This window comes from Saccoglossus kowalevskii, chromosome 11 (assembly GCF_978046115.1).
Source record: "Saccoglossus kowalevskii chromosome 11, keSacKowa6.1, whole genome shotgun sequence".
Taxonomy (NCBI): Eukaryota; Metazoa; Hemichordata; class Enteropneusta; family Harrimaniidae; genus Saccoglossus; species Saccoglossus kowalevskii.
The window spans coordinates 36,991,059-37,234,851 of record NC_140651.1 but is presented as its reverse complement, the minus strand read 5'-3'; the positions used below and the strand labels follow the sequence as shown (position 1 = coordinate 37,234,851).

The window sequence follows — 243,793 nt, the reverse complement described above, 5'->3', positions numbered from 1 at the left end:
TTAAAGTATTATAGACCTCTAATACAGTCGCAGTAATCCACCTGGTGATGGAAGTCAGGGAGGCCGGCCTATTCTGCCTGCCTGAGCCGTAACACCCCGTCTCAAATTCGTAGTACGGTTTTCATAGCAACTCCGTGCTCTAACCGGGCAGAGAAGCAATTCCTCCTGACCCTCCAGCCCGACAAAATTTGACAGCCGGGGGATGACGATCGGGTGAGGATTGTGTCCTGGGATTTGGTTTTTGGCGAGAAACTCGATTGTCCATAAAGGTGGTACATCGTTCGAGAAGGACAATTCCCCAGTTCTGACAGACGCCTACCTGAGGCGAGGGCCAATAGGAAGACTATTTTCCACATAAAAATTTTGAGTGGTGCTGATCGGAGAGGCTCAAAGGGCGGTCTGCTTAGAGCAGACAACACAACCGACAAATCCCAGTTGGGCGGTTCCCTTGTACGAGGGTTCTCGCCTCTGATATGGAAAGCAGTAAATAGTCTCATAATAGGACAATCGGCTAGTCTTGTTCCCAAAGCATTCTCAATGGTGGGGGACAAGGCCGACCTGTAGCCAATGATCGCTGCGTAGGACAACCACGTTGAACAGGTGGACGAAGGAGTCTGCTACCTGGCCAATAGAGGGATGGTATGGATCAGTCTCCCTTCCGCTACACCAATCAGTGTATGCTCGCCAACTAGAAATGTAGGTAGCATTGGTGGAATTCCTGTTCGCCCTGGCCAGGATGTTGGCAGCCCAGCCCGCTCAAATAAACCTTTTGTATGTGTGGGTCTACTGAGAGCCTCTATGCATGTAAGTAATACCCGCTGGGCTTGTTGTTAGTGCGCCGTCCGGTTGGGACAGCAGGTCCGGTAAGTCCGGTGTTTCGACTAGCATTTCCAACAGAAGTGGAGATGTCTGCCAGACTGTTCCTCACCCCTGGAAGGTGGTGTGCGGTTAGCTCCACATTGTATTCAAGGCACCAAAGGAGAATTTGCTCCGCTAGGACTGACAACGATGGGGAATGCCCCCCCCCCTCCTTGTTGAGGGAGACTACCGCTGTGTTGCCTGTGCGGAGCAGGACTCTGTGGTCTCAAACTACGGGTAGAAAGTGCACTACTTTCTGTTCGAGCCGGTTGATATGACGGTCCCAAAACTAATGCGGGGGCCCTATACCTTGGGCTTGTTCGTCCAATAGATGTGCTCCCCAACCTTGGAGAGAGGCATCTGTTACCAGAGTCATAGCTGCGGCGAGTGGGTCCAAAGGGACCCATGTCTGAGGTTGGCCAGTGACGACCACTAGGGCACAAACTCCATGCCCAGGAACACCAACTGTTGCGTTAGGTAGGGATGGAACTTGTCGGATTTACTAAAGAGCCCAACTGGTGTAGTAAATCCTGTGTTAACCTTACTTGCTCGGCTAAAAAAAACCCTGTTGGAGTTACGTAATAACCAGTCGTTTAGGTACGGATTGATGTGTACCGACATTTGGTGAAGCAGCAGCACCACCTGTTCCATCCATTTCGATGAAATTAGGAGGCTGTGCATAACCCGAAGGGGGGGCGCACCTACGATTCGAATACTTCGCCAAGCTGGGTGACTCGAAGCAGATGGCAACTCGCCGCTTGCATCGGTATGTGCAGGTAGGCCCCGCTTAAGTCTAGTGGGGTAGGCCAGTCGAAACGGTGGATGGAGAGAAGAACGCTGAATGGCGTCTCCATGCGAAACCAATCAAGGGGAACGTACTGATTCAGTCTGCCGAGGTCCAGAACTGGACGCCCGCCACCTGTAGATTTGGTACTACGAACATATTTGAGTAGAAGCCTGGACTTAATGCCGGCTGATCTACCTTGTGTATGGCGCGATTTTCCAGCAAACTGTCTACTTCCTGTCTGATTGCGGGAGATGGAGATTTCAGCGGTATCTTGTAACTATATGTCACCACCTGGAAAGTCCAGGGATCGATCACCCACTGCTTTCAAACTGGGCTACACCAGCGTAATCTGTGTGGTACAGGGATATGTGGCCATGGATTCGGCAGTTGCGAGGTCAATCTGATTAAAATCTGATGTAGTGTACGGGCTTTAATTATTTTGACTATAAACTTATTTTAATTTTATTTTTTATTATATTTGTTATTAATGCCCTTTTATTTTATTATTTTACTTTGATTTTGAGATTTTTTTTTTAATTCCGCCCTACCTACATCTGATCCGACGCCTATGTAAGTCCCGTTCAAGTCTCGCGTAAGTAACAGCCAATCACAGCCCCCCATTTATACAGGCTGTCGGTAGCTTACTTTTCAGTGTATACGGGCAATCTTTCTGTACATTATATTTTGCCCACTTGAATAAACCATTAATAGAAAATTGCTAGTATATTTTTATTTGCAAAAGAAATTTCACAGCATTTTACAATTTTTCTCATTACATTGAATATTTTTTTCACTTCCAACAAATGTGTACACTTCCAGATACATCTTCGCCAGCCAAGGTTCGTTCATTCAGTCATCGCTTCAATTTTACATCACTGAGCATAATTATCTAGAATGGAAGCAACAAAAATAAGTAAATCGTAATGATTAGAACACTGTAAACAGCTATAGTAAACAATGCAAACTGATTTTAAATTGTATAACGGTCACCGGCCCACGGCATCGACGCAGAAAATTGGAGCAAACAAATATTTCCTGATCAATTGCGATGTGTTCCAAATAAAAAATATTTTATTCCAGTCCAAATCAGCTCAATTACTTTAATAAAGAGTTATTGTATAATGTACAAAATGTTGATACAATTTGATGAATATTTACAGCTTCAATACCGTAGACGATGTTGGCCCGATCGTCAACAAAACATCACCCGTCTCCAGGGCAGGCGACTGGAAAAAGACACTGGTGTTCGGTCGAACCGGTGGAAACAAAATCAACACTCCCAGAATAACTATGCAGAATAACGATCTAAAGTCGAACCATTCGAGTCACAATATTAACATAAAAATGACTTTCGTTGCATTTGACAATGATAAACTTACCGAAAAGCCGTGTTATTCACGGCCGCTAACGTCAGTATAATTCGCCATTTTATTTGAGTGTGTTTGCCACCCGGTGACGTCATCATGTGCGCTATAAAAGGAGGTATGTGATTCGTTGACTAAAATCGTCGATAGTGGGTCTCGTTGAAATCTCGTTACATAGGCGTCGGATCAGATGTAGGTAGGGCGGAATTAAAAAAAAATCACAAAATCAAAATCAAAGTAAAATAATGAGATAAAAGGGCATTAATAACATAAGTAATAAAAAATAAAATTAAAATAAGTTTATAGCCAAAATAATTAAAGCCCGTACACTACATAAGATTTTAATCAGATTGTTGCGAGGTGTGGGTGCTCTCTTCTCCCATGATAGATAGATAGATAGATAGATAGATAACAGCTTTATTACAACCGTGTAGAAAATTTTACATTTCTAATTTGGTGTTTAAAATGTAATAAAGTTAATAATGAATAACTAAAAAAGTAAGTAGGCGAAAGTTGAGTAAATAAAAAATTAAATAAGTGTGACTGAGTGTATTCTTTTGTTTGTTCATTTACTGTTACTCAAGTACACATAGAGGGCTATAATAGTATTTTTATCTTTTGATTGTAAGATATGTTTAAATTGTTTTTCTTTATCCAAATTCAGGAAATTTGCATTTACACTGTTGATAGTGTGAAACATTGCGTCTCTTTGTTTTGTGTACAATTTACAATGTATTAAATGATGTTCCTCATGAGGTGAGTTTCCCCAAGGCCTGCGGTATTCACTAAGTTGTGAACTGGCCACTTGCCGAACACATGCCTGTCCCCCCAGTCGCAGAGGTAAGCGTCAAACATGCTTCCCTCGCAAATGGGGTGCACGACCGCCCGAGGAGGATGAGGAGCCACCACCTGGTCCCTTCCTCCCTGGGGGCGTGCCGCTACTCTTCCCTCCCGTGGAAGGGTACAAGCGCTTGCCTCCTGGCTGTCTCTGGATAGCGGAATCGATCTGAACCATCTGGTTCGTTGCACTCTGAAGCTCCGAGACTGCACCCGCCATTTCCCCATCAAAGAGGGTGGAAGATGTCCACTCTGTGTCACTGAGGTGGGGACATAACCCCTGACTCACGTCTAAGACCACGTCTCGTTGCACTGTAGTACCCCCGGCCAGGAGAGCCAAGTGACACTGGGGATGTCGCACGTAGATGTGCGGTGACCCACCAGTAAATGTGTCGCCTGGTTTCTGCCTCCGAGGTCTGGGCTGTCCCCCCCTATACCCGGGGTCTGGGGAAGAAGCCTTGGGATCCGGTTGGGGGCGTTTTGGTCTCGCCCCCACTTTGGGGTCTGATCCCGAAACCACACCGACCGGGTAGCGTTTGGTCCAGCAGAAAGTGTTGCATTAGATTAACCCCACCCGGGGGCCTTAAGCGTTGCCTCCACCGCACCGTGATGCTGAAAGTGGAGATAGTACAGCTAGAGGAATGCTCAATGAAATGGCTACTTTTGATTTTTTGGCCATATTGCATCTTATGGCAGATGTATTGTATTATCTTGGGCAGTTAAGTTGTGTTTTTCAGAAAACTTACCTAGATTTATCATCTGTTGATGGGCATATCAAAGCTGTTGTCAATGTACTTAAAAATATGAAGGATGACCCAGGACGCAGGCTGAAATCATTTCTTAGTTCAGTCCCAGAAACTCCCAGTGAATTATACATGAAAGTAGCAGCTGCCAATCTTACAGGTGATATTGAGTTTGTTACAAGTAAATCTTCAAGTGATGAAGCCATGATTACCATCAAAGATAATTCCAACTTAAGAAAGTGGTTTGTTTCTTGCAAATCAGAATTTTTAGACAAGCTTGTTGATAATTTAGAAACAAGATTTCCTGAATCTAATTTTCTCAAGGCTTTTCATATATTTATCCCATCTCATTTACCTAAAGCAACATCTCCAGAATACAAGCAATATGGTTTTGATGAAATTGAAACTTTGTGTAGTTTTTATGGGACACCTAAAACCACAAATGATGGTATGCAACATGCACCTGTTATTGATTCTGATAAGCTAAAAGATGAGTGGCCAGTGGTGAAGGAAATCTTGAGAAATAATTATATGCAATGTAATTTTCAAGATACTTGGGGATCTTTACTGGGACCACAAGCTTGCTTACCTACTCTTTATCCAAATATTGCTAAACTGGTCACAATTTCACTTATAATACCTGTTAATACTGCAGACTGTGAGCGTGGCTTTTCTAGATATAATTTAATCAAAACCAAGGGGAGAGCTAGATTAAAAGTTTCTTCAGTGAGTGCTTTGATGTCTATTGCCTTGGGCACACCACCTCTGAAAGAAATGCTGTCCTTCAATTTTAGGAGGGCATTTCAAATATGGTGTTCTATGAAACAAAGAAGAATAATAGACACTTCTAAGTCTATTCAGCCAGCAAGTACTGTGAAAAACATAAATGATTGCATGCTAAAACTGATTGACAGTGTTAAACAGCTGACAAAATTAGACCGAGAAATTGACTGTTTTGGTGATACTGATGACTGTATAGATGAATAGAAGGTCAAACATGTTTGGTAAATAATACCAGATTATTGTATGTCAAAGATTTATTAATAAATCTGATTATCTGCAGGAATATATTGTCATTGTGAATGATTTGGTTGTGTGACAATTTCAGTAAGAAATTTGTTGGAACCCAATTCTGACTTTTCAGAATTTTTTTACACTTTTCAGAAACTTTTTTGTACCACATTCTGACTTTTCAGAATTTTTTTCATAGACCCAGAGGAAACACAGAGACTCTAAGGAACCGCTCGAGGAACAGGCTGGCTGTATCTGACGCGAGCAAACTGTCTCCTTTCAACCGAAATATGTGAGCGAGAGCGTGTTTGAATGTGCGTCTCACGACAGGGTTGGTTCCTTCTGGGGATGCCCGTTGGTCGGTAAGAAGGAAGTCAAAACCTACAGCGGAGCCCAGACTCAAGGGTAAATTCTGAGTGCGGTTGTGGGGGGATCGTTGTAGTCAACACTGATTTGTGAGATCATATATCACAACCATGAAGTCATAAGTAACTGGATACAAATTAACCATTTGAGATACTCACAGCAGGATATCTTTATTACTGGAACAGTACTACATAGAGTTTATAACTAGCTAAGAACAGAGTTGCAGGAACAGCAATAAGCATAGTATACTGACACTTGCTTGGGTCCAGTCTAACACAAGGTGCTAAAAGGGGCTTATTTAAGGCATGGTCAGTAATCCAAAAGATAAACTTTCCTAATCCTGTACTAAGACAATGATTGGCTGAAAGATAATCCCCTTAACTGACTAATAATGTAATCATCAATCAGAAATGGCATACATTAACAGGAAGTGTGTTTCTTTGCCATAGAGTTCAATGTTAAGTTGAGGTAAACACACTAGTAAAACATGTTGAAATGCATATAACTTCTAACATTACAATGCTTAATCAAGTGAATCAATCAAGAAAGACAGTAATTCGACAATACATATAAAACAAGAATGAATAAAATCACGCAAGAATAAGTATCATTTCTAGACAAACTAACACAAACCTAAAACATGTCAGAGTAAGGGAATCACCAGTTAATTTGACCGAGGGGGTGCCGGTGAATTTCACATTTTATTGTTAAATAATCACAAGTCCCCCCCTAGGTGTATATTAAAAATTGGGCTGTCCCCCCTTAGAAAAAGACAAAATATGATAGCCCCCCCCCCCCCATGATTTTTTTTTAAACAATAAAGATTTACATTAATGAATCGTTGCATGCTTCCAGGTTCCAGCTCTACTCCCTGACCTCGTCACTACAGTTTAAGGAACTATTAAGTCATCAGTCTCTATTTTCTCTGCACTGTCAACGAGATCATCACCATCAGAGTCCTCTGAGTCAGTTTCGTCAGTGTTGTACATTCTGGTGTTTACAGTTTGTAAATGTTCAGTGATTTTATGTGTTTTTACTTGATCTTTATATGATTTTCTGATTACATCACTGGTAATTGCTTTCATTTTGTCTTGTTTGTTCCCTTTTTTTGGTAGCTTATTATGGTCCAGGTATCCAACTCAGCTGCTGTCAATGTTTTTAGTGTCCCATTCAACACCAAAGAAATCCAGTCATAATCACTATGACTTTTTTCCTGCTTCTTTTTTTGTTGTTTCTTTCTACCTTTTTCCCTAATGGTTTTCATTTGCTTTAGTGTGGTAAGGTGTTGTAAATGGTCTATGACATATTGCTGTTCCACTGCATACTTAGAGGAAAATTCTTTGATGCTCTCAGTATTCTCCAAAGATAAAAGCCCATTTTTGAAATTCTGCGGGATGTTGAAACGCGGCTGCCAATCATCTGGCTGTCTTCTTTCACTATTACTATTCACACATGGGGTCTCATGCACGCTTAAGAAGTGGTACGGCCTCTCACTGTTTGTCACTGGTTAGGGAAAGTTACTCTGGCTTATTTACCAGTTATAGAAGACACCTAAAACAGTGGGCTACTGAACAGACGGCTTACAATGACAGCATGGTGAGTGAACTGCAGTCATTCTACTGAGTTCATGGCAGATCTTGATAAAACACTGACTTGGTTAAGAAATGTATTTCATGGACTGTCAGATGTAAGTAAAAGAAGAATAAGTAGAGAAAAGAAAACAGGAGAAAAGTGAAGAAGCGAAAACGAGATCGTTTTGCAAGAGGAGTTACAGCTTTGTTACAAAGGATAACATCCACTGAGGTAGTACAAAGATGTTTCCCTGATGGTATACATGGTTCAGTAGATTTTGAAATCTCAGATCAAACTGAGGCCAATTTGAAGTTGTCAAAGATGGATGCAGTATATTTGCAATATCTCATTCATCGCAATGTCTTCTGTGCTGCAGCTAAGCAGCAGATGATGAAGTATGAAGAACTGAAGTTAAAATATGAGTGCCTGTCTGATAGTTCCAGTGGAGAGAGTTATGAGAATGGTGAAAGTGGTTCTAATGATCCTGGTGATAGTGCTGATACTGACATTCTTTGCGATGAGGATAGAGATTGATAGGAATGGAGAGGATCAAAAATAGATGCCTAGGTTCAATATCTACAGTTCCTCAGAAAGTTGTGTTTTATTAAAAAATATGAAAACTTTTTTTATATATATTTTATTTATTTACATACAAAATATTACACTATATAAATATATTTTATCTTTATATTTTGTGTTATATTCGTGTGTTTGCTTTTCACAAACTTGTTTAAAAGGTTTGTTTTTCTTCATACAGTGGAAAGTGCAGTAAGATTTTTTATGCTGTTTACAGAGGTTTATTCTGCTTACAAATGAAGTTTCATGTTTTATACTAATTTGATTAAGTTATTGTTGTGCAATAAAACAAACAATAACTCTTTCTCATTGCAGTATGTTCATCACAGCAGCCGTCGTCTATACAATATATGTGAATAAATCCAGAAAATTATAACCCCCCCTCCTTCACTCTTGGAAAAATTGTTAGCCCCCCCTTTCATACACAGAAAATGGAAAGCCCCCCCCCTAGAATTGCCCGGCACCCCCCAGGCCAGATTAACTGGTGATTCCCTAAGCCAGCGATAGCGGAACCGCGTGACGAACCCTGGCTGGCTGAAAATAGGGGGAGGCGCAACGTTTGCCCTTACTCAAAAGCCCTGCCCCGAAATCGGAGGCTTGGCTGCCAGCATCCCAGTTGGCATTCAGTGCCCGAGGTCAGAGAGGAGACCCATTGCAACTCGCCTGAGCTTTGGCCTCGCCCAAATCAGCGGGAGAGTCACGGCCGGGAACGGGAGTTCCCCGGAAGAGACACGATTTGAATGCGAGCGATGCTTTTGTGTTTCTTCCTGCTTGCCGACCGAGGGGCCGCAGTGGAGACAGCTCGCTCAGAGTGCATTTGATCTACTTGGCCTGCCAGGGACACAATTTGCCCCGACAGTCCTGTAATGTTTGTATGGTAACAGTAAGGAATAGACGAGACACGGTGTTGTTCAGTTGACTACTAAATGTGAAGTAACTTTATTACTTAAAAGTACAGATATTGATTACATAGGAAGTGTGGGTAGTTCATTGACATGTGACGTATCACAGATGGTATTCAAGGATAACGATGTATACGTATTTGTTTATAAAGCAAGATACTTAACTACATTACAAGTCCTTCGACCAAAGCCCTCATCTCGGAGGCAAATCCGGCGCCATGCAAGGACGGATCCACAAAGGAACCCGCAACAGGCCCCATTGAAGGAAAGACCTCCAGGGGCACAGCCTCGCTGTAGCCGGTAAAATCGGGCAAACCACCGCCTGAAAACACCGACTATGAGGATGCCCTCTGATCAGCGGGGGGGGGGGGGTATATTGGTACCTCCACCATCGGGCCTCCAACTCGACGTCTCAGTACAGGTAGCCGAGCACACAGTCACTTGGGGGCTGAAAATCAATAAATACTAATTTTCAAAAAAAAATCATCCGCTATACGTATATAAATAAATACGTATAGCTGATGATTTTTTTTTGAAAATTAGTATTTATTGATTTTCAGCCCCCAAGTGACTGTGGCCGAGCACGAGGACTTTCCACTCGTGCCGACACGCAACTCACTTTAACCAATTTTTACTGGACGTGCGACCTTGATGTGAAAATGCGTGCGACACGGTCAGTCTCTGCGATTTTGCATGGCTCTGAAAAACATCCCTGGCCTCAGAACTCAAGTGAAAACACACGCCTTCATACCAAAAACCCAGAACCCACATGCAGCCACGGCAAAAATAGCATTTCGGATGCGGGTTCTATGCTGGCAATTCTGATTATAACTACTGCACAGTCACCTCGAAAAACGAGGAGACAAAACCGGTGGCGAGCCTCTGGTGCTGTCATTTAATACATCTATCCCATTTCTAAATACATTGGTAAAGCATAAAATGAACACAACATTGCATGAGGGAAGCAAAATACAGTTGGACAAGACATAAATGTCACAGTCCCCATTATTTAATTATGAAAAAACTCGTGTTAAAATAATACATGGAACATCTGCAAACAATTGAATTAATATGTATTCTATGTTGGTGCAAAGTATTTTCCTTTAATCTAATAACTTGCATTGACCCCTGTCCAAAATCTCGGAGTACACAAGTGCAACCAAACTATATCTCATAAATGCTCAAGAAACGGCATTCATAAATCTGAGTAAACCTTGATGTACCTTTAATAACTTGACTTTTGTTAATTCAGGTCTTTGTATATTACCAGGACCTGGGTGTGTTTCATTATCACCACTGTAATTCCCATCAAAATGTAGCCCTGACACACCTCAACATTTTCCACTGAGATTGGTAATGTTACGACCAATCTGTCACTGATTCAGGTCATGACATCACTAAAAACAATAGCATTACAATCTAAGCTAATCATTTATTCTGAGCATGCTCAGTTGCTCTGTCAGTGCAGTAGGGAAAGGTAATTTTGGGTGAAAATCTTGAAAAAGACCCCCCCCCCCCAAAAAAAAAATTATGTTTTTCGAAATAAAGTTTTTATTATTTTAAACAGTGCATAATATGTAATAATAATTTTAAATTCACGATTATAAGGCATGCTGTATCTTCATACTTGTTGTGAATATTTTCTGTAACACAAATTCTTAGTCTCAGTTGTCCCAAGTGTTTTGGGTTTCTTAGTGACAGCTCTATATTTTTGATGTATAGTGCAAACTGAGTTTCTGTTTCATTTAGGTTTGAATACATTAGGTAAAACTTGTGAATCAGATAATCAGGAATTCATGAATCTGAATTTAACAGAATCAATCATTTTGAGCATGCTCAGTTGCTCTGTCAGTGTAGTAGAGAGAGGTAATTTTGGATGAAAATCTTGAAAAAGAACCACTTGGGATTTTCAGATCTGGAAAAAAAAATGACATGCATATGTAACACAGACTTGTTCATCAACCTGCCAAGTTTCATTGACATCTGCTGCACAGTCCCCAAGAAAATGTGAGAGATAACTTGAAAATGAGAAAGGTGTAAATCTAGTACTCCCAACAGGGACTAAAAAGGTGACGCAATGAAGTGAAGTTACATCGCCGGGTTTTATTTACTTTGTTGTCAAAAATGCTACACACAAAGGGGAAATCAACACAAGGGTAAACATAGTTGAACTCTGGTGACCTTGCCCTTTGTTATATAATATAATTTCCTTTATCATAGTTTGTTTCAATATAAATATGCATTGTCATAATTAAATTTGAATACAAACAAGTTTTGGGGTTGAACCAACAGTGGGGAATCAGTCTACCGAATGTCCTTAAAAGATGTAAATATCTTACAAAAACATTGGTGCCTTATTTGTTTAATTATTATACATAATTTCCAGTTTTCTTCAAAGTAATTCAAATATTTTAGTATAAAAACAAATGTCTCATTGAAAAAAAAAGTGCTGCATTTAGATGTGAATAGATTCATAGAACATGCAAGATAACAGAAAATCTTAGCTGGCTTTTGTCCAATTATTTTGTACAGGTGTCTGTCAAAAATTAATGATTCACTGAGACAAATATGAACTGCCTCATTGTGTGACTACTGTATTATATGAAAAGTAAAAAACAAACACCCTTTATAAATAGCTATCATGTTGCAAAATCTGCTTTGTATGCAAATCAACTTAAATAGTTAGTTGGTGTCCAGTGGAGGGAGAAGTCAACAGTACTGTTGCCTCCTGAGAATCTACATCTTCAAACACTGCAATCTTTGAAGTGAGTTTTTAAAACCAGTATTATAAAAACTCTATCATTCTGTTCTAATAGCCGAAACATATTCCTGTGAGTTCTCATTTGTCAAATGAACTGTTTGTCAAATACAGAATACATATATTTTAGAACAATTTTCTTTTTAAAATGTGGATGAAATGTTTTGCTTTTAATGTATTGTTTTTGATTTGATAACTTTTGACTAAACAGATTTTCTATTAGCTTCAGATCTTGATCAAAGTTTGGCACCCAGTTCATAGCAGTGCTTATATTGATTTTCTGACATCTTGTTTTCTGTAAAGATTTTATTGGTAGGTTTGCAAATGTGTATCAGACTGTGCAATCTCTCCATGAGTTGGTTTTGAAACCCAGTATGGGATTCTGAGATACATTACCAAGGATATTATTACAAGATAAATCATTTGCTTCATTGAACACATACAACAATGCATATTTCCACTGAGATCAGTGACCTTTGATGTGTACCACCAGTGATCAGTCAAGTAGAAACAGTCAAAATATTTTATCAGATTTTCTCAATTTTTGCATGATATTTTCATACAGGACATCTGTTCAAACTCAGGGAAGACTTTATACTGATGAATAAGGTGACCAAGTTTGATGAAGTTTGGAATAGAATTAGTAAGGTTATTATGCACACAATAACAATTAACGACGACGACGACGACGACGACGACGGCGACGGCGACGGCGACGACAACGCCGAACAAAATTTTTCCCTTAATATACCTTTCCCTTCCATCTTTGATGGTACGGGCAAGGTAAAAATGACAAGGAAAACTTATCCTACCAGCTACAATGTCTGTTACCGTGGCCGCGGAAACAACCCAAGCCAAAAACCCAGACAGGAAAAGGCAGGCTATGCAGGCAGAGCCGCTAAACTTCATCCTGGTCGATGCGGAGATAAAGAGTGAATAGCTCGCCGAAATGGCGCCGCCATATGGCCTCTGTCACGTGGTTCGTGCCGCAAGGGAAAAGAATCTTTCATTGGCAGAATCTCCGTTTAATGCCTACAGTTCAAAATAGTCATTTTGACTGACCGGAGTCTATGGCGGGTAATTGAACGTAGTGAATTTCAAATGAGCTGAATGTGCTTCTTTGTGTTTATTATGGAAATTGAGTGGATTAATTCAGAACTAATACAAGGACGTTTCCTTTCTGTGATTTTCGATATTATAATGCAACTGTTGGCAAAGATATATAAAGAACATGCTAAAACCAAACAAATTTACAAACCGGCTCAAGAAAATGCAGATGGATTCAGTCACGACATTAAATAGTACAAGTGTACCGAAATTCAATGCATTTAAACAAAGCATGCTGATAACTCGTATGCAAATTACCTAGTAATTAAACTGAACAGATAACTTAGAAATTATCTAACGGTCAACTTTACAAGCGTTATTCATGTACTCATTAAAGGAAACTATTATTGGCACGATATAAAGAAGCGGGAAAAAAATTAATAAGGTGTTATTGATCTACATGAACAGCAATTATTTAATGCATTTGTGCAAAGACACAGTAAACTTGATGAAGCTTATTATGCAAATCATCTAATTAGCATGCAGATTTGTACCAAAAGCTAATTAGGTCCTCGTATATAGTAGCTGTGTGCCAAGTTTAATTTCAATCCAGTGGAACAAGATTTGACACGGACAGACCTTGGTGCAATATTACTTACCATTTATACTTTGCACACATTGAAACAATGAGCAGGGTTCTGATGGAACCTACCAGGTACATGCAATATAAACTTAATTCTAAGGGTTTGGAACATCAAATGTTACGAGCCCATTTGTTTGTACACACATGATAGTTTTAGTTAGAAAACTCACACTCCTGAAGTTTCTTGTTTTAAAATCACCTCGCTGAAATTTTATGAAGGCTAGGAGATGTCATACATACTGTCTTGATATGCATAGTAGTAGACATCAAGTTGAAACACATTTTATTGAAATTCTATTATGCAGCTGCATTGTTAAATGCTCATCATGAATGCTCAATGTCATTTACATTGTGCATATTGTCATAGTGTCATAGTTGTGTTGGGCAAACAATAAATCAGTGCAGTCTTGTAGTGATGCACAGGTTATTGGCAAATATTCTGGTGAGAACTTGTCTAACATGTACATATGCTGGACCAAAATCCAACTTGCCAAGATAAATTATAAGTAACACTATACATATTTCAAATGCTCACAAATTTATTATGACAATGGATGGCTACATTATTAGATTGGGTAGAATTGATTACATGATGCAAATTTACTGTGAGCAAAACAAAGACACTAATGAACACTTCATTAGTACAATCACGAGAAAGAAATTTCAAATCCGTAATATGCCGACTACAAATCAAGTTTTTCAATTTGACAGTAAATCATTTAAAGCATTGTTATGGCAAATAGTGGCATTGAGTAAACCTTGCAAGACAATAGATAATGAAATACATGTAAAAGAATTTACTGTAGCTGCCAATGTAACACCAAGTCAGCAATATCTTTGGCTGATTATGTTGCAAGCAATGTCAGCCACATATGTGACAACAATCTACTGGCTTCCTGAAAGCAACATTACTTGCCATACAGTTGTATTGCTGCCTAGGGGTACTAAATATATTCACAGTAAAGAATGCTAAGAACACAATGGCAACCATAAATCCAGATAATGGTCAATGTTAAAAGTATCATGGCAACCACTGGTCCAGAGAACTTCTTTTGCTGAGCACCAAGTCAACCACTGGTCCAGAGATCGTTCATTGCTGAAAATTATGACAACCATAGATTCAGACAATGTTCATAGCTATAAAAAGACCACTGTCGTATGCTTATTACATCTTATTTGAATTCCTTTTTCTTTGACATGATTCCTTCTTCAATAGCTTCCTTGTACACATCGGGGTGCCTTTGCATATTTTGAACAGACAGGTTTTTACCAGCTTCTTGATCACGTCTGCCTTTCTGGATCATGAAGATAATTCCAATGAATAATAACAAACACATCGAAATGTTGCCATAAATACGAGCCTTCGACTGGGCTTTGTTAATAGCTTCTTCTCTGAAAAATAAAACATAGATAAAGTATTTAACACCTTGCCTGTGACTGCAAGTGTTCCATAAAGCAAACTGAAAGTGAATGAAAACTATCTTAAAACTGAAGCTGTAACTAAAAGTGATCAATGTAGAATGAATCAACAAAATGGCCAACATTCTATTATTTTGAATTTTGCTTACAAAATACACTAGCATCCCAGTGAGTAACCAGTGTACTAAAACACCACATCCAATCTATAGAAACAAGTTGTGTGTCAGTGAGTACATCATCTTGAAGATTGAAGTTTTTCTGCCTTCACCTTCTCATATTCATAATAGTAACTCAAGTTCAAATATTTAGTGTTTTCGCTGTAAACAGACAGAATGGTCAGAGATTATACAATATAGCCTAATTATCAAAACAATGAATAAGAGATTAACGAATTGTTATGCAAAATAACCATTAATATTTTCATAGGGAGAACAATGACCATCCCCAAACAATACCAGTACAACAATCAAGTCTGGAAATTTGTAAGCATCTCTTAGTTCAGGAAATGTAGTCAGTCAGACTTTTTCTGACTCAATTCTATGGACATGTCTCATGGCCATAATTCAAAATCAGTCTCACAAAAATGCTCATTGTGCAATGAATAGGTAGGTAGCTGCTTGTCAAGTACAGGGTTCTCCCCAGGGCTTTTTAGCGCCGAGGTCCGCGGCGCTATACCTGTGAATCTCGGCGCTTCACTTGGGACCTCGGCGCTATGTGTTCCCACCTCGGCGCTTGATTTCATATTTGACATGCCAATATCAGATGTGAAAAAGCTTTGTTCGCCACGCCGGTCGGCCCCGACCGTCACTCAAAATTAGTGACCACCACGGAAATGCTTCCGACGAGGACTATTGTCTGATTGTTGGTATAATTACGTACCGACCGACACGCATCCTGTTTGTTAAATTTGTAAAATCTGTATGAAGAAATTAATAAATCAATAATGACATTTTTTTTCTACAACGGCATTTCAAAACTAAAGTCAGCGATTTTTCATTGATCTATCTATTATTTGTGTAACGCTACGATCACCGTAACATTGTCAGCTGACGGCATTGCGTTGAACGGGTATTCACCGCTGCTGTTGCGATCATCGGTCCCTGACTTTTTTGTTTAAAAATACACAAACTTAGAATGTTTGCTTAATTAAAACGATTCATTGATGATTAACTTAGAAATTACATCAAAATCGCCAACGAAATGTTGTTTTTAAACATCGCGGAAAAACATGCACTCTGCGCCGCCATCTTTGTTACCTCAATTAAAATCTCCGTTGTAACCCAGCATGCATCGGTTGCGATGTCACTACATGCGTTACGTCGCCTTAGGGTGGCGTTCCTCGGTAATGACGCACTATGATTGAGGTATTTCTAGAGGTCAGGGTTCGTTTTTTCCTCGTCCGTCTCGTCTGCAGTTGAATAATTTTTACTTCGATTTATTTACCATTTTTTTTTTTCCGATGCGACTTAATTTCACTTGTTTTTTTTAATTCTTCTTTAATTCTTTTTTTTAATTCTTCTTTAATTCTAATTAGTGTCACTGGCGATGAAGTAGTAAAAACGCAATTAATCGCAGTGCAGCAACTCGGGATAGACCATCCCAACGCAATGGGCAAATTATTACTACCCTAGTATTTTGGGGTTTGCCAGCTCCGCACCCTTGATAGACTTGGTAACTTCTTGTAGACTTCCGTTTTTATCACTGTTTTTGTAAGGCTAACTATGTACAAAGGCGGGATTACCTTTCGATCAATACATGTTATTGTTTTAAAGATGTGCTAGACGAGGCTGACACTTGTAAACAATACAACGTGAATAAGCATCGCGGGCAGGATTCCATGGATCGCGGGTGAAACAAAAGCGACGCAGCTGTTTGTCTAAGCGACGCGGGCCCGCAGTGCTTGAAAGGCCTGGGGAGAACACTGCTGTTATCATTGCGAATCATGTAAAAACTATTCTTTCAAGACCTAATTTACCTTTTAAAAATTGCAAATCACCTCTTTCGAAAGCTGTCATGCAGTTTTCAATTGAAATCGATGCCAACACATCTTGCTTTACTTCCGCAATGTAATTTTTATGATCACTACCATTCGGAAAACTTCGGGTTCTACCGGCATTACCATGCGGCATTTTGATTGGTTAATGGAATTCTTGACCCATCGGGTCAAAGGACACATGCTAATGTTTCACAAACATCATGGCGGGTCTGTTTTTTTTTACCGAAGCGATCAAGTGATCAAAAATAATCGCTCCCGATAAAAATAAGTCTGATTTTACTTACATTTCATATAAAAAAAAAGAAGTAAAATTTGTTGAGGAATTATTGCTATAACTGGTGTATAACATGGCCAAGTAAGTTATGTCACGTCGTAACTTTGATGATCGTTTTGAAGCTTTATTTGTTCGCTCATTACTGTAATTGTAAACGTTTTAGAAGTTGATGGTACGAATAATAAATTACAACAATACGTCAATTATTTACGTGATCGATTTTTTGAAGGAGAATGTTTTTGGAGTGAATAAAATTATGAGATTCGTGAACATAAATCTGGCTTAACGTTTTGAATGCGTTTCCTTCAACGTTTTACAAAACAATTAAATTGCAACAATAATGTGTTTGTTTTTAGTCTGCAGCATTTGTATTTCGAGAATGTTTCAAACTCTTCTAAATTGTGAAACATAATGTGTTGATTCCATTAAAAACAATATTTGCCCTGTGACTGAGCTCACTAATATTCAGAATTGTAAATAAGTTCTGTTAATCAATGAAGGAAAGATATGTAAATGATATGCAAATTATTATGCAAATTAGCCTCAGCGCTATGCATTTTTTCTGGGGAGAACCCTGAAGTATTACGGCTGCCTTGTTACTGCCCACTAACTGCTTGTCAAGTATTACGGCTGCCTTGTTACTGCCCACTAACTGCTTGTCAAGTATTACGGCTGCCTTGTTACTGCCCACTAACTGCTTGTCAAGTATTACGGCTGCCTTGTTACTGCCCACTAACTGCTTGTCAAGTATTACGGCTGCCTTGTTACTGCCCACTAACTGCTTGTCAAGTATTACAGCTGCCTTGTTACTGCCCACTAACTGCTTGTCAAGTATTACGGCTGCCTTGTTACTGCCCACCAAAATATATGTACATGTGGCTTAAATGATTGCAGTGTTCTTCCCAGGCCATATCAAATGGTAATAGTGAAAGAATACCGATAAACACCAAGACAGTTATCTAATTGTCTGAATACCTGGTCATCATGTATACACAACTTCAGTAGTTTCAATCACAACTGTCTTTTTAATAATTGTGTTCCAATCATGAAAATAGGAAGTAAATATGAACAAAATATATGTACACAGAAAATAAATATTAATTATATGTACACAGAAAATAAATATTAATTATATGTACACAGAAAATAAATATTAATTATATGTACACAGAAAATAAATATTAATTATATGTACACAGAAAATAAATATTAATTATATGTACACAGAAAATAAATATTAATTATATGTACACAGAAAATAAATATTAATTATATGTACACAGAAAATAAATATTAATTAGTAGACTGCATGTAAACTCAAACAAAAATGAAAATTATTGCTACGTTCACATGGCAGCTTTCTATCGGAGCCGAACTACTGCTCCTCCCATCGATTAACAGAAGATTATCCCCAATACATTCATACGGTCGAGCCTAACGAGAGCCAAGATCTGCTAGAGTTTGATTTTGTTTATATATAATTAGTATAAAAAATAAATGGCTGGAAACGATGCTGGTGTTGTTTCTTTACATGGCACGATGCTGTTGAGCTAGGAGAAACAAAGAAACAGTCACGAGTTGTTCTTTCAAGATTTTGTCGCATAATTTTGTACGCCATTTTTCTGTTCCCCATTGAGCTGTCAATCTATCGCAGTATTTCTTTACTCTGCCAAATAGATATTAGAGCGCGTACCCCATCGTGAAGCCAGAAATTGCATGAAATTACGATGTTGTCTCTGTCATAATTGAAATGAGAGGTTACTTGAAGACTCTTGAAGGCGTGATTTGGGCTCTGATAGTTGGGCCCTGATGTGTACACGGTCGGGCCATGACTGGGCACAACCCTATCGGAGGTTAACCCAGAGGGTTTATTGAAACCAAACTTGGCTCAGATAAAATGCGCGTGTGAACGTAGTAATTAGTCGACTGATGACCTCTTGGCGTACCTCATCCAAAGGCTATTGTGAGTAAACATCCTTGACATTTCAAACAATATAGTCCAACAATTTAAAGAAAATGTTAAAATAATACATAAGTGATATTAGTACTTACGATACAAATTCTGGAATATCTGCATCTGATTTGTATTTTCCAAACCATACTAGTAGTTTCCTGTTAAACCCAGTAGCTCTAAACTGCGCTTTATGAGACGTACCTGCAACATTCAAAGAACTTAAATTTAAGTTTAGTCTACCAAACCACATGACTGATCTGAATTTTTTTTTAGGTTTCTGAAAGACTTCAATATAGAGATGCCATGCTGCAATATAGAAGATAATCACATAAGTGTGGCATGAGTAAAAAACTACTTCCTGTTTAGAAGAAATACAAAAATGGTGCCCAAACCATGTGACCAATGATAATAAATTTACAAAACATGTAGGAAACTTAATGTGCTTCATATATACATGTAGAAGCTAAATATTAGATATGATTACTTGCTGATTCTGAAGAAGAAGATTTTCAAGTGTTTTTTGCTGTTTTTAGGAGAAAAAAGATAGGGAGAAAAATCGTGTGACCGCGCTAAAGTTTTTATTGCTGATATCCGTTACATATCAGTCGTATTATATGCCATAAAAAATCTGAATGCCTAGACCCTCAGAAGATGGTCAAATAGCCATTTCCAGTTTAATTTCAATCCAATATGGCTGCCGAACCAATTCACCGATCAGAATTCTCAAAGTCATGTGCACCAGTTCACATTAGGGACTTTCAGACCATTCTGTTCAGCGGTTTTCTCAAACAGCTTGACGAAAAATATTTTTGGAAGAAGAAGAAAGAAGAAAAAACGGACGTTGAGAATAAAAATATTGAAGCCGCAAGCGGCATCACCGGGGCCCAAGGTTTCAAATATACATGTATATCCATAAATAATGACGTCACTGGATTGCCATCAAGGTAGTTTCAATGGTCTGTACTATGAGATTGAAATGCAGGTGGTTCCATGTATTTACCTGGTTCGGTTAACGAGATTTTTTTTTTTCGAAAATATAATGAGCCATGTGCTTATGCATATTAATGACCATGCATGAACATATATGGTCAACAGTGTTTGAGTTTGACAGTTATGCATATTGATGAGCTCATATGACCATATATGGTCATTTATTATTTTAATCAAATTTAATTTCTGGTTGCACAATATCCAAGATGGCGACCAAATCATGACTGATCAAAATTATATTATTTTTCTCATATGGAGCTATGGCCAGACATTATTTATGAAAACATATAGTATATCGGTTGAAGCAGCTTTAAGAAACAAATGCCCAAACATTTGGTCATTTTCACTTAAATCCAAGATGGCGGCCAAACCATGTGACTGATCAAAACTATATATTATTTGTTTCAAATGGAGCAATGGCCAAGTATGATATATACAACATATCTAGTTGATAAGTTGAAGCACCTTTGAGAAACAAATGGCCAAACTTTAGGTCAGTTTTACCTAAAATCAAAGATGGCAGCTAAACCATGTGACTAATCTTTTTTTTTTCTCTGATATCTGAAAGAGTTCACTATAAAGCTGCAATTTAGCTGATTAGAAGATGATCACATAATTGTGGCTTGATTAAAAAAACTACTTCCTGTCTAGAAGAAATTCGAAATGACGGCCAAACCATGTGACCAATCACACCATTTTTTTTAAAACTTAAATGTGCTTCGTATATTGAAGCTAAATACTATATATGGGAGCATTTTGCTTGGTGGTTCTGAAGAAGAAGATTTTCAGGCATTTATTCCTGTTTTTGGGAGAAAACACATGGCTGGAAAAGTTGAGGTTTACGTTTAGAATTTTTTTTCTGATATTTATTACACATGAGTTGTACTGATCGCCTAGAGCTTTAGAAAGTGGTCAAATAGCCACTTCCTGTTCAACTTCAATCCAATATGGCTGCCGAACTAATTGACCAATCATAATTCTAAAAGTCTTATGCACAAGTTCACAATAGAGACTACAAAGTATGCACAATTTCAGACTATTCCTTTCATCGGTTTTCTCAAACAACTTGACGAAAAAAATTATGGAAGAAAAAAACAGACAATAACAATAGGGGCCTGCCCTACAGGCTTGGGCCCCTAACTATACTACCATAATGAAAATAATGTACATGTATACTGCACTATCTATCTATAACAAATCTAACTTGACTAAGGGCACAAACAAGTTAATGAAATACTGCGAAATACTTTATTTTCGCTTGGAATTAATTTTCGCTAAAGGAATGATTCAGTGAAAATAAAATCCAGCGACTATAACTTTTTTCCTATCTTTTACATTTAACTCCCCAAAAATCAGTGAAAATAAATTCCTTACAAAGCATCTGAAAAGTCTTTTCAGCAAAAATTAATTCCAGTGAAAATAAAGTATTTTACAGTATCCAAGTTTGAAAAAGATCAGATAAAAACTTACTACAATATTAAAGTTTATATCAGGTACAACAATGAGGGCAAAAGTGAGCAGACATTTTCCCCCTCGTATACCTTTCTTTTCAGTTCAAATAACAATAAAAAAACTCCTGTGGTATTTAGTTACTGTTGACTAAATTGAGATTTAAATTTCAATGAAAAACAAAAACTTATCCATAAGGTTAATTTATGTAGTTGGCCTATATTTAGTGACATCCACTTTAAATTTAATGCATGGGTAATAAAATGTCCTATATATTGAATGGCATATATACAGTGTCAGCAGCAATACACCTGAATCACGTACACACTTTCTATGCTGCAACCAAAGCTGTCCTGTCCTCAAAGTTGAACAGAGATACTACGACTAACTATAGCAGTTCAGGGCTATTGCATGAAATACTTGAAAATGATTTTCAGTGAATTTGAATGTTGGTGATCATTTCTGTTCCCCACTTAAATGTTCTAGTTGGAAATGACTTTGCTAACACTGTAAATGCTCCATTGTTTTGAAATGAGTCGCTTTTAGGGGTAATAATATTATACATGTAAAACAAACATCTAGGTCTATCTGATCTCATTGAAATGAAAGATGATAAATAATTTATTAGTATGTAAATTAGCTTTTTAATATTCATAGAATAATCAGATACTTCTATAAAAATTTCAATAACAAGCAGCCTCTTGGCTGAGATAGCTCCGCTGTTAGTAATGCACATTTCAATTAAAGAACTGAAGATATCATTAAAAAATAAACAATATGTATAGTATCAAAACAATCAGACTTGCGGTTTTAAACAAGCTGTGGACAATATCACTTTTTACCAAAAATGACAAAAATATTCACCAAAATTAGAGAATGAAGATATCATTTCAAAATGAACAAATCTGAGAGAGATCCACATGTAGTACCTATATATGTAATATCAAAGCAATTGCACTTGCGGTTTTTAACAAGAAGTCGAAAATATCACTTTTTACCAAAAATGACAAAAATATTCACCAAAATTAGAGAATGAAGATATCATCATGAAATGAACAAATCTGAGAGAGGTCTACCCAAGGTACAAAAAATGTACATATACACCAAGTATCAAAGCATTCAGGCTTGTAGTTTTCAAGAAGAAGTCGAAAAAGTAAAACATTGACACGGACGACGACGACGGACAATCACTCATATGATAAGCTCCGCTCGACAAAGTCGACAGCGGAGCTAAAAAGTAAAACATTGACATGGACGACGACGAACAATCACTCACATGATAAGCTCCGTTCGACAAAGTCGACAGTGGAGTTAAAAAGCAAGCATGTGGAAGTTTCTATACATTTGGGCAAAGAAATTTAGGCTAAATGAAACCAGGGAGCTGTAACAGCTCCCTGATGAAACTCGTTAAATTTTATGCAAATATTCAAAATATATCGGTAAATGTAATCAGGTCTGGGAAACTACCAATGTACTATATATATTACTAAATGCAACTAAATGTTTTTCATTGTATTATTTTAAATGAGTGAATTTGCTGCACGATTTATTTAGGCTCATTAGGAGTTGTCTAAAAGCGTGGCTTTGCAGCCCTACATAATTTCATATTACATCATGGACTGATGAATGGCTCGCCCATCATTTACTATGAATACAATGAGTACTAATCGTATATTAAGAGTTGATCAATGTGCTCTACATACACCATTGTCTGCCTTGAATGGAAGCATTATCACAAACATCTTTAAGCATGGCAGTCCCGCCAGCATTTTATTTTATGGTCACACTTTTCTGACATTGCCATTCATTATCCTCACAGCCACAGTGGTTAATTGCAGACTTGATAAAAATTGATATAAATGAATTATCATAATTTGTGTTTGGATTAATTACCCAAACAATATACAAATTAGTATATACATTATTACCATCTCTGTGGTTTACATTTCTGAGAACAACCTAGGAGTATGATTGAAAGCTATTTTGAAGACTTGCATGTTAGTTTAAAACATGCTTTGTCAAATTTTAGGCAAGAATTTACATCTTACCCAACTAGTAAACTAACATAAATATTCAAGATTGTTACAACAAAAATAAAATATTCTATGCAATCTGATGATCAAAGAGAGTTATTTAAAACACATCGCCATGGAGAGTGATTTGCATACTGAAATCTAGTCGGCATATTTACTTTCTACATCCAGAACAGCAGTTTCGTGTACTGACCATTTATTATAGTGATGTTGATGTGTTTATTTTGATTAAGTATTCGAACATGTTGTATATGCATACATGTATGAACTATCTCAACTATGCATGCTGTTTATAATTCATAGTTATGTTGCTCACAGCAGTGTATTGTTATGCAAGCATTCATTATCGCAAGGTCAGTCACACATGCTCATTTGTGATCAATTGTTTCCCTATCCCCAGTTTTTTTGTTTGTTTTTTTTTGCAAAAAGCAGTTCATTTTTAAACCGAAATGTTTACTTTTTTCCTCCACATTATTTTGACGTGTTTCAACAATATAATATCATGCTGGATTTAACCTTTAAATGACAGTTCGTTCAACTGAACGATGACTTTGAAATGACCTTGCTAATTTACATTGGCGGAGAGTTGCATATGGATAGCAATTTCATTGGAATACGACAACCATGTACAAACACGGCTTTAACCATAGGGAACATTCAATAAGTTGAAATAAGGACCTAGACTTGGGAAGAATAGTGAGCTAAATGGGAGGTGGCATGTGGTACCACGAAGCAGCAAACAAACCCAATTTAACAGCATTCATTATAGTACACATTATCACATTCATTCCAGACTATAGAATCGCTATTCATACTCATTGTGACTACAATGCAACTGATATACAGCGTGCATCGTGCGAGGGACGCGACCCTGGTAAAACACAAAAGTTGTTTACAAAAAATATAATTGCTTTACCAGTATCCTTAGACGCAGTGTCTGTCGAATAAAACAATCTACCAGTACTTCCAAGCCAACTACATCTCACTGGCTGTAATACCCTTGAATTAATTGCTGCTAACTTGAACGATTTTTTCAATAAGCTTGCCATGATGCGCAGTAGTTTGTTAACTGAGCAGTTCAAACTAACACGTCACGTACAAGTATTACACAGGCACAGCTGAACTGAAGAAAAAAACATGCAAAAATGCTATGACGTCACTGTTTTAGAACCATTTCATTGGACAAAGCATACCCAATCAGCTCGTGGGGAGATCAACCCGGAAGTACTTTTGTGTATCTTGTCCAAAGGCAAATACTTGTGACAACATCATGTAGGTTGGTGTATTATTTTTTACCGATTTATGCAGTGTAACGTATAGGGTAAGATCAGTGACAAAATTAGTTTCATTTGCATTTGTGCCTACAAGTTGAGTAAATAATATAAGTAACTTACTTGACTTACAGATGTGTATATATACCGGCTTAGGGTAATGAATCCTCTATAACATTCGGGTCCTCGTACTGCTGTAATTCAATAGTCATACCCGGAAGTATGGCTAGTCATCAAGACATATGTTTTTGGCTACATATACATATACAACAAGAGAACTGGTGATGGTTGTAGAACCATAACTGCCTCAGCTCAAAGATTGTTATGTAATACAGGGGAGTGTGAAGCGAAATGTATTGTAATGTTACCTCTGTGTAATTTACAATTAACCTTCACTGTGAAGAACAATATGGGAGTTGACTTAAATGACTGGTAGAAACAAGGCTGGTCAAATTTTGCAAAATAGTAGTTAGAATTTCCAGATACGCAATCGACACATTGTGGGATATCAAAATATGGATGATAAACAGCAAGTGATATTCCCATAGATGTAGTTGGAATTGAAGCAAAGGAGTGACCTATTAATCCATGAAACATACTCACACATATCCGTACATATCATCCTGTCTTATTGTGTGTGGGCAAAGCTGTCATGCACACAATCGGAAAAATATGTTATTACTGTAAATAATTATGAACAATAAACACTGAAGTTTAGAAAAACTATGAACAATTAATAAGGAAATATGTGATTTGCTGTACAGTTTCCAGAAAATTATTACAAGTCCCAGAAGTGCATACAGTCGTCAAAACGTACAGTTTGGTGACAGTTGGGAATGATACCAAGATTTAACAATTCCATGAGAACATCGCAATGTTCTTTTAACACATGAAACAGATGTGCATTGGTCGAATTTTGTATAATTTCAATAGGCATACAAGCACCTGTATTTTTTTTTTTACAATAAACCCCTCATTCACATTGTGCAAACACAAACAAGACATTAAACCTTCTTGATAGTAACAAGTAAGTGTTGTATAAACCCGAATGAAAATTCCGGAGTCACGGCGAATACTTCTAGCGAGTCACCCCTCTAAAAACGTCATTACTGTGCCAATGACATTGAACTTTGCTCTTCCATAAAGCAGCAGTTCCCATCTTCAAATAATCAAAATAACCTTGATACCCTGGTCTATTGTTTCACAATGACTGTCCCAAGGGATTTTCGTCTTCTAAATTTCTCATGATAAACATCCCAAGGATGTTTTTTTTAATAGAAGGACATGTCTTTTGGCAGCATTTTTGTATTAATTTCCATTGCACAAAAAAAGTAGCAAATACTGTTACTGAAGCACAGAATTTGCATGATTTTTCCTCCCCGGCCATTCACCAAACTGCAAACGAAGTCTTTTTCCGTATCCAAGTTGTTGACACTTTGCAACCGCCTTGATGCATGTATTGTGACGTATTTTGACGCCGGATTCTGACCTTGCATTCTGGCTAAACCTTTATTTCACAGTCACTTTAGTTTTCACTTTTTTAAAATTATTTTACTGATCAAAAGACTTTTCACTCCCATCATGCAATCTCCCATAGTACTTCCGCAGACACAGTGGCGATCGCCAACATATCTACAAATAACCTCACTCTCAGGAGCTGAGGAATAAACGACTATGAAAAATTGAATAGAATTAATAGAGATGAAAATAACAATTTCCACAGTAGTTTACTTTAAAAAATCAATGAACTAGAAAACAAACAAATGGTTCAGAGTGAATTAAATAATCCAATAAACGAGAAAGAGATCAAAATTGCAATTAAACAAATTAAGACTAAAAATGGCTTTTGGTCAGAAATGATTAAGTATAGTTCTGAATTTCTTGTAAACCCACTAAAAACACTATTCAATCTAATTCTGAACTCAGGAATCTACCAAGACACGTGGAATATCAGTATTATTTCTCACATTTTTTAAAAATTGCAGTTTCTAGTTGTGTTGGAAAAACTTTTTGTAATGTAATTAAGAATAGACTTAGTCACTTTATTGAGACCATTAATGTTTTACATAATAGCCAGGCAGGTTTTTGTAAAGTTCATTGTAATATAGACCAATTTTTTATTTTAAAAACTATTACGGTATCAGCAAATACATGAAGTTGAATGATAAACTGTATACCTGCTTTATTGACTATAAAAAAAGCATTTGATACAGTTTGGAGAAATGGCCGCTTCTACAAATTACTAAATAGTGGCATCAATGAGAAAATATATAGAATTATTAAGTACATGTATAATATATTACACAAATTGTGAACAAATTCACTGCAATCTTAGCATGTAGAGCTGAGGTAGGAGAACTACATGTACCATTATTAATTGACATCAAAACTAATCTGTTGAAATACTATTCACGAATTAAAAACCTTCCCGAATACAGCCTGGTGAAACAAGCATTTCATGAACAATGTCAGCATCCTTTATTTCATGTTTTTGTCATATTACCTCAAGCCCTGCAAATGGAAGTGTGCATGGAATCATGGGAAGAAACGGTGTGCATTGTGATAATACCAGCGTTCCTCTGCAAGCCTGACTCCTGTATTTCTTTGTTGTTGTGTTGCAAAAGCCATTGACTGTTGTCCATTAATACATCCTGGAACTGTGAGTTATCACCAATGCACACTTCCCTAAGCAATCCCCTATTTTAGTGACTTTATTAGTCCCTGTTTGGATGCAGTTAGAAAACGGGGACATATGTTTTGATCTCCGTCTGTTCGTGCGTTCATGCGTCCGGACCAGTATCTTAGAAATGCCTGGACCAATCACAATCAAACTTCACACATACATCATACATAATATTATACATATGCACATCAATTTGTTTCACGATCTGTTTCAAGATGGCCAAATGGCGGCCATTTTTGTTCTAAAAATCATCAAAATCAAGAATTTCTCGGATGTTTACAAATGGATTTTGTTCAAACTTGGTATATACATTGGACATTATAGGACCTTGATGCACATCGTTTTGTTTTCAGATAAGATTCAAAATGGCCAACTGGCGGCCATTTTGTTTTAATAAATGTGGTTCTAGTGCCATATCTCTGACTTGCTGTGACTGATTATGTTCAAATTTTAAATATTCATTATACATCATGTCATAGATATACAAATATATTGGTTTGACGATCCTATAAAAAATGGCCGAATGGTGGCCATTTTTGTGCTAAAAAATCATCAAATATCAAGCATTTCTGGCATTTATAGATGGATTTTGTTCAAACTTGGTACATACATTAGACATTATGGGTTCTTGATGCACATTATTTTATTTTTTAGATCAGATTCAGAATGGTTGACATATGGCCATTTTGTTTTAATGAACGGACTTCTACAGCCATATCTCTGACATGCTTTGACTGACTATGTTCAAATTTTATATATTTATTATACATTGATTCAAAATGGCTGATTTTGTTTTAATTAATGCTGTTCCAGAGCAATATCTCTCAATACTCGTTTGATGGTCAGATGCAAATGTCAATAATTTAAATGTTAAACAATCATCATAATCATATTCCTGACATGTTTATATTCCAGCTATATTACTATAAACAAAACTATATATTTTAAATTCGATAACTATAACGGGGACTGTGCCATGCATAGTTTGTTCATTGTATTTTTCTGTGCTTTATTTCTTGTAATTATTTTGAGAGGTATTAAAGCCAGGAGCTCTAACTCGATATTTTGGTGTATTTGTATTTCATTTCCAGTACTAATGTCTTGTCTACCCCATACTAGCAGTGAAAGAACCCCCTGTCCACTGTGAGTTCTGTGGGTGCCCCTCTCAGTTGCGATAAGCAGGCCTTACACTGTGACATTTTAGTGTCAGAAGTGGGATTGGAATTCTGTTTCGGATTGAAATTCTGATTTGGATTTTATTGTCAGTAATCCCCTGACTAAATTGACTGATTCATAACTGCGCTGGTCTAGAGAACACGATGTTGTCAGACCAGCTTGTACTGCTAGGTAGACATTATATTGCTTTATTTAATAATACTGGAACTTGATTTACACTTTTTCAAGCATGGATATTGTTATTGAACTTGAAGAGTTAGGTAGTAGATTAAGGTATAAAGGAGAAGAGCTTACTCAATTTGTGAGGACAGAGCGTGAGGAGAGGGATGAGAGAGCAGCCAAACGTGAGGCTGAAAAGTTGAAAATTGAACGTGAGGAAAAAGACAGAACGTGAGGCAATAGAAAGAGAGAGAGAATGAGACCGTGAAGAGAAAGAGAAAATAAGACAGCATGAACTTGAAGTGTTGAGATTGCGTGCGGAAGCTAATGGTCAAAATGGAGGCTTAGAACAGTTGGCACAGTCCATTGTTAGTTCTGAGGGTCCAAAGCTACCTTTGTTTGATGAGACTAGGGACGAGATGGATGCATTTATTTTAAGGTTCGAGTGATTTGCTGAAACTCAGAAATGGTCGTGTGATAGTTGGGTTATGAATCTTAGTGCATTATTGACAGACAAAGCATTGTATGTGTTTTCTGCATTGTCTGCAGCAGAGTCCATTGATTGCAATGTTGTAAAGGCAGCTTTGTTGAAGCGTTATGATATGAATGAAGAATGTTATAGAAAGAAATTTCGAACCAATAGGGCAGAAGGTGGAGAGAGCTTTTCGCAATTTGCAGCTAGATTAAGTAGTTATTTTGACTGGTGAGTTGAGTTGTTTGAAGTTGGTAGGAGCTTTGATGGAGCTAAGGACTTAGTGATGAGAGATCGACTGATGAGAACTTTTGGTAATGAGTTGTCTATTTTCATAGGTGAAAGGTCACCCAAGTCAGTTAAGGAAATGGTTGAATTAGCTGATAGATTTAGAGATGCACGTAGACAGACAGGTGGTAAAAATCAGAAATCAAGCCAGTTTCAAGGTGGTAGTCAGAATCAGAAAAGACAGTCCTGGAACACAAGTCAGAAAGGTAAAGGACAAGGTCGATTTGGTCAGTCTAAGCCAAAGTCAGGCTGTTATGTTTGTGGTGATCCAAATCACTCTGCTGTCAGTTGTCCTAAGCGTTATAGAAGTTTTAAGCCTCAGGTTAAGTCAGCTGCGATGTTGACATGTGATCAGAATAGTAATGATTCACAGGAAGTCAGTGCTACATTTGTAGTTCATGAAGTCACAGATGCAAGTAGGCATCCATGTTTACAGAGACGAGATAGAGTTGAGTTGAAATGTGGCCATGAGCTGCCAATTTTTAGTGTTGCCAGTGTTGCACCAGTTAATAGGATGGTGAGTGGTATGCTTGTTGTTCGAGGCTTTATTGGCAGTACTGAGGTAGAGGTCCTGCGTGATAGTGGGTGTAGTTTGGTTGTAGTAGGTAGAGAGTTGGTAGAGGATAGTCAATTGACTGGGGAGAGTCGTACCTGTGTGATGATGGATGGTACATGTCAGAAAGCCCCAGTAGCTAGACTATATATAGATACACCTTTCTATGTTGGTGAGGTCTATGGAATCATGGGAAAGATGGCAGCCATCTTGTTTTTTGAAAATGTTGTATTTTGGACATGCTTTGTCAGTTGTCATTCAAACTTGGTACATAGATTATACATGTTAGGATACATGTCCATGATGATTTATTTCGCAATTGGATCAAGGATGGTCGACTGGCAGGGATCTTGTTTTTGTTTTTTTATGCGGTATCTTGGACGTGCTCTGTCAGTTTTCATTCAAATTTGGCACATACATGTACTTTATACATGTTAGGATGCATGTCCATGACAATTTGTTTCAAAATCTGGTCAAGGATGGCCGATTGACAGCCATCTGACTTTTTGGCCTTACTACTATATTTCCACAATTTATGTACCATTTTCATTCGTATTTGGCACATACATCATACATATCAGTGTGTTTCATAATCAGATCAAAGATGGTCGAATAACGGCTTTTTTTTATTTTTGGCCATATTACTACTACATGGAACACGTGTTTCGATGTAAATAAACAATCTGTTGTATACGCTACTTGGAACTCAAGTTTCAAGGACACGCTCGCGACAACCCCTCTGCTTTAATATGACGAGCACAAAGAGAACTTTCAAAAATTTAACGGGGACTGTATCATTTTCAATGACTTGTAATTTACATAATAAAGGATGTTTATGATCTACTGAGTTGCCTAAGTGACACAGCTGCTAGCAAGATCACATTCTGATTGGCTTATGTGGAAACCCAGGTGGTGACACTGAATCATGCCTATAAATTGGACAAACTCAGGACAGTTTGGGTCGATCACTTGGTGTCTTTCATTTCAACTTGCTTTCCTGTGTGTTCTGCTACGATATTTTTGACAAGTGATACAGGTTACAACCATCATTCTGTGAGACTTGTATGAACTGCTCTGCGATCTCCTGCTTTCAGCGGTGCTTCCAGAATACCAGCGTTCCTCTGCAAGCAAGACTCCTGTATTTCTTCGTTGTTGTGTTGCAGAAGCCATTGAATGTCACCCATTAATACATCCTGGAACCGTGAGTTATCACCAATACATACTTCCCTAAGCAATCCCCTATTTTAGTGAATTTATTCATTGTATTTTTCTGTGCTTTTTTTTCTTGTAATTATTTTGAGAGGTATTAAAGCCAGGAGCTTTAACTCGATATTTTGGTGTATGTGTATTTCATTTCCAGTACTAATGTCTTGTCTACCCCATACTAGCAGTGAGAGAACCCCCTGTCCACTGTGAGTTCTGTGGGTGGCCCTCTCAATTGCAATAAGCAGGCCTTACACTGTGACAAACAAAAACACTCAAATTTATCATGGATTCTATTTGTGAAAAATATATTGAAAGAAGAGAATCTACAAGAAAAATACTGAAGTTATTTATAAAACATTAACAGAAAACTATATAAATTTCTGGAGACAAAATATAAAGAAAGAAAATAGAAAGTTGAGAACGTATACAAATTTAGTTTTGAACCTTGCGTTGCTACATTAAATACCAAAGAAAGAATTATTATGCCTAAATTTAGAACAAGTAACCACAATTTAGCAATTGAGAAAGGAAGGCATACCCAGCCAAAGATGCCCTTAGAAAATAGAATTTGCAACAACTGCTTGCTAAATGAGATTGTAGATGAATTACACTTTTTACTACTTTGCCCTAAATATCATTTAGACCAACAACAAACAATCCTGACAGATATTGAATTCCAAGATAAAATGATCAATTCATTCCAGAAACTTGTATATATACTTAAGAATAGAGATGAGGAAATGATCAAAAGCATTGAAAGTTTCAAAACACAAAATGAAATTACATAATTTTCTTTTAATGCTAATACTACTTTTAACTAATACTTTTTAGTATTTGTTACCGGTGCATATATATTTTATGCTAACAACTGCTAAAGATGCAATAAAATATTACTATTACTATATATTACTACATGTGTATTACTATGTCGGTTTCCACAACACTCCCTCGGCTAGGTAATGCTAATCCGTACATTGGCATCTATGTGATTGGTGGCTGTTATTTTGACATCAATCTCAGAATATGCCCAGTTTGTTCCAAAGCTACTATCTAGGAGGATGTAACCAGAAACTAGTTGTAATCCAAAACCAAAATATACAAAAGCTAAAATAGCCTTGTATCATCTGCAGATATTTTTGCTGAAATATTATAATATATATCACAGTTGTATTCCATAACTGTAAAAAAGAAGTTTCTTATTCTGTGTGATATTTGCTGCTTTGTTGCCTTCAAGTTCATAGCAGTTGGCATTCACCTTGTAAACTGACTTTCAAAGCACAATTTAATGATTTCATATCATTGTTATTTCTAGATAATGGCTGAATATATTGCTACTTATACTTGTCCATTGTGTGGTGAAGGTCCAATGTATGATGCAGATATGAAGACACATATGCTAATTGGTCATTGTGAGAGTACTATATCTTGTCCTATGTGTGATTTAAGTGGTGTTAATGAGCAGGAAATGACATTACATATAAATACAGGTTAGTCATCGTAACTATTATCCATGTCTACTGTTAACTCAAATTGACTCAAGTATGAACTTAACGATGACCCATGTAAACTCAAGTATGACTCGTGTACTGTAAACTCAACAATGCATCATGTCTACTGTAAACTCAACTATGCCTTATGTCTATGGTAAACTAAACTGTATCCCATGTCTACTGTAAACTCAACTGTATCCCATGTCTACTGTAAACTCAACTGTATCCCATGTCTACTGTAAACTCAACTGTATCCCATGTCTACTGTAAACTCAACTGTATCCCATGTCTACTGTAAACTCAACTGTATCCCATGTCTACTGTAAACTCAACAATGCATCATGTCTACTGTAAACTCAACTATGCCTTATGTCTATGGTAAACTAAACTGTATCCCATGTCTACTGCAAACTCGACTATGGCTCATGTCTACTGTAAACTCAACTGTATCCCATGTCTACTGTAAACTCAACTATGACTCATGTCTACTGTAAACTCAACTATGACTCATGTCTACTGTAAACTCAACTGTATCCCATGTCTACTGTAAATTCAACTATGCCTCATGTCTACTGTAAACTCAACTATGCCTCATGTCTAATGTAAACTCAACTGTATCCCATGTCTACTGTAAACTCAACTGTATCCCATGTCTACTGTAAACTCAACTGTATACCATGTCTATTGTAAACTCAACTATGACTCATGTCCACGATAAACTCAACTGTATCCCATGTATGTTATAAACTCAACTGTATTCAATGTCTACTGTAAACTATAACCCACGTCAACTAGAAACCCAATTAATGACCCTTGCATATATTTACTATATTGTTTTTAGTACACTGTGAGGACAGTACAAAGATAACTGAAGAAGAAAATGATGTATACCCATCATGCTTTGAGCCAGTGGATGATGATATCATTTTATGCACAAACTTTGATACAGAGAAATCAAGAGTAAAACAAACAAAATCAAAAATTTCCTTACTGTTGTCAAGTCCATCTCAAAAGGCTGACCCTGTCAGAATTGGCAGAACATCTTGTTCAGAAGGTTCTAACATTATTGGAACTAATAATCATTCTTCCAATAAAATAAGTAGTTATCAAAATAGCTCTAGTGTGGACCTGAATGAACAGCACCATCACTGTCCAATATGTGGCATGCAAGTGAAAAATGATGAGATTACATCCCATGTAGAAGACCATTTCAGAGAAGAGGATATGTTATCAAATGACATGGCACTTGCACAACACATTCAACAACAAGAAAAAATGGAAAGAGAAAAAAAGGAGAAAAAAGAATTTGAAATGTTACAGGTATAGAATTTTAAAATTAGTGAACAATAGTGTTGTATAGAGCAAAATCAGAAACAGCTTGTGTGTCGTACCGGGTGATGGAGTATTATGGAATGGAATAATAGTGTAATGTGAGAAGGAATGCGACTAATGTATTATGGGATGGAATAATAGTGTAATGTGAGAAGGAATGAGACTAATGTATTATGGAATGGAATAATAGTGTAATGTGAGAAGGAATGAGACTAATGTATTATGGAATGGAATAATAGTGTAATGTGAGAAGGAATGCGACTAATGTATTATGGGATGGAATAATAGTGTATTGTGAGAAGGAATGAGACAGGTAATGTATTATGGGATGGAATAATAGTGTATTGTGAGAAGGAATGAGACTCATGTATTATGGGATGGAATAATAGTGTAATGTGAGAAGGAATGAGACTAATGTATTATGGGATGGAATAATAGTGTAATGTGAGAATGAATGAGACAGGTAATGTATTATGGGATGGAATAATAGTGTAATGTGAGAAGGAATGAGACAGGTAATGTATTATGGGATGGAATAATAGTGTATTGTGAGAAGGAATGAGACAGGTAATGTATTATGGGATGGAATAATAGTGTATTGTGAGAAGGAATGAGACAAGTAATGTATTATCGAATGGAATAATAGTGTAATGTGAGAAGGAATGAGAGAGTAATGTATTATGGGATGGAATAATAGTGTATTGTGAGAATGAATAATACAGTAATGTATCGTGGGATGGAATAATAGTGTATTGTGAGGAGGAATGAGATTATAGTGTATTATGGGATGGAATAAAAGTGTAATGTGAGAATGAATGAGACAGGTAATGTATTATGGGATGGAATAATAGTGTAATGTGAGAAGGAATGAGACAGGTAATGTATTATGGGATGGAATAATAGTGTATTTTGAGAAGGAATGAGACAGGTAATGTATTATGGGATGGAATAATAGTGTATTGTGAGAAGGAATGAGACAAGTAATGTATTATCGAATGGAATAATAGTGTAATGTGAGAAGGAATGAGAGAGTAATGTATTATGGGATGGAATAATAGTGTATTGTGAGAATGAATAATACAGTAATGTATTGTGGGATGGAATAATAGTGTATTGTGAGGAGGAATGAGATTATAGTGTATTATGGGATGGAATAATAGTGTATGTGAGAAGGAATGAGACAAGTAATGTATTATCGGATGGAATAATAGTGTAATGTGAGAAGGAATGAGAGAGTAATGTATTATGGGATGGAATAATAGTGTATTGTGAGAAGGAATGAGACAAGTAATGTATTATCGGATGGAATAATAGTGTAATGTGAGAACGAATGAGACAGTAATGTACTATGGGATGGAATAATAGTGTAATGTGAGAAGGAATGAGTAATGTATTATGGGATGGAATAATAGTGTATTGTGAGAAGGAATGAGACAAGTAATGTATTATCGGATGGAATAATAGTGTAATGTGAGAAGGAATGAGAGTAATGTATTATGGGATGGAATAATAGTGTATTGTGAGAAAGAATGAGACAAGTAATGTATTATGGGATGGAATAATAATGTATTGTGAGAAGGAATGAGACCGGTAATGTATTATGGGATGGAATAATAGTGTAATGTGAGATGGAATGAGACAGGTAATGTATTATGGGATGGAATAATAGTGTAATATGAGAAGGAATGAGACAGTAATGTATTATGGGATGGAATAATAGTGTAATGTGAGAAGGAATGAGACAGGTAATGTATTATGGAATGGAATAATAGTGTATTGTGAGAAGGAATGAGACAGTAATGTATTATGGGATAGAATAATAGTGTATTGTGAGAAGGAATGGGACACTAATGTATTATGGGATGGAATAATAGTGTAATATGAGAATGAATGAGACAGGTAATGTATTATGGGATAGAATAATAGTGTATTGTGAGAAGGAATGAGACAGGTAATGTATTATGGGTTGGAATAATAGTGTATTGTGAGAAGGAATGAGACAGTAATGTATTATGGGATGGAATAATAGTGTAATGTGAGAACGAATGAGACAGTAATGTACTATGGGATGGAATAATAGTGTAATGTGAGAAGGAATGAGTAATGTATTATGGGATGGAATAATAGTGTTTTGTGAGAAGGAATGAGACAGTAATGTATTATGGGATGGAATAATAGTGTAATATGAGAAGGAATGAGACAGTAATGTATTATGGGATGGAATAATAGTGTAATGTGAGAACGAATGAGACAGGTAATGTATTATGAGATGGAATAATAGTGTATTGTGAGAAGGAATGAGACAGGTAATGTATTATGGGATGGAATAATAGTGTAATGTGAGAAGGAATGAGACAGGTAATGTATTATGGGATGGAATAATAGTGTATTGTGAGAAGGAATGAGACAGGTAATGTATTATGGGATGGAATAATAGTGTATTGTGAGAAGGAATGAGACAAGTAATGTATTATCGAATGGAATAATAGTGTAATGTGAGAAGGAATGAGAGAGTAATGTATTATGGGATGGAATAATAGTGTATTGTGAGAATGAATAATACAGTAATGTATCGTGGGATGGAATAATAGTGTATTGTGAGGAGGAATGAGATTATAGTGTATTATGGGATGGAATAAAAGTGTAATGTGAGAATGAATGAGACAGGTAATGTATTATGGGATGGAATAATAGTGTAATGTGAGAAGGAATGAGACAGGTAATGTATTATGGGATGGAATAATAGTGTATTTTGAGAAGGAATGAGACAGGTAATGTATTATGGGATGGAATAATAGTGTATTGTGAGAAGGAATGAGACAAGTAATGTATTATCGAATGGAATAATAGTGTAATGTGAGAAGGAATGAGAGAGTAATGTATTATGGGATGGAATAATAGTGTATTGTGAGAATGAATAATACAGTAATGTATTGTGGGATGGAATAATAGTGTATTGTGAGGAGGAATGAGATTATAGTGTATTATGGGATGGAATAATAGTGTATGTGAGAAGGAATGAGACAAGTAATGTATTATCGGATGGAATAATAGTGTAATGTGAGAAGGAATGAGAGAGTAATGTATTATGGGATGGAATAATAGTGTATTGTGAGAAGGAATGAGACAAGTAATGTATTATCGGATGGAATAATAGTGTAATGTGAGAAGGAATGAGAGAGTAACGTATTATGGGATGGAATAATAGTGTATTGTGAGAAGGAATGAGACAAGTAATGTATTATCGGATGGAATAATAGTGTAATGTGAGAAGGAATGAGAGTAATGTATTATGGGATGGAATAATAGTGTATTGTGAGAAAGAATGAGACAAGTAATGTATTATGGGATGGAATAATAATGTATTGTGAGAAGGAATGAGACAAGTAATGTATTATGGGATGGAATAATAGTGTAATGTGAGATGGAATGAGACAGGTAATGTATTATGGGATGGAATAATAGTGTAATATGAGAAGGAATGAGACAGTAATGTATTATGGGATGGAATAATAGTGTAATGTGAGAAGGAATGAGACAGGTAATGTATTATGGAATGGAATAATAGTGTATTGTGAGAAGGAATGAGACAGTAATGTATTATGGGATAGAATAATAGTGTATTGTGAGAAGGAATGGGACACTAATGTATTATGGGATGGAATAATAGTGTAATATGAGAATGAATGAGACAGGTAATGTATTATGGGATAGAATAATAGTGTATTGTGAGAAGGAATGAGACAGGTAATGTATTATGGGTTGGAATAATAGTGTATTGTGAGAAGGAATGAGACAGTAATGTATTATGGGATGGAATAATAGTGTAATGTGAGAACGAATGAGACAGTAATGTACTATGGGATGGAATAATAGTGTAATGTGAGAAGGAATGAGTAATGTATTATGGGATGGAATAATAGTGTTTTGTGAGAAGGAATGAGACAGTAATGTATTATGGGATGGAATAATAGTGTAATATGAGAAGGAATGAGACAGTAATGTATTATGGGATGGAATAATAGTGTAATGTGAGAACGAATGAGACAGGTAATGTATTATGGGATGGAATAATAGTGTATTGTGAGAAGGAATGAGACAGTAATGTATTATGGGATAGAATAATAGTGTATTGTGAGAAGGAATGGGACAGTAATGTATTATGGGATGGAATAATAGTGTAATGTGAGAATGAATGAGACAGGTAATGTATTATGGGATGGAATAATAGTGTATTGTGAGAAGGAATGAGACGGTAATGTATTATGGGATGGAATAATAGTGTAATGTGAGAAGGAATGAGACAGTAATGCATTATGGGATGAAATAATAGTGTATTGTGAGAAGGAATGAGACAGTAATGTAATATGGGATGGAATAATAGTGTATTGTGAGAAGGAATGAGACAGTAATGCATTATGGGATGGAATAATAGTGTATTGTGAGAAGGAATGAGACAGTAATGTATTATGGGTTGGAATAATAGTGTATTGTGAGAAGGAATGAGACAGTAATGTATTATGGGATGGAATAATAGTTGGTATATATTTTTGAAATGATAAAATGTTTGTCAGTTTTAGATTTTATGTTATATAAAAGTAAGGACATCTATTTTAGAAGGAATGAGACAGTAATGTATTATGGGATGGAATAATAGTGTATTGTGAGAAGGAATGAGACTAATGTATTATGGGATAGAATAATAGTGTATTGTGAGAAGGAATGAGACAGTAATGTATTATGGGATGGAATAATAGTGTAATGTGAGAATGAATGAGACAGGTAATGTATTATGGGATGAAATGATAGTGTATTGTGAGAAGGAATGAGACTAATGTATTATGGGATAGAATAATAGTGTATTGTGAGAAGGAATGAGACAGTAATGTATTATGGGATGGAATAATAGTGTAATGTGAGAATGAATGAGACAGGTAATGTATTATGGGATGGAATAATAGTGTATTGTGAGAAGGAATGAGACAGGTAATGTATTATGGGATGGAATAATAGTGTATCGTGAGAAGGAATGAGACAGATAATGTATTATGGGAATACTGTAAAATGACTAATTTTCACTGGGTTTAAATTTCACTGATTTACTATTTCAGGCATATTCAGTGGGTTTTAAATTCACGATTTTATCATTTAGATAATGTGTTCTATGCTAAATTTTACATATTCACTGGGTTTTAATTTAGCGCATTTTTCCAGTCAGGGAAATAAGCTAAATTAAAACCCAGTGAATAATTACCCCCTTTACAGTAATGGAATAATAGTGTAATTTGAGAAGGAATGAGACAGTAATGTATTATGGGATAGAATAGGATAATGCTGTATGATGCAATGGAATGAGGTAATGGTAAATTATCGGTTTAGTTTTTATATAATAATAGTGTTTTATGGGTTTTGAGATATTATGGGATATAATTACTTATTATGGGATAACATGTAGTCCTAATGTGTTTTATGAATTATTCTCCATTTGGACATAGTTTGACCTTTGTTAATGCCTTCGCTTTAACACAAAATTTTAGCAGACAAGATATACAGAAAGATCTTTTTGAATCCTAGCAACCATGATCATTGCAGCAAATGAAAAACTCTTTATGCTCCACCATTTGACTGTGTATCAGGAAGCCATACTGAGTGCAGCAATGAGGTTCAAAATAACACAGTATTTACATATGAGTTATGATACAGATGACGCTGTGAAAGGGTTGAATGATATTATATATAATGCTGCTGATATGTCCCTTAAAACTTGCTCAAATAGGTTAGTTAGTCATAAGCAAAGACCAAAGAAAAAAACAAATGAAAAATGGTTTGATAAACCTTGTTATATAATGAAAAGAGAATTTCAGGGAATGAGTAAGTTGTTAGTTAAACACCCAAGGGACCCATACAGTACAGTTCTCGCGGAAGCTTTGGCTTTTGTGGCCTCATTGTCGCATACGCATGGCTTCATTGTCGCCTCAGCATCGCATCATTGTGGCATCAGCTTCGCGTCATTGACAATTGAAGCTGTGTTCGCCTCTCTTATTTTGTGGCATCATCGTGGCCTCAGCTTCGCAGTCTCATGGCATCAACATGGCATCAGCTTCGAAGTATTGTGACATGACCTCATTATTAGTCCCCGTTCGGACGCAGTCCGAAAACGGGGACTTATGTTTTGCCCTGTGTGCGTCCGTGCGTCCGTGATCACCTGTATCTCGAACATGCATGGACCTATTAAGTTCAAACTTCACTCATACATCACACATTATATGGGACATATGCACATGCATTTTTTTCATGATCCGATTAACGATAGCCGAATAGCGGCCATTTTAAGGCCGAAAATGCATCAAAATCGCACATTTTCACCATATCGGACCCGGATCTCAGTTACGCATGGACGGATTTTGTTCAAATTTGGTACATACATTAAACATAATAGGACCTTGATGCACGTCATTTTTTTTGGGGATCGGGTTCGAAATGGCCGACTGGCGGCCATTTTGTTTTAAAGAATTCAGTTCTGGATCCGTATCTGAGACATGCTTGGATTGATCGAGTTCAAACTTCACACACACAAGGTACATCATGTCACAAATATGTATGTGCATTTGTTTCATGATCTCATTAACGATAGCCAAATGGCGGCCGCTTGAAGGCCGAAAATGCATTGAAATCGCACATTTTCACCATTCCGGACCCGGATCTCAGTTATGCATGGACGGATTTCATTCAAATTTGATACATACATTAAACATAAAAGGACTTTGATGCACGTTATTTTTTTTTTTCGGATCAAGTTCGAAATAGCCGACTGGCGGCCATTTTGTTTTAAAGAATTCAGTTCTGGATCCGTATCCGAGACATGTCTGGATTGATCAAGTTCAAACTTCACACACACAAGGTACATCATGTCACAAATATGTATGTGCATTTGTTTCATGATCTCATTAACGATAGCCAAATGGGGGCCGCTTTAAGGCCGAAAATGCATTGAAATCGCACATTTTCACCATTCCGGACCCGTATCTCAGTTATGCATGGATGGATTTTGTTCAAATTTGGTACATATATTAAACATAATAGGACCTTGATGCACGTCTTTTTTTTGGGGGGGGAATCAAGTTCGAAATGGCCGACTGGCGGCCATTTTGTTAAAGAATTCAGTTCTGGATCCGTATCTAAGACATGTCTGGATTGATCAAGTTCAAACTTCACACACACATGGTACATCATGTCACAAATAGATATGTGCATTTGTTTCATGATCTGCTTAACAATAGCGTAATGATGGCCATTTTAAGGCCGAAAATGCATCAAAATCACGTATTTTCACAATTCCAGAACCGGATCTCAGTCATGCATGGATGGATTTTGTTCAGATTTAGCATAACGTGTTGTACATATGCAGGTGCATTTCGGTCATGATCTGCTTTGAATGTATATGTCACTCAAATATGAACGGAACGGGGACGTGTCATTGACAATGACTTGTTTTCACATGGAAAGGCAGTAGAGAAAAACACATGTACAGAAGTTCGATATGTAATCGATTTGAAATTCAAAGCGGTAAGGGGAATAAAATAATATGACCAAGAGTAAAATGACATTTTAAAAAGATATCTTGTTTAATTATTTAATGTTGCGAGTATTGGGTACCAAAAACTATGTGAAGTACATTGCAATCTGCAAGTTGACGAGTGTCATATTGACTGCAAGGAAAACGTGATAAATTTTAATCACATGATGCAATCGCCGTTCGGAAACAACACAATTTGCTATACGAAATGAAACTGTTCTTGTTATAAAATTACCTTATTTTCGTTCATTTTATTTGCTGGTAAGAGAACAGATTCAGATTCCTCATTTTGGTAGTATTTTTCTGTGTTTCGTTTAGTTTTAGCCGAATCCGATCCCATGCCCGGACTACTAATACATGCAAAACACGCGAACGCCGCCTGGTGCGTCGGCGTTGTCGCCTGCCATCTTGATACAAAGTTCCAAAACAAGTGCGTACATTTCCAACTATGATTGGATGGTTGTGGTGGCGTCGGTCTGGTAAAAATTTACATCCAATTTTCAAAATTAAGTCACGATCAGTGACCTGAGCTCGATCTATACGTACTTTAAAAGTATTCTCACAAAAAAATATTTTCGAATAAAAACGAGCCACAGGCCTGGTAAAAAATCAAATAGCACTTGACATGCAGAAATAATTTATTGGGCTTCAGAAAAAAAAGTGTTCATTTAGTTGTAGCCGTAAATATTTGGTGACCAGCCGATGAACAATTTGAAACTCATTTACACACGGAAGTCCTTTTATATCATCGACCCCAATCTGGTTTACCTTATTTCCCAACTTGCAAAACTAATTTGTATCTCAGCCCAGTTTTTCTTTTTTCTTTTTTTTTGAACCGAGGCCAAATCCCAGCCGTTTGTCAAAATATACCGATGTTTTTCAGTGAATGATTGTGAAGCCTGTCACAGCACAGTGAATCGACGCCGGAGATTGGACAGTACGACGACCCTTCAATTAGCGCCAAATACGCTTTGTTACAACATTATTGATTTGCTGAAAGTCGCCTGATCGGAGCACGACCTGGGTCACAGAACCATATTTGTCCGTATTATCAATGGGACTTTGCGAGAGAACCACATCCACATTTTCAACCATTTTTAGCGCGGAAGTTGCCAACAAATGTCGAAAAACTCGTGAATTTTATGGATTTGAATAAAATAAAGCTAGCGATTGGTAAGACTGGGTAATAATATATCCCCCGATGCTCTTCGATTTTTTTAAATTTTATTTCAAGGCGAGAAATGGATAATTGAAGTTCCATCGATTTCAAGGCGACTGTTTCGCCGCGACAACTCTACGCTGTGTTGTAGTTTCACGAGGTAAAAAAATATATATAATAAATAGTACTTGTTTAATTATTTGGTTTTACAGCCCGCAAATTACGGGACATGATTTCCATGAATTACGATAAATAAAATGCTGATTGTGTTGAATAAGGGACGTCGGGACCGTTTGGAGAAACCAACGGGGATCGATATTCCAAACAAATTATTGGGACACGGTCGGTAGACATTTCAAACAAATGAAATTATTAACGAAAGACGAGATTTTTCCAGATACATGTATTTACGAACATACTGTCACACCAAATATATGCAAAATTGACAAATACACAAAGAGATATAAGGTTTTATTTTAGCCTTAGAAATATTTTCTTTCACTCAGTCCATGCGTGAGACTTCTATTTAGCTTCATGGTCTTTCGGCTTGTGTTCTCCCTGGGGGAAATAACAATAATTATACAAATCGTAAACTCAACACATTCAGGAAAAGAAACCCGGACAACCATGTCGTACTTCTGTTGAAATACATTTTGTAGCAGTGCGTCACGTCAGAATATTGTTTAAAATAAAATAGTCAATCCCAGCCAAATCTAGGACAAAGGGTCAGATTGCGTGCATATAATTATAGATAGTTAAAACAAAAAGTATTTGAACTTTTGACAGTTGTTCAACATCTATGCTCAGTTTAGTAACCGTGATCTATGAAAACCAGAAAATTGTTAGTAGTCCGAATTTTTGCACAGTCAAAAATAAAGCGGAAATTCAACAAGCGGTCGCAAAAGAACGATTGAAAAGCGGAAGCGGGCGAGAGGTTGGGCGAAATGAGTTCTGTACTTCTTTGTTTGATGAAGCGATGCTGATGCCACATTGTCGCCATAATGAGGCCACAATGAAGCGAAGCGATAACCGCCTAACTTTTTAATGTCGCGACATTGAAGCGATGCTGAAGCCATAACAATGCCATAATGATGCGATGCTGAAGCGAAGGTGAAGCTGAAGTGAAGCCAAAGCTTCCGCGAGAACTGTACTGCATGTTACAGCTAGGTTTTTTCAGCTAAAAAAGGAGTATAAAAAATTAATTAAATTTAAAAGAAGATCATATAAGGAAGCACTTCTAAATGAGTTGAACCAGAGTGAAAAGAAAGATCCTGCAAAATTTTGGAAAACAATAACAGAATTAAAGACTAGTAGTTCATTACCAACTAACAATGGTATTAGTAATAGTATTAGTGTAGATGCATGGATCAAACATTTCTCAAATCTGAATAAGGAGTGTGAAAATGACTCATCATTGGATGCAGATATAAGGAATCTAGAAAATATAGACATTAATGTAAAGTTAAATAAAGAAATTACATCAGATGAAATTACAAAGGCAATTAGACAGTTGAAAAAGAAAAAATCACCAGGCAAAGATAAAATATTAAATGAAATGATTATCTATGGACAAACAGTATTGAATACACCTATCAAGAAACTATTCAATATCATTTTAAATACAGGTAAATTTCCAGATAGTTGGCAAGTAGCATAATCAAGCCAATCTACAAGTCAGGTGATAAGAATAATCCAAGTAATTATAGAGGAATAGCACTGTCAAGTTGTTTGTCAAAACTATTTACATCTGTGATAAATAGTACGGTAGACTTCATATACATGTTGAGCAAAATAACATTTTAAATCCATGTCAGGCTGGTTTCAGGCCAGGTTATAGAACAACAGATAACATGTTCATTCTTAAAACAATAATTGATAAATATATAAATAATAGGAGCAATACCAATCAAATAAACCAAACAAATGGTAAATTAAACAAAGTATTTGTTGGATTTGTGGATTTTAGAAAAGCTTTCGATAGCATATGGCGTAAAGAGCTTTATTACAAATTATTAAAAAATAAAATGAATGGAAAAATATATAATGTAATTAAAAACATATATAATGTAATTAAAAACATATATAATGTAATTAAAAACATGTATAATGTAATTAAAAACATATATAATGTAATTAAAAACATATATAATGTAATTAAAAACATATATAATGTAATTAAAAACATATATAATGTAATTAAAAACATATATAATGTAATTAAAAACATATATAATGTAATTAAAAACATATATAATGTAATTAAAAACATGTATAATGTAATTAAAAACATATATAATGTAATTAAAAACATATATAATGTAATTAAAAACATATATAATGTAATTAAAAACATATATAATGATGTTAAGTATAGCATAAAATTAAACAATGGATTAACAAATGATTTCAAATCACTCAGAGGGGTGAGACAGGGATGTAACATCAGCCCAATGCTTTTTAACTTATTCTTAAATGATTTGCCAAGTGAGTTAGATGAGTCATGTAAACCTGTTAAGCTAAATGATATATCAATTGGGAGTTTATTATATGCAGATGACCTTGTGCTCATATCTGAAACAGATTCAGGTTTATAAAACTGTTTCAATAAATTATCTCAATACTGCAGTAAGTGGAACCTTGAGGTAAACACTACAAAAACAAAAATAATGGTATTCAATAAAAGTGGAAAATTATTGAACCATAAGTTTATCTTTCATTACAAAAATGAAGAATTAGATATAGTTAGAAATTATAAATATTTAGGCATAGAATTTAAACCTAGTGGAAATTTTGATTTAGCAAAAGAAAAATTATATAAAAAGGCATTGAAAACTTTTTTCTATATTAAAAAATTAATTACTACATCAACTAATATAAGTATACCAACTTGGATAAACATGTTTGACCATGTAATTCGACCCATTCTGACTTATGGATGTGAGATTTGGGGTTCAGAAAAATACACAGATAGAAGTCACCCAGAAATTCTCAACCTTAAAATGTCTAAAATGTTACTACAAGTTAATCAGACGTCAACAAACTTAGCAATGCGTGGTGAACTGGGCAGGCAACTAATATCAGTCTTTATAAATAAAATGATGATTAGATATTGGCATAATATTTTCAATACCAAAAAACACATCCTAATAAATGATGCAATTACATGCAAAATTAATAATCAGCTAAAATGGGCAAAATCAGTGCAGGAAATAATAGGTAGTGAAATAAATGGAGGTAAGAGAAATATACAACAAATAAGTAGCCAAATAGAAAAGAATTATATTGAATTATGGAAAAAACAAATAACCTCAAAAAAAATCATCATCAGGTGAAAATAATAAATTAAGAACTTATTGTAAATTCAAAAATGAATTCAAAATGGAACAGTATTTAACACAAATTAAAGACCCCCACTATAGAAAAAGTATGTGTAAATTCAGGATAAGTGACCATGGTCTAATGATAGAGAAGGGTAGGCATGTTAGACCAAAAATAAAGTTTGAAGAAAGGGTATGCAAAAAGTGTGATACGGATGCAGTGGAGGATGAATTCCATTTCCTGATTGATTGTCCAAGTCATAAAAATGCAAGATGTAAGCTGTTTGGAAAAATTGCTTATATACATCCATATTTTAATTTGATGAAACCAGATGACAAGTTCATATACATTTTGAGCAATGTAGATAAGGAACTTGCAAACTATATTAGAGAATGTGGTGCTTTTTAAATATATATATCAATATTTCATAATTTTAAATTTGTATTTATTTAAACTACATATCAATTTCTTCCTTTTTTTTAATTTTGATTATTAGTTTAGCACTTGACTGTATGTTCTCTTCAATATCAATAAAGTATTATTATGTATTATTATTATGTGTAAAGACAGTGAACCTATTGTTACAATTACATAGGCAATGTATGGAATGGATAACAAAGGAAACTTTAGAGAACAATCAGCAAAAAATATTGAAAAGGCAGTATGGAAAGGAGAAATTGATGTCACTTCTTACCATCAACAGCAAATTGAAATGAAAAGTGCACTGCATGCTGGGATTGATGATGGAAGGTCAAGTACTGATGGTTAGTGTTTTTTCATTTTGATTATGATCATCTTCTGTTTTTGTGATTGCTTAAAACTTATTTACTGTATGTAGTAAATGTGGAAAAACGTTTGGAAATGAGTTTTGTTAATCTATTCTTTCAACAGGTCATTTCAGTTATTTTGGTTTTATTTTCTAGTTTCCTTTTTCTATATCAATGGTTCAATCCATAATTGTATACATGTACATATGCATCAAATTTCATGGTCATTTGACCAAATTAAGGCAATTTTTGTGTCAAATCACAAAATTTTAACATGTCCTTGACCATTTAAATGCATGCATATCCATGCCAATTTTATCAAACTTTGTATGAACATTAGACATGATAGGTAACTAATGCATGTCATTTTGTCTTGTGATTGAATTCAAAATGGACAACTAGCCATGTTGGTTTATTTTCAGGTTTTTTATTAATTTCTCTGACTCTAATGTCACTTCTGCAATTGTCTTTACACATTTCTCTGACACTCTTGAGTACCGCTAATTTAGTTTAAATATGGTACAATGGCAGCACATATCATATTTTTCTATTATATGTTTTTGGTGAGACTAAGTAATATTTTAATGATCCACCATTAAATGCATATTTTAACTCTTTTAACTAACCAACTATCTTGTTTACTGTATGCAGATGACCTATTACTACTTTCAGAATCAAAACATGGTCTCCAAAATGCCATTGATTTTGTAGGAATATATTGCAAACAGTGGAAGCTGGATGTCAATGCATCAAAATCAAAAATAATAATTTTCAACAAATCTGGGAAAATGCTATCAAAAAACAAATTTAAAATAAATGGACAAGAATTGGAAAACGTAACATCATATACCTATTTAGGACTAAAAATAAATTCTTCAGGTAAACTCAGCAAAGCACAGGAAGATCTTGAACACAGAGCAACAAAAGCACTATTCAAAATGAAACAACTATTATACTCAGAAAATAACATCCCAATAAAAACACACCTGAAACTATTTGACAGCATAATCAAACCAGTCTTACTCTATTGCAGTGAAGTATGGGCTAGTGATTGCATACTACAATCCAAAGATCTTCATAATAATATGCTTCCTATGGAGAAGCTACACACCAAATTCTGTAAATATGTGTTACAAGTTAACTGTAAAGCTAGTAATTTAGCATGTCTATTAGAACTTGGTAGGTATTCCCTACTTCTAACGAGCATAAAGCACTTAATAAATTATTGGCAAAAATAAAAAATAAAAAAGAAAATACTCTAGTTCAAGCATATCAACTTGGAATGGAGCTTGACAAAAACAATACACCTAACTGGGTAACTGGTGTGAAAAGCATATTAAAATATGTAAATGAAAACAGTGTGTGGGAAAACCAACATCTGCATAATGCTGCCTCTATAACAAAAAAGGTTATGGACAATCTTCGAAAAATATTCAAAATTAACAGTCAAAAAAAAATGCAGGATGACAACAAAGGAAAAAACCAAAAAAACAAATTGCGCACATACAGAATGTTAAAAAATGACTGCTCATATGAGGAGTATCTTTCAGTAATAAAAGACTCTAAACATAGATCAGCACTAACAAAACTAAGAATTAGTGCTCATGTTCTACAAATAGAAATGGGTCGCTACAATAAAATAGATGCATGCAAAAGGAAATGCCCTGTGTGTGACCTAGACGAAATTGAAGATGAAAAACATTTTCTGCTTAACTGCAAATTATATGAAAATGAAAGAAACCAACTAAACACTAAGTCAAAAATGTCACTCCCAAACATGACAGATGAAGAAAAAAGCTATGATGAACAACAATGAAAATAAAACAATTATAAAACTAGCTAATTACATATACGAATGTTTCAAAATTAGAGAAAATAACATGAAAAAGCCTTCATTCTCATCCAAATAAACAACAATATTAATATCAAGGCATATCTGCAAGGTTTTGTTTTTTTCTGTTATCATCATTTTCATGATATTTTATCTTATTGTCTTTCTTGTTGTTTTTTTCATCCACACTTTACTGTAATTTAACTCAAGATCCTATAAAGGATACGATATCAATAAAGTTTATTATTATTATTATCATTATTATTATTATTTTGGCTGATGTGCACTTCTATTGGAGATGCTAATAGATTTCATATGCATGCATGCTAATTAGAAAACTTATGAAATGACCTCGAGATGGCCAAATGGCTTATAATTCATCAAAATCAAGCATTTCTGCCATTCCAGAACCAGAACCCAGTTATTTATAAAAGAATTTCATTCAAACTTGGTACATACATTATTGGACCTTGATGCACATCATTTTTGTTATTCAGATCTGATTCAAGATGACCAACTGGTGGCCATTTTGTTTTAATAAGAGCCATATCTCTCGCATGCCTTGACCAGTCTATGTTCAAACTTTATTTATACATCATGCCACACATGTGTACATTAATTCGTTTGATGATCCAATTTAAAAATTCATCAAAATCAAAAATTTCTGCTATTCAGAAACCTGGAACAAACATTCGATATTATATAAGACCTTGATGGTGGCCATTTTGTTTTAATAAATGCTGTTCTAAAGCCATATGTCTTTGACATACCTCATCTGATTGCAGTGAGATTGTTTTTGTTTTAATGAAATGTTTTTATACATTATTTCATTTGTTGTGTTCTCTAATACGAATTCAGCCAAATACTATGTCATTAACAGGAATAATTGCACAACTAGCAAGTTACTATAGTGGTAGTGTTTATGGTATAAAATCTTCTAGACTGTGCAATTCTGTCAGCCATTTTAGTTCATCCTATGGTGACCATGGTTGGGGTTGTGGCTATCGAAATTTACAAATGATTTTGTCATCAATGGTTCAACAATTAATATATAAAGACACAGTGTTCAATGGTAAGTTTTAGCTTTTGCAATGGCAACTTGGTAATGTGGTATTGTTAATGTCTGTTTGTAGGTGTGTGGGTACGGTGGCTGGATGGGTCATTTGACAATTGGGTTGGTTGACGGATTAAAGAATTTTGCATCAGAAATAACTTTGTCAACATTATCAGTTTTTATATTGTCACTAAAAATTTATGTCTGGTATTTTTATAGTATACAGAAAGTAAATAATGGCATTGGACCATTTATATGGGATGGGGGCATTACCATGCACATTCATTTACCAATATACTCATTACTCATTCTTTGAATGTACATGTGAGTAGTAATCTCTATATTGAAATTATACCTTTTTGGGATTTAATAGAAACCAAAAACAAGACAATAGTTGTTCAGTGAGAAGCAATAAAAACAAACTTACAAATCAAAACATAATTAATTTGGGCCAGCTGGTGCTTTATGTTTGATATGGTTTTCTCTTTGTGTGAAACAGGAGTTGATAAATGTTATATAAATTAGTGATTTACATGCAGTTGAAATTTGTTTATGAAACCCAAGATTCCTCACTAGATCAAAAGGATTGATTTCATCAGAACCAATGCGAAGGCATGATAAATGCTCATGCTTACCATATTTTGAGTATTTGTGTATCACTTCAGTTTTCTTGTCATTCAAAACCAACTTGTTTGACACCATCTATTTACAAATTTCATCAATGCACACCTCAATTATAGGTCTAACCATTTCAGCAGAATTTTTGCACAATCCATGACATATACACACAAACGTCAGCTAATCTTTATATGCAATGGATTGTGTAAAAATCATGTGGTTTACCAACCTTTAGCGATGGTTTATTGCTATTATATTTTAAATATAATTCTGAGACATGGAAATAACTTTAAAGCATTGAAAACCATGTACAATGTACAAACACCTGAAAAGTCCTACTAACAACCATTATAAAATAAAAATAAAATATAGATACATCAAGTGGTGGAGTAATTTGCTATCAAACATATATGTATAATCTGTAGTTATAGTTGGTCTGTATAAATTTTGAAGTTGATCTTCCAAAAATTGAACTTTTGGTGATTTTTCCACTGGGGTCCTAAAGACACAGGTACTTTCACAAAACCACATAAAATTCTGATACTGTTAAATAGATTGATTTAAATAATTGTTGAGTATGTGCACATTATGAATATTTTGTAAATCCTTGATTATAGGAAATTTGTAACGATAGTAATTTACTACGCTGAAAATATAATATAATTGACATTGTTTACTAGGTCGAAATGTGATTCCTTCAATTCCAAAAATACAAGATTTGATAGAGAATGCTTGGAAGAAAGGTTTTGATATAGCAGGCTGTGAACAGCTAGGTGGCAAACTATGTAACACTAGAAAATGGATTGGTGCAACTGAAATTGTCACTCTTCTTTCTTCCTTACATGTCAGGTAAGTACCTCTTGCATTATATTTCATTCTCTGAAAGCATTACACACATTGCTCACATCAATTAGCGACTTCTCTGAAAGCATTTCTCACATTGCTCACTTCAATTAGTGACTTCTCTGAAAGCATTTCTCACATTGCTCACATCAATTAGTGACTTCTCTGAAAGCATTTCTCACATTGCTCACATCAATTAGTGACTTCTCTGAAAGCATTTCTCACATTGCTCACTTCAATTAGTGACTTCTCTGAAAGCATTTCTCACATTGCTCACTTCAATTAGTGACTTCTCTGAAAGCATTTCTCACATTGCTCACTTCAATTAGTGACTTCTCTGAAAGCATTGCACACATTGCTCACTTCAATTAGTGACTTCTCTGAAAGCATTTCTCACATTGCTCACTTCAATTAGTGACTTCTCTGAAAGCATTTCTCACATTGCTCACATCAATTAGTGACTTCTCTGAAAGCATTTCTCACATTGCTCACTTCAATTAGTGACTTCTCTGAAAGCATTTCTCACATTGCTCACTTCAATTAGTGACTTCTCTGAAAGCATTTCTCACATTGCTCACTTCAATTAGTGACTTCCCTGAAAGCATTTCTCACATTAATTCGGGACATCACTGAAAGCATTGCACACATTGCTCACATCAATTAGCGACTTCTCTGAAAGCATTTCTCACTTCAATTAGTGACTTCTCTGAAAACATTTCTAACATTGCTCACATCAATTAGTGACTTCTCTGAAAGCATTTCTCACATTGCTCACTTCAATTAGTGACTTCTCTGAAAGCATTTCTCACATTGCTCACATCAATTAGTGACTTCTCTGAAAGCATTTCTCACATTGCTCACTTCAATTAGTGACTTCTCTGAAAGCATTGCACACATTGCTCACTTCAATTAGTGACTTCTCTGAAAGCATTTCTCACATTGCTCACATCAATTAGTGACTTCTCTGAAAGCATTTCTCACATTGCTCACATCAATTAGTGACTTCTCTGAAAGCATTTCTCACATTGCTCACATCAATTAGTGACTTCTCTGAAAGCATTTCTCACATTGCTCACTTCAATTAGTGACTTCTCTGAAAGCATTTCTCACATTGCTCACTTCAATTAGTGACTTCTCTGAAAGCATTTCTCACATTGCTCACTTCAATTAGTGACTTCTCTGAAAGCATTTCTCACATTGCTCACTTCAATTAGTGACTTCTCTGAAAGCATTTCTCACATTGCTCACTTCAATTAGTGACTTCTCTGAAAGCATTGCACACATTGCTCACTTCAATTAGTGACTTCTCTGAAAGCATTTCTCACATTGCTCACATCAATTAGTGACTTCTTTGAAAGCATTTCTCACATTGCTCACATCAATTAGTGACTTCTCTGAAAGCATTTCTCACATTGCTCACTTCAATTAGTGACTTCTCTGAAAGCATTTCTCACATTGCTCACTTCAATTAGTGACTTCTCTGAAAGCATTGCACACATTGCTCACTTCAATTAGTGACTTCTCTGAAAGCATTTCTCACATTGCTCACATCAATTAGTGACTTCTCTGAAAGCATTTCTCACATTGCTCACATCAATTAGTGACTTCTCTGAAAGCATTTCTCACATTGCTCACTTCAATTAGTGACTTCTCTGAAAGCATTTCTCACATTGCTCACTTCAATTAGTGACTTCTCTGAAAGCATTTCTCACATTGCTCACTTCATTTAGTGACTTCTCTGAAAGCATTTCTCACATTGCTCACATCAATTAGTGACTTCTCTGAAAGCATTTCTCACATTGCTCACTTCAATTAGTGACTTCTCTGAAAGCATTTCTCACATTGCTCACTTCAATTAGTGACTTCTCTGAAAGCATTGCACACATTGCTCACTTCAATTAGTGACTTCTCTGAAAGCATTTCTCACATTGCTCACTTCAATTAGTGACTTCTCTGAAAGCATTTCTCACATTGCTCACATCAATTAGTGACTTCTCTGAAAGCATTTCTCACATTGCTCACTTCAATTAGTGACTTCTCTGAAAGCATTTCTCACATTGCTCACTTCAATTAGTGACTTCTCTGAAAGCATTTCTCACATTGCTCACTTCAATTAGTGACTTCTCTGAAAGCATTTCTCACATTGCTCACTTCAATTAGTGACTTCCCTGAAAGCATTTCTCACATTAATTCGGGACATCACTGAAAGCATTGCACACATTGCTCACTTCAATTAGTGACTTCTCTGAAAGCATGTCAGGTAAGTACCTATTGCATTATATTTCATTCTCTGAAAGCATTACACACATTGCTCACATCAATTAGCGACTTCTCTGAAAGCATTTCTCACATTGCTCACTTCAATTAGTGACTTCTCTGAAAGCATTTCTCACATTGCTCACATCAATTAGTGACTTCTCTGAAAGCATTTCTCACATTGCTCACATCAATTAGTGACTTCTCTGAAAGCATTTCTCACATTGCTCACATCAATTAGTGACTTCTCTGAAAGCATTTCTCACATTGCTCACTTCAATTAGTGACTTCTCTGAAAGCATTTCTCACATTGCTCACTTCAATTAGTGACTTCTCTGAAAGCATTGCACACATTGCTCACTTCAATTAGTGACTTCTCTGAAAGCATTTCTCACATCAATTAGTGACTTCTCTGAAAGCATTTCTCACATTGCTCACATCAATTAGTGACTTCTCTGAAAGCATTTCTCACATTGCTCACTTCAGTTAGTGACTTCTCTGAAAGCATTTCTCACATTGCTCACTTCAATTAGTGACTTCTCTTAAAGCATTTCTCACATTGCTCACTTCAATTAGTGACTTCCCTGAAAGCATTTCTCACATTAATTCGGGACATCACTGAAAGCATTGCACACATTGCTCACTTCAATTAGTGACTTCTCTGAAAGCATTTCTCACATTGCTCACTTCAATTAGTGACTTCTCTGAAAGCATTTCTCACATTGCTCACATCAATTAGTGACTTCTCTGAAAGCATTTCTCACATTGCTCACTTCAATTAGTGACTTCTCTGAAAGCATTTCTCACATTGCTCACTTCAATTAGTGACTTCTCTGAAAGCATTTCTCACATTGCTCACTTCAATTAGTGACTTCTCTGAAAGCATTTCTCACATTGCTCACTTCAATTAGTGACTTCCCTGAAAGCATTTCTCACATTAATTCGGGACATCACTGAAAGCATTGCACACATTGCTCACTTCAATTAGTGACTTCTCTGAAAGCATGTCAGGTAAGTACCTATTGCATTATATTTCATTCTCTGAAAGCATTACACACATTGCTCACATCAATTAGCGACTTCTCTGAAAGCATTTCTCACATTGCTCACTTCAATTAGTGACTTCTCTGAAAGCATTTCTCACATTGCTCACATCAATTAGTGACTTCTCTGAAAGCATTTCTCACATTGCTCACATCAATTAGTGACTTCTCTGAAAGCATTTCTCACATTGCTCACATCAATTAGTGACTTCTCTGAAAGCATTTCTCACATTGCTCACTTCAATTAGTGACTTCTCTGAAAGCATTTCTCACATTGCTCACTTCAATTAGTGACTTCTCTGAAAGCATTGCACACATTGCTCACTTCAATTAGTGACTTCTCTAAAAGCATTTCTCACATCAATTAGTGACTTCTCTGAAAGCATTTCTCACATTGCTCACATCAATTAGTGACTTCTCTGAAAGCATTTCTCACATTGCTCACTTCAGTTAGTGACTTCTCTGAAAGCATTTCTCACATTGCTCACTTCAATTAGTGACTTCTCTTAAAGCATTTCTCACATTGCTCACTTCAATTAGTGACTTCCCTGAAAGCATTTCTCACATTAATTCGGGACATCACTGAAAGCATTGCACACATTGCTCACTTCAATTAGTGACTTCTCTGAAAGCATTTCTCACATTGCTCACTTCAATTAGTGACTTCTCTGAAAGCATTTCTCACATTGCTCACTTCAATTAGTGACTTCTCTGAAAGCATTTCTCACATTGCTCACTTCAATTAGTGACTTCTCTGAAAGCATTTCTCACATTGCTCACTTCAATTAGTGACTTCTCTGAAAGCATTGCACACGCACACAAAATATTGGAACTGTGTACAGAAGAATATGTAATATTTAAGCAATAACCCCCGCCGAAGGCGGGTATACCACGAGATATTGCATAATTCACGACATATATGCACGAGCCGCAGGCGAGTGCATATATGGAGTGAATTGTGCAATATCAAGTGGTATACCCAACTTCGGCGGGGGTTATTGCTATTATATTATACCAGTATATTGACAATTCGATAAAACTTGTAAAAAAAGAGTTTACTTTCATCTACTAAAAGATCATGATTATGGCCCTTGAACATGAATATTTATAAGAATAGTATGTAGTTGTACGCTGAATGCATACAAAAATTACATGCGCAACACAGTTCAAATTGAATACAAACTAATTTTTATTCCACATGAAAAAAACCATATCCACGTTGAATAGAGCAGCGTAAACACACAAATTAGCATAACAAAGGATGACCTTTCTGACCTTTTACTGACGCACAACGTGATTTGAAATACAGGGTCGTGTACAGTTTGGATCATTTAAACAACGGATTTTCCACGTTTTCATTCCGGTTTTTGTACAATTTGGACTGTAATTTGCCCATTGAAAATACAGTTGTGAAATAAACCGGTTTTGTGACTCATCATACTACTTGTAACTGTGGATATTTGACGTTCGGCGGGACGCGGTGTATCATGTACGGTGACCAGCACAGCGACCTCAGTTCCAACATCTGACCTGGATACCTTTGGTATAACCAAAGTTTTGTGACAGTATGACTGACAAGTTTTGTCATTGTTCTGGGGTAAGTTTGATGGTGTAAGATCGGATTTTCGCATCGTTTTTGTGACACGTACATGATATGCCTTGTCTCAACTCCGGCCGAAAGACTTTGCACGCTGTCGCTCTAATACAGTGGTTGGTGTACACTCGGCACAAATCTGTAGCTTTCAAAATTACCTTCATCATCTCCTGTAATTTATTTACCCATAGTGAAGAATTACAATACCATATATTGTCGTCGAATCCTGCGTTGTCCCGTGTTTTTTGAAACAGATGGCAATTACCCGGGTGCACTGCAATTTTGTCAGCTGCCGCTACCGGACACCGGTTGTTATTGGTGGCATACATTTTTGCCTGTGACTCATAGTTATTTGCATTTTTATGTCATTAAATCCATCAATTATATCTTGTACTTAAAGATCATGTTTTCTTTGTTGGAAGTTCACAATCCATCTCAAAGTAACAACCCTGAGAACATAGCGTTCTGGCGTTTGTGTAGGCACCTCACGGTGTTAAGGGACGGTGGTTTAGGTTTGTGTGGCGAACGACAATCACCCAACGACCGACGCTCACAACTTGGATCCCACCATTAACAAAAAGCAATATTATAGTTATATAACTTTTCAGATGTTTTTAATTCAGTATTTTTTTCAATATTCTTCTAAAATTCAACCACTATATTTCCCTAAAAATCAAATAATACCGGTTTTATGTATTTCCGTATTAAACCTGTAGTCAATTCATGTTCCAGGGCCACTTGGTTTAGCCGTGCATTATCAGCCAATATACCATGGATTGCATATGCAAATTTTGTGTTTGGACCAATCAAATCAATGGATTAACACCATCAATATACTGGTATAATATAATACATAATAGTTCATGTTTTCCTCTGTCTAGCTGTAAACTGATTGATTTTCATTGTCCTTCATCAATGGATGGGACTCATCCGCAGTTATTTGATTGGGTTAGAAAATATTATGATGAAATGCCATTAAGAACACCGCTCTATTTACAACATCAAGGTAAGCTATATGAAGACTGTCCAAGTGTCATGTGAGCTGAGTCATGAAAATACTTTCTCGTATCAGTGTGTACGCCATGTTATAAACAATTAAAACAAGTTCTCAAAGTTTCATTTGCAGTGATTTATTTTGTATTTAGAATTTAATTATATTTATACCCCATTCAGACATACCCACTGCCACTATGACAACAGGGTTGCCATTTGAAGAAAAAAAAATGAATTCATATTATTCATGCAACCTATAGCCAACTTTAATTGTCAAAAACTATAGATATGTTATATGTTAACACATATGAATGTTGTTTTCATAGTGCATATGTACCTGTCAGTTTACTATTAAATCCTATGTAGAAATACACTAGTACATGCCATGGTGTATTTTCCATGTAAAATACACTAGTATATGCCATGGTGTATTTTCTATGTAAAATACACTAGTACATGCCATGGTGTATTCTCTATGTAAAATACACTAGTATATGCCATGGTGTATTTTCTATGTAAAATACACTAGTACACGCCATAGTGTATTCTCTATGTAGCAATACACTAGTACATGCCATGGTGTATTTTCTATGTAAAATACATTAGTACATGTCATGGTGTATTGTCTATGTAGAAATACACTAGTACATGCCATGGCGTATTATCTATGTAGCAATAGACTAGTACATGCCATGGCGTATTCTATTTGACAATACAGTACTATATGCCATGGTGTGTGTTCTACGTAAAATACACTAGTACATGCCATGGTGGATTTTCTATGTAAAATACACTAGTACATGCCATGGTGTATTTTCTATGTAGCAATACACTAGTACATGCCATGGTGTATTTTCTATGTAGCAATACACTAGTACATGCCATGGTGTATTTTCTATGTAAAATACGCTAGTACATGCCATGGTGTATTTTCTATGTGAAATACGCTAGTACATGCCATGGTGTATTTTCTATGTAAAATACACTAGTACATGCCATGGTGTATGTTCTATGTGGCAATACACTAGTACATGTAATGGTGCATTTTCTATGTAAAATATGCTAGTACATGCCATGGTGTATTTTCTATGTAAAATACGCTAGTACATGCCATGGTGTATTTTCTATGTAAAATACGCCAGTACATGCCATGGTGCATTTTCTATGTAAAACACACTAGTACATGCCATGGTGTATTCTCTATGTAGCAATACACTAGTACATGCCATGGCGTATTTTCTATGTAAAATACACTAGTACATGCCATGGTGTATTTTCTATGTAAAATACACTAGTACATGCCATGATGTATTTTCTATTTAAAATACACTCGTACATGCCATGGTGTATTATCTATGTAGCAATACACTAGTACATGCCATGGTGTATTTTCTATGTAAAATACACTAGTACATGCCATGGTGTATTTTCTATGTAAAATACGCTCGTGCATGCCATGGTGTATTTTCTATGTAAAATACACTAGTACATGCCATGGTGTATTTTCTTCGTAGCAATACACTAGTACATGCCATGGTGTATTTTCTATGTAAAATACGCTAGTACATGCCATGGTGTATTTTCTATGTAAAATACGCTAGTACATGCCATGGTGTATTTTCTATGTAAAATACACTAGTACATGCCATGGTGTGTTCTATGTAGCAATACACTAGCAATACACTAGCACATGCCATACCGTATTCTATTTGACAATACAGTAGTATATGCCATGGTGTGTGTTCTACGTAAAATGCACTAGTACATGCCATAGTGTATTCTCTATGTAGCAATACACTAGTACATGCCATGGTGTATTCTCTATGTAGCAATACACTAGTACATGCCATGGTGTATTTTCTATGTAGCAATACACTTGTACATGCCATGGTGTATTTTCTATGTAGCAATACACTAGAATGTGCCATGGTGTATTCTCTATGAAAAATACACTAGTACATGCCATGGTGCATTTTCTATGTGGCAATACACTAGTACATGTCATGGTGTATTCTATGTGACAATACAGTAGTATATGCCATGGTGTGTGTTCTACGTAAAATACACTAGTACATGCCATGGTGTATTTTCTATGTAAAATACACTAGTATATGCCATGGTGTATTTTCTATGCAAAATACACTAGTACATGCCATGGTGTATTCTCTATGTAAAATACACTAGTATATGCCATGGTGTATTTTCTATGTAAAATACACTAGTACACGCCATAGTGTATTCTCTATGTAGCAATACACTAGTACATGCCATGGTGTATTTTCTATGTAAAATACATTAGTACATGTCATGGTGTATTGTCTATGTAGAAATACACTAGTACATGCCATGGCGTATTATCTATGTAGCAATAGACTAGTACATGCCATGGCGTATTCTATTTGACAATACAGTACTATATGCCATGGTGTGTGTTCTACGTAAAATACACTAGTACATGCCATGGTGGATTTTCTATGTAAAATACACTAGTACATGCCATGGTGTATTTTCTATGTAGCAATACACTAGTACATGCCATGGTGTATTTTCTATGTAGCAATACACTAGTACATGCCATGGTGTATTTTCTATGTAAAATACGCTAGTACATGCCATGGTGTATTTTCTATGTAAAATACGCTAGTACATGCCATGGTGTATTTTCTATGTAAAATACACTAGTACATGCCATGGTGTATGTTCTATGTGGCAATACACTAGTACATGTAATGGTGCATTTTCTATGTAAAATATGCTAGTACATGCCATGGTGTATTTTCTATGTAAAATACGCTAGTACATGCCATGGTGTATTTTCTATGTAAAATACGCCAGTACATGCCATGGTGCATTTTCTATGTAAAACACACTAGTACATGCCATGGTGTATTCTCTATGTAGCAATACACTAGTACATGCCATGGCGTATTTTCTATGTAAAATACACTAGTACATGCCATGGTGTATTTTCTATGTAAAATACACTAGTACATGCCATGATGTATTTTCTATTTAAAATACACTCGTACATGCCATGGTGTATTATCTATGTAGCAATACACTAGTACATGCCATGGTGTATTTTCTATGTAAAATACACTAGTACATGCCATGGTGTATTTTCTATGTAAAATACGCTAGTGCATGCCATGGTGTATTTTCTATGTAAAATACACTAGTACATGCCATGGTGTATTTTCTTCGTAGCAATACACTAGTACATGCCATGGTGTATTTTCTATGTAAAATACGCTAGTACATGCCATGGTGTATTTTCTATGTGAAATACGCTAGTACATGCCATGGTGTATTTTCTATGTAAAATACACTAGTACATGCCATGGTGTGTTCTATGTAGCAATACACTAGCAATACACTAGCACATGCCATACCGTATTCTATTTGACAATACAGTAGTATATGCCATGGTGTGTGTTCTACGTAAAATGCACTAGTACATGCCATAGTGTATTATCTATGTAGCAATACACTAGTACATGCCATGGTGTATTTTCTATGTAAAATACACTAGTACATGCCATGGTGTATTTTCTATGTAAAATACGCTCGTGCATGCCATGGTGTATTTTCTATGTAAAATACACTAGTACATGCCATGGTGTATTTTCTTCGTAGCAATACACTAGTACATGCCATGGTGTATTTTCTATGTAAAATACGCTAGTACATGCCATGGTGTATTTTCTATGTAAAATACGCTAGTACATGCCATGGTGTATTTTCTATGTAAAATACACTAGTACATGCCATGGTGTGTTCTATGTAGCAATACACTAGCAATACACTAGCACATGCCATACCGTATTCTATTTGACAATACAGTAGTATATGCCATGGTGTGTGTTCTACGTAAAATGCACTAGTACATGCCATAGTGTATTCTCTATGTAGCAATACACTAGTACATGCCATGGTGTATTCTCTATGTAGCAATACACTAGTACATGCCATGGTGTATTTTCTATGTAGCAATACACTTGTACATGCCATGGTGTATTTTCTATGTAGCAATACACTAGAATGTGCCATGGTGTATTCTCTATGAAAAATACACTAGTACATGCCATGGTGCATTTTCTATGTGGCAATACACTAGTACATGTCATGGTGTATTCTATGTGACAATACAGTAGTATATGCCATGGTGTGTGTTCTACGTAAAATACACTAGTACATGCCATGGTGTATTTTCTATGTAAAATACACTAGTATATGCCATGGTGTATTTTCTATGCAAAATACACTAGTACATGCCATGGTGTATTCTCTATGTAAAATACACTAGTATATGCCATGGTGTATTTTCTATGTAAAATACACTAGTACACGCCATAGTGTATTCTCTATGTAGCAATACACTAGTACATGCCATGGTGTATTTTCTATGTAAAATACATTAGTACATGTCATGGTGTATTGTCTATGTAGAAATACACTAGTACATGCCATGGCGTATTATCTATGTAGCAATAGACTAGTACATGCCATGGCGTATTCTATTTGACAATACAGTACTATATGCCATGGTGTGTGTTCTACGTAAATACACTAGTACATGCCATGGTGGATTTTCTATGTAAAATACACTAGTACATGCCATGGTGTATTTTCTATGTAGCAATACACTAGTACATGCCATGGTGTATTTTCTATGTAGCAATACACTAGTACATGCCATGGTGTATTTTCTATGTAAAATACGCTAGTACATGCCATGGTGTATTTTCTATGTAAAATACGCTAGTACATGCCATGGTGTATTTTCTATGTAAAATACACTAGTACATGCCATGGTGTATGTTCTATGTGGCAATACACTAGTACATGTAATGGTGCATTTTCTATGTAAAATATGCTAGTACATGCCATGGTGTATTTTCTATGTAAAATACGCTAGTACATGCCATGGTGTATTTTCTATGTAAAATACGCCAGTACATGCCATGGTGCATTTTCTATGTAAAACACACTAGTACATGCCATGGTGTATTCTCTATGTAGCAATACACTAGTACATGCCATGGCGTATTTTCTATGTAAAATACACTAGTACATGCCATGGTGTATTTTCTATGTAAAATACACTAGTACATGCCATGATGTATTTTCTATTTAAAATACACTCGTACATGCCATGGTGTATTATCTATGTAGCAATACACTAGTACATGCCATGGTGTATTTTCTATGTAAAATACACTAGTACATGCCATGGTGTATTTTCTATGTAAAATACGCTAGTGCATGCCATGGTGTATTTTCTATGTAAAATACACTAGTACATGCCATGGTGTATTTTCTTCGTAGCAATACACTAGTACATGCCATGGTGTATTTTCTATGTAAAATACGCTAGTACATGCCATGGTGTATTTTCTATGTGAAATACGCTAGTACATGCCATGGTGTATTTTCTATGTAAAATACACTAGTACATGCCATGGTGTGTTCTATGTAGCAATACACTAGCACATGCCATACCGTATTCTATTTGACAATACAGTAGTATATGCCATGGTGTGTGTTCTACGTAAAATGCACTAGTACATGCCATAGTGTATTCTCTATGTAGCAATACACTAGTACATGCCATGGTGTATTCTCTATGTAGCAATACACTAGTACATGCCATGGTGTATTTTCTATGTAGCAATACACTTGTACATGCCATGGTGTATTTTCTATGTAGCAATACACTAGAATGTGCCATGGTGTATTCTCTATGAAAAATACACTAGTACATGCCATGGTGCATTTTCTATGTGGCAATACACTAGTACATGTCATGGTGTATTCTATGTGACAATACAGTAGTATATGCCATGGTGTGTGTTCTACGTAAAATACACTAGTACATGCCATGGTGTATTTTCTATGTAAAATACACTAGTACATGCCATGGTGTATTTTCTATGTAGCAATACACTAGTACATGCCATGGTGTATTTTCTATGTAGCAATACACTAGTACATGCCATGGTGTATTTTCTATGTAAAATACGCTAGTACATGCCATGGTGTATTTTCTATGTAAAATACGCTAGTACATGCCATGGTGTATGTTCTATGTGGCAATACACTAGTACATGTAATGGTGCATTTTCTATGTAAAATATGCTAGTACATGCCATGGTGTATTCTATGTAGCAATACACTAGCAATACACTAGCACATGCCATAGCGTATTCTATTTGACAATACAGTAGTATATGCCATGGTTTGTGTTCTACGTAAAATACACTAGTACATGCCATGGTGTATTTTCTTCGTAAAATACACTAGTACATGCCATGGTGTATTATCTATGTAAAATACGCTAGTACATGCCATGGTGTATTTTCTATGTAAAATACGCTAGTACATGCCATGGTGTATTTTCTATGTAAAATACACTAGTACATGCCATGGTGTATGTTCTATGTGGCAATACACTAGTACATGTAATGGTGCATTTTCTATGTAAAATATGCTAGTACATGCCATGGTGTATTTTCTATGTAAAATACGCTAGTACATGCCATGGTGTATTTTCTATGTAAAATACGCCAGTACATGCCATGGTGCATTTTCTATGTAAAACACACTAGTACATGCCATGGTGTATTCTCTATGTAGCAATACACTAGTACATGCCATGGCGTATTTTCTATGTAAAATACACTAGTACATGCCATGGTGTATTTTCTATGTAAAATACACTAGTACATGCCATGATGTATTTTCTATTTAAAATACACTCGTACATGCCATGGTGTATTATCTATGTAGCAATACACTAGTACATGCCATGGTGTATTTTCTATGTAAAATACACTAGTACATGCCATGGTGTATTTTCTATGTAAAATACGCTCGTGCATGCCATGGTGTATTTTCTATGTAAAATACACTAGTACATGCCATGGTGTATTTTCTTCGTAGCAATACACTAGTACATGCCATGGTGTATTTTCTATGTAAAATACGCTAGTACATGCCATGGTGTATTTTCTATGTAACATACGCTAGTACATGCCATGGTGTATTTTCTATGTAAAATACACTAGTACATGCCATGGTGTGTTCTATGTAGCAATACACTAGCAATACACTAGCACATGCCATACCGTATTCTATTTGACAATACAGTAGTATATGCCATGGTGTGTGTTCTACGTAAATACACTAGTACATGCCATGGTGTATTTTCTATGTAAAATACGCTAGTACATGCCATGGTGTATTTTCTATGTAAAATACGCCAGTACATGCCATGGTGCATTTTCTATGTAAAACACACTAGTACATGCCATGGTGTATTCTCTATGTAGCAATACACTAGTACATGCCATGGCGTATTTTCTATGTAAAATACACTAGTACATGCCATGGTGTATTTTCTATGTAAAATACACTAGTACATGCCATGATGTATTTTCTATTTAAAATACACTCGTACATGCCATGGTGTATTATCTATGTAGCAATACACTAGTACATGCCATGGTGTATTTTCTATGTAAAATACACTAGTACATGCCATGGTGTATTTTCTATGTAAAATACGCTAGTGCATGCCATGGTGTATTTTCTATGTAAAATACACTAGTACATGCCATGGTGTATTTTCTTCGTAGCAATACACTAGTACATGCCATGGTGTATTTTCTATGTAAAATACGCTAGTACATGCCATGGTGTATTTTCTATGTGAAATACGCTAGTACATGCCATGGTGTATTTTCTATGTAAAATACACTAGTACATGCCATGGTGTGTTCTATGTAGCAATACACTAGCAATACACTAGCACATGCCATACCGTATTCTATTTGACAATACAGTAGTATATGCCATGGTGTGTGTTCTACGTAAAATGCACTAGTACATGCCATAGTGTATTCTCTATGTAGCAATACACTAGTACATGCCATGGTGTATTCTCTATGTAGCAATACACTAGTACATGCCATGGTGTATTTTCTATGTAGCAATACACTTGTACATGCCATGGTGTATTTTCTATGTAGCAATACACTAGAATGTGCCATGGTGTATTCTCTATGAAAAATACACTAGTACATGCCATGGTGCATTTTCTATGTGGCAATACACTAGTACATGTCATGGTGTATTCTATGTGACAATACAGTAGTATATGCCATGGTGTGTGTTCTACGTAAAATACACTAGTACATGCCATGGTGTATTTTCTATGTAAAATACACTAGTACATGCCATGGTGTATTTTCTATGTAGCAATACACTAGTACATGCCATGGTGTATTTTCTATGTAGCAATACACTAGTACATGCCATGGTGTATTTTCTATGTAAAATACGCTAGTACATGCCATGGTGTATTTTCTATGTAAAATACGCTAGTACATGCCATGGTGTATGTTCTATGTGGCAATACACTAGTACATGTAATGGTGCATTTTCTATGTAAAATATGCTAGTACATGCCATGGTGTATTCTATGTAGCAATACACTAGCAATACACTAGCACATGCCATAGCGTATTCTATTTGACAATACAGTAGTATATGCCATGGTTTGTGTTCTACGTAAAATACACTAGTACATGCCATGGTGTATTTTCTTCGTAAAATACACTAGTACATGCCATGGTGTATTATCTATGTAAAATACGCTAGTACATGCCATGGTGTATTTTCTATGTAAAATACGCTAGTACATGCCATGGTGTATTTTCTATGTAAAATACACTAGTACATGCCATGGTGTATGTTCTATGTGGCAATACACTAGTACATGTAATGGTGCATTTTCTATGTAAAATATGCTAGTACATGCCATGGTGTATTTTCTATGTAAAATACGCTAGTACATGCCATGGTGTATTTTCTATGTAAAATACGCCAGTACATGCCATGGTGCATTTTCTATGTAAAACACACTAGTACATGCCATGGTGTATTCTCTATGTAGCAATACACTAGTACATGCCATGGCGTATTTTCTATGTAAAATACACTAGTACATGCCATGGTGTATTTTCTATGTAAAATACACTAGTACATGCCATGATGTATTTTCTATTTAAAATACACTCGTACATGCCATGGTGTATTATCTATGTAGCAATACACTAGTACATGCCATGGTGTATTTTCTATGTAAAATACACTAGTACATGCCATGGTGTATTTTCTATGTAAAATACGCTCGTGCATGCCATGGTGTATTTTCTATGTAAAATACACTAGTACATGCCATGGTGTATTTTCTTCGTAGCAATACACTAGTACATGCCATGGTGTATTTTCTATGTAAAATACGCTAGTACATGCCATGGTGTATTTTCTATGTAACATACGCTAGTACATGCCATGGTGTATTTTCTATGTAAAATACACTAGTACATGCCATGGTGTGTTCTATGTAGCAATACACTAGCAATACACTAGCACATGCCATACCGTATTCTATTTGACAATACAGTAGTATATGCCATGGTGTGTGTTCTACGTAAAATGCACTAGTACATGCCATAGTGTATTCTCTATGTAGCAATACACTAGTACATGCCATGGTGTATTCTCTATGTAGCAATACACTAGTACATGCCATGGTGTATTTTCTATGTAGCAATACACTTGTACATGCCATGGTGTATTTTCCATGTAGCAATACACTAGAATGTGCCATGGTGTATTCTCTATGAAAAATACACTAGTACATGCCATGGTGCATTTTCTATGTGGCAATACACTAGTACATGTCATGGTGTATTCTATGTGACAATACAGTAGTATATGCCATGGTGTGTGTTCTACGTAAAATACACTAGTACATGCCATGGTGTATTTTCTATGTAAAATACACTAGTATATGCCATGGTGTATTTTCTATGCAAAATACACTAGTACATGCCATGGTGTATTCTCTATGTAAAATACACTAGTATATGCCATGGTGTATTTTCTATGTAAAATACACTAGTACACGCCATAGTGTATTCTCTATGTAGCAATACACTAGTACATGCCATGGTGTATTTTCTATGTAAAATACATTAGTACATGTCATGGTGTATTGTCTATGTAGAAATACACTAGTACATGCCATGGCGTATTATCTATGTAGCAATAGACTAGTACATGCCATGGCGTATTCTATTTGACAATACAGTACTATATGCCATGGTGTGTGTTCTACGTAAAATACACTAGTACATGCCATGGTGGATTTTCTATGTAAAATACACTAGTACATGCCATGGTGTATTTTCTATGTAGCAATACACTAGTACATGCCATGGTGTATTATCTATGTAGCAATACACTAGTACATGCCATGGTGTATTTTCTATGTAAAATACGCTAGTACATGCCATGGTGTATTTTCTATGTAAAATACGCTAGTACATGCCATGGTGTATTTTCTATGTAAAATACACTAGTACATGCCATGGTGTATGTTCTATGTGGCAATACACTAGTACATGTAATGGTGCATTTTCTATGTAAAATATGCTAGTACATGCCTTGGTGTATTTTCTATGTAAAATACGCTAGTACATGCCATGGTGTATTTTCTATGTAAAATACGCCAGTACATGCCATGGTGCATTTTCTATGTAAAACACACTAGTACATGCCATGGTGTATTCTCTATGTAGCAATACACTAGTACATGCCATGGCGTATTTTCTATGTAAAATACACTAGTACATGCCATGGTGTATTTTCTATGTAAAATACACTAGTACATGCCATGATGTATTTTCTATTTAAAATACACTCGTACATGCCATGGTGTATTATCTATGTAGCAATACACTAGTACATGCCATGGTGTATTTTCTATGTAAAATACACTAGTACATGCCATGGTGTATTTTCTATGTAAAATACGCTCGTGCATGCCATGGTGTATTTTCTATGTAAAATACACTAGTACATGCCATGGTGTATTTTCTTCGTAGCAATACACTAGTACATGCCATGGTGTATTTTCTATGTAAAATACGCTAGTACATGCCATGGTGTATTTTCTATGTGAAATACGCTAGTACATGCCATGGTGTATTTTCTATGTAAAATACACTAGTACATGCCATGGTGTGTTCTATGTAGCAATACACTAGCAATACACTAGCACATGCCATACCGTATTCTATTTGACAATACAGTAGTATATGCCATGGTGTGTGTTCTACGTAAAATGCACTAGTACATGCCATAGTGTATTCTCTATGTAGCAATACACTAGTACATGCCATGGTGTATTCTCTATGTAGCAATACACTAGTACATGCCATGGTGTATTTTCTATGTAGCAATACACTTGTACATGCCATGGTGTATTTTCTATGTAGCAATACACTAGAATGTGCCATGGTGTATTCTCTATGAAAAAAACACTAGTACATGCCATGGTGCATTTTCTATGTGGCAATACACTAGTACATGTCATGGTGTATTCTATGTGACAATACAGTAGTATATGCCATGGTGTGTGTTCTACGTAAAATACACTAGTACATGCCATGGTGTATTTTCTATGTAAAATACACTAGTACATGCCATGGTGTATTTTCTATGTAGCAATACACTAGTACATGCCATGGTGTATTTTCTATGTAGCAATACACTAGTACATGCCATGGTGTATTTTCTATGTAAAATACGCTAGTACATGCCATGGTGTATTTTCTATGTAAAATACGCTAGTACATGCCATGGTGTATGTTCTATGTGGCAATACACTAGTACATGTAATGGTGCATTTTCTATGTAAAATATGCTAGTACATGCCATGGTGTATTCTATGTAAAATACGCTAGTACATGCCATGGTGTATTTTCTATGTAAAATACGCCAGTGCATCCAATGGTGCATTTTCTATGTAAAACACACTAGTACATGCCATGGTGTATTCTCTATGTAGCAATACACTAGTACATGCCATGGCGTATTTTCTATGTAAAATACAGTAGTACATGCCATGGTATATTTTCTATGTAGCAATACACTAGTACATGTCATGGTGTATTCTTTGTGACAATACAGTAGTATATGCCATGGTGTATTTTCTATGTAAAATACACTAGTACATGCCATGGTGTATTTTCTATGTAAAATACGCTAGTACATGCCATGGTGTATTTTCTATGTAAAATACGCTAGTACATGCCATGGTGTATTTTCTATGTAAAATACGCTAGTACATGCCATGGTGTATTTTCTATGTAAAATACACTAGTACATGCCATGGTGTATTTTCTATGTAAAATACGCTAGTACATGCCATGGTGTATTTTCTATGTAAAATACGCTAGTACATGCCATGGTGTATTTTCTTCGTAGCAATACACTAGTACATGCCGTGGTGTATTTTCTATGTAAAATACGCTAGTACATGCCATGGTGTATTTTCTATGTAAAATGCGCTAGTACATGCCATGGTGTATTTTCTATGTAAAATACGCTAGTACATGCCATGATGTATTTTCTATGTAAAATACACTAGTACATGCCATGGTGTGTTCTATGTAGCAATACACTAGCAATACACTAGCACATGCCATAGCGTATTCTATTTGACAATACAGTAGTATATGCCATGGTTTGTGTTCTACGTAAAATACACTAGTACATGCCATGGTGTATTTTCTTCGTAAAATACACTAGTACATGCCATGGTGTATTATCTATGTAGCAATAGACTAGTACATGCCATGGCGTATTTTATTTGACAATACAGTAGTATATGCCATGGTGTGTGTTCTACGTAAAATACACTAGTACATGCCATAGTGTATTCTCTATGTAGCAATACACTAGTACATGCCATGGTGTATTCTCTATGTAGCAATACACTAGTACATGCCATGGTGTATTTTCTATGTAGCAATACACTTGTACATGCCATGATGTATTTTCCATGTAAAATATACTAGTACATGCCATGGTGTATTTTCTATGTAGCAATACATTAGTACATGCCATGGTGTATTTTGTATGTAAAATACACTAGTACATGCCATGATGTATTTTTTATGTAAAATACACTAGTACATGCCATGGTGTATTTTCTATGTAAAATACACTAGTACATGCCATGGTGTATTTTCTTCGTAGCAATACACTAGTACATGCCATGGTGTATTTTCTATGTAAAATACGCTAGTACATGCCATGGTGTATTTTCTATGTAAAATACGCTAGTACATGCCATGGTGTATTTTCTATGTAAAATACGCTAGTACATGCCATGGTGTATTTTCTTCGTAGCAATACACTAGTACATGCCATGGTGTATTTTCTATGTAAAATACGCTAGTACATGCCATGGTGTATTTTCTATGTAAAATACGCTAGTACATGCCATGGTGTATTTTCTATGTAAAATACGCTAGTACATGCCATGGTGTATTTTCTATGTAAAATACGCTAGTACATGCCATGGTGTATTTTCTATGTAAAATACACTAGTACATGCCATGGTGTGTTCTATGTAGCAATACACTAGCACATGCCATAGCGTATTCTATTTGACAATACAGTAGTATATGCCATGGTTTGTGTTCTACGTAAAATACACTAGTACATGCCATGGTGTATTTTCTTCGTAAAATACACTAGTACATGCCATGGAGTATTATCTATGTAGCAATAGACTAGTACATGCCATGGCGTATTTTATTTGACAATACAGTAGTATATGCCATGGTGTGTGTTCTACGTAAAATACACTAGTACATGCCATAGTGTATTCTCTATGTAGCAATACACTAGTACATGCCATGGTGTATTTTCTATGTAAAATATACTAGTACATGCCATGGTGTATTTTCTATGTAGCAATACATTAGTACATGCCATGGTGTATTTTGTATGTAAAATACACTAGTACATGCCATGATGTATTTTTTATGTAAAATACACTAGTACATGCCATGGTGTATTTTCTATGTAAAATACACGAGTACATGCCATGGTGTATTTTCTATGTAAAATACACGAGTACATGCCATGGTGTATTTTCTATGTAAAATACACTTGTACATGCCATGGTGTATTCTCTATGAAAAATACACTAGTACATGCCATGGTGCATTTTCTATGTGGCAATACACTAGTACATGTCATGGTGTATTCTCTATGTAGCAATACACTAGTACATGCCATGGTGTATTTTCTATGTAGCAATACATTAGTACATGCCATGGTGTATTTTGTATGTAAAATACACTAATACATGCCATGATGTATTTTTTAGGTAAAATACACTAGTACATGCCATGGTGTATTTTCTATGTAAAATACACTAGTACATGCCATGGTGTATTTTCTTCGTAGCAATACACTAGTACATGCCATGGTGTATTTTCTATGTAAAATACGCTAGTACATGCCATGGTGTATTTTCTATGTAAAATACGCTAGTACATGCCATGGTGTATTTTCTATGTAAAATACGCTAGTACATGCCATGGTGTATTTTCTTCGTAGCAATACACTAGTACATGCCATGGTGTATTTTCTTCGTAGCAATACACTAGTACATGCCATGGTGTATTTTCTATGTAAAATACGCTAGTACATGCCATGGTGTATTTTCTATGTAAAATACGCTAGTACATGCCATGGTGTATTTTCTATGTAAAATACGCTAGTACATGCCATGGTGTATTTTCTATGTAAAATACGCTAGTACATGCCATGGTGTATTTTCTATGTAAAATACACTAGTACATGCCATGGTGTGTTCTATGTAGCAATACACTAGCAATACACTAGCACATGCCATAGCGTATTCTATTTAACAATACAGTAGTATATGCCATGGTTTGTGTTCTACGTAAAATACACTAGTACATGCCATGGTGTATTTTCTTCGTAAAATACACTAGTACATGCCATGGTGTATTATCTATGTAGCAATAGACTAGTACATGCCATGGCGTATTTTATTTGACAATACAGTAGTATATGCCATGGTGTGTGTTCTACGTAAAATACACTAGTACATGCCATAGTGTATTCTCTATGTAGCAATACACTAGTACATGCCATGGTGTATTCTTTATGTAGCAATACACTAGTACATGCCATGGTGTATTTTCTATGTAGCAATACACTTGTACATGCCATGATGTATTTTCTATGTAAAATATACTAGTACATGCCATGGTGTATTTTCTATGTAGCAATACATTAGTACATGCCATGGTGTATTTTGTATGTAAAATACACTAGTACATGCCATGATGTATTTTTTATGTAAAATACACTAGTACATGCCATGGTGTATTCTCTATGTAAAATACACTAGTATATGCCATGGTGTATTTTCTATGTAAAATACACTAGTACACGCCATAGTGTATTCTCTATGTAGCAATACACTAGTACATGCCATGGTGTATTTTCTATGTAAAATACATTAGTACATGTCATGGTGTATTGTCTATGTAGAAATACACTAGTACATGCCATGGCGTATTATCTATGTAGCAATAGACTAGTACATGCCATGGCGTATTCTATTTGACAATACAGTACTATATGCCATGGTGTGTGTTCTACGTAAAATACACTAGTACATGCCATGGTGGATTTTCTATGTAAAATACACTAGTACATGCCATGGTGTATTTTCTATGTAGCAATACACTAGTACATGCCATGGTGTATTTTCTATGTAGCAATACACTAGTACATGCCATGGTGTATTTTCTATGTAAAATACGCTAGTACATGCCATGGTGTATTTTCTATGTAAAATACGCTAGTACATGCCATGGTGTATTTTCTATGTAAAATACACTAGTACATGCCATGGTGTATGTTCTATGTGGCAATACACTAGTACATGTAATGGTGCATTTTCTATGTAAAATATGCTAGTACATGCCATGGTGTATTTTCTATGTAAAATACGCTAGTACATGCCATGGTGTATTTTCTATGTAAAATACGCCAGTACATGCCATGGTGCATTTTCTATGTAAAACACACTAGTACATGCCATGGTGTATTCTCTATGTAGCAATACACTAGTACATGCCATGGCGTATTTTCTATGTAAAATACACTAGTACATGCCATGGTGTATTTTCTATGTAAAATACACTAGTACATGCCATGATGTATTTTCTATTTAAAATACACTCGTACATGCCATGGTGTATTATCTATGTAGCAATACACTAGTACATGCCATGGTGTATTTTCTATGTAAAATACACTAGTACATGCCATGGTGTATTTTCTATGTAAAATACGCTAGTGCATGCCATGGTGTATTTTCTATGTAAAATACACTAGTACATGCCATGGTGTATTTTCTTCGTAGCAATACACTAGTACATGCCATGGTGTATTTTCTATGTAAAATACGCTAGTACATGCCATGGTGTATTTTCTATGTGAAATACGCTAGTACATGCCATGGTGTATTTTCTATGTAAAATACACTAGTACATGCCATGGTGTGTTCTATGTAGCAATACACTAGCAATACACTAGCACATGCCATACCGTATTCTATTTGACAATACAGTAGTATATGCCATGGTGTGTGTTCTACGTAAAATGCACTAGTACATGCCATAGTGTATTATCTATGTAGCAATACACTAGTACATGCCATGGTGTATTTTCTATGTAAAATACACTAGTACATGCCATGGTGTATTTTCTATGTAAAATACGCTCGTGCATGCCATGGTGTATTTTCTATGTAAAATACACTAGTACATGCCATGGTGTATTTTCTTCGTAGCAATACACTAGTACATGCCATGGTGTATTTTCTATGTAAAATACGCTAGTACATGCCATGGTGTATTTTCTATGTAAAATACGCTAGTACATGCCATGGTGTATTTTCTATGTAAAATACACTAGTACATGCCATGGTGTGTTCTATGTAGCAATACACTAGCAATACACTAGCACATGCCATACCGTATTCTATTTGACAATACAGTAGTATATGCCATGGTGTGTGTTCTACGTAAAATGCACTAGTACATGCCATAGTGTATTCTCTATGTAGCAATACACTAGTACATGCCATGGTGTATTCTCTATGTAGCAATACACTAGTACATGCCATGGTGTATTTTCTATGTAGCAATACACTTGTACATGCCATGGTGTATTTTCTATGTAGCAATACACTAGAATGTGCCATGGTGTATTCTCTATGAAAAATACACTAGTACATGCCATGGTGCATTTTCTATGTGGCAATACACTAGTACATGTCATGGTGTATTCTATGTGACAATACAGTAGTATATGCCATGGTGTGTGTTCTACGTAAAATACACTAGTACATGCCATGGTGTATTTTCTATGTAAAATACACTAGTATATGCCATGGTGTATTTTCTATGCAAAATACACTAGTACATGCCATGGTGTATTCTCTATGTAAAATACACTAGTATATGCCATGGTGTATTTTCTATGTAAAATACACTAGTACACGCCATAGTGTATTCTCTATGTAGCAATACACTAGTACATGCCATGGTGTATTTTCTATGTAAAATACATTAGTACATGTCATGGTGTATTGTCTATGTAGAAATACACTAGTACATGCCATGGCGTATTATCTATGTAGCAATAGACTAGTACATGCCATGGCGTATTCTATTTGACAATACAGTACTATATGCCATGGTGTGTGTTCTACGTAAATACACTAGTACATGCCATGGTGGATTTTCTATGTAAAATACACTAGTACATGCCATGGTGTATTTTCTATGTAGCAATACACTAGTACATGCCATGGTGTATTTTCTATGTAGCAATACACTAGTACATGCCATGGTGTATTTTCTATGTAAAATACGCTAGTACATGCCATGGTGTATTTTCTATGTAAAATACGCTAGTACATGCCATGGTGTATTTTCTATGTAAAATACACTAGTACATGCCATGGTGTATGTTCTATGTGGCAATACACTAGTACATGTAATGGTGCATTTTCTATGTAAAATATGCTAGTACATGCCATGGTGTATTTTCTATGTAAAATACGCTAGTACATGCCATGGTGTATTTTCTATGTAAAATACGCCAGTACATGCCATGGTGCATTTTCTATGTAAAACACACTAGTACATGCCATGGTGTATTCTCTATGTAGCAATACACTAGTACATGCCATGGCGTATTTTCTATGTAAAATACACTAGTACATGCCATGGTGTATTTTCTATGTAAAATACACTAGTACATGCCATGATGTATTTTCTATTTAAAATACACTCGTACATGCCATGGTGTATTATCTATGTAGCAATACACTAGTACATGCCATGGTGTATTTTCTATGTAAAATACACTAGTACATGCCATGGTGTATTTTCTATGTAAAATACGCTAGTGCATGCCATGGTGTATTTTCTATGTAAAATACACTAGTACATGCCATGGTGTATTTTCTTCGTAGCAATACACTAGTACATGCCATGGTGTATTTTCTATGTAAAATACGCTAGTACATGCCATGGTGTATTTTCTATGTGAAATACGCTAGTACATGCCATGGTGTATTTTCTATGTAAAATACACTAGTACATGCCATGGTGTGTTCTATGTAGCAATACACTAGCAATACACTAGCACATGCCATACCGTATTCTATTTGACAATACAGTAGTATATGCCATGGTGTGTGTTCTACGTAAAATGCACTAGTACATGCCATAGTGTATTCTCTATGTAGCAATACACTAGTACATGCCATGGTGTATTCTCTATGTAGCAATACACTAGTACATGCCATGGTGTATTTTCTATGTAGCAATACACTTGTACATGCCATGGTGTATTTTCTATGTAGCAATACACTAGAATGTGCCATGGTGTATTCTCTATGAAAAATACACTAGTACATGCCATGGTGCATTTTCTATGTGGCAATACACTAGTACATGTCATGGTGTATTCTATGTGACAATACAGTAGTATATGCCATGGTGTGTGTTCTACGTAAAATACACTAGTACATGCCATGGTGTATTTTCTATGTAAAATACACTAGTACATGCCATGGTGTATTTTCTATGTAGCAATACACTAGTACATGCCATGGTGTATTTTCTATGTAGCAATACACTAGTACATGCCATAGTGTATTTTCTATGTAAAATACGCTAGTACATGCCATGGTGTATTTTCTATGTAAAATACGCTAGTACATGCCATGGTGTATGTTCTATGTGGCAATACACTAGTACATGTAATGGTGCATTTTCTATGTAAAATATGCTAGTACATGCCATGGTGTATTCTATGTAGCAATACACTAGCAATACACTAGCACATGCCATAGCGTATTCTATTTGACAATACAGTAGTATATGCCATGGTTTGTGTTCTACGTAAAATACACTAGTACATGCCATGGTGTATTTTCTTCGTAAAATACACTAGTACATGCCATGGTGTATTATCTATGTAAAATACGCTAGTACATGCCATGGTGTATTTTCTATGTAAAATACGCTAGTACATGCCATGGTGTATTTTCTATGTAAAATACACTAGTACATGCCATGGTGTATGTTCTATGTGGCAATACACTAGTACATGTAATGGTGCATTTTCTATGTAAAATATGCTAGTACATGCCATGGTGTATTTTCTATGTAAAATACGCTAGTACATGCCATGGTGTATTTTCTATGTAAAATACGCCAGTACATGCCATGGTGCATTTTCTATGTAAAACACACTAGTACATGCCATGGTGTATTCTCTATGTAGCAATACACTAGTACATGCCATGGCGTATTTTCTATGTAAAATACACTAGTACATGCCATGGTGTATTTTCTATGTAAAATACACTAGTACATGCCATGATGTATTTTCTATTTAAAATACACTCGTACATGCCATGGTGTATTATCTATGTAGCAATACACTAGTACATGCCATGGTGTATTTTCTATGTAAAATACGCTAGTACATGCCATGGTGTATTTTCTATGTAAAATACGCTAGTACATGCCATGGTGTATTTTCTATGTAAAATACGCTAGTACATGCCATGGTGTATTTTCTTCGTAGCAATACACTAGTACATGCCATGGTGTATTTTCTTCGTAGCAATACACTAGTACATGCCATGGTGTATTTTCTATGTAAAATACGCTAGTACATGCCATGGTGTATTTTCTATGTAAAATACGCTAGTACATGCCATGGTGTATTTTCTATGTAAAATACGCTAGTACATGCCATGGTGTATTTTCTATGTAAAATACGCTAGTACATGCCATGGTGTATTTTCTATGTAAAATACACTAGTACATGCCATGGTGTGTTCTATGTAGCAATACACTAGCAATACACTAGCACATGCCATAGCGTATTCTATTTAACAATACAGTAGTATATGCCATGGTTTGTGTTCTACGTAAAATACACTAGTACATGCCATGGTGTATTTTCTTCGTAAAATACACTAGTACATGCCATGGTGTATTATCTATGTAGCAATAGACTAGTACATGCCATGGCGTATTTTATTTGACAATACAGTAGTATATGCCATGGTGTGTGTTCTACGTAAAATACACTAGTACATGCCATAGTGTATTCTCTATGTAGCAATACACTAGTACATGCCATGGTGTATTCTTTATGTAGCAATACACTAGTACATGCCATGGTGTATTTTCTATGTAGCAATACACTTGTACATGCCATGATGTATTTTCTATGTAAAATATACTAGTACATGCCATGGTGTATTTTCTATGTAGCAATACATTAGTACATGCCATGGTGTATTTTGTATGTAAAATACACTAGTACATGCCATGATGTATTTTTTATGTAAAATACACTAGTACATGCCATGGTGTATTCTCTATGTAAAATACACTAGTATATGCCATGGTGTATTTTCTATGTAAAATACACTAGTACACGCCATAGTGTATTCTCTATGTAGCAATACACTAGTACATGCCATGGTGTATTTTCTATGTAAAATACATTAGTACATGTCATGGTGTATTGTCTATGTAGAAATACACTAGTACATGCCATGGCGTATTATCTATGTAGCAATAGACTAGTACATGCCATGGCGTATTCTATTTGACAATACAGTACTATATGCCATGGTGTGTGTTCTACGTAAAATACACTAGTACATGCCATGGGGGATTTTCTATGTAAAATACACTAGTACATGCCATGGTGTATTTTCTATGTAGCAATACACTAGTACATGCCATGGTGTATTTTCTATGTAGCAATACACTAGTACATGCCATGGTGTATTTTCTATGTAAAATACGCTAGTACATGCCATGGTGTATTTTCTATGTAAAATACGCTAGTACATGCCATGGTGTATTTTCTATGTAAAATACACTAGTACATGCCATGGTGTATGTTCTATGTGGCAATACACTAGTACATGTAATGGTGCATTTTCTATGTAAAATATGCTAGTACATGCCATGGTGTATTTTCTATGTAAAATACGCTAGTACATGCCATGGTGTATTTTCTATGTAAAATACGCCAGTACATGCCATGGTGCATTTTCTATGTAAAACACACTAGTACATGCCATGGTGTATTCTCTATGTAGCAATACACTAGTACATGCCATGGCGTATTTTCTATGTAAAATACACTAGTACATGCCATGGTGTATTTTCTATGTAAAATACACTAGTACATGCCATGATGTATTTTCTATTTAAAATACACTCGTACATGCCATGGTGTATTATCTATGTAGCAATACACTAGTACATGCCATGGTGTATTTTCTATGTAAAATACACTAGTACATGCCATGGTGTATTTTCTATGTAAAATACGCTAGTGCATGCCATGGTGTATTTTCTATGTAAAATACACTAGTACATGCCATGGTGTATTTTCTTCGTAGCAATACACTAGTACATGCCATGGTGTATTTTCTATGTAAAATACGCTAGTACATGCCATGGTGTATTTTCTATGTGAAATACGCTAGTACATGCCATGGTGTATTTTCTATGTAAAATACACTAGTACATGCCATGGTGTGTTCTATGTAGCAATACACTAGCAATACACTAGCACATGCCATACCGTATTCTATTTGACAATACAGTAGTATATGCCATGGTGTGTGTTCTACGTAAAATGCACTAGTACATGCCATAGTGTATTATCTATGTAGCAATACACTAGTACATGCCATGGTGTATTTTCTATGTAAAATACACTAGTACATGCCATGGTGTATTTTCTATGTAAAATACGCTCGTGCATGCCATGGTGTATTTTCTATGTAAAATACACTAGTACATGCCATGGTGTATTTTCTTCGTAGCAATACACTAGTACATGCCATGGTGTATTTTCTATGTAAAATACGCTAGTACATGCCATGGTGTATTTTCTATGTAAAATACGCTAGTACATGCCATGGTGTATTTTCTATGTAAAATACACTAGTACATGCCATGGTGTGTTCTATGTAGCAATACACTAGCAATACACTAGCACATGCCATACCGTATTCTATTTGACAATACAGTAGTATATGCCATGGTGTGTGTTCTACGTAAAATGCACTAGTACATGCCATAGTGTATTCTCTATGTAGCAATACACTAGTACATGCCATGGTGTATTCTCTATGTAGCAATACACTAGTACATGCCATGGTGTATTTTCTATGTAGCAATACACTTGTACATGCCATGGTGTATTTTCTATGTAGCAATACACTAGAATGTGCCATGGTGTATTCTCTATGAAAAATACACTAGTACATGCCATGGTGCATTTTCTATGTGGCAATACACTAGTACATGTCATGGTGTATTCTATGTGACAATACAGTAGTATATGCCATGGTGTGTGTTCTACGTAAAATACACTAGTACATGCCATGGTGTATTTTCTATGTAAAATACACTAGTATATGCCATGGTGTATTTTCTATGCAAAATACACTAGTACATGCCATGGTGTATTCTCTATGTAAAATACACTAGTATATGCCATGGTGTATTTTCTATGTAAAATACACTAGTACACGCCATAGTGTATTCTCTATGTAGCAATACACTAGTACATGCCATGGTGTATTTTCTATGTAAAATACATTAGTACATGTCATGGTGTATTGTCTATGTAGAAATACACTAGTACATGCCATGGCGTATTATCTATGTAGCAATAGACTAGTACATGCCATGGCGTATTCTATTTGACAATACAGTACTATATGCCATGGTGTGTGTTCTACGTAAATACACTAGTACATGCCATGGTGGATTTTCTATGTAAAATACACTAGTACATGCCATGGTGTATTTTCTATGTAGCAATACACTAGTACATGCCATGGTGTATTTTCTATGTAGCAATACACTAGTACATGCCATGGTGTATTTTCTATGTAAAATACGCTAGTACATGCCATGGTGTATTTTCTATGTAAAATACGCTAGTACATGCCATGGTGTATTTTCTATGTAAAATACACTAGTACATGCCATGGTGTATGTTCTATGTGGCAATACACTAGTACATGTAATGGTGCATTTTCTATGTAAAATATGCTAGTACATGCCATGGTGTATTTTCTATGTAAAATACGCTAGTACATGCCATGGTGTATTTTCTATGTAAAATACGCCAGTACATGCCATGGTGCATTTTCTATGTAAAACACACTAGTACATGCCATGGTGTATTCTCTATGTAGCAATACACTAGTACATGCCATGGCGTATTTTCTATGTAAAATACACTAGTACATGCCATGGTGTATTTTCTATGTAAAATACACTAGTACATGCCATGATGTATTTTCTATTTAAAATACACTCGTACATGCCATGGTGTATTATCTATGTAGCAATACACTAGTACATGCCATGGTGTATTTTCTATGTAAAATACACTAGTACATGCCATGGTGTATTTTCTATGTAAAATACGCTAGTGCATGCCATGGTGTATTTTCTATGTAAAATACACTAGTACATGCCATGGTGTATTTTCTTCGTAGCAATACACTAGTACATGCCATGGTGTATTTTCTATGTAAAATACGCTAGTACATGCCATGGTGTATTTTCTATGTGAAATACGCTAGTACATGCCATGGTGTATTTTCTATGTAAAATACACTAGTACATGCCATGGTGTGTTCTATGTAGCAATACACTAGCAATACACTAGCACATGCCATACCGTATTCTATTTGACAATACAGTAGTATATGCCATGGTGTGTGTTCTACGTAAAATGCACTAGTACATGCCATAGTGTATTCTCTATGTAGCAATACACTAGTACATGCCATGGTGTATTCTCTATGTAGCAATACACTAGTACATGCCATGGTGTATTTTCTATGTAGCAATACACTTGTACATGCCATGGTGTATTTTCTATGTAGCAATACACTAGAATGTGCCATGGTGTATTCTCTATGAAAAATACACTAGTACATGCCATGGTGCATTTTCTATGTGGCAATACACTAGTACATGTCATGGTGTATTCTATGTGACAATACAGTAGTATATGCCATGGTGTGTGTTCTACGTAAAATACACTAGTACATGCCATGGTGTATTTTCTATGTAGCAATACACTAGTACATGCCATGGTGTATTTTCTATGTAGCAATACACTAGTACATGCCATAGTGTATTTTCTATGTAAAATACGCTAGTACATGCCATGGTGTATTATCTATGTAAAATACGCTAGTACATGCCATGGTGTATGTTCTATGTGGCAATACACTAGTACATGTAATGGTGCATTTTCTATGTAAAATATGCTAGTACATGCCATGGTGTATTCTATGTAGCAATACACTAGCAATACACTAGCACATGCCATAGCGTATTCTATTTGACAATACAGTAGTATATGCCATGGTTTGTGTTCTACGTAAAATACACTAGTACATGCCATGGTGTATTTTCTTCGTAAAATACACTAGTACATGCCATGGTGTATTATCTATGTAAAATACGCTAGTACATGCCATGGTGTATTTTCTATGTAAAATACGCTAGTACATGCCATGGTGTATTTTCTATGTAAAATACACTAGTACATGCCATGGTGTATGTTCTATGTGGCAATACACTAGTACATGTAATGGTGCATTTTCTATGTAAAATATGCTAGTACATGCCATGGTGTATTTTCTATGTAAAATACGCTAGTACATGCCATGGTGTATTTTCTATGTAAAATACGCCAGTACATGCCATGGTGCATTTTCTATGTAAAACACACTAGTACATGCCATGGTGTATTCTCTATGTAGCAATACACTAGTACATGCCATGGCGTATTTTCTATGTAAAATACACTAGTACATGCCATGGTGTATTTTCTATGTAAAATACACTAGTACATGCCATGATGTATTTTCTATTTAAAATACACTCGTACATGCCATGGTGTATTATCTATGTAGCAATACACTAGTACATGCCATGGTGTATTTTCTATGTAAAATACACTAGTACATGCCATGGTGTATTTTCTATGTAAAATACGCTCGTGCATGCCATGGTGTATTTTCTATGTAAAATACACTAGTACATGCCATGGTGTATTTTCTTCGTAGCAATACACTAGTACATGCCATGGTGTATTTTCTATGTAAAATACGCTAGTACATGCCATGGTGTATTTTCTATGTAACATACGCTAGTACATGCCATGGTGTATTTTCTATGTAAAATACACTAGTACATGCCATGGTGTGTTCTATGTAGCAATACACTAGCAATACACTAGCACATGCCATACCGTATTCTATTTGACAATACAGTAGTATATGCCATGGTGTGTGTTCTACGTAAAATGCACTAGTACATGCCATAGTGTATTCTCTATGTAGCAATACACTAGTACATGCCATGGTGTATTCTCTATGTAGCAATACACTAGTACATGCCATGGTGTATTTTCTATGTAGCAATACACTTGTACATGCCATGGTGTATTTTCCATGTAGCAATACACTAGAATGTGCCATGGTGTATTCTCTATGAAAAATACACTAGTACATGCCATGGTGCATTTTCTATGTGGCAATACACTAGTACATGTCATGGTGTATTCTATGTGACAATACAGTAGTATATGCCATGGTGTGTGTTCTACGTAAAATACACTAGTACATGCCATGGTGTATTTTCTATGTAAAATACACTAGTATATGCCATGGTGTATTTTCTATGCAAAATACACTAGTACATGCCATGGTGTATTCTCTATGTAAAATACACTAGTATATGCCATGGTGTATTTTCTATGTAAAATACACTAGTACACGCCATAGTGTATTCTCTATGTAGCAATACACTAGTACATGCCATGGTGTATTTTCTATGTAAAATACATTAGTACATGTCATGGTGTATTGTCTATGTAGAAATACACTAGTACATGCCATGGCGTATTATCTATGTAGCAATAGACTAGTACATGCCATGGCGTATTCTATTTGACAATACAGTACTATATGCCATGGTGTGTGTTCTACGTAAAATACACTAGTACATGCCATGGTGGATTTTCTATGTAAAATACACTAGTACATGCCATGGTGTATTTTCTATGTAGCAATACACTAGTACATGCCATGGTGTATTATCTATGTAGCAATACACTAGTACATGCCATGGTGTATTTTCTATGTAAAATACGCTAGTACATGCCATGGTGTATTTTCTATGTAAAATACGCTAGTACATGCCATGGTGTATTTTCTATGTAAAATACACTAGTACATGCCATGGTGTATGTTCTATGTGGCAATACACTAGTACATGTAATGGTGCATTTTCTATGTAAAATATGCTAGTACATGCCTTGGTGTATTTTCTATGTAAAATACGCTAGTACATGCCATGGTGTATTTTCTATGTAAAATACGCCAGTACATGCCATGGTGCATTTTCTATGTAAAACACACTAGTACATGCCATGGTGTATTCTCTATGTAGCAATACACTAGTACATGCCATGGCGTATTTTCTATGTAAAATACACTAGTACATGCCATGGTGTATTTTCTATGTAAAATACACTAGTACATGCCATGATGTATTTTCTATTTAAAATACACTCGTACATGCCATGGTGTATTATCTATGTAGCAATACACTAGTACATGCCATGGTGTATTTTCTATGTAAAATACACTAGTACATGCCATGGTGTATTTTCTATGTAAAATACGCTCGTGCATGCCATGGTGTATTTTCTATGTAAAATACACTAGTACATGCCATGGTGTATTTTCTTCGTAGCAATACACTAGTACATGCCATGGTGTATTTTCTATGTAAAATACGCTAGTACATGCCATGGTGTATTTTCTATGTGAAATACGCTAGTACATGCCATGGTGTATTTTCTATGTAAAATACACTAGTACATGCCATGGTGTGTTCTATGTAGCAATACACTAGCAATACACTAGCACATGCCATACCGTATTCTATTTGACAATACAGTAGTATATGCCATGGTGTGTGTTCTACGTAAAATGCACTAGTACATGCCATAGTGTATTCTCTATGTAGCAATACACTAGTACATGCCATGGTGTATTCTCTATGTAGCAATACACTAGTACATGCCATGGTGTATTTTCTATGTAGCAATACACTTGTACATGCCATGGTGTATTTTCTATGTAGCAATACACTAGAATGTGCCATGGTGTATTCTCTATGAAAAAAACACTAGTACATGCCATGGTGCATTTTCTATGTGGCAATACACTAGTACATGTCATGGTGTATTCTATGTGACAATACAGTAGTATATGCCATGGTGTGTGTTCTACGTAAAATACACTAGTACATGCCATGGTGTATTTTCTATGTAAAATACACTAGTACATGCCATGGTGTATTTTCTATGTAGCAATACACTAGTACATGCCATGGTGTATTTTCTATGTAGCAATACACTAGTACATGCCATGGTGTATTTTCTATGTAAAATACGCTAGTACATGCCATGGTGTATTTTCTATGTAAAATACGCTAGTACATGCCATGGTGTATGTTCTATGTGGCAATACACTAGTACATGTAATGGTGCATTTTCTATGTAAAATATGCTAGTACATGCCATGGTGTATTCTATGTAAAATACGCTAGTACATGCCATGGTGTATTTTCTATGTAAAATACGCCAGTGCATCCAATGGTGCATTTTCTATGTAAAACACACTAGTACATGCCATGGTGTATTCTCTATGTAGCAATACACTAGTACATGCCATGGCGTATTTTCTATGTAAAATACAGTAGTACATGCCATGGTATATTTTCTATGTAGCAATACACTAGTACATGTCATGGTGTATTCTTTGTGACAATACAGTAGTATATGCCATGGTGTATTTTCTATGTAAAATACACTAGTATATGCCATGGTGTATTTTCTATGTAAAATACGCTAGTACATGCCATGGTGTATTTTCTATGTAAAATACGCTAGTACATGCCATGGTGTATTTTCTATGTAAAATACGCTAGTACATGCCATGGTGTATTTTCTATGTAAAATACACTAGTACATGCCATGGTGTATTTTCTATGTAAAATACGCTAGTACATGCCATGGTGTATTTTCTATGTAAAATACGCTAGTACATGCCATGGTGTATTTTCTTCGTAGCAATACACTAGTACATGCCATGGTGTATTTTCTATGTAAAATACGCTAGTACATGCCATGGTGTATTTTCTATGTAAAATGCGCTAGTACATGCCATGGTGTATTTTCTATGTAAAATACGCTAGTACATGCCATGATGTATTTTCTATGTAAAATACACTAGTACATGCCATGGTGTGTTCTATGTAGCAATACACTAGCAATACACTAGCACATGCCATAGCGTATTCTATTTGACAATACAGTAGTATATGCCATGGTTTGTGTTCTACGTAAAATACACTAGTACATGCCATGGTGTATTTTCTTCGTAAAATACACTAGTACATGCCATGGTGTATTATCTATGTAGCAATAGACTAGTACATGCCATGGCGTATTTTATTTGACAATACAGTAGTATATGCCATGGTGTGTGTTCTACGTAAAATACACTAGTACATGCCATAGTGTATTCTCTATGTAGCAATACACTAGTACATGCCATGGTGTATTCTCTATGTAGCAATACACTAGTACATGCCATGGTGTATTTTCTATGTAGCAATACACTTGTACATGCCATGATGTATTTTCCATGTAAAATATACTAGTACATGCCATGGTGTATTTTCTATGTAGCAATACATTAGTACATGCCATGATGTATTTTTTATGTAAAATACACTAGTACATGCCATGGTGTATTTTCTATGTAAAATACACTAGTACATGCCATGGTGTATTTTCTTCGTAGCAATACACTAGTACATGCCATGGTGTATTTTCTATGTAAAATACGCTAGTACATGCCATGGTGTATTTTCTATGTAAAATACGCTAGTACATGCCATGGTGTATTTTCTATGTAAAATACGCTAGTACATGCCATGGTGTATTTTCTTCGTAGCAATACACTAGTACATGCCATGGTGTATTTTCTATGTAAAATACGCTAGTACATGCCATGGTGTATTTTCTATGTAAAATACGCTAGTACATGCCATGGTGTATTTTCTATGTAAAATACGCTAGTACATGCCATGGTGTATTTTCTATGTAAAATACGCTAGTACATGCCATGGTGTATTTTCTATGTAAAATACACTAGTACATGCCATGGTGTGTTCTATGTAGCAATACACTAGCACATGCCATAGCGTATTCTATTTGACAATACAGTAGTATATGCCATGGTTTGTGTTCTACGTAAAATACACTAGTACATGCCATGGTGTATTTTCTTCGTAAAATACACTAGTACATGCCATGGAGTATTATCTATGTAGCAATAGACTAGTACATGCCATGGCGTATTTTATTTGACAATACAGTAGTATATGCCATGGTGTGTGTTCTACGTAAAATACACTAGTACATGCCATAGTGTATTCTCTATGTAGCAATACACTAGTACATGCCATGGTGTATTTTCTATGTAAAATATACTAGTACATGCCATGGTGTATTTTCTATGTAGCAATACATTAGTACATGCCATGGTGTATTTTGTATGTAAAATACACTAGTACATGCCATGATGTATTTTTTATGTAAAATACACTAGTACATGCCATGGTGTATTTTCTATGTAAAATACACGAGTACATGCCATGGTGTATTTTCTATGTAAAATACACGAGTACATGCCATGGTGTATTTTCTATGTAAAATACACTTGTACATGCCATGGTGTATTCTCTATGAAAAATACACTAGTACATGCCATGGTGCATTTTCTATGTGGCAATACACTAGTACATGTCATGGTGTATTCTCTATGTAGCAATACACTAGTACATGCCATGGTGTATTTTCTATGTAGCAATACATTAGTACATGCCATGGTGTATTTTGTATGTAAAATACACTAGTACATGCCATGATGTATTTTTTAGGTAAAATACACTAGTACATGCCATGGTGTATTTTCTATGTAAAATACACTAGTACATGCCATGGTGTATTTTCTTCGTAGCAATACACTAGTACATGCCATGGTGTATTTTCTATGTAAAATACGCTAGTACATGCCATGGTGTATTTTCTATGTAAAATACGCTAGTACATGCCATGGTGTATTTTCTATGTAAAATACGCTAGTACATGCCATGGTGTATTTTCTTCGTAGCAATACACTAGTACATGCCATGGTGTATTTTCTTCGTAGCAATACACTAGTACATGCCATGGTGTATTTTCTATGTAAAATACGCTAGTACATGCCATGGTGTATTTTCTATGTAAAATACGCTAGTACATGCCATGGTGTATTTTCTATGTAAAATACGCTAGTACATGCCATGGTGTATTTTCTATGTAAAATACGCTAGTACATGCCATGGTGTATTTTCTATGTAAAATACACTAGTACATGCCATGGTGTGTTCTATGTAGCAATACACTAGCAATACACTAGCACATGCCATAGCGTATTCTATTTAACAATACAGTAGTATATGCCATGGTTTGTGTTCTACGTAAAATACACTAGTACATGCCATGGTGTATTTTCTTCGTAAAATACACTAGTACATGCCATGGTGTATTATCTATGTAGCAATAGACTAGTACATGCCATGGCGTATTTTATTTGACAATACAGTAGTATATGCCATGGTGTGTGTTCTACGTAAAATACACTAGTACATGCCATAGTGTATTCTCTATGTAGCAATACACTAGTACATGCCATGGTGTATTCTTTATGTAGCAATACACTAGTACATGCCATGGTGTATTTTCTATGTAGCAATACACTTGTACATGCCATGATGTATTTTCTATGTAAAATATACTAGTACATGCCATGGTGTATTTTCTATGTAGCAATACATTAGTACATGCCATGGTGTATTTTGTATGTAAAATACACTAGTACATGCCATGATGTATTTTTTATGTAAAATACACTAGTACATGCCATGGTGTATTTTCTATGTAAAATACACGAGTACATGCCATGGTGTATTTTCTATGTAGCAATACACTAGTACATGCCATGGTGTATTTTCTATGTAAAATACACTTGTACATGCCATGGTGTATTCTCTATGAAAAATACACTAGTACATGCCATGGTGCATTTTCTATGTGGCAATACACTAGTACATGTCATGGTATATTTTCTATGTAGCAATACACTAGAATGTGCCATGGTGTATTCTCTTTGTAAAATACACGAGTACATGCCATGGTGTATTTTCTATGTAAAATACACTAGTATATGCCATGGTGTATTTTCTATGCAAAATACACTAGTACATGCCATGGTGTATTCTGTATGTAAAATACACTAGTATATGCCATGGTGTATTTTCTATGTAAAATACACTACTACATGCCATGGTGTATTTTCTATGTAAAATACACTAGTACATGCCATGGTGTATTTTCTATGTAAAATACACTAGTACATGCTAGTGTGTATTCTCTATGTAAAATACACTAGTACATGCCATAATGTATTCTCTATGCAAAATACACTAGTACATGCCATGGTGTGTTCTATGTAGCAATACACTAGCAATACACTAGCACATGCCATAGCGTATTCTATTTGACAATACAGTAGTATATGCCATGGTTTGTGTTCTACGTAAAATACACTAGTACATGCCATGGTGTATTTTCTTCGTAAAATACACTAGTACATGCCATGGTGTATTATCTATGTAGCAATAGACTAGTACATGCCATGGCGTATTTTATTTGACAATACAGTAGTATATGCCATGGTGTGTGTTCTACGTAAAATACACTAGTACATGCCATAGTGTATTCTCTATGTAGCAATACACTAGTACATGCCATGGTGTATTCTCTATGTAGCAATACACTAGTACATGCCATGGTGTATTTTCTATGTAGCAATACACTTGTACATGCCATGATGTATTTTCCATGTAAAATATACTAGTACATGCCATGGTGTATTTTCTATGTAGCAATACATTAGTACATGCCATGGTGTATTTTGTATGTAAAATACACTAGTACATGCCATGATGTATTTTTTATGTAAAATACACTAGTACATGCCATGGTGTATATTCTATGTAAAATACACTAGTACATGCCATGGTGTATTTTCTTCGTAGCAATACACTAGTACATGCCATGGTGTATTTTCTATGTAAAATACGCTAGTACATGCCATGGTGTATTTTCTATGTAAAATACGCTAGTACATGCCATGGTGTATTTTCTATGTAAAATACGCTAGTACATGCCATGGTGTATTTTCTTCGTAGCAATACACTAGTACATGCCATGGTGTATTTTCTATGTAAAATACGCTAGTACATGCCATGGTGTATTTTCTATGTAAAATACGCTAGTACATGCCATGGTGTATTTTCTATGTAAAATACGCTAGTACATGCCATGGTGTATTTTCTATGTAAAATACGCTAGTACATGCCATGGTGTATTTTCTATGTAAAATACACTACTACATGCCATGGTGTGTTCTATGTAGCAATACACTAGCACATGCCATAGCGTATTCTATTTGACAATACAGTAGTATATGCCATGGTTTGTGTTCTACGTAAAATACACTAGTACATGCCATGGTGTATTTTCTTCGTAAAATACACTAGTACATGCCATGGTGTATTATCTATGTAGCAATAGACTAGTACATGCCATGGCGTATTTTATTTGACAATACAGTAGTATATGCCATGGTGTGTGTTCTACGTAAAATACACTAGTACATGCCATAGTGTATTCTCTATGTAGCAATACACTAGTACATGCCATGGTGTATTCTCTATGTAGCAATACACTAGTACATGCCATGGTGTATTTTCTATGTAGCAATACACTTGTACATGCCATGATGTATTTTCTATGTAAAATATACTAGTACATGCCATGGTGTATTTTCTATGTAGCAATACATTAGTACATGCCATGGTGTATTTTGTATGTAAAATACACTAGTACATGCCATGATGTATTTTTTATGTAAAATACACTAGTACATGCCATGGTGTATTTTCTATGTAAAATACACGAGTACATGCCATGGTGTATTTTCTATGTAAAATACACTTGTACATGCCATGGTGTATTCTCTATGAAAAATACACTAGTACATGCCATGGTGCATTTTCTATGTGGCAATACACTAGTACATGTCATGGTGTATTCTCTATGTAGCAATACACTAGTACATGCCATGGTGTATTTTCTATGTAGCAATACACTTGTACATGCCATGATGTATTTTCTATGTAAAATATACTAGTACATGCCATGGTGTATTTTCTATGTAGCAATACATTAGTACATGCCATGGTGTATTTTGTATGTAAAATACACTAGTACATGCCATGATGTATTTTTTATGTAAAATACACTAGTACATGCCATGGTGTATTTTCTATGTAAAATACGCTAGTACATGCCATGGTGTATTTTCTTCGTAGCAATACACTAGTACATGCCATGGTGTATTTTCTTCGTAGCAATACACTAGTACATGCCATGGTGTATTTTCTATGTAAAATACGCTAGTACATGCCATGGTGTATTTTCTATGTAAAATACGCTAGTACATGCCATGGTGTATTTTCTATGTAAAATACGCTAGTACATGCCATGGTGTATTTTCTATGTAAAATACGCTAGTACATGCCATGGTGTATTTTCTATGTAAAATACACTAGTACATGCCATGGTGTGTTCTATGTAGCAATACACTAGCAATACACTAGCACATGCCATAGCGTATTCTATTTAACAATATAGTAGTATATGCCATGGTTTGTGTTCTACGTAAAATACACTAGTACATGCCATGGTGTATTTTCTTCGTAAAATACACTAGTACATGCCATGGTGTATTATCTATGTAGCAATAGACTAGTACATGCCATGGCGTATTTTATTTGACAATACAGTAGTATATGCCATGGTGTGTGTTCTACGTAAAATACACTAGTACATGCCATAGTGTATTCTCTATGTAGCAATACACTAGTACATGCCATGGTGTATTCTCTATGTAGCAATACACTAGTACATGCCATGGTGTATTTTCTATGTAGCAATTCACTTGTACATGCCATGATGTATTTTCTATGTAAAATATACTAGTACATGCCATGGTGTATTTTCTATGTAGCAATACATTAGTACATGCCATGGTGTATTTTGTATGTAAAATACACTAGTACATGCCATGATGTATTTTTTATGTAAAATACACTAGTACATGCCATGGTGTATTTTCTATGTAAAATACACGAGTACATGCCATGGTGTATTTTCTATGTAGCAATACACTAGTACATGCCATGGTGTATTTTTAGTCGTTAGCACTTATAATTCGGTCTCCGTCCATGCGCCCATTCGGAGTCATATCTCAGAATCCCTTGAACCGATTTTGTTTATTCTTAGCATGTGCCTAGTACTTTAAGTGGGACCTATGCACAATGCAATGGTTTAGCGATTCGATTCAAAATGGCCAACTGGCAGCCATCTTGTTTTTTGAAAATGTTGTATTTTGGACATGCTTTGTCAGTTTTCATTCAAACTTGTTACATAGATTATACTTGTTAGGATACATGTCCATAACGATTTATTTCACAATTGGATCAAAGATGGCCAACTGGCAGCCATCTTGTTTTTTGAAAATGTTGTATTTTGGACATGCTTGTCAGTTTTCATTCAAATTTAGTACATAGATCATACATTTAGGATACATGTCCCCGACCGTCCGTGAGTTCCTGAGTCTGTCCATTCGTCCATGTGTCAGTCCATCCGTGCGTCAGTCTGTCCAGAGTCATATTTCAGAATCCTGTGGACAGATTCCGTTCATTTTTTTGCATGTGCCTAGTACCTTATGTGGGACATATGCACATGCAGTGGTTTAGCGATTCGATTCAAAATGGCCGACTGACAGCCATCTTGTATTTTGGACATGCTTTGTCAGTTGTCATTCAGACTTGGTACATAGATTATACATGTTAGGATACATATCCATGACAATTTATTTCGCAATTGGATCAAAGATGGTCGACTGGCAAGCATCTTGTTTTTGTTTTTGTTTTTTTGGACATGCTCTGTCAGTTTTCATTCAAATTTGGCACATGTATGTACTTTATACATGTTAGGATGCATGTCAATGACAATTTGTTTCAAAATCTGGTCAAAGATGGCCGAATAACGGCTGTTTTTATTTTTGGCCATATTACTACTACATGGAACACATGTTTTGATGTAAATAAACAATCTGTTGTATACGCCACTTGGAACTCTAGTTTCAAGGACACACTCGCGACAATCCTCCGCTTCAATATGACGAGCACAAAGAGAACTTTCAAAAATTTAACAAGGACTGTGTCATTTTCAATGACTTGTCCTATGTAAAATACACTAGTACATGCCATGTTGTATTTTCTATGTAGCAATACACTTGTACATGCCATGGTGTATTCTCTATGTAGCAATACACTAGTACATTACATGGTGTATTCTATATGTAGCAATACACAAGTACATGCCATGGTGTATTTTCTATGTAGCAATACACTAGTACATGCCATGATGTGTTTTCTATGTAGCAATACACTAGTACATGCCATGGTGTATTCTCTATGTAGCAATACACTAGTACATGCCATGGTGTATTCTCTATGTAGCAATACACTAGTACATGACATGGTGTATTCTCTATGCAAAATACACTAGTACATGCCATGGTGTATTTTCTATGTAAAATACACTAGTACATGCCATGATGTATTTTCTATTTAAAATACAGCCGTACATGCCATGGTGTATTTTCTATGTAAAATACACTAGTACATGCCATGGTGTATTTTCTATGTAGCAATACACTAGTACATGCCATGATGTATTTTCTATGTAGCAATACACTAGTACATGCCATGGTGTATTCTCTATGTAGCAATACACTAGTACATGCCATGGTGTATTCTCTATGTAGCAATACACTAGTACATGACATGGTGTATTTTCTATGTAGCAATACATTAGTACATGCCATGGTGTATTTTCTATGTAAAATACACTAGTACATGCCATGATGTATTTTTTATGTAAAATACACTAGTACATGCCATGGTGTATTTTCTATGTAAAATACACGAGTACATGCCATGGTGTATTTTCTATGTAAAATACACTAGTACATGCCATGGTGTATTTTCTATGTAAAATACACTAGTACATGCCATGGTGTATTTTCTATGTAGCAATACATTAGTACATGCCATGGTGTATTTTCTATGTAAAATACATTAGTACATGCCATGGTGTATTTTCTATGTAAAATACACTAGTACATGCCATGGTGTATTTTCTATGTAAAATACACTAGTACATGCCATGGTGTATTTTCTATGTAAAATACACTAGTACATGCCATGGTGTATTTTCTATGTAAAATACACTAGTACATGCCATGATGTATTTTCTATGTAGCAATACACTTGTACATGCCATGGTGTATTCTCTATGTAGCAATACACTAGTACATTACATGGTGTATTCTATATGTAGCAATACACAAGTACATGCCATGGTGTATTTTCTATGTAGCAATACACTAGTACATGCCATGATGTATTTTCTATATAGCAATACACTAGTACATGCCATGGTGTATTCTCTATGTAGCAATACACTAGTACATGACATGGTGTATTCTCTATGTAAAATACACTAGTACATGCCATGGTGTATTTTCTATGTAAAATACACTAGTACATGCCATGATGTATTTTCTATGTAAAATATACTAGTACATGCCATGGTGTATTTTCTATGTAAAATACACTAGTACATGCCATGATGTATTTTATATGTACAATACACTAGTACATGCCATGGTGTATTTTCTATGTAAAATACATTAGTACATGCCATGGTGTATTTTCTATGTAAAATACACTAGTACATGCCATGGTGTATTTTCTATGTAAAATCCACTAGTACATGCCATGGTGTATTTTCTATGTAAAATACACTAGTACATGCCATGGTGTATTTTCTATGTAAAATACACTAGTACATGCCATGATGTATTTTCTATGTAGCAATACACTTGTACATGCCATGGTGTATTCTCTATGTAGCAATACACTAGTACATTACATGGTGTATTTTCTATGTAGCAATACACTAGTACATGCCATGATGTATTTTCTATGTAGCAATACACTAGTACATGCCATGGTGTATTCTCTATGTAGCAATACACTCGTACATGCCATGGTGTATTCTCTATGTAGCAATACACTAGTACATGACATGGTGTATTCTCTATGCAAAATACACTAGTACATGCCATGGTGTATTTTCTTTGTAAAATACACTAGTACATGCCATGATGTATTTTCTATTTAAAATACACTAGTACATGCCATGGTGTATTTTCTATGTAAAATACACTAGTACATGCCATGGTGTATTTTCTATGTAGCAATATGTTTATAATGCTAGTTGAATTTTTTGCAGGGCACAGTCGTACAATAATTGGATATGAAGAACAAAAGAATAGTGGTATTAAGTTATTATTATTTGATCCAAGCCATACTCGCAGACAAATGAAAGAATTTATTAGTGGTTCAATAACTGGAAAAATAATGCACTTGCTGAGGAAATCCCTAACTAGTCTAAAAGCCAGTCAATATCAAATTGTTGTTATCAATGGTATAATGGATGATTCAGACTATGAGGTGGGTATGATTAAAAATATTGTGTATCTGTGCTCACTTTTGTTTAATGGGAAATTTAAAAAAACTAATTGAATCAGTATGGGATAATTGAAAGATTTGAACAGGTGTAATTAGGTGGCTTTTAAATAATCAACAATTTTTACCTTGCCTGTATTACCTAGATGGAGGGGAGAATGTCTGTCCACATGGTTTTTGATTTTGGCATAAACTATTTTCTTGTGATTACAGTTCAAGTTATTATCCTGTCTTTTTTCAAACTAAAATATATCGGTGGTATGGTTTGAATGGACATAATTTATGATATTTATGACAAGCTATGCATGGCACAGTCCCTGTTAGTTATCAAATTTAAGATATATAGTTTTGTTTATAGTAATATAGCTGGAAAATAACCATGTCAGGAATATGATTTTTTTAAATTAAAATGATTGACATTTGTATCTGATCGTCAAAAAAGTACTGGAACAGCATTCTAAATCAGCCATTTTGAATACATATATATATATATATAACATGATGTATAACAAATATATAAAATTTGAATATAATCAGTCAAAGCATTTAATAGATATGGCTCTAGAAGCCCAATCATTAAAACAAAGCCATTTTGAATCCGATCTGAAAAATAAATGATATGCATCAGGAACCTGTAATGTCTAACATATGTACCAAGTTCGAACGAAATCCATCCATAAATGCTTGATATTAGACGATTTTTTAGCACAAAAATGGCCACCATTTGGCCATTTTGAAGAGGATCGTCAAACCAATATATCTGTCTATCTATGACATGATGTATAATGAATATTTACAAGCAGCCTATTGGCTGAGATAGCTCCGCTCTTAGCAATGCACATTTCAATTAAAGAACTGAAGACATCATTAGAAGATGAACAATATGTATAGTATCAAAGCAATCGGACTTACAGTTTTTAACAAGAAGTCGAAAATATCACTTTTTACCAAAAATGACAAAAATATTCACCAATATTAGAGAATTGAAGATATCATTACAAAATGAACAAATCTGAAAGAGGTCTACCCAATGTACATATACACCAAGTATCAAAGCATTCAGGCTTGTAGTTTTCAAGAAGAAGTCGAAAAAGTAAAACATTGACACGGACGACGACGGACAATCACTCATATGATAAGCTATGCTCGACAAAGTCGACAGCGGAGCTAAAAATTTGAACATAATCAGTGAAAGCAAGTCAGCGATATGACACGAGAACCACATTCATTAAAACAAAATGGCCGCCAGTTGTCCATTTTGAATCTTATCTGAAAAACAAAATTATTTGCATCAAAGTCCCATAATGTCTAATGTATATACCAAGTTTGAACAAAATCCATCTGTAAACAGCCAAGAAATGCTTGATTTTGATGATTTTTTAGCACAAAAATGGCCGCCATTCGGCCATCTTGAATCAGATCGTAAAACAAAATGATGTGCATCAAGGTCCTATAATGTCTAATGTATATACCAAGTTTGAACAAAATCCATCAGTAAACAGCTGAGAAATGCTTGTTTTTGATGATTTTTAGCACAAAAATTGTCGCCATTCGGCCATCTTGAATCAGATCGTGAAACAAATTGACGTGCATATGTATACTATCATGTATGATGTATGTGTGAAGTTTGATTGTGATTGGTCCAGGCATTTCTAAGATACAGGTCCGGATGTACGCACGCACAGACGCACAGAGGTCAAAACATAAGTCCCCGTTTTCGGACTACGACTAAAAATGTAACTCAAGGTAGCCACAGAGGAAATGATTTGTGATTCAGACAATCTCTAAAAGTCACTAAGGCATGCTACCTAAACCATCTTTATTTCATCCCAAAGTTTAGATATAGGTGAATACAATAATGATGTGTTGTACCAATGTATGCCTAAGAATATTCATTAAAAAAAAGCTTAAAATAGTGATGAATAATACTGTAATAGCTAAATAATGTACACTAAACATTTCTGTGATATAGTCATAGTCATGTGCCAATATATTATATAACCAGGGTGGGCAACCTGTACACATTTACATTATTCCCAAATCTTTCAAAACAAAATGTATCACTTTTGTTGAGTGCCCTTGGGTGACATAATCATTACTAATTAAATTTTCTAAATTATGTTAGTTCCTCTTTAAGCTGTTACACAACATGGCAGTATATAGATGAAGATATTCTTTGCTCAATATAAATCAATACACAGAATATGACATTCCTGTCTTGTTGTTTATTACAGAGAAGTAAAGTGGTGAGATCAACAAGAATTCCCTGATATATGCTTGAATGCTCCAACAAGTGCAATTAGTCGTATTTAATCACTGTATGTGTCAACTTTTGTATTTTATTGCTTCACAAAACAGTGTTGTGAGGAACTTCACAATCATCAGAGCTCTAAGAAACAATAAAATACCTACCAGGTGGCATAAATAGCACTCAAAAAGATTATAGCAAAACAAAGCACAAGATCTTTCAAGTGAACACTCTTCATCTCGTCTATTTAGCATTTTTTGTTACTTTTCCACAGCATTCTGCAGTTTTGATACATGTATCATCATTTGTTGTATTTTAGTAAATACTTTTGTATAGTTTAATGTTTATGAATTTTAATTGTTGTTTTGAGACAGATGATACAAGTCCATATTTATACTGTTATACTGATAGATATTTAGTTCAATACCTCACTGTTATATTTAAATCCAAAAAAAATTGATTTGAGACACCATCATTCAGAGATGAGACACTGCCCATTCTCATACAATCTGTAACTCCTGATTGAGTTTATAAATCATTTTTACATGGCTTTATCGATTGTACTGTATTATAAAGGTTTTATTTTTACATAAATAATAAAGATGTTGATGTATTTTGTAAAGTGTGAGTTTTGGTTACAGGCATGTGTGGATCATTCACACACTGCATATATCGTATATATCGGTACACTTTTATTAGTGCACATCAAAGCCAAGTGGTTATGTTTGCTGTGGACATTGTCTCAAGCTTACATACTGTTCGGAGACAGATATTGTGAACTATGAAATAGCTACTCTTTGCATGGACAACAGGGAAAAGATGTAGCTAAGCATCCTTTTCCTGATGTTTTGTTACTTGGAGGCCCACGCAATGAAATTTTCATTATTAGTGTAGAGGAATTTTGCTACTTGGCATCTGTCATCAGTTCAGCATGATGCCTACTCAGTAGTGGTCGTCCTAATTTGATTCTCTATGTGTTCTGACACTGCATTTGATTTAGTACAGATACTCATACTGATATTAGTAATGTCTGCGAGTGATGATCTCAGCTACCACTGAATACGAGTATATCATGCCCCCAAGGCTTAGAATTTGGTTTTAAGGTTTTGTATGTTCATCTTCAGTAATATCTACAATCTGCATAAATCAATCTTCATTCAAACTATTGAAGTATCAATACACAGGTACTTTTTTAAATTTTTTGTTTCATGTACATTAAATGGGGATTTAGGATATTTAAGTTCAAAAAAGGTTATTAAGTCAAGATGGTGTCACCTTTTACCGAGGTACACTTGACAAAGCTGGATTTCAATAGATGGCGTCTGGGAAAAAAACCCAAAGCCATGCATTTTCACTTGCAAGTGAATTAACGTTCAATGTTGGTATAAAGCGTATATATGCTTTCAGTGTCAACATTAAAAATAAATATCAGATTGATAGTTACAGCTATTGTCGCTTTTAGACTGTGGCTAGAATTTTCTCTGGACAGACACCCTGAAATCACACATGAAAGTACAAACTCTTAGAATTCATAACCAGTATTTTTACCTGGAGACAGCCTGAAACCAGACATGCACATAGGTATACTTAAATTTCAACACAACGTCAAGAGTTTTGTTCAAAGTTGGCTATTAGACTGTTAAAAGCAGTGTGAATAGTCTAGAAATGTTGGTAAGATTGAAGAAAAGTCAAAAACATAGTTGAAAAAAATTGCAAAACTTTTTGATCTCAGATAGGGATTGAATTAGTGATATACCTGATATGGTTGGGTAAACATAACGACCATTGATATGATCATTACAAAATGAGGAAGAGAAAAATACCAAGAAACATTGTGATAGAACTTTTTTATCTCATTAAAATTTGAAGCAACTGCTCACATGGTGCTGAAGTGATAAAGAAAGTTTGTTTTCAATGAAAGATATTGAGAGTAATTTTGTTGGACAGCTGGCCCTGGGACAAACATGTAGATCCAAATGAATGGGCAGTTAGCATTAGCATTGCTAAAATATAATAAGCTTTATTAATATAGTCTTCTGTTGATGGATGACAAATTACAAATCATAATCAAACTTGTATTCATATGTTATATACAATCTTCTTAACATCAGAATAGCAATGACTATACTTAAAATAACAATTAAAACTAGAGAGCCACTAGTTGCTCTTGGATTCTCCATTGCACCCACAGCTGTATTATCTCCTTGTTGTCGCCTATTAGGTATATGTACTTCTGCCCTAGACCTGTCTTGTCTTCCAGACACTGTTTGTGTCTCTCTTCTTTCTTGATGTATGTGGTGTCGTCGTCGTCGTCTTATACCAGTTGCATCTCCTTCAGGACTGTTGGGTACTGATACGTCAGAATTCTGTTGGTTGTCAGTTTCAGTGCTGTTTGTGATTTGTCTATGGTTTTCTTGTTCTGGACGCTGCTGCTGCTGCAGTTGTTGTTGTTGTTGTTGTTGTTGCAAATTAGATGGCTGCATGCCTGGAGGTAACATAGCTTGGAACTGAGGTGACATGTAAAACATTGATGGCAAAGGCATTTGTAATTGTTGTTGAAAAGCAGCAGCCAATGCATTTGGAGGAATAGGCTGATTTTGTATTGCAGGTTGAGTGCTATCAGTAGATGTTGATCCATTTTTTTTTGTCTCTTCCTAAAAATAAAATAACAATAAATTCTTCATTACATGAACAAACAAGTCTTGTCCAAGTACTAGTACACAAGTTATGTCTCATCAAGTATATATACACAGTGATCCCTTGCTAAGTCACGCCTCAGTAAGTTGCAGGTAGTTGGATGGCTTTCAAAAATTCTATTCTTTACAAGGCCCCTCGGTAAGTCGTGAACCCCTGTCGTGGCTTTTGCTTGGATCCCGACACCTGCAACTGAACAAGGGGTCACATTGACCGAAGACAATTTACGCTCACCATGTGTGACTATTAGGGAGAATGCAACCCCCCCCCCCCCCCGGTAGTTTTTTTTTTGGTAGAATTAAAATTGCAAAATGAATTGCATTGTCCATAATATTTTCTAATGACCAAACAAAAATGATCACAAAAAATATGCACAATATATATTCACATACGATCAGAATTTATGGTGTAAAATAATTTCAGTCAGTGGGTCAGTAGGAAAATGGTCAAACTTAAGATATTCATTATTATCTTTTTTGAATGCATTTGTTTGAATGCTCTGCCAAGTGTATATGAATATATATTTCAAGTATGACATGTCTATTTTTCCCATAGCATCAATGACACAAGTTTCCTAAAACAGATATACTCTTATGAATATATACAGACCTTAAAGTTGATCTGTGCTGCTAATTGCTGTGCTTCCTGGTTTTCTTGTTGTGTTGTGGTGGAATGAGGATTTGGTTCTTTTAATACACCTTTCATTGTTATATCACAATCTTTACATTTCCATTCCTGCGATCTATAAGAATTAATTTATTGAAATACGACATCCTACAGATTACCGTAAAATCTGTATTAGAAGCCGCATCCCTAATAGAAGTCACACCTAATCTTTTTGTACAATTGAGAACCAAAAATTCATCATTTCTCATATGTGTAGATGCTCTAATAGAAGCCGCATCCCCTCTGTTGCATTGTACCATTTTAATAGAAGTCGCGGCTTCTAATACAGATTTTACAGTATATAGTCCTTAAAAAAGGAGATTATACATAAATAGTTGTAATGCTACCCTTGTTCCATCTTTGCCAGCCAAGAACATTTGTTTTGGGTCACTCCTCTAAACTAACCCTTAGCAGATTAAACAACAACTACAGTGTGTATTTCATAGATGCCCTTAACGACAAGGAGGGGAGATGCAACAAAAATAAACAGCCAATCAGCTATTTTGTATCAAAATACAGTGGAGCGAGTTTTTTTTTTAAATGGGGAACAGATCACAAGCCTCAACAGTCACGAAAACCATGCAATTGAGGAATTACTAGCTGCAAAAAGATGAGAACAGGGAGTGGCAATTATCAGTCAAGTAGAGTTTTTGAGATTTTTTCCAGAGTTGACAGGTTCGTTCCTTTGTTAAAACATGGTCAACATAAATATTTGTCACTTTGCTGACGAGGTATGCCACAAACATCCTGCAACATAATGGCATAAAAAACTTTTGGGGTTCCAATCGGCGCATCCAATCAAACTTGGCCATTTGTTTAACATAAAATACATGTTTAACCAGGCTAATCCCACACGGGTTTTTCGAGTCGACACCAACAAACCATGTGATTCAGACAATGCCCTTGTTCATACCATGAATGCAGTCCAGCTATACCACATACACACCAACTCATGATAACCTTATGTTACCACTACTGACAGAAAACCAAATGTCAATCTCACAAACACTACTGACAGTCAACATACCGCTTTGCTAATAATTTTCTTTCATCTGGAGTATAATCCAGTGATCCGATAGCACCATGTCCGTGTGTCGGCATAAAACCGATGATTGCTAAGAGAACAGTACGAACTGAAAATAATACATGAATTGGAAGTTATTGATTAAAAACTATAATCCAACAAATGTCAAGATGTTGACACCCTGGCACAAAAAGGGACATGGCTGACATTTTTTAAGAATAAATTGAAATTGTAATTTAAAAGTAAATTTATAATACCTTAAAATGTGTAATTATATATGCAGCAAGTTTCATTGAAAAATGTTGAGTAGTTTTTGAGATATCAGTGGAACATCTGATAATTTATCCATTTGCATCGATTTCTACCACGTCTGTGGATCATCCCAAACTACTATGTAACATGATTAGTGATTCTTGAGACACGCACACATTTCAAAAGTAAACTAACTTGTTATGATAGATGGATTGCACGGAAAGCAGTATATTAAAACATACACATGTTACTACAAATGTATTAGCAAATACTTACTACTCCAAGATGGCTGCCATGTTTCTGGATGATAACCGGATATAGAAAGACATATTTTTTTACCGATTTCAAATCTACCATTTGGCTGTAATTAAATTTGTGAGTAATTATAATAAGGGATATGCTATGTACGAACAAAACATTCATGATCCACATTCATATATTGCTGATGCAACAAAACTTGTATTAATCACAGATGAAACAAGCAAGCATGAATCAATCAACCACCAACATTACTTTCTTTTCTGAGACGCCACCAAACCATCACCCTTATCCTCCAAATCCTAGATAGATACAAATAACTAACCACAATTCACTGCCATCCCTACATGTAGATACAAATAACTAACCACAATTCACTGCCATCCCTACATGTAGATACAAATAACTACCCACAATTCACTGCCATCCCTACATGTAGATACAAATAACTACCCACAATTCACTCCCATCCCTACATGTAGATACAAATAACTACCCACAATTCACTCCCATCCCTACATGTAGATACAAATAACTACCCACAATTCACTGCTATCCCTACATGTAGATACAAATAACTACCCACAATTCACTCCCATCCCTACATGTAGATACAAATAACTACCCACAATTCACTCCCATCCCTACATGTAGATACAAATAACTACCCACGATTCACTGCCATCCCTACATGTAGATACAAATAACTACCCACAATTCACTCCCATCCCTACATGTTGATACAAATAACTACCCACAATTCACTCCCATCCCTACATGTAGATACAAATAACTACCCACAATTCACTCCCATCCCTACATGTAGATACAAATAACTACCCACAATTCACTGCTATCCCTACATCTAGATACAAATAACTACCCACAATTCACTGTTATCCCTACATGTAGATACAAATAACTACCCACAATTCACTCCCATCCCTACATGTAGATACAAATAACTACCCACAATTCACTGCCATCCCTACATGTAGATACAAATAACTACCCACAATTCACTGCTATCCCTACATGTAGATACAAATAACTACCCACAATTCACTCCCATCCCTACATGTAGATACAAATAACTACCCACAATTCACTGCCATCCCTACATGTAGAAACAAATAACTACCCACAATTCACTGCCATCCCTACATGTAGATACAAATAACTACCCACAATTCACTCCCATCCCTACATGTAGATACAATTAACTACCCACAATTCACTCCCATCCCCACATGTAGATACAAATAACTACCCACAATTCACTCCCATCCCTACATGTAGATACAAATAACTACCCACAATTCACTCCCATCCCTACATGTAGATGCAAATAACTACCCACAATTCACTCCCATCCCTACATGTAGATACAAATAACTACCCACAATTCACTGCCATCCCTACATGTAGATACAAATAACTACCCACAATTCACTGCCATCCCTACATGTAGATACAAATAACTACCCACAATTCACTGCTATCCCTACATGTAGATACAAATAACTACCCACAATTCACTCCCATCCCTACATGTAGATACAAATAACTACCCACAATTCACTGCTATCCCTACATGTAGATACAAATAACTATCCACAATTCACTGCTATCCCTACATGTAGATACAAATAACTACCCACAATTCACTCCCATCCCTACATGTAGATACAAATAACTACCCACAATTCACTGCTATCCCTACATCTAGATACAAATAACTACCCACAATTCACTGTTATCCCTACATGTAGATACAAATAACTACCCACAATTCACTCCCATCCCTACATGTAGATACAAATAACTACCCACAATTCACTGCCATCCCTACATGTAGATACAAATAACTACCCACAATTCACTGCTATCCCTACATGTAGATACAAATAACTACCCACAATTCACTCTTATCTCTACATGTAGATACAAATAACTACCCACAATTCACTGCCATCCCTACATGTAGAAACAAATAACTACCCACAATTCACTGCCATCCCTACATGTAGATACAAATAACTACCCACAATTCACTCCCATCCCTACATGTAGATACAATTAACTACCCACAATTCACTCCCATCCCCACATGTAGATACAAATAACTACCCACAATTCACTCCCATCCCTACATGTAGATACAAATAACTACCCACAATTCACTCCCATCCCTACATGTAGATGCAAATAACTACCCACAATTCACTCCCATCCCTACATGTAGATACAAATAACTACCCACAATTCACTGCCATCCCTACATGTAGATACAAATAACTACCCACAATTCACTGCCATCCCTACATGTAGATACAAATAACTACCCACAATTCACTGCTATCCCTACATGTAGATACAAATAACTACCCACAATTCACTCCCATCCCTACATGTAGATACAAATAACTACCCACAATTCACTCCCATCCCTACATGTAGATACAAATAACTACCCACAATTCACTGCTATCCCTACATGTAGATACAAATAACTATCCACAATTCACTGCTATCCCTACATGTAGATACAAATAACTACCCACAATTCACTGCTATCCCTACATGTAGATACAAATAACTACCCACAATTCACTCCCATCCCTACATGTAGATACAAATAACTACCCACAATTCACTCCCATCCCTACATGTAGATACAAATAACCCAACACCCTTACCAATAATCCCAAGATACTTACTGTAAATAACATTATGCTTGGTGGTTTCATTGGATATTCTGGTGGAAAAGTTATTCTGCCATGGTATATACCGCCATCAAATTCTGTGTCTGACTGACCACGAACTGTGAAGTGCCATTCAAATAAATTGTCCTAAACAAAAATATTACAAAAACAGGAAAATATTTATTTATCACATTTAGGGTTGGCATAGTACAGTATAATAATAATAATCTTTATTGTAATCGTATCCTTATTAGGATCTTGACAAAAGTGTACAATAAAGTATAGAAAAAAAAAAAGAAGTAAAAATAAAAAAATAACATTAAACACATTAAATAAAATTAAAATACATGTAACTATTTAGATTTTGAGGCAGATGACATACTGTTTTTTTTAATATTTTCTTCTCTCAGATTGAAACAGTTGTAAATATATTTCGACAGTTCTATTATAATTGACTCATTATCACTAGTCATTATGGCTATCATTTTTTCTTCATTTGATGTAATATTATTAAGATGTTTTGTCATGGTAATTAGGGGTTCTCTCACATTTGTGTAGAGTTTACATTTGAGCAGGAAGTGTTCTTCATCCTCTATTTCATTTTCATCACAGACTGGACATTTTCTGTCACTTATTTCTACATTACTGTATCTTCCCATTTCAATCTGCAAAACATGAGCACTTAGTCTAAATTTTGATAATGAAGATCGATGATGCGGGTTTTTTATTATATCTAAGTATTTTTCAAATGTAAAGTCCTTTTTTAGCTGCCTATAGGTACGAAGTTTATTTTTGTGGTTGATGCCTTTATTATCGTTGTTTAGAGTGTTCCTGGCATGTACTTTAAATTTGGTTATTAGTTTGTCAGTTATTTGTTCAATAAAGTTATCTTCTATGTTTTTATCACTCCATGCACTTTCCATGCTTGTATACTCTAGGCAATTTTTTATGCTGGATACCCAGTTTTGAGTGCCAGAATTGTCTAGAGCGATGCCAAGCTTGTACGCATCATATATTAGTGTATTATCAGGCATTTTTTTAATTCTAAGCCAATATTTTAACATTTGTTTGATGCCAGTGATAATGTTTGTTGCTCTACTATTGACCTTGAGTAGGAATTTGCAATATTTAATGTGCATTTTTTCCATGGGTGACATGAGATTCATAAAGTATTTTTTATTATTCACAATGTCACCCGCCCAAATTTCACAACAGTATAAAAGAATTGGTTTGATCATTGAGTCAAACATTTTTAAGTATATTTTAATTGGGATTAATGTTTCTGAATATAGTAGCTGTTTAATTTTGAAACATGCCTTCAGTGCCCTATTTTTCAGATCCTGTTGTGCTACATCAAATTTCCCTGTTAAATTTAGTTTCATTCCAAGATATTTATATGCTGAGACTCTCTCTAATTCAGAGCCATTGATTTGGAATTTGAAATTATTTAGAAGCTTGCCTGATTTATTGAAGATCATTGATTTAGATTTAGAAATGTTTATATGTAGCATCCATTGTTTGCAGTAATCCTGTAGATTGTTAATAGCGTTTTGTAAACCACTACTTGTTTCTGACAAAAGAACCAAGTCATCAGCATAAAGTAAGCAAGAGAGCCTATTGTTTAGTAGCATTGGTGGGTCATTTTTGCCAGATTCAATGTGTGATTTAATATCGTTCACGAATATATTAAAAAGGAGAGGGCTAAGGCCATCCCCTTGTCTGATGCCTCTTTGAACAGGGAAACATTTAGTCATGCCATTTTTGGTTTTGACTGTACTTGTTGAGTTTTGATAGATGTTTTTAATTACTTGATAGAAATTGCCAGAAATGCCAATTTGTCTTAGTTTGTATAATACAGTACTCATTCCGCCCAACCTCCCGCTTTTATCGCTTTTTTTCCGACCGCTTATCGCTTAATTTCCGACCGCTCGCTGCTTTCCGACCGGAAACCGACCGCTTTTTTTCCGCTCGCTCGCGTTCGCTTTTGTTCGCTCGCTCGCTCGCTTTTGTTCGCTCGTTCGCTCGCTCGCTCGCTTTTGTTCGCTCGCTCACTCCTGCTATGGCTGGCTTCAGAAACATCGTCCGCTTGCCAGCCGACCGCTGGAGTAACAATGATCGTACATTGTATGTATAAACTTAAGTTTTTATTCGTAATAAATTTAGGTTTTAATGACGATTCAAAACACAACGCCTATTGCTTCTCTGTTTTGGAACAAAGACGCCTTCAAATCACTTGACACATTGTAACGTTTGCTACGCAAGTCGAACTGTGACCTGTATTTACATATTTACGTCCTTGTGTGTGTAGTTCAAGCAGCTATATAACTGGTCAATCGCGATATGTATTGAGTACTAGTGTTTGTGTGTTGTGTGTGTGTTTCTGTGTGTGATTTTGACTAAATTTATTCCGAACGGCGCTCAAAATAATTTGACACTTTGTTATTTTTGAACGCAACTCGCACTATGACCCTTACTCAATTTGCATAAGTAATACGAATGCTGTAGTTCAGAAAATCTATTGGTTAACTTTTGCTCGTGTCTGGGTGCGCAAAACAAAACTGCACATATAATTATCGCATAGCTGAATTTCTACAAATCAATTGGACTTAAACTACTAGTATAATGATTGTGACGATTAATCGCTTGTCTGAGTACATGCGGCGACGAATTATTGGATTGGCAGCAGCCGGACGAAAAATGAAAGAGATCTCGGAACAGTTAATTTGTTGAGGAAAACAAAACAAACGCAGCCAGTGATACATTTTGAAAACAAAAATACAAAATAATCGCAATCAGAGGCGCCGACCACGCGCGTTGGAAATAAATAAAACGTGTTGTGACAGTCTCACCAAATTCTTTCACTCGCGCAATATAATTATGTTATTTCCCAAAGCACTTATATTTAATACATTGACGAAAAACACCGCAAGAAAAATGTAAATCAGGCTTGTAATTACTACTCGAACGCAATGTTGATCACTGTAAAAGTGGATAAATTCGAACCGTCATCAAATTCAAAATTCAAGCGATCTCGTTGAATGTCAAAAATAAACTCGATGTTTAGAAAGACAAAAACAACACCATATTAGAGTGCAAAAAAAGTTAGCAGCAAAGAACGAGAAGTGCATGTGGGAAAGCGATGAGTGAACTCGAGGAAAATTATGCTGATGTGAGAACAAGCCATATACTCGCGGAGTACTCGCTAAAACATCGAGAAAATGTGCCATTTCAAAGGGCACCCTTACAAATAATGTCTGCGATTGTGTGAACATGAAAACGTGCAAACAAGGAACAGAACTCGTGGTCCACAAGGAAACTTAGCGATGACGCAGTTAGATGTATACGGCTGTTGAAAACAGACTCCTTCGATCTCATATAAGCAGGTTCACGTGGATGTATCATTTTCAACTATTACCAACAACGCTATGATAACAAAGACATTGTGAAATTCTTTTGTTTTTATGTAGAAAAATACAGTAATTTTACCAAGTAAAATCATATTTATTAAAATTGTTGTTCATACACGAGTTGTCGAACACACTACATAGTTTGTAATTTCATCTAGCTCCTTTCAGTCACGATTCAAAACAAATAAAAGGCACAAATATAGATAATATAGCAAATTATTTTTTTCTGTAATATTCGTGTGTAATCAGTAATTACGACAAAAAATTATGGGTACATATGAAATAGATTTCGTTATGAATTATTCTTAATATCAATTTCTAAATTATTTTGTCAAAATCAGTTTTTTTTCCAGGTTTTTTCCCCAAAACAAAAGAATTTCGTAATGTCGGGAACGAGAAGTTTTTTTCTTCTTATTATTTTTTGGGAACGGAAAGTCTTTATCGTAGAGCTTCGCCTCGGTTGACAATGAGCTCTTCGGGTCGCTAAAACTGTATGTCCACTTCTGTTGGGGTGAACATTTGTATTATTATACTGAATAAATCTTAGAACAGAAATGGTGGCACTCAATTATGGCAATCTTCCAGCTCATCGTTAGAAAGATTTTAGGAGGCAAATTTAATCTTGAAGGATTGCAGGAAATTGACCCTTACCGATTCATATTTATGAATTAATCGGGATTCAGGTATCATAGTGTTTGTAACAGGAAGAAAAAAAAACGCTTTCGCGTGGGATTTTTCATGCAAACATTGTGAATGGTTCCCCGACACTGATTCCTTTTTACCTTTAAATTTTTCTAAGACGCAGCAAACCCTGCTCATGACCGGAGACGTCGTCGAGATGCAGATGCGATTCCTCTTAGCAACGCGTTCTATTTATTTTCAAAGCGTGTGGTCGGCGCCTTTGATTGCGTTTATTTTGTTCTTTTATTCAGTGAACGTAATCAATCACTGGCAGCGTTTGTTTTTTCGCGTCTCACAACTTAATGTCCAAGCCGACTTTGTTTTGGCTGTAAGTGAACTACGTACAGCTCATGAAAGTATTTCGCCCAGAGTTCGCAAAAAACGGAATACCCTGCAAAATTTGAATCCTTTATTTTATAACGAGACATTGGGCGCAAACATAAAAACCATAATTGTAATTTAACAGATTTATGTAACGTGTTAGTCCGCTTGCCAGCCGCCTAGTTAGAAAACGCGATCTCCAGTGAAGTCGGTGTCGACAACTTCGGACAAGTAAGATGGGCGCTGGCCGACATTACATTTGCAAGTATTGTATTTGTTTGACAAATTGTACACTACGGTCATTCTATAACAATCGATCAGTCGTTTTTTTCACAGTCTTACTATTCCTGCAGATATTCTTCAATTGTTATAGGTGCCACGGATTTTAACATAACTACAACTTGACCCGTGTTAAACCCAAACCATGCGTGCATGACAACCGTCAACCCTACACACGGTTTAACTCAACGAATACCGTACTCTACAGTAGACATTTTTCGCTCTCCACCAAAAATAGAATGGTTTTATTTCATATTAGTTGTGTCTGTGTCAGTGTCGTATTTGATTTCACATGTTTGGTTCGATCTTGTTTATGGTGTACATTATTATCACCAATTTTATATGGCCGTGTGATCCACCGTATTTTTTTCAACGGTCGTTCTATAAATTTCTAATTGTATTTATTCTTATTTTAACATCATAAAAACAAAAATGATACACTTGTACATGAAACAGTAGGTAATGAACTGTAAATGCGGGCGGTTGTGCTGTCAGGCGAGCGAGCGAGCGAGCGAGCGAGCGAGCGATTGCGCGAGCGGATACTTCCAGATTTGCGCGGTCGAAAAAAAAGCGGAAATTGCGCGGTCGGATTGAACAAAGCGAGCGAAAAAAAAGCGATCGAAATCCGGAAGCGGGCGGGAGGTTCGGCGAAATGAGTACTGTAGGCCATGGTGCCAAACTGAATCAAAGGCCTTTTGGAAGTCTATGAAACAGGCAAATATATATTTTTTATTTTGAAGATATTTAGTTAGCAGCTGTTTAAGAACAAAAATGTGGTCTCTTGTGCCAAATTTTGGCATGAATCCAATTTGTTCTTTAATTATATAGTTCTTTTCTTGTAGATAAACTGTAAGCCTTTGTTTCATGATGGATGTAAACAGTTTGCTCAGAGTATTGAGCAGAGTTATACCCCTATAGTTGTCTGGGTTGGCTTTGTCACCTTTTTAGCTCCGCTGTCGACTTTGTCGAGCGGAGCTTATCATATGAGTGATTGTCCGTCGTCGTCGTCCGTCGTCGTCGTCCGTCGTCGTCCGTGTCAATGTTTTACTTTTTCGACTTCTTCTTGAAAACTACAAGCCTGAATGCTATGATACTTGGTGTATATGTACCTTGGGTAGACCTCTCTCAGATTTGTTCATTTCATGATGATATCTTCAATTCTCTAATTTTGGTGTATATTTTTGTCATTTTTAGTAAAAAGTGATATTTTCGACTTCTTGTTGAAAACCGCAAGTCCAATTGCTTTGATATTACATATATAGGTACTACATGTGGACCTCTCTCAGATTTGTTCATTTTGTAATGATATCTTTAATTCTCTAATTTTGGTGAATATTTTTGTCATTTTTGGTAAAAAGTGATATTTTCGACTTCTTGTTGAAAACCGCAAGTCCAATTGCTTTGATATTACATATATAGGTACTACATGTGGACCTCTCTCAGATTTGTTCATTTTGTAATGATATCTTCAATTCTCTAATTTTGGTGAATATTTTTGTAATATTTTTGGTAAAAAGTGATATTTTCGACTTCTTGTTGAAAACCGCAAGTCCAATTGCTTTGATATTACATATATAGGTACTACATGTGGACCTCTCTCAGATTTGTTCATTTTGTAATGATATCTTTAATTCTCTAATTTCGGTGAATATTTTTGTAATTTTTGGTAAAAAGTGATATTTTCGACTTCTTGTTGAAAACCGCAAGTCCAATTGCTTTGATATTACATATATAGGTACTACATATATAGGTACTACAGATTTGTTCATTTTCTAATGATATCTTCTGTTCTTTAATTGCCATGTGCATTGCTAACAGCGGAGCTATCTCAGCCGACAGGCTGCTTGTTTGTGTATAGGTGTGATAATACCTATGTTCCAGTTGGTAGGAAAATTGCCACTTGCTAAGATTAAATTGAATAGTTTTTGCAGGGGTTTAATTAATGCATTGCGCCCTGTTTTAATCATTTCATTTTTAATCCTGTCTGTACCTGTAGCTTTACCATTTTTTAAGTTGTTAATTGCCCTTTGGATGTCTAGTTCAGAGATAAATCCATCCAGGCTGTCTACAGAGGATGATGTGTAGTCTGGAAGGCAACTAGTTTCTTCAATGTATCTGTTGTCAGATTTAGATTCATTTAGATTTTTGAAATGTTCATACCATTTTTGGTCCTCAATATTTTCAGAGTTATTTATTTCCTGTTGCTTGCCTTTCAATTCATTTATCATTTCCCAGTATTTATCAGGGTGGGATTTTCCAAGATTGTCTAATTTATTTAGGATTTCATTTTTATATTCTCTCTTTCTTTTGTTCAGCATTCGTTTGTATTCACGTTTAAGATTATAGCATTTGAATCTCAAATGTTTATTGTTTGGGTCTTTACTGAATTTAGATGAAAGATTCTGTATTTCCTTCTTTAAATTTAGGAGGTCATTATTAAACCACTTTGATTTAGTAATTTTATGTTTTGTAGATGAAATATTTTTAATTTTACGTTTTTTTAAACTTATATCAGCTGCCTCAAAAAGTATGTTTGACAATAAAGTACTTGCTGTATTAACAGAATCTCTGTCATTGTTAAAATTAGTATTATTAAAATTATAAATAAGTTTACATATATCTTTTGTCTGTAAAGCATTACTAAATTGCAGTTTGGAATGTTCATTCCAAAGGTAAGTGAAGTTTGTTTTTGGTGCAGTACACGTTTCTTTAGATTTGGTATAATTTAATATTGCGTTTGTTTTTAGGTGTGAAGAGATTTGGCAGTGGTCTGAAAGGTATAAATTAAGAGGATGAATGTGAAAAAGATTGACTTGATCAAAAAGGCTATGACTAACAATTGTGTAGTCTACAGTGCTACTGCCACCTCTTTGGTGACATGTAAATTTCCCTGTCATGTTCTCATAAACCTAGCCCTATCATGTAGTGTGGCCCTCTTCCTGATATCAGAAACCATGTAGTGTGTGGCCCTCTTCCTGCCATCAGAAACCATGTAGTGTGTGGCCCTCTTCCTGCTATCAGAAACCATGTAGTGTGTGGCCCTCTTCCTGCCATCAGAAACCATGTAGTGTGTGGCCCTCTTTCTGCTATCAGAAACCCTGTACATGTAGTGTGTGGCCCTCTTCGAAGTTCCTGCTATCAGAAACCATGTAGTGTGTGGTCCTCTTCCTGCTATCAGAAACCATGTAGTGTGTGGCCATGTAGTGTGTGGTCCTTTTCCTGCTATCAGAAACCATGTTGTGTGTGGCCCTCTTCCTGCTATCAGAAACCATGTAGTGTGTGTCCTTCTTCCTGCTATCAGAAACCATGTAGTGTGTGGCCATGTAGTGTGTGGTCCTCTTCCTGCTATCAGTAACCATGTTGTGTGTGGCCCTCTTCCTGCTATCAGAAACCATGTAGTGTGTGGCCCTCTTCCTGCTATCAGAAACCATGTAGTGTGTGGCCCTCTTCCTGCTATCAGAAACCATGTAGTGTGTGGCCATGTCGTGTGTGGTCCTCTTCCTGCTATCAGAAACCATGTAGTATGTGGCCCTCTTCCTGCTATCAGAAACCATGTAGTGTGTGGCCCTCTTCCTGCTATCAGAAACCATGTAGTGTGTGGCCCTCTTTCTGCTATCAGAAACCATGTAGTGTGTGGCCATGTCGTGTGTGGCCCTCTTCCTGCCATCAGAAACCATGTAGTGTGTGGCCCTCTTCCTGCTATCAGAAACCATGTAGTGTGTGGCCCTCTTCCTGCTATCAGAAACCATGTAGTGTGTGGCCCTCTTCCTGCTATCAGAAACCATGTAGTGTGTGGCCCTCTTCCTGCTATCAGAAACCATGTAGTGTCTGGTCCTCTTCCTGCTATCAGAAACCATGTAGTGTGTGGCCCTCTTTCTGCTATCAGAAACCATGTAGTGTGTGGTCTTCTTCCTGCTATCAGAAACCATGTAGTGTGTGGCCCTCTTCCTACTATCAGAAACCATGTACATGTAGTGTGTGGCCCTCTTCCTGCTATCAGAAACCATGTAGTGTGTGGCCCTCTTCCTGCCATCAGAAACCATGTAGTGTGTGGCCCTCTTCCTGCTATCAGAAACCATGTAGTGTGTGGCCCTCTTCCTGCCATCAGAAACCATGTAGTGTGTGGTCCTCTTCCTGCTATTAGAAACCATGTAGTGTGTGGTCCTCTTCCTGCTATCAGAAACCATGTAGTGTGTGGCCTTCTTCCTGCCATCAGAAACCATGTAGTGTGTGGCCCTCTTCCTGCTATCAGAAACCATGTAGTGTGTGGCCCTCTTCCTGCTATCAGAAACCATGTAGTGTGTGGCCCTATTCCTGCTATCAGAAACCATGTAGTGTGTGGCCCTCTTCCTGCTATCAGAAACCATGTAGTGTGTGGCCCTCTTTCTGCTATCAGAAACCATGTAGTGTGTGGCCCTATTCCTGCTATCAGAAACCATGTAGTGTGTGGCCCTCTTCCTGCTATCAGAAACCATGTAGTGTGTGGCCCTATTCCTGCTATCAGAAACCATGTAGTGTGTGGCCCTCTTCCTGCTATCAGAAACCATGTAGTGTGTGGCCCTCTTCCTGCTATCAGAAACCATGTAGTATGTGGCCCTCTTCCTGCTATCAGAAACCATGTAGTGTGTGGCCCTCTTCCTGCTATCAGAAACCATGTAGTGTGTGGCCCTCTTCCTGCTATCAGAAACCATGTAGTGTGTGGTCCTCTTCCTGCTATCAGAAACCATGTAGTGTGTGGCACTCTTCCTGCTATCAGAAACCATGTAGTGTGTGGCCTTCTTCCTGATATCAGAAACCATGTAGTGTGTGGCCTTCTTCCTGATATCAGAAACCATGTAGTGTGTGACCCTCTTCCTGCCATCAGAAACCATGTAGTGTGTGGTCCTCTTCCTGCTATCAGAAACCATGTAGTATGTGGCCCTCTTCCTGCCATCAGAAACCATGTAGTGTGTGGCCCTCTTCCTGCTATGAGAAACCATGTAGTGTGTGGCCCTCTTCCTGCTATCAGAAACCATGTAGTGTCTGGTTCTCTTCCTGCTATCAGAAACCATGTAGTGTGTGGCCCTCTTTCTGCTATCAGAAACCATGTAGTGTGTGGTCTTCTTCCTGCTATCAGAAACCATGTAGTGTGTGGCCCTCTTCCTACTATCAGAAACCATGTAGTGTGTGGCCCTCTTCCTGCCATCAGAAACCATGTAGTGTGTGGTCCTCTTCCTGCCATCAGACACCATGTAGTGTGTGGTCCTCTTCCTGCCATCGGAAACCATGTAGTGTATGGCCCTCTTCCTGCTATCAGAAACAATGTACATGTAGTATGTGGCCCTCTTCCTGCTATCAGAAACCATGTAGTGTGTGGTCATGTAGTGTGTGGTCCTCTTCCTGCCATCAGAAACCATGTAGTGTATGGCCCTCTTCCTGCTATCAGAAACCATGTAGTGTGTGGTCCTCTTCCTGCTATCAGAAACCATGTAGTGTGTGGCTCTCTTCCTGCTATCAGAAACCCTGTACATGTAGTGTGTGGCCCTCTTCCTGCTATCAGAAACCATGTAGTGTGTGGTCATGTAGTGTGTGGTCCTCTTCCTGCCATCAGAAACCATGTAGTGTATGGCCCTCTTCCTGCTATCAGAAACCATGTAGTGTGTGGTCCTCTTCCTGCTATCAGAAACCATGTAGTGTGTGGCCCTCTTCCTGCTATCAGAAACCATGTAGTGTGTGGTCCTCTTCCTGCTATTAGAAACCATGTAGTGTGTGGTCCTCTTCCTGCTATCAGAAACCATGTAGTGTGTGGCCCTCTTCCTGCCATCAGAAACTATGTAGTGTGTGGCCTTCTTCCTGCCATCAGAAACCATGTAGTGTGTGGCCCTCTTCCTGCTATCAGAAACCATGTAGTGTGTGGCCCTCTTCCTGCTATCAGAAACCATGTAGTGTGTGGCCCTCTTCCTGCTATCAGAAACCATGTAGTGTGTGGCCCTCTTCCTGCTATCAGAAACCATGTAGTGTGTGGCCCTCTTCCTGCTATCAGAAACCATGTAGTGTGTGGCCCTCTTCCTGCTATCAGAAACCATGTAGTGTGTGGCACTCTTCCTGCTATCAGAAACCATGTAGTGTGTGGCCTTCTTCCTGATATCAGAAACCATGTAGTGTGTGGCACTCTTCCTGCTATCAGAAACCATGTAGTGTGTGGCCCTATTCCTGCTATCAGAAACCATGTAGTGTGTGGCCCTCTTCCTGCTATCAGAAACCATGTAGTGTGTGGCACTCTTCCTGCTATCAGAAACCATGTAGTGTGTGGCCTTCTTCCTGATATCAGAAACCATGTAGTGTGTGGCCTTCTTCCTGATATCAGAAACCATGTAGTGTGTGACCCTCTTCCTGCCATCAGAAACCATGTAGTGTGTGGCCCTCTTCCTGCTATCAGAAACCATGTAGTGTGTGGTCCTCTTCCTGCTATTAGAAACCATGTAGTGTGTGGTCCTCTTCCTGCCATCAGAAACCATGTAGTGTGTGGCCCTCTTCCTGCTATCAGAAACCATGTAGTGTGTGGCCCTCTTCCTGCTATCAGAAACCATGTAGTGTGTGGCCCTCTTCCTGCTATCAGAAACCATGTAGTGTGTGGCCTTCTTCCTGATATCAGAAACCATGTAGTGTGTGGCCTTCTTCCTGATATCAGAAACCATGTAGTGTGTGGCCCTCTTCCTGCCATCAGAAACCATGTAGTGTGTGGCCCTCTTCCTGCTATCAGAAACCATGTAGTGTGTGGTCCTCTTCCTGCTATTAGAAACCATGTAGTGTGTGGTCCTCTTCCTGCTATCAGAAACCATGTAGTGTGTGGCCCTCTTCCTGCTATCAGAAACCATGTAGTGTGTGGCCCTCTTCCTGCTATCAGAAACCATGTAGTGTGTGGCCTTCTTCCTGATATCAGAAACCATGTAGTGTGTGGCCTTCTTCCTGATATCAGAAACCATGTAGTGTGTGGCCCTCTTCCTGCCACACTATACAGGATGTTAAAGCCCGGTATTTTCAATACAATTATACGTTGTGCATATACTTACATCTAGTGGTTGAGCATAAAAGTTCTCAGTTGGTTCACGCAATTCTTGAGCCTCTCTCATCAACCTCTTGACCGCTGCAAAATAAAAATACACAAAATACATTGATATTGTATCACTGTCACAGTAAATCCAGTGTTTTTCTATTGGCGAGTACACAAGGTATTTCATTACGTACTTAATATAAGACATAGAATGTATTTATTTTTGAAACTAAACAAAATTATTAAGTGCTTGTAATGACAAGTCCCCATTGGTTCAATAGTACACAAAAGAGTCAATCAGAACATAAAACAAATTACATGATGCATAATGTAGTTGTATATTGTGATTGCAATCAGTCAATGAATGTCATGACATGATAGCTCTACAACAGCATTTGCATTCAGTCATTTTAAATCCGACCTGAAAAAACATTATGCAAATAATATATAAGATGAACAATGTTTTCCATGTATAACAGATATTTTGAATCAGATCATGGAACTAAGTAAATTCAAGTTTACACTGTTTTATGCTTTAATTGTATGATGTACAATTTACCATTCTATTCTATTGTATTACACAGTTTGTACATTTAATTCAAGTTTACACTGGAAAACAAATATCAATTCCCAAATATTTTGTTTGAGGAAACGGGGAACAGCAAAAATGTTGTATACAACCAGTTTAAAAGTTGCCAGGCTTAATCACATTCTGTCTCTGTGTCTGAATAAGCAATTTTCATGACCCCTAAAGTTCATATACCCTGGTATTTTCGTTAGAAACGTGCATAATTTAGGTATTTTAATGTTCCTAACAGTATCATTTCACTTTAGTAGCTAAAACAAATAGTCAAATCTAGAAGTTTGTGATGAAATATCAATAAAATAAATTCAATTTTGATTTTCAAACCAATGAAATTACCTGGATGTGTGACTTTTAGAGGTAATGAAAATGACCTATTGAACTGTGATGCATGTAACAGAAATGCACACTTAATGTTCGTAGTTTGTCAAGTATGCCATCAAACGGTCATAGGATATTTCAATAAACGTCCAAATGTGAACAAAAACACGTTTTCAGTATACCAAAACTCTAATACATGTATATTTACACACAATCCAAACAGAAGCCAAACATTGATACCTTATCATAAGGGTAAATAGCTTTTCATGTGTGAATTTAGGCTGAATCAAAAGAATAACCATACAGAGTGATCTACAAAACATTTAAGTATGTATGTCCCATAAGAAAGTTTCCCAATTTTCTGCCTAAACATGTTTTCAACGAAAGAATTCAACATATTTGAGGAAGGCGCGACATTGCACTTTTTAACGTTATTTGATAAAAAAGTCTAATACCGGTAATGCCTAAAAATGTCTAAGTTAGACAGGTCTGTCTGGGCAACTACTGGGACAGTTCATTTTTCTCCGATATTACTGATAATATCGATAAAATCGTCTATTGTCTAAAAATGCCTAAGCTATACAAGTCTGTCTGGGCAACTATTGGAACAGTTCGGTTTTCTCCAATATTCAACATTATCGATAATATCGGATAAAAACGATCTTCCCCAATAGTTGCCCACACATGGTTGTCTAACTTAGACTTTATTAGACATTTTTAAATGATAACATGGGTCTCTTTAGGTAACTATTGGGACAGTTCGAGGCTTCACTGATCAGTGCATGTCCCGGAATCTATTGCGTCGCTATCGCTGATGTAAAAAGTATCTCACCCCTTGGTTATTATCACTGTTTTTGCCGCGGAGGCATTCACGTCCCAAATTTTGGTTCCCGGTCACCTCTAATAAACAACATCTAACAGCTTGGTTGAATTGATGATAAGCAAATAATCATGGTAGATTGGCTTGACCTTCTCTTGATCAGAAACGTAAAGGAGATAAGACTCGATTTTCATAGACGCAGATTATTTAGATCGGACGATTACTTTTGTTTTAGGTTCGTTGTTGTTTTGGGTGAATATAGAACATGTTCAAGTCCAAAATTGTAGCAATAATGTTCACGTCGCTGTACGTCAAAACACACTCTCGAACTTGACAACATTCACGGACTACTAAGCAAATAGGTGGAAATACCAGTTACATCACTCATGAAGATTGATGATTCGATTGCTGACCAGGATAGCTGCATTTAGTGTTCATTTCTATGCAATGTAAAATCATATCGATGCTGTGGGCGGCGAAGGATGACAGATTGTGTTGGTTCTGTGGCCGGCTCTCATGGCACAGGCAACTGACATTTGCTGACTTTTGCTTTTGCTGTATATAACAGTTAGACACTGACAAGTAAACAGCCCGGGACATAGTCAATATAGGAGTCTGAATCAGTTAGGCCCTGAAATAGCGTCATCGCACAGTATTTCATTGATGAATGAAGTTCAGATACTGTAAAATAATTTATTTTCACTTGAATTAATTTTCGCTAAAAAGACTTTTTGGGTATTTTGTATGGAATTTATTTTCACTGATTTTTGGTGAGTTGAATGAAAAATATAGAAAAAAAGGTATATTCGCTGGATTTTATTTTCACTGAATCACTCCTTCAGCGAAAATTGATTCCAAGCAAAAATAAAGTATTTTACAGTAACAATCTTATGCTTACAAATAATCCTTATACTACCTTATACTAAAGAGATTTTTGGTAAGTGTTGGTTCTTGGATCTTTCAGCTTTGTCGTCCTGTACTTCATTTAGTAATTCAAACTTCCCAGATTGTGTAAAAATGGAGAGTTTCCTGATTTCAATATCAAAAACGTCTTGGCTTAATTATTTGCTGGGGGATGGCCGCTTAGGTACGTGCTCTGTAATTTGCAGCACATGAACCTAAAAACATTAGGTAATCAAATTCACAGGAAGTTGACAATCCTAATATTGCTAAATTGCCAGTTGTGAACTTTATCAGGATTCTCGTATGAAGTTACACATCATTCTAGCAAGGAAAAATATTGATTACTTTTGTGCAGGTTAGGCCACACTGATTTAATTTTATGAATGACATCCTCTGGAGACCCCAAATCTAATGCGAGAGGGCGAAAAAAAAAAAAATCCTGCCAAAAAAAAAAATCCTGCTAAAACCACAGGACTACGGAGCTGCTATTACGAATTGAACCACAGAACACAATGTATCAAAAAACAACAAGAAGTCTTTATTTGTAGGAGGCACATGTTGATATACACATCTCGTACTGTATTACTGTCACAGGTATAACCATTTCAGACAAGCTCTAGTACATGTAGTCATGATGAAGTACCTTCAGTCAAAACACTGCATTCAAGGTACAACATGAACACCATTTTCAGTACAAGTCAAGGCGGAATATGTACATACACTACTTTATGACAATAACTAACAAAACATTGCAATGATACAGAAATGTCCTTGCTTGCTCCTCTCTACACAGTAGGGGTTAGCTTTAACCAATCTCTCGTATAGCTGTGTAAACGTCATATCTCCCTGGCCGACGTCAATTGCGTACCAGTCTACAACAATCCCTCAGTTTTTCCTCTGAACTTTTATGCTCACATATTCCCGGCAACGCAATACGCATATGCAGAAGATCATTTACGACAAAATTGGCACGTTTTTAGATAGTCCAAAATTAGTTTTACGACAAGCCGGTGTGGAGACTCGTCGTTGGAGATTTTTTTGTTAGTATATCTTTAATTTTATTTATTAAAATACTGTGAAATACTTTATTTTCGCTGGAATTAATTTTCGCTGAAAAGGCTTTTTGGGCGTTTTGTATCAAATTTATTTTCACTGATTTTTGATGAGTTTAATGTGAAATATAAGAAAAAAAGTATATTCGCTGGATTTTATTTTCACGGAATCACCCCTTCAGTGAAAATAGCGAAAATAAATTCCAAGTGAAAATAAAGTATTCTACAGTATATACATATCATATCTAATTGGGGTGGGTATTGCCTAGACTGGCAAAGTCCCGACTTCTTTTTTGTTTTTCAAAAAGAAATAATTAATTGTTCTTTTATTCCTTTTAGCGTGATCGCGAAAACTAACCTGACCGCTAAGGAAATCCAGACTGGACGCATCTGCAGGGCATTTAACTGCTATTAATTATTCATGATTTCTCATTGATTATTAATAAGTGGGTGTGTGAAAGTAATTGTGGCCTTTTAAAGGTTGATTCGATTTGATCGCAGAGATGGATACTTCAACTTTTTTAAGTGCAAGTTTACTGAAAACAAGCCCATCTTAATGTCCAATGTATATTCAAAATCACAGGGACCTCAGACGTGAAAGGTCACAATCATTAACATATGGTAGATAAGAGATGACGTATACAGCTGCACTCTGATTCGTTGTTAATGCTAGTCAACATCTTTTAATTAGCATAATCACCCAAGTGATTCCGCTCCGGTTTTCACTCCAATGCAGTGGGTCGCCTGCTGATGCGTCCAGTCGGGATTTCTTTCGCAGTCACGCTAGTTTTCACGATCATGCTAAAATGGCTAAATTGACAATTAATTATATTTTTATGTAAAACAAAAAAGAAGTCCCAACTTTGCTAGTCTAGGTATTGCCAAGCAAGTTTATAAAATTATAATCAAATATTTTCGTAAATAACACTGACCGCGAAATTCGCCTTTGAGAAGTATTACTTATGGAATATTTTATATTGCAATTTCTTTCAATTTGAATTAGTTGTATTGCATTAATTAAGCAATAAACCACCGCCGGAGGTGGTTTATTGCTGTTATATTATATCAACTTCATTTCTGTAGCATTTTCAGCACTCTCGACCTTTTTACAAAATAAGAAAGAGTCGTTTTCGAACGATGTGTAATGGGCATCTGCTGGTCGACACGGTGATCAGATGAAATGGGCCCTGGAACCAGTCTTTAATCACCTATCCAACACACTCGCGCTCAGTACACAGAAACTCACAGAAGAGCAAGTTTAGATATCATCACAATCAAAGGAAGTTTATTTCTATAACGCAAGAAACTAGCAAATAACTAGAAATTTAATAAACTGAACAAGCTGAACGCTAAATTTACATATGAATAGCTGTGAATAAATTATCATCTGCAGAAATTACAGACTGTGCGCCATTTTTGAAAACATCTGCTGTGGAATTATTATCGTTGTCGAATTTTCTATTTTCTGTTTGTTATGTTGACATTAATTGGTCCACTAAAGGTGCAGTTATGAAACAAAGCAGATGCTGCATGTATACTTTGATTGTGGGTATTAAAAACAGAAGGGGTGCCAGATTCTGCAGGAGTTGGTTCAGACGCTACTATGCCGGTGTTCTCTGGGGTACAGATGATGTTGTCGGGAACACCTGCTTCAATTGCTATGGTCACTTTTCTATCAGAGGATTTGTTTTTATACCCCAAACTGCGAGACAGAATACTGGACATTCCTTGACTCTGATTACTGGACATTCCTTGACTCTGATTACTGGTGAGTTTGTTGGTGTAGGACCAAACACTAGCTTCGTTTCTATGTGCAGTGAAATACATAATGTGTCTGGTTTCAACTCCTGCTGAATCTAACACAGTACACGCAGTTGCTCTAACAAACAACAAATATGCTGCTACCGAAATCTCTTTCATCATAGATCCCAATTTATTTTCACCAACGGGTGAATTACAATACCAGACTGTGTCAGTGGGTGTTACATTTACACGGGGCCTCTGAAACAACGCATTTTGCCCTGGGTTCAATTTGGACAAATATATTTGAAATGCTGCAACAGGACAATTTTCGCCGCCGGTAGCATACATTTTTGCCTGTGTTTAGAAATCTTCGTCAGGGTGATTTTTGGTTTTCTCAGAATATGTGCATTCTACATACTGGGTTTTGATGTAGCTTTCTTGGATGCGATAGCTATATTTTGTCAAACTTCGAAATCCCTCCGACCCCTGCGGCCTAAATGAAAGATCAAATCGAACCAAATTTTACGTAACAGACCCAGCAGGTCGCCAGTTGATATCACCCCACTGGACTTTAACTTTCTCAAGTCGAAGGTGGTAATTTGCATTTTATGACAAATTTTGTCCAGTCCTTGAGCTGTTTTACTAATGCAACGAAGATGTTGTTGGCAGCTTTGAACTCTCTGTCATAGATTATATTGATATTTCGGTGGTACAGTGACGAGTTGAGGTACCGATTGATGGCTGCACGCATTCCCGATAGGCTTGATTTGGAGTACCGCTCTTCAAAATTTTTACTCCCCATGCTGTTTGTTATGTGGTTGCTATCTCGTCTTTTAGCAACTCAATGTTGTCAAGATCAATTTCATTAAAATTGGCAAAGCGTTTTTTTCTCTCCGTCTGAACGAATTCTTCGGTTTCTGCAAGAAAATCTTGCTCTGGTAGCTCCCGTACATGATACTCAGCCATGTTTATGTTGCAGACAACGAAATCATGTCGCATGCAAAAATTGTAGGTTGTACATTTTTTTTTATTTAACCACTGCCAAAATAAAATATGTATATAATATCTTCATGCTATCAATATTACCCCAAAATTTCCCTAATATTTAAATGCCCTCCTCTTTATTTGTTTACGCATTAAACTTGTATTCATATTCTGGGGCCTTATTTGGAACACCATAACTGTGCATCATGCTCTATTTAACCATGGCTTGCATAAATTAAAACAGTTTCCCAACCAATCACAATGATGCATTCATGGCAGTGATACACTGGTATAATATAATAATAATGTAAATATATATATACATTCCTTTATTTCATTGAGACTGAGTTGTACAGTGTGTTACATACTTCAATTTATCTATATTGGAAAACGGTTTATTATTAACTTCAATAAACCATATTCAACTATCCTTTGCAACACCAATAAGATCATAATGGTAATGTTTATTGGTCTTTGAAACTAGAGGCATTATCAGGTCATGGGTCTTATTTTGGAACTCCTGCTAGGATGGTATTCCCGGAATAGCGGCAGTTGTTAAAGAAGCATATAACTTTAATCCTCAACAAGGATGAAAGGACCAGTTACTGAGACAAAGCCCTACTCCCCGCGAAACCCACCAGATACAAAACCCGCTTACTGCAAAAGCCACTCACCACAAAGCTACTAGTATTAAAGCTAAAATAAAATGGCATATGTGATTCGGATCCGAGAAAGTATTCAAGTAAGTGTGTATGGTGTCCGAGGTCTCAGTTCATATGTTAATTAGCCTGTCCTCTGATTGTTTGAAAAATATTAGACATTTCAATGATTACAAGCCTGAAATTGGGTCAGTTGGGATTTTGCGGTCACAGGACGCAATTTATATTTATTTTCAAGATTTTTGTTATCAGAGACGCAACAGACTGCAAGCAAGTCTAACCTCCCTTGTGATATATACAAATAAGCTGCTGACACTGATACAATGTTCTCTTGTGTGAAAAATTGGAGGAAGAAATTGTTAAATGCCTCACCCTTATTATTAAACAGCAACATTGTCACCAACTTTAAGTTTAAAAATGCCAGGTTTCACTATTACTTGAATAGTGAAAAATATAATTTGATCTGCAAATCGGGGGGGGGGGGGGGTACTCAGTTGAATTTTGAGTACTCCGGAGGAAGTTGAAAACTGTACCCAAAAAGCTCAACGTTGAGGGCAGTTTGGGGATATAAACTAGGAGATTTTCGTCAAAAGATGGCCTCAATTTTGTTAATATGGTCGAACACTGTATATATGAATATATATATATATATATGTAAGTCTGTACAAATTCAGATGAATAATTTGCTAAGGGTGTTGAACAATGATACAATATGCTTTTTGGTGATAATGGTTTCAGCTTGTGTCTCTTGGACAGTATAAATGTCATTGGTGAGTTGGTGAGATGGTTGATACTGAAACGGTTATACCAGGAAGACGTAAACAAAAGCTCACAGAGGAAAGCATCGAATCTATGCACACACACGCCGCAAGTTATTGATAACAGCCGGGATGTTGATGTAGCAACTGTACGTGTGACCGGATGTCCTGAGTGCCTAGATGCACAGTCACTAATTTTCAAAAAAAAAATTTTTTATTGAAAATTAGTATTTATTGATTTTCAGCCCCCAAGTGACTGTGCCTAGATGCCATATTTCAAAGCACAGACCCTGTGTACAAGCAAAAAAAACTTACAAACTACGGATAACTGGTAAATACGATACTGTACCTGGGCTACGGAGTGAATAATCTCGCTGCATTTTTGAGAAATTATGGTATATCATGTACCCCAAAACTGCACTGATCCCTGACGTGGCGCAAGTCTGTTGTGAAATGTAACAAGTGAACTGATTGGATATCGTTTTCAGCTGTTTTATTTTGTCGCCAATCAGAGGTGAGGTAACACGACATGCGCAATCAATTAACACCAGCTTTCGCGCAGGTCGGGTACTTCCGCATAAACAGTTGCACGTGTACATGATGATACGCTTACATTCGCTGTTTCGTGTGACAAAAAACACGGTCGTTGTCATCCCAACGAGGCAAAAGAAAACAAAAAGATGGGTGCGTATTATATGTTTATCATGGTATTATATTACAATGATACGAATAAGCGTTTTGCTGGTCGATTTGCTATTTACCGTGATTTATACAGCTGGATGGATACGATTTTGTCTGAGTATTTATTATGCACAATTCATTCGGAAATGTTGCACGAGATAGTGGAAACAATAATAATTTTTGGTGTCACAACAGTGACACAAATTTACACTTTTCTTCATAAGTATTAACACTTCTCACTGATTAATCTGATTACTATGAAATAATGATAATATCTGTTGGTATGGCAAATCTTGAAATATTGGATCGCTGAATGTATTTATTCATTAAATCAAACTTGCTTGTCAATATTGTAATCATCCAAGGCAACTTTACTGTATTTAGAAAAGAATTATAAATTTCATTAACGATTCTGATGGACAAGACTGGTAATTCCTTTTATTTTCATCCTGTCGGCGAGCTTGACATTTTGAGTGAAATTCACAAATTAAATTTAAAGAAATCATGCGGCTATGATAATGTTCACCCAAGACTTGTGATTGATTCTTTCTTGTACATCTGTCGCCCACTTACCCATATCATAAATAACTCCTTTAAGCACAGAATACTCCCGAATTTTTTTTAAATTACTAGAGTAACTCCTGTGTATAAAAAAAGCTCAACAGAAGATTTAGACAACTACAGACCAATTTCGATACTTCCGGTTTAAGTAAAATCTATGAAAGTGTTGTCAATAAACAGATTATGTCGTTTATTGAGAAATTTGATATTTTGTCAGACTTACAGTTCGGATTTCGCAAAAAACGAAGTACAAAACTGGCTTTACTTGATCTTGTAACTGACATCACAAACCATTTAGATAAAGGATATATTGGGTTTGGTATTTTTATTGATTTGAAAAAAGCATTTGACATTGTTGAACATGATATTTAACTTAAAAAATGAAGTCTTGTGGATTTAGAGGGGTGGCATATGATTGGTTCAAAAGTTACTTGTCAAATAGGAAACAATATGTTAAAATTAACAATACAGTTTCAGAAAAGCTTGAAATTAAATGTGGTGTGCCCCAAGTCTCAATTTTAGGCCCATTACTGTTCTTGTTGTACATTAACGACATTTCTTTAGCTTTAAACTATTTGCGGATGATACAGGCATATTTCGCTTCTTTAATTCTCGTCAAATTAATTTGACTGACATTCAAGGTGAATTTAATAAAGTTATATTATGGTGTAAGTCAAACAAACTTACCATTAATGCAGATAAAACTAGTTCCTCTATTTTCAAAACAAATAGGAGAGAAGTGAAAATCACAAACAGTTTAAAAATTAATTTTATTTCTTTGAGTCAGGTTGAGTCTTTTAGTTATTTGGGCGTTCTTCTTGATTCTAGTCTCTCCTGGAAATTTCATATTCAAAAATGAATTAAAACTCCCATTGGGGGTGTTATTCCAAAATTGAGACACTGTGTTCCTAAATCAATCTTAGTAATGATTTATAACTCACTTATTTTACCAAATTTGTCATATTGCATAGAAGTTTGGGGCCATACTTACGAAACAACCCTTAAGCCACTATTTATTCTACAAAAACGAGTTGTGAGGCTAATTAATTGGTCAAACTTTTATGATCATTCCAAACCACTCTGTAAAAACATAGGTATATTAAATATATATGATCTTTGTAAATTACAAACAGGAATGTTAATTTTTGATCTGAAAAATAAAAATCATGCAAGATGTGTGCTAGATTATTTTGAACCAATTCAGCACTCGCACAGTACAAGATCTGTAGAAAACGCAAACTTTTTTGTAGAAAGGAAACATTTAACTCAAAGTCAACACAGTGTAATTTATAGTAGTACCTTATTCTGGAACTCATTGCCATTGTCATTAAAAAATATTACCTCCTGATACACATTTAAACAAGGTCGTAAAAAGTATATCTGTAATAAATAACCCAGTATTGACTTATGTAACAATTGTCACTCTCTTGACTTTTATGACATATTTTTGATCAGTTTTAAGTATACTGATATACATTACATTTGAATATTTGTAAGAATATTTCTGATAATTTGACTAGTTTATAATTAGGGTATAAGGGACATGATGTTTTACTAGGTCTTTTGAGCTATTTATCATGTTCCACACCATAACATTATGTATGCATTATGTATTTAGCAAGTACCCTATTGTATTTACTTTATGGTGAAATAAAATATACAAAATAAAATACAAAAATAGTGAGAATTCAAATCTAAAGAATACACTTCCATATAGAAGCCATCTGGTAATATCCACTAATCACAAATCTTTGCAGGTTCAGTATTTGGCTGATTTTCAGCCATGCAACCTAACCTTGTGTATATAAGTTTTGCATGGTTTCACACGCTTGCCACTGCACGCATACACTGCTCCCTCAGTCCTGCTGTCAGTGAGAGACTGAGAAAACTTGGTCATAGAGCTGTATCTGTTAATTAGTCTGAGGGGTGAAGAAAAATAATGTTATCAGAATAACATGTATATTTTGAAGAAATCAGTCAATTCTGTCAATTCTGTCAATTCTGTTCACCTGTGTGTTGTTTACTTTGTACTTACTGTAGACAACTTTATTTTAGCTGGAATTAATTTTCGCTGAAGATTATGGTGTTTTGTATGGAATTTATTTTCACTGATTTTTGACAAGTTGTATGTAAAATATAAGAAAAAATGTATATTCGCTGGATTTTATTTTAACTGAATCATTCCTTCAGCGAAACATGGAACTATAAACCCCAGGAGAAGAACCACTTCGTTTCCTTTGAACTATGATAGTTGCCGCGATGTCGAATGTTTATTTGACTGTTTATTTCGTTGCATTAAAAAATAAGCCGATTTACGCAAATGAACGTTTATCTCCAACTATCGGTCATTTTCGGAGTCAATCGGGCGACTTCGGGAGATCACGTGATCGAATTGTTTTGGTTATAGCATAAAAACACAATGGCGCCAAGACAAAAACACTGATAAATGAGCGACATTCAACGGGGAAAAAAAACACATTGCCACTTCTGGCGATTGAAGGGAAACACGGAATAAGTCGGGATATCTCGACAACAAACTGCATACCAAACCTCATGTTTCGCAAACTTTCGCAACCTTATTTTTTCGAGGGTTGAAAAAAACAAGAAGTAATCTAAAAACGACATTAAAAATTATGAAAACTCGCTAAAACTCCGACCCGTTGCATGATTTCCGGTACACTGAAGGTCACCCTGCAGACCGACTTGTTCGCGCATGCATAGTGAACGAAATATTTTACTGCGCAGATATAATTTTTTTTTTCAAGTTTTCCGTTCCCAGCAAAGCGGTTGATACAGGCGTATCGGCGGCAACTAACATGGAGTATGACTAATGTTGTGGAAACAAAAGCGAAAGCACTGTAAGATAAACTAAGACAAAGGTTTTTTTAATCCTCTTAGTTTCGTTGTTCTTCCTGGGGTTTATAGTTCCATGAGCGAAAATAGCGAAAATTAATTTCAAACAAAAATAATGTTTTTTCAGTATGCTATAATGTTTAGTCATAGATCTATGTAGCCCCATTGTTTTATGCACAGCAAGTGTATGCATGAATTTTCTACTATGACTGAAGTGAACTACGACTGGCTATTCTTTTTTTCTAGATGCATGCACAATAATACAAATTGCTTTGAAATTGGAAAATTGTTCTTCATTAAAGGGGCACTTCCAGTTAAGCCTAACAACAAATTTACTTTCTGGATTAAAATTACAATGGAACATTAGTATAGTTTCACACATATTTAAAAAGGGGGACCGAGATGATCCAAGTAATTACAGAGGGATAGCAGTTTCCAGCTGTGTAGGTAAAGTACTATGCAGCATAATTAATAACAGAATATATCAATTTACAGAAACAAATAATATAATAAATAATAATCAAGCTGGTTTTAGGAAAGGATACTGTACCACTGATCAAATCGTTGTTTTAAAAACAATTGTTAATAAATATCTTAAACAAAATGGGAAACTATATACTTGCTTTGTTGACATCCAAAAAGCATTTGATAGTGTTTGAAGGAACGGCTTATGTTATAAATTACTAACCAATGGTATTGATGGAAAAATATCCAATTTAGTTAAGAACTTGTATGACAATACAAAAACATGCATTTGTTTCGGAAATAAAATTACACCTATATTTGAGACAAGTAAAGGTGTAAGGTAGGTATGTGTGATCAGTCCAATACTTTTTAATCTGTATGTAAATGATTTAAATAGTACATTAGAAAATGATACTTCAGTAGACCAGGTTACATTAAATAATAATAAGATTAGCTCATTATTCTATGCAGATGATTTGGTATTAATTTCAAAAACAAATACAGGATTGCAGAATGCATTAAACAAGTTAAATGACTACTGCTATAAATGTGAATGTTAATCACGCAAAAACAAAAGTAATAATTTTCAGAAAAGGATCAATGAAAAGCAGAGATGCATTTTATTACCAAGTTAATACCTACATCTATCTTGGTATCTCTATTCAATCTAATGGTAAATTTAATGAAACCAGAAATTACCTATCAGATAAAGCTACTAGAGCTATGTATGTGTTATTAAAATCATTACCCAAAGAAGCTAACTGTAGAACATATCTACACTTATTTCAAGCATGTATAAAGCTAATACTTTTATATGGTTGTCACATTTGGGGTGGTGACATTTTGGAAAACTCAAAATGGGACAAAACAAGTATTTAACAAATACATATAAAATTTTGCAAAAAGTTATTGGAGGTAAATAAGCGCTCTTCAAATGCAGCAAGTAGAGCTGAACTTGGTGAATTCCCACTGTTGATTGATATTAAGGGAAATCTTATAAAATACTGGTCTCGTATCAAAGAACACAATCTCACAAAACAAGCCTTTCATGAACAGAAGAACTTAAACTTGCCATGGATGAATTTTGTTCAAAAATTGATAAAAGAAAATATCTCGATGAATAACCAGTCAGACTTATCACCCAGGGATATTAAACTTATTACCAACAACATCAAGGAAAAATTCATGGATTGGTGGAAAATAACCATAAACAACCAAAATGGCAAACTCATGTAAAACTAAAACAAGCATACACCTATGAAAAATATTTAGACACTCTTAATTTAAAACAAAGACATTGCATATCCAGATTTAGAATTAGCTCAGACCACTAAAGAACAGACTAGCAACGCCTATTGTTTTAGATGTGAATTGGGGATTACGCCAGTACGATGCGTGCCACGTCAGACCTTGCTGGTAGTTTACTGACACAAGTCTACCCGAAGATTCCCGAACGTACTCACATTTACCTGCTTCGTGTGTTTTCGTAATGTCATTCTAGTGCAAAAATCACAGGCGCATACTTTCAGATCTATTCAGAAATGACATCTATGTGTTCTGACCTTTCTATCGTCGTTGTTTCTGTCCAAATCGGCCAATTTTTGGGTGAGTTTTGTCATTTTTAATGTTTCCTACTTTCGTCTACGATATTTATGAATACATAATGAGCAAATGTATAGTAATATTTCTCATTACTTTGACTTTTCCCAACATTTATCAAACTTTTTCTATAATGGTCAAATGGCGGTGTTGGCCTCAACAGTGTTCCTTTGTGTGGACGTTTCGTAGTTTTTGTGCGTTTGAAAACTTGATATGCTCACGCAACTAATCGATTGAAGTCATTTAATATTCGGTAGGAAGCTAGTATTTTCATGGAGCATAAATTATAATTGTCCTTATTTCCTTTTTTTTGATAATTTCAGAAACATGGAGAATAAACATAGAAATAAATTGTCAATATTTTGTTGCATTTGCTGTCTGGCAAGTTAATAATAATCAAGTTTTATTGCATCCTTAGAAATTACAATATTTCTTTTGGTAAAAAGCAATAAATATATCCATACACAACACAATTACAATACAATATAAATAGATACGTTAAAGTTTTCTGTACTCCATGGCTTTAAGTAGATAGGTCCCCTTACATTTAATTGCCTTGGAGTCCTGTCAATAGCCAAACAATGGTTACTTGTTCGGAAGCGTGACATGCAGACTTGATGTTTTTTCGGAAGACAATTTAAGTATGACTCAAAATTATAAGTGTTTTTGAATTTTGCATATGTTCTTAGTTTTGTGTTTTCTTGATTGAAATTCTGTTTCCAAAATGTAATATAGTTTTCTTTTAAAGTCTTATCAATGTTCTTCATATTCAAATCTGTTTTACTAGTTTGAATTCTTGAGTCAATAACTAAATTCTGAACCGATGAACACCATGGTAAATTGAATTTCATTTGTTCATAATATGCTTGTTTTGTAAGACATTTATCTGGAAGCCCTTGTATGCGTAACCAATACTTGATAAGGTTTTTCTTGGTGTCTATTAGTAATGGGAAACAGCCCAACTCTGCCCTACAAGCTAAATTTGCACCAAATTTATTTAGGCCTAGAATATTTCTACAGAATTTCAAATGTAGTTTTTCACTTGTAGTTTTTTCCCATTTGTTTTCATCCAAAACTTCAATTCCCCAAATTTCTGAACCATAAATGAGTACCGGAAGAATACATGTTCTGAACAGATAGATAAATGTTTTACAGTTGCATTCAGGTGGAATGTGTCTTAACATTGCATATAAGGCTCTGTTGGCTTTATCTGCCATGTTTTGTCTGGCTTCAGTAAATTTCCCATTGGACTGCATTGTAACACCTAAGTAATTATAGGAGTTAACACAGTTGATATGATTTCCAAGATATAGGAATTTATCATGTGTTTTTAAACCTCTTTTTCTGAAAATAACAATTTTTGTTTTTGTTAAATTGACACTAAGTTTCCAATTAGAACAATAGTCTGATAAAATATCTAATGCTTTTTGAAGACCAGTGTTTGTTGTGGAAAGTAAAACTAGGTCATCTGCATGGAAGAGTGAGCTAATTTTAGTGTCATTTAGTGAAACATGGTCTATTGAACTATCCTGTAATACATCATTTAAGTCATTAATATAGATGTTAAAAAGCATAGGGCTGATTACACAGCCTTGTTTTACTCTCTTAGTTGTCTCAAAAACAGAAGAAGTCTTGTTTCCAAATCGTATGCAGGCCTTTGTATTTAAGTACATATATTTAATAATATTATAAATTTTCCTGTCTATACCACTTTTCAGAAGTTTGTAAAATAAACCATTTCTCCAAACAGTATCGAAAGCTTTCTGGAAGTCTATGAAACAAGTGTATAGTCTTCCATTTTGCTTTAGATACTTATGTACAATTGTTTTTAGAGTGAAAATATGGTCAGTGGTGCGGAAACCTTTTCGAAAGCCAGCTTGGTTGGAATGTAAAATATTGTTTTTGTCAATAAACTGTTGAATTCTATTATTCATAATAACACAAAATGTCTTACCCACACAACTGGAAACAGATATTCCCCTATAATTACCAGGCTCTGCTCTATCTTCCTTCTTAAAAATATGTGATATGATACTGATGTTCCAGATATCTGGGTAAATACCTGCATCCAGGATGAGGTTGTAAAGTTTTTGTAGTGGTTTAATCAGGAAATCTGAACTTTGTTTCAATAATTCTGGACAGTATCCATCATACCCTGCTGCCTTTTTTGACTTAAGTTTTTTAATAGCTAATTTATTTTTTTCATCTGTAATTGTGCTATTCAATTTAGTTGCTAAATGTTCCCTATTTTCAAGTGATGTAATTTCAGAAATTATGTTATTATGATAATTGTTATTGGTCTCATAGGCATTTAATTTACTGTAATACCTATTCCATTCCTCTGGTGAAATATGGCTTGCCTGTTCATGAGTTGATTCTCTTAATTGATTAATAACTTTCCAAAATTGATTAGGGTTAGTATTATTTAAGTTAATAAGTTTATTCACAATTAAGTTTTCTTCTTGTTTTTTCTTTAATTTAGAAATTTTTTTAAATTTCTTCTTTCTTCTATAAAATAAGTCTCTCAACCAAATATCGAAAGGAAATTTATTAACTAATTGGGCTGTTTTAACAAGATCTTTTTTGAGTACCATGCAGTCTTTGTCAAACTATTTTTTCTTTTTAGGTTTCTGCTTCTTACTTTTATTAAACTTCTTGTTAAATGTTCTGTCTGCAGACTCAGTAATTAATGAATTAAAATTATTTACTGATCATTTATTCCCTTACTATCTAATGTATATTTGTTAGTTAAGAAGGAATTTATTTTATGTTGACTATGTGTTGAAGCAAGGTTATCCTGGTAATTAAAAACTGAAAGTTTATCCCAGACCCAGCTTTTAGGTAGATTATGTAAATCATTATTATTGGTTTTATGTAATTTAATTATCTTATTTAATTTAAGTTGGCAAGAAATCTGGCAATGGTTTGAAAGATAAGTAAAATCATGGATTTTAGAATAATCAATAATATCACAAGACGACAGGGCGTAATCAACTGTGCTTACTCCATTGTAATGGTAACATGTTATGTTACCACTAGAATCTCCTGGCATTCTGCCATTCAGTATCCTCATATCACAATTTTTGCAAAGGTCAATTAAAGCTTTACCGTATGCATTGACTGTAATATCTCGATTGTTATGAACTGTTATTGTGTCATTATTATCTGGTGAAAATGGTAATGGTAAAAATGTATCATCAAAATCAGCATAATCCTTTAACATACCAGTTCTGCTGTTAAAGTCTCCTAGAATGACAATGTTACCAAACTGAGAATTTAGATATGTCCTTTTCTAAGTGTTCAAAAAAGTCAGGATTGTAGTGTTTTGAGTTCAGTGGGGGATTATAAACAAAACAGAGATAAGTATCCTAAGTTGACCAAAAAAGTTCTTCTTTTGTTTACACCAGAATTTACTTCAGAAGATGTATTTTCAATGATGTTCACTCCTTGTTTGATATCCTGCTTGATTAAGATTGTTAGTCCTCCACCTGTGTGATTGTTCCTTGTTATTGAGTAATTGTAATATCCAGGTATATTGAATGAAGATGCAGAGTGTTTGTCAAGCCAGGTTTCACCAAGACCAACAATGTCATGACAATTAATGTCTTTAATGAAGTCATTTTCCTGAGTTTTCCTGGCTAAACTTTGTATGTTCCAATAAGATAATGATAATGATCTCTGTTGTGAAATGTTAATATTCTTCCTAGTTTTCTGACAGCACATATTAAATCTAATTGGGGAAGTGTGGTCTATGACCGTACATTCCTGGCCAATGTGAAGGTGGTGAGTAGCCAAGGAACGATGTTAAAGGAAACTGCATATGAAATGGAACTGGATCTATTGGTCTGTAGTGTTGTCATTGTCTCTTGGTCTGTACTGTTCCTCATTGTCTCTTGGTCTGTATTGTTCCTTGTTGTTTCTTGGTCTGTGCACTTCCTTGGGTGTGTCATAACTTCTGTTGTGACGATGTCTTGCATTGTTGTACCAGTGATTTGTTTTTTCTTGTCTGTTGACTCCAATCAGTGGCCCAATAGTGTCTTTGATGTTTTTCACCAGCTCAGCTGTTCCACGTTTGTTTAAGTGTACTGCATCAATCAAGTGAGTTTCAGAAGTAATATTGTTGTTGATGAAATGTACATTATTTCCATTAATCTTCTTCAATCTACTGTTGAAATTGTCTATTATTTTGTTAGTAGCTACATCATTTTTTCTGTGAATAACCGATGATATGCTTATCTTGACTGTGGGGTTCTTTTCTCTGATAGTATCAATCAAGGTGGTGTATTCTTCCATACACTCATCAACTTTGTGTTTATCGGCCAAGTTGTTGGTGCCAACATGAATCACAATATTTTCAACCTCTTTTACAATAGATGCTTTTTGGATGTGATCTGTTATGTCCTTTATCTTCCGTCCACGTAATGTCTTAACCTGTGTATTTCTATAAACTCCTCTAGCATTAATGTTCTTTAGCATTGAATCACCAATTATTAATGTTTGTACCTTTCTAGATGATCTGATCTTCTTAGTGACAGTTGTGAATTCACTGTTGGTAGAGGTGTTAGTTTGACTATCATCACTGTTGTCTTCTGGTGCAAATACACTGTATTGGTTTCTTGTGTAGTTGTCTTGTGTATCATGCCTCAGTTCTCTGATATCTTTCCGTAGTTTGTCATTCTCACTTTGCAATATGTCAATTTCTTCCCCCCGCTTTTCAAGCTGTTGTAGTAAGTAATGTCTGTCTTGTTGCAGCTTGGTTAGGATTTCTTTTTCCTTTTCAACACATGACTTGGTGGATTCTTGTAGAGCTGTTATTTTTGATATGGCTTTATCGTTGTTTATAACACTTTTCTCAATACTTCTCTCTATTCTGTCAATTTTGCTCATCAGTGTGGCTATGGCTTCCCCATTTGCTCATCAGTGTGGCTATGCAGGCTATGGCTTCCCCATTCACTCATCAGTGTGGCTATGGCTTCCCCATTTGCTCATCAGTGTGGCTATGGCTTCCCCATTCGCTCATCAGTGTGGCTATGGCTTCCCCATTCGCTCATCAGTGTGGCTATGGCTTCCCCAATGGCTCATCAGTGTGGCTATGGCTTCCCCATTTGCTCATCAGTGTGGCTATGGCTTCCCCATTTGCTCATCAGTGTGGCTATGGCTTCCCCATTCGCTCATCAGTGTGGCTATGGCTTCCCCATTTGCTCATCAGTGTGGCTATGGCTTCCCCATTCGCTCATCAGTGTGGCTATGGCTTCCCCAATGGCTCATCAATGTGGCTATGGCTTCCCCATTCGCTCATCAGTGTGGCTATGGCTTCCCCATTTGCTCATCAGTGTGGCTATGGCTTCCCCATTTGCTCATCAGTGTGGCTATGGCTTCCCCATTCGCTCATCAGTGTGGCTATGGCTTCCCCATTTGCTCATCAGTGTGGCTATGGCTTCCCCATTCGCTCATCAGTGTGGCTATGGCTTCCCCAATGGCTCATCAATGTGGCTATGGCTTCCCCATTCACTCATCAGTGTGGCTATGGCTTCCCCATTTGCTCATCAGTGTGGCTATGGCTTCCCCATTCGCTCATCAGTGTGGCTATGGCTTCCCCATTTACTCATCAGTGTGGCTATGGCTTCCCCATTTGCTCATCAGTGTGGCTATGGCTTCCCCATTCACTCATCAGTGTGGCTATGGCTTCCCCATTGGCTCATCAGTGTGGCTATGGCTTCCCCATTCACTCATCAGTGTGGCTATGGCTTCCCCATTTGCTCATCAGTGTGGCTATGGCTTCCCCATTCACTCATCAGTGTGGCTATGGCTTCCCCATTGGCTCATCAGTGTGGCTATGGCTTCCCCATTCACTCATCAGTGTGGCTATGGCTTCCGCATTTGCTCATCAGTGTGACTATGGCTTCCCCATTCACTCATCAGTGTGGCTATGGCTTCCCCATTCGCTCATCAGTGTGGCTATGGCTTCCCCATTCACTCATCAGTGTGGCTATGGCTTCCCCATTTGCTCATCAGTGTGGCTATGGCTTCCCCATTCACTCATCAGTGTGGCTATGGCTTCCCCATTTGCTCATCAGTGTGGCTATGGCTTCCCCATTTGCTAATCAGTGTGGCTATGGCTTCCCCATTCACTCATCAGTGTGGCTATGGCTTCCCCATTCGCTCATCAGTGTGGCTATGGCTTCCCCATTTGCTCATCAGTGTGGCTATGGCTTCCCCATTTGCTCATCAGTGTGGCTATGGCTTCCCCATTTGCTCATCAGTGTGGCTATGGCTTCCCCATTCACTCATCAGTGTGGCTATGGCTTCCCCATTCACTCATCAGTGTGGCTATGGCTTCCCCATTCACTCATCAGTGTGACTATGGCTTCCCCATTCGCTCATCAGTGTGGCTATGGCTTCCCCATTCACTCATCAGTGTGGCTATGGCTTCCCCATTTGCTCATCAGTGTGGCTATGGCTTCCCCATTCACTCATCAGTGTGGCTATGGCTTCCCCATTTGCTCATCAGTGTGGCTATGCAGGCTATGGCTTCCCCATTCACTCATCAGTGTGGCTATGGCTTCCCCATTCGCTCATCAGTGTGGCTATGGCTTCCCCAATGGCTCATCAGTGTGGCTATGGCTTCCCCATTTGCTCATCAGTGTGGCTATGGCTTCCCCATTCGCTCATCAGTGTGGCTATGGCTTCCCCAATGGCTCATCAGTGTGGCTATGGCTTCCCCATTCGCTCATCAGTGTGGCTATGGCTTCCCCATTCGCTCATCAGTGTGGCTATGGCTTCCCCAATGGCTCATCAGTGTGGCTATGGCTTCCCCATTTGCTCATCAGTGTGGCTATGGCTTCCCCATTTGCTCATCAGTGTGGCTATGGCTTCCCCATTCGCTCATCAGTGTGGCTATGGCTTCCCCATTTGCTCATCAGTGTGGCTATGGCTTCCCCATTCGCTCATCAGTGTGGCTATGGCTTCCCCAATGGCTCATCAATGTGGCTATGGCTTCCCCAATGGCTCATCAATGTGGCTATGGCTTCCCCATTCGCTCATCAGTGTGGCTATGGCTTCCCCATTCGCTCATCAGTGTGGCTATGGCTTCCCCATTTGCTCATCAGTGTGGCTATGGCTTCCCCATTCGCTCATCAGTGTGGCTATGGCTTCCCCAATGGCTCATCAGTGTGGCTATGGCTTCCCCATTCGCTCATCAGTGTGGCTATGGCTTCCCCATTCGCTCATCAGTGTGGCTATGGCTTCCCCAATGGCTCATCAGTGTGGCTATGGCTTCCCCATTTGCTCATCAGTGTGGCTATGGCTTCCCCATTTGCTCATCAGTGTGGCTATGGCTTCCCCATTCGCTCATCAGTGTGGCTATGGCTTCCCCATTTGCTCATCAGTGTGGCTATGGCTTCCCCATTCACTCATCAGTGTGGCTATGGCTTCCCCAATGGCTCATCAATGTGGCTATGGCTTCCCCATTCGCTCATCAATGTGGCTATGGCTTCCCCATTCGCTCATCAGTGTGGCTATGGCTTCCCCATTTGCTCATCAGTGTGGCTATGGCTTCCCCATTCGCTCATCAGTGTGGCTATGGCTTCCCCATTCTCTCATCAGTGTGGCTATGGCTTCCCCATTTGCTCATCAGTGTGGCTATGGCTTCCCCATTCACTCATCAGTGTGGCTATGGCTTCCCCATTCGCTCATCAGTGTGGCTATGGCTTCCCCATTTGCTCATCAGTGTGGCTATGGCTTCCCCATTTGCTCATCAGTGTGGCTATGGCTTCCCCATTCACTCATCAGTGTGGCTATGGCTTCCCCATTCACTCATCAGTGTGGCTATGGCTTCCCCATTCGCTCATCAGTGTGGCTATGGCTTCCCCATTCACTCATCAGTGTGGCTATGGCTTCCCCATTTGCTCATCAGTGTGGCTATGGCTTCCCCATTCGCTCATCAGTGTGGCTATGGCTTCCCCATTCACTCATCAGTGTGGCTATGGCTTCCCCATTTGCTCATCAGTGTGGCTATGGCTTCCCCATTCACTCATCAGTGTGGCTATGGCTTCCCCATTCGCTCATCAGTGTGGCTATGGCTTCCCCATTCACTCATCAGTGTGGCTATGGCTTCCCCATTTGCTCATCAGTGTGGCTATGGCTTCCCCATTCACTCATCAGTGTGGCTATGGCTTCCCCATTGGCTCATCAGTGTGGCTATGGCTTCCCCATTCACTCATCAGTGTGGCTATGGCTTCCCCATTTGCTCATCAGTGTGGCTATGGCTTCCCCATTCACTCATCAGTGTGGCTATGGCTTCCCCATTGGCTCATCAGTGTGGCTATGGCTTCCCCATTCACTCATCAGTGTGGCTATGGCTTCCTCATTCGCTCATCAGTGTGGCTATGGCTTCCCCATTCACTCATCAGTGTGGCTATGGCTTCCCCATTTGCTCATCAGTGTGGATATGGCTTCCCCATTCACTCATCAGTGTGGCTATGGCTTCCCCATTTGCTCATCAGTGTGGCTATGGCTTCCCCATTCACTCATCAGTGTGGCTATGGCTTCCCCATTCGCTCATCAGTGTGGCTATGGCTTCCCCATTCACTCATCAGTGTGGCTATGGCTTCCCCATTCACTCATCAGTGTGACTATGGCTTCCCCATTCGCTCATCAGTGTGGCTATGGCTTCCCCATTCACTCATCAGTGTGGCTATGGCTTCCCCATTTGCTCATCAGTGTGGCTATGGCTTCCCCATTTGCTCATCAGTGTGGCTATGCAGGCTATGGCTTCCCCATTCACTCATCAGTGTGGCTATGGCTTCCCCATTTGCTCATCAGTGTGGCTATGGCTTCCCCAATCGCTCATCAGTGTGGCTATGGCTTCCCCAATGGCTCATCAGTGTGGCTATGGCTTCCCCATTCGCTCATCAGTGTGGCTATGGCTTCCCCATTCGCTCATCAGTGTGGCTATGGCTTCCCCAATGGCTCATCAGTGTGGCTATGGCTTCCCCATTTGCTCATCAGTGTGGCTATGGCTTCCCCATTTGCTCATCAGTGTGGCTATGGCTTCCCCATTCGCTCATCAGTGTGGCTATGGCTTCCCCATTTACTCATCAGTGTGGCTATGGCTTCCCCATTCGCTCATCAGTGTGGCTATGGCTTCCCCCAATGGCTCATCAATGTGGCTATGGCTTCCCCATTCGCTCATCAGTGTGGCTATGGCTTCCCCATTCGCTCATCAGTGTGGCTATGGCTTCCCCATTTGCTCATCAGTGTGGCTATGGCTTCCCCATTCGCTCATCAGTGTGGCTATGGCTTCCCCAATGGCTCATCAGTGTGGCTATGGCTTCCCCATTCGCTCATCAGTGTGGCTATGGCTTCCCCAATGGCTCATCAGTGTGGCTATGGCTTCCCCATTTGCTCATCAGTGTGGCTATGGCTTCCCCATTCACTCATCAGTGTGGCTATGGCTTCCCCATTTGCTCATCAGTGTGGCTATGGCTTCCCCATTCACTCATCAGTGTGGCTATGGCTTCCCCATTTGCTCATCAGTGTGGCTATGGCTTCCCCATTCATTCATCAGTGTGGCTATGGCTTCCCCATTCGCTCATCAGTGTGGCTATGGCTTCCCCATTCACTCATCAGTGTGGCTATGGCTTCCCCATTTGCTCATCAGTGTGGCTATGGCTTCCCCATTCACTCATCAGTGTGGCTATGGCTTCCCCATTGGCTCATCAGTGTGGCTATGGCTTCCCCATTCACTCATCAGTGTGGCTATGGCTTCCCCATTTGCTAATCAGTGTGGCTATGGCTTCCCCATTCACTCATCAGTGTGGCTATGGCTTCCCCATTGGCTCATCAGTGTGGCTATGGCTTCCCCATTCACTCATCAGTGTGGCTATGGCTTCCGCATTTGTTCATCAGTGTGACTATGGCTTCCCCATTCACTCATCAGTGTGGCTATGGCTTCCCCATTCGCTCATCAGTGTGGCTATGGCTTCCCCATTCGCTCATCAGTGTGGCTATGGCTTCCCCATTCGCTCATCAGTGTGGCTATGGCTTCCCCATTCACTCATCAGTGTGGCTATGGGTTCCCCATTCACTCATCAGTGTGGCTATGGCTTCCCCATTTGCTCATCAGTGTGGCTATGGCTTCCCCATTCACTCATCAGTGTGGCTATGGCTTCCCCATTTGCTCATCAGTGTGGCTATGGCTTCCCCATTCACTCATCAGTGTGGCTATGGCTTCCCCATTTGCTCATCAGTGTGGCTATGGCTTCCCCATTTGCTCATCAGTGTGGCTATGCAGGCTATGGCTTCCCCATTCACTCATCAGTGTGGCTATGGCTTCCCCATTTGCTCATCAGTGTGGCTATGGCTTCCCCAATCGCTCATCAGTGTGGCTATGGCTTCCCCAATGGCTCATCAGTGTGGCTATGGCTTCCCCATTCGCTCATCAGTGTGGCTATGGCTTCCCCATTCGCTCATCAGTGTGGCTATGGCTTCCCCAATGGCTCATCAGTGTGGCTATGGCTTCCCCATTTGCTCATCAGTGTGGCTATGGCTTCCCCATTTGCTCATCAGTGTGGCTATGGCTTCCCCATTCGCTCATCAGTGTGGCTATGGCTTCCCCATTTACTCATCAGTGTGGCTATGGCTTCCCCATTCGCTCATCAGTGTGGCTATGGCTTCCCCCAATGGCTCATCAATGTGGCTATGGCTTCCCCATTCGCTCATCAGTGTGGCTATGGCTTCCCCATTCGCTCATCAGTGTGGCTATGGCTTCCCCATTTGCTCATCAGTGTGGCTATGGCTTCCCCATTCGCTCATCAGTGTGGCTATGGCTTCCCCAATGGCTCATCAGTGTGGCTATGGCTTCCCCATTCGCTCATCAGTGTGGCTATGGCTTCCCCAATGGCTCATCAGTGTGGCTATGGCTTCCCCATTTGCTCATCAGTGTGGCTATGGCTTCCCCATTCACTCATCAGTGTGGCTATGGCTTCCCCATTTGCTCATCAGTGTGGCTATGGCTTCCCCATTCACTCATCAGTGTGGCTATGGCTTCCCCATTTGCTCATCAGTGTGGCTATGGCTTCCCCATTCATTCATCAGTGTGGCTATGGCTTCCCCATTCGCTCATCAGTGTGGCTATGGCTTCCCCATTCACTCATCAGTGTGGCTATGGCTTCCCCATTTGCTCATCAGTGTGGCTATGGCTTCCCCATTCACTCATCAGTGTGGCTATGGCTTCCCCATTGGCTCATCAGTGTGGCTATGGCTTCCCCATTCACTCATCAGTGTGGCTATGGCTTCCCCATTTGCTAATCAGTGTGGCTATGGCTTCCCCATTCACTCATCAGTGTGGCTATGGCTTCCCCATTGGCTCATCAGTGTGGCTATGGCTTCCCCATTCACTCATCAGTGTGGCTATGGCTTCCGCATTTGTTCATCAGTGTGACTATGGCTTCCCCATTCACTCATCAGTGTGGCTATGGCTTCCCCATTCGCTCATCAGTGTGGCTATGGCTTCCCCATTCGCTCATCAGTGTGGCTATGGCTTCCCCATTCGCTCATCAGTGTGGCTATGGCTTCCCCATTCACTCATCAGTGTGGCTATGGGTTCCCCATTCACTCATCAGTGTGGCTATGGCTTCCCCATTTGCTCATCAGTGTGGCTATGGCTTCCCCATTCACTCATCAGTGTGGCTATGGCTTCCCCATTTGCTCATCAGTGTGGCTATGGCTTCCCCATTCACTCATCAGTGTGGCTATGGCTTCCCCATTCACTCATCAGTGTGGCTATGGCTTCCCCATTTGCTCATCAGTGTGGCTATGGCTTCCCCATTCGCTCATCAGTGTGGCTATGGCTTCCCCATTCACTCATCAGTGTGGCTATGGCTTCCCCATTTGCTCATCAGTGTGGCTATGGCTTCCCCATTCACTCATCAGTGTGGCTATGGCTTCCCCATTTGCTCATCAGTGTGGCTATGGCTTCCCCATTCACTCATCAGTGTGGCTATGGCTTCCCCATTTGCTCATCAGTGTGGCTATGGCTTTCCCATTCACTCATCAGTGTGGCTATGGCTTCCCCATTCACTCATCAGTGTGGCTATGGCTTCCCCATTCGCTCATCAGTGTGGCTATGGCTTCCCCATTTGCTCATCAGTGTGGCTATGGCTTCCCCATTTGCTCATCAGTGTGGCTATGGCTTCCCCATTTGCTCATCAGTGTGGCTATGGCTTCCCCATTCACTCATCAGTGTGACTATGGCTTCCCCATTCGCTCATCAGTGTGGCTATGTCTTCCCCATTCACTCATCAGTGTGACTATGGCTTCCCCATTTGCTCATCAGTGTGGCTATGGCTTCCCCATTCGCTCATCAGTGTGGCTATGTCTTCCCCATTCACTCATCAGTGTGGCTATGTCTTCCCCATTTGCTCATCAGTGTGGCTATGGCTTCCCCATTCACTCATCAGTGTGGCTATGGCTTCCCCATTCGCTCATCAGTGTGGCTATGGCTTCCCCATTCACTCATCAGTGTGGCTATGGCTTCCCCATTTGCTCATCAGTGTGGCTATGGCTTCCCCATTCACTCATCAGTGTGGCTATGGCTTCCCCATTCACTCATCAGTGTGACTATGGCTTCCCCATTTGCTCATCAGTGTGGCTATGGCTTCCCCATTCGCTCATCAGTGTGGCTATGTCTTCCCCATTCACTCATCAGTGTGGCTATGTCTTCCCCATTTGCTCATCAGTGTGGCTATGGCTTCCCCATTCACTCATCAGTGTGGCTATGGCTTCCCCATTCGCTCATCAGTGTGGCTATGGCTTCCCCATTCACTCATCAGTGTGGCTATGGCTTCCCCATTTGCTCATCAGTGTGGCTATGGCTTCCCCATTTGCTCATCAGTGTGGCTATGGCTTCCCCATTTGCTCATCAGTGTGGCTATGGCTTCCCCATTTGCTCATCAGTGTGGCTATGGCTTCCCCATTCACTCATCAGTGTGGCTATGGCTTCCCCATTGGCTCATCAGTGTGGCTATGGCTTCCCCATTCACTCATCAGTGTGGCTATGGCTTCCCCATTCGCTCATCAGTGTGGCTATGGCTTCCCCATTCACTCATCAGTGTGGCTATGGCTTCCCCATTTGCTCATCAGTGTGGATATGGCTTCCCCATTCACTCATCAGTGTGGCTATGGCTTCCCCATTTGCTCATCAGTGTGGCTATGGCTTCCCCATTCACTCATCAGTGTGGCTATGGCTTCCCCATTCGCTCATCAGTGTGGCTATGACTTCCCCATTTGCTCTTCAGTGTGGCTATGGCTTCCCCATTTGCTCATCAGTGTGGCTATGGCTTCCCCATTCACTCATCAGTGTGGCTATGGCTCCCCCATTCACTCATCAGTGTGACTATGGCTTCCCCATTCGCTCATCAGTGTGGCTATGGCTTCCCCATTCACTCATCAGTGTGGCTATGGCTTCCCCATTTGCTCATCAGTGTGGCTATGGCTTCCCCATTTGCTCATCAGTGTGGCTATGCAGGCTATGGCTTCCCAATTCACTCATCAGTGTGGCTATGGCTTCCCCATTTGCTCATCAGTGTGGCTATGGCTTCCCCATTCGCTCATCAGTGTGGCTATGGCTTCCCCAATGGCTCATCAGTGTGGCTATGGCTTCCCCAATGGCTCATCAGTGTGGCTATGGCTTCCCCATTCGCTCATCAGTGTGGCTATGGCTTCCCCATTCGCTCATCAGTGTGGCTATGGCTTCCCCAATGGCTCATCAGTGTGGCTATGGCTTCCCCATTTGCTCATCAGTGTGGCTATGGCTTCCCCATTTGCTCATCAGTGTGGCTATGGCTTCCCCATTCGCTCATCAGTGTGGCTATGGCTTCCCCATTCACTCATCAGTGTGGCTATGGCTTCCCCATTCGCTCATCAGTGTGGCTATGGCTTCCCCAATGGCTCATCAATGTGGCTATGGCTTCCCCATTCGCTCATCAGTGTGGCTATGGCTTCCCCATTCGCTCATCAGTGTGGCTATGGCTTCCCCATTTGCTCATCAGTGTGGCTATGGCTTCCCCATTCGCTCATCAGTGTGGCTATGGCTTCCCCAATGGCTCATCAGTGTGGCTATGGCTTCCCCATTCGCTCATCAGTGTGGCTATGGCTTCCCCATTCACTCATCAGTGTGGCTATGGCTTCCCCATTTGCTCATCAGTGTGGCTATGGCTTCCCCATTCACTCATCAGTGTGGCTATGGCTTCCCCATTCGCTCATCAGTGTGGCTATGGCTTCCCCATTCACTCATCAGTGTGGCTATGGCTTCCCCATTTGCTCATCAGTGTGGCTATGGCTTCCCCATTCATTCATCAGTGTGGCTATGGCTTCCCCATTTGCTCATCAGTGTGGCTATGGCTTCCCCATTCACTCATCAGTGTGGCTATGGCTTCCCCATTTGCTCATCAGTGTGGCTATGGCTTCCCCATTCACTCATCAGTGTGGCTATGGCTTCCCCATTGGCTCATCAGTGTGGCTATGGCTTCCCCATTCACTCATCAGTGTGGCTATGGCTTCCCCATTTGCTAATCAGTGTGGCTATGGCTTCCCCATTCACTCATCAGTGTGGCTATGGCTTCCCCATTGGCTCATCAGTGTGGCTATGGCTTCCCCATTCACTCATCAGTGTGGCTATGGCTTCCGCATTTGCTCATCAGTGTGACTATGGCTTCCCTATTCACTCATCAGTGTGGCTATGGCTTCCCCATTCGCTCATCAGTGTGGCTATGGCTTCCCCATTCGCTCATCAGTGTGGCTATGGCTTCCCCATTCGCTCATCAGTGTGGCTATGGCTTCCCCATTCACTCATCAGTGTGGCTATGGCTTCCCCATTCACTCATCAGTGTGGCTATGGCTTCCCCATTTGCTCATCAGTGTGGCTATGGCTTCCCCATTCACTCATCAGTGTGGCTATGGCTTCCCCATTTGCTCATCAGTGTGGCTATGGCTTCCCCATTCACTCATCAGTGTGGCTATGGCTTCCCCATTTGCTCATCAGTGTGGCTATGGCTTCCCCATTTGCTCATCAGTGTGGCTATGGCTTCCCCATTTGCTCATCAGTGTGGCTATGGCTTCCCCATTTGCTCATCAGTGTGGCTATGGCTTCCCCATTCACTCATCAGTGTGACTATGGCTTCCCCATTCGCTCATCAGTGTGGCTATGTCTTCCCCATTCACTCATCAGTGTGACTATGGCTTCCCCATTTGCTCATCAGTGTGGCTATGGCTTCCCCATTCGCTCATCAGTGTGGCTATGTTTCCCCATTCACTCATCAGTGTGGCTATGTCTTCCCCATTTGCTCATCAGTGTGGCTATGGCTTCCCCATTCACTCATCAGTGTGGCTATGGCTTCCCCATTCGCTCATCAGTGTGGCTATGGCTTCCCCATTCACTCATCAGTGTGGCTATGGCTTCCCCATTTGCTCATCAGTGTGGCTATGGCTTCCCCATTCACTCATCAGTGTGGCTATGGCTTCCCCATTTGCTCATCAGTGTGGCTATGGCTTCCCCATTCACTCATCAGTGTGGCTATGGCTTCCCCATTTGCTCATCAGTGTGGCTATGGCTTCCCCATTCACTCATCAGTGTGGCTATGGCTTCCCCATTTGCTCATCAGTGTGGCTATGGCTTTCCCATTCACTCATCAGTGTGGCTATGGCTTCCCCATTCACTCATCAGTGTGGCTATGGCTTCCCCATTCGCTCATCAGTGTGGCTATGGCTTCCCCATTTGCTCATCAGTGTGGCTATGGCTTCCCCATTTGCTCATCAGTGTGGCTATGGCTTCCCCATTTGCTCATCAGTGTGGCTATGGCTTCCCCATTCACTCATCAGTGTGACTATGGCTTCCCCATTCGCTCATCAGTGTGGCTATGTCTTCCCCATTCACTCATCAGTGTGACTATGGCTTCCCCATTTGCTCATCAGTGTGGCTATGGCTTCCCCATTCGCTCATCAGTGTGGCTATGTCTTCCCCATTCACTCATCAGTGTGGCTATGTCTTCCCCATTTGCTCATCAGTGTGGCTATGGCTTCCCCATTCACTCATCAGTGTGGCTATGGCTTCCCCATTCGCTCATCAGTGTGGCTATGGCTTCCCCATTCACTCATCAGTGTGGCTATGGCTTCCCCATTTGTTCATCAGTGTGGCTATGGCTTCCCCATTCACTCATCAGTGTGGCTATGGCTTCCCCATTCACTCATCAGTGTGACTATGGCTTCCCCATTTGCTCATCAGTGTGGCTATGGCTTCCCCATTCGCTCATCAGTGTGGCTATGTCTTCCCCATTCACTCATCAGTGTGGCTATGTCTTCCCCATTTGCTCATCAGTGTGGCTATGGCTTCCCCATTCACTCATCAGTGTGGCTATGGCTTCCCCATTCGCTCATCAGTGTGGCTATGGCTTCCCCATTCACTCATCAGTGTGGCTATGTCTTCCCCTTTCACTCATCAGTGTGGCTATGGCTTCCCCATTTGCTCATCAGTGTGGCTATGGCTTCCCCATTTGCTCATCAGTGTGGCTATGGCTACCCCATTTGCTCATCAGTGTGGCTATGGATACCCCATTTGCTCATCAGTGTGGCTATGGCTTCCCCATTCACTCATCAGTGTGGCTATGGCTTCCCCATTTGCTCATCTGTGTGGCTATGGCTTCCCCATTCACTCTTCAGTGTGGCTATGGCTTCCCCATTCGCTCATCAGTGTGGCTATGGCTTCCCCATTCACTCATTAGTGTGGCTATGGCTTCCCCATTCGCTCATCAGTGTGGCTATGGCTTCCCCATTTGCTCATCAGTGTGGCTATGGCTTCCCCATTCGCTCATCAGTGTGGCTATGGCTTCCCCATTTGCTCATCAGTGTGGCTATGGCTTCCCCATTCGCTCATCAGTGTGGCTATGGCTTCCCCATTCACTCATCAGTGTGGCTATGGCTTCCCCATTCTGTATAGTTGTGCCAGTAGCTGGTTTAGTTGCTTCATTCTTTCTCATTTTATTTTCTAGAAGTTTATTTATCTTCTGTATGTCTCTTGATTGTTTGGCTAGATTATCTTCCACTTTCATTAGTTTGTCTGTTAATTCCTGTGTGATTGAGCCCGATCTCATAATATTACAGTAATTTTTGTCAATTTGTTGAATGGACTTGAACATTTGTGACAAAGTTGCTGCTAGCTCTGTGTTGTCCAGGGATCCTCCATTATTTACAATAGGTGTTTTCGAGATGCGGCATGGGATTCTGGATGGAGTGTTAGCAATATTTGGCTTGGTAGATCTTGTTGGAGTTGTAGGTCTTTGCTTGGTTGATGTTGGTCCTTTACTTTGTGAATCGTTTTTTGTATTGCTTTCATCATGGTGTGTCTTTTGTGGTTTAATTGTGCTGGCTTCTAGTTCGTATTCCTCAGCGTTGAATCTAATTGGTTTTTTTAGGATCACGCCTTGCTCTTGTATTTTTTGATACAGTATCTTCAGTAACTTCTGCTGATTCAAAATTCACATTTAAACCCAACAGTTCTTGAATCGTTTGAATCGTCGGCACTTCCTTCCAAGAAACTCTCATTATTGACCTCTTCAGATTCTTCATAGAAATTGTCACCCAGAATAGCTTCCCAGTCATAATCGTCATCGTCCCAATCAACAAATTCACTCGAAAAAGAATGTTTCCCTTGCACAGATCAAAGATACTAGACACTAGTGTCTTTGCACAGATAAGGTCATTTCCCGGAGCACCGTGAAGCAGACACAACAACGCTAGAAAAATGAATGACCCAACTAATACTACTTCCTGTGTACATCTCGCAGTATCTCGCGTGACTTGATGAAATAATAATGGATATCGCGTTATTACGTTATAGTCGCGTTAGTTCGATCGGTTGTTTATTGGATTCAAAAGTTAAGCCCAAAAACAAACGTGGCACGCATCTGACCAAAGGAAAAGCCGTGTTGCTAGTCTGTTCTTTAGTGGTCTGAGGAATTAGCAACCATCCAAGGTAGACATACTCAACCAAAAACACCCTTAGAAAACAGATTATGTATACATTGTTCGGAGAACAAAATAGAAAATAACATAAAAATATTACAATAACATGCAAAAGCTATTGAGAGATGTAATAATTCCAAACACAGCCCACAACATTAATCAGAAATTTATATATCTGATGAGTTGCAATGATGTTGAAATTATAAGACAAGTGGGTGAATATGTATATGCCGTATTTGATATTAGAAGAGAACATCCAATTAAAAGATAATTCTTACTTTTATCATTTTCTTTTTCTTTTGTGCATTTCTCATTTTTTTTATGTATTTCATTGTTATTGCTCTTATTCTTACTCCTATTGCTCATCAGTCATAGTCTTTATTTTTTTGCAATTTGATTCAAAATGGAAACTGGTGGCCACTTGTTTTATACTAGTGTTCTGGCTGCAGATTTGATTTAAATTAAGTACAAAGTCAAGATTGTTTTTTTTTACATGCCATTTTTTTTCAAACATAAAGGAGAACTAAATAGAGCCCAATTTGGTGTTTGTATTTACCAAGTTATGTATATTGATTATAAATTTGAAAAAAAAAATGATTATCTTCAGAGTTAAATATGAGAAACCATAAACCTGCGAAGGACTTCCGTTTACTCCATCTTGCCGTAAAAAAACGTCCTCATAATGTATAAACAGGAAAGATAACAAAGTATGATAACAAAATACTGTAAAGGGGTTAATTGTTCACTGGGTTTTAATTTTGCTTATTTCGCTGATTGGAAAATGTGCTCAATTAAAACCCAGTGAATATGTAAAATTTAGCATAGAACACATTATCTAAATGATAAAACCGTGAATTTAAAACCCACTAAATATGCCTGAAAATTAATCATTTTACAGTAGTATCTGATTAAATATAAACCACTTAGGGAGCCATAGTTGGCTGGACTGGTGAATTGACTTCTAGTCTAGATTGTTTCAACTTTTACGTTAATGTTATTTACAGGCATATCAACATACAAACATTATGGATGTGCGACTGATCGAGACAGGCATTTTGTTGTCTTTTTTGTCTAACTGTCTAATAAATGCTGTTTCCAGTACTGCACTGTGCGGCGTGCAAATTATTTCAAAGTCTGGATGCTGGAGTATGCAATCTTGAGTTCGTAGGGTGGTGGTGGAAACATTTTCGTCCATGTATTCACGGGACTGCACTGGCAAATCATGGGACAATTGTCACAAGAACACCAAGCAGATTGTTCACAGACTTCTGTGTAATTTGAAATAAAACTATCATCCGAACAAGGGGCATTGAATCTTCACAGTATACCGTACTTCCCTGATCATAAGCCAGGAGGCATGAACACGTAAAGGAAAAGTAAGATATGAGCTTATACTTGAAGACCAACTCAGAAAAGATGATTTTGTTTTTTTGTTAAACACTGCCAACAAAGAAAAATTATCCAAAAAAATTATTCGTTCACCACGCCGGGCTCGGGAAAATAATACTTCTTTTTGAAAATAAAATGCGTCATAGATTTCCACGACACTTACAATGAAGAAACAAACATGTTCGTAACAAACACACATTTTAATACAATACAATATGTCTGAATTCACGGTGAAATAATGGGTAGGGTCTGTGGGGAAACAGTCGAAATCATTCATCATTATCTTCGTTTTGGTATATTTTCGATTGTACGCAAACTTTCGATGCAAAGCAATTTTTCACCATGAGATTTTTCAGCACGATTTGACCTGAGACAACTTCCTTTGACCTAACAGGTCATATCTTTCATTAACCAATCAAAATGATGTGTCATAATGATGACATTTTCCGATTATTGACGATGATTTTTTAACGCAATGCCGAAGTGAATTACTGTAATGTTAAAATGCGATCTGTAGCACTGATTGCAATGAAAAAAAAGATGATTTTTTCCCTAAAAACTGGCGATTTGCAATTTCCGAAAAGTAAACTACGCTTAATAACCGTGGGTAAACTGTGTGTTGAGGAAGAATTTAAACACCTTTCACGGTCGCCAACATGTCACATCGTTCAAACCCTAAGCCTTTCATGATAGTCTCAAAGTAAACCATGCCAAATAACCAGGTACACGACTTAACGATCACATTTTTGGCTTTTCGAAAGCTACTACTCAAAGAAATATGGATTACTTCAGTATTGCAACATCGGGGATCATCCTGAGTATTATACTAGTAGTACACAATGCTTGGCAGCATGAACAGCTATGTACAATGGCGTAGTATACGAATGCGATCAAATACTAAAACGTCATAGCTTTGAAAAGTACCCTGATGTTAAATATGTTCGTTTGTTCGTTATTTATTCCCCTCCATGAATGGCCTCCATCGTGTTTAATTGCAAGCACTTCAAATGCATATCCAAGCTACAGTTATAATTAAAATTAAACCACTGCAATATTATTTCGAATACAGTTTAGAATATACACAACTATAAATTAAGGCCACATTTAGGTTCGCTTTAATATGAATAATACACACTGAGTTACTGATGCACATCAGTTTGTTTTGTGATTTGATTCAAAATTGCCAAAATTGCAATGGTCTTCAACCATTTTTGACTCCCGTGTGCGAAGCACAAAAGGGAGTCTTTGCAGTTACCCTGTCTGTATGTCTGTATGTATGTCACTTTTTTTGTTCCACCGTTATCTCAAAAACCACTAATCAAATTTGGGTGAAACTTGGTACATAGATGCTCTGGAATAATGCGCAGAGTTGATTAGGTTTTGGTAAAAATTTATAAATATTAATTACCTAATTTGCATGATACATGTAATTAGCTGATTTTTAGCTGTTGCATGACTGTTCCACTGATATTTGAAGAACCACTCATTGGATTTCGATGAAACTTGGCACATGGATGCTCTGAACTAGTGCGCAGATTTGATTAGTTTTGGGTAAAAATCTATGAATATTAATTACCTAATTTGCATAATAATTAACTGATTTTAAGCTGTTCCATGACTGTTCCACTGATATTTGAAGAACCACTCATTGGATTTCAATGAAACTTGGCACATGGATACTCTGAACTAATGCGCAGATTTGATTAGTTTTGGGTAAAAATCTATGAATATCAATTACCTAATTTGCATAATAATTAACTGATTTTAAGCTGTTCCATGACTGTTACACTGATATTTGAAGAACCACTCATTGGATTTCGATGAAACTTGGCACAGGGATACTCTGAACTAATGCGCAGATTTGATTAGTTTTGGGTAAAAACCTGTTTATATTAATTACCTAATTTGCATAATGATTAATCAATTTCCGGCTTTGAATTCCACTGATATCTCAAGTACTAATCATCACATTTCAATTAAACTTACATAGATGTCATATGACACTGCACTGACCTGATAGTTTTTAGGGTAATGTCAGTACACATTAATTACCTAATTTGCATAATTAATTAATTTTCATCTTTTGATATTTCGAGTAGTAATGATCACGTTTCAATGAAACTTGGTACATAGTTACTTGATGACTGTGCAGACCCCTAATCAGTTTTTGGGTAAATATTTGTGCATATTAATCACCTTATTAGCATAATTAGTTAATTTTCACCTGATACAAATGTATCTCACGTACTAATCATCACATTTCAATGAGACTTGCGACATAGATCTTCTAGGACTATGCAGAGACCTGATTAATTTTGGGATAAATAATTGTGCTTATTAATTACCTAATTTGCATAATTAGTTAATTTTTTCGCTGTTTTGTGGCAGTGAACTGTCTAAAAAACCACTCATTGGATTTTAATGAAACTTTTATAGGGTACCCATCACATTTCAATGAACCTAGGACTATACACCATGATAGTTTTTGGTAAATATTTATGTTTCTTAATCACTTATTAACATAATTAATTAATACTGATATCTCAAGTATTGATCATCACATTTGAATAAAACTTGGTACATAAATGCTCTAGGACAATAGACAGCCTGATTAATTTTGGGTTAAAATCTGTTTATATTAATTCTCTAATTAGCATAATAATTAATAATTTTTTGGTTCTAATCACGTTTCAATGAAACTTGGTACATTGTGCAGACCTTATTAGTTTTACACTTAAATCTGTTCATATTAGTTATCTTATTTGCATAATTAGTTTTCTGCGTTTCCATCAATATATCAAGTTCAAGTAATTTTGAATTAATTTTTAATGTGTCTCCAATACTCTCAGCACACGGGAGTTCTTTCTAAGCTTTCTTTGATTCTGATATGCTATGACCGATTTTGTGATAAAAGTATAGGTACAAGACAAGACAAAGCAAGAAATAAAAGCAGGGCTTGAATTTTGCAGCAGCATAAAAGACTATTGATGAGTTTGCTGTGGTGCTATATGCTAAAGGCATTGTTATGAACTTGATAATCTTTTAATTTTATACATAATCTGGTGTGTTATTAATCTTTATCAGCTGCAAAAGCTGTATCTAGTCCATAAATGTTTTGTTATATACCTCAGGTTCCATGAAAAATAAATGAAACATCAACTCAGCGTGTAAGCGTTCTATCCACAATGCATAATCACTCAAATGTCTGTATTTTCATCAATGTTTTTATAAAGGTGAACCCGAAAACCTAACAATATAATTCTGTAGTATCAAAACAAGTTTGCTATGAATTTCAGCTACAATGCTATGTTATGATAACTGACTTGAACCAGCTCGGAAGTTCAGAGTGCACGCTTTAAATCTATGTTTGTCCAAATAACGGCTTGGCATGTTATGGAAAATTATTGCACAGCGTGAGTGAGGTTTCTCATGGCTTTAAGAATATTAACACTATTAAAAGGCAGAGCAATACCAGGTATATAATAAGTTTTGACATTGGTCTGGAGAATATGGTAATATCATTTGTGAATATTTTCTATTACATTTTGTAGTATATTTTTAAAGGGTAAATCTGCATAATTAATATCTGTAGTTCTTGATTTGTTTTCAGACAACATCACTACAAAAAAACCAACCAAGTATTATGGCTTTATCACATTTTGATACATTATATAGACAACAATATTCAGATTTGTGGCCAGCCATCAGAATTGCTCTACTCTCTAAACAAAAGTATGGTGCTCTTATCAACAATTTTTGTCAAAATGAAGATTTTTTGAATTTTCTAACAGAGCAGGATGCCACAGATTTTGTACATGATGGTGCAATACGACTTAGACAAGCATGTCAACACATTGATGAAAGCAAAGATGACAGTACTGTAGTTATAGACATGAACACTGACGTTAAACATAACAAACAAGATGAAGAATTTTATATTTCCCCAAACACTGAGTATATTGGACGAGATGCGGCACGGATATCATCACATTTATCACACAAGACTGAATTTGAAACATATCATATTCCAAATAAAATTAATACCATTAAATATGACTTTAATGTTAGCCCACATCTTAAGTGCTTCATACATGGAAATGAACAACGGTTTACTAATCCATATTATGATGCTGCAATAGGTACAATGGCGTATTACATTATGGATGCCAGTTCAATTTTACCTGTTATTGCACTTGATATACAACCAGATGATGTTATTTTAGACATGTGTGCTGCTCCTGGTGGTAAAGCATTAGCAATGTTACAGACTATGTATGTAGGTAAGTAATTAGTACCCGTTCAGGCGCAGCCTGAAAAGGGGACTTTATAATTCAGGTTTTGTCCATTTTCCGTCTCCAACATTTTCTAAGAAATTCTGCAGCAGATATCAGTGAAACTTGGCAGATTGATTAACAATAATATGTTTAGTAGGCACACAATTTGTTTTCTAAATCTGAAAATCTCCCGGCAATATTGACAGAACGACTGGGCATGCTCAGAATAAATTAACTACTGTATAATACTTTATTTTCGCTTGCAACTTTTTTTCGCTATTTTCGCTGAAGGAATGTTTCAGTTAAAATACAATCCAGCGAATATACCCCTTTTTCTATATTTTTCATTCAACTTGTCAAAAATAAGTCAAAGGTAAGTTTTCCAGTTTCAGCAAAATTGAATTTATATTGGGGTACAATTGGTATACATTCCGTGACGTACGGACGTGAATATTATGATGATTGCCAGCTTTATATTCTTGTGAAAAGCCAAAAAAGCAAACAATTGTCTCCTCTCTACGAAACTAGTTTGTAAATTGTATACCCTGTCAAATTATTGTACACGAACGATTAATTCACGAGGACATAGTTTTCAAGTAAATCATTTTTCGGTCTTTTGCTTGATTTCCAAAATATCTCAACTCAGGGGGGAAGAATGTCCCTGTGTCGATCAATTTATTCATTATATAATAGCAGGTTGCCTATGATTATATTCGTATAATGTTGTGAACATTAAACTGTTAGTTGTAATGAAGATTTTGCCGATCTTGTGCGATTCAACATGGCGCATGTACAGTGACAACAGGTGTATGGATGGTCGGTCAAGTACAGTCTGCAGCGTACCATGAAATCTCCCGGCGTTTTTGGGGCATTTTTTTTTTAGTTTTCTTTTTTTAATATTTTTGATATTTCATTCACTCCTGATGCCTAAAAGAGTCTAATTTATATTTTACCGTAGTCATTGACACCTATTCAAGAGTATCATGTTTATTGTGAATAGCGTGAATGGGTAAGCTTCGTTTCGACAATGAGCTGTTATTTCTGTGAACAATGTTAAATTATTCTTTGAATGCTCAGTTTATTTTTTTAAAACAACTATGTAATTTTTTTATTTAAAAAAAATATCATGCTGTTTTCCCTGTCAAAATCAAAGCATAATGATCTTGTACAACATCGGTAAATCTACTACCGCGTTGCGTTCATCATGAGGTCACTGAACCGTCATTAACATATTTAAATGAGCCACATGTAATGAAAAAACTTTACTGAACATGATAACAGAGATTTTTTCGCTGATCAAGTAAATATACCAGAACCTGAGTTGCCAAAAAGGTCTTCCCAGGATCGTGCAATTAATCCATTTGGCCATTTATTACTAGATTTATGTAAAAACTTTGATTTAAAAATTTTTAATGGCCGATTATTTGAAGATAAAGGACTAGGCCATTTTACATGGATTAAACTTACAGGTGCCAGTGTAATTGATTACGTCCTAACATGTTATGACAATTTTGAACTGTGTAGTGATTGTTCCATAGTTAATAGACCCGATTCTGACCACTTACCAATAACATTTACACTGAAAACTCTAACCCAAAATGAGAACGAATCCTCAATTGAGGGCAGTATTTTTACTAGATATAATTGGAATGTATCAAAAGAGGATCAATTCTATACATTTTGGAAAGGAGAAACTGCAAAGCTCTTGGTAGAAAGATTTTACACTTTAGCAAATATGGGAAATACTATTGAAGCTGTTAATATTTTATCTGATTTGTTATATAACATGGCTGATGGCATGAAACGTAAATGTAAATTGCCACAGACTATAAGAAAGTTTGATAAGAAAAATAATTGGTTCGACGATGACTGCAAATATTTGAAGCAACAGACCAGAAAAGCCCTAAATCAGTTTCGAAATTGTAGATCTGTTAATCTTGAAAACTATATTACTCACAGAAATAATTATCGTATATTGCTAAGGGACAAAAAGAAATTATTTAACAATCTCAAAAAACGTGAACTTTACATCTCTGCAAACAATCCGAATTTGGAATTTTGGAATTTATTGAATAGTAAGAAAAGTGGCCCATCTACAAAAATCCAACCAAGCGCATGGCATGTTTATTTTTTTCAACTCTTTGCGAGTACAGATTTGAATTATGGGAATGAAAGTAACATGTTTTTAGAAGAAGTTCAAGACTATCTTGATAATTTATTAATTTTGTCAGAGTCAAATGCAGTTATTGACTATCAGATTATAGATCAAGCCATTACAATTATGGAATTGGAACATGCCCTTAGTCGGTTAAATGCAAATAAGACAGCTGGTATTGATGGTTTATCGTCGGAAATATTTAAGCATATTCCTATGATTTTTAAACAATTACTTGTTAAACTTTTCAATACAATAATTAATACTGGTATATTCCCTCCACAATGGGTGCATGGTTTAATTATTCCTGTCTATAAGAAGGGTGAAAGAGATTCAGTTAATAACTATAGAGGTATTACATTATTGCCTTCGATAACAAAAGTTTTCAGTGATATTATATATCATCGTCTGCTTAATTGGGTGAACTTGCACTATCCTATTGTGGAAGAACAGGCTGGTTTCCATAAAAATTATTCATCAGTTGACAATCTATTCGTTTTATCAACCATTATTGATCGTTATTTGTCACGAGGAAGTAAATTATACTGCGCATTTATAGATTTTGAAAAGGCATTTGATAGGATTAACTACACCTTACTCTTTTATAAACTAACAAAATTGGGAATGGGTGGCAAACTATTTAAAGTATTGAAGTCCATGTACCAAGATATCAGGGCATGTGTTTGCTCCCCAGTAGGTATTTCTGAATTGTTCAAATGTGAAATAGGAGTCCAACAAGGCAGTGTTTAATCGCCACTCCTTTTCTCTCTCTTTGTAAATGATCTTGACGAATCAATACAACACAGCCACGCTGGAGTTTATATAACGCCTATACAATTATTTTATTTGTTAGGCCACACCGACTTAATTTTATGGATGACATCCACGCGCGCATTAGTTTTCGCCTGTTCTAAAAAAAAAAAAAACAATCTCCGACGACGAGTCTCCACAGATCGGTTTTCTGTCCGGAACTTGCCGACTCATATTGTCGCAAAGCGCCGGCTTGTCATAAAACTCTTTTTGGACTATCTAAAAACGTGCCAATTTTGTCGTAAATGATCTTCTGCACATGCGTATTGCGTTGCCGGGAATATGTGAGTATAAAAGTTCAGAGGAAAAACTGAGGGATTGTTGTAGACTGGTACGCAATTGACGTCGGCCAGGGAGATATGACGTTTACACAGCTATACGAGAGATTGGTTAAAGCTAACCCCTACTGTGTAGAGAGGAGCAAGCAAGGACATTTCTGTATCATTGCAATGTTTTGTTAGTTATTGTCATAAAGTAGTGTATGTACATTTCGCCTTGACTTGTACTGAAAATGGTATTCATGTTGTACCTTGAATGCAGTGTTTCTGACTGAAGGTACTTCATCATGACTACATGTACTAGAGCTTGTCTGAAATGGTTATACCTGTGACAGTAATACAGTACGAGATGTGTATATCAACATGTGCCTCCTACAAATAAAGACTTCTTGTTGTTCTTTGATACATTGTGTTCTGTGGTTCAATTCATAATAGCAGCTCCGTAGTCCTGTGGTTTTATAGCAGGATTTTTTTGTTGTTGACAGCATTTTTTTTTTTTCGCCCTCTCGCATCAGTTTTGGGGTCTCCAGAGGATGTCATCCATAAAATTAAATCAGTGTGGCCTTATTTGCAAACGATTTAGCAGTTTTTAGCTCTTCCATTATGGGTTTACAACGTCTTCTGAATAATTTGCCTAAGAATTTCTGCTCATTGGTTACGTATTGAAACTGATAGAAAATTCCATAATACACGCACAGAAAGAGTTTGTATTTTATGTAATACCAATTGTGTAGAGAACGAGTACCATTTTTGCATTATCTGTCCGTTTTACCAAGAGTTGAGATCTAAATACATCCCAAGTTATTATTATACACTTCCCTCACCCGAAAAATTTATATCGCTATTACAATTACAAAATGCAGTAATCTTGCATAATATTTCTAAATTTATTTTTCTCGCCACAAAAAAGCGTAATACAATTATTTTGGTCCGACAGTTCATGTTCTTTTCATATTTTCTTGTTCTTTTTCAGTTACTGTAAAATGACATTGTCCTCTGAGGCCGGAGGCCTACAGTATTATGAATAAATTTAATTTATATTCAATGAAAAAACATGGCAAATATCGTATCGCATCAAGCATTCAACCGAAATCATTCGTTTACGATGAAACTAAGTTGAATATTACTTCCAATTCACAAAAATTCAACGAATTAATTTTTTTTCATTATTATAATCATTGTAGCCATGTAGCCCCTTCCTGTTATCTGTTTCCAACTTCTTCCAAAGTAAAACTGGCGAAGCCATGTAATTGCCATACAACCATCAACTGTGGGAAAACTTGTATGTTATTGAAAACCTTTATTTTGTTGTCTGTGAATTAATATAATATTTGAAATGATGTAATGGTGCAAAATATTCTCAAGCAATTGGTCTTCTGGTGGCATTACACTGCGCATTTATGCACAGTCAGTGTCCCAATGTGCGATCACAGCTTACTAAGTGATGATGGTGGTTGAAATGGAAAACTGAATACAAAAGTCCAGGAACATCTCAAACAGATTTCTGTCTGCTGTGAATGCATGTTTCGTTGCATCAAATAAATAACCCAATTTTATGATAGAAGCTTGCAATCTTGTGCCATACAGGGTCAAGTGATTAAGCAATAAAAAATGTGATTTTATGTATTAGGTCATTGAATGTATCCAAAAACATGGTACCAATGATCTGAAATTTCAGGAGTGTTCGCTGAAGGTTTATCAATCTTGCGTATTGTCTTGTTCTTTTTGTCTTGTTCCTGCATTTCAGTTACTAGAATTTATACTGTTTTTCTTCTAATAATTCGGCCACTTTCAAAAACAATTATTTATTCATGGTCGAATTGCAAGAATACAAAACTACTGTGATTGCATAGCGATGCCTGTAGGGCCATTGTCAATTAGTTCGCCTGATCAATGCAGCCTTATACATAGTGCTGATATTGAATCACGGAGAGTAAAATCTTGTGATACTAATCTCTAGAACCACTCAGATTGGTACATATGTCTTATGAACTCACATGTGTATATATTTGACTATACTCATTTTAAACTATTTTTTTAGTCCCCGTTCGGACAGAGTCCGAAAACGGGGACTTATGTTTTGCCCTGTGTGCGTCCGTCCGTGCGTCCGTGATCACCTGTATCTCGAACATGCATGGACCGATTATGTTCAAACTTCACTCATACATCACACATTATATGGGACATATGCACATGCATTTTTTTCATGATCCGATTAACGATAGCCGAATAGCGGCCATTTTAAGGCCGAAAATGCATCAAAATGGCACATTTTCACCATTCCGGACCCGGATCTCAGTTATGCATGGACGGATTTCGTTCAAATTTGGTACATACATTAAACATAATAGGACCTTGATGCACGTCATTTTTTTTTTCGGATCAAGTTCGAAATGGCCGACTGGCGGCCATTTTGTTTTAAAGAATTCAGTTCTGGATCCGTATCAGAGACATGTCTGGATTGATCAAGTTCAAACTTCACACACACAAGGTACATCATGTCACAAATATGTATGTGCATTTGTTTCATGATCTCATTAACGATAGCCAAATGGGGGCCGCTTTAAGGCCGAAAATGCATTGAAATCGCACATTTTCACCATTCCGGACCCGTATCTCAGTTATGCATGGATGGATTTTGTTCAAATTTGGTACATACATTAAACATAATAGGACCTTGATGCACGTCATTTTTTTTTCAGATCAAGTTCGAAATGGCCGACTGGCGGCCATTTTGTTTTAAAGAATTCAGTTCTGGATCCGTATCCGAGACATGTCTGGATTGATCAAGTTCAAACTTCACACACACAAGGTACATCATGTCACAAATATGTATGTGCATTTGTTTCATGATCCCATTAACGATAGCCAAATGGCGGCCGCTTTAAGGCCGAAAATGCATTTAAATCGCACATTTTCACCATTCCGAACCCGGATCTCAGTTATGCATGGACGGATTTTGTTCAAATTCGGTACTTACATTAAACATAATAGGACCTTTATGCACGTCATTTTTTTTTTCGGATCAAGTTCGAAATGGCCGACTGGCGGCCATTTTCTTAAAGAATTCAGTTCTGGATCCGTATCCAAGACATGTCTGGATTGATCAAGTTCAAACTTCACACACACATGGTGCATCATGTCACAAATAGATATGTGCATTTGTTTCATGATCCGCTTAGCAATAGCTGAATGATGGCCATTTTAAGGCCGAAAATGCATTAAAATCACGTATTTTCACAATTCCAGAACCGGATCTCAGTCATGCATGCATGGATTTTGTTCAGATTTAGTACAATGTGTTGTACATATGCAGGTGCATTTCGGTCATGATCTGCTTTGAATGTATATGTCACTCAAATATGAACGGAACGGGGACGTGTCATTGACAATGACTTGTTCTTATTAGCTCCGCTGTCGACTTTGTCGAGCGGAGCTTATCATATGAGTGATTGTCCGTCGTCGTCCGTCGTCGTCGTCCGTCGTCGTCCGTCGTCCGTGTCAATGTTTTACTTTTTCGACTTCTTCTTGAAAACTACAAGCCTGAATGCTTTGATACTTGGTGTATATGTACCTTGGGTAGACCTCTCTCAGATTTGTTCATTTCATGATGGTATCTTCAATTCTCTAATTTTGGTGAATATTTTTGTCATTTTTAGTAAAAAGTGATATTTTCAACTTCTTGTTGAAAACCGCAAGTGCAATTGCTTTGATATTACATATATAGGTACTACATGTGGACCTCTCTCAGATTTGTTCATTTTGTAATGATGTCTTTAATTCTCTAATTTTGGTGAATATTTTTATCATTTTTGGTAAAAAGTGATATTTTCGACTTCTTGTTGAAAACCGCAAGTCCAATTGCTTTGATATTACATATATAAGTACTACATGTCGACCTCTCTCAGATTTGTTCATTTTGTAATGATATCTTCAATTCTCTAATTTTGGTGAATATTTTTGTAATTTTTGGTAAAAAGTGATATTTTCGACTTCTTGTTGAAAACCGCAAGTCCAATTGCTTTGATATTACATATATAGGTACTACATGTGGACCTCTCTCAGATTTGTTCATTTTGTAATGATGTCTTTAATTCTCTAATTTTGGTGAATATTTTTATCATTTTTGGTAAAAAGTGATATTTTCGACTTCTTGTTGAAAACCGCAAGTCCAATTGCTTTGATATTACATATATAAGTACTACATGTCGACCTCTCTCAGATTTGTTCATTTTGTAATGATATCTTCAATTCTCTAATTTTGGTGAATATTTTTGTAATTTTTGGTAAAAAGTGATATTTTCGACTTCTTGTTGAAAACCGCAAGTCCAATTGCTTTGATATTACATATATAGGTACTACATGTGGACCTCTCTCAGATTTGTTCATTTTGTAATGATATCTTTAATTCTCTAATTTTGGTGAATATTTTTGTAATTTTTGGTAAAAAGTGATATTTTCGACTTCTTGTTGAAAACCGCAAGTCCAATTGCTTTGATATTACATATATAGGTACTACATGTGGACCTCTCTCAGATTTGTTCATTTTGTAATGATATCTTTAATTCTCTAATTTCGGTGAATATTTTTGTAATGTTTGGTAAAAATTGATATTTTCGACTTCTTGTTGAAAACCGCAAGTCCAATTGCTTTGATATTACATATATAGGTACTACATGTGGATCTCTCTCAGATTTGTTCATTTCATAATGATATCTTTAATTCTCTAATTTTGATGAATATTTTTGTAATTTTTGGTAAAAAGTGATATTTTCGACTTCTTGTTGAAAACCGCAAGTCCAATTGCTTTGATATATTATACATATAGGTACTACATGTGGACCTCTCTCAGATTTGTTCATTTTCTAATGATATCTTCTGTTCTTTAATTGCCATGTGCATTGCTAACAGCGGAGCTATCTCAGCCGACAGGCTGCTTGTTTTTTTTACAGTGGTGCAATTTTTTCTGGGTTCCTACAACATGGAGTGTCAGGAATTTTATGAGTCCCCGTTCGGACGCAGTCCGAATGCGTCCGAAAACGGGGACTTATGTTTTGACCTCCATGTGTCCGTGCGTGCGTCTGTGTGTGCGTCCGGACCTGTATCTTAGAAATTCCTGGACCAATCACAATCAACCTTCACACATACATCATACATGATATTATACATATGCACGTCAATTTGTTTCTTGATCTGATTCAAGATGGCCGAATGGCGGCCATTTTTGTGCTAAAAATCATCAAAATCAAGCATTTCTCGACTGTTTACAGATGGATTTTGTTCAAACTTGGTATATACATTAGACATTATAGAACCTTGATGCATATCATTTTGTTTTACAATCTGATTCAAGATGGCCGAATGGCGGCCATTTTTGTGCTAAAAATCCTAAAAATCAAGCATTTCTCGGCTGTTTTCAGATGGATTTTGTTCAAACTTGGTATATACATTAGACATTATGGGACCTTGATGCACATCATTTTGTTTTACGATCTGATTCAAGGTGGCTGAATGGCGGCCATTTTGTTTTAATGAATGTGGTTCTCATGTCATATCTCTGACTTGCTTTCACTGATTATGTTCAAATTTTAAATATTCATTATACATCATGTCATAGACAGATATATTGTTTTGACGATCCTATTCAAAATGGCCAAATGGTGGCCATTTTTGTGCTAAAAAATCATCAAATATCAAGCATTTATGGATGGATTTCGTTCAAACTTGGTACATATATTAGACATTACAGGTTCCTGATGCACATCATTTATTTTTCAGATTGGAATCAAAATGGCTGTCTGGCAGCCATTTTGTTTTAATGAATGGGCTTCTAAAGCCATATCTCTTAAATGCTTTGACTGATTATATTCAAATTTTATATATTCGTTATACATCATGTTATATATATACATGTATTCAAAATGGCTGATTTTAAATGCTGTTCCAGAGTAATATCTCTCAATATGGACAAGTACTTTTTTGACGATCACATACAAATGTCAATCATTTTAACGTTAAAAAATCATATTCCTGACATGGTTATATTCCAGCTATATTACTATAAACAAAACTATATATCTTAAATTTGATAACTAACGGGGACTGTGCCATGCATGGCTTGTTTAAATGTTATACACAAATTTCATAAAATCCTGAATATATCTAGAAGTGAAAATTAAATGGTTTACAGTATTTTATACCGATTAATAATGATTGAAATGCAATAATATCACTGCACTAAAAAGACTTCAAACAATTATTGTTACTTCTCCATTGAAGGTTATGAGTAGACCAACCTTTATCGCTACTGGCTTTCTTAATTATTACATGTACTTGCTCTGAAAACATAGCTTTTACAATTGTTTAAATTAACAGATGTTGTTCTATGTACAATGAATACATTTTAAATAATAAACCTTACTGTGTTAATAACAAATTGTATTTGACAACATGAGAATGATTCTGATGCCCAGTGGTGATGTTGAAACAAACTCAGGTCCTGGTAATATACTAAGACCTGATTAACAAAGAAGTCATGTACATCAAGGTTCAGATTTATGAATGCAGTTTTTTGAGCAAGTATACATGTATGACAAATAGTTTTGTTGCACTTGTGTACTCTGAACATGGATCAGTGGAAGTTTTTAGTTGTCAGTACAAAACTAGATTATGAGAAATCACTTTATGATGAGTTGTATCCACAAAAAGTACATATTTATTCACCTGTTTGCAGATGTTCTTTGTACTACTTTATAAACAAATAACGGGAGTTGTGACATTTCATGTCTTGTTATCTATATATTTACATATTTCACTAGATGAACTATCAATAATTTCTTTTATATATTGTAGTACTGAATGGCAGTAAATAGTGATGCAAGTCAATTTGATTAAAATAAGATCCTAGCTTTGGTTTTTTTTTTAAATTTATGTTCAATTATTTATTTTTATTATACATTTTCCTTTACTTTAATTTAATTTAATTTATTATTTATTTGCTGGCAGTTTTTTAAAAGTTTTGGTTATCGTGAAAGCCAACAAGGATCTGACCTCTGACCCCAATGCCCTATCAATCTCGTATAAGATACAGCAAAATCAAAGCTAGCTTTTTATATTGGCCGACAGCTTACTCATTGGAGAAAATATTTAACAAACAATTACAATGTACCAGGGAAAAAAAGATCGTATTGCCGTTTTTATTTTGAAACCATCTCATCTCAATCATCAAGGTTGGCAAGGGAAAGGTGGTTAGATACTGGGGTTAAGTTTTTGAATTGCCTTTGAATGATAAAAATTCACGTTCTGTCGTTTACTGCAACGAACAATTTATTTAATTTTTCATTTTACTGAATTGTTCTTGACCATATTTTCTTGTAAGTTGCACAATACATGGCCAAACATGTACCATCTAGATCGTCAGTAGGAATTTTGATTCTCGTCATTAAACTGTTTTATTTCAAAATTCCACACCACGTCATGAAAAGAGAAAAATCATACATAACTGAAACTGAATAAAAATTAAATTTGAAAATAAATCTCATGGTGAATTCATACAACTTTCAATTTTGTGTTTACAAAGATGTTATGACGTCTATATTAGAAACCGGTGTTCCACAGGGCTCCGTCTTAGGGCCATTATTGTTCTCAATGTACATGCGTCCATTGGGCGAGTTATTGCGACGTCACGGCGTAAAATATCATTTTTACGCCGATGACACACAGATTTATTTATCGGTTTCTGAAGATGATCAAATTCGCGCCCGGATGATACTTCAGACATGTATTCAAGATGTTAGCGATTGGATGTCTTGTAATTTCCTACTTGTGAATGTGTCGAAAACTGAATTTGTGTGCATGTCGTCTCGGAGATTCTCACAAGACTCGTGTCCTTTGTCTAGTATCGCAATTGGTGAAGAATTGGTTAGTGCTTCGTCAAGTGCTAGAAACTTAGGTGTCTTGTTTGATTCGCAGCTATCTATGGAAACACACATTTCTACTATTTGTAGATCTGGATATTCCCATCTAAGAAATATTAATCGTATTCGTAAATCATTATCCCAATCTGATACTGAAAAGTTGGTACATGCTTTCATATCTTCTCGCTTAGACAGCTGTAATTCATTATTGTCTGGTCTCCCTGTAACTAAGATAAAACCTCTTATTCGTGTACAAAATGCAGCAGCCCGCCTTGTCACTCATGCTCGAAAATATGACCACATTACAGACATTTTTATTAAACTTCATTGGTTACCAGTTGTACAAAGAATCAATTTCAAATTACTTTTACTAGTATATAAATCTTTGTATGGTTTTGCCCCAAATTATCTATGTGAATTAATCGAATTTTATGTACCGAGTCGTAGTTTAAGATCTGAATCGAAGTTTCTTATTAAAACTCGTCAGGTGTGTAGTAAAAAGTCCAAGGTGTTATACAAAGACCGTGCTTTTGAAAATTTAGGTCCTAAACTTTTTAATGAATTACCTCTGTCTGTTCGTTCTAGTCCTTCAGTAGACATTTTTAAATCCAGACTGAAAACGCACTTATTTAAATGTGCCTTTAATATTTGACTGATTGTTTATTGTATCAGCGCCTTTGATCTTCATATGTTGGAATTGTTGCGCTTAATTAAATAAAGTTACTATATTATTATATTATGTTTAAGAAATGTTCGTACCTCTTTAAAAACAATCTTCCGCAATTCATAATTCATATTCCGTGGAATGTCACCAAAAAGCAAATTAAATAGATTTAGATAGTGAATGAATGATGAGAAAGAAGTTAGGTAAATTAGGATGAGTAATGCTTTTTCTAATAATAAACATTGGAATTGAGATGCTTTTGTTGTTTGGGTATAATTGTGTGGTAATAATAATTTAATAATAATTTATTTACTTATATTGCGCTATTTACAGTAATAACTGATCAACAGCGCATGACATTACACTATAAACTATACCAAAGAAAGAACAAATAAGTTTTCAAATGTACCTTAAAATCAATAATATTGTTCCATTTTTTTTACATTGTTTGGTAGAGTGTTCCACAAACGTGGTTCACATACAGCAAATGCCCTATCACCACATGTTACTAAATGTGAAAATGGTACAGTAAGTAAGTTTGAAGATGACCTGAGTGTGTACAAAAGTGTCACATGTGAATGAAACATTTCATTAATATATTTAGGGGACTGGTCGTTGAGGGCTTTGTATACTAACAACATTAATTTATATATAATACGATCCTTTACTGGAAGCCAGTGTAGAGAAATCAAAGCAGCTGTAATACGGTCATATTTTCTTTTCTTCAAAACAATCCTAGCTGCTGCATTCTGTACCCTCTGCAATTTAGATAATTGCACATTCGTTATACCATATAATAAACTATTGCAGTAATCAAGCCTTGATCCCACCAGAGCATGAACAATAAATAATCTCGGTAGTTTTTGTTGAAAGATATTTTCTGATCTGGGAAATCCTATACCGATGATAAAATGATGATGTTGTTACCTGACTTACATGACTTGCCATATTCAAATGTTTATCAAACATCACACCCAGATTACGTACATCATTCCTGACGAACATTAAAGTATTATCAACTTTGAGGGAAAGCAAATTTAATTTCTTAATTTGCTGAGGCATACCAAAAACTAAAAAATCTGTTTTCTCAGGATTTAGTTTTAGCTTATTGCAGTACATTCAATCTTTCAGTTCACTGGCACAATTCTTAAGATTAGTCATAGCTATGTCACGATCATATACTGAGTTCGGTTGAAATGATATGTATAACTGAGTATCATCGATATAGAGGTGATATAATAGTCCATGATGTTCTATAATACTACCAAGTGGGAACGTATACATGCTAAACAAAAGCGGCCCGAGCACCGATCCCTGAGGAACACCATATTTTAACATATTCATTGGGGATGTTAGAGCCTAAACAATCAATAGCCATGGCAAATAGTCGGTATCTCATCATACAGAGCATTGTCATCTTTGTTTTGAGGAAGACATTACAAAGACAGCATAGCTATTAAGAGCATTAGGATGCTTGTTATATTAATGTCTTAGCTTTCTTGGTTCAGATTCAATGCAGCATGGGTAATTTTGTGTTCAAGTTTAGATAGTGTGATTGTAATGCAACATAGATAATGTGTTCATATTCAGATAGTTTGATAGCAATGCAACATAGATAATGTGTTCACATTCAGATAGTTTGATTGCAATGCAACATGGGTAATGTGTTCACATTCAGATAGTTTGATTGCAATGCAACATAGAGAATGTGTTCACATTCAGATAGTTTGATTGCAATGCAACATGGGTAATGTGTTCACATTCAGATAGTTTGATTGCAATGCAACATAGATAATGTGTTCACATTCAGATAGTTTGATTGCAATGCAACATGGGTAATGTGTTCAAGTTCAGATAGTTTGATTGCAATGCAACATAGATGTGTTCACATTCAGATAGTTTGATTGCAATGTGTTCACATTCAGATAGTTTGATTGCAATGCAACATGGATAATGTGTTCACATTCAGATAGTTTGTTTGCAATGCAACATAGATAATGTGTTCACATTCAGATAGTTTGATTGCAATGCAACATGGGTAATGTGTTCAAGTTCAGATAGTTTGCAATGCAGCATGGGTAATGAATTATTATTAACTCCCATTTAACTTTTTTAGGTAAACTTGTTTATTTTTCAGGTGGACTTGTTGTGAATGACCCTGCCTATAGCAGAAGACTAAGTTTAAAAAGTGTAATCTCATCTTATATGCCAAAGTCAATGATAACAGGAGATATGCTTAGAATAACTAAGTATGATGGAACAAAGTGGTCTCAGTTGGAGTCTAATGTATATGATAAGGTATGTCCTTTAATGAATAGTGTAAATGGGTGGTGGTTCACCCATACATAGTAATTTATCAAAATCATACAATCCTGTCATCACTGAACAGCATCTCAGTCATGCATGGACATATTCCATATTCTTGATATGCCAATTGAACCCTAACTGTCCTTGATTTTTTTATTGTTATTTCCTCAAGTGAATTGAAACTCATGGATATTTTATTGTGTAGATAAATATGTAATGATTTTTAAAATTAATTAGCTTACTAGTTAGCTGTATTAACTGTGTCTTAGCAATAGTTTACTTTAATAACAGGAACCACACCAACCTCAATTGACACTTGGTTACTTCTGAAATAGCAGAAATTATTATTTCCTATTTTTGCCAATGGGAACAGTCTTTGTTTTTGTAACACATGTTGATGCAATGACTGATTAGAAAGACCTGGTGCTGTATTGTGCTGAATGGTTTTTATATTACAATAATTGATTTCTTTGACTGTTTTTTACAAAATCAAGATAAAATATGTGGTCACTGATATACTTTTCACACAAAACTTGAAAATACTGAAATCCTATTGTGTAACTTTTGCCACAAATGCCTCAAGTATATTATCCTGAGCTGATACCCAGACCTCAATGATTTTGATCACATCTCAATTGTGTTTGGTTTAAATTCTGGAAATTATTCTGCTCGTCTCCTTACTTTAGAATGGCAATGTAGTTGTCTTTACTATTATTTACAGGTATTGGTGGATGTGCCATGTACAACAGATAGACATGTACTTCATAATAATGACAATAATATATTTAGCAGATCTAGGAACAAAGAAAGACAATCATTGCCATCATTACAATCTGAGCTATTAAGGTCAGTTTCAGTGTTTCTGAATTTTTGTAGCTGATTCCATCTATATAGTTATCTAGATCTCACATAGCTGATTCAATCTATATAGTTATCTAGATCTCACATAGCTGATTCAATCTATATAGTTATATAGATCTCACATAGCTGATTCCATCTATATAGTTATCTAGATCTCACATAGCTGATTCAATCTATATAGTTATCTAGATCTCACATAGATGATTCCATCTATATAGTTATCTAGATCTCACATAGATGATTCCATCTATATAGTTATCTAGATCTCACATAGCTGATTCAATCTATATAGTTATATAGATCTCACATAGCTGATTCCATCTATATAGTTATCTAGATCTCACATAGCTGATTCAATCTATATAGTTATCTAGATCTCACATAGCTGATTCCATCTATATAGTTATATAGATCTCACATAGCTGATTCCATCTATATAGTTATATAGATCTCACATAGCTGATTCAATCTATATAGTTATCTAGATCTCACATAGCTGATTCCATCTATATAGTTATCTAGATCTCACATAGCTGATTCAATCTATATAGTTATCTAGATCTCACATAGCTGATTCCATCTATATAGTTATCTAGATCTCACATAGCTGATTCCATCTATATAGTTATCTAGATCTCACATAGCTGATTCAATCTATATAGTTATCTAGATCTCACATAGCTGATTCCATCTATATAGTTATCTAGATCTCACATAGCTGATTCAATCTACATAGTTATATAGATCTCACATAGCTGATTCAATCTATATAGTTATCTAGATCTCACATAGCTGATTCAATCTATATAGTTATCTAGATCTCACATAGCTGATTCCATCTATATAGTTATCTAGATCTCACATAGCTGATTCAATCTATATAGTTATCTAGATCTCACATAGCTGATTCCATCTATATAGTTATCTAGATCTCACATAGCTGATTCCATCTATATAGTTATCTAGATCTCACATAGCTGATTCAATCTATATAGTTATATAGATCTCACATAGCTGATTCAATCTATATAGTTATATAGATCTCACATAGCTGATTCCATCTATATAGTTATCTAGATCTCACATAGCTGATTCCATCTATATAGTCATCTAGATGATCTAATATAGATAATAAAAAACTTGATCTAAATTAAATTTTTGTGACATATAATGAAGATGTATTCTTTCCTTGTACCACTACTGTTATCATATCACACATCTTTTCATTGTTTTTGCAGTAGTGCCATTCATGCAGTGAAAGCTGGTGGTTTTGTAGTTTATGCAACGTGTACATTATCACAACATCAAAATGATTATGTTATTCAGAATGTACTTTCTAAATGCAAGCAGCAAAATATTGACCTATCAGTTGTCAACACATCACCCATTGCCACAGCATTTTCCAATGTGTTTAATTTCTATAGCAGTGCACGATATGGACAGCTTGTTTTGCCATCTTTAAAAGCTAACTTTGGTCCTATGTATTTTTGCAAACTTCAACGGCTCAACTGATAGATGTTATGTATTTAATTTTTTTGAATAAAATTTAAGATATGAGCACAATAAGTAATTGTCCTGAAGATTTGCTTCTATGTGATGGATGCTGGAATGAAGATAGGTTAAAACCTGTCATATGATGTAAAGCCACATTGTCCTGCTTGGCTTGTATGTGGTGGATACTGGAATGAAGATGGGTTAGGACCTTTTCATATGATGTAAAGCCACATTGTCCTGCTTGGCTTGTATGTGGTGGATACTGGGATGAAGATGGGTTAGGACCTGTCATATGATGTAAAGCCACATTGTCCTGATTGGCTTGTATGTGGTGGATACTGGAATGAAGATGGGTTAGGACCTGTCATATGATGTAAAGCCACATTGTCCTGCTTGGCTTGTATGTGGTGGATACTGGAATGAAGATGGGTTAGGACCTGTCATATGATGTAAAGCCACATTGTCCTGATTCGCTTGTATGTGGTGGATACTGGAATGAAGATGGGTTAGGACCTGTCATATGATGTAAAGCCACATTGTCCTGATTCGCTTGTATGTGGTGGATACTGGAATGAAGATGGGTTAGGACCTGTCATATGATGTAAAGCCACATTGTCCTGATTCGCTTGTATGTGGTGGATACTGGAATGAAGATGGGTTAGGACCTGTCATATGATGTAAAGCCACATTGTCCTGCTTGGCTTGTATGTGGTGGATACTGGAATGAAGATGGCTTAGGACCTGTCATATGATGTAAAGCCACATTGTCCTGATTGGCTAGTATGTGGTGGATACTGGAATGAAGATGGGTTAGGACCTGTCATATGATGTAAAGCCACATTGTCCTGATTGGCTAGTATGTGGTGGATACTGGAATGAAGATGGGTTAGGAACTGTCATATGATGTAAAGCCACATTGTCCTGATTGGCTAGTATGTGGTGGATACTGGAATGAAGATGGGTTAGGACCTGTCATATGATGTAAAGCCACATTGTCCTGATTGGCTAGTATGTGGTGGATACTGGAATGAAGATGGGTTAGGACCTGTCATATGATGTAAAACCACATTGTCCTGCTTGGCTTGTATGTGGTGGATACCGGACTGAAGATGGGTTAGGACCTGTCATATGATGTAAAGCCACATTGTCATGATTGGCTTGTATGTGGTGGATACTGGAATGAAGATGGGTTAGGACCTGTCATATGATGTAAAACCACATTGTCCTGCTTGTCTTGTATGTGGTGGATACTGGAATGAAGATGGGTTAGGACCTGTCATATGATGTAAAGCCACATTGTCCTGATTGGCTTGTATGTGGTGGATACTGGAATGAAGATGGGTTAGGACCTGTCATATGATGTAAAGCCATTGTCCTGATTGGCTAGTAAGTGGTGGATACTGGAATGAAGATGGGTTAGGACCTGTCATATGATGTAAAGCCACATTGTCCTGATTAGCTAGTATGTGGTGGATACTGGAATGAAGATGGGTTAGGACCTGTCATATGATGTAAAGCCACATTGTCCTGATTAGCTAGTATGTGGTGGATACTGGAATGAAGATGGGTTAGGACCTGTCATATGATGTAAAGCCACATTGTCCTGATTGGCTAGTATGTGGTGGATACTGGAATGAAGATGGGTTAGGGCCTGTCATATGATGTAAAGCCACATTGTCATGATTGGCTAGTATGTGGTGGATACTGGAATGAAGATGGGTTAGGACCTGTCATATGATGTAAAGCCACATTGTCCTGATTGGCTTGTATGTGGTGGATACTGCAATGAAGATGGGTTAGGACCTGTCATATGATGTAAAGCCACATTGTCCTGCTTGGCTTGTATATGGTGGATACTGGAATGAAGATGGGTTAGGACCTGTCATATGATGTAAAACCACATTGTCCTGCTTGTCTTGTATGTGGTGGATACTGGAATGAAGATGGGTTAGGGCCTGTCATATGATGTAAAGCCACATTGTTCTGATTGGCTTGTATGTGCTGGATACTGGAATGAAGATGGGTTAGGACCTGTCATATGATGTAAAGCCACATTGTCCTGATTGGCTAGTATGTGGTGGATACTGGAATGAAGATGGGTTAGGACCTGTCATATGATGTAAAGCCACATTGTCCTGATTGGCTTGTATGTGGTGGATACTGGAATGAAGATGGGTTAGGACCTGTCATATGATGTAAAGCCACATTGTCCTGATTGGCTAGTATGTGGTGGATACTGGAATGAAGATGGGTTAGGACCTGTCATATGATGTAAAGCCACATTGTCCTGATTGGCTTGTATGTGGTGGATAGTGGAATGAAAATGATATAGGACCTGTCATATGATGTAAAGCCACATTGTCCTGCTTGGCTTGTATGTGGTGGTTACTGGAATGAAGAAGGGTTAGGACCTGTCATATGATGTAAAGCCACATTGTCCTGATTGGCTTGTATGTGGTGGATAGTGGAATGAAAATGATATAGGACCTGTCATATGATGTAAAGCCACATTGTCCTGCTTGGCTTGTATGTGGTGGATACTGGAATGAAGATGGGTTAGGACCTGTCATACGATGTAAAACCACATTGTCCTGCTTGGCTTGTATGTGGTGGATACTGGAATGAAGATGAGTTAGGACCTGTCATATGATGTAAAACCACATTGTCCTGCTTGGCTTGTATGTGGTGGATACTGGAATGAAGATGGGTTAGGACCTGTCATATGATGTAAAGCCACATTGTCCTGCTTGGCTTGTATGTGGTGGATACTGGAATGAAGATGGGTTAGGACCTGTCATATGATGTAAAGCCACATTGTCCTGATTGGCTTGTATGTGGTGGATACTGGAATGAAGATGGGTTAGGACCTGTCATATGATGTAAAGCCACATTGTCCTGATTGGCTAGTATGTGGTGGATACTGGAATGAAGATGGGTTAGGACCTGTCATATGATGTAAAGCCACATTGTGCTGATTGGCTTGTATGTGGTGGATACTGGAATGAAGATGGGTTAGGACCTGTCATATGATGTAAAGCCACATTGTCCTGATTGGCTAGTATGTGGTGGATACTGGAATGAAGATGGGTTAGGACCTGTCATATGATGTAAAGCCACATTGTTCTGATTGCCTTGTATGTGGTGGATACTGGAATGAAGATGGGTTAGGACCTGTCATATGATGTAAAGCCACATTGTTCTGATTGGCTTGTATGTGGTGGATACTGGAATGAAGATGGGTTAGGACCTGTCATATGAAGTAAAACCACATTGTCCTGCTTGGCTTGTATGTGGTGGATACTGGAATGAAGATGGGTTAGGACCTGTCATATGATGTAAAGCCACATTGTCCTGATTCGCTTGTATGTGGTGGATACAGGAATGAAGATGGGTTTGGACCTGTCATATGATGTAAAGCCACATTGTCCTGCTTGGCTTGTATGTGGTGGATACTGGAATGAAGATTGGTTAGGACCTGTCATATGATGTAAAGCCACATTGTTCTGATTGGCTTGTATGTGGTGGATACTGGAATGAAGATGGGTTAGGACCGGTCATATGAAGTAAAACCATATTGTCCTGCTTGGCTTGTATGTGGTGGATACTGGAATGAAGATGGGTTAGGACCTGTCATATGATGTAAAGCCACATTGTCCTGATTGGCTTGTATGTGGTGGATAGTGGAATGAAAATGATATAGGACCTGTCATATGATGTAAAGCCACATTGTCCTGCTTGGCTTGTATGTGGTGGATACTGGAATGAAGATGGGTTAGGACCTGTCATATGATGTAAAGCCACATTGTTCTGACTGGCTTGTATGTGGTGGATACTGGAATGAAGATGGGTTAGGACCTGTCATATGAAGTAAAACCACATTGTCCTGCTTAGCTTGTATGTGGTGGATACTGGAATGAAGATGGGTTAGGACCTGTCATATGATGTAAAGCCACATTGTCCTGATTGGCTTGTATGTGGTGGATAGTGGAATGAAAATGATATAGGACCTGTCATATGATGTAAAGCCACATTGTCCTGCTTGGCTTGTATGTGGTGGATACTGGAATGAAGATGGGTTAGGACCTGTCATATGATGTAAAGCCACATTGTCCTACTTGGCTTGTATGTGGTGGATACCGGGATGAAGATTGGTTAGGACATGTCATATGATGTAAAGCCACATTGTTCTGATTGCCTTGTATGTGCTGGATAGTGGAATGAAGATGGGTTAGGACCTGTCATATGATGTAAAGCCACATTGTCCTGATTGGCTAGTATGTGGTGGATACTGGAATGAAGAAGGGTTAGGACCTGTCATATGATGTAAAGCCACATTGTCCTGCTTGTCTTGTATGTGGTGGATACTGGAATGAAGATGGGTTAGGACCTGTCATATGATGTAAAGCCACATTGTCCTGCTTGTCTTGTATGTGGTGGATACTGGAATGAAGATGGGTTAGGACCTGTCATACGATGTAAAGCCACATTGTCCTGATTGGCTTGTATGTGGTGGATACTGGAATGAAGATGGGTTAGGACCTGTCATATGATGTAAAGCCACATTGTCCTGATTGGCTTGTATGTGGTGGATACTGGAATGAAGATGGGTTAGGACCTGTCATATGATGTAAAGCCACATTGTCCTGATTCGCTTGTATGTGGTGGATACTGGGATGAAGATTGGTTAGGACATGTCATATGATGTAAAGCCACATTGTTCTGATTGCCTTGTATGTGCTGGATAGTGGAATGGAGATGGGTTAGGACCTGTCATATGATGTAAAGCCACATTGTCCTGATTGGCTAGTATGTGGTGGATACTGGAATGAAGAAGGGTTAGGACCTGTCATATGATGTAAAGCCACATTGTCCTGATTGGCTTGTATGTGGTGGATAGTGGAATGAAAATGATATAGGACCTGTCATATGATGTAAAGCCACATTGTCCTGCTTGGCTTGTATGTGGTGGATACTGGAATGAAGATGGGTTAGGACCTGTCATATGATGTTAAACCACATTGTCCTGCTTGGCTTGTATGTGGTGGATACTGGAATGAAGATGAGTTAGGACCTGTCATATGATGTAAAACCACATTGTCCTGCTTGGCTTGTATGTGGTGGATACTGGAATGAAGATGGGTTAGGACCTGTCATATGATGTAAAGCCACATTGTCCTGCTTGGCTTGTATGTGGTGGATACTGGAATGAAGATGGGTTAGGACCTGTCATATGATGTAAAGCCACATTGTGCTGATTGGCTTGTATGTGGTGGATACTGGAATGAAGATGGGTTAGGACCTGTCATATGATGTAATGCCACATTGTCCTGATTGGCTAGTATGTGGTGGATACTGGAATGAAGATGGGTTAGGACCTGTCATATGATGTAAAGCCACATTGTCCTGCTTGGCTTGTATGTGGTGGATACTGCAATGAAGATGGGTTAGGACCTGTCATATGATGTAAAGCCACATTGTCCTGCTTGGCTTGTATGTGGTGGATACTGGATGAAGATGGGTTAGGACCTGTCATATGATGTAAAGCCACATTGTCCTGATTGGCTAGTATGTGGTGGATACTGGAATGAAGAAGGGTTAGGACCTGTCATATGATGTAAAGCCACATTGTCCTGATTGGCTTGTATGTGGTGGATACTGGAATGAAGATGGGTTAGGACCTGTCATATGATGTAAAGCCACATTGTCCTGCTTGGCTTGTATGTGGTGGATACTGGAATGAAAATGGGTTAGGACCTGTCATACGATGTAAAGCCACATTGTCCTGATTGGCTTGTATGTGGTGGATACTGGAATGAAGATGGGTTAGGACCTGTCATATGATGTAAAGCCACATTGTCCTGATTGGCTTGTATGTGGTGGATACTGGAATGAAGATGGGTTAGGACCTGTCATATGATGTAAAGCCACATTGTCCTGATTCGCTTGTATGTGGTGGATACTGGGATGAAGATTGGTTAGGACATGTCATATGATGTAAAGCCACATTGTTCTGATTGCCTTGTATGTGCTGGATAGTGGAATGGAGATGGGTTAGGACCTGTCATATGATGTAAAGCCACATTGTCCTGATTGGCTAGTATGTGGTGGATACTGGAATGAAGAAGGGTTAGGACCTGTCATATGATGTAAAGCCACATTGTCCTGATTGGCTTGTATGTGGTGGATAGTGGAATGAAAATGATATAGGACCTGTCATATGATGTAAAGCCACATTGTCCTGCTTGGCTTGTATGTGGTGGATACTGGAATGAAGATGGGTTAGGACCTGTCATATGATGTTAAACCACATTGTCCTGCTTGGCTTGTATGTGGTGGATACTGGAATGAAGATGAGTTAGGACCTGTCATATGATGTAAAACCACATTGTCCTGCTTGGCTTGTATGTGGTGGATACTGGAATGAAGATGGGTTAGGACCTGTCATATGATGTAAAGCCACATTGTCCTGCTTGGCTTGTATGTGGTGGATACTGGAATGAAGATGGGTTAGGACCTGTCATATGATGTAAAGCCACATTGTGCTGATTGGCTTGTATGTGGTGGATACTGGAATGAAGATGGGTTAGGACCTGTCATATGATGTAATGCCACATTGTCCTGATTGGCTAGTATGTGGTGGATACTGGAATGAAGATGGGTTAGGACCTGTCATATGATGTAAAGCCACATTGTCCTGCTTGGCTTGTATGTGGTGGATACTGCAATGAAGATGGGTTAGGACCTGTCATATGATGTAAAGCCACATTGTCCTGCTTGGCTTGTATGTGGTGGATACTGGATGAAGATGGGTTAGGACCTGTCATATGATGTAAAGCCACATTGTCCTGATTGGCTAGTATGTGGTGGATACTGGAATGAAGAAGGGTTAGGACCTGTCATATGATGTAAAGCCACATTGTCCTGATTGGCTTGTATGTGGTGGATAGTGGAATGAAAATGATATAGGACCTGTCATATGATGTAAAGCCACATTGTCCTGCTTGGCTTGTATGTGGTGGATACTGGAATGAAAATGGGTTAGGACCTGTCATATGATGTTAAACCACATTGTCCTGCTTGGCTTGTATGTGGTGGATACTGGAATGAAGATGAGTTAGGACCTGTCATATGATGTAAAACCACATTGTCCTGCTTGGCTTGTATGTGGTGGATACTGGAATGAAGATGGGTTAGGACCTGTCATATGATGTAAAGCCACATTGTCCTGCTTGGCTTGTATGTGGTGGATACTGGAATGAAGATGGGTTAGGACCTGTCATATGATGTAAAGCCACATTGTGCTGATTGGCTTGTATGTGGTGGATACTGGAATGAAGATGGGTTAGGACCTGTCATATGATATAATGCCACATTGTCCTGATTGGCTAGTATGTGGTGGATACTGGAATGAAGATGGGTTAGGACCTGTCATATGATGTAAAGCCACATTGTCCTGCTTGGCTTGTATGTGGTGGATACTGCAATGAAGATGGGTTAGGACCTGTCATATGATGTAAAGCCACATTGTCCTGCTTGGCTTGTATGTGGTGGATACTGGATGAAGATGGGTTAGGACCTGTCATATGATGTAAAGCCACATTGTCCTGATTGGCTAGTATGTGGTGGATACTGGAATGAAGATGGGTTAGGACCTGTCATATGATGTAAAGCCACATTGTCCTTGGCTTGTATGTGGTGGATACTGCAATGAAGATGGGTTAGGACCTGTCATATGATGTAAAGCCACACTGTCCTGCTTGGCTTGTATGTGGTGGATACTGCAATGAAGATGGGTTAGGACCTGTCATATGATGTAAAGCCACATTGTTCTGATTGCCTTGTATGTGGTGGATACTGGAATGAAGATGGGTTAGGACCTGTCATATGATGTAAAGCCACATTGTCCTGATTCGCTTGTATGTGGTGGATACAGAAATGAAGATGGGTTAGGACCTGTCATATGATGTAAAGACACATTGTCCTGCTTGGCTTGTATGTGGTGGATACTGGAATGAAGATTGGTTAGGACCTGTCATATGATGTAAAGCCACATTGTTCTGATTGGCTTGTATGTGGTGGATACTGGAATGAAGATGGGTTAGGACCTGTCATATGAAGTAAAACCACATTGTCCTGCTTAGCTTGTATATGGTGGATACTGGAATGAAGATGGGTTAGGACCTGTCATATGATGTAAAGCCACATTGTTCTGATTGGCTTGTATGTGGTGGATAGTGGAATGAAAATGATATAGGACCTGTCATATGATGTAAAGCCACATTGTCCTGCTTGGCTTGTATGTGGTGGATACTGGAATGAAGATGGGTTAGGACCTGTCATATGATGTAAAGCCACATTGTCCTAATTGGCTTGTATGTGGTGGATACTGGAATGAAGATGGGTTAGGACCTGTCATATGATGTAAAGCCACATTGTCCTGCTTGTCTTGTATGTGGTGGATACTGGAATGAAGATGGGTTAGGACCTGTCATATGATGTAAAGCCACATTGTCCTGATTGGCTTGTATGTGGTGGATACTGGAATGAAGATGGGTTAGGACCTGTCATATGATGTAAAGCCACATTGTCCTGATTGGCTTGTATGTGGTGGATACTGGAATGAAGATGGGTTAGGACCTGTCATATGATGTAAAGCCACATTGTCCTGATTCGCTTGTATGTGGTGGATACTGGGATGAAGATTGGTTAGGACATGTCATATGATGTAAAGCCACATTTTCTGATTGCCTTGTATGTGCTGGATAGTGGAATGAAGATGGGTTAGGACCTGTCTCATGATGTAAAGCCACATTGTCCTGATTGGCTAGTATGTGGTGGATACTGGAATGAAGGTGGGTTAGGACCTGTCATATGATGTAAAGCCACATTGTCCTGCTTGGCTTGTATGTGCTGGATACTGGAATGAAGATGGGTTAGGACCTGTCATATGATGTAAAGCCACATTGTCCTGATTGGCTAGTATGTGGTGGATACTGGAATGAAGGTGGGTTAGGACCTGTCATATCATGTAAAGCCATTGTCCTGCTTGGCTTGTATGTGGTGGATACTGGAATGAAGATGGGTTAGGACCTGTCATATGATGTAAAGCCACATTGTCCTGATTGGCTAGTATGTGGTGGATACTGGAATGAAGGTGGGTTGGGACCTTTCATATGATGTAAAGCCACATTGTCCTGCTTGGCTTGTATGTGGTGGATACTGGAATGAAGATGGGTTAGGACCTGTCATATGAAGTAAAACCATATTGTCCTGCTTGGCTTGTATGTGGTGGATACTGGAATGAAGATGGGTTAGGACCTGTCATATGATGTAAAGCCACATTGTCCTGATTGGCTTGTATGTGGTGGATAGTGGAATGAAAATGATATAGGACCTGTCATATGATGTAAAGCCACATTGTCCTGCTTGGCTTGTATGTGGTGGATACTGGAATGAAGATGGGTTAGGACCTGTCATATGATGTAAAGCCACATTGTTCTGATTGGCTTGTATGTGGTGGATACTGGAATGAAGATGGGTTAGGACCTGTCATATGAAGTAAAACCACATTGTCCTGCTTAGCTTGTATGTGGTGGATACTGGAATGAAGATGGGTTAGGACCTGTCATATGATGTAAAGCCACATTGTTCTGATTGGCTTGTATGTGGTGGATAGTGAAATGAAAATGATATAGGACCTGTCATATGATGTAAAGCCACATTGTCCTGCTTGGCTTGTATGTGGTGGATACTGGAATGAAGATGGGTTAGGACCTGTCATATGATGTAAAGCCACATTGTCCTAATTGGCTTGTATGTGGTGGATACTGGAATGAAGATGGGTTAGGACCTGTCATATGATGTAAAGCCACATTGTCCTGCTTGTCTTGTATGTGGTGGATACTGGAATGAAGATGGGTTAGGACCTGTCATATGATGTAAAGCCACATTGTCCTGATTGGCTTGTATGTGGTGGATACTGGAATGAAGATGGGTTAGGACCTGTCATATGATGTAAAGCCACATTGTCCTGCTTGGCTTGTATGTGGTGGATACTGGAATGAAGATGGGTTAGGACCTGTCATATGATGTAAAGCCACATTGTCCTGATTCGCTTGTATGTGGTGGATACTGGGATGAAGATTGGTTAGGACATGTCATATGATGTAAAGCCACATTTTTCTGATTGCCTTGTATGTGCTGGATAGTGGAATGAAGATGGGTTAGGACCTGTCTCATGATGTAAAGCCACATTGTCCTGATTGGCTAGTATGTGGTGGATACTGGAATGAAGGTGGGTTAGGACCTGTCATATGATGTAAAGCCACATTGTCCTGCTTGGCTTGTATGTGCTGGATACTGGAATGAAGATGGGTTAGGACCTGTCATATGATGTAAAGCCACATTGTCCTGATTGGCTTGTATGTGGTGGATACTGGAATGAAGATGGGTTAGGACCTGTCATATGATGTAAAGCCACATTGTCCTGATTCGCTTGTATGTGGTGGATACTGGGATGAAGATTGGTTAGGACATGTCATATGATGTAAAGCCACATTTTTCTGATTGCCTTGTATGTGCTGGATAGTGGAATGAAGATGGGTTAGGACCTGTCTCATGATGTAAAGCCACATTGTCCTGATTGGCTAGTATGTGGTGGATACTGGAATGAAGGTGGGTTAGGACCTGTCATATGATGTAAAGCCACATTGTCCTGCTTGGCTAGTATGTGCTGGATACTGGAATGAAGATGGGTTAGGACCTGTCATATGATGTAAAGCCATATTGTCCTGATTGGCTAGTATGTGGTGGATACTGGAATGAAGGTGGGTTAGGACCTGTCATATCATGTAAAGCCATTGTCCTGCTTGGCTTGTATGTGGTGGATACTGGAATGAAGATGGGTTAGGACCTGTCATATGATGTAAAGCCACATTGTCCTGATTGGCTAGTATGTGGTGGATACTGGAATGAAGGTGGGTTGGAACCTGTCATATGATGTAAAGCCACATTGTCCTGCTTGGCTTGTATGTGGTGGATACTGGAATGAAGATGGGTTAGGATCTGTCATATGATGTAAAGCCACATTGTCCTGATTCGCTTGTATGTGGTGGATACTGGGATGAAGATTGGTTAGGACTAGTCATATGATGTAAAGCCACATTGTTCTGATTGCCTTGTATGTGCTGGATAGTGGAATGAAGATGGGTTAGAACCTGTCTCATGATGTAAAGCCACATTGTCCTGATTGGCTAGTATGTGGTGGATACTGTAATGAAGGTGGGTTAGGACCTGTCATATGATGTAAAGCCACATTGTCCTGCTTGGCTTGTATGTGGTGGATACTGGAATGAAGATGGGTTAGGACCTGTCATATGATGTAAAGCCACATTGTCCTGATTGGCTAGTATGTGGTGGATACTGGAATGAAGGTGGGTTAGGACCTGTCATATCATGTAAAGCCACATTGTCCTGCTTGGCTTGTATGTGGTGGATACTGGAATGAAGATGGGTTAGGACCTGTCATATGATGTAAAGCCATTGTCCTGATTGGCTAGTATGTGGTGGATACTGGAATGAAGGTGGGTTAGGACCTGTCATATGATGTAAAGCCACATTGTCCTGCCAGGCTTGTATGTGGTGGATACTGGAATGAAGATGGGTTAGGACCTGTCATATGATGTAAAGCCACATTGTCCTGCTTGGCTTGTATGTGGTGGATGCTGGAATGAAGATGGGTTAGGACCTGTCATATGATGTAAAGCCACATTGTCCTGATTCGCTTGTATGTGGTGGATACTGGAATGAAGATGGGTTAGGACCTGTCATATGATGTAAAGCCACATTGTCCTGCTTGGCTTGTATGTGGAGGATACTGGAATGAAGATGGGTTAGGACCTGTCATGTGATGTAAAGCCACATTGTCCTGATTGGCTTGTATGTGCTGGATACTGGAATGAAGATGGGTTAGGACCTGTCATATGATGTAAAGCCACATTGTCCTGATTGGCTTGTATGTGGTGGATACTGGAATGAAGATGGGTTAGGACCTGTCATATGATGTAAAGCCACATTGTCCTGCTTGGCTTGTGTGTGGTGGATACTGGAATGAAGATGGGTTAGGACCTGTCATATGATGTAAAGCCACATTGTTCTGATTGCCTTGTATGTGGTGGATACTGCAATGAAGATGGCTTAGGACCTGTCATATGATGTAAAACCACATTGTCCTGCTTGGCTTGTATGTGGTGGATACTGGAATGAAGAAGGGTTAGGACCGGTCATATGATGTAAAGCCACATTGTCCTGCTTGGCTTGTATGTGGTGGATACTGGAATGAAGATGGCTTAGGACCTGTCATATGATGTAAAACCACATTGTCCTGCTTGGCTTGTATGTGGTGGATACTGGAATGAAGATGGGTTAGGACCTGTCATATGATGTAAAACCACATTGTCCTGCTTGGCTTGTATGTGGTGGATACTGGAATGAAGATGAGTTAGGACCTGTCATATGATGTAAAACCACATTGTCCTGCTTGGCTTGTATGTGGTGGATACTGGAATGAAGATGGGTTAGGACCTGTCATATGATGTAAAGCCACATTGTCCTGCTTGGCTTGTATGTGGTGGATACTGGAATGAAGATGGGTTAAGACCTGTCATATGATGTAAAGCCACATTGTCCTGATTGGCTTGTATGTGGTGGATACTGGAATGAAGATGGGTTAGGACCTGTCATATGATGTAAAGCCACATTGTCCTGATTGGCTAGTATGTGGTGGATACTGGAATGAAGATGGGTTAGGACCTGTCGTATGATGTAAAGGCACATTGTGCTGATTGGCTTGTATGTGGTGGATGCTGGAATGAAGATGGGTTAGGACCTCTCATATGATGTAAAGCCACATTGTCCTGATTGGCTAGTATGTGGTGGATACTGGAATGAAGATGGGTTAGGACCTGTCATATGATGTAAAACCACATTGTCCTGCTTGGCTTGTATGTGGTGGATACTGCAATGAAGATGGGTTAGGACCTGTCATATGATGTAAAGCCACATTGTTCTGATTGGCTTGTATGTGGTGGATACTGGATGAAGATGGGTTAGGACCTGTCATATGATGTAAAGCCACATTGTCCTGATTCGCTTGTATGTGGTGGATACTGGAATGAAGATGGGTTAGGACCTGTCATATGATGTAAAGCCACATTGTTCTGATTGGCTTGTATGTGGTGGATACTGGAATGAAGATGGGTTAGGACCTGTCATATGAAGTAAAACCACATTGTCCTGCTTGGCTTGTATGTGGTGGATACTGGAATGAAGATGGGTTATGACCTGTCATATGATGTAAAGCCACATTGTCCTGATTGGCTTGTATGTGGTGAATAGTGGAATGAAAATGATATAGGACCTGTCATATGATGTAAAGCCACATTGTCCTGCTTGGCTTGTATGTGGTGGATACTGGAATGAAGATGGGTTAGGACCTGTCATATGATGTAAAGCCACATTGTTCTGATTGGCTTGTATGTGGTGGTTACTGGAATGAAGATGGGTTAGGACCTGTCATATGAAGTAAAACCACATTGTCCTGCTTAGCTTGTATGTGGTGGATACTGGAATGAAGATGGGTTAGGACCTGTCATATGATGTAAAGCCACATTGTCCTGATTGGCTTGTATGTGGTGGATGGTGGAATGAAAATGATATAGGACCTGTCATATGATGTAAAGCCACATTGTCCTGCTTGGCTTGTATGTGGTGGATACTGGAATGAAGATGGGTTAGGACCTGTCATATGATGTAAAGCCACATTGTCCTGATTGGCTAGTATGTGGTGGATACTGGAATGAAGATGGGTTAGGACCTGTCATATGATGTAAAGCCACATTGTCCTGCTTGGCTTGTATGTGGTGGATACTGCAATGAAGATGGGTTAGGACCTGTCATATGATGTAAAGCCACATTGTCCTGATTGGCTTGTATGTGGTGAATACTGGAATGAAGATGGGTTAGGACCTGTCATATGATGTAAAGCCACATTGTCCTGATTGGCCTGTATGTGGTGGATACTGGAATGAAGATGGGTTAGGACCTGTCATATGATGTAAAGCCACATTGTCCTGATTCGCTTGTATGTGGTGGATACTGGGATGAAGATTGGTTAGGACATGTCATATGATGTAAAGCCACATTGTTCTGATTGCCTTGTATGTGCTGGATAGTGAAATGGAGATGGGTTAGGACCTGTCATATGATGTAAAGCCACATTGTCCTGATTGGCTAGTATGTGGTGGATACTGGAATGAAGAAGGGTTAGGACCTGTCATATGATGTAAAGCCACATTGTCCTGATTGGCTTGTATGTGGTGGATAGTGGAATGAAAATGATATAGGACCTGTCATATGATGTAAAGCCACATTGTCCTGCTTGGCTTGTATGTGGTGGATACTGGAATGAAGATGGGTTAGGACCTGTCATATGATGTAAAGCCACATTGTCCTGCTTGGCTTATATGTGGTGGATACTGGAATGAAGATGGGTTAGGACCTGTCATATGATGTAAAGCCACATTGTCCTGATTGGCTAGTATGTGGTGGATACTGGAATGAAGGTGGGTTAGGACCTGTCATATCATGTAAAGCCACATTGTCCTGCTTGGCTTGTATGTGGTGGATACTGGAATGAAGATGGGTTAGGACCTGTCATATGATGTAAAGCCATTGTCCTGATTGGCTAGTATGTGGTGGATACTGGAATGAAGGTGTGTTAGGACCTGTCATATGATGTAAAGCCACATTGTCCTGCCAGGCTTGTATGTGGTGGATACTGGAATGAAGATGGGTTAGGACCTGTCATATGATGTAAAGCCACATTGTCCTGCTTGGCTTGTATGTGGTGGATGCTGGAATGAAGATGGGTTAGGACCTGTCATATGATGTAAAGCCACATTGTCCTGATTCGCTTGTATGTGGTGGATACTGGAATGAAGATGGGTTAGGACCTGTCATATGATGTAAAGCCACATTGTCCTGCTTGGCTTGTATGTGGAGGATACTGGAATGAAGATGGGTTAGGACCTGTCATGTGATGTAAAGCCACATTGTCCTGATTGGCTTGTATGTGCTGGATACTGGAATGAAGATGGGTTAGGACCTGTCATATGATGTAAAGCCACATTGTCCTGATTGGCTTGTATGTGGTGGATACTGGAATGAAGATGGGTTAGGACCTGTCATATGATGTAAAGCCACATTGTCCTGCTTGGCTTGTGTGTGGTGGATACTGGAATGAAGATGGGTTAGGACCTGTCATATGATGTAAAGCCACATTGTTCTGATTGCCTTGTATGTGGTGGATACTGCAATGAAGATGGCTTAGGACCTGTCATATGATGTAAAACCACATTGTCCTGCTTGGCTTGTATGTGGTGGATACTGGAATGAAGAAGGGTTAGGACCGGTCATATGATGTAAAGCCACATTGTCCTGCTTGGCTTGTATGTGGTGGATACTGCAATGAAGATGGCTTAGGACCTGTCATATGATGTAAAACCACATTGTCCTGCTTGGCTTGTATGTGGTGGATACTGGAATGAAGATGGGTTAGGACCTGTCATATGATGTAAAACCACATTGTCCTGCTTGGCTTGTATGTGGTGGATACTGGAATGAAGATGAGTTAGGACCTGTCATATGATGTAAAACCACATTGTCCTGCTTGGCTTGTATGTGGTGGATACTGGAATGAAGATGGGTTAGGACCTGTCATATGATGTAAAGCCACATTGTCCTGCTTGGCTTGTATGTGGTGGATACAGGAATGAAGATGGGTTAAGACCTGTCATATGATGTAAAGCCACATTGTCCTGATTGGCTTGTATGTGGTGGATACTGGAATGAAGATGGGTTAGGACCTGTCATATGATGTAAAGCCACATTGTCCTGATTGACTAGTATGTGGTGGATACTGGAATGAAGATGGGTTAGGACCTGTCGTATGATGTAAAGGCACATTGTGCTGATTGGCTTGTATGTGGTGGATGCTGGAATGAAGATGGGTTAGGACCTCTCATATGATGTAAAGCCACATTGTCCTGATTGGCTAGTATGTGGTGGATACTGGAATGAAGATGGGTTAGGACCTGTCATATGATGTAAAACCACATTGTCCTGCTTGGCTTGTATGTGGTGGATACTGCAATGAAGATGGGTTAGGACCTGTCATATGATGTAAAGCCACATTGTTCTGATTGGCTTGTATGTGGTGGATACTGGATGAAGATGGGTTAGGATCTGTCATATGATGTAAAGCCACATTGTCCTGATTCGCTTGTATGTGGTGGATACTGGAATGAAGATGGGTTAGGACCTGTCATATGATGTAAAGCCACATTGTTCTGATTGGCTTGTATGTGGTGGATACTGGAATGAAGATGGGTTAGGACCTGTCATATGAAGTAAAACCACATTGTCCTGCTTGGCTTGTATGTGGTGGATACTGGAATGAAGATGGGTTATGACCTGTCATATGATGTAAAGCCACATTGTCCTGATTGGCTTGTATGTGGTGAATAGTGGAATGAAAATGATATAGGACCTGTCATATGATGTAAAGCCACATTGTCCTGCTTGGCTTGTATGTGGTGGATACTGGAATGAAGATGGGTTAGGACCTGTCATATGATGTAAAGCCACATTATTCTGATTGGCTTGTATGTGGTGGTTACTGGAATGAAGATGGGTTAGGACCTGTCATATGAAGTAAAACCACATTGTCCTGCTTAGCTTGTATGTGGTGGATACTGGAATGAAGATGGGTTAGGACCTGTCATATGATGTAAAGCCACATTGTCCTGATTGGCTTGTATGTGGTGGATGGTGGAATGAAAATGATATAGGACCTGTCATATGATGTAAAGCCACATTGTCCTGCTTGGCTTGTATGTGGTGGATACTGGAATGAAGATGGGTTAGGACCTGTCATATGATGTAAAGCCACATTGTCCTGATTGGCTAGTATGTGGTGGATACTGGAATGAAGATGGGTTAGGACCTGTCATATGATGTAAAGCCACATTGTCCTGCTTGGCTTGTATGTGGTGGATACTGCAATGAAGATGGGTTAGGACCTGTCATATGATGTAAAGCCACATTGTCCTGATTGGCTTGTATGTGGTGGATACTGGAATGAAGATGGGTTAGGACCTGTCATATGATGTAAAGCCACATTGTCCTGATTGGCTTGTATGTGGTGGATACTGGAATGAAGATGGGTTAGGACCTGTCATATGATGTAAAGCCACATTGTCCTGATTCGCTTGTATGTGGTGGATACTGGGATGAAGATTGGTTAGGACATGTCATATGATGTAAAGCCACATTGTTCTGATTGCCTTGTATGTGCTGGATAGTGGAATGGAGATGGGTTAGGACCTGTCATATGATGTAAAGCCACATTGTCCTGATTGGCTAGTATGTGGTGGATACTGGAATGAAGAAGGGTTAGGACCTGTCATATGATGTAAAGCCACATTGTCCTGATTGGCTTGTATGTGGTGGATAGTGGAATGAAAATGATATAGGACCTGTCATATGATGTAAAGCCACCTTGTCCTGCTTGGCTTGTATGTGGTGGATACTGGAATGAAGATGGGTTAGGACCTGTCATATGATGTTAAACCACATTGTCCTGCTTGGCTTGTATGTGGTGGATACTGGAATGAAGATGAGTTAGGACCTGTCATATGATGTAAAACCACATTGTCCTGCTTGGCTTGTATGTGGTGGATACTGGAATGAAGATGGGTTAGGACCTGTCATATGATGTAAAGCCACATTGTCCTGCTTGGCTTGTATGTGGTGGATACTGGAATGAAGATGGGTTAGGACCTGTCATATGATGTAAAGCCACATTGTCCTGATTGGCTTGTATGTGGTGGATACTGGAATGAAGATGGGTTAGGACCTGTCATATGATGTAAAGCCACATTGTCCTGATTGGCTAGTATGTGGTGGATACTGGAATGAAGATGGGTTAGGACCTGTCATATGATGTAAAGCCACATTGTGCTGATTGGCTTGTATGTGGTAGATACTGGAATGAAGATGGGTTAGGACCTGTCATATGATGTAAAGCCACATTGTCCTGATTGGCTAGTATGTGGTGGATACTGGAATGAAGATGGGTTAGGACCTGTCATATGATGTAAAGCCACATTGTCCTGCTTGGCTTGTATGTGGTGGATACTGCAATGAAGATGGGTTAGGACCTGTCATATGATGTAAAGCCACATTGTCCTGATTGGCTTGTATGTGGTGGATACTGGAATGAAGATGGGTTAGGACCTGTCATATGATGTAAAGCCACATTGTCCTGCTTGGCTTGTATGTGGTGGATACTGGATGAAGATGGGTTAGGACCTGTCATATGATGTAAAGCCACATTGTCCTGATTGGCTAGTATGTGGTGGATACTGGAATGAAGATGGGTTAGGACCTGTCATATGATGTAAAGCCACATTGTCCTTGGCTTGTATGTGGTGGATACTGCAATGAAGATGGGTTAGGACCTGTCATATGATGTAAAGCCACACTGTCCTGCTTGGCTTGTATGTGGTGGATACTGCAATGAAGATGGGTTAGGACCTGTCATATGATGTAAAGCCACATTGTTCTGATTGCCTTGTATGTGGTGGATACTGGAATGAAGATGGGTTAGGACCTGTCATATGATGTAAAGCCACATTGTCCTGATTCGCTTGTATGTGGTGGATACAGAAATGAAGATGGGTTAGGACCTGTCATATGATGTAAAGCCACATTGTCCTGCTTGGCTTGTATGTGGTGGATACTGGAATGAAGATTGGTTAGGACCTGTCATATGATGTAAAGCCACATTGTTCTGATTGGCTTGTATGTGGTGGATACTGGAATGAAGATTGGTTAGGACCTGTCATATGAAGTAAAACCACATTGTCCTGCTTAGCTTGTATATGGTGGATACTGGAATGAAGATGGGTTAGGACCTGTCATATGATGTAAAGCCACATTGTTCTGATTGGCTTGTATGTGGTGGATAGTGGAATGAAAATGATATAGGACCTGTCATATGATGTAAAGCCACATTGTCCTAATTGGCTTGTATGTGGTGGATACTGGAATGAAGATGGGTTAGGACCTGTCATATGATGTAAAGCCACATTGTCCTGCTTGTCTTGTATGTGGTGGATACTGGAATGAAGATGGGTTAGGACCTGTCATATGATGTAAAGCCACATTGTCCTGATTGGCTTGTATGTGGTGGATACTGGAATGAAGATGGGTTAGGACCTGTCATATGATGTAAAGCCACATTGTCCTGATTGGCTTGTATGTGGTGGATACTGGAATGAAGATGGGTTAGGACCTGTCATATGATGTAAAGCCACATTGTCCTGATTCGCTTGTATGTGGTGGATACTGGGATGAAGATTGGTTAGGACATGTCATATGATGTAAAGCCACATTTTTCTGATTGCCTTGTATGTGCTGGATAATGGAATGAAGATGGGTTAGGACATGTCTCATGATGTAAAGCCACATTGTCCTGATTGACTAGTATGTGGTGGATACTGGAATGAAGGTGGGTTAGGACCTGTCATATGATGTAAAGCCACATTGTCCTGCTTGGCTTGTATGTGCTGGATACTGGAATGAAGATGGGTTAGGACCTGTCATATGATGTAAAGCCACATTGTCCTGATTGGCTAGTATGTGGTGGATACTGGAATGAAGGTGGGTTAGGACCTGTCATATCATGTAAAGCCATTGTCCTGCTTGGCTTGTATGTGGTGGATACTGGAATGAAGATGGGTTAGGACCTGTCATATGATGTAAAGCCACATTGTCCTGATTGGTTAGTATGTGGTGGATACTGGAATGAAGGTGGGTTGGGACCTGTCATATGTTGTAAAGCCACATTGTCCTGCTTGGCTTGTATGTGGTGGATACTGGAATGAAGATGGGTTAGGACCTGTCATATGAAGTAAAACCATATTGTCCTGCTTGGCTTGTATGTGGTGGATACTGGAATGAAGATGGGTTAGGACCTGTCATATGATGTAAAGCCACATTGTCCTGATTGGCTTGTATGTGGTGGATAGTGGAATGAAAATGATATAGGACCTGTCATATGATGTAAAGCCACATTGTCCTGCTTGGCTTGTATGTGGTGGATACTGGAATGAAGATGGGTTAGGACCTGTCATATGATGTAAAGCCACATTGTCCTGATTGGCTTGTATGTGGTGGATACTGGAATGAAGATGGGTTAGGACCTGTCATATGAAGTAAAACCACATTGTCCTGCTTAGCTTGTATGTGGTGGATACTGGAATGAAGATGGGTTAGGACCTGTCATATGATGTAAAGCCACATTGTTCTGATTGGCTTGTATGTGGTGGATAGTGAAATGAAAATGATATAGGACCTGTCATATGATGTAAAGCCACATTGTCCTACTTGGCTTGTATGTGGTGGATACTGGAATGAAGATGGGTTAGGACCTGTCATATGATGTAAAGCCACATTGTCCTGATTGGCTTGTATGTGGTGGATACTGGAATGAAGATGGGTTAGGACCTGTCATATGATGTAAAGCCACATTGTCCTGCTTGTCTTGTATGTGGTGGATACTGGAATGAAGATGGGTTAGGACCTGTCATATGATGTAAAGCCACATTGTCCCGATTGGCTTGTATGTGGTGGATACTGGAATGAAGATGGGTTAGGACCTGTCATATGATGTAAAGCCACATTGTCCTGATTGGCTTGTATGTGGTGGATACTGGAATGAAGATGGGTTAGGATCTGTCATATGATGTAAAGCCACATTGTCCTGATTCGCTTGTATGTGGTGGATACTGGGATGAAGATTGGTTAGGACATGTCATATGATGTAAAGCCACATTTTTCTGATTGCCTTGTATGTGCTGGATAGTGGAATGAAGATGGGTTAGGACCTGTCTCATGATGTAAAGCCACATTGTCCTGATTGGCTAGTATGTGGTGGATACTGGAATGAAGGTGGGTTAGGACCTGTCATATGATGTAAAGCCACATTGTCCTGCTTGGCTTGTATGTGCTGGATACTGGAATGAAGATGGGTTAGGACCTGTCATATGATGTAAAGCCATATTGTCCCGATTGGCTAGTATGTGGTGGATACTGGAATGAAGGTGGGTTAGGACCTGTCATATCATGTAAAGCCATTGTCCTGCTTGGCTTGTATGTGGTGGATACTGGAATGAAGATGGGTTAGGACCTGTCATATGATGTAAAGCCACATTGTCCTGATTGGCTAGTATGTGGTGGATACTGGAATGAAGGTGGGTTGGAACCTGTCATATGATGTAAAGCCACATTGTCCTGCTTGGCTTGTATGTGGTGGATACTGGAATGAAGATGGGTTAGGACCTGTCATATGATGTAAAGCCACATTGTCCTGATTCGCTTGTATGTGGTGGATACTGGGATGAAGATTGGTTAGGACTAGTCATATGATGTAAAGCCACATTGTTCTGATTGCCTTGTATGTGCTGGATAGTGGAATGAAGATGGGTTAGAACCTGTCTCATGATGTAAAGCCACATTGTCCTGATTGGCTAGTATGTGGTGGATACTGTAATGAAGGTGGGTTAGGACCTGTCATATGTTGTAAAGCCACATTGTCCTGATTGGCTAGTATGTGGTGGATACTGTAATGAAGATGGGTTAGGACCTGTCATATGATGTAAAGCCACATTGTCCTGCTTGGCTTGTATGTGGTGGATACTGGAATGAAGATGGGTTAGGACCTGTCATATGATGTAAAGCCACATTGTCCTGATTGGCTAGTATGTGGTGGATACTGGAATGAAGGTGGGTTAGGACCTGTCATATCATGTAAAGCCACATTGTCCTGCTTGGCTTGTATGTGGTGGATACTGGAATGAAGATGGGTTAGGACCTGTCATATGATGTAAAGCCATTGTCCTGATTGGCTAGTATGTGGTGGATACTGGAATGAAGGTGGGTTAGGACCTGTCATATGATGTAAAGCCACATTGTCCTACCAGGCTTGTATGTGGTGGATACTGGAATGAAGATGGGTTAGGACCTATCATATGATGTAAAGCCACATTGTCCTGCTTGGCTTGTATGTGGTGGATGCTGGAATGAAGATGGGTTAGGACCTGTCATATGATGTAAAGCCACATTGTCCTGATTCGCTTGTATGTGGTGGATACTGGAATGAAGATGGGTTAGGACCTGTCATATGATGTAAAGCCACATTGTCCTGCTTGGCTTGTATGTGGAGGATACTGGAATGAAGATGGGTTAGGACCTGTCATGTGATGTAAAGCCACATTGTCCTGATTGGCTTGTATGTGCTGGATACTGGAATGAAGATGGGTTAGGACCTGTCATATGATGTAAAGCCACATTGTCCTGATTGGCTTGTATGTGGTGGATACTGGAATGAAGATGGGTTAGGACCTGTCATATGATGTAAAGCCACATTGTCCTGCTTGGCTTGTGTGTGGTGGATACTGGAATGAAGATGGGTTAGGACCTGTCATATGATGTAAAGCCACATTGTTCTGATTGCCTTGTATGTGGTGGATACTGCAATGAAGATGGCTTAGGACCTGTCATATGATGTAAAACCACATTGTCCTGCTTGGCTTGTATGTGGTGGATACTGGAATGAAGAAGGGTTAGGACCGGTCATATGATGTAAAGCCACATTGTCCTGCTTGGCTTGTATGTGGTGGATACTGCAATGAAGATGGCTTAGGACCTGTCATATGATGTAAAACCACATTGTCCTGCTTGGCTTGTATGTGGTGGATACTGGAATGAAGATGGGTTAGGACCTGTCATATGATGTAAAACCACATTGTCCTGCTTGGCTTGTATGTGGTGGATACTGGAATGAAGATGAGTTAGGACCTGTCATATGATGTAAAACCACATTGTCCTGCTTGGCTTGTATGTGGTGGATACTGGAATGAAGATGGGTTAGGACCTGTCATATGATGTGAAGCCACATTGTCCTGCTTGGCTTGTATGTGGTGGATACTGGAATGAAGATGGGTTAAGACCTGTCATATGATGTAAAGCCACATTGTCCTGATTGGCTTGTATGTGGTGGATACTGGAATGAAGATGGGTTAGGACCTGTCATATGATGTAAAGCCACATTGTCCTGATTGGCTAGTATGTGGTGGATACTGGAATGAAGATGGGTTAGGACCTGTCGTATGATGTAAAGCCACATTGTGCTGATTGGCTTGTATGTGGTGGATGCTGGAATGAAGATGGGTTAGGACCTCTCATATGATGTAAAGCCACATTGTCCTGATTCGCTAGTATGTGGTGGATACTGGAATGAAGATGGGTTAGGACCTGTCATATGATGTAAAGCCACATTGTCCTGCTTGGCTTGTATGTGGTGGATACTGCAATGAAGATGGGTTAGGACCTGTCATATGATGTAAAGCCACATTGTTCTGATTGGCTTGTATGTGGTGGATACTGGATGAAGATGGGTTAGGACCTGTCATATGATGTAAAGCCACATTGTCCTGATTCGCTTGTATGTGGTGGATACTGGAATGAAGATGGGTTAGGACCTGTCATATGATGTAAAGCCACATTGTTCTGATTGGCTTGTATGTGGTGGATGCTGGAATGAAGATGGGTTAGGACCTGTCATATGATGTAAAGCCACATTGTCCTGATTCGCTTGTATGTGGTGGATACTGGAATGAAGATGGGTTAGGACCTGTCATATGATGTAAAGCCACATTGTCCTGCTTGGCTTGTATGTGGAGGATACTGGAATGAAGATGGGTTAGGACCTGTCATGTGATGTAAAGCCACATTGTCCTGATTGGCTTGTATGTGCTGGATACTGGAATGAAGATGGGTTAGGACCTGTCATATGATGTAAAGCCACATTGTCCTGATTGGCTTGTATGTGGTGGATACTGGAATGAAGATGGGTTAGGACCTGTCATATGATGTAAAGCCACATTGTCCTGCTTGGCTTGTGTGTGGTGGATACTGGAATGAAGATGGGTTAGGACCTGTCATATGATGTAAAGCCACATTGTTCTGATTGCCTTGTATGTGGTGGATACTGCAATGAAGATGGCTTAGGACCTGTCATATGATGTAAAACCACATTGTCCTGCTTGGCTTGTATGTGGTGGATACTGGAATGAAGAAGGGTTAGGACCGGTCATATGATGTAAAGCCACATTGTCCTGCTTGGCTTGTATGTGGTGGATACTGGAATGAAGATGGCTTAGGACCTGTCATATGATGTAAAACCACATTGTCCTGCTTGGCTTGTATGTGGTGGATACTGGAATGAAGATGGGTTAGGACCTGTCATATGATGTAAAACCACATTGTCCTGCTTGGCTTGTATGTGGTGGATACTGGAATGAAGATGAGTTAGGACCTGTCATATGATGTAAAACCACATTGTCCTGCTTGGCTTGTATGTGGTGGATACTGGAATGAAGATGGGTTAGGACCTGTCATATGATGTAAAGCCACATTGTCCTGCTTGGCTTGTATGTGGTGGATACTGGAATGAAGATGGGTTAAGACCTGTCATATGATGTAAAGCCACATTGTCCTGATTGGCTTGTATGTGGTGGATACTGGAATGAAGATGGGTTAGGACCTGTCATATGATGTAAAGCCACATTGTCCTGATTGGCTAGTATGTGGTGGATACTGGAATGAAGATGGGTTAGGACCTGTCGTATGATGTAAAGGCACATTGTGCTGATTGGCTTGTATGTGGTGGATGCTGGAATGAAGATGGGTTAGGACCTCTCATATGATGTAAAGCCACATTGTCCTGATTGGCTAGTATGTGGTGGATACTGGAATGAAGATGGGTTAGGACCTGTCATATGATGTAAAACCACATTGTCCTGCTTGGCTTGTATGTGGTGGATACTGCAATGAAGATGGGTTAGGACCTGTCATATGATGTAAAGCCACATTGTTCTGATTGGCTTGTATGTGGTGGATACTGGATGAAGATGGGTTAGGACCTGTCATATGATGTAAAGCCACATTGTCCTGATTCGCTTGTATGTGGTGGATACTGGAATGAAGATGGGTTAGGACCTGTCATATGATGTAAAGCCACATTGTTCTGATTGGCTTGTATGTGGTGGATACTGGAATGAAGATGGGTTAGGACCTGTCATATGAAGTAAAACCACATTGTCCTGCTTGGCTTGTATGTGGTGGATACTGGAATGAAGATGGGTTATGACCTGTCATATGATGTAAAGCCACATTGTCCTGATTGGCTTGTATGTGGTGAATAGTGGAATGAAAATGATATAGGACCTGTCATATGATGTAAAGCCACATTGTCCTGCTTGGCTTGTATGTGGTGGATACTGGAATGAAGATGGGTTAGGACCTGTCATATGATGTAAAGCCACATTGTTCTGATTGGCTTGTATGTGGTGGTTACTGGAATGAAGATGGGTTAGGACCTGTCATATGAAGTAAAACCACATTGTCCTGCTTAGCTTGTATGTGGTGGATACTGGAATGAAGATGGGTTAGGACCTGTCATATGATGTAAAGCCACATTGTCCTGATTGGCTTGTATGTGGTGGATGGTGGAATGAAAATGATATAGGACCTGTCATATGATGTAAAGCCACATTGTCCTGCTTGGCTTGTATGTGGTGGATACTGGAATGAAGATGGGTTAGGACCTGTCATATGATGTAAAGCCACATTGTCCTGATTGGCTAGTATGTGGTGGATACTGGAATGAAGATGGGTTAGGACCTGTCATATGATGTAAAGCCACATTGTCCTGCTTGGCTTGTATGTGGTGGATACTGCAATGAAGATGGGTTAGGACCTGTCATATGATGTAAAGCCACATTGTCCTGATTGGCTTGTATGTGGTGAATACTGGAATGAAGATGGGTTAGGACCTGTCATATGATGTAAAGCCACATTGTCCTGATTGGCCTGTATGTGGTGGATACTGGAATGAAGATGGGTTAGGACCTGTCATATGATGTAAAGCCACATTGTCCTGATTCGCTTGTATGTGGTGGATACTGGGATGAAGATTGGTTAGGACATGTCATATGATGTAAAGCCACATTGTTCTGATTGCCTTGTATGTGCTGGATAGTGAAATGGAGATGGGTTAGGACCTGTCATATGATGTAAAGCCACATTGTCCTGATTGGCTAGTATGTGGTGGATACTGGAATGAAGAAGGGTTAGGACCTGTCATATGATGTAAAGCCACATTGTCCTGATTGGCTTGTATGTGGTGGATAGTGGAATGAAAATGATATAGGACCTGTCATATGATGTAAAGCCACATTGTCCTGCTTGGCTTGTATGTGGTGGATACTGGAATGAAGATGGGTTAGGACCTGTCATATGATGTAAAGCCACATTGTCCTGCTTGGCTTGTATGTGGTGGATACTGGAATGAAGATGGGTTAGGACCTGTCATATGATGTAAAGCCACATTGTCCTGATTGGCTAGTATGTGGTGGATACTGGAATGAAGGTGGGTTAGGACCTGTCATATCATGTAAAGCCACATTGTCCTGCTTGGCTTGTATGTGGTGGATACTGGAATGAAGATGGGTTAGGACCTGTCATATGATGTAAAGCCATTGTCCTGATTGGCTAGTATGTGGTGGATACTGGAATGAAGGTGTGTTAGGACCTGTCATATGATGTAAAGCCACATTGTCCTGCCAGGCTTGTATGTGGTGGATACTGGAATGAAGATGGGTTAGGACCTGTCATATGATGTAAAGCCACATTGTCCTGCTTGGCTTGTATGTGGTGGATGCTGGAATGAAGATGGGTTAGGACCTGTCATATGATGTAAAGCCACATTGTCCTGATTCGCTTGTATGTGGTGGATACTGGAATGAAGATGGGTTAGGACCTGTCATATGATGTAAAGCCACATTGTCCTGCTTGGCTTGTATGTGGAGGATACTGGAATGAAGATGGGTTAGGACCTGTCATGTGATGTAAAGCCACATTGTCCTGATTGGCTTGTATGTGCTGGATACTGGAATGAAGATGGGTTAGGACCTGTCATATGATGTAAAGCCACATTGTCCTGATTGGCTTGTATGTGGTGGATACTGGAATGAAGATGGGTTAGGACCTGTCATATGATGTAAAGCCACATTGTCCTGCTTGGCTTGTGTGTGGTGGATACTGGAATGAAGATGGGTTAGGACCTGTCATATGATGTAAAGCCACATTGTTCTGATTGCCTTGTATGTGGTGGATACTGCAATGAAGATGGCTTAGGACCTGTCATATGATGTAAAACCACATTGTCCTGCTTGGCTTGTATGTGGTGGATACTGGAATGAAGAAGGGTTAGGACCGGTCATATGATGTAAAGCCACATTGTCCTGCTTGGCTTGTATGTGGTGGATACTGCAATGAAGATGGCTTAGGACCTGTCATATGATGTAAAACCACATTGTCCTGCTTGGCTTGTATGTGGTGGATACTGGAATGAAGATGGGTTAGGACCTGTCATATGATGTAAAACCACATTGTCCTGCTTGGCTTGTATGTGGTGGATACTGGAATGAAGATGAGTTAGGACCTGTCATATGATGTAAAACCACATTGTCCTGCTTGGCTTGTATGTGGTGGATACTGGAATGAAGATGGGTTAGGACCTGTCATATGATGTAAAGCCACATTGTCCTGCTTGGCTTGTATGTGGTGGATACAGGAATGAAGATGGGTTAAGACCTGTCATATGATGTAAAGCCACATTGTCCTGATTGGCTTGTATGTGGTGGATACTGGAATGAAGATGGGTTAGGACCTGTCATATGATGTAAAGCCACATTGTCCTGATTGACTAGTATGTGGTGGATACTGGAATGAAGATGGGTTAGGACCTGTCGTATGATGTAAAGGCACATTGTGCTGATTGGCTTGTATGTGGTGGATGCTGGAATGAAGATGGGTTAGGACCTCTCATATGATGTAAAGCCACATTGTCCTGATTGGCTAGTATGTGGTGGATACTGGAATGAAGATGGGTTAGGACCTGTCATATGATGTAAAACCACATTGTCCTGCTTGGCTTGTATGTGGTGGATACTGCAATGAAGATGGGTTAGGACCTGTCATATGATGTAAAGCCACATTGTTCTGATTGGCTTGTATGTGGTGGATACTGGATGAAGATGGGTTAGGATCTGTCATATGATGTAAAGCCACATTGTCCTGATTCGCTTGTATGTGGTGGATACTGGAATGAAGATGGGTTAGGACCTGTCATATGATGTAAAGCCACATTGTTCTGATTGGCTTGTATGTGGTGGATACTGGAATGAAGATGGGTTAGGACCTGTCATATGAAGTAAAACCACATTGTCCTGCTTGGCTTGTATGTGGTGGATACTGGAATGAAGATGGGTTATGACCTGTCATATGATGTAAAGCCACATTGTCCTGATTGGCTTGTATGTGGTGAATAGTGGAATGAAAATGATATAGGACCTGTCATATGATGTAAAGCCACATTGTCCTGCTTGGCTTGTATGTGGTGGATACTGGAATGAAGATGGGTTAGGACCTGTCATATGATGTAAAGCCACATTGTTCTGATTGGCTTGTATGTGGTGGTTACTGGAATGAAGATGGGTTAGGACCTGTCATATGAAGTAAAACCACATTGTCCTGCTTAGCTTGTATGTGGTGGATACTGGAATGAAGATGGGTTAGGACCTGTCATATGATGTAAAGCCACATTGTCCTGATTGGCTTGTATGTGGTGGATGGTGGAATGAAAATGATATAGGACCTGTCATATGATGTAAAGCCACATTGTCCTGCTTGGCTTGTATGTGGTGGATACTGGAATGAAGATGGGTTAGGACCTGTCATATGATGTAAAGCCACATTGTCCTGATTGGCTAGTATGTGGTGGATACGGGAATGAAGATGGGTTAGGACCTGTCATATGATGTAAAGCCACATTGTCCTGCTTGGCTTGTATGTGGTGGATACTGCAATGAAGATGGGTTAGGACCTGTCATATGATGTAAAGCCACATTGTCCTGATTGGCTTGTATGTGGTGGATACTGGAATGAAGATGGGTTAGGACCTGTCATATGATGTAAAGCCACATTGTCCTGATTGGCTTGTATGTGGTGGATACTGGAATGAAGATGGGTTAGGACCTGTCATATGATGTAAAGCCACATTGTCCTGATTCGCTTGTATGTGGTGGATACTGGGATGAAGATTGGTTAGGACATGTCATATGATGTAAAGCCACATTGTTCTGATTGCCTTGTATGTGCTGGATAGTGGAATGGAGATGGGTTAGGACCTGTCATATGATGTAAAGCCACATTGTCCTGATTGGCTAGTATGTGGTGGATACTGGAATGAAGAAGGGTTAGGACCTGTCATATGATGTAAAGCCACATTGTCCTGATTGGCTTGTATGTGGTGGATAGTGGAATGAAAATGATATAGGACCTGTCATATGATGTAAAGCCACCTTGTCCTGCTTGGCTTGTATGTGGTGGATACTGGAATGAAGATGGGTTAGGACCTGTCATATGATGTTAAACCACATTGTCCTGCTTGGCTTGTATGTGGTGGATACTGGAATGAAGATGAGTTAGGACCTGTCATATGATGTAAAACCACATTGTCCTGCTTGGCTTGTATGTGGTGGATACTGGAATGAAGATGGGTTAGGACCTGTCATATGATGTAAAGCCACATTGTCCTGCTTGGCTTGTATGTGGTGGATACTGGAATGAAGATGGGTTAGGACCTGTCATATGATGTAAAGCCACATTGTCCTGATTGGCTTGTATGTGGTGGATACTGGAATGAAGATGGGTTAGGACCTGTCATATGATGTAAAGCCACATTGTCCTGATTGGCTAGTATGTGGTGGATACTGGAATGAAGATGGGTTAGGACCTGTCATATGATGTAAAGCCACATTGTGCTGATTGGCTTGTATGTGGTAGATACTGGAATGAAGATGGGTTAGGACCTGTCATATGATGTAAAGCCACATTGTCCTGATTGGCTAGTATGTGGTGGATACTGGAATGAAGATGGGTTAGGACCTGTCATATGATGTAAAGCCACATTGTCCTGCTTGGCTTGTATGTGGTGGATACTGCAATGAAGATGGGTTAGGACCTGTCATATGATGTAAAGCCACATTGTCCTGATTGGCTTGTATGTGGTGGATACTGGAATGAAGATGGGTTAGGACCTGTCATATGATGTAAAGCCACATTGTCCTGCTTGGCTTGTATGTGGTGGATACTGGATGAAGATGGGTTAGGACCTGTCATATGATGTAAAGCCACATTGTCCTGATTGGCTAGTATGTGGTGGATACTGGAATGAAGATGGGTTAGGACCTGTCATATGATGTAAAGCCACATTGTCCTTGGCTTGTATGTGGTGGATACTGCAATGAAGATGGGTTAGGACCTGTCATATGATGTAAAGCCACACTGTCCTGCTTGGCTTGTATGTGGTGGATACTGCAATGAAGATGGGTTAGGACCTGTCATATGATGTAAAGCCACATTGTTCTGATTGCCTTGTATGTGGTGGATACTGGAATGAAGATGGGTTAGGACCTGTCATATGATGTAAAGCCACATTGTCCTGATTCGCTTGTATGTGGTGGATACAGAAATGAAGATGGGTTAGGACCTGTCATATGATGTAAAGCCACATTGTCCTGCTTGGCTTGTATGTGGTGGATACTGGAATGAAGATTGGTTAGGACCTGTCATATGATGTAAAGCCACATTGTTCTGATTGGCTTGTATGTGGTGGATACTGGAATGAAGATGGGTTAGGACCTGTCATATGAAGTAAAACCACATTGTCCTGCTTAGCTTGTATATGGTGGATACTGGAATGAAGATGGGTTAGGACCTGTCATATGATGTAAAGCCACATTGTTCTGATTGGCTTGTATGTGGTGGATAGTGGAATGAAAATGATATAGGACCTGTCATATGATGTAAAGCCACATTGTCCTAATTGGCTTGTATGTGGTGGATACTGGAATGAAGATGGGTTAGGACCTGTCATATGATGTAAAGCCACATTGTCCTGCTTGTCTTGTATGTGGTGGATACTGGAATGAAGATGGGTTAGGACCTGTCATATGATGTAAAGCCACATTGTCCTGATTGGCTTGTATGTGGTGGATACTGGAATGAAGATGGGTTAGGACCTGTCATATGATGTAAAGCCACATTGTCCTGATTGGCTTGTATGTGGTGGATACTGGAATGAAGATGGGTTAGGACCTGTCATATGATGTAAAGCCACATTGTCCTGATTCGCTTGTATGTGGTGGATACTGGGATGAAGATTGGTTAGGACATGTCATATGATGTAAAGCCACATTTTTCTGATTGCCTTGTATGTGCTGGATAATGGAATGAAGATGGGTTAGGACATGTCTCATGATGTAAAGCCACATTGTCCTGATTGACTAGTATGTGGTGGATACTGGAATGAAGGTGGGTTAGGACCTGTCATATGATGTAAAGCCACATTGTCCTGCTTGGCTTGTATGTGCTGGATACTGGAATGAAGATGGGTTAGGACCTGTCATATGATGTAAAGCCACATTGTCCTGATTGGCTAGTATGTGGTGGATACTGGAATGAAGGTGGGTTAGGACCTGTCATATCATGTAAAGCCATTGTCCTGCTTGGCTTGTATGTGGTGGATACTGGAATGAAGATGGGTTAGGACCTGTCATATGATGTAAAGCCACATTGTCCTGATTGGCTAGTATGTGGTGGATACTGGAATGAAGGTGGGTTGGGACCTGTCATATGTTGTAAAGCCACATTGTCCTGCTTGGCTTGTATGTGGTGGATACTGGAATGAAGATGGGTTAGGACCTGTCATATGAAGTAAAACCATATTGTCCTGCTTGGCTTGTATGTGGTGGATACTGGAATGAAGATGGGTTAGGACCTGTCATATGATGTAAAGCCACATTGTCCTGATTGGCTTGTATGTGGTGGATAGTGGAATGAAAATGATATAGGACCTGTCATATGATGTAAAGCCACATTGTCCTGCTTGGCTTGTATGTGGTGGATACTGGAATGAAGATGGGTTAGGACCTGTCATATGATGTAAAGCCACATTGTCCTGATTGGCTTGTATGTGGTGGATACTGGAATGAAGATGGGTTAGGACCTGTCATATGAAGTAAAACCACATTGTCCTGCTTAGCTTGTATGTGGTGGATACTGGAATGAAGATGGGTTAGGACCTGTCATATGATGTAAAGCCACATTGTTCTGATTGGCTTGTATGTGGTGGATAGTGAAATGAAAATGATATATGACCTGTCATATGATGTAAAGCCACATTGTCCTACTTGGCTTGTATGTGGTGGATACTGGAATGAAGATGGGTTAGGACCTGTCATATGATGTAAAGCCACATTGTCCTGATTGGCTTGTATGTGGTGGATACTGGAATGAAGATGGGTTAGGACCTGTCATATGATGTAAAGCCACATTGTCCTGCTTGTCTTGTATGTGGTGGATACTGGAATGAAGATGGGTTAGGACCTGTCATATGATGTAAAGCCACATTGTCCCGATTGGCTTGTATGTGGTGGATACTGGAATGAAGATGGGTTAGGACCTGTCATATGATGTAAAGCCACATTGTCCTGATTGGCTTGTATGTGGTGGATACTGGAATGAAGATGGGTTAGGATCTGTCATATGATGTAAAGCCACATTGTCCTGATTCGCTTGTATGTGGTGGATACTGGGATGAAGATTGGTTAGGACATGTCATATGATGTAAAGCCACATTTTTCTGATTGCCTTGTATGTGCTGGATAGTGGAATGAAGATGGGTTAGGACCTGTCTCATGATGTAAAGCCACATTGTCCTGATTGGCTAGTATGTGGTGGATACTGGAATGAAGGTGGGTTAGGACCTGTCATATGATGTAAAGCCACATTGTCCTGCTTGGCTTGTATGTGCTGGATACTGGAATGAAGATGGGTTAGGACCTGTCATATGATGTAAAGCCATATTGTCCCGATTGGCTAGTATGTGGTGGATACTGGAATGAAGGTGGGTTAGGACCTGTCATATCATGTAAAGCCATTGTCCTGCTTGGCTTGTATGTGGTGGATACTGGAATGAAGATGGGTTAGGACCTGTCATATGATGTAAAGCCACATTGTCCTGATTGGCTAGTATGTGGTGGATACTGGAATGAAGGTGGGTTGGAACCTGTCATATGATGTAAAGCCACATTGTCCTGCTTGGCTTGTATGTGGTGGATACTGGAATGAAGATGGGTTAGGACCTGTCATATGATGTAAAGCCACATTGTCCTGATTCGCTTGTATGTGGTGGATACTGGGATGAAGATTGGTTAGGACTAGTCATATGATGTAAAGCCACATTGTTCTGATTGCCTTGTATGTGCTGGATAGTGGAATGAAGATGGGTTAGAACCTGTCTCATGATGTAAAGCCACATTGTCCTGATTGGCTAGTATGTGGTGGATACTGTAATGAAGGTGGGTTAGGACCTGTCATATGATGTAAAGCCACATTGTCCTGATTGGCTAGTATGTGGTGGATACTGTAATGAAGATGGGTTAGGACCTGTCATATGATGTAAAGCCACATTGTCCTGCTTGGCTTGTATGTGGTGGATACTGGAATGAAGATGGGTTAGGACCTGTCATATGATGTAAAGCCACATTGTCCTGATTGGCTAGTATGTGGTGGATACTGGAATGAAGGTGGGTTAGGACCTGTCATATCATGTAAAGCCACATTGTCCTGCTTGGCTTGTATGTGGTGGATACTGGAATGAAGATGGGTTAGGACCTGTCATATGATGTAAAGCCATTGTCCTGATTGGCTAGTATGTGGTGGATACTGGAATGAAGGTGGGTTAGGACCTGTCATATGATGTAAAGCCACATTGTCCTACCAGGCTTGTATGTGGTGGATACTGGAATGAAGATGGGTTAGGACCTATCATATGATGTAAAGCCACATTGTCCTGCTTGGCTTGTATGTGGTGGATGCTGGAATGAAGATGGGTTAGGACCTGTCATATGATGTAAAGCCACATTGTCCTGATTCGCTTGTATGTGGTGGATACTGGAATGAAGATGGGTTAGGACCTGTCATATGATGTAAAGCCACATTGTCCTGCTTGGCTTGTATGTGGAGGATACTGGAATGAAGATGGGTTAGGACCTGTCATGTGATGTAAAGCCACATTGTCCTGATTGGCTTGTATGTGCTGGATACTGGAATGAAGATGGGTTAGGACCTGTCATATGATGTAAAGCCACATTGTCCTGATTGGCTTGTATGTGGTGGATACTGGAATGAAGATGGGTTAGGACCTGTCATATGATGTAAAGCCACATTGTCCTGCTTGGCTTGTGTGTGGTGGATACTGGAATGAAGATGGGTTAGGACCTGTCATATGATGTAAAGCCACATTGTTCTGATTGCCTTGTATGTGGTGGATACTGCAATGAAGATGGCTTAGGACCTGTCATATGATGTAAAACCACATTGTCCTGCTTGGCTTGTATGTGGTGGATACTGGAATGAAGAAGGGTTAGGACCGGTCATATGATGTAAAGCCACATTGTCCTGCTTGGCTTGTATGTGGTGGATACTGCAATGAAGATGGCTTAGGACCTGTCATATGATGTAAAACCACATTGTCCTGCTTGGCTTGTATGTGGTGGATACTGGAATGAAGATGGGTTAGGACCTGTCATATGATGTAAAACCACATTGTCCTGCTTGGCTTGTATGTGGTGGATACTGGAATGAAGATGAGTTAGGACCTGTCATATGATGTAAAACCACATTGTCCTGCTTGGCTTGTATGTGGTGGATACTGGAATGAAGATGGGTTAGGACCTGTCATATGATGTGAAGCCACATTGTCCTGCTTGGCTTGTATGTGGTGGATACTGGAATGAAGATGGGTTAAGACCTGTCATATGATGTAAAGCCACATTGTCCTGATTGGCTTGTATGTGGTGGATACTGGAATGAAGATGGGTTAGGACCTGTCATATGATGTAAAGCCACATTGTCCTGATTGGCTAGTATGTGGTGGATACTGGAATGAAGATGGGTTAGGACCTGTCGTATGATGTAAAGCCACATTGTGCTGATTGGCTTGTATGTGGTGGATGCTGGAATGAAGATGGGTTAGGACCTCTCATATGATGTAAAGCCACATTGTCCTGATTCGCTAGTATGTGGTGGATACTGGAATGAAGATGGGTTAGGACCTGTCATATGATGTAAAGCCACATTGTCCTGCTTGGCTTGTATGTGGTGGATACTGCAATGAAGATGGGTTAGGACCTGTCATATGATGTAAAGCCACATTGTTCTGATTGGCTTGTATGTGGTGGATACTGGATGAAGATGGGTTAGGACCTGTCATATGATGTAAAGCCACATTGTCCTGATTCGCTTGTATGTGGTGGATACTGGAATGAAGATGGGTTAGGACCTGTCATATGATGTAAAGCCACATTGTTCTGATTGGCTTGTATGTGGTGGATACTGGAATGAAGATGGGTTAGGACCTGTCATATGAAGTAAAACCACATTGTCCTGCTTGGCTTGTATGTGGTGGATACTGGAATGAAGATGGGTTATGACCTGTCATATGATGTAAAGCCACATTGTCCTGATTGGCTTGTATGTGGTGAATAGTGGAATGAAAATGATATAGGACCTGTCATATGATGTAAAGCCACATTGTCCTGCTTGGCTTGTATGTGGTGGATACTGGAATGAAGATGGGTTAGGACCTGTCATATGATGTAAAGCCACATTGTTCTGATTGGCTTGTATGTGGTGGTTACTGGAATGAAGATGGGTTAGGACCTGTCATATGAAGTAAAACCACATTGTCCTGCTTAGCTTGTATGTGGTGGATACTGGAATGAAGATGGGTTAGGACCTGTCATATGATGTAAAGCCACATTGTCCTGATTGGCTTGTATGTGGTGGATGGTGGAATGAAAATGATATAGGACCTGTCATATGATGTAAAGCCACATTGTCCTGCTTGGCTTGTATGTGGTGGATACTGGAATGAAGATGGGTTAGGACCTGTCATATGATGTAAAGCCACATTGTCCTGATTGGCTAGTATGTGGTGGATACTGGAATGAAGATGGGTTAGGACCTGTCATATGATGTAAAGCCACATTGTCCTGCTTGGCTTGTATGTGGTGGATACTGCAATGAAGATGGGTTAGGACCTGTCATATGATGTAAAGCCACATTGTTCTGATTGGCTTGTATGTGGTGGATACTGGATGAAGATGGGTTAGGACCTGTCATATGATGTAAAGCCACATTGTCCTGATTCGCTTGTATGTGGTGGATACTGGAATGAAGATGGGTTAGGACCTGTCATATGATGTAAAGCCACATTGTTCTGATTGGCTTGTATGTGGTGGATACTGGAATGAAGATGGGTTAGGACCTGTCATATGAAGTAAAACCACATTGTCCTGCTTGGCTTGTATGTGGTGGATACTGGAATGAAGATGGGTTAGGACCTGTCATATGATGTAAAGCCACATTGTTCTGATTGGCTTGTATGTGGTGGATAGTGAAATGAAAATGATATAGGACCTGTCATATGATGTAAAGCCACATTGTCCTGCTTGGCTTGTATGTGGTGGATACTGGAATGAAGATGGGTTAGGACCTGTCATATGATGTAAAGCCACATTGTCCTAATTGGCTTGTATGTGGTGGATACTGGAATGAAGATGGGTTAGGACCTGTCATATGATGTAAAGCCACATTGTCCTGCTTGTCTTGTATGTGGTGGATACTGGAATGAAGATGGGTTAGGACCTGTCATATGATGTAAAGCCACATTGTCCTGATTGGCTTGTATGTGGTGGATACTGGAATGAAGATGGGTTAGGACCTGTCATATGATGTAAAGCCACATTGTCCTGATTGGCTTGTATGTGGTGGATACTGGAATGAAGATGGGTTAGGACCTGTCATATGATGTAAAGCCACATTGTCCTGATTCGCTTGTATGTGGTGGATACTGGGATGAAGATTGGTTAGGACATGTCATATGATGTAAAGCCACATTTTTCTGATTGCCTTGTATGTGCTGGATAGTGGAATGAAGATGGGTTAGCACCTGTCTCATGATGTAAAGCCACATTGTCCTGATTGGCTAGTATGTGGTGGATACTGGAATGAAGGTGGGTTAGTACCTGTCATATGATGTAAAGCCACATTGTCCTGCTTGGCTTGTATGTGCTGGATACTGGAATGAAGATGGGTTAGGACCTGTCATATGATGTAAAGCCATATTGTCCTGATTGGCTAGTATGTGGTGGATACTGGAATGAAGGTGGGTTAGGACCTGTCATATCATGTAAAGCCATTGTCCTGCTTGGCTTGTATGTGGTGGATACTGGAATGAAGATGGGTTAGGACCTGTCATATGATGTAAAGCCACATTGTCCTGATTGGCTAGTATGTGGTGGATACTGGAATGAAGGTGGGTTGGAACCTGTCATATGATGTAAAGCCACATTGTCCTGCTTGGCTTGTATGTGGTGGATACTGGAATGAAGATGGGTTAGGATCTGTCATATGATGTAAAGCCACATTGTCCTGATTCGCTTGTATGTGGTGGATACTGGGATGAAGATTGGTTAGGACTAGTCATATGATGTAAAGCCACATTGTTCTGATTGCCTTGTATGTGCTGGATAGTGGAATGAAGATGGGTTAGAACCTGTCTCATGATGTAAAGCCACATTGTCCTGATTGGCTAGTATGTGGTGGATACTGTAATGAAGGTGGGTTAGGACCTGTCATATGATGTAAAGCCACATTGTCCTGCTTGGCTTGTATGTGGTGGATACTGGAATGAAGATGGGTTAGGACCTGTCATATGATGTAAAGCCACATTGTCCTGATTGGCTAGTATGTGGTGGATACTGGAATGAAGGTGGGTTAGGACCTGTCATATCATGTAAAGCCACATTGTCCTGCTTGGCTTGTATGTGGTGGATACTGGAATGAAGATGGGTTAGGACCTGTCATATGATGTAAAGCCATTGTCCTGATTGGCTAGTATGTGGTGGATACTGGAATGAAGGTGGGTTAGGACCTGTCATATGATGTAAAGCCACATTGTCCTGCCAGGCTTGTATGTGGTGGATACTGGAATGAAGATGGGTTAGGACCTGTCATATGATGTAAAGCCACATTGTCCTGCTTGGCTTGTATGTGGTGGATGCTGGAATGAAGATGGGTTAGGACCTGTCATATGATGTAAAGCCACATTGTCCTGATTCGCTTGTATGTGGTGGATACTGGAATGAAGATGGGTTAGGACCTGTCATATGATGTAAAGCCACATTGTCCTGCTTGGCTTGTATGTGGAGGATACTGGAATGAAGATGGGTTAGGACCTGTCATGTGATGTAAAGCCACATTGTCCTGATTGGCTTGTATGTGCTGGATACTGGAATGAAGATGGGTTAGGACCTGTCATATGATGTAAAGCCACATTGTCCTGATTGGCTTGTATGTGGTGGATACTGGAATGAAGATGGGTTAGGACCTGTCATATGATGTAAAGCCACATTGTCCTGCTTGGCTTGTGTGTGGTGGATACTGGAATGAAGATGGGTTAGGACCTGTCATATGATGTAAAGCCACATTGTTCTGATTGCCTTGTATGTGGTGGATACTGCAATGAAGATGGCTTAGGACCTGTCATATGATGTAAAACCACATTGTCCTGCTTGGCTTGTATGTGGTGGATACTGGAATGAAGAAGGGTTAGGACCGGTCATATGATGTAAAGCCACATTGTCCTGCTTGGCTTGTATGTGGTGGATACTGCAATGAAGATGGCTTAGGACCTGTCATATGATGTAAAACCACATTGTCCTGCTTGGCTTGTATGTGGTGGATACTGGAATGAAGATGGGTTAGGACCTGTCATATGATGTAAAACCACATTGTCCTGCTTGGCTTGTATGTGGTGGATACTGGAATGAAGATGAGTTAGGACCTGTCATATGATGTAAAACCACATTGTCCTGCTTGGCTTGTATGTGGTGGATACTGGAATGAAGATGGGTTAGGACCTGTCATATGATGTGAAGCCACATTGTCCTGCTTGGCTTGTATGTGGTGGATACTGGAATGAAGATGGGTTAAGACCTGTCATATGATGTAAAGCCACATTGTCCTGATTGGCTTGTATGTGGTGGATACTGGAATGAAGATGGGTTAGGACCTGTCATATGATGTAAAGCCACATTGTCCTGATTGGCTAGTATGTGGTGGATACTGGAATGAAGATGGGTTAGGACCTGTCGTATGATGTAAAGCCACATTGTGCTGATTGGCTTGTATGTGGTGGATGCTGGAATGAAGATGGGTTAGGACCTCTCATATGATGTAAAACCACATTGTCCTGATTGGCTAGTATGTGGTGGATACTGGAATGAAGATGGGTTAGGACCTGTCATATGATGTAAAGCCACATTGTCCTGCTTGGCTTGTATGTGGTGGATACTGCAATGAAGATGGGTTAGGACCTGTCATATGATGTAAAGCCACATTGTTCTGATTGGCTTGTATGTGGTGGATACTGGATGAAGATGGGTTAGGACCTGTCATATGATGTAAAGCCACATTGTCCTGATTCGCTTGTATGTGGTGGATACTGGAATGAAGATGGGTTAGGACCTGTCATATGATGTAAAGCCACATTGTTCTGATTGGCTTGTATGTGGTGGATACTGGAATGAAGATGGGTTAGGACCTGTCATATGAAGTAAAACCACATTGTCCTGCTTGGCTTGTATGTGGTGGATACTGGAATGAAGATGGGTTATGACCTGTCATATGATGTAAAGCCACATTGTCCTGATTGGCTTGTATGTGGTGAATAGTGGAATGAAAATGATATAGGACCTGTCATATGATGTAAAGCCACATTGTCCTGCTTGGCTTGTATGTGGTGGATACTGGAATGAAGATGGGTTAGGACCTGTCATATGATGTAAAGCCACATTGTTCTGATTGGCTTGTATGTGGTGGTTACTGGAATGAAGATGGGTTAGGACCTGTCATATGAAGTAAAACCACATTGTCCTGCTTAGCTTGTATGTGGTGGATACTGGAATGAAGATGGGTTAGGACCTGTCATATGATGTAAAGCCACATTGTCCTGATTGGCTTGTATGTGGTGGATAGTGGAATGAAAATGATATAGGACCTGTCATATGATGTAAAGCCACATTGTCCTGCTTGGCTTGTATGTGGTGGATACTGGAATGAAGATGGGTTAGGACCTGTCATATGATGTAAAGCCACATTGTCCTGATTCGCTTGTATGTGGTGGATACTGGAATGAAGATGGGTTAGGACCTGTCATATGATGTAAAGCCACATTGTTCTGATTGGCTTGTATGTGGTGGATACTGGAATGAAGATGGGTTAGGACCTGTCATATGAAGTAAAACCACATTGTCCTGCTTGGCTTGTATGTGGTGGATACTGGAATGAAGATGGGTTATGACCTGTGATATGATGTAAAGCCACCTTGTCCTGATTGGCTTGTATGTGGTGAATAGTGGAATGAAAATGATATAGGACCTGTCATATGATGTAAAGCCACATTGTCCTGCTTGGCTTGTATGTGGTGGATACTGGAATGAAGATGGGTTAGGACCTGTCATATGATGTAAAGCCACATTGTTCTGATTGGCTTGTATGTGGTGGTTACTGGAATGAAGATGGGTTAGGACCTGTCATATGAAGTAAAACCACATTGTCCTGCTTAGCTTGTATGTGGTGGATACTGGAATGAAGATGGGTTAGGACCTGTCATATGATGTAAAGCCACATTGTCCTGCTTAGCTTGTATGTGGTGGATACTGGAATGAAGATGGGTTAGGACCTGTCATATGATGTAAAGCCACATTGTCCTGATTGGCTAGTATGTGGTGGATACTGGAATGAAGATGGGTTAGGACCTGTCATATGATGTAAAGCCACATTGTGCTGATTGGCTTGTATGTGGTGGATGCTGGAATGAAGATGGGTTAGGACCTCTCATATGATGTAAAGCCACATTGTCCTGATTGGCTAGTATGTGGTGGATACTGGAATGAAGATGGGTTAGGACCTGTCATATGACGTAAAGCCACATTGTCCTGCTTGGCTTGTATGTGGTGGATACTGCAATGAAGATGGGTTAGGACCTGTCATATGATGTAAAGCCACATTGTTCTGATTGGCTTGTATGTGGTGGATACTGGATGAAGATGGGTTAGGACCTGTCATATGATGTAAAGCCACATTGTCCTGATTCGCTTGTATGTGGTGGATACTGGAATGAAGATGGGTTAGGACCTGTCATATGATGTAAAGCCACATTGTTCTGATTGGCTTGTATGTGGTGGATACTGGAATGAAGATGGGTTAGGACCTGTCATATGAAGTAAAACCACATTGTCCTGCTTGGCTTGTATGTGGTGGATACTGGAATGAAGATGGGTTATGACCTGTCATATGATGTAAAGCCACATTGTCCTGATTGGCTTGTATGTGGTGAATAGTGGAATGAAAATGATATAGGACCTGTCATATGATGTAAAGCCACATTGTCCTGCTTGGCTTGTATGTGGTGGATACTGGAATGAAGATGGGTTAGGACCTGTCATATGATGTAAAGCCACATTGTTCTGATTGGCTTGTATGTGGTGGTTACTGGAATGAAGATGGGTTAGGACCTGTCATATGAAGTAAAACCACATTGTCCTGCTTAGCTTGTATGTGGTGGATACTGGAATGAAGATGGGTTAGGACCTGTCATATGATGTAAAGCCACATTGTCCTGATTGGCTTGTATGTGGTGGATAGTGGAATGAAAATGATATAGGACCTGTCATATGATGTAAAGCCACATTGTCCTGCTTGGCTTGTATGTGGTGGATACTGGAATGAAGATGGGTTAGGACCTGTCATATGATGTAAAGCCACATTGTCCTGATTCGCTTGTATGTGGTGGATACTGGAATGAAGATGGGTTAGGACCTGTCATATGATGTAAAGCCACATTGTTCTGATTGGCTTGTATGTGGTGGATACTGGAATGAAGATGGGTTAGGACCTGTCATATGAAGTAAAACCACATTGTCCTGCTTGGCTTGTATGTGGTGGATACTGGAATGAAGATGGGTTATGACCTGTGATATGATGTAAAGCCACCTTGTCCTGATTGGCTTGTATGTGGTGAATAGTGGAATGAAAATGATATAGGACCTGTCATATGATGTAAAGCCACATTGTCCTGCTTGGCTTGTATGTGGTGGATACTGGAATGAAGATGGGTTAGGACCTGTCATATGATGTAAAGCCACATTGTTCTGATTGGCTTGTATGTGGTGGTTACTGGAATGAAGATGGGTTAGGACCTGTCATATGAAGTAAAACCACATTGTCCTGCTTAGCTTGTATGTGGTGGATACTGGAATGAAGATGGGTTAGGACCTGTCATATGATGTAAAGCCACATTGTCCTGATTGGCTTGTATGTGGTGGATGGTGGAATGAAAATGATATAGGACCTGTCATATGATGTAAAGCCACATTGTCCTGCTTGGCTTGTATGTGGTGGATACTGGAATGAAGATGGGTTAGGACGTGTCATATGATGTAAAGCCACATTGTCCTGATTGGCTAGTATGTGGTGGATACTGGAATGAAGATGGGTTAGGACCTGTCATATGATGTAAAGCCACATTGTCCTGCTTGGCTTGTATGTGGTGGATACTGCAATGAAGATGGGTTAGGACCTGTCATATGATGTAAAGCCACATTGTTCTGATTGGCTTGTATGTGGTGGATACTGGATGAAGATGGGTTAGGACCTGTCATATGATGTAAAGCCACCTTGTCCTGATTCGCTTGTATGTGGTGGATACTGGAATGAAGATGGGTTAGGACCTGTCATATGATGTAAAGCCACATTGTTGTGATTGGCTTGTATGTGGTGGATACTGGAATGAAGATGGGTTAGGACCTGTCATATGAAGTAAAACCACATTGTCCTGCTTGGCTTGTATGTGGTGGATACTGGAATGAAGATGGGTTAGGACCTGTCATATGATGTAAAGCCACATTGTCCTGATTGGCTTGTATGTGGTGAATAGTGGAATGAAAATTATATAGGACCTGTCATATGATGTAAAGCCACATTGTCCTGCTTGGCTTGTATGTGGTGGATACTGGAATGAAGATGGGTTAGGACCTGTCATATGATGTAAAGCCACATTGTTCTGATTGGCTTGTATGTGGTGGTTACTGGAATGAAGATGGGTTAGGACCTGTCATATGAAGTAAAACCACATTGTCCTGCTTAGCTTGTATGTGGTGGATACTGGAATGAAGATGGGTTAGGACCTGTCATATGATGTAAAGCCACATTGTCCTGATTGGCTTGTATGTGGTGGATAGTGGAATGAAAATGATATAGGACCTGTCATATGATGTAAAGCCACATTGTCCTGCTTGGCTTGTATGTGGTGGATACTGGAATGAAGATGGGTTAGGACCTGTCATATGATGTAAAGCCACATTGTCCTGCTTGTCTTGTATGTGGTGGATACTGGAATGAAGATGGGTTAGGACCTGTCATATGATGTAAAGCCACATTGTCCTGATTGGCTTGTATGTGGTGGATACTGGAATGAAGATGGGTTAGGACCTGTCATATGATGTAAAGCCACATTGTCCTGATTGGCTTGTATGTGGTGGATACTGGAATGAAGATGGGTTAGGACCTGTCATATGATGTAAAGCCACATTGTCCTGATTGGCTAGTATGTGGTGGATACTGGAATGAAGGTGGGTTAGGACCTGTCATATGATGTAAAGCCACATTGTCCTGCGTGGCTTGTATGTGGTGGATACTGGAATGAAGATGGGTTAGGACCTGTCATATGATGTAAAGCCACATTGTCCTGATTCGCTTGTATGTGGTGGATACTGGGATGACGATTGGTTAGGACTAGTCATATGATGTAAAGCCACATTGTTCTGATTGCCTTGTATGTGCTGGATAGTGGAATGAAGATGGGTTAGGACCTGTCTCATGATGTAAAGCCACATTGTCCTGATTGGCTAGTATGTGGTGGATACTGGAATGAAGGTGGGTTAGGACCTGTCATATGATGTAAAGCCACATTGTCCTGCTTGGCTTGTATGTGCTGGATACTGGAATGAAGATGGGTTAGGACCTGTCATATGATGTAAAGCCACATTGTCCTGATTGGCTAGTATGTGGTGGATACTGGAATGAAGGTGGGTTAGGACCTGTCATATCATGTAAAGCCACATTGTCCTGCTTGGCTTGTATGTGGTGGATACTGGAATGAAGATGGGTTAGGACCTGTCATATGATGTGAAGCCACATTGTCCTGCTTGGCTTGTATGTGGTGGATACTGGAATGAAGATGGGTTAGGACCTGTCATATGATGTAAAGCCACATTGTCCTGATTGGCTTGTATGTGGTGGATAGTGGAATGAAAATGATATAGGACCTGTCATATGATGTAAAGCCACATTGTCCTGCTTGGCTTGTATGTGGTGGATACTGGAATGAAGATGGGTTAGGACCTGTCATATGATGTAAAGCCACATTGTCCTGATTCGCTTGTATGTGGTGGATACTGGAATGAAGATGGGTTAGGACCTGTCATATGATGTAAAGCCACATTGTTCTGATTGGCTTGTATGTGGTGGATACTGGAATGAAGATGGGTTAGGACCTGTCATATGAAGTAAAACCACATTGTCCTGCTTGGCTTGTATGTGGTGGATACTGGAATGAAGATGGGTTAGGACCTGTCATATGATGTAAAGCCACATTGTTCTGATTGGCTTGTATGTGGTGGTTACTGGAATGAAGATGGGTTAGGACCTGTCATATGAAGTAAAACCACATTGTCCTGCTTAGCTTGTATGTGGTGGATACTGGAATGAAGATGGGTTAGGACCTGTCATATGATGTAAAGCCACATTGTCCTGATTGGCTTGTATGTGGTGGATGGTGGAATGAAAATGATATAGGACCTGTCATATGATGTAAAGCCACATTGTCCTGCTTGGCTTGTATGTGGTGGATACTGGAATGAAGATGGGTTAGGACGTGTCATATGATGTAAAGCCACATTGTCCTGATTGGCTAGTATGTGGTGGATACTGGAATGAAGATGGGTTAGGACCTGTCATATGATGTAAAGCCACATTGTCCTGCTTGGCTTGTATGTGGTGGATACTGCAATGAAGATGGGTTAGGACCTGTCATATGATGTAAAGCCACATTGTTCTGATTGGCTTGTATGTGGTGGATACTGGATGAAGATGGGTTAGGACCTGTCATATGATGTAAAGCCACCTTGTCCTGATTCGCTTGTATGTGGTGGATACTGGAATGAAGATGGGTTAGGACCTGTCATATGATGTAAAGCCACATTGTTGTGATTGGCTTGTATGTGGTGGATACTGGAATGAAGATGGGTTAGGACCTGTCATATGAAGTAAAACCACATTGTCCTGCTTGGCTTGTATGTGGTGGATACTGGAATGAAGATGGGTTAGGACCTGTCATATGATGTAAAGCCACATTATCCTGATTGGCTTGTATGTGGTGAATAGTGGAATGAAAATTATATAGGACCTGTCATATGATGTAAAGCCACATTGTCCTGCTTGGCTTGTATGTGGTGGATACTGGAATGAAGATGGGTTAGGACCTGTCATATGATGTAAAGCCACATTGTTCTGATTGGCTTGTATGTGGTGGTTACTGGAATGAAGATGGGTTAGGACCTGTCATATGAAGTAAAACCACATTGTCCTGCTTAGCTTGTATGTGGTGGATACTGGAATGAAGATGGGTTAGGACCTGTCATATGATGTAAAGCCACATTGTCCTGATTGGCTTGTATGTGGTGGATAGTGGAATGAAAATGATATAGGACCTGTCATATGATGTAAAGCCACATTGTCCTGCTTGGCTTGTATGTGGTGGATACTGGAATGAAGATGGGTTAGGACCTGTCATATGATGTAAAGCCACATTGTCCTGCTTGTCTTGTATGTGGTGGATACTGGAATGAAGATGGGTTAGGACCTGTCATATGATGTAAAGCCACATTGTCCTGATTGGCTTGTATGTGGTGGATACTGGAATGAAGATGGGTTAGGACCTGTCATATGATGTAAAGCCACATTGTCCTGATTGGCTTGTATGTGGTGGATACTGGAATGAAGATGGGTTAGGACCTGTCATATGATGTAAAGCCACATTGTCCTGATTGGCTAGTATGTGGTGGATACTGGAATGAAGGTGGGTTAGGACCTGTCATATGATGTAAAGCCACATTGTCCTGCGTGGCTTGTATGTGGTGGATACTGGAATGAAGATGGGTTAGGACCTGTCATATGATGTAAAGCCACATTGTCCTGATTCGCTTGTATGTGGTGGATACTGGGATGACGATTGGTTAGGACTAGTCATATGATGTAAAGCCACATTGTTCTGATTGCCTTGTATGTGCTGGATAGTGGAATGAAGATGGGTTAGGACCTGTCTCATGATGTAAAGCCACATTGTCCTGATTGGCTAGTATGTGGTGGATACTGGAATGAAGGTGGGTTAGGACCTGTCATATGATGTAAAGCCACATTGTCCTGCTTGGCTTGTATGTGCTGGATACTGGAATGAAGATGGGTTAGGACCTGTCATATGATGTAAAGCCACATTGTCCTGATTGGCTAGTATGTGGTGGATACTGGAATGAAGGTGGGTTAGGACCTGTCATATCATGTAAAGCCACATTGTCCTGCTTGGCTTGTATGTGGTGGATACTGGAATGAAGATGGGTTAGGACCTGTCATATGATGTGAAGCCACATTGTCCTGCTTGGCTTGTATGTGGTGGATACTGGAATGAAGATGGGTTAGGACCTGTCATATGATGTAAAGCCACATTGTCATGATTGGCTAGTATGTGGTGGATACTGGAATGAAGATGGGTTAGGACCTGTCATATGATGTAAAGCCACATTGTCCTGATTGCCTTGTATGTGGTGGATACTGGAATGAAGATGGGTTAGGACCTGTCATATGATGTAAAGCCACATTGTCCTAATTGGCTTGTATGTGGTGGATACTGGAATGAAGATGGGTTAGGACCTGTCATATGATGTAAAGCCACATTGTCCTGCTTGTCTTGTATGTGGTGGATACTGGAATGAAGATGGGTTAGGACCTGTCATATGATGTAAAGCCACATTGTCCTGATTGGCTTGTATGTGGTGGATACTGGAATGAAGATGGGTTAGGACCTGTCATATGATGTAAAGCCACATTGTCCTGATTGGCTTGTATGTGGTGGATACTGGAATGAAGATGGGTTAGGACCTGTCATATGATGTAAAGCCACATTGTCCTGATTCGCTTGTATGTGGTGGATACTGGGATGAAGATTGGTTAGGACATGTCATATGATGTAAAGCCACATTTTTCTGATTGCCTTGTATGTGCTGGATAGTGGAATGAAGATGGGTTAGCACCTGTCTCATGATGTAAAGCCACATTGTCCTGATTGGCTAGTATGTGGTGGATACTGGAATGAAGATGGGTTAGGACCTGTCATATGATGTAAAGCCACATTGTCCTGATTGGCTAGTATGTGGTGGATACTGGAATGAAGATGGGTTAGGACCTGTCGTATGATGTAAAGCCACATTGTGCTGATTGGCTTGTATGTGGTGGATGCTGGAATGAAGATGGGTTAGGACCTCTCATATGATGTAAAGCCACATTGTCCTGATTGGCTAGTATGTGGTGGATACTGGAATGAAGATGGGTTAGGACCTGTCATATGATGTAAAACCACATTGTCCTGCTTGGCTTGTATGTGGTGGATACTGCAATGAAGATGGGTTAGGACCTGTCATATGATGTAAAGCCACATTGTTCTGATTGGCTTGTATGTGGTGGATACTGGATGAAGATGGGTTAGGACCTGTCATATGATGTAAAGCCACATTGTCCTGATTCGCTTGTATGTGGTGGATACTGGAATGAAGATGGGTTAGGACCTGTCATATGATGTAAAGCCACATTGTTCTGATTGGCTTGTATGTGGTGGATACTGGAATGAAGATGGGTTAGGACCTGTCATATGAAGTAAAACCACATTGTCCTGCTTGGCTTGTATGTGGTGGATACTGGAATGAAGATGGGTTATGACCTGTCATATGATGTAAAACCACATTGTCCTGCTTGGCTTGTATGTGGTGGATACTGGAATGAAGATGGGTTAGGACCTGTCATATGATGTAAAGCCACATTGTCCTGATTGGCTAGTATGTGGTGGATACTGGAATGAAGATGGGTTAGGACCTGTCGTATGATGTAAAGCCACATTGTGCTGATTGGCTTGTATGTGGTGGATGCTGAAATGAAGATGGGTTAGGATCTCTCATATGATGTAAAGCCACATTGTCCTGATTGGCTAGTATGTGGTGGATACTGGAATGAAGATGGGTTAGGACCTGTCATATGATGTAAAACCACATTGTCCTGCTTGGCTTGTATGTGGTGGATACTGCAATGAAGATGGGTTAGGACCTGTCATATGATGTAAAGCCACATTGTTCTGATTGGCTTGCATGTGGTGGATACTGGATGAAGATGGGTTAGGACCTGTCATATGATGTAAAGCCACATTGTCCTGATTCGCTTGTATGTGGTGGATACTGGAATGAAGATGGGTTAGGACCTGTCATATGATGTAAAGCCACATTGTTCTGATTGGCTTGTATGTGGTGGATACTGGAATGAAGATGGGTTAGGACCTGTCATATGATGTAAAGCCACATTGTCCTGATTGGCTAGTATGTGGTGGATACTGGAATGAAGATGGGTTAGGACCTGTCGTATGATGTAAAGCCACATTGTGCTGATTGGCTTGTATGTGGTGGATGCTGGAATGAAGATGGGTTAGGACCTCTCATATGATGTAAAGCCACATTGTCCTGATTGGCTAGTATGTGGTGGATACTGGAATGAAGATGGGTTAGGACCTGTCATATGATGTAAAACCACATTGTCCTGCTTGGCTTGTATGTGGTGGATACTGCAATGAAGATGGGTTAGGACCTGTCATATGATGTAAAGCCACATTGTTCTGATTGGCTTGTATGTGGTGGATACTGGATGAAGATGGGTTAGGACCTGTCATATGATGTAAAGCCACATTGTCCTGATTCGCTTGTATGTGGTGGATACTGGAATGAAGATGGGTTAGGACCTGTCATATGATGTAAAGCCACATTGTTCTGATTGGCTTGTATGTGGTGGATACTGGAATGAAGATGGGTTAGGACCTGTCATATGATGTAAAACCACATTGTCCTGCTTGGCTTGTATGTGGTGGATACTGGAATGAAGATGGGTTATGACCTGTCATATGATGTAAAGCCACATTGTCCTGATTGGCTTGTATGTGGTGAATAGTGGAATGAAAATGATATAGGACCTGTCATATGATGTAAAGCCACATTGTCCTGCTTGGCTTGTATGTGGTGGATACTGGAATGAAGATGGGTTAGGACCTGTCATATGATGTAAAGCCACATTGTTCTGATTGGCTTGTATGTGGTGGTTACTGGAATGAAGATGGGTTAGGACCTGTCATATGAAGTAAAACCACATTGTCCTGCTTAGCTTGTATGTGGTGGATACTGGAATGAAGATGGGTTAGGACCTGTCATATGATGTAAAGCCACATTGTCCTGATTGGCTTGTATGTGGTGGATGGTGGAATGAAAATGATATAGGACCTGTCATATGATGTAAAGCCACATTGTCCTGCTTAGCATGTATGTGGTGGATACTGGAATGAAGATGGGTTAGGACCTGTCATATGATGTAAAGCCACATTGTCCTGATTGGCTAGTATGTGGTGGATACTGGAATGAAGATGGGTTAGGACCTGTCATATGATGTAAAGCCACATTGTCCTGCTTGGCTTGTATGTGGTGGATACTGCAATGAAGATGGGTTAGGACCTGTCATATGATGTAAAGCCACATTGTCCTGATTGGCTTGTATGTGGTGGATACTGGAATGAAGATGGGTTAGGACCTGTCATATGATGTAAAGCCACATTGTCCTGATTGGCTTGTATGTGGTGGATACTGGAATGAAGATGGGTTAGGACCTGCCATATGATGTAAAGCCACATTGTCCTGATTCGCTTGTATGTGGTGGATACTGGGATGAAGATTGGTTAGGACATGTCATATGATGTAAAGCCACATTGTTCTGATTGCCTTGTATGTGCTGGATAGTGGAATGGAGATGGGTTAGGACCTGTCATATGATGTAAAGCCACATTGTCCTGATTGGCTAGTATGTGGTGGATACTGGAATGAAGAAGGGTTAGGACATGTCATATGATGTAAAGCCACATTGTCCTGATTGGCTTGTATGTGGTGGATAGTGGAATGAAAATGATATAGGACCTGTCATATGATGTAAAGCCACATTGTCCTGCTTGGCTTGTATGTGGTGGATACTGGAATGAAGATGGGTTAGGACATGTCATATGATGTTAAACCACATTGTCCTGCTTGGCTTGTATGTGGTGGATACTGGAATGAAGATGAGTTAGGACCTGTCATATGATGTAAAACCACATTGTCCTGCTTGGCTTGTATGTGGTGGATACTGGAATGAAGATGGGTTAGGACCTGTCATATGATGTAAAGCCACATTGTCCTGCTTGGCTTGTATGTGGTGGATACTGGAATGAAGATGGGTTAGGACCTGTCATATGATGTAAAGCCACATTGTCCTGATTGGCTTGTATGTGGTGGATACTGGAATGAAGATGGGTTAGGACCTGTCATATGATGTAAAGCCACATTGTCCTGATTGGCTAGTATGTGGTGGATACTGGAATGAAGATGGGTTAGGACCTGTCATATGATGTAAAGCCACATTGTGCTGATTGGCTTGTGTGTGGTGGATACTGGAATGAAGATGGGTTAGGACCTGTCATATGATGTAAAGCCACATTGTCCTGATTGGCTAGTATGTGGTGGATACTGGAATGAAGATGGGTTAGGACCTGTCATATGATGTAAAGCCACATTGTCCTGCTTGGCTTGTATGTGGTGGATACTGCAATGAAGATGGGTTAGGACCTGTCATATGATGTAAAGCCACATTGTCCTGATTGGCTTGTATGTGGTGGATACTGGAATGAAGATGGGTTAGGACCTGTCATATGATGTAAAGCCACATTGTCCTGCTTGGCTTGTATGTGGTGGATACTGGATGAAGATGGGTTAGGACATGTCATATGATGTAAAGCCACATTGTCCTGATTGGCTAGTATGTGGTGGATACTGGAATGAAGATGGGTTAGGACCTGTCATATGATGTAAAGCCACATTGTCCTTGGCTTGTATGTGGTGGATACTGCAATGAAGATGGGTTAGGACCTGTCATATGATGTAAAGCCACACTGTCCTGCTTGGCTTGTATGTGGTGGATACTGCAATGAAGATGGGTTAGGACCTGTCATATGATGTAAAGCCACATTGTTCTGATTGCCTTGTATGTGGTGGATACTGGAATGAAGATGGGTTAGGACCTGTCATATGATGTAAAGCCACATTGTCCTGATTCGCTTGTATGTGGTGGATACAGAAATGAAGATGGGTTAGGACCTGTCATATGATGTAAAGCCACATTGTCCTGCTTGGCTTGTATGTGGTGGATACTGGAATGAAGATTGGTTAGGACCTGTCATATGATGTAAAGCCACATTGTTCTGATTGGCTTGTATGTGGTGGATACTGGAATGAAGATGGGTTAGGACCTGTCATATGATGTAAAGCCACATTGTCCTGCTTGGCTTGTATGTGGTGGATACTGGAATGAAGATGGGTTAGGACATGTCATATGATGTTAAACCACATTGTCCTGCTTGGCTTGTATGTGGTGGATACTGGAATGAAGATGAGTTAGGACCTGTCATATGATGTAAAACCACATTGTCCTGCTTGGCTTGTATGTGGTGGATACTGGAATGAAGATGGGTTAGGACCTGTCATATGATGTAAAGCCACATTGTCCTGCTTGGCTTGTATGTGGTGGATACTGGAATGAAGATGGGTTAGGACCTGTCATATGATGTAAAGCCACATTGTCCTGATTGGCTTGTATGTGGTGGATACTGGAATGAAGATGGGTTAGGACCTGTCATATGATGTAAAGCCACATTGTCCTGATTGGCTAGTATGTGGTGGATACTGGAATGAAGATGGGTTAGGACCTGTCATATGATGTAAAGCCACATTGTGCTGATTGGCTTGTGTGTGGTGGATACTGGAATGAAGATGGGTTAGGACCTGTCATATGATGTAAAGCCACATTGTCCTGATTGGCTAGTATGTGGTGGATACTGGAATGAAGATGGGTTAGGACCTGTCATATGATGTAAAGCCACATTGTCCTGCTTGGCTTGTATGTGGTGGATACTGCAATGAAGATGGGTTAGGACCTGTCATATGATGTAAAGCCACATTGTCCTGATTGGCTTGTATGTGGTGGATACTGGAATGAAGATGGGTTAGGACCTGTCATATGATGTAAAGCCACATTGTCCTGCTTGGCTTGTATGTGGTGGATACTGGATGAAGATGGGTTAGGACCTGTCATATGATGTAAAGCCACATTGTCCTGATTGGCTAGTATGTGGTGGATACTGGAATGAAGATGGGTTAGGACCTGTCATATGATGTAAAGCCACATTGTCCTTGGCTTGTATGTGGTGGATACTGCAATGAAGATGGGTTAGGACCTGTCATATGATGTAAAGCCACACTGTCCTGCTTGGCTTGTATGTGGTGGATACTGCAATGAAGATGGGTTAGGACCTGTCATATGATGTAAAGCCACATTGTTCTGATTGCCTTGTATATGGTGGATACTGGAATGAAGATGGGTTAGGACCTGTCATATGATGTAAAGCCACATTGTCCTGATTCGCTTGTATGTGGTGGATACAGAAATGAAGATGGGTTAGGACCTGTCATATGATGTAAAGCCACATTGTCCTGCTTGGCTTGTATGTGGTGGATACTGGAATGAAGATTGGTTAGGACCTGTCATATGATGTAAAGCCACATTGTTCTGATTGGCTTGTATGTGGTGGATACTGGAATGAAGATGGGTTAGGACCTGTCATATGAAGTAAAACCACATTGTCCTGCTTAGCTTGTATATGGTGGATACTGGAATGAAGATGGGTTAGGACCTGTCATATGATGTAAAGCCACATTGTTCTGATTAGCTTGTATGTGGTGGATAGTGGAATGAAAATGATATAGGACCTGTCATATGATGTAAAGCCACATTGTCCTGCTTGGCTTGTATGTGGTGGATACTGGAATGAAGATGGGTTAGGACCTGTCATATGATGTAAAGCCACATTGTCCTAATTGGCTTGTATGTGGTGGATACTGGAATGAAGATGGGTTAGGACCTGTCATATGATGTAAAGCCACATTGTCCTGCTTGTCTTGTATGTGGTGGATACTGGAATGAAGATGGGTTAGGACCTGTCATATGATGTAAAGCCACATTGTCCTGATTGGCTTGTATGTGGTGGATACTGGAATGAAGATGGATTAGGACCTGTCATATGATGTAAAGCCACATTGTCCTGATTGGCTTGTATGTGGTGGATACTGGAATGAAGATGGGTTAGGACCTGTCATATGATGTAAAGCCACATTGTCCTGATTCGCTTGTATGTGGTGGATACTGGGATGAAGATTGGTTAGGACATGTCATATGATGTAAAGCCACATTTTTCTGATTGCCTTGTATGTGCTGGATAATGGAATGAAGATGGGTTAGGACCTGTCTCATGATGTAAAGCCACATTGTCCTGATTGGCTAGTATGTGGTGGATACTGGAATGAAGGTGGGTTAGGACCTGTCATATGATGTAAAGCCACATTGTCCTAATTGGCTTGTATGTGGTGGATACTGGAATGAAGATGGGTTAGGACCTGTCATATGATGTAAAGCCACATTGTCCTGCTTGTCTTGTATGTGGTGGATACTGGAATGAAGATGGGTTAGGACCTGTCATATGATGTAAAGCCACATTGTCCTGATTGGCTTGTATGTGGTGGATACTGGAATGAAGATGGGTTAGGACCTGTCATATGATGTAAAGCCACATTGTCCTGATTGGCTTGTATGTGGTGGATACTGGAATGAAGATGGGTTAGGACCTGTCATATGATGTAAAGCCACATTGTCCTGATTCGCTTGTATGTGGTGGATACTGGGATGAAGATTGGTTAGGACATGTCATATGATGTAAAGCCACATTTTTCTGATTGCCTTGTATGTGCTGGATAATGGAATGAAGATGGGTTAGGACCTGTCTCATGATGTAAAGCCACATTGTCCTGATTGGCTAGTATGTGGTGGATACTGGAATGAAGGTGGGTTAGGACCTGTCATATGATGTAAAGCCACATTGTCCTGCTTGGCTTGTATGTGCTGGATACTGGAATGAAGATGGGTTAGGAAGTCATATGATGTAAAGCCACATTGTCCTGATTGGCTAGTATGTGGTGGATACTGGAATGAAGGTGGGTTAGGACCTGTCATATCATGTAAAGCCATTGTCCTGCTTGGCTTGTATGTGGTGGATACTGGAATGAAGATGGGTTAGGACCTGTCATATGATGTAAAGCCAAATTGTCCTGATTGGCTAGTATGTGGTGGATACTGGAATGAAGGTGGGTTGGGACCTGTCATATGATGTAAAGCCACATTGTCCTGCTTGGCTTGTATGTGGTGGATACTGGAATGAAGATGGGTTAGGACCTGTCATATGAAGTAAAACCATATTGTCCTGCTTGGCTTGTATGTGGTGGATACTGGAATGAAGATGGGTTAGGACCTGTCATATGATGTAAAGCCACATTGTCCTGATTGGCTTGTATGTGGTGGATAGTGGAATGAAAATGATATAGGACCTGTCATATGATGTAAAGCCACATTGTCCTGCTTGGCTTGTATGTGGTGGATACTGGAATGAAGATGGGTTAGGACCTGTCATATGATGTAAAGCCACATTGTTCTGATTGGCTTGTATGTGGTGGATACTGGAATGAAGATGGGTTAGGACCTGTCATATGAAGTAAAACCACATTGTCCTGCTTAGCTTGTATGTGGTGGATACTGGAATGAAGATGGGTTAGGACCTGTCATATGATGTAAAGCCACATTGTTCTGATTGGCTTGTATGTGGTGGATAGTGAAATGAAAATGATATAGGACCTGTCATATGATGTAAAGCCACATTGTCCTGCTTGGCTTGTATGTGGTGGATACTGGAATGAAGATGGGTTAGGACCTGTCATATGATGTAAAGCCACATTGTCCTAATTGGCTTGTATGTGGTGGATACTGGAATGAAGATGGGTTAGGACCTGTCATATGATGTAAAGCCACATTGTCCTGCTTGTCTTGTATGTGGTGGATACTGGAATGAAGATGGGTTAGGACCTGTCATATGATGTAAAGCCACATTGTCCTGATTGGCTTGTATGTGGTGGATACTGGAATGAAGATGGGTTAGGACCTGTCATATGATGTAAAGCCACATTGTCCTGATTGGCTTGTATGTGGTGGATACTGGAATGAAGATGGGTTAGGACCTGTCATATGATGTAAAGCCACATTGTCCTGATTCGCTTGTATGTGGTGGATACTGGGATGAAGATTGGTTAGGACATGTCATATGATGTAAAGCCACATTTTTCTGATTGCCTTCTATGTGCTGGATAGTGGAATGAAGATGGGTTAGGACCTGTCTCATGATGTAAAGCCACATTGTCCTGATTGGCTAGTATGTGGTGGATACTGGAATGAAGGTGGGTTAGGACCTGTCATATGATGTAAAGCCACATTGTCCTGCTTGGCTTGTATGTGCTGGATACTGGAATGAAGATGGGTTAGGACCTGTCATATGATGTAAAGCCATATTGTCCTGATTGGCTAGTATGTGGTGGATACTGGAATGAAGGTGGGTTAGGACCTGTCATATCATGTAAAGCCATTGTCCTGCTTGGCTTGTATGTGGTGGATACTGGAATGAAGATGGGTTAGGACCTGTCATATGATGTAAAGCCACATTGTCCTGATTGGCTAGTATGTGGTGGATACTGGAATGAAGGTGGGTTGGAACCTGTCATATGATGTAAAGCCACATTGTCCTGCTTGGCTTGTATGTGGTGGATACTGGAATGAAGATGGGTTAGGATCTGTCATATGATGTAAAGCCACATTGTCCTGATTCGCTTGTATGTGGTGGATACTGGGATGAAGATTGGTTAGGACTAGTCATATGATGTAAAGCCACATTGTTCTGATTGCCTTGTATGTGCTGGATAGTGGAATGAAGATGGGTTAGAACCTGTCTCATGATGTAAAGCCACATTGTCCTGATTGGCTAGTATGTGGTGGATACTGTAATGAAGGTGGGTTAGGACCTGTCATATGATGTAAAGCCACATTGTCCTGCTTGGCTTGTATGTGGTGGATACTGGAATGAAGATGGGTTAGGACCTGTCATATGATGTAAAGCCACATTGTCCTGATTGGCTAGTATGTGGTGGATACTGGAATGAAGGTGGGTTAGGACCTGTCATATCATGTAAAGCCACATTGTCCTGCTTGGCTTGTATGTGGTGGATACTGGAATGAAGATGGGTTAGGACCTGTCATATGATGTAAAGCCACATTGTCCTGATTGGCTAGTATGTGGTGGATAGTGGAATGAAAATGATATAGGACCTGTCATATGATGTAAAGCCACATTGTCCTGCCAGGCTTGTATGTGGTGGATACTGGAATGAAGATGGGTTAGGACCTGTCATATGATGTAAAGCCACATTGTCCTCCTTGGCTTGTATGTGGTGGATGCTGGAATGAAGATGGGTTAGGACCTGTCATATGATGTAAAGCCACATTGTCCTGATTCGCTTGTATGTGGTGGATACTGGAATGAAGATGGGTTAGAACCTGTCATATGATGTAAAGCCACATTGTCCTGCTTGGCTTGTATGTGGAGGATACTGGAATGAAGATGGGTTAGGACCTGTCATGTGATGTAAAGCCACATTGTCCTGATTGGCTTGTATGTGCTGGATACTGGAATGAAGATGGGTTAGGACCTGTCATATGATGTAAAGCCACATTGTCCTGATTGGCTTGTATGTGGTGGATACTGGAATGAAGATGGGTTAGGACCTGTCATATGATGTAAAGCCACATTGTCCTGCTTGGCTTGTGTGTGGTGGATACTCGAATGAAGATGGGTTAGGACCTGTCATATGATGTAAAGCCACATTGTTCTGATTGCCTTGTATGTGGTGGATACTGCAATGAAAATGGCTTAGGACCTGTCATATGATGTAAAACCACATTGTCCTGCTTGGCTTGTATGTGGTGGATACTGGAATGAAGAAGGGTTAGGACCGGTCATATGATGTAAAGCCACATTGTCCTGCTTGGCTTGTATGTGGTGGATACTGCAATGAAGATGGCTTAGGACCTGTCATATGATGTAAAACCACATTGTCCTGCTTGGCTTGTATGTGGTGGATACTGGAATGAAGATGGGTTAGGACCTGTCATATGATGTAAAACCACATTGTCCTGCTTGGCTTGTATGTGGTGGATACTGGAATGAAGATGAGTTAGGACCTGTCATATGATGTAAAACCACATTGTCCTGCTTGGCTTGTATGTGGTGGATACTGGAATGAAGATGGGTTAGGACCTGTCATATGATGTGAAGCCACATTGTCCTGCGTGGCTTGTATGTGGTGGATACTGGAATGAAGATGGGTTAAGACCTGTCATATGATGTAAAGCCACATTGTCCTGATTGGCTTGTATGTGGTGGATACTGGAATGAAGATGGGTTAGGACCTGTCATATGATGTAAAGCCACATTGTCCTGATTGGCTAGTATGTGGTGGATACTGGAATGAAGATGGGTTAGGACCTGTCGTATGATGTAAAGCCACATTGTGCTGATTGGCTTGTATGTGGTGGATGCTGGAATGAAGATGGGTTAGGACCTCTCATATGATGTAAAGCCACATTGTCCTGATTGGCTAGTATGTGGTGGATACTGGAATGAAGATGGGTTAGGACCTGTCATATGATGTAAAGCCACATTGTCCTGCTTGGCTTGTATGTGGTGGATACTGCAATGAAGATGGGTTAGGACCTGTCATACGATGTAAAGCCACATTGTTCTGATTGGCTTGTATGTGGTGGATACTGGATGAAGATGGGTTAGGACCTGTCATATGATGTAAAGCCACATTGTCCTGATTCGCTTGTATGTGGTGGATACTGGAATGAAGATGGGTTAGGACCTGTCATATGATGTAAAGCCACATTGTTCTGATTGGCTTGTATGTGGTGGATACTGGAATGAAGATGGGTTAGGACCTGTCATATGAAGTAAAACCACATTGTCCTGCTTGGCTTGTATGTGGTGGATACTGGAATGAAGATGGGTTATGACCTGTCATATGATGTAAAGCCACATTGTCCTGATTGGCTTGTATGTGGTGAATAGTGGAATGAAAATGATATAGGACCTGTCATATGATGTAAAGCCACATTGTCCTGCTTGGCTTGTATGTGGTGGATACTGGAATGAAGATGGGTTAGGACCTGTCATATGATGTAAAGCCACATTGTTCTGATTGGCTTGTATGTGGTGGTTACTGGAATGAAGATGGGTTAGGACCTGTCATATGAAGTAAAACCACATTGTCCTGCTTGGCTTGTATGTGGTGGATACTGGAATGAAGATGGGTTAGGACCTGTCATATGATGTAAAGCCACATTGTCCTGATTGGCTTGTATGTGGTGGATGGTGGAATGAAAATGATATAGGACCTGTCATATGATGTAAAGCCACATTGTCCTGCTTGGCTTGTATGTGGTGGATACTGGAATGAAGATGGGTTAGGACCTGTCATATGATGTAAAGCCACATTGTCCTGATTGTCTAGTATGTGGTGGATACTGGAATGAAGATGGGTTAGGACCTGTCATATGATGTAAAGCCACATTGTCCTGCTTGGCTTGTATGTGGTGGATACTGCAATGAAGATGGGTTAGGACCTGTCATATGATGTAAAGCCACATTGTTCTGATTGGCTTGTATGTGGTGGATACTGGATGAAGATGGGTTAGGACCTGTCATATGATGTAAAGCCACATTGTCCTGATTCGCTTGTATGTGGTGGATACTGGAATGAAGATGGGTTAGGACCTGTCATATGATGTAAAGCCACATTGTTCTGATTGGCTTGTATGTGGTGGATACTGGAATGAAGATGGGTTAGGACCTGTCATATGAAGTAAAACCACATTGTCCTGCTTGGCTTGTATGTGGTGGATACTGGAATGAAGATGGGTTAGGACCTGTCATATGATGTAAAGCCACATTGTCCTGATTGGCTTGTATGTGGTGAATAGTGGAATGAAAATTATATAGGACCTGTCATATGATGTAAAGCCACATTGTCCTGATTGGCTTGTATGTGGTGGATACTGGAATGAAGATGGGTTAGGACCTGTCATATGATGTAAAGCCACATTGTTCTGATTGGCTTGTATGTGGTGGTTACTGGAATGAAGATGGGTTAGGACCTGTCATATGAAGTAAAACCACATTGTCCTGCTTAGCTTGTATGTGGTGGATACTGGAATGAAGATGGGTTAGGACCTGTCATATGATGTAAAACCACATTGTCCTGATTCGCTTGTATGTGGTGGATACTGGGATGAAGATTGGTTAGGACTAGTCATATGATGTAAAGCCACATTGTTCTGATTGCCTTGTATGTGCTGGATAGTGAAATGAAGATGGGTTAGAACCTGTCTCATGATGTAAAGCCACATTGTCCTGATTGGCTAGTATGTGGTGGATACTGTAATGAAGGTGGGTTAGGACCTGTCATATGATGTAAAGCCACATTGTCCTGCTTGGCTTGTATGTGGTGGATACTGGAATGAAGATGGGTTAGGACCTGTCATATGATGTAAAGCCACATTGTCCTGATTGGCTAGTATGTGGTGGATACTGGAATGAAGGTGGGTTAGGACCTGTCATATCATGTAAAGCCACATTGTCCTGCTTGGCTTGTATGTGGTGGATACTGGAATGAAGATGGGTTAGGACCTGTCATATGATGTAAAGCCATTGTCCTGATTGGCTAGTATGTGGTGGATACTGGAATGAAGGTGGGTTAGGACCTGTCATATGATGTAAAGCCACATTGTCCTGCCAGGCTTGTATGTGGTGGATACTGGAATGAAGATGGGTTAGGACCTGTCATATGATGTAAAGCCACATTGTCCTGCTTGGCTTGTATGTGGTGGATGCTGGAATGAAGATGGGTTAGGACCTGTCATATGATGTAAAGCCACATTGTCCTGATTCGCTTGTATGTGGTGGATACTGGAATGAAGATGGGTTAGAACCTGTCATATGATGTAAAGCCACATTGTCCTGCTTGGCTTGTATGTGGAGGATACTGGAATGAAGATGGGTTAGGACCTGTCATGTGATGTAAAGCCACATTGTCCTGATTGGCTTGTATGTGCTGGATACTGGAATGAAGATGGGTTAGGACCTGTCATATGATGTAAAGCCACATTGTCCTGATTGGCTTGTATGTGGTGGATACTGGAATGAAGATGGGTTAGGACCTGTCATATGATGTAAAGCCACATTGTCCTGCTTGGCTTGTGTGTGGTGGATACTGGAATGAAGATGGGTTAGGACCTGTCATATGATGTAAAACCACATTGTTCTGATTGCCTTGTATGTGGTGGATACTGCAATGAAGATGGCTTAGGACCTGTCATATGATGTAAAACCACATTGTCCTGCTTGGCTTGTATGTGGTGGATACTGGAATGAAGAAGGGTTAGGACCGGTCATATGATGTAAAGCCACATTGTCCTGCTTGGCTTGTATGTGGTGGATACTGCAATGAAGATGGCTTAGGACCTGTCATATGATGTAAAACCACATTGTCCTGCTTGGCTTGTATGTGGTGGATACTGGAATGAAGATGGGTTAGGACCTGTCATATGATGTAAAACCACATTGTCCTGCTTGGCTTGTATGTGGTGGATACTGGAATGAAGATGAGTTAGGACCTGTCATATGATGTAAAACCACATTGTCCTGCTTGGCTTGTATGTGGTGGATACTGGAATGAAGATGGGTTAGGACCTGTCATATGATGTGAAGCCACATTGTCCTGCTTGGCTTGTATGTGGTGGATACTGGAATGAAGATGGGTTAAGACCTGTCATATGATGTAAAGCCACATTGTCCTGATTGGCTTGTATGTGGTGGATACTGGAATGAAGATGGGTTAGGACCTGTCATATGATGTAAAGCCACATTGTCCTGATTGGCTAGTATGTGGTGGATACTGGAATGAAGATGGGTTAGGACCTGTCGTATGATGTAAAGCCACATTGTGCTGATTGGCTTGTATGTGGTGGATGCTGGAATGAAGATGGGTTAGGACCTCTCATATGATGTAAAGCCACATTGTCCTGATTGGCTAGTATGTGGTGGATACTGGAATGAAGATGGGTTAGGACCTGTCATATGATGTAAAGCCACATTGTCCTGCTTGGCTTGTATGTGGTGGATACTGCAATGAAGATGGGTTAGGACCTGTCATATGATGTAAAGCCACATTGTTCTGATTGGCTTGTATGTGGTGGATACTGGATGAAGATGGGTTAGGACCTGTCATATGATGTAAAGCCACATTGTCCTGATTCGCTTGTATGTGGTGGATACTGGAATGAAGATGGGTTAGGACCTGTCATATGATGTAAAGCCACATTGTTCTGATTGGCTTGTATGTGGTGGATACTGGAATGAAGATGGGTTAGGACCTGTCATATGAAGTAAAACCACATTGTCCTGCTTGGCTTGTATGTGGTGGATACTGGAATGAAGATGGGTTATGACCTGTCATATGATGTAAAGCCACATTGTCCTGATTGGCTTGTATGTGGTGAATAGTGGAATGAAAATGATATAGGACCTGTCATATGATGTAAAGCCACATTGTCCTGCTTGGCTTGTATGTGGTGGATACTGGAATGAAGATGGGTTAGGACCTGTCATATGATGTAAAGCCACATTGTTCTGATTGGCTTGTATGTGGTGGTTACTGGAATGAAGATGGGTTAGGACCTGTCATATGAAGTAAAACCACATTGTCCTGCTTAGCTTGTATGTGGTGGATACTGGAATGAAGATGGGTTAGGACCTGTCATATGATGTAAAGCCACATTGTCCTGATTGGCTTGTATGTGGTGGATGGTGGAATGAAAATGATATAGGACCTGTCATATGATGTAAAGCCACATTGTCCTGCTTGGCTTGTATGTGGTGGATACTGGAATGAAGAAGGGTTAGGACCGGTCATATGATGTAAAGCCACATTGTCCTGCTTGGCTTGTATGTGGTGGATACTGCAATGAAGATGGCTTAGGACCTGTCATATGATGTAAAACCACATTGTCCTGCTTGGCTTGTATGTGGTGGATACTGGAATGAAGATGGGTTAGGACCTGTCATATGATGTAAAACCACATTGTCCTGCTTGGCTTGTATGTGGTGGATACTGGAATGAAGATGAGTTAGGACCTGTCATATGATGTAAAACCACATTGTCCTGCTTGGCTTGTATGTGGTGGATACTGGAATGAAGATGGGTTAGGACCTGTCATATGATGTGAAGCCACATTGTCCTGCTTGGCTTGTATGTGGTGGATACTGGAATGAAGATGGGTTAAGACCTGTCATATGATGTAAAGCCACATTGTCCTGATTGGCTTGTATGTGGTGGATACTGGAATGAAGATGGGTTAGGACCTGTCATATGATGTAAAGCCACATTGTCCTGATTGGCTAGTATGTGGTGGATACTGGAATGAAGATGGGTTAGGACCTGTCGTATGATGTAAAGCCACATTGTGCTGATTGGCTTGTATGTGGTGGATGCTGGAATGAAGATGGGTTAGGACCTCTCATATGATGTAAAGCCACATTGTCCTGATTGGCTAGTATGTGGTGGATACTGGAATGAAGATGGGTTAGGACCTGTCATATGATGTAAAGCCACATTGTCCTGCTTGGCTTGTATGTGGTGGATACTGCAATGAAGATGGGTTAGGACCTGTCATATGATGTAAAGCCACATTGTTCTGATTGGCTTGTATGTGGTGGATACTGGATGAAGATGGGTTAGGACCTGTCATATGATGTAAAGCCACATTGTCCTGATTCGCTTGTATGTGGTGGATACTGGAATGAAGATGGGTTAGGACCTGTCATATGATGTAAAGCCACATTGTTCTGATTGGCTTGTATGTGGTGGATACTGGAATGAAGATGGGTTAGGACCTGTCATATGAAGTAAAACCACATTGTCCTGCTTGGCTTGTATGTGGTGGATACTGGAATGAAGATGGGTTATGACCTGTCATATGATGTAAAGCCACATTGTCCTGATTGGCTTGTATGTGGTGAATAGTGGAATGAAAATGATATAGGACCTGTCATATGATGTAAAGCCACATTGTCCTGCTTGGCTTGTATGTGGTGGATACTGGAATGAAGATGGGTTAGGACCTGTCATATGATGTAAAGCCACATTGTTCTGATTGGCTTGTATGTGGTGGTTACTGGAATGAAGATGGGTTAGGACCTGTCATATGAAGTAAAACCACATTGTCCTGCTTAGCTTGTATGTGGTGGATACTGGAATGAAGATGGGTTAGGACCTGTCATATGATGTAAAGCCACATTGTCCTGATTGGCTTGTATGTGGTGGATGGTGGAATGAAAATGATATAGGACCTGTCATATGATGTAAAGCCACATTGTCCTGCTTGGCTTGTATGTGGTGGATACTGGAATGAAGATGGGTTAGGACCTGTCATATGATGTAAAGCCACATTGTCCTGATTGGCTAGTATGTGGTGGATACTGGAATGAAGATGGGTTAGGACCTGTCATATGATGTAAAGCCACATTGTCCTGCTTGGCTTGTATGTGGTGGATACTGCAATGAAGATGGGTTAGGACCTGTCATATGATGTAAAGCCACATTGTTCTGATTGGCTTGTATGTGGTGGATACTGGATGAAGATGGGTTAGGACCTGTCATATGATGTAAAGCCACATTGTCCTGATTCGCTTGTATGTGGTGGATACTGGAATGAAGATGGGTTAGGACCTGTCATATGATGTAAAGCCACTTTGTTCTGATTGGCTTGTATGTGGTGGATACTGGAATGAAGATGGGTTAGGACCTGTCATATGAAGTAAAACCACATTGTCCTGCTTGGCTTGTATGTGGTGGATACTGGAATGAAGATGGGTTAGGACCTGTCATATGATGTAAAGCCACATTGTCCTGATTGGCTTGTATGTGGTGAATAGTGGAATGAAAATTATATAGGACCTGTCATATGATGTAAAGCCACATTGTCCTGCTTGGCTTGTATGTGGTGGATACTGGAATGAAGATGGGTTAGGACCTGTCATATGATGTAAAGCCACATTGTTCTGATTGGCTTGTATGTGGTGGTTACTGGAATGAAGATGGGTTAGGACCTGTCATATGAAGTAAAACCACATTGTCCTGCTTAGCTTGTATGTGGTGGATACTGGAATGAAGATGGGTTAGGACCTGTCATATGATGTAAAGCCACATTGTCCTGATTGGCTTGTATGTGGTGGATAGTGGAATGAAAATGATATAGGACCTGTCATATGATGTAAAGCCACATTGTCCTGCTTGGCTTGTATGTGGTGGATACTGGAATGAAGATGGGTTAGGACCTGTCATATGATGTAAAGCCACATTGTCCTGATTCGCTTGTATGTGGTGGATACTGGAATGAAGATGGGTTAGGACCTGTCATATGATGTAAAGCCACATTGTTCTGATTGGCTTGTATGTGGTGGATACTGGAATGAAGATGGGTTAGGACCTGTCATATGAAGTAAAACCACATTGTCCTGCTTGGCTTGTATGTGGTGGATACTGAAATGAAGATGGGTTATGACCTGTGATATGATGTAAAGCCACATTGTCCTGATTGGCTTGTATGTGGTGAATAGTGGAATGAAAATGATATAGGACCTGTCATATGATGTAAAGCCACATTGTCCTGCTTGGCTTGTATGTGGTGGATACTGGAATGAAGATGGGTTAGGACCTGTCATATGATGTAAAGCCACATTGTTCTGATTGGCTTGTATGTGGTGGTTACTGGAATGAAGATGGGTTAGGACCTGTCATATGAAGTAAAACCACATTGTCCTGCTTAGCTTGTATGTGGTGGATACTGGAATGAAGATGGGTTAGGACCTGTCATATGATGTAAAGCCACATTGTCCTGATTGGCTTGTATGTGGTGGATGGTGGAATGAAAATGATATAGGACCTGTCATATGATGTAAAGCCACATTGTCCTGCTTGGCTTGTATGTGGTGGATACTGGAATGAAGATGGGTTAGGACGTGTCATATGATGTAAAGCCACATTGTCCTGATTGGCTAGTATGTGGTGGATACTGGAATGAAGATGGGTTAGGACCTGTCATATGATGTAAAGCCACATTGTCCTGCTTGGCTTGTATGTGGTGGATACTGCAATGAAGATGGGTTAGGACCTGTCATATGATGTAAAGCCACATTGTTCTGATTGGCTTGTATGTGGTGGATACTGGATGAAGATGGGTTAGGACCTGTCATATGATGTAAAGCCACATTGTCCTGATTCGCTTGTATGTGGTGGATACTGGAATGAAGATGGGTTAGGACCTGTCATATGATGTAAAGCCACATTGTTCTGATTGGCTTGTATGTGGTGGATACTGGAATGAAGATGGGTTAGGACCTGTCATATGAAGTAAAACCACATTGTCCTGCTTGGCTTGTATGTGGTGGATAGTGGAATGAAAATGATATAGGACCTGTCATATGATGTAAAGCCACATTGTCCTGATTGGCTTGTATGTGGTGGATGGTGGAATGAAAATGATATAGGACCTGTCATATGATGTAAAGCCACATTGTCCTGCTTGGCTTGTATGTGGTGGATACTGGAATGAAGATGGGTTAGGACGTGTCATATGATGTAAAGCCACATTGTCCTGATTGGCTAGTATGTGGTGGATACTGGAATGAAGATGGGTTAGGACCTGTCATATGATGTAAAGCCACATTGTCCTGCTTGGCTTGTATGTGGTGGATACTGCAATGAAGATGGGTTATGACCTGTCATATGATGTAAAGCCACATTGTCCTGATTGGCTTGTATGTGGTGAATAGTGGAATGAAAATGATATAGGACCTGTCATATGATGTAAAGCCACATTGTCCTGCTTGGCTTGTATGTGGTGGATACTGGAATGAAGATGGGTTAGGACCTGTCATATGATGTAAAGCCACATTGTTCTGATTGGCTTGTATGTGGTGGTTACTGGAATGAAGATGGGTTAGGACCTGTCATATGAAGTAAAACCACATTGTCCTGCTTAGCTTGTATGTGGTGGATACTGGAATGAAGATGGGTTAGGACCTGTCATATGATGTAAAGCCACATTGTCCTGATTGGCTTGTATGTGGTGGATGGTGGAATGAAAATGATATAGGACCTGTCATATGATGTAAAGCCACATTGTCCTGCTTGGCTTGTATGTGGTGGATACTGGAATGAAGATGGGTTAGGACGTGTCATATGATGTAAAGCCACATTGTCCTGATTGGCTAGTATGTGGTGGATACTGGAATGAAGATGGGTTAGGACCTGTCATATGATGTAAAGCCACATTGTCCTGCTTGGCTTGTATGTGGTGGATACTGCAATGAAGATGGGTTAGGACCTGTCATATGATGTAAAGCCACATTGTTCTGATTGGCTTGTATGTGGTGGATACTGGATGAAGATGGGTTAGGACCTGTCATATGATGTAAAGCCACATTGTCCTGATTCGCTTGTATGTGGTGGATACTGGAATGAAGATGGGTTAGGACCTGTCATATGATGTAAAGCCACATTGTTCTGATTGGCTTGTATGTGGTGGATACTGGAATGAAGATGGGTTAGGACCTGTCATATGAAGTAAAACCACATTGTCCTGCTTGGCTTGTATGTGGTGGATACTGGAATGAAGATGGGTTAGGAACTGTCATATGATGTAAAGCCACATTGTCCTGATTGGCTTGTATGTGGTGAATAGTGGAATGAAAATTATATAGGACCTGTCATATGATGTAAAGCCACATTGTCCTGCTTGGCTTGTATGTGGTGGATACTGGAATGAAGATGGGTTAGGACCTGTCATATGATGTAAAGCCACATTGTTCTGATTGGCTTGTATGTGGTGGTTACTGGAATGAAGATGGGTTAGGACCTGTCATATGAAGTAAAACCACATTGTCCTGCTTAGCTTGTATGTGGTGGATACTGGAATGAAGATGGGTTAGGACCTGTCATATGATGTAAAGCCACATTGTCCTGATTGGCTTGTATGTGGTGGATAGTGGAATGAAAATGATATAGGACCTGTCATATGATGTAAAGCCACATTGTCCTGCTTGGCTTGTATGTGGTGGATACTGGAATGAAGATGGGTTAGGACCTGTCATATGATGTAAAGCCACATTGTCCTGCTTGTCTTGTATGTGGTGGATACTGGAATGAAGATGGGTTAGGACCTGTCATATGATGTAAAGCCACATTGTCCTGATTGGCTTGTATGTGGTGGATACTGGAATGAAGATGGGTTAGGACCTGTCATATGATGTAAAGCCACATTGTCCTGATTGGCTTGTATGTGGTGGATACTGGAATGAAGATGGGTTAGGACCTGTCATATGATGTAAAGCCACATTGTCTTGATTGGCTAGTATGTGGTGGATACTGGAATGAAGGTGGGTTAGGACCTGTCATATGATGTAAAGCCACATTGTCCTGCGTGGCTTGTATGTGGTGGATACTGGAATGAAGATGGGTTAGGACCTGTCATATGATGTAAAGCCACATTGTCCTGATTCGCTTGTATGTGGTGGATACTGGGATGAAGATTGGTTAGGACTAGTCATATGATGTAAAGCCACATTGTTCTGATTGCCTTGTATGTGCTGGATAGTGGAATGAAGATGGGTTAGGACCTGTCTCATGATGTAAAGCCACATTGTCCTGATTGGCTAGTATGTGGTGGATACTGGAATGAAGGTGGGTTAGGACCTGTCATATGATGTAAAGCCACATTGTCCTGCTTGGCTTGTATGTGCTGGATACTGGAATGAAGATGGGTTAGGACCTGTCATATGATGTAAAGCCACATTGTCCTGATTGGCTAGTATGTGGTGGATACTGGAATGAAGGTGGGTTAGGACCTGTCATATCATGTAAAGCCACATTGTCCTGCTTGGCTTGTATGTGGTGGATACTGGAATGAAGATGGGTTAGGACCTGTCATATGATGTGAAGCCACATTGTCCTGCTTGGCTTGTATGTGGTGGATACTGGAATGAAGATGGGTTAGGACCTGTCATATGATGTAAAGCCACATTGTCATGATTGGCTAGTATGTGGTGGATACTGGAATGAAGATGGGTTAGGACCTGTCATATGATGTAAAGCCACATTGTCCTGATTGCCTTGTATGTGGTGGATACTGGAATGAAGATGGGTTAGGACCTGTCATATGATGTAAAGCCACATTGTCCTAATTGGCTTGTATGTGGTGGATACTGGAATGAAGATGGGTTAGGACCTGTCATATGATGTAAAGCCACATTGTCCTGCTTGTCTTGTATGTGGTGGATACTGGAATGAAGATGGGTTAGGACCTGTCATATGATGTAAAGCCACATTGTCCTGATTGGCTTGTATGTGGTGGATACTGGAATGAAGATGGGTTAGGACCTGTCATATGATGTAAAGCCACATTGTCCTGATTGGCTTGTATGTGGTGGATACTGGAATGAAGATGGGTTAAGACCTGTCATATGATGTAAAGCCACATTGTTCAGATTGGCTTGTATGTGGTGGATACTGGAATGAAGATGGGTTAGGACCTGTCATATGAAGTAAAACCACATTGTCCTGCTTGGCTTGTATGTGGTGGATACTGGAATGAAGATGGGTTAGGAACTGTCATATGATGTAAAGCCACATTGTCCTGATTGGCTTGTATGTGGTGAATAGTGGAATGAAAATTATATAGGACCTGTCATATGATGTAAAGCCACATTGTCCTGCTTGGCTTGTATGTGGTGGATACTGGAATGAAGATGGGTTAGGACCTGTCATATGATGTAAAGCCACATTGTTCTGATTGGCTTGTATGTGGTGGTTACTGGAATGAAGATGGGTTAGGACCTGTCATATGAAGTAAAACCACATTGTCCTGCTTAGCTTGTATGTGGTGGATACTGGAATGAAGATGGGTTAGGACCTGTCATATGATGTAAAGCCACATTGTCCTGATTGGCTTGTATGTGGTGGATAGTGGAATGAAAATGATATAGGACCTGTCATATGATGTAAAGCCACATTGTCCTGCTTGGCTTGTATGTGGTGGATACTGGAATGAAGATGGGTTAGGACCTGTCATATGATGTAAAGCCACATTGTCCTGCTTGTCTTGTATGTGGTGGATACTGGAATGAAGATGGGTTAGGACCTGTCATATGATGTAAAGCCACATTGTCCTGATTGGCTTGTATGTGGTGGATACTGGAATGAAGATGGGTTAGGACCTGTCATATGATGTAAAGCCACATTGTCCTGATTGGCTTGTATGTGGTGGATACTGGAATGAAGATGGGTTAGGACCTGTCATATGATGTAAAGCCACATTGTCCTGATTGGCTAGTATGTGGTGGATACTGGAATGAAGGTGGGTTAGGACCTGTCATATGATGTAAAGCCACATTGTCCTGCGTGGCTTGTATGTGGTGGATACTGGAATGAAGATGGGTTAGGACCTGTCATATGATGTAAAGCCACATTGTCCTGATTCGCTTGTATGTGGTGGATACTGGGATGAAGATTGGTTAGGACTAGTCATATGATGTAAAGCCACATTGTTCTGATTGCCTTGTATGTGCTGGATAGTGGAATGAAGATGGGTTAGGACCTGTCTCATGATGTAAAGCCACATTGTCCTGATTGGCTAGTATGTGGTGGATACTGGAATGAAGGTGGGTTAGGACCTGTCATATGATGTAAAGCCACATTGTCCTGCTTGGCTTGTATGTGGTGGATACTGGAATGAAGATGGGTTAGGACCTGTCATATGATGTAAAGCCACATTGTCCTGATTGGCTAGTATGTGGTGGATACTGGAATGAAGGTGGGTTAGGACCTGTCATATCATGTAAAGCCACATTGTCCTGCTTGGCTTGTATGTGGTGGATACTGGAATGAAGATGGGTTAGGACCTGTCATATGATGTGAAGCCACATTGTCCTGCTTGGCTTGTATGTGGTGGATACTGGAATGAAGATGGGTTAGGACCTGTCATATGATGTAAAGCCACATTGTCATGATTGGCTAGTATGTGGTGGATACTGGAATGAAGATGGGTTAGGACCTGTCATATGATGTAAAGCCACATTGTCCTGATTGCCTTGTATGTGGTGGATACTGGAATGAAGATGGGTTAGGACCTGTCATATGATGTAAAGCCACATTGTCCTAATTGGCTTGTATGTGGTGGATACTGGAATGAAGATGGGTTAGGACCTGTCATATGATGTAAAGCCACATTGTCCTGCTTGTCTTGTATGTGGTGGATACTGGAATGAAGATGGGTTAGGACCTGTCATATGATGTAAAGCCACATTGTCCCGATTGGCTTGTATGTGGTGGATACTGGAATGAAGATGGGTTAGGACCTGTCATATGATGTAAAGCCACATTGTCCTGATTGGCTTGTATGTGGTGGATACTGGAATGAAGATGGGTTAGGACCTGTCATATGATGTAAAGCCACATTGTCCTGATTCGCTTGTATGTGGTGGATACTGGGATGAAGATTGGTTAGGACATGTCATATGATGTAAAGCCACATTTTTCTGATTGCCTTGTATGTGCTGGATAGTGGAATGAAGATGGGTTAGCACCTGTCTCATGATGTAAAGCCACATTGTCCTGATTGGCTAGTATGTGGTGGATACTGGAATGAAGGTGGGTTAGGACCTGTCATATGATGTAAAGCCACATTTTTCTGATTGCCTTGTATGTGCTGGATAGTGGAATGAAGATGGGTTAGCACCTGTCTCATGATGTAAAGCCACATTGTCCTGATTCGCTTGTATGTGGTGGATACTGGAATGAAGATGGGTTAGGACCTGTCATATGATGTAAAGCCACATTGTTCTGATTGGCTTGTATGTGCTGGATACTGGAATGAAGATGGGTTAGGACCTGTCATATGAAGTAAAACCACATTGTCCTGCTTAGCTTGTATGTGGTGGATACTGGAATGAAGATGGGTTAGGACCTGTCATATGATGTAAAGCCACATTGTCCTGATTGGCTTGTATGTGGTGGATGGTGGAATGAAAATGATATAGGACCTGTCATATGATGTAAAGCCACATTGTCCTGCTTGGCTTGTATGTGGTGGATACTGGAATGAAGATGGGTTAGGACGTGTCATATGATGTAAAGCCACATTGTCCTGATTGGCTAGTATGTGGTGGATACTGGAATGAAGATGGGTTAGGACCTGTCATATGATGTAAAGCCACATTGTCCTGCTTGGCTTGTATGTGGTGGATACTGGAATGAAGATGGGTTAGGACCTGTCATATGATGTAAAGCCACATTGTTCTGATTGGCTTGTATGTGGTGGATACTGGATGAAGATGGGTTAGGACCTGTCATATGATGTAAAGCCACATTGTCCTGATTCGCTTGTATGTGGTGGATACTGGAATGAAGATGG

The 243,793-nt window shown here is 38.6% G+C and overlaps 4 protein-coding genes across 7 annotated transcripts; 2 read left to right on the top strand and 2 right to left on the bottom strand.

The window, feature by feature from the left end:
- Nucleotides 1-13,985: 13,985 nt before the first annotated feature.
- On the bottom strand, nucleotides 13,986-24,740 carry LOC144362831 (UPF0389 protein CG9231-like). Its single transcript, XM_085505168.1, has 3 exons — nucleotides 24,496-24,740; nucleotides 19,206-19,308; nucleotides 13,986-14,856 (listed from the first exon to the last, which is right to left on the bottom strand). Exons 1-3 carry the CDS (start codon nucleotides 24,626-24,628, stop codon nucleotides 14,637-14,639), a joined length of 456 nt encoding a protein of 151 aa, XP_085361294.1. The 5' UTR covers nucleotides 24,629-24,740; the 3' UTR covers nucleotides 13,986-14,636.
- Nucleotides 24,741-24,774: 34 nt separating this feature from the next.
- Nucleotides 24,775-98,551, top strand: LOC146737183 (zinc finger-containing ubiquitin peptidase 1-like). 3 transcript variants are annotated; one of them, XM_085505166.1, is made up of 9 exons: nucleotides 24,775-24,851; nucleotides 32,700-32,874; nucleotides 33,719-34,197; nucleotides 46,858-47,026; nucleotides 49,741-49,932; nucleotides 51,213-51,381; nucleotides 57,150-57,274; nucleotides 95,446-95,666; nucleotides 97,916-98,551. In XM_085505166.1, the coding sequence occupies exons 2-9, from the start codon at nucleotides 32,703-32,705 to the stop codon at nucleotides 97,949-97,951; spliced, it is 1,563 nt and encodes a 520-aa protein (XP_085361292.1). In that variant the 5' UTR covers nucleotides 24,775-24,851; nucleotides 32,700-32,702; the 3' UTR covers nucleotides 97,952-98,551. The 3 variants fall into 3 exon arrangements, with proteins under 3 accessions (XP_085361292.1, XP_085361291.1, XP_085361293.1); XM_085505165.1 differs by lacking the exon at nucleotides 24,775-24,851 and adding an exon at nucleotides 30,065-30,145; XM_085505167.1 differs by lacking the exon at nucleotides 24,775-24,851 and adding an exon at nucleotides 31,287-31,382.
- A 1,372-nt stretch (nucleotides 98,552-99,923) lies between these two features.
- On the bottom strand, nucleotides 99,924-125,544 carry LOC100373116 (ubiquitin-conjugating enzyme E2 J1-like). Its single transcript, XM_085505164.1, has 7 exons — nucleotides 125,422-125,544; nucleotides 117,269-117,342; nucleotides 105,544-105,675; nucleotides 102,842-102,926; nucleotides 102,317-102,422; nucleotides 101,233-101,365; nucleotides 99,924-100,583 (listed from the first exon to the last, which is right to left on the bottom strand). Exons 1-7 carry the CDS (start codon nucleotides 125,474-125,476, stop codon nucleotides 99,984-99,986), a joined length of 1,185 nt encoding a protein of 394 aa, XP_085361290.1. The 5' UTR covers nucleotides 125,477-125,544; the 3' UTR covers nucleotides 99,924-99,983.
- A 13-nt stretch (nucleotides 125,545-125,557) lies between these two features.
- On the top strand, nucleotides 125,558-171,469 carry LOC102805185 (5-cytosine rRNA methyltransferase NSUN4-like). 2 transcript variants are annotated; one of them, XM_085505163.1, is made up of 6 exons: nucleotides 125,562-125,756; nucleotides 154,249-154,276; nucleotides 154,778-154,918; nucleotides 168,873-169,033; nucleotides 169,764-169,888; nucleotides 171,142-171,469. In XM_085505163.1, the coding sequence occupies exons 1-6, from the start codon at nucleotides 125,670-125,672 to the stop codon at nucleotides 171,413-171,415; spliced, it is 816 nt and encodes a 271-aa protein (XP_085361289.1). In that variant the 5' UTR covers nucleotides 125,562-125,669; the 3' UTR covers nucleotides 171,416-171,469. The 2 variants fall into 2 exon arrangements, with proteins under 2 accessions (XP_085361288.1, XP_085361289.1); XM_085505162.1 differs by having other exon boundaries at nucleotides 125,558-125,756; nucleotides 154,249-154,918.
- Nucleotides 171,470-243,793: the final 72,324 nt, after the last annotated feature.

Coding starts and splice junctions, on each gene's coding strand:
- LOC144362831 (XM_085505168.1), bottom strand. CDS start 24,628: ATGGCAAGCTTATTGAAAAAATCGTTCAAGTTAGCAGCAATTAATTCA. Junction 19,309..24,495: donor CACTGCGTCTAAGGATACTG/GTAAAGCAATTA, acceptor TGAATGTTGCAG/GTACGTCTCATAAAGCGCAG. Junction 14,857..19,205: donor GATATTCCAGAATTTGTATC/GTAAGTACTAAT, acceptor TTTATTTTTCAG/AGAAGAAGCTATTAACAAAG.
- LOC146737183 (XM_085505165.1), top strand. Junction 34,198..46,857: donor AAGAATTTGAAATGTTACAG/GTATAGAATTTT, acceptor ACAATTACATAG/GCAATGTATGGAATGGATAA. Junction 57,275..95,445: donor GCTCTATTTACAACATCAAG/GTAAGCTATATG, acceptor AATTTTTTGCAG/GGCACAGTCGTACAATAATT.
- LOC100373116 (XM_085505164.1), bottom strand. CDS start 125,476: ATGATATACCATAATTTCTCAAAAATGCAGCGAGATTATTCACTCCGT. Junction 117,343..125,421: donor TTATTCACTCCGTAGCCCAG/GTACAGTATCGT, acceptor TTTATTTTGCAG/CGGTCAAGAGGTTGATGAGA. Junction 105,676..117,268: donor TTTATGCTCAACCACTAGAT/GTAAGTATATGC, acceptor ATTTTTGTTTAG/GACAATTTATTTGAATGGCA.
- LOC102805185 (XM_085505162.1), top strand. CDS start 125,670: ATGATGATACGCTTACATTCGCTGTTTCGTGTGACAAAAAACACGGTC. Junction 125,757..154,248: donor AAAAGAAAACAAAAAGATGG/GTGCGTATTATA, acceptor ATTTGTTTTCAG/ACAACATCACTACAAAAAAA. Junction 169,034..169,763: donor AGTCTAATGTATATGATAAG/GTATGTCCTTTA, acceptor TATTATTTACAG/GTATTGGTGGATGTGCCATG.